Genomic DNA, 285244 nt, shown 5'->3' on the forward strand with positions numbered 1-285244 from the left:
ATCTGGACAGGGGGTGGGGATAATAGGAGCCTATATAAGATAAAAGACCCAAAAATCAGGACTGTCCCTATAAAATTGGGACATCTAGCCACCCTAGCTGTTCCCCAGCTCTTGCCCCACAGCCCGGCCCTGGTCTTCACTCTGCCAGGCCGCGGGCTTTGCCGATCCCCTGCGGGTTCTGTATCCCATCATAAGAAGCGGCCGATGAACCGGGAAGAAGGGGGGACCTGGCCCTGCACCCTCACGCCAGCATGGGACGGGGGCTCCGCTCTCCGCTCGCGCCAGGCCCCCTACATCGCGCCAGGGCGGTGGGCGTCCGAGTCGGAGATGCTCTGCACCATCTTCCTCCCCCATTACAAGGGAGCAGGCCCCGTCACCCCGGGCGGCTGCCGCAGGCTGGGAGGCGGAGGGTTAAAGCTCTGGGAAGCTTGTGTGTATGTCACGGGGAGGGGGCGGCGGGCCGCGCCCGACCAGCCAATAGGCACCGGCTGCTTCTCCAGCTCCCCGAGCGGAGGCACCGGGACCGAGCGGAGACTGGCAGGGGCAACCTGGGCCAGCGCGGCGCGGGGAGCCGAGCGCAGGGCGCGTCCTTCTCTCCCTGCCCGTGTCTCTGGGAGAGCGGAGCTGGAGCCCCCGGCGATGGAGCCCAACAGCCCCCGGAAGATCCAGTTCACTGTCCCGCTGCTGGAGCCGCATCTGGACCCGGAGGCAGCCGAGCAGGTGGGTCCGGAGCGGAGCTTTGTTCTGCGGGGGCCGGTTCCATGGCGATGCGCCCAGGGGAGCGACCCTGCGGGCACCGGGGCGCGGCAGGGCAGGGCGCGCACGGACCCTCCTGCGCCCGGGGCTGCCAGCGCCTTCCGGGCGGGGGGCAGCGGAGCCGGACAGCGCTGGAGACTGGGACCGGCCTGTCGGAACCAGGGAAAGGACCCCGCGCCTGTCCAGCCTGCAGGAGCTGCCCGGCCAGGACCCACGTACCTGCGGGGCACGGGAGGGGGCCGCCGTGGAGGGCTCCGGGGTTTGAGTCGCGATGTGTAGTGGGACGGTGGGTGTGTGGTGGGGACAGTGGGGTCAGAGTGTTATGCAGGATGTGGGGGGGCGGGGGTTGTCTGGGGTGTTGTGCCGGTTTGGGGGGGGGGGGGTTGTGCCAGGTGTAATGGGGGCTGTTGTGGTGTTGTGTGGTGGTATGGATTGTCTAGGGTGTTGTGCCGGGCGGGGAGTGTTGTTCGGGGTGTGGTGGTGTGCTTTGTCCGGGGTGTTGTACCGTGTGTGATGGGAAGCTGTGTATTGGTATGTAGTGGTGTGGGTTGTCTGGGGTGTTGTGCCGGGTGGGCGGTGTTGTTCGGGGTATAGTGGTGTGACTTGTCTGGGGTGTTGTGCCAGATAGGGGGTGTTGTGCCAGGTGTAGTGCCGAATAGGGGAGTGTTGTGATGGGGGGCTGTGTGATGGTGTGGGTTGTCTGGGGCGTTGTGCCGGGTGTGGTGGGGGGCTGTGTGATAGTATGTAGTGGTGTGGGTTGTCTAGGGTGTTGTCCTGGTGCGGTAGTATGTGTTGTATGAGGTTTGGTGGGGGGTTGTGTGATGGTGTGGGTTGTCTGGGGCGTTGTGCCGGGTGTGGTGGGGGGCTGTGTGATGGTGTGTGGTGGTGTGGGTTTTCTGGGGTGTTGTCCCGGTGTGGTAGTATGTGGTGACTGGGGTGGGGGGTTGTGTGATGGTGTGTGGTGGTGTGGGTTGTCTCGGGGTGTTGTGCAGGGTGGGAATGTTGTTCAGAGTATTGTGGGGGGTTACCCCCCGGGGCGGCGCCCCTCAAGCGCAGCCTGTGAGCTGTGACTGGTGCTTCCCGTCTGCGGCCTCAGCCTGGCCGGACTATCTGACCCGGCTGTTCCCAGCGCTCCCCCTCCCCCGGGCCGCCCGGAGAGCTGGGGGTGGGGTCTCACGGAAGCTCCGCGCAGCAGCCCGCACAGTGCAGCAGCCCCGGGCTCCCCCAGGGCCGGTCTGAGCAGCGCCCGAGTGAGCCCAGAGCGGCGAGTGACTCCGCGGGGAGCAGCGCCCGGCCCGGCCCGGCCCGGCTCAGCCCAATGGCCCGTGCGCTGCGCTGGCCCCGGGTCTGGGAACGCCTGGGGCTCTTCGCTGTCCCGTGCTAGCCCCGTGCTGCTGGACTCAGCCATGGGCCAGCGCCCAGCTCAGCGCAGTGGCATCTGGTTAGCCCAGGGTCAGGGTCTAGAATAGTAACGTGCGGCACGTGACCCTGCCCCCCGCCCCCAGGACCCCTGCCCCCTGCATCGCTGAGACTCCAGGGCTTGCTCCGTTTTGGCTCTTGCTGGCAGGGATCCAGGGTGAGACCTTGGCCCCAGACCAGGGTCAGGCAGAGGCTCTGGCTCGCGTTTTGAATCCATCCTGTCCTAACAAGGTGCTGGGGAGGGGGGGCTCAGGTCCAGCTCCCTTGGGAGTTCTGGGCGGGCACAGAGCGGAGCTGGTGGCAGAGGCAGGGCTGGCATGGCATGGCTCTGCAGGCAGGGTCAGCACCCTGGGGCTGGGGGCCCACCTGTGGGGGCCTGGACTCTGGCCCAGTTCACTGGGCTAATGGCATCAGATGAACCTAGCACCCAGCCAGCCTTCACGTGACTGCTCTGCAGCAGCGGCCCAGCTCCCTTGGCTGCCAGTCCCCATTTGGGCTGGAACAGCAGCATGACTGTATGTCAAGGGAGACCTCGGGAATGAAATGGCAAAAGCCAGGTCAGGAGAGGACTAGGGTGTATTAGTAGCACTGGGTGTGGAGAGCTCAGACTGGGCTAGCAGGGGGCTCTGGGTCAGGACTGAAGGGCACCAGTGAAGCTGAGAGAGGGAGTCCTGGGATGGCATAGCAGGGGCTGCGGGTTGGGATTGAGGGGCACTAGCAGAGCTGTGTTTGGGAAGTCCAGGGCTAGAATAGCAATGAGTTTCTGGCCCTCCTGGTTGTGGAGAAAAGCTTGAAAATGTGACCCAAGCACAAGTGAAAGGCTCTGGAACCAGAAGGCAACAAAACAGAAATCAGCAGTCATTAATTTAAAAAAAAAACATGATTTTTGAGCCAGTCTCACAATTTGGAGAGGCCTGGGGTTGGCCATGCTCAGCTGGGGCTATCTCACCTGGGAAGGGATAAGAGGTGTGGCACAGAGAGGACTTTCTTGGACCCCAGAACTGCTGTTCCTTTGAGGAGTTGCAAAGGCTGGTCCCAGATAGGCAGGCAGGCAGCACAGAGCCCAGCTGAGTGGTAGTTACTACCCTGGGACCTTCCAGTCTTGCCTTCCATGAGGACGGAGTGGAGACTTTTGTTACAGGAACTCTGTGCAGTTCAGTGGTTCTTCTGGTGCAGGGACAAGCATCTTAATAGGTTCCAGGGCTGAAGCTCATGTGCTTTCCTCTTGGTTCTGGGGACACTGCATCTTCGTGGCCTGTGTTCCACCAGCAGGATGATACTGGGGAATCCAAAGATGTGGGATTGTGACATGTGTCTTCCCAGAGGAGCGAAACACTGTCAGGTACCATCTGTGTCACTGCTGCACAGCTCATTTGCAGAGAGCCTTGGAGGAGCTGCTGTAGCATCTCGCCAGCAGCAGACGGAGTGGAGGCTGGCGGATATGCAAATAAACTGATGCAGGGGGGAAGTGGTGGAAATGGCACCTTCCTCACCCATCCTGTAGGGGAGCTACTTTGTCTGAGCTAGGAACGGGAGCTTCCACCTCCCACTCCTCCACAACGTCTGGGCTGAGAGTCCTTCCTCGGAGGAATGAGAGTCGAAAGGACCACTGTGATCATCTAGTCTGAGCTACTGCATAGAACTTCCCTGAATTCCATTTTCAAATATGTGTTCCCCAGGCAGGTACTTACAGACTACGATCGAGTTGCTTCTTTGAGTAGGTCTAGTGGGCTTGAGTGAGGTGAATGGGAGGCAGGACTCCTGGGTTCTAGTCCTAGCTTTGGGAGAGGAGTGAGGTCTAGTGAGTTAGAGCAGAGGGGCCTGTGAACCAGGACTTGTAGGTTCTAATTCTGGCTTGGCCACTGACTCTCTGCAACACTGGGAGAGTCCAATCCTCTATCCATGCCTCAGTTTCCCTGTCTGTAGATTGGGTTCAATGACATCTCACAGGCAGGGATCATAGATGTTTGCAAAGAGCTAAGATTCAGAGTTTCAAGAGTGTGGAGCCCCCAGCGGTTCCCAAAGAGAACAGCAGAGACTTTCCCTCTCCCTGCCAAAAGCAATAGAAGCTGCTGGGTGACGAAGGCCTGGCCAGGAGCCCTGGGGAGGCTGGAGCATTGTCCTTGTCATCACACTTTCCATGATCCCTTTGTTCACTTTTGCAGAGTTTTGTTGCTCAGACAGGAGGTCACTTCTCACTGGGCAATGGACACTGCTGGGTGGGGAGAGGCACTTGGCTCCCTAAACTCCGCTCTTTAACCCCAAGGAAGCCCCTGAGCTCACACAGTTCAGAGGCAGCCGGCAGAGCAGGAGGAGCTGCAGAGTCCCTCTCTTGGGCTGGAGGGGAGTAGGCCATGGGCAGGGGGTTGGGAGGGTCAGGGGGCAGCCTGTTGGGGGGCCAGCAGGTAGGAGGCTTCCCAGGAGCAGGGGAATGGGAGGCTGTTTAGGAAGAGGAGGAGGGAAGCGGGGGTTGAGTAGAGCGAGGGGTTAGGCTTGGGCAGAACGAGGCAGGGGCGGGATATACTGAGCAGCAGGGAGGGGGGCACTTGATAATCCAGGGCCTGTCCAGTGGGTTGATAGGAAACATCTGGAGCTGCTGTCTGTGCCGTACCATGGGGGCCTATGTGCGGCAGGCACATTCAGTGAGTGGACAGGCTCTTAGGCACTTCTTTATAAATACAGGGTGGCTGCGGCTGGGCAGTGTGGCTGCCAGGCACCCAGTGGGGTCAGCTAGTGCCATGCCAGGTAACCCAGCCTCATGCATTGAGGCACCGGCATGCATCTGTGCAAGCCTGTCAGGCAACGTGTGTTCACATTGGGGTGTGCAGTGTCTGAGAGCATCAGCCGAGGGACACAGGGCAGGGTTGATGATGAAGCTGGTGTGATGCAGGGAGTCCAGCTCCAAGTGCTCAGCCCTCTTGAGTGGATGAATTGTCCGCCAGGGCCATCCCAGGCCAATTCACAGCACTTTTGGGGGATGTGACTCTCCTGGGGGCTGCCATCCTGAGCTTCTCCTCAAAACCAGAATGAATTCTTTAGCCCTTATGGCTACGAGATGCCTTCAGAGGTGTGACCTGAGCATCAGCAATGCAGCACTGTCTTTCTGAGTCTGCAGGGACTCTGGTACGATCACACTGTGGGAACTGATTCTGTTCCTTCCCAAGGGTGTTGACTCTGAAGAGTAATGATGATAGTTTAAATGTCAGCACTGTTCACTGCTGATCAAAGCAGCTGGTGAAGGGGGAGGACGATCATGTTACAGAAGGATGGCCCTGTGCAGGGTCTCATGGAGCATCTTGAGGGGATAGAGCCTAGATTGTGGGCAGAGCCTGGGGCATAACAGCTAGTTTTTTTCCCCAGTTTGACCCCTGGTTCTGAACATTCACAGCAGAGACTCAAATCAGGAGTCTCCCGAAGTCTGTGAGGAGCAAATCTACCAGGAAAGCCAAAGGCAATGAGTGTGGCAGTGACTCATTGTGGGGGAGGAGCTGGTTATTGCTGGGAGAGCCTGGGGCCCGAGTGGGATCTGCCTGATGGGATGAGGAGGTATTGGGGTTGGCTTTGTCTCCTGCCTGGGTGATTGAGCCGTGATGCCTCAGCCAAATTTTCCTCCCAGCCCAGTGGTGCTGAGCCCAGGCACAGACAGGCCACAGCCCCTCAGTTGAGCTGCCAGGCCTCTCCCTGCCCAGATGCTGGTGCAGGAGAGGATGCCTGAGTGCCAGAGCATCGGGGGTGAGAGCCCTCCCTTCTTGCTGCGTAGATGCCATGTGGTTCATACTGTTTGCTCCATGTGTGCTTAAAACAGCAGAGGTCCAGGTCTGCTCTGCTAGAACATGGTCGAAATGGGGTTATTGACCAGAAAACCCCACGGAGGCTGCTGTGCTGTCATCCTCCACTGCAGAGGTGGCTGGATTTCAGGGTCGCTTATTGCATAAGGGCTTTGCAGTGAGGAATGTGGTCCTGTTATACATGTTTGTTCCTAAAATAAATCTCTCTTTTGGTCTGGATTTTGACTGGCCACTGGCAGAAGGTGGGTTAGTGGAGCTGCCTCTGTTTCCCCCTTTCCCTCCCACACACAGAGGGGTAGAAAAATGACCCCACCCCCCAAGATGGGCCCAGGGCAGTGTATGGACCCAGCCCCAGGCCTAGCTCCACATGTCAGACCCTCCAAAGAATGGAGTGGGGCCAGATCGGGGCTTTGCTTGAGGCCCAGCATACCCAGACCTCCAGATGGCCATGGCCACAGAGGGTGCTGGGGTGAGCAGCTCTGTGCAGAGGGAGGAGAGGCCCTGCCTGCCACAAAGCCGCCTTCTTGCTGTCCTGGCTTCTGATTCTACTCGGGTCCATCCTGACCCTGCCTGGAGGGTGGGAGCTCCCTTCCTTCTGGGGGCATCAGAAGCTGGCTGCTCCCTCTCTACATTCCTGCAGCTGGTAAGCCCCCATGGTCCCTCCAGGGCAGTCACAGCCTGTTTCACACTCCTTCCACTGCTTTCCGGCTCTTGAGCAGATAGCAGGGCTGGAGAGGGAAGGGGAAGCCCCAGGGATATGGGAGAGACATGGAGCGATCAGCTCCTCCCTGCTTCTCCAGCTCCTTAGGAGGGAGCCTTCCCTGATGTGCTGGGGTCTCATTCCTCCCAGCAGCAACTCATGATCCCACAGTCACCTAGTGATAGCAGGAGCGTGACCCTAAACAGGTGCAACATCAGCCCAGCTCATCTGCCAGGGGCTCGAGAACATAGGTCACAATGGAAGGGCACGGCAGAGTTGTGGAGAGGGGAGCCCAGGGCTGTGGGTCAGGATTGAGGGGCACTGGCAGAGCCATGTGCCTGGCAGGTGGGGGGCCAAGAACTGGGTTAGCAGGCGTCTCTGAGTTGGGACTGAGGTGCACCAGCATAGCTGTTGGGGTAGGGTGGAGGTTAAAGGTTGGGAAGCAGGATCCATTATTTGAGCCTCTGTGTCACTCAAATCCCAATGTCTGTTTGAAAGTTGATACTAGAAGAATTAGCTTTGAATGCACTGAAACGGTAAGGTTCAGCCAGTGGAGAGGGAGCGGTGAGCCCAGGGAGGGGCTTGGTTGAAGACAATAGCCCCCCTGGTGGTGATGGTGATGGGAGGAGGTGGAGCCTGCGGTTAGTCAAGGATGAAGAGAGAAGGAAGTGCCTCGATTTGCTGGGGTCTGGAACTCTGGGAGGATAGGATGTGATCCTGTATCCCAGGGGCTGAGATGTGGATGCAGTGGGAGCCCCTTGCTGGGCTGTCCCTGCTCTGCAGCGAGGGGCCGGCATGTCACATTTCTCAATCCTCAGTCTCCCTAGAAGAGGTGGTTTTGCTGTAGAGGTGTGAAAGCTGCTGGTCAATACTGCAGTCATTGTTACAGCCCCTGGTGCTAGTTGTGCACCAGGCAAACCAAAATTCACAGGTTCCATTTGCCAGACCCTGTAAGCGCTACATCCGGTGGGGTCCCACCAATGACTCAGCCGTGGCTGAGCAAAGGGCATTGGACTAGAACTGACAGGGAGGGGAAATCCCCTTGGGCCAGTGGATTTAAACAGTTCTGATTCAAAGTAAAACCATAGCAGTTCTGTTTTGGCTCCTGGGTGGGAGGGGATAGTCCAGCAGAGGGCTCCTCAGGCCCTGTACTCAGGTGCCCTCCCAGTCTCTTCTAGAGCCAAACAGGAGTTTGCTGTTTCCAGGCCAGGCTCATGAGTTTGTATCTCACTGGGACCCCTCTGTACAGCCTCTGCCCCATCTCTGCTGCTCCCCCACAGGTTCTGCGCAGACTCAGGCCCCTGTTATGGTGTCCACCAATGACAGTCGCTTCCCATGCAGTTCCCTGGCTCCTGCTGCAGCCAGCTGTGCATGCCATTCCATGGGGGTTCCCCTGCTGCTCCCTCTTTGCCATGCACCCCCATCCCCGCTCTCTCAGAGCCAGGTTACTTTGTTGGCTGGGTTACCAGGGGAATGTCCCTCCCCCTAAAAACCAAACCAAACCAAACACCCACCCCAAGCACAGCTCTGACCCCTGCCAGAGAAGCCATGATGTCTTCTAGGGACTTGGCTGCTGCTATTGATCATACATGGAAGGCACCCAGACGCCATGCTGGCAGGCAGCAGGATAAAACCGTTAGATAGATTGGGGTATTCATGGGGACAGGCAGGTAGATTTGCCTGGGGCCCCGAATAACTGCTTTGGCACCAGGCTGTGGGAACCCCAGAGCCAGCCCCACACCAGGCACCAGTCCCTGCCCTGTGCATGATCCTTTGAGCAACTGAGCCAACATGCACAGTGTGGAGAGCACAGCCCTGCCCCCAGGCTCTGCACATCCATGCCAGCGGCCAACCAGCGCACACATGCTAATGTATGCTAATGTGCTGCTGGCTCAGTGCTGGCGCCTGGCTTACTGCCAAGGTGAATGCTCTGATTTGCAACACAAGCCACTGACCCAGGTTTGCTTTCTCCTAGTGATGAGCAGGAAAGGCTGCTGCTGCCACCTTTTGCTTTGGGAACTGGTGCTAATTAATGCTGCGCTTGGCCCTTTTGCACCCATCGGTGACTTCGGTGCCAAGCAAATGTTCCCATAGAACTCAGCGCCCATGTGACGTGCTCCTTAGGTGGAGTCTGAACTCTAGCAGAGCAGAGACAGCCCACACAGGAGCGCCCACGGCATCCACAGCTCCACTCGAACCTGCCCTCTCCAGTTGGGACCCTGAGCTGTGTGCAGCCCACAGCCTCTCTGCCTGTTGTGCTGGCTGTGGTGAAAGATGGTGTGTGGCAGAACCAGGCTCAGACCCATCACAACTCACTTCAGGGCACTGAGCAGCTGTGAAGATAAAGGCCCTGGGCTGGGCTGGAGCTGGTGTCCTAGAGCTGAAGGGCCACAAGTGGTCTAGGTGCTGTCAATTGGCTTTGTGATCTGTTGAGTGTGGGGAATGGCACCGCACTAGCCGCACTGGTTTCAAGCATCCAGAGCCCCAGGCTAGCAGCCTTGCCCCTGAGTTCTGGTGTTGTGGTGCCCCCAGTAGGAGACAAGAGACAAGGCTTGAATGTACAGAACATACGGGGGCTTTTTATGGAGGCTGCTGGACACAGACACGCCTTGTGGGTCTCTCTGGCCCTCCAGTCTGCACTGGCCAGTGCCTGCACACGGGCTCTGCAGTCCACACGGCATCACTAAGGCTGTTAAAGAGAGCAGATCTGGGGCCTGGCCAAGGCCAAGGTCCAATATCTCCCCAGATTCAGCATCCAGCTTCATGTCCTGTCCCAGGGCTAAATTCAGGGCTGGTGTAAGTGAATGCAGCTTGTCTGGCGTCACGGGGTGAACTGAGCCCTCTGACACCATGGCTGAGTTGTGGCTCCCTAAGCAGTTGCCACTTTCCACCCCAGAGGTGGCTGCATTTCAGTGCTGGGTGCTGTGATTCCTTTGGGGCAGGAGGAGCTAGATGGCTACAGAACCCCATCCCTGTTAGTTCAGCCCCATTCTGGATACCAGCTCTTTCTATCAGAGGGTAGCCGTGTTAGTCTGGATCTGTAAAAGCAGCAAAGAATCCTGTGGCACCTTATAGACTAACAGACGTTTTGGAGCATGAGCTTTCGTGGGTGAATACCCACTTCCTCAGATGCAAGGAATCTTGCATCTGAGGAAGTGGGTATTCACCCATGAAAGCTCATGCTCCAAAACGTCTGTTAGTCTATAAGGTGCCACAGGATTCTTTGCTGCTTTTACAGCTCGCTCTGCCTCTCCCCGGCAAGGATTAGTGGGATTTATTTCCTTCCAATGTTTTGCTTTGTTCCCATCTTGTCCTCCCCTCCTCTGCTCAGTTCTTTGTTTACATCCTCCTCCTTTGTGTGTAACCAAACCTCAGATCTTTCCAGGTCACAGTGAGCTCCACTCTGCTCCAGCCCAGAGGAACATTGTGCAGGAAAAGGAGAGATTCCTGCATAGCGTGCTAGTGTGAGCAGCCTTTCCAGCCACGCGAGGGGACATTTCAGGGGAGGAGGGTAAAACAAGGGAAGCAGATGAGCCTTTCTCCACTTGCTTTGGCACCAGCATCTTGCAAAAGCTTCATTTTATTTCTGAGCCCCAGCCATGCTTGGGGCAGCACTGTCCACTGGTTAAAGCACCAGGCTCAGAATAGGGAGACCTGGCTTCCGTTCCCAGCTCTGCCAGTGCGTGGCTGTGTGACCTCAAGTGAGTCTCTCCTCCTGTAGCATGGAGAGGACAATCCAGTGAAGTGCTTTGAGATCAATAGATGGAAACTCTTCTGCAGGAGCTGAGTTACACAGACAGGGACCATCTGTAATGGATAGCTCTGGGGCTGGATTGTGGGTGTTTGGGGTTCAAATAAACCAAAACTGCAAAGGGAGGCCCCCTGGTTGACATCCGCTGGAGTTTGGGGTCTCGCTTTCTCCGGATGTTTTCACAGCCCTGTGCGCTTCCTGCTGCCATTCAGAACCGAGAGCGCAACCCCCAAAACGCTGCTCGTTTTCTGCAGTGTTTCCAGCGTGGGTGGGTTCCAGTGTTCCCTCTAATGTGCGGAATGAATTTTGTTATGTGCACCAATACGGAGGTGGCATGTGACGCATCACCTTCATATTGGCGCATATAACAAAATTCATGTGGCAGGGGTGGGGCCAAGGGATTCGGAGTGTGGGAGGGGGCTCAGGGCTGGGGCAGAGGGTTGGGGTGTGGGGGGGGTGAGGGCTCTGGCTGGGGGCATGGACTCTGGGGGGCTCTGGGGAGCACTGGGGGGGTTGAGGTATGGTGTGGGGGGGTGAGGGCTCTGACTGGGGTCGTGGGCTCTGGAGTGGGGCCAGGGATGAGAGGTTTGGGGTGCAGGAGGGGGCTTACGGATGAGGCAGAGGGTTGGGGGGGTGAGGGCTCTGGAGTGGGGCCAGGAATGAGGGGTTTGGGGTGCAGGAGGGTGCTCTGGGACTATAGCAGGGAGAGAGGACTGGCCACAGCTGCATGGCCATGCAGCTTACAGGGAACTTAGGTGGGTTCTGGTTTCGGCTGCCGGGTAAGATGGGCCCAAGAATGGCCACTCCTGTGTTCAGGGAAGGAAAGCATCTCAAAAACCTGTTCTCCTCTGAGCAGCATCCCCTGACCCTGCTCTCACAGGCCTGTCTAGCATGGGTTGCAAGGTGTTTGGCACCAAGGAGCTGTCAGGGCTTGACTCACAGCTTTAAGAAGTCTCGTATAAATAAGGCCACACGGCCTCCAACACGTGCTGAACCAGTCACGGTAAAGTCCAGGGCACAAGGGTATAGATATTGCTCCCGTCCTGCTGGCACCTGCAGGGGGAGTTAAGTGATGTCTAGGCTTCCTGTAGGGATCATCTTGCCCAGCCAATGTATAATAAAGCTATGGCCTGCCCTGGCCCCCTTGGGTGTGAAAATGGGTTAGTGAGCAAGTTTTGAAACAGGCCTTTATTGTGTAGACAGGGCCACAGTGGTGATGCAGGTCAGAATTAAGGAGCATCGGCAGAGCTGGGTGTGGGGAGCCCAGGGCTGGGCTAGCAGGGGGCTGTGGGACGGGATTGAGGGGCACCAGCAGAGCTGGGTGTGGGGAGCCCAGGGCTGGCTAGCAGGGGGCTGTGGGACGGGATTGGGGGCACCAGCAGAGCTGGGTGTGGGGAGCCCAGGGCTGGCTAGCAGGGGGCTGTGGGACGGGATTGAGGGGCACCAGCAGAGCTGGGTGTGAGGAGCCCAGGGCTGGGCTAGCAGGGGGCTATGGGACGGGATTGGGGGCACCAGCAGAGCTGGGTGTGAGGAGCCCAGGGCTGGGCTAGCAGGGGGCTATGGGTCAGGACTGAAGGCATTGCATGGCTGTGTGTCAGATGTGCCAGTGTTGCAGAGCACCTGCCTTCCCCAGCTCTGCCGGCCCCTGCCTTTTGTGGAAATGAAATACAGCAAGAATTGAAAGTGAAGAGAATGAACAGTTTGAACGTGGCTGCGGCGAGTGGGAATGTTCGCCCATGTCCCGCAGCCCCCTGCTCTCCCCTCCCCATTCTTGTCCTCCCCAGGGCATTGCGCAGGCCCCGGTCACCGCAGGGCAGGACTGGGTCCTGCGCTGATTGAGCCCAGGGTGCAGTCAATGAACAGGCGCTGAGTTCGATTCCATTCTCATGCCTCTGCGCAGATGGGCACATTCCCCAACTCTGCGGAGGAGACGTCTCATTTAGCAAGTGCTGCGCTGGGAGCAGACTCGGCGCAGGTGCAGGTTTGCCAGTGCAGGGAGCGGGGCTGGGAGCTGTATCACTGCACAGCCCTGGCGGCTCCCCTCCCCCGGGAGTATTTTAATTGCAGGTTTATTTTTATTTCACCTTTTCTGAGTGGATTCATTGCTGAGAAAGAGCCTGAACGAACCAGCCCTGAGCTTCTCCTGGAGCAGAGGCACTGCAGGGCGAAAGCCCCCGGCATTAGCCAGGGAGACTGGGTTACCCAACCTTCCATCCCCCAGGCTGGCCCTCTGCACTCACCTGCTCTGCCCTGGACTTGTGCTGAACGGGGCTTCCCTTGCTAAATGGGCCTCCTGCCCACTGCCAAGGCAGACCCTGCCTGGGCCTATTGCTGAATTGGCCTCCTCGCCCTGACCCCCGCATCCATTCTCCCTGCACAGGCCTGGTGCTGAACGGGCCTCCCGCTGCCCCCCTCCCTCCGCGTCTGTGCTCCCTGCCTGGGCCTGGCACTGAATGGGCCTCCTGCCACCCCCCTCTGCACCTGCACACCCTGCCCAGGCCTGGCGCTAAATGGGCCTCCCGCTGCCGCCCCCCTATCTCTCTGATGGGGGTACCCCTTAGGGCTAGTTTGGGGGATCGGCGACACCTGGGAACTTCAGTGAAATCCCAGAGCTGCTGTCTCATGGGGTCAGTGAGTGCCCTGGGGAGGAACAAACCTGGCCATATGGGCTGGGTTAAAACTGCTGCCTGGGGGCCCTGTGGGGGCGGGGTGTCCATGGGAGGACGTTCTCTAGCTTGTTACCAACCCCCTGCACCATCTCCACTCAACCATGTCCAGCCCCAGCCCAAAACAAGTTCCGCCCCCCTTGCATTGCCGTAGTGCTCTCTGGCCCTTCCACTTTGCCCCTGACCCCCAGCCCACCCTGGGCCAATCAGCTCATGCTATGGGACTAGGGGAGGCCACGGGCACGCTGTCCCTCCAAGGTGCAGGGATCAGCCCTTCCTGGTAGCAGCACCCCAGCCCCTCCCTCCCTACCAGTGCCGCCAGCACATCTGGTTCCTGCCAGGCCCGTCACTAGCGGGGCCCTGGCCATCCCTGTGCTCTTGGTGTGGTGCAGCCAGTCTGGGCTGTGACAGCTTCTCCAGGGTCCTCTGAAACCCCCAAGCCTCTGAACAGCTCCAGTGGTTCCCCCTTGTCTCTTGCAGGGACACTGATGCTTAGGATCCTTTTGCTCCCTGCCCCTCCCCGCGCTCCTGCCCTGGCCCCCCACCAGTGTTGCCTGACCAACTGCAAACCTGTAGCACCAGGGTCCTGCAGGTGAGCACAGAACTAGCCCCCAGGCCTATCGCTTCAGATTGGTCCCTGCCCACGGCCCTGGTCCCAGGATAGGGCACAGGAGCCATGTGCTAATGGGGTTGTCAACTTTCTAATAGCACAAAATGAACAACCTACCCCGGCCCTTTCCCTGAGGCCCTACCCCTGCTCACTACATTTGCCCTCCCTCAGTGGCTGGGGCAGGGGGTTGAGTGAGGGAGGGGATGAGGGCTTCGACTGCGGGTGCGGGCTCTGGGGCAGGGCTGGGGGTGAGGGGTTTGGGGTGCAGAAGGGTTCTCCAGGCTAGGGGGTGGGGTCGAGGGATTCGGAATGTGGGAGGGGGCTGTGGGTTGAGGCAGGGGGCTGGCGTGTGGGAGGGGGTACAGGGGCTAGGCTGGGGGTGGGAGCTTTGGGCTGGGGCCAGGGATGAGGGGTTTGAGGTGCAGGAGGGGGCTCTGGGCTGGGGGGTGGGACTGAGGGATTCGGAATGTGGGAGGGGGCTGTGGGTTGAGGCAGGGGGCTGGTGTGTGGGAGGGGGTGCAGGGGCTAGGCTGGGGGTGGGAGCTTTGGGCTAGGGCTGGGGATGAGGGGTTTGAGGTGCAGGAGGGGGCTCCAGGCTGGGGGGTGGGGCCGAGGGATTCGGAATGTGGGAGGGGGCTGTGGGTTGAAGCAGGGGGCTGGAGTGTGGGAGGGGGTACAGGGGCTAGGCTGGGGGTGGGGGCTTTGGGCTGGGGCTGGGGCTGAGGGGTTTGGGGTGCAGGAGGGGGCTCCAGGCTGGGGGTGGGGCTGAGGGATTCGGAATGTGGGAGGGGGCTGTGGGTTGAGGCAGGGGGCTGGCGTGTGGGAGGGGGTGCAGGGGCTAGGCTGGGGGTGGGAGCTTTGGGCTGGGGCCAGGGATGAGGGGTTTGAGGTGCAGGAGGGGGCTCTGGGCTGGGGCTGGGGCTGAGGGGTTTGGGGTGCAGGAGGGGGCTCCAGGCTGGGGGATGGGACTGAGGGATTCGGAATGTGGGAGGGGGCTGTGGGTTGAGGCAGGGGATTGGAGTGTGGTGGAGGTTTGGGATGTGGGCTGGGGCAGGGAGTTGGGGTTGGGGCACGGGTTTATCTTGGGTGGCTCCCGGTCAGTGGGGCTAAGACAGGCTCCTGTCTGTCTTGGCACCGTGCTGTGCCTCGGCAGCGGCCAGCAGGTCCAGCTCCTAGGCAGGAGGGCCAGGAGGCTCCACGTGCTGCTCTTGCCCACAGGCACTGCCCATTGGCCATGGTTCCCAGCCAATGGGAGTGCGGAGCCGGTGCTCGGGTGGGGGCAGCACGTGGAGCTCCTTGGCTGGCTGCTTCTGGGGTGCAGCACAGTGCCAGGACAGGTAGGGACTAGCCTGCCTTACCCCTCCAGCACCGCTGAGCGGACTTTTAATGGCCTGGTCAGCGGTGCTGACCGGAGCCGCCAGGGTCTCTTTTCGACTGGGCATTCTAGTAAAAAACCAGACACCTGGCAACCCTATGTGCTGATCTGGCCACTGGCCCAGGCCTGCCTCTGCCCCAGCTTGGCCCCATGGGTGCTGTGGGGATTTCTGGTTAGAGTTGTTCAGACTAAAAGCATGGCCCTCACCCTACAGCCCAGTTCAGCTCCTCACTGGGGCCAGAGCAAGCCTTTCTGGAGAACGTAACTTTCCCCTCCCTGGGTCTATGTGGATTTGGCGAGAAGACTCCCTGCCTGGAGCCGTGCTCTGCAATCTCAAAGCAGCAGGGCCCCAGGGCTAGATGACCTCTTGAGGTCCCTTCCAACCCTGATAGTCTATGATATTCTATGATTCTATGGCTCTGCTGGCAGGGAGGGGCAGCCAAGGTGCTCCAGTCCTGCCGAACTCAGCCTGGACACCCTGCCCCGGTGTCAGGCCTTCCATCCCCCTGTCTCTGGGCCCTTCATCCCCCCTTCCCCTACAGCTGGGTCCCCATCTCGCTGCTGGCTAATGCCCTCCCCCAGTAGTTGGGCCCTTCCCGGCCCTGGGCTCCTGACCTCCTGTAGCTCTTCCCAGTCCTCAGTGCTGACTTGCCCCCACCTCCGGTACTGAAGGGTGCCAGCACCTCTCCCTTTGCTACAACAACAGCAGCAGTTTATTAATCTTAGCCAGTTCACCTGCCTTCCCCTCTCCCACACCTGAGTGATGGGGAAAGGCCCTGACCTGGGCTTGTTACAGCTGATGCCAAAATTGCCAATGCTCCCATTGACCTCACTGGCTCAGGAGCAGCTCCAAGCCCCTTCCAAGGGAGTGTCAAAGTTAGAATCAGGACTCACAATTTGTCAGACCACTCTGTTTATTAGCGCAGCGCTCCGCCAATAACATTCAGAATATGTGAGTGGCCATGCAAGGCCCAAACAGTCTTAGGGCTTGTCTACATCAGAAAGTTGCAGCGCTGGTGAGGGAGTTACAGCGCTGCAACTTTGAAGGTGTACACATCTGCAGGGCACCACCAGCGCTGCAACTCCCTGTTTGCAGCGCTGGCCGTACTCCCGTTTTGTCTCGGGTGTAGAGGATCCAGCGCTGGTGATCCAGCGCTGGTAATCCAATGTAGACAGTTACCAGCGCTTTTCTTGACCTCCGTGGAAGGAGGAAGCCTCTGGTAATCAAGCTGGTTTCCTTTCCCGGTTTGCTCTCTCGGTCCCGGAGCCACCCAGCAAACCGCAGGGAAGGAGACCTGCTTGCTCGGGGTTCCGGGACCGAGAGAGCAAACCGGGAAAGGAGACCAGCTTCGCCGCGGTTTGCTCTCTCGGTCCCGGAGCCAGCCAGCAAACCGCAGGGAAGGAGACCTGCTTGCTCGGGGTTCCGGGACCGAGAGAGCAAACCGGGAACGCCGCGGTTTGCTCTCTCGGTCCCAGAGCCACCCAGCAAACCGCAGGGAAGGAGACCTGCTTGCTCGGGGTTCCGGGACCGAGAGAGCAAACCGGGAAAGGAAAACAGCTTCGCCGCGGTTTGCTCTCTCGGTCCCGGAACCCCGAGCAAGCAGGTCTCCTTCCCTGCGGTTTGCTGGGTGGCTCCGGGACCGAGAGAGCAAACCGCGGCGTTCCCGGTTTGCTCTCTCGGTCCCGGAACCCCGAGCAAGCAGGTCTCCTTCCCTGCGGTTTGCTGGCTGGCTCCGGGACCGAGAGAGCAAACCGCGGCGTTCCCGGTTTGCTCTCTCGGTCCCGGAACCCCGAGCAAGCAGGTCTCCTTCCCTGCGGTTTGCTGGCTGGCTCCGGGACCGAGAGAGCAAACCGCGGCGTTCCCGGTTTGCTCTCTCGGTCCCGGAACCCCGAGCAAGCAGGTCTCCTTCCCTGCGGTTTGCTGGGTGGCTCCGGGACCGAGAGAGCAAACCGCGGCGTTCCCGGTTTGCTCTCTCGGTCCCGGAACCCCGAGCAAGCAGGTCTCCTTCCCTGCGGTTTGCTGGCTGGCTCCGGGACCGAGAGAGCAAACCGCGGCGTTCCTGGTTTGCTCTCTCGGTCCCGGAACCCCGAGCAAGCAGGTCTCCTTCCCTGCGGTTTGCTGGGTGGCTCCGGGACCGAGAGAGCAAACCGCGGCGAAGCTGGTTTCCTTTCCCGGTTTGCTCTCTCGTCCCGGAACCCCCCTTGAAGCCGCCCAACAGCGCTGCAGTGTGGCCACATCTAACACCACTTGCAGCGCTGGTTGCTGTAAGTGTGGCCACTCTGCAGCGCTGGCCCTATACAGCTGTACTAATACAGCTGTAACAACCAGCGCTGCAAAATTTTAGATGTAGACATGGCCTTATTTATACAGCTAAAAGAGCGGGAATTAGACAATGGGACAAAGAAATCAAAACAGTAAAATTCACCTGGGGCACAGCATGCATATCCTATTTCCTTACTAACTGTTATCGATCTAAGGCTAATGCTTCACCAATTGCCCTTAAATGGTGCAATTGTTCTATGTTAATGTCTGTATTCCTGACACCTGGTTGCAACATTCCAACAACTTTGCTTAAAGGTACAGAGAACATTTCTTTAATCCTTTCTATTCTTACTATATAATTCATTCTACTTTCACAGGAGGCATTTAACCTGCTCCCTCCCCCACAGCCAGTTGCCTGGCAGCACTTATACCATCTGCTGGCTCTCTCGGGGGGAGGCGGGGCGGAGGTGCAGTGGGATCAGACAGGCAGAGCAGGGGCTGTGTTTCTGACTTCATATTGCAAGGTTCTGCAGCTCTCCTCGCTGCTGATCCCATGTGTGGCTGGGCCTAGGCTTGGGGCAAAGCCAAATCCTACTCAGACCCCCTGGCACCATCACACTGCCATCATGGTAGACACTGGCCTGGCGCAGGAAGCAGCAGTGTGGGGAGCTGACAGCACAGGATCAGCATCACTTCCCCTGGCTCTGTTCAGGACAGGTCTCTAGGCACTCGAGTCGGGACGGGGTGTCGCCCCTGGGTTGGGGCTTAGCTGTGCGATCGGAAAGCTGAGGGAGGGCTGGGGAAGGTAGTGCATAGCTGAGACCACAGCTTGGCTCTGCCACGAGCTACCGAGCAGGTCTGTGTTTCCCAGCCGGTGCCAGCACTCTGCTCGGGAAGGGCATTTGAATGTCTCCTGAGAACTGCTGAACAAACAGCCCAGCCTACCCGTAGTCTGCATCTGCGGCCACTGCTGCTCTCTGCCTCTGTGTGACACGGTGACAGTGGATCACAGCGAAGGCCAGGTTTGGGGAGGATGGGGGGAGGTTTGGTTTAAAGCAGTCCTGGGGCAGGCGAGACTGGCACCAGGAGGTGGGATTTGGGGAGTGGGGTGGGTCTGTGTGGCTTTTGGTATTCTTAACACTGTGCCTTTAAATGGCAAAGTGCTGTGCTATGTGCAGGGCCAGGCAGTCCGCTGCAGGGAGGTCAGCAGTCTGCGAGAGGGGACACACAAGGGGCTTGCGCTCCCAAGAAGACTTCCCACTGCTTTGCTGCTTCCCTGCAATGGGACGGAGGTGCCTGCTTGGCTCTTTGGGTGGGGGAAGCAGGAGAAGCCAAGGGCTTGTCACAGTGGATCAGTCCAGAGGCCCATCTAGCCTGATATCCTGCCTCTGAGCATCCCAACCACCCGCTGCTTCAGAGGGAGATGCAAGAAACTCCTGCAGAAGGGAATTATGGGATAACCTGCCCCCAGAGACAGTTCCCGCCCAGCCCCCATTAGCTAGGGTTTGGTCAGTGTTTCCAGGCCTCAGCCTCCAGGTGATGGACACTGTTCTCACACTGGAAGCCCTTCGTACGCAAAGAAAGTTTGATCCTTTGTAGAGTCCTGCTCAGCTTTTGTGCTGTGGCAGTGAGTTCCACAGGCCACGTTGTGTGATTTGGAGAGGAGAACAAAGGGGCCTGCAGAGAATCTGCCATGCACTGAACAGCCTCGTCCTGACTGCCAGGGTGGCACCTGCCATTAGATAGTTTGATCCTGATGCCTACACGAGTTCTTCAGATTCTAATCAGGGTGGGGGCGGGGCAGGGATCTCTGCGCAGAGACAGTGAACAAGGAGCCAGGGTCAGGTCGCTCCATCACTGGGTGTGTCTGGCTCCAGAAGCTTTGAGAGGGCAGCACTGAAGTGGGGTCAGGCAACCTCTGGTCTGGGGCGCTAATGAGCAGATGGAAAGCATCCTTCCCTGGCAGTGGGGCCAGCCTGGCCACCGAAGCAGGGCCCGGTGCCAGCGCTGGAGTTGCTTGGTGCTCTCACTGTTACGGATCTAGAGTCCCTGGGTGGGTGTCACTCAGCATCACGGGGGCTAACGCTTCTTGTGAGTCCTCCCCCAGCACAGACAGGGGCTTGCAGCATTTGTGGCTACCTGTGGCCATGTGTTTTACTGTGTCGCCTGTCAGGCGTTCAAACCTGCCAGACGGGCATGTGCATAGAGTGCCACCCATCGCCAGGGGTGTGCTTCCTGCAGCCAGAGGGCCCCCCCACACACACTGTCCCACGCACACTCACACTGTCCCACGCACACACTATTCCGCACACACTGTCCCGCAAACATTCTCCCATGCACACACTGTCCCATGCGCACACTGTCCCATGTGCACACTATTCTGCACACACTATCCCACATGCACACTGTCCCATGTGCACACTGTCCCATGCACACACACGCACACTGTCCCATGCACACACTATTCTGCACACGTCCCATGCACAGGCACACTGTCCCACACACACTGTCCCACGTGCACACTATTCTGCACACGTTGTCCCATGCACACGCACACTGTCCCACACACACTGTCCCACGTACACTGTCCCACATGCACACTGTCCCATACATGCACAGTGCCATGCACACACTGTCCCACACGCCCAGGTGCACATTGTCCCACACACACTGCCCCATGTACACACTGTTCAATGCAAACACTGTCCCACACGCACAGGCGCATACTGTCTCACATGCACTCTGTTCCATGCACACTGTCCCAACATACACACGTGCACACTGTCCCACATGCACACATGAACACTGTCCCACATGCACACATGTATACTGACCCATGCACACTGTCCCATTCACACGCACACTGTCCCACGCATGCACACTCAGTCACACAGAGAACATAATCTTTCCCTTTCCTTTAACTCACAGAAGCTCACACAGCTTGAGACACATGCATGTTGGCAGTCATGCATGTACATGCAAACAAACATACACATGCACAGACAGACACGCACTCTCAGCATGGTCTGTCATTCACATAGTTATTGTTCTCCCTGGCAATGGTCTATCGATGGTGGAGGTTGATGCAGAAATATCAAAGAAAGGAAAACAGCAAAACTCCCAGCACCTCTGGGGCAGGGAGCAAAGAACCCTGACTGTGGGGCAGGGAGTAGCAGCAGCAGCAGTGGGGTCATCCCCCTTTCAGAGGTACGGATGGCAGGTGTATAGGTCCATGCTTGGAACACAGGCCTGGTGGCTCTGGACTCCTGGGCTCTATTCCTGGCTCTGGTAGAGGAGTGGTGGTTAGTGGTGAGAGCGGTAGGGCTGGGGGCCTGGACTCATAGGTTCTGTCTTTGGCTCTGGGTGAGGAATGGGGTCTAATAGTTGCAGGGAGGGAGCTGGGAATCTGCTCTGAGCTCTGTTCTGATTAGCTGGGTGACCTTGGGCAAGTCACTTCAGCCCTCTGTGCCTCAGTTTCCCTATATTGTCCCATGGGGATAATGACACTGATCATATCCAAGGGGGCTATGAAGGTTAACTCATTGGTGTCTGTAGAGTACTGTGAGATCATGGGACTGGAGGCAATAAAGGTGAGCCAAGAGTGTATCACAGAGGTCGGCAACCTTTCAGAAGTGCTGTGCCGAGTCTTCATTTGTTCACTGTAATGTAAGGTTTCATGTGCCAGTAATACATTTTAATGTTTTTAGAAGGTCTCTTTCTATAAGTCTATAATATATAACTAAACTATTGTTGTATGTAAAGTAAATAAGGTTTTTAAAATGTTTAAGAAGCTTCATTTAAAATTAAATTGAAATGCAGAGCCCCCCGGACTGGTGGCCAGGACACAGGCAGTGTGAGTGCCACTGAAAATCAGCTCGCGTGCCGCCTTCGGCACGCATGCCATAGGTTGTCTACACCTAGTGTATCATACGAACATAAAGCAGCAAAGAGTCGTGTGACACCTTATAGACTAACAGACGTATTGGAGCATGAGCTTTCGTGGGTGAATACTCACTTCGTCGGATGCACATAGTGGAAATTTCCAGGGGCAGGTATATATATGCAAGCAAGAAGCAGGCTAGAGATAACAAGGTTAGTTCAATCAGGGAGAATGAGACCATACTGGGTTAGGCCAAAGATCCCTCTAGCCCAGTATCCTGTTTTCCAGCTGTGACCAGTGCCAGGTACCGCAGAGGGAATGAACAGAACAGGGCATCACCAAGTGATCCACCCCCTGTCGCCCATTCCCAGCTTCAGGCAAACAGGGGCTAGGGACACCATCCCTGCCCATCCAGGCTAATACCCATTGATGGACCTATTCTCCATGAAGCCATTTAGCCGTGTTTTATCGTATTCTGTTTATTAATAAAATGCCCTTTTCTCTCTGAAACAGAGACTGGGAAGAGGGATTAGCTAATGCTGGAAACCTCCCCCCCCCCCCTGCCCAGGCCACCAAAGTAGAGGAGCAAAAATAACATCTTGGGGTTCAAATACATTTATTTAAAAGTGAGGGTTTGGGGGAGGAGCTAAGGGGGTATTGGGACAAGCTCCACTCCCCTGGTGCCCAATCACCAGCTGGTGTAGAAAGGTGCAAGTAGCACAAATACTCCTTGGGAGGAGCCAAGGCCCACACCATGCTAAGGGCTTTAAGGGGACAGTCAGGCCATGCCCAGTGCTGCTTAGGGCCGAAGGACAGAGTTTGGGAGAGGAGAGGGTGTGATGCTGGGGGTGGGCCCTGAGCCACCGTCTCACACACCCCGACTGGAGAGAAACCCACGTTGATTCCTCCAGCAGCTGCTCCTGGTTCCGCCAGGTGAAAGGTCTTCCCCAGGGCAGAGAGGACACTGCTTCAGCATGGCCTGCTTGGTTGCTGTCGCCAGAATGTCCCTGGGAAGGAGCAGCAGGGATGGGGACTGCACTTCACCTGGGACATTGCTGTGGTGGGGTGGGAGGGGGCTGCCCGGGCCATGTGCCCCAGAGCCACTGTGCTGGGGGAGAGAATGGTAATAAATGCAAGGCGAGGAGGGGCATAGGCGAAGGAGGGAGGGATGCTAGGAGGAGTCAGGGAAGCAGGGTTGACATGTAAAGGGTAGGAGGCAGTTTCTGGACATACGGAGGGTCAGCTCCTTTTGAAAGCTGTGGCCTTAGGACAGCGGGCCTGCTCGGCAATGACGCTAAGGCCCATTTGGGCCATGCTGCAACACGAAGGGGTCTGGATGAGGGGGGGAACACCCCCTGAGAATCCCCTGTAAGTAGGGCACCCCTCGCATAGGGAGTGGAGCAGGGCAGCACCAGGGGCAGGGCACTTCTGCTCGGCTCTGCTCCCCAGCACCCATAAGAAGCCATGGGAGTAGAATATGAGTTAGAATAGCCCTGAGGTGGCTCTAACTCACACCAGGAAGGCTGGGAAGGCTGCCCTAGGCTTCAGGAACACAAAAGTGGATCAGCGCCCCTTGCCCTTTGGCTCTGTCTCAACCCCAACTGCACGAGTGGGGATACGAACCTGGCGTGAACTGCACAACTGGGGTATGGACCCAGCATGACCTGCACAAGTGGGGATACGGACCCAGCGTGAGCTGCACAACTGGGGGTATGGACCCAGCATGAGCTGCACAAGTGCGGATATGGACCTGGCATGAGCTGCTCAACTGGGGGTATGAACCCAGCATGACCTGCACGATTGGGGGTATGGACCCGGCGTGAGCTGCACAACTGGGGTATGGACCCAGCGTGACCTGCACGAGTGGGGATACGGACGCGGAGTGAGCTGCACAACTTTGGATATGGACCCGGCGTGAGCTGCACAACTGGGGTATGGACCCAGCGTGACCTGCACGAGTGGGGATACGGACCCGGAGTGAGCTGCACAACTGGGGATATGGACCCGGCGTGAGCTGCACAATTGAGGGTATGGACTCAGTGTGACCTGCACGAGTGGGGATATGGACCCGGCGTGAGCTGCACAACTGGGGGTATGGACCCACCGTGACCTGCATGATTGAGGGTATGGACCCGGTGTGAGCTGCACGACAGGGAGTATGGACCTGGAATGAGCTGCACAATTGGGGGTATGGGCCCAGCGTGAGCTACATGATCCAGAGTACGGACCAGGTGTGATCTGCATGACAGGGGGTATGGACCTGGCATGAGCTGCAAGATTAGGGGTATGGGCCCGGCGTGAGCTGCATGACTGAGGATATGGACCCAGTGTGAGCTGCATGATCGGGGGTACAGACCCAGTATAAGTTGCGTAATTGGAGGGGTCGGGGGTACAGAGCAGGCCTGAGCCAACAGGCAGTTCCACTCAACGCTCCTGCCAAGCTGTCCTACAATGAAGCATGAGTATAAGCCTCAGGGCAGGTTGTTAGGAAGCAGGGCCCAACCCCCAAACTGGCTGTGAGTGCTACACTGAGATTTCACCTACCATTAAGTGTAAACTCCTCAGGCACTGTACCAGCCTTAATGTGGAGTCACAGCCAGTCCCCCTAGTACTCCATCTATCTCACCACTCAGGTGTGCATCCCTTTGTGACAGATGATCCCTTACACCAAAGACTGCAGCAATAGTCAGGTTACTCCTAGTCACAAAAGACCAGCCACTTACCCATGTCAATGTCACCTTAGATCAAAGACAACACTTGTATCCATTCCTATAATAAACTATATTCAGATTTATTAACTAGGGAAATGAAACCAGAGAGTTCTTTACAAGGGTGAAGCAGGTAAATACACACACACACACAAACACACACACAAGCTACAGTCTTAAGTTTCAAAAGGGAATAGAAGCTTCTATAGTAAGCAAGATTTAACTGTCCCTTAGGGGTAACCCAAGCTAAGCACTGCGGATCTCTGGCTTATGCCTAGAAATCTTGCCTAAAAACCCAGAGTCCAAGCAGCAGTGAGATACGATTCCTCTTTGTCAGGGTTTTATTCCCTTCCCCACTTGTGCTTTGAGTTTCAAACTTAGCTGATGAGAGAAATTCACTTGCCAGGCTCATCTTCATGGGTGGGGTGTGTGGAGAATAAGCAACAAAGTCTTTTGTCCTCTTTGTGGTTCTACTCTGGAATGTCTGGTGTTGATGGACCTTCTTGATGAGGCAGGGCTTGACACCTTCTGTTGGAGACCAGCATTTCCCACTAGTTAATGTCTCTCTCCTGGCTGGTGATTTACACAGTCCCAGAGACTCACAATGCCAGTGCTCAAATATCATGTTACAATATGGGATCCAGAGGCCCTAAGTGAGATTAATGCTGAAGCAGCTCACCAACATCCAACAGAGTCTAAACACAAAACACATTCTTATACCCGATATCCACTGTGACCGCACAGCACACAGGTGAGCCAGGCTGATCCATCTGTGTACTTGCCAGCATCCAGTTGAGACATGGGGACCGTGGCATGAGCTGGCACCTGGTCTGCCAGCAGCACGGCTTCCACATTAGAGGGTGGCTGAGGGTTTAATAATGGGAACGTGGTTGTGAATAAAACTCGCTTAGCGGTGCTGACAGCAGACTGTGTGTGCCTACGGAGGGTGAAGCCACGAGCATCAGAACTGCCTGTCCAGCTTCTAGGGCCTGCTGGCCACTACAGCCTGTCCCTTGCCTCCCCATCTGCAGGGAGGGAGGGGAAAGGATGTGCCCTCTAAGCCAGAGAGCAGGAGGAGCTCAGGCGTTCTGCTGGCAGCATGGAGGCATTTCCATTACCCCTCTCTCTGCCTCCAGTTTAAATCCATGTCTCTTTGAAAAGGGAGATTTGGTTAACAACCCCCCTGCACATCAGCTGTGTTCTTCTGCTGCAGGGGTGGGGAAGCCAGGCCCCGGGCAGTTGGGTTGGCATCGCTGGGATGCCCTGCACATCATATATGAGTCATGCTCTCCCCACAGAGCAGTCCCAGAGAATTCAATGTGAACAAGACCAGAGACTGGCCCTGAGTCTCCCTCACACCATCCCTTCTCAGCAGAACAGGAGTCCAGCCCTGCTTGACAACCCCCCCATGACTTTCTGCTGAGGGGAGCTGCCGGCCCCCGGTGTCCCGCGCAAGCTGAGCTGGTGCCGTGTCTGGCTGCACAGACCCAGAGCAGATGCTGTCACTGCCTTTTGTTCTGGGTTTTGTTCCTGTTTCCTCAGTGCCTCTGATCAAACACCAGGCACCACGCATGTCACTTTGGGAGCTGCCGCATGCTGCGATGGTGTCTGATGCCATGGCAGGTGCAGCTCGGGGAGTGCTAGGATCAGTCAGTGCTGTCAAGCCATCACCGCCACCACACTCCACTTCCTCTAGCCAGCAGACAGGCTGGGCCAAATCCCCTCCCTGGTGAAACTGCAGCCTCAGACCTGGGGGAGCAACATATGAACTTCAGCTTGGGTCTCTGTGCAGACTGCTCATGATGGAGGGCGCTCAGGTCCCATGGTGAACCTGGGCTCCCATGACATGTAACCTTGTTCTGGGCCAAGCCTGGGTGCAACCACACTCTCTGCACCAGGGCAGGTTTAAGGCAGATCCTCAGCAGGTGCTAGTCAGCATCATTTCTTTGGAGTCCCATTGCGGAGCTGGCCCTTGCCCTTGCAACCTGTTTCTCCTACCGTCTGCCCAGCAGAGCGAAGCTTAGTGCATGGGGCAGGGCACAGCTGGGCAGAGCTTGCCCCTTGCAGCTCTCCTGGGGGCAGAGGGGAAAGACGCAGAGGCTGGTGGCAGATCCCTCAGCACACACTGCCTGTGCCTGCCTCACACGGGTCCCCTGTCGCAGGCCAAAGACAGGGCAGATCCTGGCCGGCTGAAAGAGCAGTGAGTCTTCGGGAGCTGGGCTGATGCTGGAAGCAGGGCATAGCTGGGCACTGCTGGGAAATTAGAGGTGAGGAGCAAAACTCATCAGTTCTCACTGCCCCACCTAGGGGCCAGCCGTGTCCTTCCCCAGCCCTACACACCATGCCCTGGGGTAGGGTTAGAGTGAGAGGGTACCCACCCTGCAAGGGGCTGCAGTCTGCGGATGGAGGGAGCAATGCCCTGGAAGGCAGGGTCTCTGACAAGCAGGCAGGCAGGAGTTCCTGTTCTGGTGCATGTCTCCCAGGAGCTATGATGGGTGAGATGGGAGGCAGTTCAGCCTCTGTGGACCTTGCAGGACCTGGTCCCCAAAAGGCCAAGTGCCCTTATCTCCTACTGAGGTGCTGGGAGCTGTGGGTGCCATTGCCTGACAGGATCAGGCCCAGAGGCCCTGGCTTCTGAGCAGAGAGTGCCAAGAAGGGGGCTAGTTAGCTGATGGAACAGACACGTGCCCACGGCGAGCTGGACTGAGACCTTCCAACCGTGGCCCTCACACATGGTGATTAGCACTGGGGCAGGCAGGGGGCATGACTGGATTCCACCCCCTTACCCCCGCCAGGCCTCAGCCTTTGCTCTCCATTCACACCTTTCCTGTGGGAACAGGCAACAATCAAGTAATTTAATCACCAGGGAAACATCCATTTTTGTATCTTTTTAATCTCTGCTTAAAATTCAGATAGTGGGTTTCTATGGCAACTAATCTAACAAGGAGAAGAGGCATGAAAGAGCCCCTCCCCTCCCCCAGCCTAGTTGGAGGGGGGGACAGGGAGGACCCAGATTATTACCGCATAAGGACCAGAGGTGTTTCCCTCCCTACCCTTGTACTGAGCTCCAGCCACCAATCCAGGTCTCATGAGCATCTCCTCAGGGCACTGAAGAGTAAATGATTCTACTGGAAATCAGCATTTGGAGAGATTCAGGATTACGAGCGCAGGCCCAGAGACCTGGGTGCTTAGCAAATGCAAACAGGAGTTGGCACGTGAGGTGAAGAGAGAAGAGGGGTGAGTTGTTCAAGTGATGACCTGGGGCTTGGGAGATCTGCTCTAGCACTGGTGCCCTGGGTGGCACTTGGCAAGTGGCTTAGGGTCAGATTTGTAAGGGTCTGTAAGGCCCTTAAAGATGCAGGGAGGTGCCTTGCAGAGAGCTATGCACATATCTGCATCTTTAGGGGCCCAGATACCTTTAAAAATCCAGCCCTTAATGTCTGTAGGCCTCGGTTCCCCCTCTGTGCTATGCAGATAATTGCTTGGCCCTGCCTCCCAGGGGGTGTGAGGAGACATGGTGAGAGTAAGATGCTGAGATACTCTGGTGATGGGGACCAGTGACATACTTGTGGGTGCTGTGCAATCTAGTAGCACCTTATGAACAAAGCCAATTCTGCCCCTTACGGGTCTGCAGTTGCTCTCTACAGTTATTGAACACAAAGTAGGTTCATCTCATCTCTCTCTGCTCAGCAGACTCTTTGGGTCTAATGTTTCCTCCCTCTTTCCCTCCCCATCGCTCGCCCTCCCAGCCGCCCCTGCCCTGTGTGTGAGGCTGCTGCCAGAGGCCTGTGTCAGGGAGGATGCTGATATTTGCACAGAGGCCAAGCCCAGTGCAGCATGTACAAGACTTTAGCTGTGAGTAGCCTTTTGGAAAGCCACTGGCAATAACTGCTCCATTAGCAAGGAGACTGGGCCACTCCACATCCCATCCCTGGAGAACCTCTAGGGAGGGGTGAACCCCAGCAGGTTCCCGTCTCCACAGGACAGGGTGTGTTACCCCAACTGGAGAGGGGCCATGGCCACCTTTCCTTGAAGGTCAGACGATGTTGGGTTTTGGGAAGGGGGAGAGAGCTGATTGTTTGGCCCTTTGGAGAGAGGACTGGGTATGGATCCGAGCTGTCCCAGTGCTGTGATCAGGCAAAATTATAACCAACTGAAAACAGGGTCCTACACTGGGAAATGTCAGACAGCCTTATCTATAGGTGTCCCTGCAAGCTCTGCCTCTAATACCTTTCTGCTCCATGAGCCCAGAGAGAAGGGATAGCACTAGCTATTCATTGTATAATTCCAGCCTCATTTTGCCTATCAAGGGGTAATGGCAAACCCACATGGTGGACAACCCTGGGCTTCAGGATCTCTCAGCTCACTGCCGCGCTCCCCACCACCTTTCATGGATGCTTGGGCGTGGCTATGTGCCCAAACAGCAGCACTGCTGAGGTGGATGCACCAGTCTCTCCTGCTGCTGGATGGGATCTGACAACCGGCCCCAGTCAATAAGGAAGGGTCTGTTGGAGCTGGTGCCTCTGGGGGGGAGAAGATGGTGCTAACAAACCAAGCAGCGAGCTTCTCAGATGGCACTGCGAGAGCCTGCTGCAGCCAGCTAGCTAATGGAGCAAATTGCTACTTCCATCTCTTTTCCCATCACCTTGGCCAGGTTGGGGAGGGAGCAGGGAACTTGTGTCCACAGGGGCTTTGAAGAACCAGGTGCTTCCTTGGCTGAGACAGAGCACCTGTTCCAGGCCCACCTTGCACAGCCAGGAGTGGGAGTCCAGAAGGCACTGAAGACATGGCTGAGCAGGTTGTGTTTCCTGAGCTAAAATGCCCTTGGCCTGCCCCACACCCCAGCGTTTGCACTGGACTCATAGTAACAATTTTAGTTACACCCACTGCTCTTGTAGCTGGGCGTGTGGTCTCCCCACACTGAACCCCCAGCTTGGCGGGACAGGGCATCTGCCACTGCATTGTCATCCAGCACAGATCTCCCTGAACCTTGCCGGGAATCCCTCTGAGCCCTCTGGCCCTGGGATGCAGACTGGCTGTCCTTCCAAAAGACCCACTCTGTCTCAGCCAGCTGTTACTATGTTCGGTACAGGAATCGCTGTGTGAGGTTCTCTAGAGGGCTTGTGTTATACATGATCATAATGAACCCTTCTCACCTATAGATCTGTGACTCTCTAACAGTGTATGTGCCTGGGGCTGTGGGCCCTGGGCCAAACCCTGCTGACGGCCTATGGCAAGGGTCATTACCTGTCACAGAAACGCCACCAGTTCCCACTTTTGCATAGGGTAAAGTGTTGTTATGCTAATTGTGATGTATTGATACATCAGATCTCCCTGGTGCTTTGTCTCCCTGTGCCTGACCGAAGGGACCCCTCATCCAGGGCAGAGCTGGCTTTATGCTACTGAGTGAATTTTGTACCCTCCCTACCTGGGATCATGAGCCCAAGTGAACTCTCCCAGTACCCAGCCCAAGTGGGGGATTGTACAGCTTTGGCTGGTTGCAACATAAATATTTTAGTACAATTCAGGATGGAAGAGGGTGTCGTGGGTAGGTGCTGGCCTGGGCTCAGGACTCTTGGCTTCAGTTCAGGGCCTCACCTGGGGCATGTCACTCAATGTCTCTGGGTCTCAGTTTCCCACCTGTAACATGTGACTAAGACCACTGTCCTGGCTTCTGGGGTATGTGGAGATAACTGTATGACAGATGGTGAAGAGGAGAGAGCACTAACCATATCACAACACTGCCTTCAGGAACATTCTGGGTGGTTTGGGCACTCTTCTGGTGGCCCAGATCTCCTTGCCTGTGGACACGGTCACAGCTGATTACTAGGCCTTGCAGACCTGGAGTATTGATCCTGGAGACCCTGCTGCCTCAACGTCATTTCTGGTTGAATAATCTCCAGTGGGTCTCATTGGAAAGAGCAACTGGCTCCAGTGCCTCCGAGAGTGCCCGACAGAGAGAGAGGGGGATGGAGTCTGATGGGATCTCTGGGGATGAGAGGGATCTCTGTCACAGCTGCCTTCATTTTCCAACAGAAAATGGCAGTATCCACAGTAAGCAGCAAGCTGCCATCCTCAGGGCAAATCGACATGGCCAGAGGGTACCTAGGCACCCCTGAGATCCCTCCCCCAGGATGGCTGCAGCACGGCATGGAAATCCATCCATCCTAGGTGCAGAAAACCAGCTACTGACAACAGAGCCTGCTGGGGAACCATGTCAGGCAAGAGGCATTTCTGGCCAACAGAGGGCTAGTGCCAGGGCACATTCCCCAGGAGACCTGCTCAGGAGGGCTGGAAATTGAAGGGCAATGGAGGAAAGCAGGACTAGTTGCTTAGGAAGTGGCTTGCAGCTGGGATACAACTGCCCAGAGTTCCCCCAGGGCTGGGCAATGACGAGGCTGGCTCTAATCACTGACAACATGAGACCAGTTTGTTTTGTTTGCTGCAGAGAGTGAACTCCAGCCACCCAGGAGAATCCAGAGGCCCCACCTGGCAGACTGGCTCCAGAGACAGAGTGGCAGCAATGCCCTTACCTTGAGAAGGGGCTCTGCCCAAGATGGCGGAGGAGAGAGAATCAGCCCAGCCTGGGCTGCTATTGCTGCCAGTGATTGCCAAACCCTCCCCTTGTCGCCTCTGTGCCACATGAGAGAGGACAGAATTTGGGGAGCAGGAAGTGCAGAGATCTCATGGGGGCTGCTGGGGAACAGGTTGTATCACGGCATTGAAAAGGGGAGCCGATGGTTCTGCTGGGGGAGCAGGAAGGGCAGGAGGAGAAGCACCCCTGCTGGAGCTAGGATGGTCTAGAGCAGAATCCACGCTGCATCCCCCCAACCCTAACCCCAGCCCCTTCCCCCACTGGGCAGATCTGCTGCTGCGACGTATCGTCTGAAGCCTTTAGACATCGTGGTCCCGTCTTGTTCACGTTGACTGTTTGCTATGCAGGTCCGGGGGCAGGATTGGTCACATGACATTGTTCCTGTTCTCTACCAAGAGAACGTTTTTGGGAAGCAGGAGAAAAGCGGATGGGGAATAGTGACTGGTTTCTTTCTGGTTTCACTTTTCACTCTTCACGTGAACCACCGAGGAGTCATAAACGTTGCTGTGCATGAACTGGCCGTGTGGGAGTTTCTGGATCTTTTCTGGGACAAGCTACCATGACTGCTCTCTAACCTAGCACTGCCTCGCTCTGCCAGGGACTCACTCGGCTACCACCACCTTTCTGGGTTTGCTCATCCCATGCTGCGGCCTCCTGAGCCACAGCACCATCGCTGTGAGGGCCTCGGGCGGGTCTGAGGGACGGATGGCAGAGGCCCATGTGGTGTGGAAATGGCTCAAAGGAGGGGAATCTTCTGCCACTTAAATATTTTCCCCTCCTTCCTTGGAAGCAAGACGGACACAATGTGGCCAAAGGGTGTGTTGTTAATCAGGACTCTGCCCTGCCTGCCAGCCAGACCGTGCTGTGGACAGTTGGCACAGTCTGCCTGGCATCTTTGCAAGTAAGAACCAAAGAGGGATGGTAGAAAATCTGCCGGGGATCCCAAAGCCCTGGCTGAGCCTCAGGCCCAGAGCAGCTAATGGCAGCTGGGGGATGAAGGGGGTGCCTGTGTGTATTGTATAAATAACACACTGATGGTGCTTTGGGAGCTGCAGTGCAGAAAGGCCTCGCTCTATGTTCCCCACACCACTGATCCATCCCATGGCTCCTGATATTGATGGGAGGCAGGCAGCAAAGTGGAAGTAGCCTGTGAAAACAGCAGTAGTCTGGGCTGCTCTCTGCTATATGGTCCAGCCCCAGCTGGAGGCTCAGGGGAGCAGTATTGGGTTCAGCCTCTGCTCAGTAACTGGTTCAAATCCAGCCTGCTCAGAGCAGCCCTGGCTGCAGGCTGTTACTGCCTGACTCTTCCTCCATCAAGTGAGCTCTCTAACGCACAGTGGATCAGTATCCATGCAGACTGTGTGCAGACATCCTCCCACCTGAGGCTGCTGATAGCTCTCAGCGTCCGTGGGTCTCAGAGGGTTTTACAAACAGGCTAAGAACCATCCAAAAGGCAGACAAATTCAAATTGCCGAGAAGGCGCAGATTTGTAACTGGGAGGGAGATTAACCATTGGAACTTGCCAAAGGAAGGGCTGGAGTCACCACCTCTTGCTGTCTTCAGATCCAGTCTGGAGGCCTTTCTGAAAGGGATTTCAGCCAAACACACGTTACTGGGCCTAGTACAGGGGTAACTGGGGGACACTGAATGGCCTCTGTGACACAGGAGGTCAGACTAGATGATCTGAGAATCCCTTCTGGCTTTAAATCCTACAGTTCACCCTTATTTTACAGAAGGGGAAACAGGGACAAAACAGGGGAACTGATTTATGCAGAGCCAGATAGCACAACAGGAAACAGAACCCAGGAGTCCATTTTGAAGTACTTGGAGGAGAGGAAGGTGATCAGGAACAGTCAACATGGATTCGCCAAGGGCAAGTCATGACTGACCAACCTGATTGCCTTCTATGATGAGATAACTGGCTCTGTGGGTATGGGGAAAGCGATGGATGTAATATATCTTGATTTTAACAAAGCTTTTGATACAGTCTCCCACACTATTCTTGCCAGCAAGTTAAAAAAGTATGGATTGGATGACTGGACTATAAGGTGGATAAAAAGCTGGCTAGATCGTCAGGCTCAACGGGAGTGATCAATGGCTCGATGTCTAGCTGGCAGCCGGTATCAAGCGGAGTGACCCAGCGGTCGGTCCTGGGGCCAGTTTTGTTCAAAATCTTCATTAATTAACTGAATGATGGAATGGTTTGCACCCTCAGCAAGTTCACGGATGACAGTAAGCTGTGGGAGAGGTGGATATGCTGGTGGGTAGGGAGAGGGTCCAGAGTGACCTAGACAAATTGGAGGATTTGGCCAAAAGAAATCTGATGAGGTTCAACAAGGACAAGTGCAGAGTCCTGCACTTAGGAAGGAAGAATCCCATGCACTGCTACAGGCTGGGGACTGACTGGCTAAGCGGCAGCTCTGCAGAAAAGGACCTGGGGATTACACTGGACAAGAAGCTGGATCTGAGTCAGCAGTGGGCCCTTGTTGCCAAGAAGGCTAACGGTATATTGGGCTGCATTAATAGGAGCATTGCCAGCAGATCAAGGGAAGTGATTATTTCCCTCTATTCAGCATTGGTGAGACCACATTTGGAGTGTTGTGTCCAGTTTTGGTCCCCCCACTATAGAAGGGATGTGAACAAATTGGACAGAGTCCTGCAGAGGGCAATGAAAATGATTAAGGGGTTGGGGCACGTGGCTTATAAGGAGAGGCTGAGGGAACTGGGCTTATTTAGTCTGCAGAAGAGGCGAGTGAGGGGGAATTTGATAGCAGCCTTCAACTACCTGAAAGGGGGATTCCAAAGAGGATGGAGCTAGACTGTTCTCAGTGGTGGCAGATGACAGAACAAGGAGCAGTGGGGGAGGTTTAGGTTGGATATTAGGAAAAACTATTTCACTCAGAGGGTAGTGAAACATTGGAATGGGTTACCTTAAGAGGTGGTGGAATCTCCTTCCTTAGAGATTTTAAAGGCCCAGCTTGACAAAGCCCTGGCTGGGATGATTTGGTTGGGGTTGGTCCTGCTTTGAGCAGGGGGTTGGACTAGATAACCTCTTGAGGACTTTTCTAACTCTAATCTTCTATGATTCTATGACACCTAGCCTGGGGTGTGACTTGCTGGGCCTCCTTTGACTGGAGGTGTAGGGGGGCGAGATTCTGCATCCCACCATGTCCCTTTTGCTGCTGCCAGGAGGGGAAAGGCCCTGTATGCAGCTGGGGGAGAATGGCCCTGGTGCAGGGACTGAACTGACAATCACAGGCCTCTCCATCAGCCCCAGGGTTCGGGGTGCTGGAGCAGGCTGGGACCGGAGGAGGCAGGCCAGCTGTGGGAGGGACCAGGGCTGTAGGGGACACTGCTATGGCAATTCTGGGTTGTGCTGCTTCCCACAGGCAGCTTGGCCTCAGCTCCCCATGGGCAGCACAAGCTCAGCTCCTCCTGGCTGTGATTGGCCACCAAAACCCCGTGGTGCTGAGTATGCACCCTGATTAGTTGACCAAAGCTTTTTAAACCGGGCACAAGCTGCATCTTTCGGGCAAAGAGCAAATGCTTGGTATTGGTGGGTGAAACCCCTGCCCCTCTGGGCAGCAGCACCAAGAATAGCCATCCCCCCAGTGTCCATGCGAACCAAGGCCCCTTTACAAGGTTGTCTGCAGGGGCTGAACCTGGCCAGATGGAAAGCAAAGACATACAGCTGAGATCAGGGCCCCACATCACTAGGGCTGGATGGGCTCTTCCTGCCCCAGGGAGCTCACACTCTTAACTAGGCAAGACAGGCTAATGTTATATAATTGCCCCATGTTACACATGAGGAGCTGAGGCCCAGAGACACTAAGGGCCTGAATCCACAAAGGTATTTAGGCTCCTAAGTTCTACTGAAAGCAGCCTGAAATCAGGGAAAGTTAGGAAACTGAATACTCTGTGGCTCTGGGCCTAAGGGATTTGCCGAGGGTCACACAAAGCACCTGTGGCAGAACCAACAATTGCTCCCAGAATTTCTGAGTCTCAATACAACACCTTAAGTACAAGGCTATAATTCTATCCTGGTCAGCTGCCTCCCCCAGCTGTCATGGGACCCCGCCCCATGACTAGTCAGGCTTCAATCTCAATGCCCCATCCAGCCACCTGTCACCCAGAGTAAACAAATGTAAATGATCGAACAGTGCAGGTGGGCTCTGCTCTCTGTGCTGAGCAATGGACAGCACCCGGCCTTGGTGTGATCAATTTGTTAAACATGCCCTGGTAGTTAATGGCTGTACCTTGCTTTGAACACAGCAAGCGCTCGAATTAAATGATTAATTAATTACCCTTGTTGAAGTGCTCTGGCGATGAAGAGCACTATTAATAAGAAGCAGCCTCAGTGGAGGAGGAAGACTGGAGCTAAACAGGACCACAAACAGCTCAGACATTGCCAAGTGTTTATCAGCACTGGGTATAATTAGCCCACGTACCTTATTATAGTCAATATTTTCCATGTTTGCCAGGAACTGTTTAAGACATTGATTTTAAAGGACATCTGCATCATGCTGAGCTTGTTGGAAGCTGCCTAGGCTCCAAGCCACCCAGCCATGGAGGAACTTATGGTGCTAGAGAGACATCAGGGGGCAGCTCCTTGGCTGGAGCTTTGCTGATTTGCACCCTTGCCTCCAGCTACATCATCTCAAGACTCATTACTGTTTCCATTCCCATTGCACCCAAGTCCAAACACCTCACCTGCCCCAAGAACTCACAACCTAGCAGGCACCCTAGAGGGGAGAAGGGAAGGTTCATGATCCCCAGATCCCAGCTGAGGCCCAGAGGGATTATGTGATTAACTCAAGGTCACACCAGAAGGCTATGGCAGAGCTGGGAATTTAGCCCTCATTACCAGAGTCCCAACAACCTGCCTACAAGTCCAGCCTTCCTCCTATCCAGTGTTGCCTCCTGAGCCAGATTTTTGAAAGATCTCAGCTTCCTTTTAGATGCCAAGAGAAGTGGGCCAGATGTTCAAAACAGTAACACATAGATCCTAAACTCTAGAAATTAGAGATCCCTAGCTCTTGTCTAGCACTTTTCATCAGTAGATCTCAAAGCACTTTACAGGTAGGTCAGGATCATTATCCGTGTTTTACAGATGGGGAGACTCATAGACTTAAGGTCAGAAGGGACCATTATGATCATCTAGTCTGACCTCCTGCACAATGCAGGCCACAGAATCTCACCTACCCACTCCGGTAACAAACCCCTAACCTATGTCAGAGTTATTGAAGTCCTCAAATCATGGTTTAAAGACCTCGAGGTGCAGAGAATCCTCCAGTAAGTGACCCATGCCCCATGCTGCAGAGGAAGGCGAAAAACCTCCACGGCCTCTGCCATTCTGTCCTGGAGGAAAGTTCCTTCCTGACCCCAAATATGGTGATCAGCTAAACCCTGAGCATGTGAGCAAGACTCACCAGCCAGCACCCAGGAAAGAATTCTCTGTAGTAACTCAGATCCCACCCCATCTAAGATCCCATCACAGGCTATTGGGCATATTTACCTGCTAATAATAAAAAACCAATTAATTGCCAAAATTAAGCTATCCCATTATGCCATCCCTTCCATAAATTTATCAAGCCTAGTCTTGAAGCCAGATATGTCTTTTGCCCCCACTGCTCCCTTTGGAAGGCTGTTCCAGAACTTCACTCCTCTAATGGTTAGAAACCTTCATCTAATTTCAGTTCTAAACTTCCTAGTGTCCAGGTTATATCCATTTGTTCTTGTGTCCACATTGGTACTAAACTTAAATAATTCCTCTCCCTCCCTGAGGCACAGAGCAAGGAAGTTGACTTTCCAAAGGTCACTAAGCAGGCCAGGTGCAGTACTATCCACTGGGTGCCACTACCTGATTATTTCTGTAATCCAATGAATCTACAAGCTTGCTGCTCTGGGCTGATGATGCAATGATTGTATCAGTTATAAACTATATATGGCTCCCTTGTCACTTTTTCAGCCTTTTCTTAAAGAGACGGTGTTCTTCATTGTTTGTGCCCTGGTCTACACTACAAACGTATGTCGGTATCACTATGTCTGTCAGGACCCCTGTGTGATGCAGTTACACTGACCTATCTCCTAGCATAGACAGCGCTGTCAATGGGAGGGCTTCTCCTGTCGACATAGCAACCGCCTCTCAGGGAGGTAGAGTACCTACACTGATGGGAGAAGCTCTCCTGTGGGTGTAGGTAGTTTCTTCAGTAAGTCCTGCAGCTCTGTAAGCATAGACAAGCCCCATGTTACATATGGGAATAGTGGAGCTGGTTGGGCACTCATTTCCCCCCTGTGAAAAGTTTAGCCGTTCTGCTGCAATTTTCCTTTGAAAAACAGTTTTGTTTCTGGTGAAAAACTGAAAAAAAAAGTGGATTTAAACTAAAATATCTCAGCTTTTGGGGCTTTGTATTTTTGACAAAAACCCAATTTTGGATGGAAACGGAAATTATTTTTTGAAAAATTCCATTTGGTCAAAAAACCATTTTCTATCAAAAAATATTTATGGGAAATTTTTGACAGCTCTAGTCAATATTGCTGCATGTTGCCATGTTGGATACACTAACAGAGGACTGAGACTGGGCTTGTGGTTCAAGACAGGAGACCTGGATTCTATCGTCATGTTTGCCATCAATTTTATGCACAACCTTGGGCCTCTCTCGTGCCTCAGTTTCCGCATCTATAAAGTGGTGACGACATTCTTTCTCTACCTGCCCAGGGGAGGAGTCATTTATATTTGCCAGGTGCTTTGGGATCCTCAACTGAGAGTGATATAGAACCAGAATCCCAGAGTGAATTCCCACCTCCTTGCAACTTTATAGTTGTATGAAATCCTTCCCCAGATGCAGATTTTGGGGCTTGAGCTATTTCTAATTAATGCTGTACTAAATATCAGCCCACCTGCAGCTGCTGTGCAAGAGACACATGGCCAGGGTCAGGGTCGGCTCCAGGGTTTTTGCCTCCCCAAGCAGCAGAAAGAAGAAGAAGGAAAAAAAAGCCGCGATCGCGATCTGCAGCTCTACTGCCGCTGCTTCAGTATTCAGCATCAATTCGGCGGTGGGTCCTTCCCTCTGAGAGGGAGTGAGGGACCCGCCGCCAAATTGCCGCAGGAGACCTGGACGTGCCACCCCTCACCGTTGGCCGCCCCAAGCAGCTGCTTGCTGGGCTGGTGCCTGGAGCCAGCCCTGGCCAGGGTGTAGTAAGTACCTACAGACAGAGCATCAGGCTGAACAGCAGTGCCGCAGCCGGTTTCAAACGGCTTGCTGCACCCGGCAGTAGCAGGCTGGCCCAGCCTGTTGGCTCTGTCTCTGGGGTGCTGCCGTATTGTATTGCACTGTCTCCTGTTGCACGGCAGATGTTTAGAGATTATCTTTGTCCCCTCTCTCTGTTTAGATCCGGAGGCGCCGGCCAACTCCAGCCACCCTGGTTCTGAGCAGCGACCAGTCATCCCCAGGTGAGAGTTGTAGCCAGCGGATGATTTGCAGGAATCGGTCTCTCTTCCAGAGACCCTGGGAAACAGGTTTCTTTTCTCAGGCCCAGCCAGGGTGGGTGGAACTTGCAGAGCCCATGCCCATATGCCAGGGGCCTCTCCAGGCACACCAACCCCACTCCAAAACCTGCTCCCCATTAACGAGTGGGCCTGGGCAAGGGATCATGGTTGTAAGGTCCCCACATCCGGAAGAGCAGTCCTGGTTTCTGGCCACGTGCTAGTGGTGAATTTGTAGGCACCACCGCTCTAGTACGGCCCCACAGTGCAAACCCCCAGACTCGGGGACGGGGGGACTTGGTCCCTCATCAGAGCGGGATTTCGCCCTCACCTTCCCTTCCAGCTGCTTCCCCACCCCCACCAGCACCACCTTGCTCCAATCCAGGCTGCACTTCCTGTTCTGCTCCCAGGGCAGGAGCAGTCATAGAGTCCCTGGGGGCTCAGCCCCCTGCCTCACCCTGTCAATCTTCCCTCTCCTTTGGAAACAGCTGCCTCTGGCATCCGAGAGCCCTGGCCTGCACTGTCCCATCCCAGGAGCCCTTTGGCAGCATCTCCCCGCACCAGGCAGCAGCTGCCTGGCTGAACTACATGTCCCTGGGATCTGTCTGTCTCTCTGTCTAGGGAGACGTCAAGGCAGTTGCCTGCCCTCTGCTTGCAAGGGCTGCATCTGACCTACAATGTGACGTGTAGACTCTGACAGCAGCCATGGGGCTCCCAACCTCTGGGCTGGGGGACAGGGATGTGGCTGTCTACTGTGCTTCACTCCCCCTCCTTGAATCTCTCCTGCTTCCCTCCTCTCCTTATGCCTCTCCCTCCTTCTCTCTCCAGCTCTCTCCCTCCCTCTTACGGTCTGTCTTTTGCTGTGCCTCCCTCCCAGCCGCACACCCGGCCCCTTGCAGGCTGCGCCTAGGGCCTGTCAGGAAGGGGGTGGTGTTTCCTCTGGGCATGGGATGATTGTGTGCACCAGACACAGGGGAGCGAGTTAGTCGAGGTTGGCATGAGCCATGCGAGTGGGTAAGAAAGCAGCAGGACTCAGACTGCACTGCAGAGGCCACCGACGGCGATTTCCAATGTGGACCCCACCACAGTCTGGCCCTGAATCCCGTATTGAGGCTCTGAAATACATGGCCTGATTGTTCTTGCTTCTGATTTTCCAGTTCTTGTTGATTCGAGGGGGATAGGGAGATGATCAGCACCTTTGATATCAGGCCACTGATTTGGAAGGGGCTTGTGTTAAGGCATTTTGCAACCTGCATGTGTTCAGATGGTCACAGTGGCTATATCGACAACCCTAGAAGTTTACAGCTCATGAGCCTGTCTGAAAAATCATGGACTGTCCCCCTGTGGTTTACAGTGTAGTCAACTCTACCAGTCATCACAAGTAAGGCAGGTGTGGCCCCTCCTGCTGGAGCTCTTGTTAGAGGTCTCAACTAAGAACAGGGCACTGCACAGACAGTCCCTGCCCCCAGCAGTTCACCATCTCACATGCAGCAGGGTGATACATGTAGAGTATAAGCTGGAATAGAGATTCGCCAAATTCATGTCATGTCAGGACCACCTAATTTGAGGGGAACAAGTTTCAGACAGTACTTGAGTCCCAAAAAAGGAGTGCCGGAGCCCCCAGCCCCAGCTCCCCACTCCAGAGGAGTAATGGCAGCTCAATAACCAGTACTGTCCCGGAGCAGGGAGCTGGTCAGAAGTACTGAAACGCTACTCTGGAGTGTGTTGGCATGACTGAATTGCTAGTTCTGAGCCCAGCTACACTGGGATTCAAACCCATGACCAAAAGGCTCTTTAGCAACGCTCCAAGCTGCTTTCTGGAAAGATACATTTATTAAATGCCTGGTGCCCGTGGAGTAACCCTGCCCCTGAATTGGTGCTAGCTAGAGAGAGTTGGACAAGGAGCTAACTCTCAGTTGTTTGCAACAGCTCCCCCAAAGAAACTATATTGCAAAGCTAACAACAATAAAGCATTTCTTCAAAGGCTGGATGCTGCTCACTCTCTGGGAAAAGAACGTGTAAGACTATGTGTAATAGCACCACCTGGTGAGTCCCACTAACAACACAGAACTAGAGCTGGGTGAACTTTTTCAGACAATAGTTCAGGGGTGGCCAAACTTCCTGGCCTTTCGAGCCACATACTACAATCTTCAGAAGTTTGAGAGCCGGGGCACACCTTCTGGGAGCCAGAGACTGGGGCTTCAGCTCCTGCTGAAGCCACTAGCCCTGGCAGGTGCACCCTACAGGGTTGAAGCCCCAAGACCCCCCTCCCGCTGCACAGAAGCCCCGAGACCCCCACTCCCTGCTGGGCAGAAACCCCTACCACACCACCCTGCTGCAAGGTAGAGATCCCAAGCTCCCCCCTCTCCCAGGCTAGTAGGTGGAGAATGGGAGATGTGAGGGAGGGACTCTGTGAGCCGCACTTCAGTGGTAAAAGAGCCACCCCTTCAATACTTTATTTAACAAAAAAAATCAATATTAGGTTGACTGAAGCTTTTCATGAATTCAGGCTGAATTTGGCAAATCATTTCTGCCTTTAAAAAAAAGGTGTTTTTTTTTAAAGTTGAAACTTTTTACACTTTCAAAATGAAACATTTTGACTTTTACTTTCAAACCAATGTTCTATTTCAGAGTGTAGCTAGGGTAACTGAAAAACCAAAACGAAAGAGGAAAAATCACCTGAAAACAAAACAAAAAACCTGAAAATTTTCTGTTTTGGATCAGCGCAAACCAAACAGAAATTCGGATTTTTTGGTTCAGCCAGTGAATGAAAAAATCAGTATTTCATTCAGCTCTATATAGATCACATTGTTACAGTGTTTTCTGGATGCCTGCCATACATTTTCAGGCTGGTCAATTCCATCAAGTATCAGAGGGTAGCCGTGTTAGTCTGGATCTGTAAAAGCAGCAAAGAATCCTGTGGCACCTTATAGACTAACAGACGTTTTGGAGCATGAGCTTTCGTGGATGAATACCCACTTCCTCAGATGCATGTGCAAGTTTCTTCATGAGGTTGATGGATTTCCATTCCATACGGCTAAATGCAGTGCCTTGCATGGTGTCAAGTATCAGAGGGTAGCCGTGTTAGTCTGGATCTGTAAAAGCAGCAAAGAATCCTGTGGCATCTTATAGACTAACAGACGTTTTGGAGCATGAGCTTTCGTGGGTGAATACCCACTTCCTCAGATGCAGGATTTGCACACTTGCATCTGAGGAAGTGGGTATTCACCCACGAAAGCTCATGCTCCAAAACGTCTGTTAGTCTATAAGGTGCCACAGAATTCCATCAAATTATTTTTGATGGAAAATTGGGTTTTTGATTAAATGATAGCAGCCCAAAGAGTCTGCTTTCTGAGGAAAAACACATTTTTTGTTAAATAACCAAACACCTGAAAACAGAAATATTTCAATTCAGAGAGCCTGCTGCAGGCCTCATGGGAGTTCTCATCTCCCCATTCTCCTCTATGAGCTGGCCTGGACTACGTCTCCCAAGATACACAAGGACTTCATGATGCAACTGCCTCCCCTCACCAGCTGGGAGATGCTGTCAGACCAGAGCCTGGCCTATAGAGGGGAATGGGAGTTTGGAGCACTCAGACTACAGATCCCATGAGGCATTTCCAGATGGAAATACTTTGTTTCGCACCAAAAAGTTGAAATTTTCTTCAAAAAACAATCCCATTTTCCAATCGCCTCTCCTAGATTTTCCTTTTCAGAACTTGGTGCCACCGTTCCTAGTGCTCACCCCTCCTCACCTCAGGCCTGTCCCTGCTCAGGGCTGGTGCAAGGATGTTTCGCACCCTAGGCTAAACTTCCACCTTGCGCCCTCCTCCCGCCCGCCCTGAGGCAACCCCTCTGCCCCAGCTCACCCCTGCTCCGCGCACAAGCACCCTGAGCACGCTGTGGCTGCTTCACTTCTCTCACCTCCCAAGCTTGCGGTGCCAATCAGCTTAGGCATCGCAAGCCTGGGAGGCAGGAGAAGTGAAGCAGCCATGGCGTGCTTGGGGAGGAGGCAGGGCAGGGGTGAGCTGGAGCGGGGAGTTCCTCTGCATGCTGCCCCCCCCCATTACTTATTGCAGGCAGCCCTTCCTGTGCTCCCCTTCCCCACTCCCTCTGCCTAAATGCCGGCAGTAACCGGGGCGGCTGAAGATTTGGCCGCCGTGGTTGCTGCTGAAGAAAATGATGCCCCCCCAAATGCCAGTGCCCTAGGCGACCGCCTAGGTCACCTAAATCGTTGCACCGGGCCCTGTGCCTGCTGGATAGCTTCCTCCCTTCTGATATGTGCAGACCATTAGTGGGTCTCCCTTTGTGTTAGTTGTTTCAGGTGAGAGTGTTTTCTGTTGTAGGCCAAGCTAGAATGACTCCCTTTGGCTTGCTTTTTGTGCCCAGCTCTGGGGAAGGAATCACCGCTTGCTAATTCCTATGGCAGAAGTAGGATGACCAGATGTCCTGATTTTATCGGGACAGTCCTGATTTTTGGCTCTTTTTCTTATATAGGCTCCTATTACCTCCCACCCCAGGGCCGGCTCTAACATTTTTGCCACCCAGAGCAAAAAAAGAGAGCAAAGCCCTGCCGTAACACACCCCCCCGCGAGCGCCGCGCCGCCCAAGCTCACCCCCCCAAGCGCCGCACCGCCCAAGCCCCCACTCCCCCAAGCACCACACCGCCCAAGCCCCCGCCCCCAAAGCACAGTGCCACCCAAGCCCCCGCCCCCCCAAGTGCCATGCTGTTGAAGCCCAAGTTCCTGCCCCCCTCGAGCGCCACACCGCCCAAGTCCCCGCCTCCCCAAGCGCCATGCAGCACTGCCCAAGTCCTCACCTCCCCGAGTGCTGCGCCACCGAAGCCCCCCGCGCTCCTGAGCACCGCGCTGCCTAAGCCCCCGTCCCCCCAAGGGCCACGCCGTTGAAGCCGCCCACACCCCTGCCCTCCCGTGCACCGCACCATCCAAGCCCCTGCCCCCATGAGCACTGCGCCGCACTGCCCAAGTCCCCGCCTCCCCAAGCTCCGCGCCGCCAAAGTCCCCCACCCCCCCGCCCAAGCGCTGCCTGGCCAAACCAAAAACAAACAAACCAAAAAACACCCTCCAGTGCCGCCCAGCCAAACTAAAGAAAAAAAACAACCCGAGCGCCACCCCACCCCAAGGTGCCGCCCCAAGCACGTGATTGGTTGGCTGGGTGCCTGGAGCCGGCCCTGCCCCACCTCAATCCCAATTTTTCACACTTGCTGTCTGGTCACCCTAGGCAGAACAGCCAGGGTCACTCTCACACTCACATGTTCCATTAAAATGGCAGCTGTTGCTTGGGTTTGGGTTGCAATCCCCCCTGATGCAGTGCTATGCTCTGCTCCATGCCTTCAGGGGCCAGGAAAGGCCTGTTTCTGGGAGAAGCACTGCTGGCAGATTTAGCTGCTTTTCCAGCTAAGGCCCCAGCTCCCTCCACTCCACTGACAAATGAGCTGTGACACGCTACTTAGACCCACAGAGAGCTGCAGTCTTTTAAAAACAATCCTGGGCGATCAAATATGAATGAGCTCGCAATGCCGCAGCCGCTCACTCCCTCACTCTCTGAGGGGCTGGGCAGAGCCTCCTTCAGATGGAGGGACAGCAGCTGGGAACCAGCGGCAAGCAGATTTTCAAATGTCAAGTCCCTCACTCCAGCTGGAGCCATTGATTTGGATCCAGGTTTTAAACATCCCAAAGCCCCATGGCATTTGGGTCTGGGGGTTTGGTTCAGCCTGTTATAAATGCCAGAGCCAGCGAGGTTCCTAGAGCTGCACTGATTAAGTCTCTGCAAACAAAAACTAATTGAATGCATGGAGCTGAGAGGAGCTGGCAGGTGGACCAAACTTATTTATGCTGTAATTGGTCTGTCTTTCCTGCTAACCCCTTTTCAGCCATGGTACCCTCTGATGCACACAATGCAGGTATTCTCCCTGCAGCCAGATCGCAGGGAGAAAGCTCCACGCTCTGTCTCTTACCATGAAAGGAGCTGGCAGACGCTCTGTCAGCCAGGGTAAAATCTCCCTCTCAGAGAGATGGAAAGTGACAGCAGGAATGAAATGTTAACGATGGGAGGTTTAGCATAGCCAGAGCCACACCAGGCCCTGGCTGCCCTCCATGACCCAACTCATGGGTTCTGCAGGGCTCAGGCATCCTTGCAGCCTGCCACACAACTGTAGAGAGAGGGAGGGGCATCCACAAGACTCTTGCATTGGGCTCTGTGAGCCGCCATTGTGCCAGTGTCTTTCTGTGACCATTGCCTCCTTGTTCTCCAGAATCTCAGTTTTCATTAAAAATATAGTAAGAGCCAGATCCTCAGCTGATGTAACCCGAGCACAACACCGGTGCAGTCAGTTATCAGCGAGTATAACAAATGCAGTGAAATTCACTTGAGTGTGCACAGACTAGAGCAGTGGCTGTAGGAGGAGTGAACTGCCCCCATTCATCTCAATGTGTGATGACTCTGAAGCCTACTAATTATATTTAAAAGGAGCAGAACCATCCTGTTATAAAGCTCTGTGCATTGAGTCTTCCTTTGGCATGTCAAGGGAGTAGCGTTTGGTGGCTGTTTGTGGATGGAGCCTGGGACCATCTTAGGTGACAGCTTCTTATTATAGTGATCACTCAAGCACCCTTGTCTGTTGGTTGTGTCTCATCCTATACTAATGTGACCTGCATATAGCATCCAAGATCAGGGCTCTAGGCTTGACCACATCTAAATAACAAATAATAACAATACATTAATAAGAAATTATTTTTTCCACTTCACCTGCGCTGCATGATAGGATCATGGAGGCTCATTTTGATGGAGAGTAGGCTCGTCCGTTTTATTCAGGTTATCTGCTGCTGGGGGAATTGCGTTCTCCACAGCGGCTGGCTAAGCCCTGTCTTTACGAGAGAATGACATCGATTGTACTTTACCTCACTGTCATTATCTTGACCTTATTAGCACAAGCCAGTGCCTCCACACTCAGCGGGCACACGTGTGGCACATGTCATGCTCCTGGAGAGACATGGGTTGGTCACAGAGCTTCCTGCTGAGCAAGATACACACCAGATGTGAGCACTGCAAGATCCTTTAATACTTTGCCAGGTATGACAGAGGTTAACTTAACTAAGGTATGTTTCACACAATGCCGCCTAGTGGTTGAACTATATAATACAGTTTAGCATTCTATTACATCTCCCCCTTTAAGTTCTACATTCTTGCCATTTACAAAATGTACACTATCACGCTATCTTTGAAGCTCAGCACGTATCAGTCTGTTAAGTGCCTCTGAATCATAGTGATTTTCTGATTACACAACCCAAACACATAACAGCTTGCTCATCTGGCTGTCCATTAATTGCAATGACTGGCTATGTTCAGTTTGGAATCCTTGTGTCTACTTCTTCTGCATCCGCCATCTGTAGAGTTTGCTCTGTTGATCTTGCTGAGGAACAAATTGTAGATGACAATAGTTTCTGTTGAACTATCCACTGTTGGTCTCGATCACATATAATCTGGGTGATAAATTCTTTTTCTTTACAATAGCTGGAGCTATCCATCCTTTTTCTGCATCCAATTTGACACAAACAGTCACTGGGTTCTAGACCCAGCTGTTCTCGGCGTGACATCTGTTGTAAAAGTGTTTTTTGGTATTTTTTTCCTTTTTCTCTGATTTGGCTACTGTCTTCATGTTTGGCTGCTTTCGAGATAGTTTCTGTTCCAAAGTTGGAACAATAGTTCTAAGCTGTCTTCCCATCAGGATTTGTGATGGACTATATCCAGTAGCCACTATTGGTGTTGATCTGTAACTTAGAAGAGCAAGGAATGGATCTTCCTGCTGTAGGATTTTGTTGGCTGTCTATACATCTTATTCTAGCCTCTCTATTCAATTGTGGCTAATGTGGGTTAATTCTATCTTCAACTGTAGCTTCTGTGAAAGATTTTTATGTGTTAACTCGGTCTCTTATGAAAGAGAGAGCTCTTATAAAACATTCAGCATTTCTCAGATGAAAACATGCTCTTTCATAAACCACATTTCTCCGAGGTATAAAATATGCATCAGACATAGCCAGAACCCTTTCATAGTCATCTTTATGACTGTCTTCAGTAAAGTCAAAGGATTTGCCAGCTGCCCAATAGCATAAACAAAGAAAATACCCGAATATCATCAGTTTCACTGTGGAACTTGGTAGAAATGCAAAATCTTGCAAAATATTGTGTTCAGTCTGTCCATTCTGAGGGTTTGTCAAAGCTGAAGTTCTCCGGGGCATTGAAGAGTGGCACTTTGATGAGATCCTGCAACCTTTGATGCTTTGTTCCTTCTGTTTCCAGCTTTTGTTGCTGTTTCCCATCTGTTTCTATTCTTAGTTTATTTCTGATGCCATGTCATGATCCTGTACCAGACAGGGTCTGGTCACAGAGCTTCCTTCTGAGCAAGATACGCACTAGATGTGTGCACTATTAGCCCACGTCCAGACTAACCCGCGGCATCGGCGGGTTAAAATCGATTGCTCGGGGATCGATATATTGCGTCTAGTCTGGACGCGATGTATCGATCCCCGAGCGTGCTTACATCGATTCCGGAACTCCATCAACCCGAACGGAGTTCCGGAATCGACACGGAGAGCCGCGGACATCGATGCCGCGCCGTCCAGACGGGTGAGTACCTCGATTTTAGAAATTCGACTTCAGCTACGTTATTCCCATAGCTGAAGTTGCGTATCTAAAATCGATTTTAATACCTAGTCTGGACGTGGCCTTAGTCTGTTCATTGCTCGGCGATGTATGGCTGAGGTTAGGTTAAATAAGTTAGGTTACACACAGCACTGCCTAGTGGCCAAACAGTATAATAGAGTTTAGGATTCTGTAACAGCAGTGGACTTGCTATTACATCCCATGCTGCACTCAGTCATGTTAATCCCAGAATCCCCGGCACTGCTCCAAATAACAATTCATTGTGGATGATTTCACATGGTCTTCTGGGCAGGTGCCCAGGTAACATGCGACCAGACAACTAGCGAAGTTACCATGGACAATAAAGAGGAAGGGGTGCAAATCGGGATAAGGAAAGAAGACATCAGAGGTCTTCTGACCAGTTTGAATGAATTCAAATCAGTGGGGCAGATGCTATTCAGCCCAGGTTACTGAAGGAATTAGCTGAAGCCACTGGCAATAATATTTACAAACTCATGGATGACAGGAGAGGGCCCGGATGACTGGAGAAGGGCTAACCTAGTGTTCATCTTTAAAAGGGAGGGAAGGAGGAGCCGGGGAACTACAGACCAGTCAGTCTGACTTGTTACCTGGGAAGCTACTACAGCAATGTATAAATAGGGCCCTACCAATTTACAGCCATGAAAAATGCATCACAGACTGTGAAATCTGGTCTCCCCTGGTGAAATCTGGTCTTTTATGTGCTTTTACCCTATACTATACAGATTTCACAGGGGAGACCAGCATTTCTCAAATTGGGGGTCCCGACCCAAATGGGAGTTGCAGGGGGGTTGCAAGGTTATTTTAGGGGTGTTGTGGTATTGCTACCCTTATTTATGCACTGCCTTCTGAGCTGGGTGGCTGGAGAGCAGCAGCTGTTGGCTGGGTGCCCAGCTCTGAAGACAGTGCCCCACCGGCAGCAGTGCAGAAGTAAGGGTGGCAATACCATACCATGCCATCCTTACTTCTGCACTGCTTCTGAAGGTGGCTCTGCCTTCAGAGCTGGGCTCCCGACCAGCAGCCACCTCTCTCCAGCTGCCAACATAATTTTCTTTCTTTCTTTCTTTCTTTCTTTCTTTCTTTCTTTCTTTCTTTCTTTCTTTCTTTCTTTCTTCTTTTTCTCTCTGCACTTCAGAGCAGCTTGAGGGGAGGAATGAGGGACCACTGAGGTCTGGGAAGGGGAGAGGACCAAGGGCTCTATTCATAGGTGGCAGGTGAACCCCACCCCTTCGGGGAGGCTAGCCTGCCATCTCTTCCAACGGAGGCTCCACCCACTGAGCTCCCCTCTCACATACACACCCTGTGGCCAGAGCCCCTTCCCCTCTCCTGGCCTGCCTGCTCCAGTTGCTCTGGCCAGCCTGACCCCAGGGCTGGCCTAAGACACCCCAGCCTGTGGCAGCCCCCAGCTGCCAGCCAAACCCCTAGCTCCAGGCTGGGGCTGGAGCTGAGCCTCTGCCAGCTTCGGAGCAGGGTGAGAGGGGAGCGTGGGTGGGGCCACAGTCTAGATTAGGGGAAATTTAGTCTCCCCTGTCCTATGATGACCCACTGACCTGCTGACCCTGGATCCATTGAGGACCCTCCTGAGGGCCACAAGCTCCTGCAGCCTCTCAGTGAAATTCTGGTTACCGTGGCAACAACCTCTTTTGTTTCTCAGGCAACCGAGACGCTACGGGTCAGGTACCCATTGCTGAGTGGGAAAGTATTTTAAAACTGGGGGATTTTTTTAGTCTGTTGGATCAGAAATTGTCATGGCAACAGCATCCCAGCTCGGTCCTGGCGGGAGATGGAGAGACACAGGCAGAGAGCCCATGGAATCTCACACATACGCACCCTCCCCTGCTGTGCAGATACATGCTTTCCCCACACACACTTTACACACCCCACACAAACCACCATCCACAAATACACCCATTCCAAAGTTGCTCTGTACAAAGAGAGAGCCCCCCACACACACACACACACATGCTCTGCGAGGCTCATGCTGTCCCCACCCGGTCCCTGTGCCTGGGAGGAGAGGAGGCCACTCACCCAGGCTGCCCAGCAACGACTCAGCTCTACAGGCTCTGACAAAGCCCACCTCACCAGGGAAAAATGGGGAACAAAGAAACCGAGTAGGCTGGGCCTGATCCTGATCTCAGCAATGCTGCTGGAAATCATCAGCTACTAGAGCTGCCTCAGTGTGGGCCAGGGTGAGTCGGGCAGCATCAGGCCTGCTGTGCTGTGTGTCCGACACTAGCATGGGCTGTGGTGCCCTGGCACAGAGACTCCATTGCTGGGTGCTAGGAGCCAGCATGTTCCCTGGAACTGAGCCAGTGCATTCACCAGCGATAAATTGAGACTTCCGGCCAGGACATGACCCACTGCTGCTCAGCCCAGTTCTCAATGGTGGCAGATGACAGAACAAGGAGCAATGGTCTCAAGTTGCAGTGGGGGAGGTCTAGGTTGGATATTAGGAAAAACTTTTTCACTAGAAGGGTGGTGAAGCGCTGGAATGGGTCATCTAGGGAGGTGATGGAATCCCCTTCCTTAAAAGTTTTTAAGGTCAGTCTTGACAAAGCCCTGGCTGGGATGATTTAGTTGGTGTTGGTCCTGCTTTAAGCAGCGAGTTGGACTAGATGACCTCCTGAGGTCTCTTGCAACCCTAATCTTCTACAATTCTATGATTCTAAGTGGACACAAAGTGCTGCCATGGTGAATGGGTGGTGTTTTGCACCCACTTTGCAGTGGTGGGAATGACACATGGGAGGCGTGGTCAGTAGGGCCCAGCCTCTGGCTGCTTGATGGGGCAGGAAGAGTATCTGAGCAAGCAGCCCAGCTATTTCCCCCTCTGTAGACCCAGGGTTGAGCCCTCTGATCTTCCTTCTCTCTCACTGGGATGCTGTGATGAAGTTAATCCATATTTCTGCAGTGTTTTGAGATCCCCAGCTGGGGACACTATGGAAATACAAAGGATTTCATACAGGGGGAGGAATAGCTCAGTGGTTTGAGCATTGGCCTGCTGAACCCAGGGTTGTGAGTTCAATCCTTGAGGGGGCCATTTTGAGAACTGGGTTAGAAATCTGAGGATTGGTCTTGCTTCAAGCAGTAGGTTGGACCAGATAATGTCCTGAGGTCCCTTCCAACCCTAATATTCCATGATTTGTATAGTCAGCAGGGGGAAGGTTAATGGTTTGAATGCAGTGTATTATAAAGCAGCTGATGATGATTCCCCAGGTAGCAAATGTGAAAAATCAGGATGGGGGTGGGGGGTAATAGGATCCTGTATAAGAAAAAGACCTAAAAAACAGGACTGTCCCTATAAAATTGGGACATCTGGTCACCCTACCAGGGCTGGATCTGTCCCTGAGCATCCACATGGCTGTGATCAGTTCCTGGAGTCTTCTCTCTATTAACCTGTTGCTCCTTTTCTCTCCCCCCCCCCCCCCCACACACACACAATTCCATTTCCACATATCTCCTCTGCCCCACAGAAATCGATGAGGACCGGCTCCCCAACCCATTGCTGAAGGTAGGTGCCTCCTTGTCTCACGCACCCTCCTCTGGTGGTTTGGAAGGGGCTGGCAGGCCTGCACATGGGAGCCCAGCACGGTAGGACTCCTACATGCCTTGCATTTCCTAGCAGGAACATGCCCGAGTCTCATGTTCCTGGTCAGTCCAGAGCAGCAGGGCAGAGCGGTTCTGTCAGTCGACTCAGCCTAGCCTGATCCCTGGGCCCAGTGAGCCAAAAGCCTGCCATTCTTGGAGAACAGTGGTGTAGAGAGCGCAGACAAGGAGAGGCCATTGGGCTACTCCCAGGACCCAGCTCCCCCGGGCGACTCCAGACCTGAGCTAATAGTCAGGAGGCGGGGGGGGGTGGGCAGTAAAGGAAGTGTGGGAGTCTCTGTGTGGTGTGTGAATGTGCATGTGCCTAGCTGTGCGGGAGTGGGCATGAGCGGGGGCGGGCGGGTGGGGGCTGTGGATGGGTGAGGGCCATGGAAGCAGACAGACTGCATGCACAGGTGTCAGGAAGGAATCTCAGTTCTCTTTGAGATCCAGGAAGGATTTATATGAAATCTGTAACCAGTCCCCCCTGTGTCCTAGCTGCGACAGTGAAATGAGCCACACCCAGGACTTGCCCTCATCAGCCCCCAGTCCCATCTGCAGGCAGCTCCTAGCTACTCCACAGGCTCCCTCACCAAAGTTCTTCCAAAGGGGGGAGGGGAGTGAGAGTGCATGTGCACCTCTGTGTCCAGCGGTTTGTGAGATGTCTGGGGATGCACTTGGGGCTGAAGGACGGGGACGTACAGGATACCGCTGCACTTGATTCATTGTAATCAACTGATGTCTGGGGCCCCTTAGCTATAGCAGGGCTGCCAGCTGGTCATTGCTCCATTGGGATCCAGGTGGTGAGACCTCACTGCCCGCACACCCCTGTGTCACCCTCCCAGGCTGAACATGAGAATGTGGGCAGGTCCCAGCAGGCGTTGTTCCATCCTGACCAAAAGCACCCTGGGACCTGTGCTGTGGGGAGCAGAGGGGGCAGTGTGCCCTGTTCTGTGCCTGCTGGATGCCAGCCCCACTCCCCACCAAACTACCAACGCACCCGCTGGCGCCTCTGGCTCTGGTTGCTCTAGTGCTGTGCAGTATCCTGTTGTGACCTGACCTCCCCTCTCTTTGCAGCCGGGTCTGTCCATGTCACCCAGACAAAGGAAGAAGGTCCCTCGCACGACCCCCACCATGAAAGGTACCATGGCACTACCTCCGCTTCACGCTGCTGTTGGGAGGCACGAGGACATGCAGCGGGCACATCTCACACCTGGTTCTTTCTGTGAAATGCTTCTGTCCTCTCATGCTTCCTTCATCCACTCCGTCTTCCATCTCACGTTCCCTCCCTCTCCCTCTGAGCCTTGCTCCATTTCCCTGCCAACTTCCCCCTTTGTCCTCCCCCAGTCTTGTCCCGTGTTCATGCATGCCAACATCTGGCAGTAGGGGCCTCTGGAGAGACCCTCTGAACTGGGGGAGCAGAGGATAGGCGCTTGCTTGTATTCATTCTGCGCACAGGGAAGGAACAGCCCCGTTCCCCTCCTGACACTTACCAGCCAGCGAGCAGTTGGTGTTATATAATGCAGGGGAGTCCTGCCCATTTCACTGCAGGCTGCTATTGTGCTCACAGGCCAGTGTGCCTTCCCCCATTGTAAAGACGGGGTCACTTGAAGGTCTGGGAAGTGGCTGTGGGTATCTGGGGCATTGCCCATCCCCTCTAGCTTGAGGTGTATGGAGCTGTGAGCTGGGCTTGGATCCATTTTGAACACTTATTAAGCACACTGGGTTGCTAAACTGAGTAGCCATGTGGCTTGACGGTGTGTCCCAGTTCCACTCCACGGTTGATGATGCAGCAGCTAACATGTCTGTGGAGTTATTTTTAAACGAATAATTGTGTGGCTAGCAGTATAGGAAAAGAAGGCAGTGAGCTAAGTATGTGCTTTGAGCTTGCAAGCTAAACAGTACTAGGCATAACCTGATCTCGGATGGGTGCCCAAGGGCAGCTCAGGTGCTGCAGAAGAAGTGAGGTTGGTGATGCCATAGGGGGCGCTCTGCTCTCTGAACCTGTGTTGGTGGGGGGTGCAGATACCCTGGTGTTGTTCTCAGGGGGTGAAGCTCTGGCGTTTCACCTCAAATATGGCTACAATAAATCCCTCCTCTGGCTTTTGTTCTTCACCTCCTTCCTACATGGTTGTGTCGCATGGCAGTGAGGCTGTTGAACAGCTGCTGTGCTTCACTCCAAAGGTGGCTGCATTTCAGTGTGCGGAGGGCCAGAGGGGGGTGGAGGGATTCCTGTGAGGATCTCCAGGTGAAAGGTGCTGTAGAAAGGATAAGTCAGTAAGGGACTTGCAGAGCCTGGAGCCTTCCTCAGTCCCTCCCAGTCCATCTGCAGTGAGCACCTCACCAATTGCAGCCAGCAAAGCAGCAAGGGATCTGCATGGCCCCATCTCCACCCCTCCCCACCTGGTCACGGACTTTGCTCCCTTCAGCGCCTTGGCTGCTGCAGTTTCCCCAAATGTCCTCCCTGCTGCCTCCCAGCACATGGGACCTCAGCCCCTGTTCCATGTCCATCTCAGGACTGGGCTGTCGTCTTTGTTTCTAACACCCCCTGCTTTGCCCTCCCTCCCCTGAGACCCTGGGGTTAGAAGCTCAATCACTTTTCAGCAGTCATCTCTCTCTATTGCCTGCCCTCCCATCACTGGGAATCTGCCTCCTCTGTCCCTTGGCAGGGCCCAGCCACTGTTGGCACAAGAACCTTTTCCACAGCTCATTGCCTCTGTCCACCTCATGCCCTGTCCCTCTCATCTTCCCCTCCGCTGAGAACCTGGCTGTGCACTGGCCTCACCCTGCTGCGTCTCTCCCTCTGCTGGGCTTTGCTGGCTGACCCTGTACATGTTCAGGGGCGTGGGGGCCTAGACTCATGGACCTGATTGATAGGACATAGGGGTTAAAACCATCTTGTCATCTCACCCTGCTCACACCCAGTCGCCATCAGGGGATCCACACCAGGTCTGACCCGGGGAGAGGATCAGCACTGAGAATGGGCAAAGAGTGACTCAGTGCTGGAGACAGGCCCAGACAGATCAGCACCGGCTCTAACCAGGGTGGCTTAGCACTGGGGGCAGGCCTGGGGGCTATCAGGATCAGGTCTGACCTGGGGTGACCCAGCGCTGGATGTACTGTGCCCCCCATTGGCGAGACACTGGGCATGTGTCCACATGTCTGATTACCCACGTGGGCCAGGAGTTCCCCCTTTAGCCCCAAACCCCCACGCATTGCTCATCCCCGGCCTTTCTCTCTCCTGCAGAGCTCCAGATGATGGTGGAGCACCACCTATGCAAGCAGCAGGCGGAGGAGGAGGGTGCCAGTGTGGGCAGCCAGGAACCACACAGCCCCGGGTGCTGCCACCACGGTAACACAGACCCCAGCCACAGCCCCGGGGGGACCTGCCCCATTGCCCAGGCCAAGACCAGACTGGAGTTTCAGGAGGGCAACCATGCTGGACCAGACGGGAGTGAGTATAACATGGACACACAGGAAGGATATTAGGGTGTCCCCAGTGATGTCCTCGGTTGGACAGAGTCCATCCCTGGGCACCTGCTCCCTCTGTGTGGCCTGCTCTGTACCAGGCCCTTTCCCCCCCTTCTCCATTGTCTGGCACCTAGTGCCTGTGCCTCGCTCACACCTGAGCCAGGCAGCTGTAACACGCAGCCTGCTGCACACACGCTGGTGTCAGTGTCGCTGCCACAAGCAGGTCAGAAGGAGCTGAGCCCCAAGGCAGAACCTGCAGCTCATCCGGCCTCCGAGCTCAACCCAGGCTCCTCCAGACTCTGGGGCAGGTGGCAGCCTCCGGCTGTGGGGAGTTTGGGGAAGAGCCCAGCCTGGCTGCTCTATCCCATGTCTGCTCCCAGCTCCCAGGAAGTTTGGGCCCGTGGGTGATTAAATGTGGCACTGAGCTTTGCTTTGTGTCCCTGGGCCTGCATGTCCCTCTCTGTCTCAGGTACCATCACCATGGTATTGAGGTGCCTCTTTATGCCATTACCCTCCCTGGGGAGATGGGCAGGGTTATCCACCCCAGGGTACAGGAGGGGACCTGCGGCACGAGAGAGTTTTACCTCCCCAGAAGATGCCCCCTCAGCCCCGGCTGTGAGATCAGTTCAGCTGGGACCATCCCTGCCCTTCTGCCCCTAGAACTGGAAACCTCCTATCCTGTACTGCAAGGAGGCATTTACCATAAATACTCTCATAAAGTCCACATGCAAAGCACACAATATTCTGCCAGGCTGAGGCCTCAAAGCTCTGCAAAGGAGCAGCTGAGGGAGTGGAAACACAGTGCCTGTTACCCTGACAACAGCTTTCACTTAACAGCAGGGCTTTAGGTGTGGAAATTCACATGACATATCTCAGTATTAACCTTAGCTCTGACCCGCAAGGCCCAACCTCCTTGTGCCCCGCACTGGTGCCATGTGAGGCAACCCCCCTTTTCTCTGCCCCCTGCCTCATGCTCCCCTCTCTCCGTGGTGCCCCCTACTTCCATGCTCCTCCTGCCACCTTCAGTGTGTCCTGCTTCCCCGCCCCAGTGGGCTAAGTGAAGCCATGTCTTTGAGAGGCTGTAGGAACGAGGTGAAAGGCAAAGGTCTTGGGTCCGATGGCCAAGAGAAAGCATCTGCAGCAGCCATGGGAACACTGGCCTCTAGTGTTCACAGGGAAAAGCTGCAGCTACCCATTGATGCCACCAGCCGCCGAACAGGCAGAGTGATGGACCCAGGTCACAAGGCAAGAGGCTCAGGAGTGTCTTGCCCAGATCAGCGCTATTGGCGAGCGCACGGGAGAGCAGCTGGGGCTCTGGATGCTCCAAGGAGCGATGATGCAGCCCAGGGAAATGATTTAATCTCTTCCTGGCGTGACGCACTGGAGCAGCCTTTTAACAAATTCCTCTAAAACCCTCATCAAATATTTACCATGAAATTCTGTCCCCCTCCCAGCAGCCTGCAAAGGACACGCACATCACTGACTCCAGAGCAACTGATGCAGCCAAACGAGAACCGGTTCCCCAGCTTCTCACTCACTTTCTGATCTGTGCTGCTTTGGCTAAGTGCAGGACAGATGCACAGACACCACAGACTCTCCTGCAGTTTCTGGGGCAGAGGGGATGCTGCTGGCGTGGGAGACAGAATGCCTGGGTTCTACCCCTGGCTCTGTTGACTTTGAGCAGATATTGTCCCCTCTCTGTGCCTCAGCTTCCCCTTCTTTATTGCAGAGAGATGAACACTCCCTGCCTGACATAGGGCTGAAAGCGAATATCTTCAAAAGACTTTGAGATCTGCACAGGGCTCTTTTTCTCTCTCTGTCTATCCTTACCTGTCTACTCTTCCATCAACAGCATGGCTACCCCATCATGGCATCATTGCTCTATGGCGGCATGTCCATTAGTCATTTCATTGTCCCCAGGGTCCCACATCCTTCAAGGACTTGTGATGGGGAAGCCAACAGACACACAAGCTTTGCAGAGGAGTCTAAATCCAATTTTTCTTTACTGTACATAGCACAAAAATTACCCAGAGCTAGACAAATTAACAACACATCTGGATGCATTTCCCTGCCTCAGTTTCCTCACCATTGTGGAGCATTCTCTGGACTTCTCTAAGGAGCACAAATACCTCTTTCTGCACATGGCTTCTCCTCCAGAGCATGAAGTCTTCTCTTATTCCTGCAGCCAGCTTCCTTCTGCTTCTTGTCTCAAATGGCCAATGAGAGACCTTTTCTCTTATAACCCATACCCCCTTTGTCATGTGACCTCCCAATCAGCCTCATCTGGTGTGCCTTGGGCAGCAGCCATCTCCTTGTTCACAGGCGCTCCATTTGAACAGAAAATCATCAAAGTTTAACGACCCTCCTTTGTTAGCCCTGTGCCAGGACTTGAATTTCTCCACTCAGCTCCTGTGCATTTTAGCTCCATATGAAGACAAATGGCGCCACGGACACCCAACATTCAAAGTGGAGTCTGCAGCGTGGTACAGATACCCATAAAGTTTCCAAAATCAAACAGAATTCATAAGCTGTACACAGAGAGACAAGGTGGGTGAGGTAAATGATTTTATTGCACCAACTTCTGTGGGTGAGAGAGAAGCTTTCAAGCTGCACAGAGCTCTTCTTCAGGGCTGGGAATGTGCTCAGTGTGTCACAGCTAAACACAAGATGGAACAGATTGTTTAGTGAAAGTAAATACATATTTCAAGGGACTAGTCAAGGTGAAGTGACATAGGGGGAAGTCATGGGGGGGAAGGACAAGGGGGAGGCAGCTTGGGTGAGGGGGTTGTTAGTGGGTTACAGATTGTAGTAATAAGCCATAAATCCAGTGTCTCTCTTCAGTCCATGGTATTTAGTGTCCAGCAAAGTTATGAATTTAAGTTCCCAGGTTCATCTTTTGAAGGAGTTGTGGAGGTTTCCTTGGAAGATGAGGACTGAGAGGTCAGATATTTTGTGCAAAGTGCTCACCCCAAGGTGATGTGCTGTTTTTCTCTGTCATCATTTCCCTGTGTGAGTTTGTTCGAGAGCGCAGTGATTGTCTGGTTACACCCACATCATTATTACTGTGGCATTTAGTGCACTGGATGAGGTGCCCCACATGTTCTGATAGGGGGGAGGGGGATAGCTCAGGGGTTTGAGCATTGGCCTACTAAACCCAAGGTTGTGAGTTCAATCCCTGAGGGGGCCATTAAGGGAACTGGGGTAAAAATATGGGGATTGGTCCTGCTTGGAGCAGCGGGTTGGACTAGATGACCTCCTGAGGTCCCTTCCAACCCTAATAGTCTATGATTCTATGATATGCTGGGACCCCTGGATCTTGACATGTGTGTTGTGGGGGGTATTGATCATCATAGCAGTGAAGATATGTCCAAGGTTTTGCAACTGTTGTTCGGGCAAGGTCTGGTGCCACTTTGAATTGGTGGGTCCTGGTCTTGTGTGAAGGCCAGAAGAAGGCATTCAAGAAAGATTTCTATCAGGACATGTTCCCCATTAAGTATGGGCTGTAATTTTTTAATGATGCCCCATACGGGTTCTAGTGTGAGATGGGAGGTTGCAGCTAGGGGTGTGTTGATGGAGGGAGTTTTATTTCCATATGCTCTTTAGGGTATCTGGGTGGCCCATTCCAGGATGTGATCTACTTCTTTGATGGAGTGTCCTTGTTTGGGGAAAGCAGTTTTAAATACACCACAAAAAAAATGATATACCTGATACACAGCGATGATATTTTCATACTCCAGACAAGTTACCTAAACTCGCTCAAAGATTTCCACCACAATTTCAACCACCACCATCCATCCATTAAACTCTCTCTAGAAAACTCCCACACCAGTATCAACTTCCTGGATATCACGCTCTGCTTCAGCAATGGAACCCTACAGGCAACTATATACAAAAACCCCACAGATCACCACACTTTGTCTACACTACAAATTTCTTCAATATAACTTTGGAATAATCCACATCCCTGAACAACATAAGTTACAACGACCTAAGAGCCAGGGTAGACACTGCTATGTTGATGGGCGAGCTTCTCCTGCCAACAGAGCTACTGCCTCTTGTGGGAAGTGGAGTAATTAAGACAATAGAAGAGCTCTTTCCCATCTGCTTAGAGTCTGACTTGTGTCCATTTATCCTTTTACGTAGGGATTGTCCAGTTTGGCCGATGTACATAGTAGAGGGGCATTGCTGGCACATGATGGCATATATAACATTGGTGAATGTGCAAGTGAATGAACCGGTGAAGTTGTGGCTGATCTGGTTAGGTCCTGTGATGGTGTCGCTGGTGTAAATATGTGGGCAGAGTTAGCATCGAGGTTTGTTGCATGGATTGCTTCCTGAGTTAGAGTGACTATGGTGCGATGTGTGGTTGCTGGTGAGAATATGCTTAAGGTTGGTGGGTTGTCTGTGGGCGAGGACTGGCCTGCCTCCCAAGGCCTGTGAAAGAGAGGGATCGTTGTCCAGGATGGGTTGTAGATCCCTGATGATACATTAGAGAGGTTTTAGCTGAGGACTGTAGGTGATGGCCATGGAGTTCTGTTGGTTTCTTTCTTGGGCTTGTCTTGTAGCAGGAGGCTTCTGGGTACACATCTGGCTCTGTTGACTTGTTTCCTTATTTCCTCGCACGAGTATCGTAGTTTTGAGAATGCTTGGTGAAGATCTTGTAGGTGTTGATCTCTGTCTGAGGGGTTGGAGCAATTGCAGTTATACTTTAGTGCTTGGCTGTAGATGATATATTGTGTGGTGTGTCTGGGATGGAAGCTGGAGGCATGAAGGTAGGCATAGCGGTCGGTGGGTTTTCAGTATAGGGTGGTGTTAACCTGACTCACTTATTTGTATCGTGGTGTCTAGGAAGTGGACCTAGTTAGATATTAGGAATGGCAATATACAAAAACCTGTAGGAGAACGCTTCAACTTTCCTGGACACACTATAGCAGATTTAAAGGTAGCCATCCTGCAACTATGGCCCATATAGAGATCAAATCCCCAACCTTGGGGTTATCAGCACCATGCTCTAACCAGGTGAGCTATCCTATCACATCCTGTAGCAAAAAACTTCAGGACCAGACTCCAAAGAGAAGCTGCTGAACTTCAGTTCATTTGCAAATTTGACACTATCAGCTCAGGATTAAACAAAGACTGTGAATGGCTAGCCAACTACAAAAGCAGTTTCTCCTTCCGTGGTGTTCACACCTCAACTGCTAGAAGAGGACCTCATCCTCCCTGACTAAACTAACCTCATTATCTCTAGACTGATTCTTGCCTGCATATTTATACCTGCCTCTGGAAATTTCCACCACCAGCGTCTGGCAAAGTGGGTATTCACTCATGAAAGGTTATGCTCCAATACATCTGTTAGTCTATAAGGTGCCACAGGACTCTTTGTCGCTTTTTACAGATCCAGACTAACACGGCTACCCCTCTGAGACTTTCTTTCTGAAGGCAATCATAACATCATAGAAGGCGATCATAACATGTGGAGCACCTCATCCCGTGCACTAGATGACACAGTAACAATGATGTGGGTGTAACCAGACAATCACTGTGCTCTCCAGTGAACTCACACAGGAAAATGATAAAAGACAAGAACATCCTGTCACCTGTGGATGAACACTTTTCATAAAATGATCACTCTATATCTGACCTCTCAGTAGGGTTGCCACCCATCCGGCTTTTACCCAGACACTTTGCTTGTGGGCTTCTGTGTCCAGGTGCCATTTAGGGATGCCAGGTGTCCTGTTTTCAACCAGAAAGTCCAGTTGAAAAGGGGACTTGACAACCCTAAATGGCACCCCAACTAAAAGTCTAGTTACCGCAGGGCAGGGGTTAATCCATGCCAGGCCCTCATCAACCGTGACTGCCTCCTACCTGCATGCAGGCTCCTTGAGAGGATCCAGTGAGCCATGCGGGGAGGAAGGGAGAGGAGCGAACGAAGAGGGCAAGGCCTTGGGGGGAGAGGCAGGGACTCCAGTTACAGACAATTAGAAAGGTGGCAATGCTACCTCTCAGTCCTCATCCTGAAAAGAAACCTGCACAACCCTTTCAAAAGATGAGTTTGAAGACAAGTAGGAATTTAAACTCCTAACTTTGCTAGACACTAAAAATCATGGACTGACAAGAGACACTGGATTTATGGCTTATTACAACAATCTGTAACCCACTAACCATCCCCCTCAGCTGCCTTCCCTGTGTGGCTGGAAAGCTTCTCTCTCTTACCAACAGAAACTGGTCCAACAAAAGATGTTACCTCCCCTACCTTGTCTCTCTAATATCCTGGGACCAACACAGCTACAACACCACTGCATATCAGCTGTACGTAGATAGCTTCCCTAAATCATCCCACCTGCATTTGGTCCTGGCCTTCCTGGCCCCCTGTGGTCACCACTGAATATTGGACCTGGGATTCTAAAGCACTAGAAGCCCCATTTCAGCTAACAGGATAATGGCCCCTAGTTGGAAGTGATACTAGATTTTTATCCTCTTTAATGACTCAGCCACTAGGGGAGGGACTCAGAACACTGGGCTGGGGGACTGGTCTGCCGTGGCTCTGACCGGGGACCTGCCCCCTCCCTTCCATTCTGAAAAGCCCTATCAGGTCCCTGGAACAAGGGAGCCACTTAGGGCAGCACTGAAGGGCTCCATAGCCCATGTTAGGGGCTATGCTGGATAGAGGAGGCACAAGCCCCTGGCCCTATGTTTTGGCATCAGGGCCTACCAGGGGGGCAGTCTGGCTCAAGAGCTTTGTGCAGGGCAGCCCAGATCCCTTGGTACTCATGAGAACAGTGTCCAACCCACATAAAGTCATGTCCCAGTGACCGCTACACAGTCACGTCTCCGTGGCAGCCTCTGTCTGCACGGGAAGGAGGTGGCATGCTAAGGCAAGCTGAGTCGGGAACGTCCTGCAGCATGGAGATCCCAGGGGCAGGCCACGATGAGAATGTCCTGCAGGACGAAGACCCCTGGGGCAGGTCACGTCAGGCATGTCCTGCAGGGTGGAGATCCCTGGGGAAGGTTGCATTGGGAATGTCCCATAGGGCAAAGATCCCTGGGGAAGGTAGGGTGACGAGACAAAAAATTTGAAATATCGGGACAGGGGGTGGTGAGTAATAGCAGCCTATATAAGAAAAAGATCCAAAAATCAGGACTGTCCCTATAAAATCGGGACATCTGGTCACCCTAGGGGAAGGGCACATCAGGAACGTCCTGTAGGGCAAAGATCCCTGGGGCAGGCCATGTCAGGTATGTCCTGCAGTGTGGAGATCCCTGAGGCAGGCCACGTTGGGAACGTCCTGTAGGGCAAAGGTCCCTGGGGCAGGCCACGTCAGGCACATTCTACAGCATGGAGATCCCTGGGGAAGGCCATGTCAGGCACGTCCTTTAGGGCAAAGATCCCGGGGGCAGGCTACATCGGGCACATCCTCCAGCGTGGAGATCCCTGGGGAAGGCTGTGTTGGGAACGTCCTGTAGGGCAAAGATCCCTGGAGCCGGCCACGTCAGGCACGTCCTGCAGTGTGGAGATCCCTGGGGTAGGCTGCATTGGGAACATCCTGTGGGGGGTGGGGTTGCACCTTGGAGCAGGCCATGTTGAACCCCGTGCTCATGCTCCTTGGGCCTATTTTGTGCAGAGGAAGAATCAACAGGAGCTTGTGCTAAAAGCGAAGACAATGGAAGGCCAGGACTGTCCTCAGAGAAGCAGAGTGTGCATATACTCCCAAAGGACTCCTCAGGCAAGCAGGCTCCTGCAAGTGTCTAGGTAGGAACCCATGGGAAGCTGGGGCAGGAATCATAGAATCATAGATGATTAGGGTTGGACAAGACCTCAGGAGGTCATCTAGTCCAATCCCCTGCCCAAAGCAGGACCAATCCCAACTAAATCTAACCTGAACAGGCTGACCCGAGCAGACCTCAGCTGAATAGTCCATGGTGCTGCCATATGACAGAGCAGGGAGAGAGTGGGTGTGTTTGAAGATAGACTGATCAACAAACTGATGAGAATTCCCAGAGGACCCAGATACTGGGGCTGGCAGCACAGGCAGAGGGGAGAGAAGTTAAAAGCTGCCTGGTCTGGCTTGGCTCTGCGGTCACTGGGTGGGGACAGGAAACACACAAGGATCTGGAGGGTGTGACCAGCCAGATGCCAGGAGCAGAGTTGCTCAGGGTGGAACATGGGGTAGTGAGGAGGAAAGGGCTGATATTTGGAAAGGGACCGAGCATGAGGAACAGCTTCATGAGCATGGGAATCCCGTGGGCTGTGAGTTTGTTTGCCCAGGGGCGTGGTAATGGGTGTGGGGCTCGACTGACCCCTCTGGGCTTGGCTCACAGCTCTCCCGTTAGCAGATGCCGATGTTTTTCCGTGGACACAGAAGCTTTAGACTGACTGTCCCGAGTGGCCCGTTCATAATGCACGTGGTCACCAGGGGATGCCACTGCACTGCCCTACGAGAGTGCCCTGAGAGCCACTTTTTAAATCCACAAGATTCTTTTTTGGCTCATCTCAGCTGCCCCCGAACTCCGGCTCCATGTGGCACCTATGGGATAAAATGGAGACAGGTGCCCACTCCACACATGCCACCACCACAGTTATTGCTACTGGTCCCCTCCTGGGCAGCCCCAGCAGCCAGGCCAAGGAGCAGATGAGCCCTGGAGTCTGAACCTCAACTCAGGCTGGGTCTTGGGGCTCTCCCTCTGAGCTCTAAGGGTAGACATTATTTGACTCGGGCTGGACACCTCCCTACCACCTATGGCAGCCTTAACTCTGCCCCTAGTGATGCCACCCTGCCCTCACCCCTTCTGTTCTCAGCTCTGCACTGAATCACCCTACTAGCACAGCCAGTGACTGTCCCAACCCTCCCCAATCCCTAGTGCTGAGGGACCATTGTCTGGGGAACAGGTGTGTGCACACTAAGGAAATGGGCAGAGTTGAGGTTACAGGGTATGGCCTGTGGTGTTCAGTAGCCATGGCAATGGGAGGGCATGTGCCTGTAAGGGGAGGAGCAGCAGGGTGAACTGGGAGGCAGCTTGGCTTTTGATTGCCTTACTTTTGTGGGTTCATAGTGTGGGTCCCAACCCCAATGTTTGTTGTGTTAATACCCTCCTGTAGGTGGCGCTCTGTTCCAGGTGTGAGTGGTGTTTCGAGGACAGAGGCAGGGCGACGCGGCGGGGAGGAAGGAAGAAGGAAGATCACTGGGGTGGAATGGGGGATTTAATGAGTGTTTTCTAAGATTACAATGGCTGTTTGGATGTTTGTGATTTTTTTTTACTGCTGTAGAGAAGACACCCTGGAGTGGGAAGGTAAAGGCTGAAATCTGGCCCCACCAGCCCTTCCTGGCTCATGGTGGATGGGGCAGCGCAGCACAAATGGGGCATTTCACAGTAAACACAATGATCCTGGGCAGGATTGACAGTGCTGGGCGTGGACATGTAATTCCAGGCAGAGTCCAGAGAGGGTGAGATCCCCCCTCGCACAACCCAGCCCAGCCTCAGACCTCACACCCTGCATGAGACCAGAGCGGGAGTGTAGGAATGGCTGGGTCTTGTGCCAGGCCACCCCTGAACTCCCCTCACCCAACTGACACGTGGTGAAGCTACAACCTGCCCTGTTCACACTGAGGGTTTGAAGCATGTTGTCAGTCATGGTTTAAACACACCTTTGTGCTAGTGTGGACAAGCCCAAGGAGCACAGCACCTAGGGGGACACCTCTTTCTCCCCAGCTACATGGGAATCTCCTGCAGCAGAACCCCAGTGCTTCCCCCTCGCCCTGGGTCTGACCAGGGTCTTTAACCCTACAAGACTCTTGCCGTCCTCAGCCAGGTCCCAGGACAAATGGGCCAAGCTGGGCCCAGGATCTGCTGATCCCAGGGCAAGCCTGGGATGTGAGCATGCATTGTGCCCCAAGCCTGGCGGCGCTGCATGCCCGGCTGCCCTTGCCCCTGTCCAGCGGTGCAGGAGGCTGAGCCCTGCCCGGTGTGTCTGTCATCGCCTGCACTCAGCCCTCTACAAGCCCCCCTCGTCACCACAGCTTTGGCTGTCCGGAGCACCAAACCTCTCGTGTCAATCAATAAACTGATCTCATGTCAGCGCCTGCTGCTCATTGCACCTCTGTGCTGGGGATGGAGTGCGGGAGGGAACAATAGGCTGTGCCAGACAGGATCAGCCCAGTCTTCCAGCACCAGAGGCTGCAAAGGAAGGGGTAAGAATCTTGCTATAGCAGATGGATGATAATCACCCACCCCCACCCCTGTGAAGGTCTAATCCTGCTCTTTAATGGTCAGTGATCAGCTTCATTCCTGAAGCAGGCGATTTAATAACCCTTCCCGAAGGTTTGGTCTCATTGTTTATTCCTAGTAAGTCTGGCTGTTCTTATGATCGACATAAATAGATCCAATGTCCAATCCCTCTAGATTCACAGATTCTGAGGCCAGCAGGGACCATTGTCTCTTGATCTCGGTGACATCCTGTTGCAGGGAGTTCCACAGGCCAAGCGCTCACTGGGTAGTAAAGTATTTCCTTTGATCAGTTTTGAAATTCCTGCCTTTAATTTGTGGGAAGGAAAGTGAAGAAAATAAAACCCAGGGAAGCAAAGTCAGGATCAGAGCTGCAAGAACCACTCCAAGCCACTGTGATCCTGGCAACTGCTCCTTCCCTGCAAACACAGGGGCAAGTGTTCAGTCTTAGTGACTCTCTAGCTCCTCAGCAGATAGATTCCTATTGGAGGTGGGGTGTAGGAGATCTGATGGCCGACCGGGGCCCTCTCCGGTGCAGCGGCTCTGGCTGGGAGGCCTGAAGCCCCATGGGGAGCCCCCAGCTCAGAGCAGCGTCTCATGCCTGCCACCCCTGCACACACCCCAGCTCACTGGCTGGGGGACATTGGGGCCGGCCAGCCTGAGACGGGCTCAGACAGCGAGTGATGGAGACGCACCAGGCACTTTAGGGGATGAGGCATGGGCCAGTGCAGGGGCAACTGCCTAGTCCATTGGCTGAGAGGGACAGTGCAGGGAGCTCATTTGGGTGAGAGGGACAGTCCAGGTAACACACTGGCTGAGAAGAGACAGCAAGGGTAGGTCATTGGTTAAGAAGGGACAGTGAAGGTAACCCATTGGCTGAGAAGAGCCAGCAAGGGTATCTCATTGGTTAAGATGGGATAGTGCAGGGAGTTTGTTGGCTGAGGACTTGTGTGCCTCATATCTCAAAGTTCTTTTCATGTCCGTATAAAGGGCAGTCAGCTCCCATGCCCTGGGCTGCTGGAGCCAGACCCCTGGGTTGGGGGTGATGGCGGGAGGCAGCCCTGGGTGAGGGCAGAGCTGGGCCATGGCTCCGAATTTCAAAATTGCTCAGCCCCCAGCAGCCTCCACTGGGAATAACAGGAGGGAGAGCCTCCATTGTTCTCACTGGAGGGGGGAGCCTCCATTGTTCTCAGTGTGGAGAGAGAGCCTCCATTGTTCTCACTGGAGGTGGGAGCCTCCATTGTTCTCAGTGTGGAGAGAGAGCCTCCATTGTTCTCACTTGGGGTGGGGGTCTCCACTGTTCTCACTGGGGTGGGGGGGCCTCCATCTCCTGCTGGCGCTGGGGCAAGGGGGTTTGTTGCTGTGGTTCTGGGGTTCTCCTGCTGCCCCCTCCTCAGCGCTGACCAAGCACAGAAATGCCTCCAGCTCTCAGGTCCCCTACTCTCGGCCCTGCTCTCACAGCTCAAGGGCATCAATATCCTGGGGTCAATGATGGCAGGCCCTCTCCTGTGTCTCCATCGCAGCCAGGAGGCCTTTGGTGCAGCCAGCCCTGAGCTTGGTCCCAGGCTCAGCCCTGCTGCCAAGGGATTAGGAGAGGAGCAACAGAGGCACCTGCTGGCTGGAGAGGGGAGGCCGGGCCTGGGCAACAATGACACTAGGAAATGGCCAGTTGATCAAGGCGTAGCCCTGTGATTAATGCCCTATGCTCTCAGTAGTAAAGATGTGTGTCTTGCCCCACCGCACCCCGCTGCCCTCACCACAAGACCCCATTCCCCTCCCTAGGCTGGGCATAAAGCCAAGGAGGCCTGACTCCCAGCGCCTAAGACCAGCCATACTGGGTCCAGCCAACGGTCCAGCTAGCCCAGTCGCCTGTCTTCCAGCAGTGGCCAGTGCCAAGTGCTTCAGAGGGAATGAATGGAACAGGGCAATTTCGAATTAGCCATCCCATCGTCCAGTCCCAACTTCTGGCAGTCAGAGGTTTAGGGACAACCAGAGCATGAGGCGGCGTCCCTGTCTATTTGGGCTAATAACCATTGATGCCCCATGAACGTAACTATTTTTTGAACCCAGTTGTACGTTTGACCTTCACAACATTCCCCTTGCAATGAGTTCCACAGGTTGACCGTGTGCTGTGTGAAGAAGGACTTCCTTATATTAGTTTTAACCCTGCTGCCTGCAAATTTCATTGACTGACCCCTGGGTCTTGTGTTATGTGTTATGTGTTTCCTATTCACATTCTCCACACCAGTCAGGATTTTAGAGACGTCTATCATCTTCATATCCACCCTTACTCAGCTCTTTTCTAAGTGGAACAGGCCCAGTCTTTTTAATCTCTTCTTATACAAAAGCTGTTCCATATGCTTCATCAGTTTTGCTGCTCCTTGCTCTAAGCTAGCTTTTCTAGCTGGGGCAACCACAACTGCACACAGTAGGCAAGTATCCTTGTACCATGGATTCCTAGCGCGGCAGTATAAGAGTTGCTGTTTTATTATCTATCCCTTTCCTAGTGGTTTCTAACAGTCTGTTCGCTTTTTTGACGCCACTGCACATTGGGTGGATGTTTTCAGTGAACTATCCACAGGATCTCTTCCTAGAGTGGGACCAGCTCATTTAGACCCATCATGTTCTATGGACAGTTGGGATTATGTTTTCCAGTGTGCAGTACTTTGTACTTAGCAACAGTGAATGTCAGCTGCACTTCTGTTGCCAGTCACCCAGTTCTGTGAGCTCCCTTTGTAACTCTTCACAGCCAGCTTTGGCCTGAACTGTCAAGTCATTTTTTATTGTCTGAAAATTTTGCAACCTCATCCCCACCCCCCACCCCCCAACCCCTTTCCCAGGTCATTTATGTTGAATAGCACAGGTCCCTGTATAGCTCCTTGGGGATCCTGCTATTTAGCTCTCTCCATTGTGATAAAGACCATTTTTTCCTATTCTTTGTTTCCTATCTTTTAACCAATTACTGGTCCTTTACCTCTTTTCCCAAGACAGTTTACGTTATTTAAGAGTCTTTGGTGTGGGACCTTAGCAAAGACTTTCTGAAAGTCTAAGTACACTGTATTGACTGGATCACCTTTGGCCACATACCTCCCCTAAGAGAATTCTAGTAGATGGGGGTGGGATGATCTCCCTTTATAAAAGCCACGTTGACTCTTCCCCAACATGTGTTCATCTAGGTGTTTGATAATCCTGTTCTTTTAAAAAAATCAGCATGACACTAGCTACCATCCAGTCATCTGGTGCAGTTCTGTAATTTCACATTTGAGTTCCTTCGAATACCAGCTGGTCCTGGTGATTTATTACTGCTTCATTTATCTATTTGTTCCAAAACCTCCTCTATTGACATCTCAATCTGGAACAGTTCCTCCAATTTGTCACCTACAAAATAATGGCTATGGGGTCGGAATCTCCCTCACATCTCCAGTGACGACCGATGCACAGAATTCATTTCGCTTCTCTGCAGCAGCCTTGTCTGCTTTGTGTGCTCCTTCTGCACCTTGATCATCCAGTGGCCCCACTGATTTTTGGGGGGCAGGCTTCCTGCTTCTGATATACTTACAAAAAAAATCCTGCTCTAACAATTATATCTCCCTCCCTTTCCCAAGCAAGGGTTTCAATTAGACATGAGCTTTTTCCTTAAAAAAAAAATCCCTTTTTCTCTCTCCTTTCTTGCCATGTGAAGTCTTTTTCTCTCAATTGGTCTCTTTCCTTTTGGGGGCCTTTTAAAAATTATTTCCAAAGCCAGGGGAAAAAACAACAACAGAAACCATTTTTAATTCTCTTTTGTTTTTTATTTGTCCTTCACGTAGTTCTTTTGCTTAGTTCCTTAGTTTCATTTTTACATGCGCACAGTTTGGGTTCAGCATCGGAATGTGGAGCTGTTCGGATAATAACCAGTTTTGAGAAACAAAGAGTAACTGCATGGTAGAAAATTATGCCCGAAGTACAAACACATACAGAGAATACCCATGGCGGAGGTGAGCTCGGGTGTATTTACAGGACAGGGCAGGAGAGGTTAGCAGCTCATGGCCATTGGGGCAGGCTGCACTCTTGTATGACCACTAAGCAGCGACCAGGTTAAAGGTCCTCCCAGCTGAAAGAGCCCCCCACCACCAGGAAGCCAGTTTGATGTCAGTCCCAGGTACGCTCATGATGGGGAGCTGCTGATTCTGGGCCTGATTCTGTCTCACCTAGCACCTGATCCTGAGAGGTGCTGAGCCCTGCTGCCTCCCATTGGCCTCAGAGACAGTGCTGGTTCTCAGTGCTCTCTGGGTCAGGCCCTCAGGAAGGTTTTACTTAGGTGATTTTCCATGGTGTGGACAAGAATAGGATGTGGCCCGGGGTTAATGCTTGGGTGCTCTAAGAACAGGCCATTGGCTCTGACTGGGGTGGGGGCTTTGTCTCCCTTTGCTCTTCCTCTCCGGCACCTTTGCCCTCCCACCTCCCTGCAGATCAGACTCAGCCCCCAAACAAGCCCTCACTCTGCAAGGTGGGGCAACATCACTAGCCCCATTGTACAGAGGAGGGGTCTCAGCACGGGCCATGGGGTGACTCTCCCAAAGCCACACAACAAGTCAGCAGCAAAGGTAGATCCACTCAGCCCCCTGTTCTAATCACCAGCCACATTCACTCCCAGAGCCTGGACTAGAACCAATGTCCTGAGTCCCACTCTCCCATTCCAACCACTAGATGTCCTGACTCCCAGGCCCAGTGCTCTAACCCCCGGCTACAGGTACCACGCCTCTCCCAGAGAAAGGGGTTGCACCCAGGGGCCCTGACTCCCAGTCCCAGTGCTCTAACGCCCGGCTACAGGTATCACAATTCTCCCAGACAAAGGGATGGCACCCAGGGGCCCTGACTCCCAGGCCCAGTGCTCTAACCCCCGGCTCCAGATATCATGCCTCTCCCAGACAAGGGGGTGGCACCCAGGGGCCCTGACTCCCAGCCCCAGTGCTCTAACCCCCTGCTCTAGGTACCATGCCTCTCCCAGATAAAGGGGTGGCACCCAGGGGTCCTGACTCCCAGGCCCAGTGCGCTACCCCCGGCTCCAGGTACCACGCCTCTCCCAGACAAGGGGGTGGCACCCAAGGGTCCTGACTCCCAGTCCCAGTGCTCTAACCCCCAGCTCCAGGTACCACACCTCTCCCAGACAAGGGGGTGGCACCCAGGGGGCCTGACTCCCAGTCCCAGTGCTCTAACCCCCAGCTCCAGGTACCACGCCTCTCCCAGACAAGGGCATGGCACCCAAGGGTCCTGACTCCCAGTCCCAGTGCTCTAACCCCCGGCTACAGGTATCACAATTCTCCCAGACAAAGGGGTGGCACCCAGGGGCCCTGACTCCCAGGCCCAGTGCTCTAACCCCCGGCTACAGGTATCACAATTCTCCCAGACAAAGGGGTGGCACCCAAGGGTCCTGACTCCCAGTCCCAGTGCTCTAACCCCTGGCTCCAGGTATCACGCCTCTCCCAGACAAGGGGGTGGCACCCAGGGGGCCTGACTCCCAGTCCCAGTGCTCTAACCCCCGGCTCCAGGTACCACGCCTCTACCAGACAAGGGGGTGGCACCCAGGGGTCCTGACTCCCAGGCCCAGTGCTCTAACCCCGGCTACAGGTATCACAATTCTCCCAGACAAAGGGGTGGCACCCAGGGGCCCTGACTCCCAGGCCCAGTGCTCTAACCCCCGGCTACAGGTATCACAATTCTCCCAGACAAAGGGGTGGCACCCAAGGGTCCTGACTCCCAGTCCCAGTGCTCTAACCCCTGGCTCCAGGTATCACGCCTCTCCCAGACAAGGGGGTGGCACCCAGGGGGCCTGACTCCCAGTCCCAGTGCTCTAACCCCCGGCTCCAGGTACCACGCCTCTCCCAGACAAGGGTGTGGCACCCAGGGGGCCTGACTCCCAGTCCCAGTGCTCTAACCCCCGGCTCCAGGTATCACGCCTCTCCCAGACAAGGGGGTGGCACCCAAGGGTCCTGACTCCCAGTCCCAGTGCTCTAACCCCCGGCTCCAGGTATCACGCCTCTCCCAGACAAGGGGGTGGCACCCAGGGGCCCTGACTCCCAGCCCCAGTGCTCTAACCCCCAGCTCCAGGTACCAAGCTTCTCCCAGACAAGGCGGTGGCACCCAGGGGCCCTGACTCCCAGCCCCAGTGCTCTAACCCCCAGCTCTAGGTACCACGCCCCTCCTATAGCTGGGCTAGATCCCAGTGGTTCTACGGCTTGAAGCACCAGGAGCAAATGTGGTTCATCGGTCAAAGCTTCCGTTCTAAGGGTAGGGCCGAGGCTCCCTCTGGGGTGAGTGGGATTCTGCAGGTGCCACTGAGCCTGGTGCAGGAGCAGAGGGGTGGGAGCACCCCATACCCAGCTCTCTGAACTTTGGAGACATGTCGTGAGCTGCCCTCTCCTGAATACATGCATGTCCGGGTCAGCGTGCAGCAGCCAGCTTCCCGCAGGGACCAGGGACATCAGTGTCTCCTGCCAGGCCAGACAGCCCCGAGCAAGACAGGCCAGCCCAATGGAGAGGGAGGGCTCCAAGGCTGGGCTGAGGCCCAGGGTGCCGAGGACACCTGGCACATGGGCTGGCCAGGACTGAAGCCCCGACAACCAGGGCCCCTAGCTCAACAGGTGAATAATCCAGGGGACGTCAGACATCCATCTCAGCTGAGCCAAAGGAAAATCTGATCCAGGGACCCAGTGCCCAGCCCTTATAGCAGGTATAGCCCTCCCCAAAGCATCCAGCCTTACAGGTATACCTGCCAGCCCTCCCCCAAGCATCCAGCCCTTATAGCAGGTATACCTGCCAGCCCTCCCTCAAGCACCCAGCCCTTATAGCAGGTGTACCCGCCCCAGCCCTCTCCCAAGCACCCAGCCCTTATAGCAGGTGTACCCGCCAGCCCTCCCTCGAGCACCCAGCCCTTATAGCAGGTGTACCTGCCAGCCCTCTCCCAAGCACCCAGCCCTTATAGCAGGTATACCTGCCAGCCCTCCCTCGAGCACCCAGCCCTTATAGCAGGTATACCCCCCAGCCCTCCCCCGAGCACCCAGCCCTTATAGCAGGTGTACCTGCCAGCCCTCCCCCAAGCACCCAGCCCTTATAGCAGGTATACCTGCCAGCCCTCCCTCGAGCACCCAGCCCTTATAGCAGGTATACCTGCCAGCCCTCCCCCGAGCACCCTGCCCTTCTAGCAGATATACCCGCCAGCCCTCCCCCAAGCACCCAGCCCTTATAGCAGGTATACCTGCCAGCCCTCCCTCGAGCACCCAGACCTTATAGCAGGTATACCACCCAGCCCTTATAGCAGGTATACGCACCCGCCCTCCCCTGAGTACCCTGCCCTTCTAGCAGGTGTACCCAACAGCCCTCCCCCGAGCACCGAGCCCTTATAGCAGGTATACCTGCCAGCCACCCCGCCCTCCCCTGAGCTCCTAGCTGTTGTAGCAGGTATAACTGTCTGTCCCCTCTCCCCGCACATACACACAGAGCATGCAGCTCAGCTGGTGCACCTCCCTGTCCTGCCAGAGCGCCCAGCCTGTATAGCAAACGCACCCCCCCCCCCCGAAGCAGAAGCTCCCAGCTCCTACAGCGGTGCACCTTCCCCTCCCTCCCAAGTGTCCAGCTCCTCAGGTACCTTCGAGAGCACCTGGCTCCCAACCCCTCCCCGAGAGTGCAGCTCCTGGCCCCTATAGCAAGTATACCTCCCAGCCACCCCCCCAGGGTGCCTGGCCCCTATAGCAAATGTACTTCAGCCTCACCCCCCAAGTCTGTGGCTCCCTGCTCTTCAAAGCATGCGGCTCCCAGAGTCTAGAGTGAATACAGGCCCAGTCCCCCCTACCCCCTGCAGCATGGACTCTGGCCCCTCAGCATGCAGCTTCCAGCACCCCCGCCCCCAGCACAGGGCAGCCAGCCCCTATAGGGAGTGCACCTGTCAGCCCCCTGAGCATGCCGCCTCCCAGCATGCACTGCAGGACAGGCTGCCACTTTAGCGGAAGGGTTTCTTGGATCTGACGCCCGGGAAGCACCAGGTGTGGAGCCCAGCAACCCACTCACACACCCTTTCCCCTCCCCCATCTACACATCTCAAAACACTTGACCACCAGCAGTGACTTTAGCCTGACAACTCCCCTGGGGAGGTGTCATTAACCCCTTAGACAGCAGGGGAAACTGAGGCACAGAGTAACTTGGCCCCGGTCACCCTCCAAGTAGCGGAGCTGGAAATAGAACCCAAGAGTCCTGATTTCCCCGCCCGCAGCTGCTCTAATCCACAAGAACCCACTCCCCTCCCAGAGCTGCAAATAGAACCCAGGAGTCCTGACTCCCAGCCTGTACTACTACACGTACGCTAAATGTGTATTTATCTCCCCCCAGCTCGCCCTGGAGCCAGGAGAAGAACCCTGGTGTCCTAGCTCACATCCATTGGCTACGCACGGACAGTGATCCTCCCTATTGCTGGGATTGCATAGCTCTGACAGAGGTCACCGGAGGTCAGGCCGAGGTAGCTGACGGGAGCAGGCTCACCCGGAGCGCTGGTCTTTCCTCATCTAGACAAACCTTCCGGTTTTTCCTGACCCAGGAACCCTTGGGAAGTCCAGCATTGGACAGCTCCTGAACAAACCCACCGCAGAGCCGGCTGGAAGAATCCCTGTGGCCCTGGGAATCAGGGGGGACTTAATATTTACTATTAGATCTGGAGCGGGCTGGATAGCGACAGGCTTCATGCATGTGTCCCCACCAGCGCTCCACTGATACCCCTCATTTCTGACCCCAGTCACTGCCCTACCGGTGCCCCTCAATCCCAACCTGCAGCCCCCTCGTATCTCAGCCCTGGTCTCCCCAGGCACTGCTCTACCGGTGCCCCTCAATCCCAACCTGCAGCCCCCTCGTATCTCAGCCCTGGGCTCCCCAGGCACTGTGCTACCGGTGCCCCTCAATCCCAACCTGCAGCCCCCTGGTATCTCAGCCCTGGGCTTCCCAGTCACTGCTCTACCGGTGCCCCTCAATCCCAACCTGCAGCCCCCTGGTATCTCAGCCCTGGGCTCCCCAGTCACTGCTCTACCGGTGCCTCTCAATCCCAACCTGCAGCCCCCTGGTATCTCAGTCCTGGGCTCCCCAGTCACTGCTCTACCGGTGCCTCTCAATCCCAACCTGCAGCCCCCTGGTATCTCAGCCCTGGGCTCCCCAGTCACTGCTCTACCGGTGCCCCTCAATCCCAACCTGCAGCCCTGTGGCGCTTGCTGAATCCTGCTGCACCACAGCCCATGGCAACTCAGCAGAGTTAACAGTTGTAAGCTGAGACTGCCACAGTCGTTGCATGTGGGACTAGACCAGGCCCAGAGCGCAGGGTTCAAATGTTCCACCTTCCAAAAAAAAAACGTCCCTGTGCTGCAAGGTGGGAGTGGGGCTGTGGAGTTTGCTCCAGGGCACCCTGCGCTTGGGAGCCAAGTCCTGTTAACAGCCAGGTGTGCAAAGGGGCCTGCTCTGGAGCCACGGACATGGATCAGAGTAACACTCTGCTCTGTTATGGTCATTCCACCCCACAGGGTGGAGGGTGAATGCACCTGCCCCTGCTCATCCTTCCACGCATGTCACTCAGGGGCACTTGGGAGCAGTGACATGTCTGGCTCCGCAGCCTAGGGAGAGACACAAGATGGAGTGGTGGGGGGTGACGAGACCTTGGGAAGCCCTTGTCTCAGTTCCGTTTATTATCCTGCACGTCAGGGAGACGTGGCTTCACCTTGCCTTACTGTGGAGCATGTACCTGGCTCCTTTACTGTTTAACAAGGGTTTATCCAGGCAAAAGAGTGTACACTGCCTGCCCTGTGACCAGTGGACCCGCCCGTCACGCTGCAAGGTGACACAGGACAAGCACTCTGTAATTACCAGCCCCATGACATCTGCAGGGAGCTCCTGGGTTCCCCGTGGGAAAGAGAGTGGGCCCTGACCCAATCAAATTGGAGGGGAGCCCTGGGAAAGGGGGTTGGGCAAGGGTAGATACATATTGGGGCTGCAAGTCAGGAGGGTTTGCCACTGGAGGCCAGACCCTTATCTGCAGGAACCTCACTGCAGACGGGGAGGAGATTCTGGCCTGCGAGGAGTGGGTGTGTCTGTCTGGGGGTATGCGGGGCGTCCCAGCCCACGCTCTGTGCTAAGAGTAGGCCCTGGGGCTCTGAGTTTGGGGGATGTAGACATAACCCCAGACAGGTATTGTGCAGCGGTCATCCATCCTGGCTCCAGTGGGCAGGTAAGCAGCCGTGACACGCCCTGGGGGCACTGCTGGAGCCCACAATTCCCCAAGTGACCAGTCTGGCCCCCCATTCTCCCCCGAACTCCTTCCACAGCCCCGTGGATCATCTTGAAGCCTCTGCTCCTCACTCATCTCAGTGTCTGACACATTGGGATTCCAGAGAACAAATCATTTAAAAAGACACAGCCAGAGCCCTGGCCCCACAGCCCCGGGCGTTTGCTGGCTGGGCAGTGAGACGTCTCTTATAGTCCCAGTTGGACTGGTGGAGCAGGGAGGCAGATGGAACAGGGGCCTGTAGTACCTGCTTGGTGGGGCGGGTGACTGGCCTGGCCAGGCCAGGGTTCCGGGGTGGCGGCGGTGAAGAAGGACTTTGATGGGTTCAGGCCATGTGCTCAGTGACATCAGAATTTCCCTTGACTCTAAGTTTTACATTAATTTTTATATCTTGGCAATGGTTGTTCCCACTCGCTCTCCGGCCTGGGGGAGGCTCCTCCTGCAATGGTGCTGATTTCGATGGCATCGAAGACTTTGGACTAAACTGCATCATTCAGTTGGAAAAGGGACCTGCTGGGTCAGAGCGGGAGAGTCAAGGCCTTGACAGTGGGATCCACCCTCCCGCCAGGCCCCGCTGAGTCAGGGCACCCCTGCATTGTGCCAACCTAGAGTGCATTGGTGCACAGATGCCTCTCTGCAGGACAGCATGGCCCACAGTCTCTCTCCCCTGGGCCCTGCTGAGCCAGGGCACCCCCTGCATAGTGCCAGCCAGAGAGTGTCTTGGTGCACAGCACCCCCTGAGCAGAACAGTGCGTCCCACTGCCCTCCACCTCCCAGCGATGAGCTGCTCCAGTCAAAGTCAGAGCTGGCTGTACCAGAGTGGGGCTGAGGGTAGGCGCTCTGCAGACTCACACCCCAGCAGCACAGCAAGCTCCAGCCTCGCCCTAGAGGGAAAACTCTGCTGGGGCTGAGAGGGGAGTGTGGTCTCCCCAGCCCAACCACTGCTTGGCGTCTCTGCTGAGACAGCCACAGGATCTGGACTGAGATGCCCCAAATGTATCTGACAGCCGGGCCCACAATAGCTGAGAGGGCAATAACATGTGGTCACTACAGGAGCGGGGGCCATTTGGACTCGCTGCCCTAAAGGCTCTGTCACCCAGGCCAGGGGTCTCTGTGCCCATGCGAGGCGAGGGAGTCTTGCTCCTGCAGGTGTGCGGCTAGCCCAGGGAAGGCCAGCACTGCGATTTCCACAACCCTAACTGCACCACGGCAGGAAGGGCCAGACCCTGCTGCAGGTTCTGACGTATCCACTGAGAAGGGAGCGGTGGACAGTCATCAGGATCACCGGGTGAGCTCTGAACCTGCCAGGCTCAGTTCTTTGAGTGCCATTTACACCAGGGCAGAGCAGGACTGGAATGCCACCCAACTGGGATGGCCTATTGTGCCAAGGTGCACTGACTCTGGGTTCGCAATGACAGGCAGCAGGGCGAAGGCACCAGGCCACTGACTCCAGCATTGCAGTGACCAGCACCAGGGGAAGGCACCAAGCTGCACTGACTCTGGGTTCACAGTGAGAGGCAGCAAGATGATGGAACAAGGCCACACTGACTCCGGATTTGTGGTGACCGGTGCCAGAGTGATGGCATCAGGCTGCACTGACTCTGGGTTCATGGTGACCAGTGCCAGGGGACAGCATCAGGCGTCACTAACTCCGGGCTTGTGGTGACCAGTGCCAGGGCACAACACCAGGCCACACTGACTCTGGGTTCGTGGTGACTGGTGCCAGGGCACAGCGCCAGGCTGCACTGACTCCAGGTTTGTGGTGACCGGTGCCAGGGCACAGCGCCAGGCTGCACTGACTCCAGGTTCATGGTGACTGGTGCCAGGGTGATGGCACTAGGCTGCACTGACTCTGGCATCGCGGTGACTGGTGCCAGGGCACAGCGCCAGGCTGCACTGACTCCAGGTTTGTGGTGACCGGTGCTCACCTCTCTCCCTCGCAGACTGTGCTATTCCACATCGCCGTTCTGATTGTGCTGGTTTTCGGGCACATGTGGCTCCTCCTCGCACGGTGACAGCTCATCAATGGATGTCTGGTTAGTGATCCCTGGGGAGACAGGGCATGTGGGGCACTGGGCCTTGCTCATGAGACTGGAGCTACTGAATGTGGCCCATTGGCTCCATGGTCTCGCTGCAGGGTGCCATGAGGGGGCTGCTTCACACCACCTGTAATAGGCAGGCATGCAGACTGAGCTGAGACCTGCCAACTTGTCTCATGCAGGGCCGCAGACCCAGCCTCCAGGGGGTTGCCATTCGGCCGCCATGCAGCCAGCGTGGGCTGGAGTGTCTGGCCTTTCTCCACCTCACTCCACTTCCCTGCGTTGGTTTGGTTTTGGAATTAGATGAACAGCTTCCGCTGGCCCCCATCTGCCCTGCTCCCAGGAGCACCTGCAACCCTCAGCCCTATGGGCTATGCTGCCACAGCCACAACTACTGCTCAGAGCCCACCTGGTTCCCTCACCCCTCAGTGCAGGGGCAAGGTTCACACAGCCGGGTCCTTCCTCCTGTGCCACCACTGCCCCTCGCTGGGACCAGCGAGGAGGGATGACTCGATCTGGAGGGCGCGGGGGGCACAGTGAGATCACCCTGAGAGTTTTTCAGATATGGAGGGGAGGGATTCTCCTCAAAGGGCCCCAGGTCCTGGGCAGTACGTACCGCTGGCAGCTCGGTCCTTCCACTTCTGCTTGTTCTCCTGGATGTACTTGGTCCATGTGGAGCGGAAGCTGGTGATGTCAGCGTTGATGTCGCCCAGCTCTGAATGCTCATCTAGGGATGGCTGCTTCCACTGGGAACTGCAGGGAAACCAGAGGGGACAGCGCAGTGTAGTGTGGGAACCACACAAAGGCTGGGAGGCACGGCAGTCGGAACTGGGCTGGGGCGAGGACACTGAGGGCTTGATCTCCACTCCAGCCTATGGACCTGGGAGCTGCCTGCACCCAACAGCTCAGCAAATCAGCCCCTCAGCTGGAGTAACACATAACCCTGGATGCACCTGCTCCCTGGGCACCCCACAGCATCAGCATTGCCCTCCTGGCACAGAGGAGAAACTGACGTCTAGGAGGTGAAGTGACCTGCCCAGTGTTCACAAACGGGCAGAGCTGAGACGAGACCCCGTGACTCTTGCCTTGCAGTTCCCAGTCCCTTACACTGAGAGCCCACTGCCTCCTGGGAGCGCCTGCTCCCTGAGGGTGTGAAGTGGATGGCAGGAGCATGGGGAGCAGTAATGCTGCTGGCCTGAGGACAGGAACAGCTGCCAACAGGGAGGCTCTGCTGGCGCTGACCCAGTGAATGGCGCTGACCCAGTGAAGGGGCAGCGCTGAGCTCTGTTGGACCCCTTGCTCCCTCTGACGGCTCCGTCCTCCTTCGGCGCTCCCCACTGACTCCCCTCAGACCTGTTCCATCCTCGGCGATGCTGTTATGCACACGGCCAGCAGGGGGCGAGCACAGATCGCACATGAGGCAGCTGGGAACCGGAGCTGGGCAAACCTTTCCTAGCAACGCCCCAGGGGTGTGGCATTTGCATGTGGCTGTAGGGTCTGCACTGGCAAACACAAGCACGTGAATGTCATGCAAAACTTGTCCAGGCTCAGTTATCCCTTCATGGTGTTGGTGTTCACAGGCACCACGTGTCTAGAGGGGCACCTGCCATCAGCATGACAAACCCCATGGTCTTTGGCCACTTCATAAGTCTTGTGGCTAAGGACTCCTGGGTTCTATCCCCTGCTCTGGGGGAGTGGGCTCTAGTGAGTTAGAGCAGGGGGGGCTGAGTCAGGACTCTGGGGTTCAATCCCCAGTTCTGCCACTTACTTGTTTGGGGCCTGATCCAAAATGCATTCAAGTCAGTGGAACGACTCTGAATCAGGCCTTCTGCCCTTGGGCTCAATCTGACCCTCCGTTCCCCCTGGTGAAATGGTGCTAACAATGAACATAAGCTAATGGTGAGGATCTGTTAATTCATGTCTGTGAGGCTCAGGCACTGCAGCCTGGAGCCATCGGCAGGGTCCCAGCTGGGCCCTGGCCCTCGGCTCTCACGCTGCAGAGAAGCTGGCAGGTGCATACAGAGCAGCTGTGAAGCTCTGAAGTTGGGCTGTGACTCCCAGCTACAATAAGGAGCCGTTTACACAGAGCCTGACTTTGCCCAAGGCCACGCCTGCCCCGGCTCCCCAGCTTCCCAGAGCCGTGCGGAGATAAAGACCTTTGGAAGCAACACCTTGACATTCTGCTTTGTTTCCATAGAGAAAAATCATGACCTGTAACTCCTGCAGGGCTCAGCAGGGACTCAGGCAGGCGGCGCAGCTGGGAACCTGTCTTTACAGCGTGGCAGGGGCAGACTGGGCTGGAGCTGCAGCCCAAACTTAGGCTGAACCAGCACTTTGTTGGCAGTCTGAGGAAGTCTCCGTGGTGGTTGTTTTACTGATGAAGTGGGTATTCACCCACGAAAGCTCATGCTCCAAAATGTCTTAGTCTATAAGGTGCCACAGGATTCTTTGCTGCTTTTACAGATCCAGACTAACACGGCTACTCCTCTGATACTTTACATATTCCTGCTGCTCTGAGGTGGGGGATGGGGGGGGGTCTGTTATCAGGAGACTATTCGAGGAGCAGAGAGATTAGCATCTCATTTGCATAAGGCCCAGCTGACGGTATTGCCAGAGCTGGATGTTCAGGCAGGTCCCAAAGCTTCCAGCATCTTTCCTTTCATGGCCATGTCGGACTGCAGCCAAGGGAATCTCTGGGAGGTGGGGAAGGATGCCCGGGGGAACATACAGGGCTCATGGGGATACTAGGGCTAGTCAGCACACCAGGGGCTGGGTGTGGGGAACATCACTGGGGTCAGTGAAGTTCCACTGGGTAAGTGGCCCATTTCTCTGAGCTGGTCCTGGAGCTGGGACTCATTTGTCCAGATGCTGGCTGGTGGGTCTTGTTCACACGCTCAGGGTCACGCTTGTGGCCAGATTTGGGGACAGGAAGGAATTTTCCCCAAGGTCAGATTGGCAGGGACCTTGGGGGCAGGGGTTCGCCTTCTTCTGCAGCATGGATCGGTTTGCTGTGATAATCTGGGCAGATCCTACCTAATCAATTCCCTGCCCGGGCAGAGGCCTTGGGCACTGGCAGCACCTCGGTCTCTCCTCTTCTCTGCCTGTGGCCCACAACAGCTTTGCTTTCTGAGGCCTGAAATACGTTGGTCTGACTAAAGTCATTGAGCTCAACATAGGGGAGGCTGGCTGATAATCAGTGGCCCGTATTGGAGAGGAGGCCAGGTTCAATGTGCTGATGGTCCATTCTGGCTTAAACTATGGAGCAAGAGGAGAATCAGGCTCATTCACCCTTGCTAGTAGTCAGGGCTGGCTTTAGGCCAATTCCACCAATTCCCCCGAATTGGGCCCCGCGCCTAAGAGGGCCCCGCGCCCAGTGAGAATCCCTTCCCTGGCTAGAGGTGCCTTTTTAATTTTTACTCACCCGGTAGCGCTCCGGGTCTTCAGCAGCACTTCGGCGGTGGATCCTTCGCTTGCTCTGGGTCTTCGGCAGTGGGTCCTTCAGTGCGGCCAAAGTGCTGCCAAAGACTCAGAGTACCGCCCGGTGAGTACAAGCCCTACGTGGTTTTTTACATTTTTTTTTTATATATAGTCATCCCTGCCGGGGCCCATCGAAACTGTTCGAATTAGGCCCCGCACTTCCTAAAGCCAGCCCTGCTAGTAGTGTCAGCATTTTACACATGGGAAAACCGAGGGATTGGGAGACCTGCTTTACCTACAGCTGCATCATGAACCAGTGGCAGAGATAGGACCAGAACCCAGGCATCCTGCTGTCCAGTCTCACAGGCATTCTTCTGTGCTCTGCTGGCTCGAGGCACAGGGGATCACAGCAGCATCATCCTACAGGGGGGTCTGTCCCCTCTGGACAGCATTGGGGGCTGCCTCACTTTACTAGCCTGGCTACTGTTTCAGTCTAATTCTGTTTCTGGACAGGGAGTGCCCCTGAGAGCAGGGTCAGAGGACACAGGCCCACCTGGCTCACAGCACTGCCTGAGTGAGGAGCTAGCCCAGCCCTGCAGATTCGAGCATCTCGGAAACAATTAAAATAATTGCCTCTAGACTGAATGACCATCCTGCAGCCGGAACAACGGAGACACCAGCAAAGGTTTTGCTGATCCTTGGGCTCTGGGACACTCAGGCTCATATCCCTGCTCTGAATTGGGCTAAGTAGGACCTGGGCCCTGTGCCTCCCCACCAGGGCCGGCTCCAGGCACCAGCACAGGAAGCAGGTGCTTGGGGCGGCCAATGGAAAGAGACGGCACATCCGGGTCTTCGGCGGCAATTGTGCAGCGGGTCCCTCGGTCCCTCTCGGAGGGAAGGACCGGCCACCAAATTGCCGCCAAAGAATGAAGCGGCGTGGTAGAGCTGCCGCCGAAATGCTGCCAATTGGGGCTTTTTTTTTTTTGTCACTTGGGGCAGCAAAAAAGCTGGAGCAGGCCCTGGTCTCCCCAGCCCCAGTGAGCACCTGGCCCACTGGGTACTTTGGGGTGCATCTCTCTCGCTTTCTCTCTGGGTATTTGTCAAGGTCTCAGTCCTTTGCCAGTGTGGAACTAAACCAAATGCCAAAACCTGGCCAGTTTTCACACCATGAAATTCTTGTTTTCATGCCAGGCCTATTTTGAACCCCCGCTCCCACGGAGAACAATTGGGATCCTCCCCTCCCCCCTTCCCCATCCTTGAGCACAATGAAGAATTCCCCTTCCCCCCAGAATAATGAGAGCTGCTGGGACAACCTGGCCCTAGGACACTGGGCTCTGCCCATGAGATCCAGGCCCCAGGCCCCCAGCAGTGTAACCACCTCCTGGAGGGAGGACTGAGGCAACACAAGGTGCCAACAGCTTCCCTGTGCCAGGAGGCCTGGAGCTGCCCAGCCAGTGACACCCCAGAACTCTGTGGCACTGGCTGGGAGGGAGTCAGTGACGTGCCCAGGCAGCTCCCACTGACCAGACTTTGACCAGGCCTTGCGGCTTGCCGTGCCCTGAAGATCTCTGAAGACAGAGGTGAACACAGCACCGGCACTTCCCTTGGGGCAAACTCCCCCATGGGACAAATGGCACAAGAGGTATGGACTGGACTGGGCCTATGTACCGAGTGTGCAGCCTGGGAGCCAAGACTCCTGGGTTCCAATCCCAAATCTATTGTATGCTTGCTCTGAGTCCCTTCCCTGCGTCAGGCCTCAATTTCCCCACCTGCAATGTAGGGATAGTGATATGACCCCTGCATTCCTGAGCACACTGGAAAATCAGTGCTAGTAACACTCCCCTGAGCTTTCTAGCTGCTGTGAGCCCCCCATGCTGTGCTCACCTGCTCTGCTGGCTGGAGGAGGACTTAGACTTGGAGCCTTCCTCCACCAGCGGGAGGACGATCTTCTCCGCCACGTCCGTCAGCACCGAGAAAGTGGGCTCCACGATGAAATCGATGAAACCTGCGGAGGCAGGAGGCGACATTAGAATGTGATGCATCCAGAGCCCCACTGGGCCATGTGCCCCTGCGCTAGCAGGGCTGCAAGCACAGACATGAGGGCATGGCCTCGCCCAACAGGCAGGCAAGTCACCAAATGCATCAGGGCAGGTGTGGGTGGGTGGGAGGGAGGCAGCGACTCACCAATCTGGGACTGGGCCACCAGCGTGGACTTGCGATCACAGAGCGGAGAGAAGGGCAGGCCCAGCTCAGCCTCCTTGTCCCCCTGTGGGAAACAAGACAAAGAGAACCATTAACCCTGTCAAATGCCCGGGGCACCCGGCCCCAGGGTGACGCAAGAGCAGCCTGAGCACAAGAGAGGGAGTCAGTGGACTCAGCTACTGCTCTGAGTGTGGGAGATACAAGCCAGGACACCTGGGTTCTATCCTCAGCTCATCCAAAACACAGGATTCAAACTGTTCCTGGGTGTGAGGCTCACTCTACCTGCCACTGAGCAGCCCAGCCCCCGGGGTAGGGACAGCAGGTGTGAGGCCCAATCTACTGGATCTGCACCCGTCTGTCTGTGTCTCTGGGAGCGAGTTTGGTTCACGCAGTGAGTGTTTGTAGCTGCAAATGCCTGTTTTTACACACCAGTGGGGAGGAGTCTGTAGTGACACCCCATGGCAGCATGGTATCGCAGTCACCACGCGGCTGTCACACCCGGAGGCCACGCTGCATCGCAGTCACCACGCGGCTGTCACGCCCCGAGGCCACGCTGCATCGCAGTCCCCTCGCGGCTGTCACGCCCCGAGGCCACGCTGCATCGCAGTCCCCTCGCGGCTGTCGCGTCCCGAGGCCACGCTGCATCGCAGTCACCTCGCGGCTGTCACGCCCCAAGGCCACGCTGCATCGCAGTCCCCTTGCGGCTGTCACGGCCCGAGGCCACGCTGCATCGAAGTCACCACGCGGCTGTCGCGCCCCGAGGCCACGCTGCATCGCAGTCACCTCGCGGCTGTCGCGCCCCGAGGCCACGCGGCATCACAGTCACCACGCGGCTGTCGCGCCCCGAGGCCACGCTGCATCGCAGTCCCCTTGCGGCTGTCACGGCCCGAGGCCACGCTGCATCGAAGTCACCACGCGGCTGTCGCGCCCCGAGGCCACGCGGCATCGCAGTCACCTCGCGGCTGTCGCGCCCCGAGGCCACGCTGCATCGCAGTCCCCTTGCGGCTGTCACGGCCCGAGGCCATGCTGCATCGAAGTCACCACACGGCTGTCGCGCCCCGAGGCCACACTGCATCGCAGTCACCTCGCGGCTGTCGCGCCCCGAGGCCACGCGGCATCGCAGTCCCCTTGCGGCTGTCACGGCCCGAGGCCACGCTGCATCGAAGTCACCACGCGGCTGTCGCGCCCCGAGGCCACGCTGCATCGCAGTCACCTCGCGGCTGTCGCGCCCCGAGGCCACGCGGCATCGCAGTCACCTCGCGGCTATCGCGCCCCGAGGCCACGCTGCATCGCAGTCACCACATGCCTGCTGCACCCCATGACTGCGTGGCATCGCAGTCACCACATGCCTGCTTCACCCCATGACTGCGTAGCATCGCAGTCACCACATGGCTGCTGCGCCCCATGACTGCGTGGCATTGCAGTCACCATGCTGCTGTTGCGCTCTGAGGCCACACGGTACCACACGGCTGTCACGCCCCATCCCCCCATGGCCGCAGGGCATGGCAGTCACCACATGGCTATCGCGCCCCGTGCTCAGAGCAGGGAAGGAACACCACTCCCTGTCAAAGGCTTCTGGAGGCACCTGGGGTGGTTCAGCGGCTCTTTGGCAGTTAATTGGGTGGCTGAGCTGCCTCAGGAATGTTCCTTATTATGGCTGGGTCCCATTCCTAAAATCCATTCAAGTTCACTGAGCGCTGGACTTGGGGCCATGATCTGCTGGTTTCCATATCCAGCCCCACCGTGTGAGCCGGGGCAAGCCCTCCTCACCAGGCCTCGGTCTCCTCATCTGTAAAATGGGGTTTGTGCTGTTTCCTTGGTGGGTGGCAACCAAAGTTGTGTCTAACTGCAGTCGGAGAGTCAGGACTCCAGGGTTCTCTCCCCAGCTCTGGAGGAGAGTGGGGTGTAGTGAGATTGAGTGGGGGATGGGGTTAGGACTCCAGAGTTCTCTCCCCAGCTCTGGGAGGGGAGTGGGGTCTAGTGGGATTGAGTAGGGGGGAGGGGCTGGGAGTTAGGACTCCAGGGTTCTCTTCCCAGCTCTTGGAGGGGAGTGGGGTCTGGCGGTTAGAGTCAGGGAGTCAGGACTCTGGAGTTCTCTTCCCAGCTCTGGATGGGAGTGGGGTCTAGTGGGATCGAACAGGGGCAGGCAAGGAGGCAGGACTCTGGGGATCTCTCTCCAGCTCTGGACGGGAGTGGGGTCTAGTGGGATCAAGTGAGGGGGGGCTGAGAGTTAGGACTCCGGGGTTCTCTTCCCAGCTCTGGAGGGGAGTGGGGTGTAGTGAGATTGAGTGGGGGGTGGGGTTAGGACTCCAGGGTTCTCTTCCCAGCTCTGGAGGGGAGTGGGGTGTAGTGAGATTGAGTGGGGGCAGGCAGGGAGTCAGGACTCCAGGGTTCTGTTCTCAGCTCTGCTGCTGGCTTTGAGCCACGTTCCTTCCTCTCTCTGTGCCCCGCCCTTGCTGCTGGGGAGCTCCATTAGTTTTGTGCAGCCCCAAGCTCCGTGGCTGGAAGAGGCTCTGGGCTGGGCTCTCTCTGTCACGGGCTGGGTTCGGAATCACTGCCCCAGCCAGCAATACCCAGCTCAGCAAAGCCTCCGAAAGGCTGGTTGGTAATGCAGAGTCACAGGGAAGATTGTGCCACCAACAGGGCGACACTGGGGCAGGCCCACAGTTGGGAGCGGACCGAGGCAGGTCACAGCAGGGATGGCTGAGCTCCAATGCCTCACCTGGGGCTGTGAGGCTGCGTAAGGGAATCACCCCCTCTCCCCCCTCGGCCAAGAGGAGCCGGTTCAGGGGAAGCCCTGGCAAGGCTGACCCCACTCTCCACACGCAGCCTGGGTATGGACTCTCTCTGGCAGCGGGTGACACTGAAATCACTGGGGATCTCTCGCCCCCTGGGACAGATTCCCAAGGTGAAGGCTGCCTGAGGCTGCAAGCTCCTGGGTCCCCTGAGCTGCTTCCGGCCAAGACCTGGAACCCCACGGGCTCATCTGGTTTTCAAGGGCGTTGGGAACAGCCACAGGCCTTGGGACCAGCTGAGCCTCCCCATGGTACCTGTCTGAAGAACTCCTCCATCAGAGCCTTGGTCCAGCGGCTGTGAACGCTCCATTGCTTGGTGGGGTGGCTGATGTCGGCTGCATGCAGCAGCAGCGACAGCGCTTTCGATTTATCGATCCTGCAGAGGGAGGCACAAGAGGCATTGTGAGGGAGGGGCCCTGCTCTCTAACCAGCCTCCACCCAAGCACGGCCTGGGCCCACCACTGTTCATCCCTGACGCCCGGACACAGCTCAGCACACAGGCACGTTCACACACCGCCAAGCACAGACACAATTCAGCTCAACCGTGTTCAGGCCATTACGATCATCTGCTCTGTCCATCTGCATCTCCCCGGCCAGCGCCAGGGATTCCAGCATCCAGCCGAGCCAGAGTGAAGCTTTTAGAGCCAAACTCCAAGTGTCCATTTGGGCTGCAACAGGAGCTGTAATTCCTGGCTCTGGCAGATGGTACACACACTAACTCCGATGGAGCTAGTGCGCTCAACACAGAAGTGTGGCCACAGTGTCATGGCAGCGAGACGGGCTGGCTGCCTGAATACACACCCAAGATTTCACATGGGAGTTTAGCCTGCACCACCACCCACGCCACCGCAGCCACACTGCTCTTTGTCACCTCCATCAAAGCTAACGAGTGTCCGCACACCCAAGCTGGGAATTACAGCTCCAGCTGCAGGACAGATTGACCCCACGTGACAGAGAATCCACTGCACTCTGGGACCAGTTGTTCCCAGGATTAATTTTCTTCACTTAACCTTTGGCACCTTATTTCTAGCCTGAATTTGTTGAGCTTCTGCTTCAAGCCATTGGATTGCACTCTGCCTTTGAGTGTGAGATTAAAGAGCTCTTTGCTCTCAGAAATCTGCTCCTGTGTAGGGATTTACAGACCAGGTGTCATAAACAGATAGCTAAGGGTTAATGTCTCTTTCACCTGAAACACCTGACCAGAGAACCAATCAGGAAACCGGATTTTTTCAACTTTGGGTGGAGGGAAGTGTGTCTCTGAGTCTTTTGTCTGTCTGCCTGTTTCCTCTGAGCTTTGGAGAAGTAGTTCTATTTTCTAGTCTTCTGTTCTAAGTGTAAGGACAAAGAGATCAGATAGTAAGTTCTATGGTTTCTTTTCTTTGGTATTTGCATGAATGTAAGTGCTGGAGGGCTTTGATTTGTATTCTTTTTGAATAAGGCTGTTTATTCAATATTCTTTTAAGCAATTGACCCTGTGTTGTATCATCTTAATACAGAGAGAGCATTTGTATTTTTTCTTTCTTTTTTATATAAAGCTTTCTTTTAAGACCTGTTGGAGTTTTTCTTTACTTCAGGGAAATTGGGTCTGTACTCACCAGGGAATTGGTGGGAGGAAGAAATCAAGGGGAGAGCTGTGTGTTGGATTGCTAGCCTGATTTTGCATTTCCTCTGGGTGAAGAGGATAGTGCTTTTGTTCCAGGATTGGGAACGGAGAGGGGGAATCACTCTGCGTAGTTTCACAGAGCTTGTGTCTGTGTATCTCTCCAGGAGCACCTGGAGGGGGGAAGGGGAAAAGGATTATTTCCCTTTGTTGTGAGACTCAAGGGATTTGGGTCTTGGGGTTCCCAGGGAAGGTTTTTCAGGGGGACCAGAGTGCCCCAAAACACTCTAATTTTTTGGGTGGTGGCAGCAGGTACCAGGTCCAAGCTGGTAACTAAGCTTGGAGGTTTTCATGCTAACCCCCATATTTTGGACGCTAAGGTCCAAATCTGGGAATAAGGTTATGTCATGGTGGCAGTGGCGGGAGATAGACAGAATCCAGAAGCCAGTAGGAATATTATATTTTTCTTTTCTCTGCTAAGGGTTTTTTAGCAGAGAGAAACAGGTTGGTTTTAAAAGGGAACCAGAGAGAATTTTTTTTTCTGCTCTCTCTAGCAGTTTGTGGTTTGCATGTTAAGCGAGAAGACTGTTAAGGGTCTTTTGTCATGCAATAGCCCTCCCATTAGGAGGCAAAGTACCAGCACTTATATGCATGCAAATAAAGTGGTTTTTCTTGTTTCCCTTAATTGAACATTAGCTAGAGAGAGAAAAGGAAAAAAGCACTGTTGCTAGGCAGACTTCAGGAGGCAACAGAGAACCTGCAGTTCAGAGGATAAACACCGGAGGGCACCCCAACACAAGAAAACAGGAACCATGTCTACCAGGACAAAAATGGAGGCCGAAGACCAATTCAAAGAAGCTGAACACAGGCGACAACTGGAAATGAAACAAAAAGAGATGGAGATAAAAGAAAAGGAAGAAAGCATCAAACTGGCAGCCTTCCAAAGAGAACAGGCAGCCCAAGAGGCAGCACACAAAAGAAAACTAGAAGAAGAAGAGGTGGCCCACCGCCGAGAAATGGAAAAACAACAAAAAGAAATGGAAAAACAACAAAAAGAGAATGAAGAGAAGGAAAAACAGAGAAAACATGAACTGGAGATGGCAAAAGCTGGGCTGCATGTGCCAGCCAACCCTAACAACCCGGCGCCAATTATTGCTCCACAGCACAGGAAATTTCCCACCTACAAGGCAGGTGATGACACCGAGGCCTTCTTGGAAAATTTTGAAAGAGCCTGTCTTGGGTACAGCATCCCCGAAGACCAGTACATGGTAGAATTAAGGCCACACCTCAGTGGACCTTTAGCAGAGGTGGCAGCTGAAATGCCCAAGCCGCAAATGAATGACTATAAACTTTTTCAAACCAAGGCCAGATACAGGATGGGGATAACCCCAGATCATGCCCGTCGGCGCTTCAGAACCCAAAAATGGAAACCAGAGGTGTCATTTCCCAAACACGCCTACTACATTGCAAAAAACTATGAGGCCTGGTTAACAGGAAACAACATTCAAACCTTGGAAGAAGTGAACCTTCTCATACAAATGGAGCAGTTCTTGGATGGTGTTCCTGAAGACATCACACGGTACATACAAGATAGAAATCCCAAAACTATCGCTGAGGCGGGGGAGATTGGAGCCAAATGGATGGAACTGGCAGAAAGCAAAAAAGCTACTGTCAAGGGGAACGATTACCCCAGGGGGCACACAGACCATAAACCCTACAACCGAGGACAGCCAAAGACCCTACATACCACCCAAGTAAAGCCACAGATACCCTACTCTTCAACCTCACCAGTCTCCAGTAACTCACCTCGGCCCAGTGACCCATCAGATGGAAGATGCTTTAAGTGTAATGAACCGGGACATATCAAGGCCAACTGTCCCAAGAACACCATGCGAGTGCAATTCATTACACCACCATCACCCCAAAGATCCCCAGGCCCAGATGCCTCTCAAATACCCTTGGAGCGAAGGGAAAATTTGAGAGTGGGCGGAAAGAAGGTTACTGCGTGGAGAGACACGGGGGCACAAGTGTCAGCTATCCACCAATCCTTCGTTGACCCCAAATTCATCAACCCAAAGGCCAAAGTTACAATTTACCCCTTCATGTCACAAGCTGTACACTTGCCTACAGCTCAACTGCCTGTCCAGTACAAAGGCTGGTCAGGAATGTGGACTTTTGCAGTCTATGACAATTATCCTATCCCCATGCTATTGGGGGAAGACTTGGCCAACCAGGTGAGGCGGGCCAAGAGAGTGGGAATGGTTACCCGTAGCCAAACCAGGCAAGCTTCCAGACCCATTCCTGTTCCTGAGCCGTCCACAGAGGCCCCGTCTGTGTTACCAGAGACCCAGACAGAGGTAGTGGACCCGGATTCCATGCCTACCACTGAAACAGCCACAGCATCTCCAGTCCCAGGCCCGGAACTGGAACAACAACCAGCACCAGCAAGTGCAACCACATCTTCAAACTCAACGCCAGAGGGCGCCAGCGAGCCAGAACTGGCAGAAGCGCACGACAGCCATACCCAAAAGGCTCAGCCAGAGCCTGAAATACCCTCAGGTGCACCAGCGGAGAGCGGTTCACCAGCAATGGAAACAACCCCATCACTTACATCGCTTCCAGAGGGACCAAGCCCAAGTCCACAGTCTGAGGAAGAACTGGTGACCCCAGCCTCAAGGGAACAGTTCCAGGCTGAGCAGGAAGCAGATGACAGCCTTCAGAAAGCGTGGGCGGCGGCACGGAGCACCCCACCGCCTCTCAGCTCTTCTAATCGATCCCGGTTTGTTATAGACCAAGGACTTTTATACAAGGAAATTCTTTCTGGTGGACACCGGGAAGAATGGCAGCCGCAAAAACAGTTGGTGGTTCCAACTAAGTACCGGGAGAAGCTCTTAAGCTTAGCCCATGATCATCCCAGTGGCCATGCTGGGGTGAACAGAACCAAGGACCGGTTGGGGAAGTCCTTCCACTGGGAGGGGATGGGCAAGGATGTTGCCAAGTATGTCCGGTCTTGTGAGGTATGCCAAAGAGTGGGTAAGCCTCAAGACCAGGTCAAGGCCCCTCTCCAGCCACTCCCCATAATTGAGGTCCCATTTCAGCGAGTAGCTGTGGATATTCTGGGCCCTTTCCCAAAAAAGACGCCCAGAGGAAAGCAGTACGTACTGACTTTAGTGGACTTTGCTACCCGATGGCCAGAAGCAGTAGCTCTAGGCAACACCAGGGCTAACACTGTGTGCCTGGCCCTAACAGACATCTTTGCCAGGGTAGGTTGGCCCTCTGACATCCTTACAGATTCAGGGTCTAATTTCCTGGCAGGGACCATGGAAAAACTGTGGGAAACTCATGGGGTGAATCACTTGGTTGCCACCCCATACCACCATCAAACCAATGGCCTGGTGGAAAGGTTCAATGGAACTTTGGGGGCCATGATACGAAAATTCATCAACGAATTCTCCAATAATTGGGACCTAGTGTTGCAGCAGTTGCTGTTTGCCTACAGGGCTGTACCACATCCCAGTTTAGGGTTTTCACCATTTGAACTTGTGTATGGTCACGAGGTTAAGGGGCCATTACAGTTGGTGAAGCAGCAATGGGAAGGGTTTACGCCTTCTCCAGGAACTAACATTCTGGACTTTGTAAGCAACCTACAAAGCACCCTCCGACACTCTTTAGCCCTTGCTAGAGAGAACCTAAAGGATGCTCAGGAAGAGCAAAAGGCCTGGTATGACAGACATGCCAGAGAACGTTCCTTCAAGGTAGGAGACCAGGTTATGGTCTTGAAGGCGCAACAGGCCCATAAGATGGAAGCATCATGGGAAGGGCCATTCACGGTCCAAGAGCGCCTGGGAGCTGTAAACTACCTCATAGCATTTCCCAATTCCTCACTAAAGCCTAAAGTGTACCATGTTAATTCTCTCAAGCCTTTCTATTCCAGAGACTTACAGGTTTGTCAGTTTACAGTCCAGGGAGATGATGCTGAGTGGCCTGACAGTGTCTACTACGATGGAAAAAATCCGGTTTCCTGATTGGTTCTCTGGTCAGGTGTTTCAGGTGAAAGAGACATTAACCCTTAGCTATCTGTTTATGACACCAGGATCAAGTCAGCTCTTACCCTGCTGTTTGATAAGCTAAGTAGATGGAGTTTCTTCAGTCTCTCTCCGGCAAGCAGCTTCTCCAGGCATTGAATTGCCCTTGTGGCTCTTCCCTGAACACTCTCCAATTTGTCAACATGATGCATGCAGACACGTGTACATGCACAGGCACACATGTGCAGACATGCAGGCATGTGTAGACATATGTGTGCACATATGCACACAGACCTGCACAGCCAAAGCTTGCATGTGCACACAAACACACACACACACAGTCATACAATGCACACCCCCTCCCAGAACACATCCCACTCCCAAAATCCATGTGTTACACCCACTGCAGCTGCACACAAAGCCACACGTGCTCATAAACTTCCTATGTGCACAAAGCATCTTCCCCCTGCCCACACCACCTCTTGCTTCCCCTTGAAGCAGCACTTTCCTTCAGCAGCCCGGAAAGACACCCTGCGCAACACCTCCACCCCCTCACTCACCTCTCCAGCTGCTGGAGGGAGGTTTTCATGGACTTGACCTGCTGGAAGTGACAGGACATGTCTGTGGCGAGGACCATCTCAATCACCAGGGACCGCAGCTCCCTGCCCGATGTAGAGAAACATATGTGATCACTCCTGTACAGCCAGCGACTCAGCCTGTTGCACACACCCCACCCATTGTATTTAGAATTATAGAAGATTAGGGTTGGAAGGGACCTCAGAAGGTCATCTAGTCCAACCCCCTACTCAAAGCAGGACCAATCCCCAGACAGATTTTTACCCCAGGTCCCTAAGTGGCCCCCTCAAGGATCAAACTCACAACCCAGGGTTTAGCAGGCCAATGCTCAACCCACTGAGCTATCCCTCCCCCCAATTTTATGAACTGACCCCTTTGTGGCTGCTCTGCCAGCACAACACAATGAACCCAACTTGGCAGCTGCCCCCAGGGCTCCCTATTAAGGGGTCCCCCACACACAGAAGGCTCAGAAATACAATTAACAGAGCCTCAGGCTGAATGAGCTCCCTGCCCCATTCCCGACCTGGTGCAGAGGGACTGATGTGCTCCAGGCATGAATGTCAGAGAGACGGACTCCCATAATTAACCACTTCCACCACCATGATGGGGTGCTTTACTGTCACTCAGTGCTAAAAATCCCATCAGCAACTCACTAACTAGGCGTCCTGGGGACTGTCTTTTTGTGCTGTGTCTATACAGTGCTAGCACACCAGGGTCCTGCTCCAGGATTAGGGCCCCGAAGCAACACAGTAACTCAACTGATAAATCATAAACACAGAGGGGAGGCAGGTCCCCTCTCTGCCTGCATTGCAATTTGGGACAGGTCCGATATCTGTATCTGCTGCCCAGTGTCTCTGCTCTGAGCGGACACATATGATCATAGGCAGAAGCCTGTGATTTGTCCCCTGCTGGCCAGATGAGCAGCACAATTAGCCACTTATTTGCAATCCCAGGGCTGGCAGAAGTGAGGGGGACACGGGTTCTGGGGGTTCTGCAGGGGGGCGGGAGGGCAGGACCTTACCCAAACTCATCCTTGGCCAGATTGAGGAAGATGTTCATCTCATCCTCCTGCATCATGCGGAAGACAGCGCTGATGTGGTGGTTCTCCAGTACCGAGCGGTCGTTGTACAGGATGGCACAGTCAGACCTGGGACCAGAGGAGCCCTGGCTCAGATTTGGGGCTGGGGAGAGGCCCCCCAGGTAGGCAGCCAGCCGCTATCACAACCATGTCACTGAGAGATGAGTAAACCAGCACAGTGTAGGCCAGATTGGGCCTGATTCTGACCCAGAGCCTATGCTGAAGCGAGCCCAATTCTTCACCGGAGTGCAGGCCAGGTCCGATCCCCCCACAGGGTAGGCCAGAACGGGCCTGATCCTCCTCTAGAGTGCAGGCCAGAGCGGGCCCGATCCACCCAGAGCGTAGGCCAGAGCGGGCCTGATCCTCCCCTAGAGTGCAGGCCAGAGCGGGCCCAATCCACCCAGAGCGTAGGCCAGAGGGGACCTGATTCTCCCCCAGAGCGCAGGCCACAGTGGGCCTGATCCTCCCCCAGAGCACAGGCTGGAATGGGCCCAATCCTTCCCTAGGAGCACAGGCTGGAGCAGACCCGATCCTCCCCCAGAGCGCAGGCCACAGTGGGCCCAATCCTTCCTCAGAGCACAGGCTGGAGTGGGCCCGATCCTCCCCCAGAACACAAGCCAGAGCGGGGCTGACTCCCACAGAGTGCAGACATGAGCGAGCCAAATCCTGCCCCAGAGAGATGGGGGGTGGGGTGATTCTCATGATATCTGCAGCTCAGCCACAACCAGTGGAAACCTTTGTATTGTGCCCAGCCCAGAGTGGTCCCCATCTCCACCGCATATCTATACCTGGTCCATAGGCATCCTATCCCTCCCTCACTGCCTGGCCCATAGGCACCCTGCCCCTTCCCCACAGCCCAGTCCATAGTCATCCTGCCCCTTTCCCACTGCCCAGCCCGAAGGCTACCTGCCTTACCCACACTGCCTGGGCCATGGCACGCTGCCCCTCCTCCCACTGCTTGGCCCCTGGGCACCCTGCTCCTCCCCTGCTACCTAGCCAATGGGCACCCTGCCCACCCTGCAGCACTCGGTGAAGTACAGCTCCTCTCCAGGAGAGCCCATGGGATCCCGGGCTGGAGGGGCTGTGCCATGCGCTGCCGCCTGGGCACTCACTTGGTCTGAATGTGGAAGCTATTGGTAGTGCCCGTGTGCTCATAGTCATGGATGGCAGCTGCGAAGATGACGGCCAGGACCTCAATCTCCGTCAGACAGTGCTGGGGGGCAAAGAGGCTGTTAGTGCCCAGGAGGGACGCTGCCCAGCTCAGCACCCTGTCCTGTCCCTGGGCAGAGGTGCAGGAATCACTGCTTTTACATAACCTGGAGAGGGGGAGGTTGGGAGCAGGCACCTTAACATAGTGACCCCGAAAACTTGTGTCCTTCCAGCCTGTTCCTGACTCCTTCTCATGGGCCAGGGCCCAGACTATGCTGGCAGCAGGGCAAGCACAGGTGCCAGGTGCAGGTGATGGCTGGGCTGGGCAGGAGGAAGCAGCCAGGGCCTGCCCAGGGAGCTGGGAGAGGGAGGCCACTCAGCTCCATTCACCCTCCAGACCCAGGGCTGGTTTCTCCACCTGGCCATTTCTGTGAAGGTGGAGAGGCCACTAGGGGGCGCTGTGCTCCTTGGTAACAATGCAGCCCCTTGCACTGGAACCAGGCAGCTCTTACTTGGGCTTGGACCAAGACCCAGATCACAACAGCGGGGCTGGAGCTAACCCACCCCCAGGCTGGGCCCTGACTCTAAAACTGGCTGAACCAAACTGGATCCCCCCAAACCTGGGAAAGCGCCAGAATGGAGCTTCCCCCTCCCTGGCTTGTGCAACAAGGAGCTTGGAGCAGCTGCTGCTGAGTGCTGTGGGAGATCCCCTACCCTGCACCCATTGGCACCAGGGAGGGAGCAGTCGCATGCCCTGATCTTCCTACCTCCCCTCATTAGCCATCAGCCAGTGGAGAGGCCAGACCGTGACCCCTCAGCATGAACCCAGGTGAGGGGCCCTGGACACAGCCAGCTGGCGCAGCGCCCACGTACCACCATGCCAGTGCGCAGCAGAAAGCAGTGTACAGTCTGGGTCACGTCAGCCGCGTGGATCTGATTGTGGTAGGGGTTCTTGTATTTCCCATAACCAGCCTCCAGTGCGTCCAGTAAGGTCATTAAAAACACAGTGGGAATCTGCGGAGCAAGGAGATGGGGGTCAGGCTGCAGCACTAGAGCCCTGAGCCAGCAGCATGCAAGCCGGGCACCCCTTGCACACTGTGGGGGTTTCTGCATGCCAGAGAGGGCTTCCAACCTGTCCTGTAGCCAGAAATCTCACCACGTAATAAACCTAGGGGCAGCCAGGAAGGACTGATGGGGAAATTGAGGCACAGAGACAGCCAAGTGACTTGCCAAAGGTGGGAAAAGGACTTAAGCACTCCTGGCTCCCAGACCTGTGCTCTGGCCACTAGGCCACAGATCTCCAAGTCCCCCCCACCAGCCCCCCAGGGCAATGGCCTGTTTCCCACTGTGATTTTGGGGGATCTTGTTCTATTTGCTGATGTCAGACTGGCTCAGGCCCCATCCTGCAGGGACTTACTCAGTGGAGTAACTGCTGCTGCTCCTGCGGGTAAAGCCACATGTGTCTTTGAGCACTACCTACAAAGAGGCCAGGGAGAGAATGGGCTCCAGGACTCTCCCAGCCATTGAGGGGCTCAATGGGGCCAGGCTGAGGCTGGGGCCCATAGGCAGGGGCAGCCCTGCCCTGCCCTGCCCTGCCTGGGAGCTGCATGGTCCAGGGGACACCACGCTGCCAGCCCTGGAGTGACAGTGCCACGTTGCCAGAGCCCTGCCATACGCAGAGGGCAGAGAGGAGACAGGGGGTGGAGATTTTGTCTGTCAAGTCCCGACCCTGCTGTGAGTGGGGAGAGGAGCATCACACCCGAGTCCATTCCCTCAGGGGCCAGGGGCAAAGGGGAGTCTGCTCCAGAGATTGGTATGTGGAGACAGCCTGTGCTTCTTCTGCTCCCCCTCGCCCCAGCACAGCCTGTCCAACACCTCTGCTGTCCAGGCAGGGGCAGCCAGTGCAGCACCCGGCACAAAGAGTCCTGACCCCGGATTGGGCTCCTTGGTGCTACCATTTGGGAAATCAACAAGGATCTAGACCAACACACTATCAGGCTTTCAGCCCTCTTGGGCCCCCGCACCCATTGTGGCTGCAGAAGGGAAGCCCCAATCTGCTAAACCTTGATGGACATGCCATGACTGTGGAGCCCGTCGGAAGGTCTCTGGGACTGGGGCTCGATTCTGCTCTCAACAATTTGGAGCAGCGTCAGTGAATCTCAGCAGATGTATGGCAAAGAGCAGAGACGGGCCCTGGAAATCGGGCCCTGCAGGGCATTTGTGCTGCCCAACGCAGCACCACTGACTCCCTTTCCCATGCAGCCCTGTGCCCACTCCAGCCCTTCCCACCCAGGCACCCAGGCAGGGCTGGCTCAGAATCTAGTACATCAGTTGGAAGTAACAGAGGAGGAGAAGGACCTTGGAATATTGGTTGATCACAGGATGACTATGAGCCGTCAATGTGATATGGCCGTGAAAAGAGCTAACGTCGTCTTGGGATGCATCAGGTGAGGTATTTCCAGTAGAGGTAAGGAGGTGTTAGTACCATTATATAAGGCACTGGTGAGACCTCATCTGGAATTCTGTGTGCAGTTCTGGTCTCCCTTGTTTAAGAAGGATGAATTCAAACTGGAACAGGTACAGAGAAGGGCTACTAGGATGATCCGAGGAATGGAAAACCTGTCTTATGAAAGGAGACTCAAAGAGCTTGGCTTTTTTAGCCTAACCAAAAGAAGGCTGAGGGGAGATATGATTGCTCTCTATAAATATATCAGAGGGTTAAATGTCACGGACGGAGAGGAATTATTTAAGCTCAGTACCAATGTGGACACAAGAACAAATGGATATAAACTGGCCATCAGGAAGTTTAGACTTGAAATTAGACAAAGGTTTCTAACCATCAGAGGAGTGAAATTCTGGAACAGCCTTCCAAGGGGAGTAGTGGGGGCAAAAGACATATCTGGCTTTAAGACTAAGCTTGATAAGTTTATGGAAGGGATGGTATGATGGGATAGCTTAATTTTGGCAATTAATTGATCTTTGACTGTTGGCAGTAAATATGCCCAATGGCCTGTGACGGGATGTTAGATGGGGTGGAATTTGAGTTATTACGGAGAATTCTTTCCTGGGTGCTGGCTGGTGAGTCTTGCCCACATGCTCAGGGTTTAGCTGATCACTATATTTGGGATTGGGAAAGAATTTTCCTCCAGGGCAGATTGGCAGAGGCCCTGGAGGTTTTTCGCCTTCCTCTGCAGCTTGGGGCACGGGTCACTTGCTGGAGGAGTCTCTGCATCTTGAAGTCTTTATACCATAATTTGAGGATTTCAATAGCTCAGGTTTGGAGTTTATTACAGGAGTGGGTGGGTGAGATTCCGTGGCCTGCGTTGGTGCAGGAGGTTAGACAAGACGATTATAATGGTTCCTTCTGACCTTAAAGTCTATGAGTCTATGACTCTAACATATATTCTGTCCCACCTGATCAATACTCGGACAGTAACCGTGGCAGTTCTTGGCGTGTGACCCCTGCCAGAAGCCATTTCACCTCAGGGCAGCTCCCTGTACCCAGCTTGGCACTGAGCAGCCAGGACCCCTGAGAAAGCCTGGGTCATTGATGTGGACCGTCTTCTCCTCCCAGGTCCCTGTGTGGCAAGGTATCCCAGCATGCATCACTCCATGGTGCCATTCTATGTAAATCTCCTGGGTGCACTGTCCCTGTTGAGGCACCACGCGGTAGCTGCCTGGATTTTCCCAGCATGCACTGAGGCAGTATGTCTAGGGTGGATGCATGGTCGTGCTGCAGCAGGGACATGGTTCAGACACATTGGTGCCACCTTCTCAGAGGAGTCGGGCTCTGGCTGTTTGCGTGAATGGGCCAGTGCCTGAGATGGCCCCTTTCAGCCACACTGAAAAGCTGCCAGGGGATGCGATCTTGGGTACCACAGCCCCTGCCTTCCCCTTGCCCCGCGGCTCTGCCTGGAGCAGTCCCAGGGAGCCCATTAGCATCTCCTTCCTGCTAGAGCCCAGGAGCTCACAATCCCCCCAACAGTCACCAGCATGTGGGAGGGGAGTGGGTGGGAAAACTCCTTGGTGTGGGCACCACAGCTCTGCCCCAGGCAGCGACGACAGTTCGTCCAGGGGACCAGAGAGCTGCCCCCACGCTGTGTCGAAGGGCTGGGGCACTGACCTGGGGAGCTGGCTCACACACCCCTCCCCACGCTCCACAGGCAGGATGCTGATGGAGCCCCCAGCTCTTGTGGTTTGTTCCACGGTGTGAGATACATGTGTTTCTGCTGGCACCTTGTTTTATCACTTTACAGACAGGATCATTAGATCATCTAGTCTCACCACCTGGGCAGCACAGGGCAGGGGATTTCACCCAGACACCCGGTACTGACCCTAAAGACTTTCATTTAACCAAAGCAGTTCAGGCCCCAGGAGCCAACTAGCAGAGAAGAGAAGAGACTGGGCTGCCACCAAACCCCAAAGCCCCTGCCATGACAGGGAGTTGATTAAGTAGGATCTGCCCAGATGAGCAAATGGATCCGAGGGTGCTGAGGGAATTGGTGGATGTGATTGCAGAGCCACTGGCCATTATCTTTGAAAATTCATGGTGATTGGGGGAGATCCCAGACAATTGGAAAAAGGCAAATATAGTGCCCATATTTAAAAAAGGGAAGAAAGAGAACTGGAGAACTACAGACCGGTCAGCCTCACTTCAGTCCCCGGCAAAATCATGGAGCAGATCCTCAAGGAATCCATTTTGAGGCACTTGGAGGAGAGGAAGGTGATCAGGAACAGTCAACATGGATTCATCAAGGGCAAGTTATGCCTGACCAACCTGATTGCCTTCTATGATGAGATAACTGGCTCTGTGGGTATGGGGAAAGCGGTGGATGTGATATATCTTGACTTTAGCAAAGCTTTTGATATGGTCTCCCACAGTATTCTTGCCAGCAAGTAAAAGAATATGGATTGGATGAATGGACTATAAGGTGGATAGAAAGCTGGCTAGATTGTCAGGCTCAACAGGTAGTGATCAACAGCTCGATGTCTAGCTGGCAGCTGGTATCAAGCAGAGTGCCCCAAGGGTCAGTCCTGGGGCTGGTTTTGTTCAACATTTTTATTAACGATCTGGATGATGGGATGGTTTGCACCCTCAGCAAGTTCACAGATGACACTAAGCTGGGGGGAGAGATAGATACGTTGGAGGGTGGGGATAGGGTCCAGAGTGACCTAGATAAATTGGAGGATTGGGCCAAAAGAAATCTGATGAGGTTCAACAAGGACAAGTGCAGAGCCCTTCACTTAGGAAGAAAGAATCCCATGCACTGCTACAGGCTGGGGACCAACTGGCTAAGAAGCAGTTTTGCAGAAAAGGACCTGGGGATTACAGTGGATGAGAAGCTGGATATAAGTCAGCAGTGTGCCCTTGTTGCCAAGAAAGCCAACAGCATATTGGGCTGTATTAGTAGGAGCATTGCCAGCAAATCGAGGGAAGGGATTATTCCCCTCTATTCAGCAGTGGTGAGGCCACACCTGGAGTATTGCGTCCAGTTTTGGTCCCCCTACTACAGAAGGGATGTGGACAAACTGGAGAGAGTCCAGTGGAAGGCAACGAAAATGATTAGGGGGCTGGGGCACATGACTTATGAGGAGAGGCTGAGGGAACTGGGATTGTTTAGTCTGCAGAAGAGGAGAGTGAGGGGGTATTTGATAGCAGCCATCAACTACCTGAAGGGGGGTTCCAAAGAGGATGGAGCTAGGCTGTTCTCTGCGGTGGCAGATTACAGAACAAGGAGCAATGGTCTCAAGTTGCAGTGGGGAGGTCTAGGTTGGATATTAGGAAACATTATTTCACTAGGAGGGTGGTGAAGCACTGGAATGGGTTACCTGAGGAGGTGATGGAATCTCCATCCTTAAGTATCAGAGGGGTAGCCGTGTTAGTCTGGATCTGTAAAAGCAGCAAAGAGTCTTGTGGCACATTATAGACTAACAGACGTTTTGGAGCATGAGCTTTCGTGGGTGAATACCCACTTCGTTGGATGCATGTAGTGGAAATTTCCAGGGGCAGGTATATATAAGCAAGCAAGAAGCAGGCTAGAGATAACGAGGTTAGTTCAATCAGGGAGGATGAGGCCCTCTTCTAGCAGCTGAGGTGTGAAAACCAAGAGAGGAGAAACTGCTTTTGTAGTTGGCAAGCCATTCACAGTCTTTGTTTAATCCAGAGCTGATGGTGTCAAATTTGCAGATGAATTGAAGCTCAGCAGTTTCTCTTTGAAGTCTGGTCCTGATGTTTTTTTGCTGCAGGATGGCCACCTTAAGATCTGCTATTGTGTGGCCAGGGAGGTTGAAGTGTTCTCCTACAGGTTTTTGTATATTGCCATTCCTAATATCTGATTTGTGTCCATTTATCCTTTTCCGTAGAGACTGTCCAGTTTGGCCGATGAACATAGCAGAGGGGCATTGCTGGCATATGATAGCATATATTACATTGGTGGACGTGCAGGTGAATGAACCGGTGATGGTGTGGCTGATCTGGTTAGGTCCTGTGATGGTGTCGCTGGTGTAGATATGTGGGCAGAGTTGGCATAGAAGTTTGTTGCATGGATTGGTTCCTGAGTTGGAGTTACTGTGGTGCAGTGTGCAGTTACTGGTGAGAATATGCTTCAGACTGGCAGGTTGTCTGTGGGTGAGGACTGGCCTGCCATCCAAGCTCTGTGAAAGTGTGGGATCATTGTCCAGGATGGCTTGTAGATCCCTGATGATGCGTTTGAGGGGTTTTAGCTGGGGACTGTATGTGATGACCAGTGGAGTCCTGTTGGTTTCTTTCCTGGGTTTGTCTTGCAGCAGGAGGCTTCTGGGTACATGTCTGGCTCTGTTGATCTGTTTCCTTATTTCCTCGTGTGGGTATTGTAGTTTTGAGAATGCTTGATGGAGATTTTGTAGGTGTTGGTCTCTGTCCGAGGGGTTAGAGCAGATGCGGTTGTACCTCAGTGCTTGGCTGTAGACAATGGATCATGTGGTGTGCCCGGGATGGAAGCTGGAGGCATGAAGGTAGGCATAGTGGTCGGTAGGTTTTCGGTATAGGGTGGTGTTATACCGAAAACCTACCGACCTGTAGGAGAACACTTCAACCTCCCTGGCCACACAATAGCAGATCTTAAGGTGGCCATCCTGCAGCAAAAAAATGTCCAGACTTCAAAGAGAAACTGCTGAGCTTCAGTTCATCTGCAAATTTGACGCCATCAGCTCAGGATTAAACAAAGACTGTGAATGGCTTGCCAACTACAAAAGCAGTTTCTCCTCTCTTGGTTTTCACACCTCAGCTGCTAGAAGAGGGCCTCATCCTCCCTGATTGAACTAACCTCATTATCTCTAGCCTGCTTCTTGCTTGCTTATATATACCTGCCCCTGGAAATTTCCACTACATGCATCCAACGAAGTGGGTATTCACCCACAAAAGCTCATGCTCCAAAACGTCTGTTAGTCTATAATGTGCCACAAGACTCTTTGCTGCTTCTCCATCCTTAGAGGTTTTTAAGGTCAGGCTTGACAACGCCCTGGCTGGGATGATTTAGTTGGTATTGGTCCTGCTTTGAGCAGAGGATTGGACTAGATACCTCCTGAGGTCTCTTCCAACCCTAATTTTCTATGATTCTATGATCCCAGCAGGTGATCCCTGCTCCCTGCTGCAGAGGAAGGCGAAAACCACCCAGGTTCCTGCCAATCTGACCTGGGGAGAAAATTCCTCCCCAACCCCAAAGCTGGCAATAGTGTGACCCCAAGCACATGAGCAAGACAGGTGTCTGTGTCACTCCTGGACAACGAGGAGTGTTGGAGAGAACAGGAAAAGCAAGCGGGGCTGTTCACACAGACCTCATTCTCATCAGTTACTGTCAATGGGTGAACGCAACCGGCCCAGCAAGGGAGGGAAGAAAAACAGTCAATGCTTGCACAGACATGCACAACTGGGCACAGACATGCACACCTGGGTGCACACACACACACACACACACACACACACACACACACAGACATGCACACCTGGGCACAGACATGCACACCAGTCACATACACACACACACAGACATGCATACCTGGGCACGCACACACACACAAACACACACACACAGACATGCACACCCATCACATACACACACAGACATGCACACCTGGGCACAGACATGCACACCCATCACATACACACACATACAGACAGGCACACCCGGGCGCACGCACACACACACACGCACACAGACATGCACACCAGTCACATACACACACAGACATGCACATCCATCAGATACACACACAGACATGCACATCCAGGCACACACACGCACAGACATGCACACCTGGGCACATACACACACAGACATGCACATCCATCACATACACACACAGACATGCACATGCAGATTCACAGGCATGCATGCTCCTACGCCACACATATATGCACATCCATACTCATGCACACATATGTGCAAACTCATACACATACATCGTGCATATGTAACCCAGGCCTGCTGGATGTGGCTTTCTGTCCCCCTCTAGTGGTACCTAGCCCAGCTAGCGATTGATGAGTCTGCTACAGCCTTGGCTAAGAGCCGGATGGTTTTTAGCTCCTGCAGTAGAGACTCCTGCATTCAGCTCCAGAGGTCCCAGGTTCGATCCTGCCCGGTGTCTGTGGGCATTACACATACACACACATACCCACAGATGTGCACATGAACCCTACCTAAGCCTTTGCAGAGCCGGGAAGGTCGGCATGACCACTCCATTCAGCTAGCTTAGAGAACTCAGGGGATTTCTCCTCTGCAAGGCCCAGCCCTTCATCAACACGCAGAGGCTGGCACCCAGCCCCAGGAATGGATCCAGGGCTGCTGTGACCCCACTGGGCCTGTTCGGGTGCTGACTCTGCTGGCCCCTCCCCTACACTGTATCCCCCAAACCTCCTCTCCAGCTGAGCACTGGGGACAGATCTGGGCGCTGTAGAGGGTTGGAGATCCTGGTATCACTCATGGACTCCTGTTCCACTGCCCACTGGATCTGAGGGGGCAGGAGTCGGCTGATGGGGCATGATAGGGGGCAGGAGATTGGGATGGGGTTGGGGGCTGCTGATAGGGCTTATGGGCTGCTAATGGGGCATGGTGGGGGCAGAGAGCTGGTGATGGGACATGGTGGGGAGCAGAAGGCTCGTGGGGGACGGGGAGGGGGAGGGGGAAGGTGGCAGGCTGCCGACCTTGAAGCGGCTGTTGAGGTTGTGTCTGGTGAGCAGCTCGAAGACAATGGTGCGCAGGGCATGGTCCTCCGACACTCTGTTCAGCGCAAACACGTCAAAGCACCACAGGTCCAGGGTCTGTGGGAGGAAGGCAGAGCGGAAGTCACACCTCCACCCTGTGCAGCAAGGCCGACGAGGAACAGGCAGCTTGGCTCAGAGCAGGGCTGTGGCAGGCAGGGGGCACACAGCCTGAACTAGGCTTGGAGGAGCTGGCACAGGGCTAGGCTGGGTCCCATTCCAGGGACCCAGCCTAGCATGAGCTGTGAATGGGTGCAGTGGCAATGTGTATGAGCTAGAGAAGCAGGAAGAGGAGGGGCACCAACACCCCAGCTAAGGGTAGGATGGGGTTGTGCCTGTGGTTGTGGGGGCCCTGTCCATCAGCCTGGCACAGCCCTACCCAGCCAATACAAGCAGGCCCCTAGTGGGCATGTCGCAGGAAGAGATGATGGGGATTTTCAGGAGCTGGGAGGGGACAGCGCTAGTGTGACACGGCAGGGCAGGGCTGGGTGACCCGTCCCAAAGGATGGGCATAGTGATGCAGCCTGCCAGCATGGGGCAGAGTCATGCTTGGGTCTGATGGCCACAGGGAACGGGCAAGCAGCACAGAGGATGCCAGGTGCCACTGGCTGCAGCCTCTGCCCCCATGGGAGCCATCATCCCTCATGGGGTCAGGGGCATGGGGCGCAGCAGGCACCTCTCCTCCCCGCCATTACCTTCAGGCAGTTGATGACAGAGGTGGAGTAGTTAGGCCCCACAGCTGTGTACGTCCGGCGGAACATCCTGCAAGGAAAGGGAGCAGCAGATGAGACTGTGGCCCTGCTCCCCATTTGCCAGAAGAGGCCGCTAAGGCAAGTAGCCAGCCCAGTGAGGCAGATCCCCTGCCATGTGAGGGGAGGAGGGGTGTGATCCTGGTCCACCCTTCCCCAGAGTCTCAAGAGCATTCAGCAGATGTTCAGCCTCATTCTCCATTCCCACACCCAGTGTGGGGAGCATCCCTGGGCACAATATGGGAAACTGAGGCACAGAGAAGGTGATGACTGGACTATCTCCCTTCCCAGAGCCAGGAATAGAAACCAAGAATCTGACTTCCTGCTCCCTCCTCTAACCACTAGACACCACTCCCATCCCATAGAGTCCTGGCTCCCAGTCCCCACGCTGAAACCACCAGATCCCAGTCGCCTCCCATATCCAGGAATAGAACCTAGAAGTCCAGGCTCCCAGCCCCCTCTACCAGGCAGGGAGCTTTCTCCCTACATGCCAATACAGCACCCTGCAAACTCCCCATAGACAGCCCCCGCCATGCTTCCCCTGCCCCCAGCTCCGAACCTCTCGACGAAGATGCCGGCCTGAACAGCGTGGACGATGCTGCGGAACTTGGGCTTCTCCTCGGAGCGCCGGCCCTTAGAGCGGGTCTGCTGGGTGAAGGTGGAGGCCAGCCAGTCCCGCACCTCTGACGGCACCGCATCTGACTTGATCTCCTGTAGCTCATCCTCTGTGTCCAGAATTTGCCTGAAACAGAAATTGCCAGTGAACCAGGAATAGATGTGCACCCCTGCACACACTCCATCTCTGGACACTCACCCCTCATATGCCCCTATCAGCACAGCATCCTGTTAGCATGGCATCCCATCCCCTATATGTCCTCCTCCCATATACCCCTGTCAGCATGGCATCCCATCCCCTATATGTCCTCCTCCCATATACCCGTCAGCATGGCATCCGAAACCTATGTGTCCTCCTCCCATATACCCCAGTCAGCATGGCACCCCATCCCCTGTGTGTCCTCCTCCCATATACCCCTGTCAGCATGGCATCCCATCCCCTATATGTCCTCCTCCCATATACCCATCAGCATGGCATCCCAAACCTATGTGTCCTCCTCCCATATACCCCAGTCAGCATGGCACCCCATCCCCTGTGTGTCCTCCTCCCATATACCCCTGTCAGCATGGCATCCCATCTCCTGTATGTCCTCCTCCCATATACCCATCAGCATGGCATCCCATCCCCTATGTGATACTGGCATATCTTGTGCCAGCACATATCAAGGCCCCCATGACTCAACTGAACACTGACAACTATGTAGCTGGAACCAGTCTGGCTCACTTGTGTGTTGGATTATTACAATAGGTGTTGGAATTGTAAGAATGTTTAGACTTTATGAAATGCTTGTGAGTTGCTGCAGCATTAATCTCACTTACAGCCTCTGTATCCCATTTGGTCTGTAACTGTAAATCACCAGACAGGAGAGAAGCACTAAGGAGAGTGTAAATACAAGTCTCTAACAAGAGGTGTTAGCTCCTGCCCAGCTGAGGCGGCTGTGATAAATGAAGGGGCGAGGGAGTTGCTCCCTTTTTATGGACACCCAGCCAGCCAGTTAGCTATAAAGTCCCTCTTGGTGGCTGTTCTCTGCTCGCTTTACCTGTAAAGGGTTAACAGGTAAAGGAAAGGGAGTGGGCACCTGACCAAAAGAGCCAATGGGCAGGCTAGAACTTTTTTTAAATGGGGGAAAAACTTTCCATTTGTCTCTAGTATTGTTCTCTGGAAAGGAGGGGAACAGAGAACAGTTATGCTATGAGAAGCTTTAAGCTGGGTATGATCATAGATCAGGGGTCGGCAACCTTTCAGATGTGGTGTGCCGAGAGTTCATTTATTCACTCTAATTTAAGGTTTCGCGTGCCAGTAATAAATGTTAATGTTTTTAGAAGGTCTCTTTCTATAAGTCTGTAATATGTAACTAAACTATTGTATGTAAAGTAAATAAGGTTTTTAAAATGTTTAAGAAGCTTCATTTAAAATTAAATTAAAATGTAGAGCCCCCAGGACCGGTGGCTATGACCCAGGCAGTGTGAGTGCCACTGAAAATCAGCTTGTGTGCCGCTTCGACATATGTGCCATAGGTTGCCTACCCCTGTCATAGATCATCAGATCATACCTAGAACTACTTATTCGGAACCCCCAGATGTGTAAGTAGATCAGGAACGTTTAGAAAGACGCAATTAGGTTTATTTCTGTTTATTTCTTATGGCTAGTGGACTACTCTGTGCTAACCCTAGATGCTTTTGTTTGCTTATAACATTTAAGGTGAACCCCCCAGGAAAGCTATTCTGGGTGCTTAGTTCAAGATGTATTTTCTTTCTTTTTGTATTTAATAAAATTTACATTTTTTAAGAACAAGATTGGATTTTTGTGTCCCTAAGAGGTTTGCGCTTGTGTTGTTTGATTAGCTGGTGGCAACAGCTGAATTCCTTTGTTTTCTTTCTCAGCTCTTCCCCGGAAGTGGGGTGAAAGGGCCTGAGGGTACCCCACAGGGAGGAATTCCCAAGTGCGCCTTTCTGGGTCCCAAGGGGTTTTTTGTACTTGGGTGGTGGCAGCATCTACCTATCCAAGGTCAGAGAGGAGCTATAACCTTGGGAGTTTAATACAAGCCTGGAGTAGCCAGTATTAATTTTTAGAATCCTTGTGGGCCCCCACCTTCTGCACTCGAAGTGCCAGAGTGGGGGATCAGCCTTGACAGAGACCCATCAACACGGAACATCAGAAGACAAAAGGCTTTGCTGTTTGCTGTCCCCCACCATGAAGAGGAGCCATGCAAGTGAATTCCTCCCAACAGCTGAGTGTACACCTCGATGTAGAAGGGGGAAAGAAATAAAAAGTACTAACAACTTTTATACTGCTTGGACTCTGAGAGGCAAGGATTGCTAGGCAAAAGATGCCCAGCTTCTTAGTCTGGGTTAGCCCAAAAGGACACACGAGCTTGCATATTATAGAAGTGTCTATTACCTTTTGAAATTTAAGATCGGAACTCATTTGTGTATGTTCACCTGCTTTAACCTTGTAAATAACTCATTTCCTTTCCCAGTTTATAAATCTGTATATAGTTTATTATAGGATTGGCTACAAGTCTTGTCTTTCGTATGAGATTTATGGTGCTACTGACCTGGGGTAAGTGTCTGGTTCTTTGGGACTGGGAGTAACCTGACTATTGCTGTGATCCTTGGTGTAAGGGACCATCTGTCACAGAGACAGGCTCACCTGCATGGCAAGACAGATCAGAGTACGCAGGGGGACTGTCTGTGACTCTGTGGTTAGGCTGTAACATTGCCTGAGGAGTTTATACTTGATAATTGACTGGTGAAATCTAAGCACAGAACTCACAAATAATTTGGGGATCATGTCCTGGTTCTTAACAATCTGCCCATGGGCTGGTACTCATGCTCTTGAGCCCCCGCAGGACAGCTTGACACCCTATACACTTCCCCTCCATCTCCCAGGCAGCACAGCACCCTGTTTCCTATACACACCCCTATCAGAACAGCACCATGTCCCCTATACACTCCTCAAACCCCTGTCAGCACAGCACCCCGTCCCCTATATACTCTCCCTCCATATGCCCCACCAGCACAGCATCTCATCCCCTATGCACCCTCACCACCCCTGTCAGCATGGCACCCAATCCTCCCCAGGAGGGAGTGTCCCCCATGCACCCTCTAGCGTCCCCAGGGGGCACTATGGGGCAGGCACACCCCAGCCTACCTGGTCTCATCAATGTAGACGGCCTCTAGCAGTGAAGCTGTGTACTCCAGGTTCTTCTTCAGCTCCACGATGTTCACCTCGCCATTCTCCAGCTGCTTCACCATGTACCTCAGCCTGCAAAACAGGACAGATCTGGGTCACCCCTTGCGTGTGCCAGCATCCCCTGCCTGCCGTGGGGGGAACTGCTGCATGGATCCGTCAGGGCTTGTGCACTGCCCTTTCCCCAGCACACACACACACCCTGTCACGGCCCCAGCACTCACTGACTCCTGCCAGCCCACACAGGGACAGCAAAAGCCCTGCTCGCCTGCTGAAGGGGAAGCCCTTGGAGCTAATATCTGAGCCACATTGGTTGCAACAGGAGCAACGGACTTCCAATTGCTGCACACACACCAGAATCAGCAGTGGGGCTAGACTCTGGAGCTTCAGCTCCAGGGCCCTGCGAGCTGGGGAGTCACTCTGCCAGGGTGGGCAGTTAGCAGCCAGCTCCCACCCCGGAGGCCCGTTGTCCTGCTACTGCTGCTAGCATAGATGCGTGTCTAGATGCTGCACAGAGGTTCATTCCTGGACCCAGATGCCTGGGCTTTGCCCTAGGGCTAAGCGTGGGTGCTGGGCTGAGAACCCACCAGCTTGTCTCACCTAGCTGTCCAGCACTATCAGCTACTAGCACACTGCTTTCCCTATGTTCAGCCGTATAAACCTCAGGGGGGCTTGCTTATCGAGTGCAGTGACCCCTCACCCACATGTGCAGCAGAGGAAGGTGCAAGAATCCCGAAGCAGGCAGATGTGGGGTAATCTGCCCCAATGGAGTGCCCATCCCAATTCTGACCAGTTACAGGTCAGCTAATGCCCTGAAACAGGAGGTTTATCTCCCTTCAAACACTGTTTGCATCAGCACAAAGCCTGGCAGTTTGGGAACCACACGCTCAATGGGATTCTGTCTTTCTGGAGGCCGCCCCTTTAAAATTTTCTGGCACTTGTTGCCACGGGCTGGAGAGCCAGCTGCCATTCTGTGCTCTGATCAGTGCAGACTGTTACAGAAATTGCAAGCACACATGCACAAGGGTTCTGAGAGAGAGAGCAGGCGTCTGAGGACTTTACTTTTGTGTTTTGTTCTCTGATTTTGTTACTTTCCTTTGATCTAAAATGAAGGTGATTCCAATTGGAAATACAAATAGCTTCTGCCCAAATTTTAGGGGTGGTTTGAAGGGGAAACAAAGTTAACAGATTGGAAAATTCCCATGCAATGGATTGTGTTTGCAGTGGGAGCAGTCGGGATCTTTGCTTTGACAAAGTGAGAGTTTTGCCCCGAGTCAGGAACCTAGAAATCCCTTGTCATTTGGGCTAGTGCAGCAGTTCTCAAACTGTGGATCAAGACCCCAAAGTGGGTCGTGAGTTCGTTTTAATGGGGTCACCAGGGCTTGCGTTAGACTTGGTGGGGCCCAGGGCAGAAAACCAAAGCTTGAACCCCGCAGCCTAAGCTGAGCAATTTAGCTTGGTGGAACCCCTTGTGGTGTGGGGTCATATAGTCATTTTTGTTGTCAGAAGGGGATCGCAGTGCAGTGAATTCTGAGAACTGCTGGGCTAGTGCACGGGAATAATGGAAGTGAAACTTAGAACGGGAGTTGGCTGTCTAAACACCTTTAAAAATCTGGGCCAAAGTGAATCAGAGCAATGTTGCAGAATGGCCAAGCCTCCAGCATTCATAAGTCAGCTCTCAAAAATCACAAGACTGGCTTTACAAGTCTGCAATTTTAAAAAAATGAAATTTCGAAACTTTTTTTGTCTGCTGGTTGAGGACATTTAGATCACTCTCAGGTCACAGTTTCAAGATTTTCTCAATCATGAGGGTGAGAAATATTTTTAAAAAATAAAAGCTGATATTCTCACATGATCACTTGACTCCAGCAGCTGGAACTTTAGGAAGAACAATGAATACCATGAGACTCAAGATAAAATCACTTGCATTGGCACTACCAATTTTATTTCACTTTCCCAGCTGAGTGAAGTGCAAAATGAAGCAAAGTTAATCAGCAGCGAAGTAAATTAGACTCCTCAAATTCATCCTGTTTAATTATCTCAGGTTGAAATTGTTTTAAATAGGATTCCCATCCAGCTAATTACACTCACAAACATCAGATTCAGACTTCGAGGTCACCTGGGTTATAACATCAGCCTTAAATTGCCATGGATTTGGGGTGATTCCCTTTTTCAGAGCCTGACTCGAAACACCTGGGGCCTGATTTACACATGAAACTAGCAACCCCCATTTCCCCTTGGCTTCAGCTGGAGATTTGGGGGTTGAGCAGAGCATCCCTACAAATCAGACCCCGAGGTGCGGCCTTCCAAACCAGCAGCCCCTTTTTAACTGTTTGGCATTCACTGTGAAATGCCTCACAGGGTGGGGTGGCCCCAGTTGATTACTGCCTACACCCCGTGCAGTGATTAACACCAGAGCGAAAGACGTTCTGAGATGGTGCATTTCACACCCAGGATGTGCCAGTTCAAATGACATGCAGAGGTTATACTCTGGGCCCCATATGGTCTTGGGTTTTGTGCAGTTCTTTTATTTCCTACTCAGTCTCTCTGGTGATAGTGTTACTCTGCAGCTTGATCCAATAGTCCGATCGAGGTATTTCCTTGATGGGCAACCTGAGAGCTAGGAAAAATAGGAACAGATCTTTATCTTTGCAGTGGCTCTTTAAGCCACCGTGATCCTTTGATGGATGGCAGTGAAGCTCTCTCTGTCTCTCTCACACATGCACACACTCCCCTACCTCCCTAAATTACTCTCTCAGATTAGGAGTTGTCACTCACTTGGAGTTTCTTTAAATCAAAGCCTCTTTCTTGTGCTAATTGAGTTTCCCAAAGAACGGGGCTGCCTCTCTGGTTTGTATTTCACAGGCAGGAAGGGACTGGTTTGAGTGCTTATCTAAGGAAGTCATCCATGCCCTGACTACCAAGGGAACTGGAATTACACACTGAAAGAATTCCCAGTTCTGTGCTCAAAGGCCAGTGGGTCTGCGTTCCCAGCAAGGCATCTACCCTGCTGAGACTGGAGAAGGGAGGGGTGCAGACTCCTTGCCAGCTGCTCTCTAAATTGCTGTTCAGTTCACTGTTCTAGCTGGAGCCATAGGGCTAAGGCTCCCGCTGCAGCAGGCCCGCGGGCAGATCCGTTCCAACGGGGCTGGAGTTTTCTCCTTTGCTGTTACATTTACAAGAGTGATGCAGTGAGGCGTGGAGGCAGGCCCAGCCAGCATGTTGCTGAGAACTTGCATCTTGGATTGGGCTAGAGCAGAAGTCTGCAACCTTACAGAAGTGCTGTGCCGAGTCTTCATTTATTCACTCTAATTTAAGGTTTCGCGTGCCAGTAATACATTTTAATGTTTTTAGAAGGTCTCTTTCTATAAGTCTATAATATATAACTAAACTATTGTTGTATGTAAAGTAAATAAGGTTTTAAAAATGTTTAAGAAGCTTCATTTAAAATTAAATTAAAATGCAAAGGCCCCCAGACTGGTGGCCAGGACCCAAGCAGTGGGAGTACCACTGAAAATCAGCTTCCGTGCCGCCTTGGCATGTGTACCATAGGGTGCCTACCCCTGGGCTAGAAGGAACCATAGGTTCTGTCTGCAGCCAACAGTCTCAGTACAAGCCTGGACATCAGAGCATCAGGCTCCACTGCGGGCAGGATTTGTGCTTATCTAACCCACCACTCAGGATGGCGCTTCCCCCGGTACGGCTAGGCCACATAGAGGCTGGGGAGCCAGCTGCAGCCTTGGTTAATGGAGCAGAGCCCAGGCGGTTAGTGGCCTGTGCTTTTAGAGGTGCCATGTTCCATGTCTGCTGCTCACAACCCTCTTCCTCACACTGAGGCAATGATGGTACCTGGAGCCGTGGGGACAAGTGGCCTCTTGGAGGGACGGGCGCACACAGCCAGGGCCCCATGAGAACAGGCTGCAGCCAGCAGGTCAGCGCAGCTCAGCGGGCAGCAGCACAGTCTATCTTGGAGCTCAGTGAGGCCCCAGAGCAAACCCGCTCCCCAAAGACCCCCAGCATCCCAGGTAGGGCTGCTACCTGCCTGGTTTTCACACTGCCATGCTGGCTACCAGTGACAAGATTTAATGTGCTGTGCAGCTACTGCTGGGAGCAGGGCTAGCACCTGCTGGGTCCTGCCCGGAGGGCCAGGCCCTCAACCTGCCAAAACCTCTGCAGCTCCTCTTGGAGTTGGGGCCCAGGACACAGGATGGACCGAGGCTCACCAGCAGGGAGGAGTGATGAGTGGGAACTGGGGTTGTGTAGGCAGGAGCTCCTGAGAGAGGATGGTAGGGGGCTCCTAGGAGCCAGTGGGCACAGGGGCTCTTGGGGGAAAATTAGCTATAGTCGACACTAGGATCCTTTTTGGTGGTGTGGGGGTGGCCTGTGGCCATTTTTTCTGCCTCTTGGAAGTGGCAGTCCTAGTCCCAGGGTCTCTGCTAGGGTTTTCCCCATGCCCTGATTTTCAGCCCTAGGGACTGAATCCACAGAACATGGGCAGGATGGCTGATCCAACCTGACCCCCACAGATCCAGGGTTGGGGGCAGCTCTGCCTCTGGGGCCCTATTTGAATCTTAGCTCCTCTGTTGAGACAGCCAGCAGTAGGCATGGCTTCGTGATGGGGACAAAAACTCACCAGCTCATTTCACCGGTCAGTCCCAAACTGGGCTGGATTTGTGTGATGGTGCCTGGCCCATGAGCTGCCCCTGAGAATACTGGCCCCCTTTGTGACCAGACACCTGGTGAATTGCACACAGACACCATGCCGCAGAAAGCTATGAACCGACACACACACCCGTCGCACGCTGGCCGCTAATGGGATCCCAGAACTGAGTCCACCTGGAGTCATTCAGAGGCAACATAATAATCCTGATAAAGGGAAATGAGACCTGGCTGCCATTCGAATACAAGGCTGGAATCTGATTGAGGAGCCCTCTTAATGCCATTTATATGATGAACAGCCTCTGATGGCTTTTCAGTTGCTGGCAATTGGATTAACGCCTCCGTATTCAATCAGAAATCCACTGTGCCCTGACAAGGCGCACACATGCACGTGTGCATGCACACTGTACACAAGAGGCGCACACACATGCGCACACACACACACACACACAATTATTTTGCTCTCCAGTCACGTGGGGTCAGTTTGAAAGCGGTCATGCAGAAGAACGTGAGGCGTGGGGAGGACAGCAGCACCACTTGCACTGTCCTCTGGGGCAGGGAGTGCCCGGACTCTGCTGGCGAAGGAGGAACCTTGAAAGCAGCAGGGTCACCACGCGAGTCCCACACCCTGCAGCACCCATCACTGCTCCTTGGGAAATGACACTGGTGCTAGAAACCTGCTCGCCCCAAGGAAGCCCCAACATGGGGGGAGGCACTATCAGACTGACAATAAGGCATCTATTCCACTCTCTGCTGCTTCCCAGGTCTCTCCCTGCTCTGCTGCCTACAGAGCCCCAGCTAGCACTTGCCCCCTCTCCTCTGGAACTGCATGAGGGCTGGGAGCTTCGGGCTGGGAGCTTCGGGCTGGGAATGGACGGCATGGATTCTCCAGAACAGACTGGGAGCCTTCGCTGCACTTGGGCATTCACACGTCCGGCAAATGATACAGGGGATTGTCTGTAACCAGCCCCAGACAATCCTAGCAGCACCATGGCCCTGCAGGCTTCCCATGACAGCCAACAGAAATACCTGACTTCATAGCACAGGCAGAGCAGAGCTTGGAGAGTGCTATCTAGTGGTCAGAGCACAGGGCTGTATAGGTGTCCAAACAGCCAGGTACCACAGCGATGGGTGAGACAGATGTTTCTTAGGGAGCAGGATATCTGCCACACTAACAGCCTCTTGCAAGTTGAGGGCAGCTAGAAGTCAGTCTGCTTCTCCAGCCTGGCTGTTTTGTACCTCACTGTGGCCATGTCGCCTATTACAATAGCAATCACAATAATTACTGGAATACTTATTTACATTCCATTACATGTCACAGGCGTGGCATTCTCGTTAAACTCTAAATGAGCCGGAAGCTCTGGCTGAAAGCAATGGAGAATTCCTCTGCCCCGCCCAACTGCGAACCATGGGAGCTGCTGGGTGCTGAGCACTTTTGAAAATCTGGCCCATAGTGTCTTTCACCCAGAGTCCCCCGGGCACTTTGCACACTCAGTGCAAATTCTAGACACAGAAAATACTTCACCCAGCACTAAACTACAACTACTTCTGGGGTGGATCATCAGCTGTTTAACAGCACACTGCAATGCTGCATGACAGCCGAGAGGAAAAAATGACAACGGCTCTTCATGACTTCGGCAGGGCTGGCCTCGTGATTTGCAAGGCTCCAGGCTGCTGGCGGGTATGTGTGAGCACATGTCGATGGCTGTGTGCGCACACAGGGAGGGGTGACTGATCTCAGACAGCAAAGACAGATCTTTTTAAAAGGTATTTAGTTGCAGTGAGGAGAATGGGGGGTGTGAGGGATGGGATGGGAGGGATGCAGTGAAGAGGATGGGGGGGAGGTTGGGATGGGGAGGGATGCTGTGAGGGGGATGAGATTGCGAGGGGATTGGGACGCTGTGAATGGGATGGGGTGCAGCCCATTCTCAGCACTCAGAGATGGGGTTACACATACCTCCAACTCCTGGGTGCCGGTGATGGGACAACAGACTGTGGTTTGCCGCAGAGCACACACCACAGCTCGACCACGCGAGGAGAAGAGGCCAGGCAATAGCGGGGGAGGCACACGCCATGCGACCCCTCAACAGCCACCAGCTGCGCACTCGCGTGGCGCTAGCTTCTCCCCTGCCCTGACCCAGCCAATAGGAGCTGCACCTGAGGGCAGGGGCTGGGGCAGCATGTGGTCGCGGTGTCACACACACACACACGCACATACACGCGCACGCGCACGCGCACATGCGCGCGCGCGGCAGCCTCTAAGGCAGGGATCAGCAACCTTTCAGAAGTGCTGTGCGGAGTCTTCATTTATTCCCTTTAATTTAAGGTTTCACATGCCAGTAATACATTTCAGCGTTTTTAGAAGGTCTCTTTCCGTAAATCTATAATATATAACTTAACTATTGTTGTATGTAGAGTAAATGCGGTTTTAAAAATGTTTAAGAAGCTTCATTTAAAATTAAATTAAAATGCAGGGCCCCCCCGGACTGGTGGCCAGGACCCAGGCAGCATGAGTGCCACTGAAATCAGCTCGTGTGCCGCCTTCAGCACTCGTGCCATAGGTTGCCTACCCGTGTTCCAAGGCTAGGAGCTGGACATGCCATCGGCTTCCCGACCTGGAAGCTGTGCGGGTTGCGGCCCAGTGGCTAGCAGGGAGCCTGCCAGCCCTGCTGCGGCGCCGTGTGAACCAGAGATTCAACGGCCTGGTCAGCGGTGCTGACCATAGCCCCCAGGATCCCTTCTGGCTCAGATGTTCCAGTGCAAAACTGGACACCTGGTCACCCTACTCCGCAGTCAGCCAGTTGATGTGATGGCCATTCCCACACTGTGAACCAGCTGAAATATGTGTAGGCAAATTCCCATAGGGTGGAATTACACCTGTATGTGGATGTGATGGGGGTGTTCACCCCACACCACCTCTGAAGGGGTAAAATGCAGGGCTGCCCGGGGAGGGGGGGAAAGTGGAGCAATTGCCCCAGGCCCCGAGTCTCACAGGGGCCCCGCGAGCCCTGGCCCAGCGGCAGTCTGGGTCTTCGGCAGCATTTCGTCGGCGGGGGGCCCTTCAGTCACTCTGGGTCTTCGGCGGCATTTTGGCAACTGGGGCACCTTCAGTGCTGCCAAAGACGAGGAACAACTGAAGGGCCCCCCGCCGCTGAAATGACGCCAAAGACCCGGGCCGCCGCCAGGTGAGTACAAGCGCTGCAGCTCCCCCATTTTGCCCCAGGCCCCCTGAATCCTCTGGGTGGCCCTGGTAAAATGGCTTACAATGGGCTGCTTGACAGGATGTGCTACACCTGAGTGAGGTGCGGGCTGGCTATACAGCCCTAACTGGACCTGAGGCCCAGCTAGGCGTGTACAAAGCCAGGGAGAGGAGAGCAGAAGGGGTCTGCACAGACTCTCCACATGGAGAGAAAGGAGCAGGAAGAAGCCTGGGGAAACAGCGGAAAGGGTGAGACCGCAGGGGCCAGAGCTGCCTAATGTAGGATCCCTAGCTGGAAACCACTGTAGAAGGCAGGCCTGGGTTTCCGTCCTAGCCACTGGGGGCTGGAACGGACAGGGATGTGGACTTTGAAGGCTATCTGCTGTCACTTGTTTTGAGAGACTTTGACACCCTGGAAAGGGGGAAACTCTAGTGGTCTTCCAGAGGGCGAAGGTACGTAGAGGAAGCCCTGCTGCCGCAGAGTGAGAGATTGGGACAAGGGGCGGAGAAGCCACAAGACACCGCGTCAAACCAGTAATGAGCTAATCCCTGGATGAGCCACAAGAAAGTGTCTCAGCTGTGAGTGAAGCAACCCCGTGACACCTGGGCAGAGGCCTGAACATCACTTGAGTCCTCTGGGTTACATGCTGCCACGGCCTGGAGCTAGGGCTGGATTTAGGGACAGGAGACCCAGGTGACTGACTGGCATGCTGGGCTTGGGCGGCGCTGGGCTTGGGGGGCTGTTTTTGTAGTTAGTGACAAAAGAGAAAATAGAATGTCTGAGGTAAAATGTTTCAGGTATTTCCTATGTGAATTCCTTTTCCACTAACTTCCTAGAATTCTCCCGACCTTTGTAGAATCTCGTAGAACCTTCCAGACTTTGAGAACGACATTTTCCTTGTTTTTATATGCTTATATATGGCATGAATAAAAAGATTTAGAGCTCCTAGTGTGCAAATTTATCATCTTATATGACAGGTATCAATCATGCATGCGAATTGTGCATCAAAGTCATGAAATGAGCTACAAATGCAATAAGAAATAAGGTATTCAAAACTTTACCAAACTGGTGGGGGGAAAGGGGCGGAAGCCGCTCCTTGTTTGTCTAGGGCCGGCCCTGACTGGAGCTGCCACCCACAGGGGGCTGGGGTCAGTGTGACATTGCATTCCATATGATTTTATGAAAATATGCTAATGAGTGTAAATATAATGTAACTGGACTATGATTCATGCAAAAGGTCTCTTGTAAGGTATAATTAAAATGCTTATAATCTACTGAGCGTGGTCATCCTATTTGTATGAATGTATCATTCTTGTATCTCAAACTAGGAATATAAAATATAAATCTGAGCTCTTATTGTAGTTATGCAAAGGGTGGGTCATTAATGGTGGTTTAGAATCTTGATGGCTCCCATCAACTAGGACAATTGACTGTAGATGGCTCTGTTTACTTGCAAGCCTTCCTGTGGGTCAGGCCAGGAAGAATGAAGGCTTGGAGTCCCACAGGACATGTGACCAGGTCACCTGGTACTGGAATCCATCTTAAACTGGTGCTTTTCCATTTAGAAGCAGGAGTGGGGACCCAGAGAGACAAAAGATTCCCGCCTTGTGCTAAAGCTATATAAGGGGGTGAAACAGAACAATGGGGGCCGCAGTCATAAGAAATCCCCTAGCAACTACCTGAGTTGGAACAAGGATTGTACCAGGGGAAAGGATTGCACCCAGACTGGAAAGGAGTCTAGTCTCTGAGAGAAACTTATTGGAATATCTCGAAGGGTGAGATTTATCTGTATTCAGTTTCCTACTGTATTAGGCTTAGACTTGCATGTTTTTGTTTTATTTTGCTGGGTAACTTACTTTGTTCTGTCTGTTATTACTTGGAATCACTTAAACCCTAATTTTTATACTTAATAAAACTTTTTGCTTATTATTGAACCCAGAGTTATTGACTAATACTTGGGGGAGCAAACAGTTGTGCATATATCTCTATAATAGAATGATAGACTATCAGGGTTGGAAGGGACCTCAGGAGGTCATCTAGTCCAATCCCCTGCTCAAAGCAGGACCAATTCCCAACTAAATCATCCCAGCCTGGGCTTTGTCAAGCCTGACCTTAAAAACCTCTAAGGAAGGAGATTCCACCACCTCCCTAGGTAACCCATTCCAGTGCTTCACCACCCTCCTAGTGAAATAGTGTTTCCTAATATCCAACCTAGACCTCCCCCACTACAACTTGAGACCATTACTCCTTGTTCTGTCATCTGCTACCACTGGGAACTGTCTAGATCCATCCTCTTTGGAATCCCCTTTCAGGTACTTGAAAGCAGCTATCAAATCCCACCTCATTCTTCTCTTCTGCAGACTAAACAATCCCAGTTCCCTCAGCCTCTCCTCATAAGTCATGTGCCCCAGCCCCCTAATCATTTTTGTTACCCTCTGCTCAACTCTTTCCAGTTTTTCCACATCCTTCTTGTAGTGTGGGGCCCAAAGCTGGACACAGGACTCCAGATGAGGCTTCAGCAATGTTAAATAGAGGGGAACTATCATGTCCCTCAATCAGCTGGCAATGCCCCTACTTATACAGCTCAAAATGCTATTAGCCTTCCTGGCAACAAGGGCACAGTGTTGACTCATATCCAGCTTCTCCTCCACTGTAACCCCTAGGTCCTTTTCTGCAGAACTACTGCCTAGCCCTTCGGTCCCTAGTCTGTAGCAGTGCATGGGATTCTTCCATCCTAAGTGCAGGACTCTGCACTTGTCCTTGTTGAACCTCATCAGTTTTCTTTTGGCCCAATCCTCTAATTTGTCTAGGTCCCTCTGTATCCTATCCCTACCCTCCAGCATATCAACCACTCCTCCTAGTTTAGTGTCATCTGCAAACTTGCTGAGAGTGCAGTCCATGCCATCCTCTAGATCATTAATGAAGATATTGAACAAAACCGGCCCCAGGACCGACCCTTGGGGCACTCTGCTTGATACCTGCTGCCAACTAGACATGGAGCCATTGATCACTACCCGCTGAGCCCGATGATCTAGCCAGTTTTCTATCCACCTTAGAGTCCACTCATCCAGCCCATACTTCTTTAACTTGCTGAGGGAGACTGTCTCAAAAGCTTTGCTAAAGTCAAGGAATAACACATCCACTGCCTTCCCCTCATCCACAGAGCCAGTTATCTCATCACAGAAGGCAATTAGGTTAGTCAGGCATGACTTGCCCTTGGTGAATCCATGCTGACTGTTTCTGATCACTTTCCTCTCCTCTAAGTGCTTCAGAATTGATTCCTTGAAGATCCTATAAGTGTTATAGAGGGCGGACAATTTACGAGTGTAAATGGATTTATTTGGGGTTTGGATCCCATTGGGTGCTGAGTGTCTGAGTGCTAGAGACAGGAGCACTTCTTAAGCTGTTTTCAGTTAAGTCTGCAGTTTTGGGGGGATGTGGTTCAGACCTGGGTCTGTGTTTGCAGCAGGCTAGCATGTTTGGCTCAACAAGACAGGGTCCTGAAGTCCCAAGCTGGCAGGGAAAATGGACTCAGAGGTAGTCTCAGCACATCAGGTGGCAGTCCCAAGGGGGTTTCTGTGACCCAACCCACAATGAAAAGAATCACGAGGATCCAGGTCTGCCCACAGAGAATTCACAAATGGGAGAAGTGTCTAGGTCTCAGTAACCTCCCCTGTGCTGCAGACTCCCAGCAGCCAGCAAGGCCTCTCTGGGAACAGAAGGCAGCCCTGCACAGCTTAACCAGGATGATTGGAATTAAACAAGCTCATAAAATAATTACAGGAGCAAAGGGAAGGGCTGTTTAGTGCCAAGCAATGTTACTGCTTCCCTGCCAGCCTGCAGGCCCAGAGCAGGAAATTCTGCTGCCATCCAGACAGCATCCCAGGCTGCTTAGTGAAAAACAGCGGCATTTCGGCGGCAACGCCGCTGGATGACGCTGCTTCTCAGCAGCATTTCGGCGGATGCGTGTCAGCCAGACAGTACACGGGCGCGCATAGATGCCCCAGCAGGCACCATGGCACCCGTGGGCACCACGTTGGGGACCACTGTCTTAGAGGTAGAGGCCATGTCTGTCAGATGAGGCTGGGCTCCTAGGCACTACCACCATACAGATAACAAATAAGAACAATAGCACAGTAGATGGCTAGATTGAGCTTACCCGCAGGTGCTGTTCTGAGTGGTCTCGGGTACAGCTTGGGTCTCAGGTATCTGTGTCCAGCACCGGAGCACCCACAGAGTCAGCGTCTATGCTTGATGGATCTACTACTGTAGGAGAATTCAGCCGTACCTGAGATTCCCCAGTGGTGGAAGCTACAGGGTCAGACAGGGCTCAGAGCATTGGGCCACCGTGCTCAGAATATCTCTGCCCCATTGAAGAGCCTGGGGGCTAGGTGTGTGCATGGAAGGGAGATGTGTCTGAGCCAGCAGGGGTTGGGATGCAGAGGGGTGAGGGATCCTGTGGGATTCTGAGCAGGGAGTGGGGGAGGGGGAGTGACAGGGAGAAATGGAGTCAATTGGGGAATCAGGGTGGATGTGGGAGAGCCAGGGGGGATGATGGTGTAAGAGCTGGATTGGAGAGGGAAGATTGGGACTAGGAATGAGCAGTGAAGGGTGACAGCAGGGATCCATGTTTGTGGTACAAGCAAGTGTCCCAGTTTTCCTTTCTGAAGGGGGTGGAGGAGCCCCCCTCTGCCCAGCTCCAACCAGCCTCCTGTGTCCAAGCAAAACACTTCCCTTGACACACACAAACACACGCATGTGGCACCCTAGTTTTACAATATGAAAATGGGATCAACCTAAAGGAGGGGTAGCAGAGGGGGAGGGATAGCTCAGTAGTTTAAGCATTTGCCTGCTAAACCCAGGGTTGTAAGTTCAGTCCTCGAGGGTGCCACTTAGGGATCTGGGGCAAAAATCTGTCTGGGGATTGGTCCTGCTTTGAGCAGGGGGTTGGACTAGATGACCTCCTGAGGTCCCTTCCAACCCCGATAGTCTATGATCTGGCCATTGGCCACCTGCAGCCCCACCAGGCATCATGGTCACATTAACTGATGCAATGCTGAATGTGGTTTGCCCTGGTCTGAGCTGGCAGCTTGAGCGTGAGTCACGCAGCGCAATTGCTGAGATGTAGCCCAACATTGCTGTGCACATCCGGCTAAGGCACAGCTGAGCAGAGACTGGAGCAGGAATGCCATGCTCAGAACTCCATAGTTCACTCTGCCTAGGTCTGCAAGGAGATACCCCCCAGCTCAGCCTGAGAGACACAGCTTGGCTGCTGTTGATAGATTCACAGGCCAGAAGGAACCATTATGATCCCTAGTCTGACCTCCTGTATAGCACAGGCCAGAGAATAACCCCAAAATAATCCCTGGGGCCCAGCTGGATTTAAAAATTGCCAGTGATGGAGACTTCTCCACGGCCTTAGGTAAGCATTAACTTCTATCCATAGGAATTGTGTTAAACCTTTCTTTGCTACATTGAAGAGCCCACTATTACATATTGTTCCCCATGTAAGTACTTGTAGACTGTAATCATGTCACCCCTTAACCTTTTCTTCCTTAAACTAATAGACTGGGCTCCTTGAGAGACAAGATGTGGGAGGTAATATCTTATTGCACCAACTTCTGTTGGTGAGAGAGAAACTTTCGAGCTGTATAGAGCTCTTCTTCAGGGCTGGGAAACGTGCCCAGAGTGTCACAGCTAAATACAAGGTGGAACAGATTGTTTAGCACAAGTAGTTAACACATATTTCAAGAGATCATTCAAGGTGAAATGGCCTGTTAACACCTCTCCAGGCATATGGGGTGGGGGTATTAGTGGGTTATAGATTGTTGTAATATGCCATAAATCCAGAGTCTCTCGTCAGTCCAGGATTTGTAGTGTCTAGTAAAGTTCTGAATTTGCTCCCTGGCTCTTTTAGGGGACTGAGTGAGGAACTAGTTTTGCTCCTCCAGGGCCAATGACAACCCCCTGGATCCAAACACCTCTGGGTGTGTGGACAGCCCACATCTGGAGTGAACCTTAATGGCTCTCTGTGTCTACAAGGCAGTGTCTAATTATGCCTGGATTAACCCTCTGCACACACAGAGGGGAGCAAATATTAGTGGAGCTGGGGGTGCATTAGCACCCTTGCCAGCCAGGCACCCATGCATGTGAATAAACAATCTGGGCCAGTGGTGTCCCACTGCTCATGGAGGCGGGGACACGGGTGATGCTGCTTGAATGACCACATTTCAACTTGACAGCCCTGTTATCTAGACTCGCTGGCCTGAAAATATCCCTCGCTGGCTGTCGATTCAGCCTCCCCCCGGGCAATTTAAACAGCAACACTATAATCTTGCCCAACTATCTTTTCAATTAGCCAGGAAGGTGGCTGCTGAGAGGCAATGCGGAGGAAGAAGAAAAACATCATCAGCGTTCAAAGCCAGAAGCAAGGGCAAACTCAAGGAGACACTTTGCAAGAGAACATTCTTGTCTCTGAGATGCTCCTGCTGGGGGACCTGCCCCATGCCCATGTAGGACCCATGTAATCAGACCCCCAACTCTGCTCATGCTGCATCTGCAGTTCTGAGACATTTCTGGGCTCACAGGAAGCACTCAGCAATTCTAACCCCAGGGGGTTTCTCATGAGTGGAAGCTTGCTAGCTTGGCATTGCTCTCCGAGCTGCCCGAACCTTGCACAGTCCATTTCATGGGAAATTTCAGAACGTCCAAGATTGTCTTCATTCCGTTTCTGACTCAACCCAAATATTTGCAGCATTTCTCATGAAACAGAAGTTCGCAGGATTTGTTGCAGAAAATTTTTTGTTTCAACACTTGTTTTTCATGGAAATTTTCATCAGGCTCAATACCATTTTGTAAGAATGGGTGGGTTCATCACGGCAGGGTTTCCTCATGGAAAACTGTTACAAAAACATGTTTCCAGGGCAGTAAGTCAGCTGAACTGCCCACATGGGGCCCAATATACCAAGATTTAATAAGGAGATATACCTATCTCATAGAACTGGAAGGGACCCTGAAAGGTCATCAAGTCCAATCCAGTCCCCTGCCTTCACTAGCAGGACCAAGTACTGATTTTGCCCCAGATCCCTAAATGGCCCCCTCAAGGATTGAACTCACAACCCTAGGTTTAGCAGGCCAATACTCAAGAGCAGAGAGGTGCACTATCAGAATGCCTAGGTGAGTTGGGTGCTTGATGCCTAATGACTTTCCAGGGGACTTAGGTACTTAACTAGCTCAGAAGCATTTGTAAGAAACTTGAAGTACCTAAGCTTTAGGCACCTAAATTCCTGCTGTTCCCATTCACTGACTAGACACACTAATCTTTCTTAGATCTTTCAGATCACCTTCCATCCTAAAGGCTGTGCCCCAGATAGGGCCCTGTCACACCAGGAACTGCACAGACCCACCGAGAGACAATCGCTGCCTCAGAGAGACAAAGCAAAGCAGAGGACAGATTATTATCCCTATTTTACGTGACTCACTCGAGCCACTCCTGCAGAGCTGGGATTTGAACCCAATTCAGCCCAGTGCTTTAACACTCCCTCTCTGAGCTGCTTTTACCCAGGATTACGTTTTTGTCGTTGGTAAATGGATCTCATGGTGACATCAATCTGCCGTTGGCTCTGGGTCCTCAACTGACTTTCACAAAATCAGGGGTGTTCCCAGGCAGGGAACAAAGAGGGAGCAAAGCTCTATTGCGAAACACTTTTCCTACCATTCATCTTGGCTACCCAGTAGCCCTAGTGCTAGGTGCTTGACTACAGCTGCATATTCCACCACACCACAGGACTGAACCTGTGACTGCCTGCAGAGGTAGCACAGTCCCCAGACATGGAGCTAAAGCAGAGCTCCTTTAGCTAGCCCATGTGAAGCTGCCATAGTCATACCACGGAGCCCTTGGGATTCTCAGGATCTGACACTTGCCAAGTGTCTTGTGTTACAAACTTTTCTATTCTTGAGATTAATGGAATTTACCAGGCTAGAGGCTTGTGGGGTTTTGTGGTTCAAGAGCGGGCTTGAGTGTCTGGACTCCTGGGTTCTCTTTGCAGCTCCATCATGGTGTCGGTGTGGCCCCACAGACAAGTCTCTGTGCCTCAGTTTCCCCAGGTGTAAAATAAGGGGGAAGACCCTCACTCACTGCACAAGAGTGTCACGAGATTGAGTTCCCTAACGATTATCAGCCTGGGAGCGTGCTACACCTGATACAGACTCTCTGGAGTTTAGAACTGCCCGAGGCTTCTGGACCTTGCCCCACTCCATGCTCTTCTCTCGCCATCTCGGACTGGCCCCCTCGTGCTGTGTCCATAAAAACCAGCAGAGGATGACACAAGCCGTCCCTCTGCAGTCTGTGGAACAGTGCCTCCCCCCCGCCCCCCGCACACACACACAGACTCACTGTTGGTTCCCAAATCTCAGGTGTAAACAATCACCCCTTTCCTCCCACTGCCTGCACTCACTGTGCGTCTCTGATTCTGCTGTAGCCCAGCAAAGCATGGGGAGACTCAGTTTGCGGCGGACAGACCCCCCACATTGTGCGGTATGAGCATAATGCCTCCTCCTAGGAGTCCACTGGGCTGGCATTCTGAAGGAAACGGGCCTCCTACGCTTAAATCTGAATTCCCTCTCTCTCTCTCCCCCACAGCTCCCTATCCCCAACAGTTGCTGCAGCAACTCACTCTGTGGAGGGTGGATTTGACTTCCCAGGGTTACGATCTTCCCTCCCACACGCAGAATCTCCTGTTTCAGCATTCCAATTTGTGCTGGTGTCTTTCCAATGTTGGGTGGGGGCCACCTCTTTCACTGCACCCTTCCTCCCCCCCACAGACCCACACTCTCCACCCTTGCTGCCCCCCCCCCCCCCGCCCCACACCTCCTCTTTGCTGATGGATCCAGATCCATTAGCTCTTGCTTTGCAGGAGCAGCTGAACACACATTCACTTCCAGATAGTTTGGCTCCTGAACAAGCAGGAGCATTTTCTCCTCCACTGCTTCCTGCCAGGTCCCAGGACCCTCTGATTCCAGCCACGGCTTTCAGTCTCCACGCAGCATTGATGGGAGCCATTGAGTGATATTAACCCTGGATTTGGAAAATGGCTGCAGCCTACCTGGAGCTAAGGATCCAGACAGACAGCCCCTCCAGGCCCCAGGGAGCTTTGGACAAAGTCTTGCCACTTGGCTTGGCTGCGGGCATGGGGTGGGGCCCCGGGGGGGGGAACGACTAAATTGAGAACCAAATGGAGATGGTGGGAGCAGGTTGGAGTGAGATTTCACCCCCAGCCACGTGGAGCGACAGCCCTGATTCAGTGCATCTCTGTGAACATTTGCACCACTCTCTGGGCTAGCCAGCCGGGCTCTCGGTATTTGACCCCACGGGACCGTTTCAGTCATGCAGACAGGGGTGCTGGAACAATCTGTATAGTGGGGGTTCTGAGAGCCATTGAATCAAACTATAAACCCATTTCAAACCAGGGGGTGTGGCAGCACCCCTACTCTCAGCACCTATGCGTGCAGAGAGGCTGTGCTGGACCTACGCTGGTACTATACCTCTACAGTCCCACAGCCCTCTGGACATTACTATTTTGTTGTTGCATTGCAGCGGGGTGACAAAGAGGAAATTTTCTGTAATATCAGTAGGATTCCTATGCATGCCTCAATTTCCCTCTAGAAACCTCAGTGGAGATTTGGGCCCCATTGTGCACACAGCCCACAGGGTGATAGAAAGCCAGGACCATAATCCCTAGGGTGACCATCCATCCTGTTTTGGACAGGACAGTCCCTTTTTTAAGCCCTGTCCTGGTTGTGCTGACTTTCTTGGCAAAACTGGGCATTTGTGTGGTCATCAGTTGGGAAGAGCAAATGGAACAAATGCCCAGTTTTGCCAAAAAAGGGGGATCCGACCCGTAGAGGGCACGGAGGAACTTGGAGGGGGCAGCAGCAACACCAGCCCCTCATGGGAGGGAGGGCTCAGGAGAGTGGCTCTGGCTGGGCTGGCCCCACTGATGTAAGGTGACCAGATGTCCCGATTTTATAGGGACAGTCCTGATTTTGGGAGCTTTTTCTTATATAGGCACCTATTACCCTCCCACCCCCATCCCGATTTTTTACACTTGCTGTCTGGTCACCTTAAACTGGTGGCAGGGGGCTCGGGCCTCCCTGCATGTGGGGAGGTGAGAGGGGGCCTCGGGCTGGCCTTGTATAGGCAGGCAGCTTTGGCCCTGGGCCACCTCATGCATGGAGGAGAGGGGGTTCCCCAGACAGGCAGGGGGGATGAGGGGAGGGGACCTCGGACCATCACCCTGAGGGCAGGAGGCAGGGATAGCTCAGGACAGACCTGCACAGGGGGGCAGGGATGGGGGCCCTGGGCCATCCCACTGTGCAGGGTCCCGTTTTCCCTTTGGGAAAATATGGTCACCCTAATAATCCCCCCCCGTTACCAGTGGGGAACTGACCCCCAGAGAGATTAACAACCGCAGCGTCCCAGGTGCTCAGTCCCAATTAGTGCTCTCCGTGCAGGGGACTCCTCTATGAGCTCAGACTTTGGAAAGTCCGGCCCCTCGTAACACCCCCAGCTGACACAGGCCAGAATCCCCAATCCCCTCAGCTCTTTGAAAGCCTTGGCCAAGTGCGTTGAGAATGCTTGGTGGCCATTTTCCAAGATGGCAGATGCTAGGGTCATTGGAGCCCGAGTGTGGGCAGAGAAGCTCCTGGGCTCTTTGGAGTCACTGAGAGAGAGGGACAATAACGTAGCTGCCAATGGTCTTAACGCGGGGCAAGGGGGGATTCATGAAATGTGACCTGGCTCTGATTGTCCCCATCCTGACCCTCCCCCATTACCCTCTGGGCTGCACCACCCATCCTCGCTGAGCCCCTCACCCCTCCTGCTAGGAACCTCCCTCCACACACTCGTCTCCTGTGTCCCCCTACAACAGCCAGCCCCTACAGTGGTATCACTAATGCCCCCCCTCTGCCAGACCCTTCTGCCCTGCCAAGTCCCTGGGGGCTGGTTCCCTGGGCCTCAGGCTGGGAGGGTTCTGCCCTGTTAGTGACCTTGCCCCCTCTCCCGGTTCTGGCGGCCTGCCCGGGCCCAGCTGGAAGAATGCCTGCGTGTTTCCAAGTGTTGTTCCCATGCCCTGCGATGGAGGTGCTGGCTCAGTATGCATCCCCTTCCTGCAGCAACCAGGGTCCAGCCGAGGCCCAGGGACCATTCATTTCCTGAGATATTGATGTTCTCATTGATTGTGACACATGGCACTGGCACCGATGGCTAGTTGTGGCTCAGAGAGAGAAATGAAGCAGGCAAAGATCAGGTTTAAATACAAGCTCAGCACTCCTGCAATTGGGCTAACGGTCCATGGAGCAAGCCAAGCCCCAGCTCCAACCTGGCAGCCGCTACATACGGGGTGGGGGGACGAGGTCACAAGGCTCGGAGACATGGCAGGGTGGGGGGATAGGGGAGAGAGGTTGCCATGAGATGGAGACCTACTGGGGATGTGAGGGCCAGGGTACAGCCAGGAGACGCCACAGGGCCTGGGGCTGTGAGACACTGGGGAGAGTGCAGCACGAAGACCCCATAGGGTTGGGGCATGTGTGCTGAGACGCTGGGGGTCAGGGAGAGGTGTGAGACACAGATGCCTGCGCTGAGGAGGGAAGTGTGAGAAGTCAGAGGTCAGGGTGGCCGAGTCTGAGCCCTGTCACACAGAGTCGTGCTAAGGCCGAGCAGGCACATGCTGGTGCACCCAGAGGCACGTATCAGAGCCTGCCCAGGGCAGGAGTACACATATCCCCTCAGGGATCCGCAAAGACTTAGGGAATTAATGATGGTAAATACTGCTCCAGTATTCCTGCATGTGGCTCCCTTTAGTGTCTGAGCCACTCCCCCCTCCCCCAGGAATTATGTAATTATGCAGATTAAGTTTTTCTCCCCGCTTTGCATAACGAACGCTTGGTTGGCGCTGCAGGACACTAAGGAGATACTACTGGGCACTTGTTCCCCTTCCAAGAGCCAGTGAGGGACGGATGGCAGCACCTATCCCCCCAGCCCATCCTGCGCCCCCAAATCGTGTGATCATCCCCCTTCACACCACTCCAGAAATCATTAACCACATGCTTACAGAGATAACAGATCATGAAAAGGGGACCCTTATCAATTAGCATAGAACAGGCAATGTGGGCTAGTGGATACAGCAGCAGGGCTGGGAGCTGGGACTCCTGGGCTCTATTCCCCAGCTCTGGGAGAGGAGTGGGAGCTAGTGGTTGGATCTGGGGCTGGGAGTCAGGACTCCTGGGTTCTTTCCTTGGTTCTGGCAGGGAAGTGGTGTCTAATGGTTAGAACAGGGGGGTTTGGAGTCAGGATTGCAGGGGTCAGTCTCTTGCAGACTCACTCTGAAGTCCAAGGATTAGAAAAACAACTCCCCCTGGGAACTGTATGAATCTTCTTGCCTAACCAAGAGCACACAATGAGTCAGTGGCAGGGCCAAGAACAGAACCCAGGAGTCCTGGCACCATGGACCCTAGTTATCATTGCTCTGCAGTCCCTTAACATCAGCAAGGCTGCCACCTAAGAGCCACAAGGCAAGTATACAGCTACCCTGGGCAACACCCCTAGTGGAGAGATCACCTGTGCAAAGAGCTGGGTCCATCCTTCCCATGCAACCAGCCTCAGGGGTGCTTCAGGACGGCGGACAGATGGCTTATGGATCAACAGCCAAACTGATAAATCACAAGATGGGGAACTAGCTGCTGACTGCCACAGACCATCGGATCAAACTGAGGAACGAGATGACTGGCTCCTTAAGCACTTATCTGATTTGTTATCTTGGGCCCCTTCGATCTGAGTGGCACATGCTGCAGATCTCCTGCTGCCTAGTATTAAAACATCCTCAGAATTGCTAAACATTATAGATGACAATTTTCTAACTCACAAGTCACATGGGGGAATTCTGCATTAGACCACATCTTAACAGGTAAAGAAGAACTGATCACAGAACTAAAAATAAGTGGTAGCTTAGGTACAAGTGATTGTGACTTGATCACATCGGTTATGTGTGAACAGGATAGTTCAGATCAGTGATACATATTCTTGGTGCTTGAAAAGAGACAGTTTCACAAAGCTGAAACACAATTATGAGCCAAATCAGCTGGGAGGAAGAATTTAATCAGAAAAATGAGTTGGATAATTGGGAATTGTTTAAGCACATTTTACTAGATGCTCCAAAAGCCACAATCCTACAGTCGAGGAAGAAGGCCGCACTGGTAATTAATCTTGGAACAGCTTCCGGTGGATTCTCCATCATGGGCAATTTTCAAATCAGTGGGCTGTGGAACTGGTCTGGTTCATGCCAGGCCAGCTCTCTGTGGCCTGTGTCACACAGGAGGGCAGAGTAGAGATGATCCCAATGGTCCCTGCTGGCCTTGGAATCACTGAGTGGCAGGCAGCCCCTTTCAGCCCGGGGCTCATATTTGACCCTGCTTTAACAGATGGGGTTACTGAAGTACAGAGTGTTGAGGGGACTCACCCATGAGAGTGGGTGGCAGAGACTGGCATAGAGCCCCTCTCTCCCTTTCCCTCTGCCTGGCTTTGGTCCCTCAGCCACACTCCATTCTCTGGTAGCTGTCAGGAACATCAACTGCTAAGTCAGGCCACCAGACAGATTTGCCACAACCACCTGTGAATCCTGGCAGCTAGTGGCTAGCAGGGGGAGCCACGGGCTCCAGGGTTCGCCTGAGGAAGGAAGCTGCAAGAGGGAAGCTACTTGCTCTGGTGGTGTTTCCATCCAGCATCACAGAGAATGGCCACAGCCTGAATCCAGACTGGGGTGCTCAGCAGCAGTGGGAAAATGGGGGGCTAACTGAAAGGCGGTGTGGGGGAGCAGAGAGGGCCCAGGCCAGTCGATGGCCCAGGGCAGTGGGAATGAGGTATTGATTATTATTTATATGCCAGCAATGTCTCAGACCCAGCCAGGATGGGGCCCTGCACAAACATGGCACCAAGAGCAGAGGCCCACAGAGCAGGACCCCATCTCTGACCCATGTGCTCAGAAGTGACAGAAGCTTGTGTCCCCCGAGGTCACTGAGTAAAGACCATTTGCTACAAGGGGGTGGGCTGGGAGCTGAGCGACAGGACAGACATCCCTCCAGATTGCTCCAGGATGACACTCAGTGATGACCTGTCAGTGAGAGTCAACCCCCCCTTTCCTGGGTAGGGCTGTTATCTGGGATGCAGCACCACAGGCATGGCCTGGCTTATGCTGCCACCATAGCAGGTGAGAGTTCAGACCTGGACACAGTCACACTGGGATGCCAGCAAAGCTGTGAGGGATGCTGGCTCCTGCCCTGCCACAGACACATGTAGCCTCTGCCACATTGGGGCACCGGCACAGCTGTGGCAGTGTTCTTGGCCCTTCACCAGCCTTCTCTGCCCCTTGTTGTACCTGTAAGATCAGTCATCCCTATGCACCAGCGCTCAGCTCATCCACACGGCTCTACTGAAATCTCCACGAGCCGTCCCGGCCCCTGGGTCCAGGAAGCAGCACACAGCGTTTTGGAAAGGCTATGGCCCCAGCCCTGTGGAGCAGATGACTCTAGCCAGAAGTTCCTGGGAACCACATGGGACACGATGCTGCATGAGTGTAGATATACCCTGGGTCTGATTCTCCGTTCATCGACCCAGGTGCTAGTCGTGAACTCAATGCAGTTACACTGGGGTAAAATTACGGGGGTCTTATTCCAACCCCACTTGAACCAGCGGTAGCTCAGTGTAACTATGGGAAACTTACTGCCACTTTGCCTGTGTGGGAGTGTGTGTAAGAGAGAGGTAAAGTCAAACCAGGCTATGTTCAGCTCAGCCCCAACTCTTTGGGGAGGAGGGAAGGCGGGGGGTGCTCCAAGGCTCCATCCACTTCCTACAGGTTCAGGAAGGAATATTCTTCCCCAATGCACAGATGCATTCTGGGTTTTTTTCCTCACCTTCTTCTGAAGCATCTGGGATTGGTCACCGCTGGAGACAGGACACTGGACAGGGTAGAACCGTGGTCTGAGGTGGCACAGAGAATCCTTTGTCTTAGGTGCTTAATTGCTCACATGCTCAGCTCAGGGTCCAACTGATCGTCAGGTTTTGGGTCGGAAAGGACTTTTCCCCCAGGTCAGATTGGCAGGGACCTTGGGTTTTCTTCAACTTCTCTGCAGCATATAGAGCAGGGATCACCCGTTGGGTCCCTCACTGCTTTGCCCATTTAATCAATTCCCTCCATTGCAGGGCCTGGACCATCGATGGCACCTCGGTCTCTCCTGTTCTCTGCCTCTAGCTCACAACAGTTTAATCTCCAGGGACTGAAATGCTTTAGCCTAACCCATAACTGGGCTCAGTACAAGCATATGTTGATGCTGGTGGTGGCCTACAGGAGGTCAGTCTAGATGATCTAATGGTCCTTTTTGGTCTTATACTCTATGAACTCTATGGAATCTTTCCTTACTTTTGTATTTTCACAGAGCATTTCAGTTCCCCTGTTCAGTCACTTCTGTCCCCGGCACGTTTTCTCTCTCACTGAGTTCAGAGAAGATGCTGCATCCTGGAGTAAAGAATTCCTCTGCCCAGCCCAGCCCTGCCCAGTACTCCCCTCCCATCTCACGCACCCTCAGCCTGGGAAGGGAAAGGTCACAGCAGCTCCCACTCCTGGTGTATCCTGCGCTCTCGTTCCCCCTCCCGAGCTTCATGGCTGCAGAAAGCGCAAACGCTGGGATTAGCATTGACATGACATTACACTGCTGCTCTGCAGATCGATGGCCCAGCACAGTGGCACTAATGGGGCCGTTTCAGAACACGGCAGGGAAACAGAAATCTCTTGCTCGAGACACTCTCAACAAAGGTTAGAAGAAAAACAGCGCACAGACGACAATGACATCTAGAGAAATCCATTGCAGGGGGCCTGATCCTCCCCAGCTTTGCACTGCTTTGGGGCCTGATTCTCTGTAACATGCCCTGCACTGGAAGCATTAGAGGGCGCTGGAGAAGGTGCAAATGGCCCCTGAGAATTCCCCCTCTCTGGTGTGTAGCTCGTTCAAGGGCTCTGTGCCAGCCCTGCTCCTAGCCACCCCGCCTTGAGTCCCCCAGTGCCTGTGGCATGGCTGTTCTCTGTTTCCCGCATCCCATGGGAGGGACGGCACAGTAGCACAGGGAACCTAGTATAAGAGAGTAGCCTTGAGGCTGCTCTAATTTACATGAGGATTAGGACAGGTCCTCAGCTGCCCCAGAATATAGGGAGCACAAAGCCACCTCCACTCCTCATTTCTGGTCACATCCCCCACAACACACAGGAACACAACAAGGTCCTGTTTAGATTGTGAGCTCTCTGGGGCAGGGAGCATATCCTGGTCTATGTTTGTGCAGCACCCAGCACAAATGCTTTGTCATTCCAGTGCCTAATCCTGGCTCTGAAACCAACTTCTCTTTTGGCCTTGGGCAACTCTCTTCCCTGATTGTGCCTCGGTTTCCCCACTGCAAATGGCCCTAATGCCAACCTTGCTCTCAGGAGCACTGCTAATACTCTTTGCAGCTGGTGAGTCCCTGTTGTGTTTCTGTCCCCTCCTAATCTGGCTCAGGCAGGGCCCTGTCCAACTGCGGGTGTAGGGTGACCAGATATCCCCATATTAGGGGCTTTGTCTTATATAGGCAACTATACCCTTCCTCCTCCTGGGGGGAGGGATAGCTCAGTGGTTTGAGCATTGGCCTGCTAAACTTGAAATTGTGAGCCCAGTCCTTGAGGGGGCCATTTAGGGAACTGGGGTAAAGATCCCCTGGGGTAAAGATGGACTAGATGATCTCCTGAGGACCCTGCCAACCTTGATATTCTATGAAAATAAAAGTGCCCTGATTTTTCACACTTGCTATCTGGTTATCCTGTCCAGGTGTGTGTAATAGATGGACAGCACTGCCCTGCATATGGCAGGGACTTTGCTGCTGGATCTGATTCAGTGCCAACTCTCACACAGCAGGCTCCTTACCCCAACTGAAAGGAAGTGGAGAGCAGGGGAGTATGACAGGCTGGGCTGATTTTCATAGGTTCACAGACGTTAAGGCCAGAGGGACTGATAACTCAGCTAGTCTGACCTCCTGGACAGTCAGGCCAGAAAACATCACCCAGTTACCTCCATACTGAGCCCAGAAACTCTAGTTAGACCAAAATAATATCAGGCTCCCTTAGGCTGGGTTTGTTTGTTTGTTTGCAGAAACAAAGCACTTTGATTAATTCCAGGGACTCCCTTCCCCCAGACCGAGTGGGCTGGACACAGGGACGTGCAGGCCTCGAAGGCTGGCGTGAGAGCCTCAATGCAGTGTCCAAACTGCCTTCTGGATGCCCGGGGAGAATGGCTATCGACCCCCTGCCAGTGCTGGGCCAGAGAGGCTGCACAACTTGTCAGGCAAGAAAATGGAGAGGGCAGGCCCTGGCTAGGCCAGGCGGAAAGGCAGGGGGTGGGCTATGGATTGAAGTCTCCTGCTGGGCCCAGCTGGGATGGGACAGTCCCATTCAGTGTTGGGCACAAAGTTTCCATCACAAACTCAGCTCTGATGCGTCTCCCCTCAGCTAAGCCCCCTCCGAGGCATTGGCCTTACAGCCAGAAGCTCAGGCCTACACCAGGCAGAAACCTCCTGCCTGCAGGGACATGGATGGACACGAGGTTCCCTGAACTGACCCCCTATCGTGAGGCCCAGCCAGTGATAAGGCCTAACTCGTGTATAGCAAAGCTGTCCTTGCTTGTACAGCAGCGCTGGGTAGCTGTGCCTGCTCTGATAGGCTGGGCACCAGGGCTGTGACTGCCGAAGCCCCAAGAGATCTCTGCAAGAACCAGTCCCTAGCCTCCGCCGAACTTGCACCTGCTGGACCCGGCAGGGCAGGACTCTCAGCTGTTCATGAACTCGGTCCCAGCAGAGTTGGGGGAGGACATCCTCAGACCCTAGCTGGATTGTAACTATAGTGCCCAGGACACCCTGACGCCAGGTGCTGCACACAGGGCCGGCTCTAGGCACCAGCGCACCAAGCACGTGCTTGGGGCTGCACTTTCCAAGGGGCGTCACTCTGGCTCCTTTTTTTTTTTTATTTGCTTGGGGCGCAAAAAGCTGGGAGCTGGCCCTGAGCGGAGGCGAGCTGTAGAGGTGGATGGTTTGGGGAGGGCCGCAGGAAGTAACCCGGGGGGGGCCAGAGGACCGTTCCCCCCCAGCTCACCTCCACTCCACTGCCGCCTGCTCCCCCGAGCACGCGGCCACTCCGCTTCTCCCTCCTCCCTCCCAGGCTTGCCACGGGAATCAGCTGTTTTGCGGCAAGCCTGGGAGGGACAGGGGAGAAGCAGAGCAGCGGTGGTGCACTCGGGAGCAGGTGGAGCGGAGGTGAGCTGCGGCAGTGGGGGGTGCGGGGAGGGCCGCAGGAAGTAACCCTGAGGGGGGCGCAGAGGAACCGCTCCCCCCACCCGCAGTTCACCTCCACTCCACTGCCACCTGCTCCCCCAAGTGCGCTACCGCTCTGCTTCTCCCGTCTCCCTCCCAGGCTTGCCCAGGAGGAAGGGAGGGATGGGGGGGAAATACCACGTGCCCGGGGGAGGAGGCGGGGCCGGAGATTTGGGGGAGGGGTTGGAATGGGGCGGGGCTAGGGGGGCGCGGGAAAATATTTTTGCTTGGGGTGGCAAAAAACTTGAAGCAGCCCTGGCTGCACAAACACAGGCCAGAGATGGCTGCTGCCCCAAGAGAGCAATATACGACAAGACACACCAAGTGCAGATAGGCAGACAGGAGAATACAAGGCAACAAAGACAATACCAGGCTTGAGAGCTGGGGCCCACTCAGACCAAGTGGGCTGGGTTTCTCTAGGGGGGGAAGGAATGTTGGCCCTACCCTGCCCTCTGTGCCCTCCATCAGCCACAGGTGCCCTCACAGACCCCTCAAAGTACTCCCAGCCTGTCAATCTAGGCTCGGGGGAGCACAGAACTGGGAGACAGTGGGGGCAGGAGGTATGGGGTGCAGCAAGGGAGTATGGGCAGGGAGATGTGGATGAGGCAGCAGAGTGGGGTCACTGCCCCCTAGTCTGAGCTAGCAGAACCATACCGTGCTGGCTGTGGCAGCCCCACAGCTCCTTCCAAATGGGAAACACCCAGATCCCTTTTTCTCTCCACTGGGGGAAACCTCCTCCAAATCCCACCCAGGTTCAGAGCCTCCTTTCAGCAGGACTGGAGCTGATGACACTGGCCCAGGATCTCAGCATCTGCTCAACACCCTAGCTGCAGCTGGCGAGAGCATGTGAGGAGGCTTCCTCAGTGCAGCCCTTGAAACTAACTCTCCTGGGAACAAAAGGCCGGATCCTCATAGGCAGAACCCTCCGCCCCCCGACCCTGATACGCGATTTGTTCCATACAGACAGGCCACGGGATCTGGCCCTTCCTGAGTAAATGAGCTTGTTAAGCTAGAGGTCAGCACAGCAAAACTTCCCACCCCAAACCTCTGCCCTGCTACTGCCTGGATTTAGGACGTGATGTGCACATTTGCTCTGTTTGGGGGCAAGGGCAAAACTCTAACCCTAAAATAGATACTGTTTATTGTGCTCTTTGCCTAAGTTTTAAGCTCTGTTTGGTGTGCCCTGGTGCCTTTGTCAGTGAACGATTCTGTGATATCTTCCGTGAGTCTTGTTCTCTCCCAAGGATTCCAATGCACTTTACATGGGAGTCTGGATTCCCAGCTTCTACTCTGGATTTTTTGCCACCAGCCAGCTTGGTGACCTCAGGAAGGCCACGCTGCCTTTCTGCACCTTCCCTGCACAATGGTGAGCACCCCTCCAACCTCCCTCTGCCAAGGCCTAGGCAGCCTCAGACATAAGGAGCAACAGAAGTGCAAAACAATACCCCTGCCACTGAAATGCAGCCACCTCTGCGATGGAACGCAGCAGCTGTTTAATAGCACAAAGCAATGCTACCCAATGGGATGGGTGGATGGAAAAGTATGAGCAGGGAAAGAATTATGGCCAAGCCCCTGATGTTACCAAGTGCCAGGGAACAGATGACGTCTCTGCTGAGAAAAGAGGAGCTTGGCTTGTGGGCTGTTCACCTCCAGACTCTGACTGTTGTTCCTCTGTCTGTCTGACACTGGAGCAACAAAGCAAGATTTAAAGCCTAGTCAACATGGTGCACCGTCCCTCTAAACAACCCTGGGTAGCCCATGCAGTCAAGGCATCGGTGCCTTGTGGAGCCCGCAGGTGGCACTCAATTCCAGAACCAGCCCCCAAGTGCCCAGAAACACAGCACTTGTGTTACTGGCAGACCAGAGTTAAGCTGAGCAAAGGCTATGTGGGGAACTCCACGCTTCTTACCTTAGGATAGGCCCCTTCAGATGGGCTCTCTGCACTGTCAAGAACCGTGCCATGGTGGACAAGTGCCAGCTAGTTGAGTGCCAGGGCAAAGTGCTGGGGTTCTCCCTCCTGCGAATGGTGTAAATCTCAGGGGAAGCCGGCCCCCCTCACCCCAGCACCATAGGTCGCTCACCACTGGCCAGGGCTGCGGGGAAGCTGTTTTCTTCAGAAGAACTAACTTTGGCAGCTGCAGCAGTGGCGTGGGAGTGTTGTGACCAGGAGGGCGGGGGTTGTAGGGGCTCAGAGAGGAGTGATGAAGAAAATAACCCACAGGAACTGTCAGGCGGCTGTGGGGGAAGGTTTGCCGTAAAACAAGCAAAAAGCCTGTAACCTCTGCCCAGTTCTGCCTGTGTGAGTTTACTCCATTCCCGCCCTTGGCTCTAGCCTTGTAAAGAACGATTTCCCAGATATTCTTGGGAGGACCCATCTTCACACGCGAAGGGGACTGAGCAGCAGAACAGGCTGCTTGGGGGACAGCCCGTTGCTGCCCAGAAATCCAGAAATGCCCTCTGCATTGCAATGGAACGGGCCCTGCAATAGATGCACCCCAGAAAGGAGTAGGGGGTGCTGTGTCCAGCCAGGAGTGCAGTGTCCAACATCCCCAGGGTTTGGCTCACGGAGCTGCAGCGATGCTCTCAAGAGACACCCCGGAGCTGAAGCCTCTCTCCAAAGTCCTCAGTTAGTGCGGTTCCAGTCTGAGTTTGCAGGCTGCCTCCTCTGCTGTCCTTTTGGGAAGGCTGTGTACTGCGAGGGGGCGGGGCTTGGAGCGGCCTCGCTATTTTAGGCAAGTTGTGTGTGTGCATTTAAAACAAAATAAAGCAAAGCTCTCTCTTGCTCAGCAGTGTCAGGGCTAAGGTCAGAAGCAAGGCTCCGGGGTTGGATTGGATGCTTTTTGCTCCTGTTGGCCGAGTGTCGTCAGCCCAGTCACTGGGGGTAGGAAGCTGAGCTCTTGCCCCTCTGGTGCATCACTTAAGTTGGTTACTAGGAGGACAATTTTCAAAAACACCCAGCGACGAAGGCTCCTAAATCCCATTGTCAAAAGTGATGTGGACACTTGGGCTCCTGAGTTCCAGGGACTCTCAATGCGATTTTGGCCCCAGAGTGCCTGAGTCACTTTGGAAAATGGCACTGAGGTTCCTAAGTCATCTAGATGAAAACGTAAGCTGAGATTCCAGCAGTCTCTGCCCCTCCACCCCATACAAAGTCACTGATGGCCTTGGGTCTGCCCAGTTGGCACTCACAACAGCATTTGCAGGGGAGCCATATGGGTGTGAACAGTGCATTTAAACTTCTGTTACTCCCTGCATTTCTAGGCTTTGTGTGTCGGGGGCTAGGACTCAGCCACATGAATGGTGGGAATCTAAACCGCAAGCCAGCCTGGTGATCTCTAAGGAAACTCCACGGACCATTTGCTTCTGCTGGTGGTGGTGCACAGCCATTTTCTGCACTGCAAGGGGCCAAAACCTGGCTAAAGTAGACAGCCCCAGGTCATAGATTCACAGATCAGCAGGAACCATTGTGATCGTCTAGTCTGACCTCCTGTGTAACTCAGGCCAGAGAATGTCCCCCAAGAGAATTCCTAGAGCAGATCTATTAGAAAAACATCCAGTCTTGATTTAAAAATTATTGATGATGGAGAATTCACCATGTCCCTTGGGAAGTTGTTCCAATGGTTAATTACTCTCACTGTAAACAATTTACACCTGATTTCCAGTCTGAATTTGTCTAGTTTCAACTTCCAGCCATTGGATCATGTTAGACTTTTCTCTGCTAGATTACAAGTATTATAATTATAAAATATTTGTTCCTCGTGAAGGTGCTTATAGTCTGTGATCAAGTCACCCCTTAATCTTCTCTTTGTTAAGCTAAGTAGTAGAGCTCTGTGACTCTATCACTATAAGGCACCTAATCTTTTAATCGTTCTCATGGCTATTCTCTGAACCCTCTCCAATTTATTAGCATCCTTCATGAACTGTGGACACCAGACTTGGATGTAGAATTCCAGCAGGGATCACATGAGAGCCAAATACAGAGGTAAAATTACCTCTCTGCTCCTGCTGAAGATTCTCCTGGTTATGAATCCCAGGATCGCATTAGCTCCTTTGGCCACAGCATCGCATTTGGAGCACACGTTCAGCTGATTATTCATCCTGACCCTCAAATCTTTTTCAGAGTCACTGCTTCCCCGTATAACATACCCAATCCTGTAACTGTGGCCTACGTTCTGGGCTCCCAGATGTATACATTTAGCCATATTCATATGCATATTATTTACTTGTGCCATCTACCAAGTGATTGATGTGTAGCTGTGACGTTCTTCATCATTATCTACCGATTCCCCAAGTTGTGTATCATTTGCAAACTTCATCTGTGATGATTTTATGTTTTCTTTCAGGTCATTAGTACAAATGACACTGCCTGTCCCTGCACCCAGGGCAGTGGTGAATTGAGCCCCATAGTCACTGTGGCACTCAGACCCCCTGCAGCCTTCCAAGCACCTACACCCCTCGCACCCCACACAGCCCTCGTACCTAACACAATGTTCATCCCCATGTAACACCTGTGCGCCATATGGTGCTTGTATCTAGCACTCAGACCCCTACAGTCTCATTCCACCTACAGCCCTCGCACCCCACACAGCCCTCGTACCTAACACAATGCTTATCCCCATATAACACCTGTGCGCCATATGGTGCTTGTATCTAGCACTCAGACCCCCTACAGTCTCATACCCCCTACAGCCCTCATACCCCATACAGCCCCCCATATAGTGCTTGTATCTAGCACTCAGACCCCCTACAGTCTCATACCCCCTACAGCCCTCATACCCCATACAGCACCCCATATAGTGCTTGTATCTAGCACTTGTACGCAATATACTGGTCACACCCCACACAGCACTTATCATGTGGGGTTTGTCTACATCAGTGGTTCTCAATCAGGGGTACACATACCCTGGGGGGTACACAGAGGTCTTCCAGGGGGGACATCAACTCATCTAGATATTTGTCCAGTTTTACAACAGGCTACATAAAAAGCACTAGCAAAGTCAGTACAGACTAAAATTTCATACAGGCAATGATTTGTTTACACTGTTCTATAACCTGTACACTGAAATCTAAGTACAATATTAATATTCCAGTTTTTTTATTTTATAATGATATGGTAAATATGAGACAGTGAGCATGTTTTCAGTAACAGTGTGGCTCTGACACTTTCGTATTTTTATGTCTGATATTGTAAGTTTTTAAGTGACGTAAAACTTGGGGATACCCAAGACAAATCAGATGCCTGAAAGGGGCACAGTAGCCCAGAAAGGTTGAGAGCCACTGGTCTAGACTAGGAAAAGAGGTCCCAGTGAGCCTGTTAGTAACAAGGCGGGGTTGGCTAATGTAAACAATGCCCCATGTTCCGCGGGGTGGGGGGGCTGCCACTGAGGGGGAAAAAACCTTAATCAAGATTTTCCCAGTTCAGTGACACTGCCAGCCTCAGCCTCCAATCCAGACTGTTTGACATTTGACCCAAACCAGGCCCAGAAATGATTGTGTGATTTCATTCTTTCCAACCTCAGGGCAGGTCCACACTACGGGGGGGAAATCGATCTTAGATACGCAACTTCAGCTACATGAATAACGTAGCTGAAGTCGAATATCTAAGATCGGATTAGTCACCCGTCCACACCGCGCGGGATCGATGTTCGCGGCTCTCCCTGTCGATTCCGGAACTCCGTTGGGGTTGATGGAGTTCCGGAATCGATATAAGCGCGCTCGGGGATCGATATATCGCGTCTAGATGAGACACGATATATCGATCCCCGAGCAATCGATTTTAACCCGCCGATACGGCGGGTAGTCTGGACGTAGCCTCAGTGAAAGAAAGTTTTTGTGTTAAAAACAAACCCAGTTAATGACTGCATTGTTCCAGTAAAGGAGATGCAAGAAGTGAAACTGACTGGAGTCTAGTGGTTGGGGTGTGGGATCCAGACACTGGGGGTCTAGCTGTGAGTGCCCAGGTCTCCTGCTGCCCTCTGCATGGGGCTGTATTGCCCCAGAAGTCCACCTTGCTGCCCAAAGCAGGCCTGGGTTCTTCAATCTGTGATTGGCAGGTCCTGGTGACCAATGTGTGAGAATGGGGCAATAACTCATCTTTGGGTTCACTAGCAGCTCCAAAACATTAAAAAAAAATTGATTTGGGCTGAACCGAAATGAAAAATTTTGAAAAATTCACCAAAAAATGTGGCTTGTGTCAAAAGAAACATTCAGTTCAGCCCAGAACAAAATGTGTCACCTCATTTCTGGGCCCTTTTAAAATCGCAAAGGAAATGATTCATTAATGAGCACCTTCCTGGTGAGCACCCTGCCCATCAACCGCGCCATCTCTTTGGCCCAATGATTAGTCAAGTAGCTTATCCAAAGTTGAAGAGCTGCACCAGGAGAAACTGCGAATCACCCACATGGGCTGTTTTGGCCCAGTTTTAGCCCAGTTTGGCCCATCATCTGAGCTGGAGGTGACCTAAGTGCAAGTCCTTGGTCCAATTCTTAATTAATTAGCCACAGCAGAGCATCTTAGACTCATATCCTAGACCCATAGGGTTAGAAGGGACTCAGACTTTAAGGTCAGAAGGGACCATTATGATCATCTAGCCTGACCTCCTGCTCAATGCAGGCCACAGAATCTCACCCACCCACTCCTGTAACAAACCCCTAACCTATGTCTGAGTTATTGAAGTCCTCAAATCGTGGTTTAAAGACTTGAAGATGCAGAGAATCCTCCAGCAAGTGACCCATGCCCCACTCTGCAGAGGAAGATGAAAATCCGCCAAGGCCTCTGCCAATCTGCCCTGGAGGAAAATTTCTTCCTAACTCCAAATATGGCCGTCAGCTAAACCCTGAGCATTTGGGCAAGACTCACCAGCCAGCACCCAGGAAAGAATTCTCTGTAGTAACTCAGATCCCATCTAACATCCCATCACAGGCCATCACTACCGCTAATAGTCAAAGGATCAATTAATTGCCAAAATTAGGCTATCCCATCATACCATCCCCTCCATAAACTTAACAAGCTTAGTCTAACTCCCAAGATGCAGGGTTTGTTGTGCCAAGGGAGACATAAGCTCTGTGCTATTTTTTTAAGAGCTCCAGCTGTCAGCCCTGGGCATCTGGGGCTTGTGGAGAAGGGCTGTGCACACCCCGGAGGTGGGGGGAGGGAATAAAGGGGACAACCAGAGCCCCCCCTCCCGGGGCTGACAGCTGGAGTCCCACCACCCGGGCTCTCTTCCCCCCATCCTCCATCCCTCACCAGGAGGCAGCCTGGGTTTCCCCCTGACCGAATCCCGCACCTGGAGGCAGCAGCAGGTCTGACAACTCAGGCTGTCAACCCCTGGCGGCGAGGCTCAAACTGTCAGCCCAGGGATAGCAGCAGCAGAGCAGACGTGAGGGTGGCAAGGGGGCACTAACTCTGCTTTGACAAATAACACTTTAAATTGCCACTCTTCCGTCTACGCTGCTACGGGCATGGCGCTGCCTTCAGAGCTCGGTGCTGGGGATTAAAATTCAAAATGATCTGGACAAACTGGAGAAATGATCTGAAGTAAATAGGATGGAATTCAATAAGGGCAAATGCAAAGTGCTCCACTTAGGAAGGAACAATCAGTTGCACACATACAAACTGGGAAATGACTGCCTAGGAAGGAGAACTGCAGAAAGGGGTCTGGGGGTCATGGTGGATGACAAGCTAAATATGAGTCAGTGTAACACTGCTGCAAAAAAAGTAAACATCATTCTGGGATGTATTAGCAGGAATGTTGTAAACAAGACACGAGAAGTAATTCTTCCGCTCTACTCCATGCTGATTAGTCCTCAGCTGGAGTATTGTATCCCGTTCTGGGTGCCAGATTTCAAGAAAGCTGTGGACAGTGGAAAAACTCCAGAGAAGAGCAACAAAAACGATTAAAGGGCTAGAAAACACGACCTATGAGGGAAGATTGAAAAAGTTGGGTTTGTTTAGTCTGGAGAAGAGAAGACTGCGAGGGGACATGATCACAGTTTTCAAGTACAGAAAAGGAAGTTTATAATAGCATATGACTTCCACAACTAACCAAACCAGCATGCGGAGGGTGGAGGCCCTGCAGTGTCGGGATCCAGTTTTGCTCCAGCCCAAGACTCAGCTTCAGCCTGACTTTTTAGACCGTGACCTCTTTGAGGCAAGGGCTGACTATGCAGCGCCTGGCATAGGGGGCCCCCGATCCCACTGGGTCCCTAGGCACAACTGTAATATACATGCATCCAATATGTCTGTTAGTCTATAAGGTGCCACAGGACTCTTTGTTGCTGTAATACACGATTGTTTTGAAGCTGGTGTCTGGGCTCTCTGGAAAACCTGGCTGTAATTTGGAGTGCTGGAGAGGGCACCCATGATAGCCAGTGGCTTCAGCACCATTGGTGGGTGCCCAGTAGCATCTCTGCAAAAATAGGTTTGGGGCCTGATTTTCCCAGGCACTCGGCTCCCATTGAAAAGAAGGAAGAATTCTCCTCCCTGCTAATTGGGAACACTAAGAGCTGATTAGCAGTGAAAACCCGGCTGCTTCATTTCAGTGCGACCTGAGCCCTTTGGGGGAATCTGCCTCATGTCTGATCCCGCAAGGTGCCCAATCCTTTGGCTCCTGCCAGGCGCTGAACTCAGCGGATTTGTACCATTGAGGGTAATGGAGCCATTCTGCAGCTGCAGGCAGCAGCAGCTGCAGGGACATTTAGGTGACAAAGCTATTTAATTAGTTTCATTTCTTCCCTGCGCAGTTATGCACCCAGCTGAGGCACATTTCGATTCAGTGGTCTCTTGGTGGCTTCAAGTTTGTGTCTTGAAATTTGAAGTACCTTCAATTGCCAACGCACTGTGTTCTGTCTCAGACAGCAGAGGTTATGGAATGCCAGGCTCCTGGGTTCCATTCCCCACTCTCTGCTGACACAAGCGAAGTCCAAGCCCTCTGTGCCTCAGTTTACCCATCTGGAAAACAGATCTAATACAGTCCCTGTCTCCCAGCAGAGGGGGTTGTTAGATAGGCAAAGTAACTATGGAACATTTATCACACTCTGATTCCATTACTTCAAGCTCTTCCGAGAGCGGCACATAAGATGGTTAAAAGCCAGAAATGCTGCATGTGTCCAGTGAGTGTGTGGAAAGCAGCCTGCCCCTTACTGGCCAGAGTTGCTCCCCAGATGCCATTCACCTTGTGTGGGCAGAGGTCAACATGTATCTTCTCCATCTCCTATGATCCAACCTCACCCCTGTGCTCGCTACCTGCATTGAGCCAGAGCCAGAGACACGGTTGCTCACTGCAGAGGTTGAAACCAGCCTATGATGCCTCCCACACAACCACAACAGGTGCACAAGGTCTTTAGTAAACAGGATGAACTACGAAGCAGCCAGCTAGGCTATCCGATCCCCAGCTCCACCTGGGCCGACAGCCCATCTGCCCCGTGACAGACATCTTGACAAATAAAGAGGAACTGATCACAGAACTAAAACTTAATAGTACAGTAGAACCTCAGAGTTACAAACACCAAGAGTTATGAACTGACCAGTCAACCACATGCATCCTTTGGAACCGGAAGTACACAATCAGGCAGCAGCAGAGACAAAAACAAAAAAGCAAATGCAGTATGGTGCCATGTTAAATGAAAACTACTAAAAAAAAGGGAAAGCAGCATTTTTCTTCTGCATAGTAAAGTTTCAAAGCTGTAGTAAGTCAATGTTCAGATGTAAACTTTTGAAAAAACAACCATAATGTTCTGTTCAGAGTTACGACCAACTTCCATTCCCAAGGTGTTCGTAACGCTGAGGTCCTACTGCAACTTAGGTGCAAGGATGGCATTAGCGCTCTTGTCCACAGCACTGGGAGCGTAACTTCAGTTGATTAGGTACCATGACTCCCACCTTATTTTTAGAGTCACTGCTTCCCAGGATAGAGCTCCCCACTGTGTAAGTATCACAGGTGCTGACTTTTGTTTTTGCCGGTGGGTGCTCCTCTCTGCCCCCTCCCCACCATGCAAGTGGAAGCCCCAGGCGGAGCAAAGGCAGAACAGGGGGCGGGGACATAGTCTGGGAGCCAGGACCCACAAAAGATTAATCCAGCCTTATGGGTGCTGAGCACTCCCTATTTTTTATAGTGGGTGTTTGAGCCCTGGAGCACCCATAGAATCAGGGCTTATGGTAAGTATGATTTGCACTCTTTGTTCCTGGATGTATACATATTATGGCAGCGCTCTGACCTTGCTCCCGTGGGTCCTGCGATTCTAGGCGGTTTATGCTAGCCTCAGTGGCTCACTGTGACCCTCCGTGTAGCTCTTTTCTGTCTAGGGCCAGGGTTACAGTCTACTGAGCCCTTTTCATCATAGGCCTGCAAGGAGGTTGGTAAGAGAACTCCCACAGCCTCTATTGTCCCTGGGAGCTTATTTCAGAACTGTTTAGCCTCCTGTTCTGACAGGGGCCTGACTTCCCCTCCCAGAAGATGTTCTTGTAGTGGTGGGTTGGGGGGAACCCGGCCCCACCCTCTACTCTGGGTTCCGGCCCAGGGACCCTAATGGTCAGGGCCGCTGCAAGGATGTTTCGCGCCCTAAGCAAAACTTCCACCTTGCGCCCCCCGCCACACCCCCACCCTGAGGCACCCCCCCTGCGGAGCTCCCACCCTCCGCCCTGAGGCATGCCTCCCCCTGCCCCAGCTCACCCCTTTCTCCATGCACGAGCACCCCAAGCACGCTGTGGCTGCTTCACTTCTCCTGCTTCCCAGGCTTGCGGTGCCTAAGCTGATTGGCGTCGCAAGCCTGGGAGGCGGGAGAAGTGAAGCGGCCACCGCGTGCTTGGAGAGGAGGCGGGGCAGGAGTGAGCTGGGGCGGGGAGTTCCCCTGAGTGCCCCCGCCCACCTTACTTGCTGCAGGTGGCCTCCCCGTGGTCCCTTGCCCCAGCTCCCTCCACCTAAATGCCGGAGGCGACCAGGGCGGCTGAAGATCCGGCCGCCGCAGTCGCTGCTGAAGAAAATGGTGCCCCCCAAATGCCGGTGCCCTAGGCGACCGCCTAGGTTGCCTAAATGGTTGCACCAGCCCTGCTAATGGTAGCAGCTGTTGGCAGCCAACCTTTCACTGCCAGACTTGCTACATTTCCCTGGGCCACTTCCCCACAGATCTCCTGCTTCTCCCTTCTTCACCTTTACCTTAGGGTTCCCTTAACGATGGTTTGGGGGTGTTTTCCTTAACCAGCCCTTCAGCCACACTTCCTCTCCTTTGGCTCCCTGGCTCTCCCCTGCCTGACTGGAGTGAGCCCTTTTTATAGTACCACCAGGGCCTTAATTAGAGTCAGGTGGTCACATTAACTTAATGGCCTCACCTGACTCTTTGCAGGTTAATTAGAGTCAGGTGTTCTCATTAGCCTGGAGCAGCCCCTGTTCTGGTCAGTCAGGGAGCAGAAAACTGTTAATCCAGTGGCCAGTATATCTGCCTTCTGCTATTCTGCTGTACCCAACTGGCCTGGAACTATCACAATATACTATCACCCATATTAAATCACATACTGTTTGCTTGCACCCAGATTACGCAGAGATCCAGACCGCTCTGTATCCTCTTCATTATTTACCATTCCCCAATTTTTGTATCATCTGCAAACTTTATCAGTGATGATCATAATGTCATTTAAAAATATTAAATAAGGTATGGCGAAGATCTAATTCCTGTGGGACCCCACTTGAAACACGGTCATTCTATGATTCCCTGTTTGCAACTACATGTTGAGACCTATCAGTTAGCCAGTTTTTAATGTGTGCCAAGTTAATTTTATATAGTTCTAGTTTTTTGATCAAAACATCATGTGGTACCAAGTCAAATGCATTACATCAACACTATTAAATTTATCAACCAAACTTGTAAGCTCATGAAAAAAAAAAGACATCAATTTAGTTTGCCAGGCTCTGTTTTCCATAAACCCATGTTGACTGACATTAATTATATTACTCACCTTTAATTCCTTATAAATCAGGTCCCATATCAACTGCTCCATTATTTTGCCTAGGATCGATGCCAGACTGACAGGCCTATCATTACCCAGGTCATCACATTTACTCCTTTAAAATATTGGCACAACATTAGCTTTCTTCCAGTCTCCTGGAAATTCCCCAGTGGTTCAAGACTTACTGAAAATAAGCATTAATGGTCGAAAGACCTTCTCATCCACCTCTTTTAAAACTAATGGATGCAAGTTACCAGGACCTACTGATTTAAAAATATCTAACTTTAGTAGTTGCTGTTTAACATCCTCCTGAGATACTAGTGCAATGGAAAGAGTGGTGTCATATGATATGACTACGACGTTCCCCGCCCCCGCAAAATACACCACCGAAATATGTATTGAACACTTCTGCTGTATTATTGATAATTTTATCATTTCCATCTAATAATGGACCAATACAATTGTCAGATTGTTGTTGTTCCTAGTACATGTTAAAAAAAAACAACTCCTTTTTATTGTCCCTAACTCTGCTGATCATAGATTTCTCCTTGTGTCCCTTTGATTCCCTTATCAATTTTCTACAGTTCCTAGCTTCTGATTTATATTCATTACTATCAACTATCCCCTTTCTTCCATTTGTTACATATTACTTTTTACAGCTGTCTTCACTTCTCCACTAAAGCAGGTTTATATGGAACAGGACCACAGTGATGATCCATGCCCTGAATGTTGCCCAATTTAGAAGGATGCTAATGCCTTTTCCCAGCCTGTGTCACCCTTAGTCGGACCCTCTGATTCAGCTTCCTCTGGGAAGGAGAGCCTGAGTCAGGGAGAAGTGGGTGGGGAAGCACCCACCACACTGGACATTCCTGGAGAAGGAGAGGTTGCAGGAAATTCCTCTCATTCCTCCCTGCCTAGACATCTATGGAATGACCGTGCTGGGCCTGCTTCCTCTGGGACAGTGTGGGGTGCTGGATTCAGCTCAAGGACACTCTTGGGAACTGGTCTGCAGTTGCTGCTTGCTTAGAACAGCTGTGCTGAGAGGTTTGCAGTGGCCACTTCCTGTGGCAGCGGTTTTCACAGTTTTCTCATGGAAGGAGCTGACCTCAGAGCAGAGAGGGTCCATCTGCTCCTAGCATGGGCAGGGGTAGGGACAGAGTGGAGGATAGTCAGAACCTCCTTGAGCAACACTGTCTAGCCTGAGTAACAAGCTACATTTGAAGACACGTTAGCTGACTGTGGTTAACCTCAATACAACTGGCCACATGCGGTTAATACATTTTAAGTCCAGTGAACATGTATTTAATGCTATCTCTGCCAACCTATAGGTTAAGAACATAAGAATGGCTGCACTGGCTCAGACCAATAGCCTTCCTGCCTTCCGACAGTGGCCAATGCCAGATGCTTCAGGGGGAACAAAAAGGAGAGGGCAGTTATCGAGTGATCCAACCCATGTTGTCCAATCCCAGCTTCTAGAAGTCAGAGGTTTAGGGACACCCGGAGCATGGGGCTGAGTCCCTGACCATCTTGGCCAGTAATCATTGATGGATCTGTCCTCCATAAACTTATCGCATTCTTTTTTTAACCCAGTTATATTTTTGGCCTTCACAGCATCCCCTGGCAATGAGTTCCACAGGTTGACTGTGCATAGTGTGAAGAAGGACTTCCTTATGTTAGGTTTAAACCTGCTGCCTGTTAATTTCAGTGGTTGACCTCTGATTCGTGTTGTATGTGAAGGGGTAAATAACACTTTCTTATTTGCTTTCTCCACGCTATATATGATTTTATAGACCTCTATCATATCCCCTCTCAATTGTCTCTTTTCCAAGCTGAATAGTCCAAGCCTTTTTATTTCTCCTCATATAGAAGCTGTTTCATCCTCCTAATCATTTTTGTTGCCCTTCTCTGTACTTTTTCCACTTCTGACATATTTTTTTGAGATGGGATGACCAGAACTGCATTTATATAGTGACAATATGATATTTTCTCTTCTATTATCTCCCCCTTTCTTAATGGTTCCTAATATTCTGTTCACTTATTTGACTGCCGCTGTACATTGAGCAGATATTCTCAGGCAACTATCCGTGATGTTCTTGAGTGGTAACAGCTAATTTAGACCCCATTATTTTTATGTATAGTTGGGATTATGTTTTCCAATGTGCATAACTCTGCATTCAGCACTGAATTTCATCTGCCATTTTGTTGCCCAATCACCCAGTTTTGTGAGATCCCTTTGTAAATCCTCAGTCTGTTTTGGACTCAACTATCTTGAGTAATTTGGTAATCGTCTGCAAACTTTGCCACCTCACTGTTTACCCCTTTTTCCAGACCATTCATGAATATGTTGAACAGCACTCGTCCCACTCCAGATCCTTAGGGGACCTCGCTATTTACCCCTCTTCATAGTGAAAACTGACCATTTATTCCTACTCTTTGTTTCCTGTCTTTCAACCAGTAACTGACCCATGAGAGGACCTTCCCTCGTATTCCGTAACAGTTTTCTTTGCTTAACTTTGGTGAGGGACCTTGTGAAAGGCTTTCTGAAAGTCTAAGTTCACTTCATCCGCTGGATCACCCTTGTTTGGAGACACCCTTAAAGAATTTTAGGCATGATTTCCCTTTACAAAAGCTGTGTTGACTCTTCCCCAATATATTGTGTTCCTCTATGTGTCTGATAATTCTGTTCTTTACTATAGTCTTAGCCAATTTCTGGTACTGAAGTTAGATTTACTGGTCTGTAATTGCCAGGATCAGCTCTAGAGCCGTTTTTGTTTAATTAGCATTACATAACCTACCATCCAATCATCTGCTACAGAGGCTGATTTAAGCAATAGATTACATACCACAGTTAGTGGTTCTGCAATTTCATATTTGAGTTCCTTGAGGAGTCTTGGGTGAATACCAGCTGGTCCTGGTACCATATTACTGTTTCATTTAGCAATTTGTTCCAAACCTCATCTATTAACACCTCAGTCTGGGACAGCACCTCAGATTTGTCACCTAAAAAGAACAGCTCAGGTGTGGGAATCTCCCTCTCGTCCTCTGCAGCGAAGACCAATACAATGAATTTGTTGTTGTTTAAGGGCATCTTATTTAAACCATGCAAGTTAACACATTTTCAACCATCCCTCTTCCCACAGCACAGCCTGGACTGGGAGAAAAGTTCATGCTTAAAAACATGGGAGCAGAACTAATGTAGACTGGGTTTAACAGCTTGCAAATGTGCTAGCTAGTTAGGGAGACCCTAGCAGGAAGCATAGGGTTAACCAAGACCAGAAGACTCACTACTAAATCTTTTTAGGTGTTAAACCTAGTCCAGACTAGTGCAAAATGGGGTTTGAAAATACTGAAGGTGTGTTAGCTAGCATGGTTTAAAAAGCACAGCCTTTGCATCCAGGGGCCTAGAGGGACCCTGGCCAAACACACAAGGGGAACATAATATTATAAAAATGTAGGGTTGGAAGAGATCTCGAGAGGGCATCTTGCCCAGCCCCTCATGCCGAGGCAGGACCAAGTGCACCAAACGGGTTTGTCTAACTCTTCAATGACAAGAATTTTACAACCTCCCTTGGAAGCCCATCCCAGTGCTTGACTATCCTTTTGGTTAGAAAAGGTTTTCTAATATCTAACCTAAATCTCCCTTGCTGAAAACCAAGCTGACTCCTTCTTGCCCTATCCTCAATGGACATGGAGAACAATTAATCACCATCTTCTTTATAACAGCCCTTAGCATAGCTGAAGACTGCTACAATGTCCCACCTTGGCCTTCTCTTCTCTAGACTCAACATGCCCAATTCTTTCAACTCCTCCTCAGAGGCCAGGTTTTCTAAACCGCTGGGATCATTTGTGTTGCTCTTCTCTGGACTCGCTACAATTTGTCCACATCTTTATTAAAGTCTGGTGCTCGAAACTGGGCAGAGGACTCCAGCTGAGGCCTCCCCACAACACTCAACAAGGATTATTTTATTTTGGGGGGCAGGCTGGTATCAGTGTGGCTGTGTTGGGGCTTTCGCAGGCACAGCTATGTCAAGGAGGATTTCTCATGGTTGTAACTCACAGAGCTACTGGCAAAGCTTTAAAGTGGGGACCAGGCCTAAGTCCCAGTGACTTTCAATGAGCCTTCAGGTTTGAAGTGCCCGAGTCCCTTTTGAGAATGGGACTTAGCTCAGCACTTTACTGGTCTAACTCTGATGGTTGGGGAGGGATTCTTTTACTGTGTTATACTGGCACAACCTCAGGCTAACAGGAATCGCTGGACCAATATGATGCCCCTTTATACCGATATAACTGCGTCTACACCAGGGAGAGAGGGCTGGGCGTTGTGCCATTTTAATTATACCAGGATAGTTAAAGCACTACAACTTGTGTGTAGACAACTTCTAGGCACTTAAGAGCCTACATGTAACTGAAAGTCAGCAGAACACCAGCCTGTAAATCACTTTTGACAATGCTACCCAAGGACTACGTCTGGGGCCAGGCAAATGGTGCCATATACAGAGAGAGATTCTGCTGAATGACACACAACTTGTTATGGGGGATAGTGGTGAGCACATTGACCGGGAGCTCAGAAGACGTGGATCCCAGTCCTGGCACTGCCATGCACGTGCTGGGCGAGTTGCTTCCCCTCTCTGTGCCTCAGTTTCCCTATTGTAAAATAGAGCTGATGTGATAGAGCTTTCCTGGGCTCCTGAGGTACCAGGTGTATCATACACAAAAAAGGAGTCCTGGGTAAAGAGGATATTTAAAACCTAATGAAGAGATTATTAAAAAATAAAGACAGAGTTTTTGAAAACTAGTTTCCCGCCGGCTCCTCCGGTCTGGTGCTCCCTGGCACCGCTCCACCTCATTAGCACTAATAAGAATTGTCAGATGAGCACAATAAACTTGCAATGCTATTTAGTTAACTGCGGTTCAAACCCAACTGATGGCTAATAGCATCACTCAGCAAAAACACACTGCAGCACCAAAGCCTCTGGCAAGAGAGGACTCCCCTGCCAACTGGAAGCACAGATCCCTCCCATCCCTTTGCTCTGAGTGCTCAGGGCACAACCCAATGTCATTACATGACACATTGATCCATGTATGTCACATGGCCTGTTTGGAGCCTGCTCCAGAACACAGGAGTCTGGTGTGGCCACAGAACACAAGACTTGCATCCTTAGCTCAAGCCAGTAGCACCTTCTGGGTTTTGCTCCACAGGTTCCTGGTTCAATCCCACTCAGGACCACATTAATTGTGAGAATAATTAACCACTGGAATAATTTACTGAGGGCAATGGCAGACTCTCCATGCTGGGAGCTTTTAAAGGAGACTGGATACTTTTCTAAAAGGTCTGCTCAGGTTCAAACAGGAGTTAATTCAGCAAAGTCCCAGGGCTTGTGCTATATCAGAGGTCAGACTAGGTGATCACAGTGATCTCTTCTGCCACCAGAATCTAAGAAGCTGGCAGTCACTGCAATGCCCTTTGGTGACCATCCGCTTTCACTCATGTTGGCGCTTAGGGTGAGATCCACAAAGGGACTTAGGTGCCTACATCCAATATTTAGGCACGCTAAGATCCTCAAAGCCCCTGCTCGCCTATCTCCTAATCCTGGAGGCACCTCAACTCCCCCAGCACCTGAGTTTCCATGGGTGGGCATATGCAAAACTGCCTAAGTCCTGGCACTGCCAAGCTGCCTGGAGCCCTGGCTGCCACCTAAACCCCAGCAGGGTCCTTCAACTAGGTGTTCCCCTCCTATAGGGTCTGGTCTGGTACGCATGCTCTGAGCACACCTAATCTGCACAAAAGACAGTCAGAGGTGACCAGATCAGGAATTGTTCAAGGCAAGGGTGTGCCCTAGAAGTTGAACAGCAGAGCCTTGTGGTTAGGGCAGGCCCTTGGGATGTAGGAGACCCCTTTCAAGACCCTGCTCCAGTGACTATTAAATGTTTCAGACAAAGGGGAACAGCTTCAGGAGAGCTGGTGGGTACCCCACTCTGGAACAGCCACTGGCCTGGGGCACTCCGCTGGGAGATCCAAGTCCCTGCTCCAAAGGAGGCAGAGCAGGAATTTGAACACAGCTTTCCCACACCCCAGGAGAGTGCCCGAACCACTGGGCTGTCAGCTACAGTGGGGGATGTCCTTGCTCTACACTGGCCTAAGCACCCAGCTCCAGGCAAAGGTCCATGGCTGTGAATCCTGAGCAGAGCAGAGCTAGGCACTAAACCCCTTTGGTGGGTGGGGGACCTCTCTCCTTAGGCCTCACCCCCCACAGAGTGCTGGCTTCTGTGAAGACCTTTCTTAGGTGCCTACAAAATAAATCCTACTGTGGCTAGTCTCAGAGCCCAGGCCTGCTGACTCAGGTTCATGCTACAGGCCTAGGAAACCTGCCGAAGGGGTAGATCTCAGACCACGGGCTTCAGCCCCAGTGGGAACATTGACACTGCTATTTGTAGCCCCACAGCACAGACCTGAGTCAGCTGACCTGAGTTCTGAGCCTTTCTGCTACAGCGGTAGCGGCTGTGCACTGTGGACACCCCTAACTGTCTGTGCAAGGTATAGTGGGGCCTGGGGCCCCACTTGGGTGCATGGTACAGGGGAGCCTGGGGCCTCACTCAGATGCATGGTACAGGGGGCCTCACTCGGGTGTATGGTACAGGAGGTCCTGGGGCTCACTCGGGTGCATGGTACAGGGGGGTCAGGGGGGCTCACTCAGGCTCAGGATTCCACTAGGCAGCAGAGCAGCAGATGTAGGCGCTGCAACATCTCAGTCTCTTTATGGGTCTAGCCCCTAGTGCCAGGACCCAGAGAGGATCAGCTCAGCTGGGAGAAGTGACTGTCAGTGCAAGGGGGGGCAGAGTCCTCTGGCCCTATGGGGTCCCTGTGTGCGCAATGGTGACTACAGCTCCTGGGTTTGATTACAGAGAAGCCTGCGCATTGCAAAACAAAGGCAACCTTGACAAAGAGCTGATTCTGGATTCCCACTGCCTCGTCGTTATCACCCTGCTGGCCCATCAATAGCTTCCAGCGCTGCGGAATTGGAATGGATTTTATGGCAGCAGAGGCTCTGTACAGAACAAGCGACACTGCTCTTTGCATTCCAGGACAGATGGGAGGAGAGTTGCTTTCCCTGTGCGCGTGTAGAGGATGGGGGACAGGAAGGGGGGCTCAAGATTGCTGTGACATACCTTTCTCCTCAGTTGACACAACTATTGTTTTGTTCCAGACAGTGGAGACTGAACTGGGCTGCCTCATCCTACTCTATGGCAGTAATACACCATGAACAAGGAAATTCAGGACGGGGAGGCAAGTCTAGGAATGGCTGGGAGTAACAAAAGGAAATGAAAGATGTTCCGCCCCTTCCCCCGGGGAGGGCATCACTTTCAAATTCAACCAGTTGTGGACTCAAGGCAAAAGGGGTCACTGGGTGGGTTCCATGACCCATAGGACACAGGAGGTGTCGCTGGGTGGGTACAGTGGCCTGTGGGACTGAGGAGGTGTTGCTGGGTGGGTGCAGTGGCTCGTGGGATGCGGGGGGGGGTCACTGGGTGGGTGCAGTGGCCTGTGGGATGCAGGAGGGGTCACTGGGTGGGTGCTGTGGCCCGTGGGACTCAGGAGGGGCCACTGAGTGGATGCAATGACCCATGGGAATCAGGAAGGGTCGCTGGGTGGGTGCGTTGGCCCATGGGACACAGGAGGAGTCGCTGGGTGGGTGCCGTGGCCCGTGGGATGCAGGAGGGGTCACTGGGTGGGTGCCATGACCCATGGGACTCAGGAAGGGTTGCTGGGTGGGTGCTGTGGCCCGTGGGACGCAGGAGGGGTCGCCAACCCGAGTGCAATCCCACTTGGGACTCAGGGCTAGTTCAAGAGTGGGTGAGCTGGGCATTCGCTCTGGGCGCCAGCTTCCAGAGGGTGCTGCGCGGCTCTGATTGGCTGTCCCGTTTTGCTGTGCTGACTGGTCAGCGGTTTTTTTTTCTCTCTGCTGCCCAAGCTGGGAAGTGAGGGCACTAAAAATGTTTCCTCCTGCCCAGCAAAACAGCTCAGGCCACTCCTGCCGGTCCAGACCGAGGCAGCTAGCCCGTCCCGCTGCCCATGCTGCCGCAGCTACACTGTGATTTTGAGTACATTGGCTTGCCCAGAGCTAGCACATGTATGTCCACCCGAGCTGGGCACTACCCCTCCAACTCCACTGTGGACGGACCCAGAGTCGTGGTTCTCACCAACAGAGACACCAGAGGGCAGGAGCAGAAGCAGGCAAAGCAGGGACTGCTGCACGGAGGGTAGGAAAGATTGGGGCCTCCAGCAGACCCCTGGACCCTGAACCGTGCTGGGGAGTCCATCCCCTCCGAGGGGCTGGATGACACTGGTGGTGCCTCCCCCACCTCCGCACCATGTGATTCTGGGGGAGAACTGCAGAAAAGCCAGGCAGACACTCCAGTTGGTAGGACAAAGCTGGGGCCTTGGGACATTCAGTCAAAACTGCAACCCATGCTGTAGTTTGGTCTGCCCTGCTCCAACTCTCCCCCTCCTCAGTCTCTTCCCTAAGCTTCCTTCCACACCTGCCCCTATTAGCCCCCTCCTCCCTCCCTCTTCCCTTCCCTTTTCTGTCCAGTTAGCTGATCCCCTCCTAACTGAACCCACCCAAAAAATAAACCATCGCGTGAACATGCTGTTTGCTACCATCACTCATCAATCTGCTGAGTTCTACCCCTTCCCCCACCCTGTGTCTGCCTTGTCTATTAGACACGGTGCTTGCATTGTTTCCTTGTACGCTCCATCTGTCTGTGTCCAGGGCTCTCTCTTGTCTTATGCTTAGCTTGTCAGCTCCCTGGGGCAGGGATGATCTCTTTGTTCCGGGTTTGTGCAGCGCCTGGCACAGTGGGATCCTGGGCCATGACTGGAGCTCCTGGGAGCTACTGCTATATTCATAATAAACACTGCATATGGGGCGGGGGGTGAGGGGGGAGTGGAATACACATATGGGGGACAGTGAGTGTGAGTGTGTGTAGAAGATAAAACTCCTACTGACTGAATTATTTGCATAGCATGTCTCCCAGGGGTTCCAGCAGAGAACAGGTTGGAGTTTGTCAACACTGCTAGCAACGCAACCGGGAACCAGGTCTGGGAAGTGAACGACAGCAGCAGAGGAGCGAATCCTGTAGAGCAGCCAACAGCTCCTTCCATACCACCACAACCCTGGCCCGGGTGGGCAGCGGTTATAGTCAAAGGGGGTTGTCACGCTGGCTACCCTGATTCAGGGATATGGGCAAACCCTCCTTCTCGTGGAGAGCCAGCTTACACCAGCCAGAAGGAGCTTTTGCCAATATCACGGCATCTACATGGCATAAAAATGCCATGAAAAAAATCAACCCCAGCTGACATGAGCATGCTGGCAAAAGCTTCTAGCATAGCCCTGGCCTTTGGGAGCCCATTGGGACTCACAAGGTGCAGCTGTGCCCAGCTGCCTCCCATTCTGTTCTATAGGGGATGGCTCCATGGCAACTCCAACCCCCCCCGTGGCAGCGAGTCTCGGAGCCCAGGGCTCCGGACTGAGGCTCGCAGGGCTCACACTATGATAGCCATGTGGACTCAGCTCCAGCCTGGGCAGGAACGTCTACATGGCTGTTTCTTGCACCACAGCATGAGCCCCACAAGCTCCAGGCTAGAGACCAGGACGCTGAGACTCATTGCCGTGAGGTCTTTGCCATATAGACATACCCTCCCCTACACTACAATCCTGCTCGTTCCCATAGACACCCACCTACATCCAGCTAGCTGGTGCAGAAGGAAGATGGACAGACAGGCAGATGGGAGCAGCAGGCAGAGCTGCGGAACATGCCACAGTGCCGGCTGTACCCACGCCCGGCAAGCTGGCGAGTACAGGCAGAGAACAAGGGAGGAAAGCATAGAAGAGTTCTACGCAATCGCAACAGCCCTGGAGACCAGCTCAAGCCCAGACTGGGCCAGCACATGCCCTGGCATCCAGCTACGCTGTCCCAGAGATTACTTGTCCAGCAGAGCTCACACAGCCAACTCCTACTGCAGTCTCTGTTGCCAACCCCCGGGCAGAAAACACCCTGAGACCAGCTTGAAAATCAGGAGATTTTAAAAAATAACGAACAGGCTCTTTTCTGTTGCCTCATGGGGCACATTTTCAAACTTTTCTCAGCACCCAGGAGGGCTGGAAATGTACTGTTATTTTCTTAATTGAAAGCCAAGAGTCTCTTCTCATGCCACGACTCCAGGAGCTGGTGCTTTATAGAATCATAGACTATTAGGGTTGGAAGAGACCTCCGGAGGTCATCTAGTCCAACCCCCCGCTCAAAGCAGGACCAATCCCCAACTAGATCATCCCAGCCAGGGCTTTGTCAAGCCTGACCTTAAAAACCTCTAAGGATGGAGATTCCACCCCCTCCCTATGTAACCCATTCCATCGCTTCACCACCCTCCTAGTGAAATAGTGTTTCCTAACATCCAACCGGGACCTCCCCCACTGCAACTTGAGACCATTGCTTTTTGTTCAGTCATCTGTCACCACTGAGAACAATCTAGCTCCATCCTCTTTGGAACCCTCCTTCAGGTATCAAATCCCCACTCACTCTTCTCTTCTGCAGACTAAACAATCCCAGTTCCCTCAGCTTCTCCTCATAAATCATGTGCCCCAGCCCCCTAATCATTTTCGTTGCCCTCCGCTGGACTCTCTCCAATTTGTCCACATCCCTTCTGCAGTGGGGGGATCAAAACTGGACGCAATACTCCAGGTGTGGCCTCACCAGTGCTGAATAGAGGGGAATAATCACTTCCCTCGATCTGCTGGCAACGCTCCTATTAATACAGCCCAATATGCCATTAGCCTTCTTGGCAACAAGGGCACACTGCTGACTCATATCCAGCTTCTCATTCATTGTAATTCCCAGGTCCTTTTCTGCAGAACTGCAGCTTAGCCAGTTGGTCCCCAGCCTGTAGCAGTGTGTGGGATTTCTTCTTCCTAAGTGCAGGACTCTGCACTTGTCCTTGTTGAACCTCATCAGATTTCTTTTGGCTCAATCCTCCAATTTGTCTAGGTCACTCTGGACCCTATCTCTACCCTCCAGCATATATACCTCTCCCCCCAGCTTAGTGATATCTGCGAACTTGTTGAGGGGGCAATCCATCCCATCATCCAGATCATAAATGAAGATGTTGAACAAAACTGGCCCCAGGACTGACCTCTGGGGCACTCTGCTTGATACCAGTTGTCAACTAGACATCGAGCCATTGATCACTACCCGTTGAGCCCAACAATCTAGCCAGCTTTCTATCCACTTTATAGTCCATTCAGCCAATCCATACTTCTTTAACTTGCTGGCAAGAATACTGTCAGAGACTGTATCATAAGCTTTGCTAAAGTTAGGATCACATCCACCGCTTTCCCCATATCCACAGAGCCAGTTATTTCATCACAGATTTAAGAAAAGATTATGAGAGTTGTGATAAAATCATGAGACCTGGTACGCCAGGGAAAGAGATGTCTGGGCCTGGACCATGAGAGCTAGTGCGCAAAAATTAAGAGTAGGGAGGGAGGCAGTGGACAGACCCCTTGGGAACCAAACCCCCCTAAGCCCAGCATCACAGCTGCTTGTCATTTAACGAGATGGCACGTACCCTCTCCCATAAATGGAGCTGAAGGTGGATGATGGCGCTTAGCTGTTCGCCAAGGCCTGGGTATTTGGTGGGCTCCACTCTGGGCAGCTCCAGGGGGTGCTCAAAGCCCTTGTTAGTGTGGCACAGGAAGCCAGGACCCAGGTGTTTCGCACCCACAGATACCGTCACAGAGAGGCTAGAAGAGCATATGCCACGGGAATGGACTGGGCCACAGGGCAAATCCAAAGGGAAAAGAAACCTCCTCCCTGCCTGTGAAATCACAGCACTGCCTGGCCCAGCAAGACCACCCCGAGCTGTAGCAGCCTTTGTGGAGGGAAGGCCATATGGCATTGGGGAGCCTGAGCTCTGTGCAAGGAGATGTCAGCCACTGCAACTCCATGGAGCAGAACTGGGGAGGCCCCTGCAGCGTGGGCTGGGCACTGGGAGAGAACGGCAGGGGCCCAGCACACCCAGATCCTGCATGACAGACATCCCAGGTCCAGCACAATCATCCCGGTGACCCAGGGAGCACCCCACTCCCCTCCCCAGCAAGGGCTGGGGCTCTGCTGGTGGGATTCCCTTGATCCTGGAGGGCAGGCACCTGGCAGCAAGGGGTTCCAACCTGCTGAGGGGGATTTACCTTTTAATAACCCCAGACACAGCTCCCCTCCCCCCTCCTTAGCCAGGGCTCCTAGGAGAGAGTGGGGCAGCAACTTCCCGATCTGACCTACAAGGAAAATCAGAGACTGTTGCTGTTTGTGTCTGTGCCACCTCTGGTTCTGATCCATCCTGGAGACTGGACCAACAAGTACTTCCCTGTGCCCCACAGCAAGGAGCACGTGAACCTAGCTTAGCCAGAGCCCTGGGCTGGATGTGGTCCATGGCTCAATCACTCAGGTTCTCCCCTAGTCTGCCCAGGAAACTGCCGAGATCCATGTTCCACTCCCTGTTCGTGGAGCTCACAGCTGCTGCACTCTCAGTTTTATTGCAGGGGAAATGCTCACACTCCCCGTCCTCCCTCACACCTGGGGCTGGGCTCTGGTTTCTTCTCGACAGGTGGCTTCCCTTCCACCAGACTGCTCTCTGGTTCTGAATGGGGCAGGAGATAAAGCCAGAAGGGACTGTGTGGCCATCTAGCCCGACCTCCTGTGTAACAGGCCAGAGACCTGAGCTGCCTTCACTCCTGGTTGAACAGAGCAGAGCTTTTAGGAAAACATCCCATTGGGATTTTAAAACTGTCAGTGATGGAGAATCCACCACAACCCTTGGGAAGTTGTTCCGATGGTTAATTCCCCTCACTGTTAAAAAACTGCCCCTTATTCCAGTCTGAACTTGTCGAGCTTCAACTTCCAGCCTTGGGATGGTGCCAGAGCTCGCTCTGCCAGACTGAAGAGGTTTCTAAATTTCTGTTCCCTACCTAGGTACCTCTAGATCAGCGGTTCCCAAACCACGGGTTGCAATCCCAAATGGGGTCATGCCCTCAGCAGATGGGGTCACGGGTCACGGCCATCCCCAGCTTGCAGAGGATGCCACTTAGCTCCACACAGGGTGATTGCATGTATGGTGCATGCAAGGACATGATGCAGGCAGGGCGCCATTTTGCTCTACAAAATGGCATCTTCCATACAGTGGGATCTCACATGCACCAAAAGTATAAGTTTCCACTGTGCAGCAGATGCTGCTTGCTCTTCAAAATGGTCTGCTCCATGTTGTCTAGGGTCCCAAAAGGAACTAATTCACTAAAATGAGATTGTGCAGGCAAAACATTTGGGAACTCCTGTCATAGACTGGGAGCAAGTCACCCCTAATCTTCTCTTATGAATCCCAGGATCACATTAGCCCTTTTGGTCACACTGAGGGATCATGTTCGGCTGATTATCCACCACAACCCCCAAATATTTTTCAAAGTCATCAGGATAGAGTCCCCCTCCTGTAAATATGGTCTGCATTTGACACAAGAGACCACAGCCTAGAGTCACCGATTTTAGTTGGATGTATTCCTAGAGGTTTCATCACATGCCATAATCTTTAATTGAAGATCAATGTTTAATTCCTGGAGACTCCAGACCAATCCTGGAGGGTTGGTAACCCTACCACAGGCACAATGCTTATGCAACCCCCCGATAACAAGTGTCATCTCCCCCTCTAGTGGCCGGTCCACTAAAGAATAACAGCCTACTACTGCAGTCATTTAACAGAGTTACTCTTCAGCTCAAGTGGCCACAGTCTGTGGTGTGTGGGTGAACTGCCCAGGTTCAAACACTGCTAGAACTGATAAAAAAGCGTCCAACAATTTTTTCCCTCTTTTTCCATCTCCATCCCAGGTAAGTGCCTCAGTCCCAAGCAATGGGCTATTCTGGAGTCTCTGCTTTCTGGGAGAGGAGCTCAGCATCATGATTTGCACCATACATCTATTCTACCCACGTCCTGCCTTAGCCGGCTAGTCCTGCTCCAGCCTCTGCCTGAGGTTTCTGGAGAAGGAGGAATGGCTCTCTCCTGCTGAGCCCAGCCCTGTCTGCAAAGCAATTTGCAATAAAACCCAATCGTCTGGAAAATAAATAAATAAATAAATAACAGCTCTTTGCCTTGAGCTGATGGAAAGTTTAACAACCTTGGCTTGGCGACAGGCGTCGTGTCTGGAGGTTGACGAATAGGGTGTCAATAACCAGGGCCGGCGCTTCCATTTAGGCGACCTAGGCAGTCACCTAGGGCACCAGGATTTGGGAGGGCGGTATTTTGCCACCCTCGGCGGCAATTCAGCGGCGGGAGATCCTTCCACGCTCTGGGTCGTCGTCAGCAATTCTGTGGTGGATCCTTCACTCGCTCTGGGACCTGCCGCCAAAGTGCCCCGAAGACCAGGAGCGAGGAAGGACCCCCCCGCCTGCTGCAGAATTGCCGCCAACGACCGGGAGCGCGGAGGGACCCCCGCCTGGGGTGCCAAAAACCCTGGCAACGCTCTTGTCAATAACCCAAACACACAATGTGTCACATGGCTGATAAAAATCATTCAATTAGCAGGAGAGCTGGCAGTGTGATTAAGGGGAAGGTTTGGAAGCCAGTTAGTGGTAGATGGGAAACGTTGGTCAGGGCAGAGGAAAGGGAGTCAGGACTCCTGGGTTCTGGCTGGTTATAGTGATCGTAGCAGGGGTCTGGGAGTCAAGAAATCTGGGGTCTGTGCTTAGCTGTGGAAGGGGAGTGGGTCTAGTGGTTTGCTCTGGAGGGGGCGCGAGTCTATTCTCAGCTCTGCTGTGGAGTTGCTGCATAGAAGTGATGGAAGGGCAGCAGTGGCTGTACTCTCAGTAGCAATCAGAGATGGGTAAAAGTTCCAGCTCTGCCCTGCGCCTCAGTTTCCCCATCTGTAAACAGGGATCACACTCTTGCCTCACCCAGCCAGGCTCGAGGTGCTCCAGGGAGGGAGCTGAGAATGGGCAAAGCACTGGTATGGGCGCTGGGAGAGACAGTTTCAGCACAGCCATAGGAAGGGTGGCGCAGCATCATGTGGTGGGCAGTCTGGGCAGGGCCAGAGGTCTATGCAGGCTGGAATAGCAGGGAGTGAGAACACAGGCTGTGGCTTGGGAAATGAGAGCAGGAAGAGGAGGAGTTGAGAGACAAGGGACGAGTGGTTTTGCAGACACATTCCCTCTATGGAGACAGAGGCGGCTCCAGACAGCAGCAATGCAGAGGAGCAGGCTCTTGCACACCAGGGGAAGGGCAGGCAGCACTGCTGAAAGAGTGGGGGATGTGGGCGTCAAGGCAGGGAGCATTCTGCCCCTGGGAATCTGAGACGCTACTCAGACCATGGGGGACAACTCTGCAGTGTCTCTTCCCAGCTCCAAGGCAGGATGGGGAGGAGGGCGGCACTCGCTTAGGGTGACCAGACATCCAGATTTTATCAGGACTGTCCCGATACTTACTTGTTTGTCTCACATCCCGACCGAACACCGGCGCACAGGCGGAGGGGGTTCGTGACCACCCCGCCCTGACTCCGCCCCCTCCCTGCTCCATTGGATTCCTCCCCAAATCCCTGCCCTGGCCCCACCTCTTCCCCAAGCACTCCGCATTCCTCTTCCTTCCCCCTCCCTCCCAGGCTTGCGCAAATCAGCTGTATGGTGACACAAGTGCTGGAAGGGAGGGGGGAGAAGCAGGATGGGGCAGCCCGCTCAGGGAGGCACAGGTGAGCTGGTGCGGTGGGGAGCGGGGCTATGCTCCTTTTTTTTTTGGCTCCGCCGGTGACCCCCCCGTCATAAACAGATAAGTAAGAGTTAATAGAACAGGAGTACTTCATGTCTCTTTTGACTGTAAAGAGTTAACAAGTTCAGTGAGCCTGGCTGTCACCTGACCAGAGGACCAATTAGGGGACAGGATACTTTCAAATCTTGAGGGAGGGAAGTTTTTGTGTGTGTACTGTTAGTTTTTGGTGGTTGTTCTCTCTGGGTTCTGAGAGTGACCAGAGGTGCGACCAGGTTTCTCTCCAATCTCCCTGATACAGGTTCTTATATGTCCAGAATAGTGAGTACTAGGTAGATAAGGCGAGTTAGGCTTATGTTTGTTTTCTTTATTTGCAAATGTGTATTTGGCTGGAAGGAGTTCAAATTTGTACTTGTATACTTAGGCTGGGAGGGTATTCCCAGTGTCTATAGCTGAAAGACCATGTAAAATATTCCATTTTAAATTTACAAAGATAATTTTTACTGTTTTTCTCTCTTTAATTACAAGCTTTTCTTGTTTAAGAACCTTGATTGTTTTTTTATTCTGGTGTGAGACCCCAGGGGACTGGGTCTGGATCCACCAGGGAATTGGTGGGGAGAAAGGAGAGAAGGGGGAGAGAGAGGTTAATTTCTCTCTGTGTTAGGATTACTTTCTCTCTCAGGGAGAGTCTAGGAGGGGGAGAGAGAAGGAGGGGGGAAGGTGGATTTTCCTCTCTGTTTAAAGATTCAAGGAGTTTGAATCACAGTGATCTTCTAGGGTAACCCAGGGAGGGGAAGTCTGGGAGAGGCAACAGTGAGGGAAAGGGGTTACTTTCCTTGTGTTAAGATCCAGAGGGTCTGGGTCTTGGGGGTCCCCGGGCAAGGTTTTTGGGGGACCAGAGTGTACCAGGCACTGGAATTCCTGGTTGGTGGCAGCGCTACAGGTACTAGGCTGGTAACTGAGCTTAGAGGAATTCATGCTGGTACCCATCTTTTGGATGCTAAGATTCAGAGTGGGGAATTATACCATGACACCCCCCCACCCCGCCATGTCTCGATGTTTCATCTCTCTCATCTGGTCACCCTACACTCACTGCAGGGGCATCAGGTACCACAGAGCTTTATGCCGTGGCAGGCACACACTGGGCACATGCCCTCTGTGTCATTGTGGGGAGCTGCCTTCTGGCTTGTACAGTGGAGAGACCGTGAAGGGGGTGCAGCACAGGGGAGGAGGGCAGAGTCAGACTGCTCACCCTGGGGCAGAAAGAAGAGCGCCCGGCATCAGTGCTGAGCTTCCCCCACAGCAGAGCAGAGCCAGGGTTTGGCTGAGATGGAGAAAAAGGAGAATCCATACTGTGGGCAGTGTATAGGATCAGCCTGATATTGCTTTACACAGTCCCTAAGTCCTCGAGTGGCATTGCCCATTTTGTAAAGTTCAGCAGCCACCAAAAACCAGGCAGGGCAGCCATGTGTGCCACCGGCCGGAATCTAGCAAACCCCAGGGCTTAGGACTCAACCTGAATGGAAACACTTCAACAGAACTAGCGGCCGTCAGCACATCCAGCTCTGTCCTGAACCAAACCCTCCTCAAAGTCACGGTGAGAGCACCAAAGTTTGGTTTGGGGGAACGGGGTAGGGGAAGGACTAGGGGGTGAGGAGGTGGATTCTGACAATGCCAACTCAGCCGGTTTAGAGATTTTCACAATGAAACGTTTCGATTGCTCCAAAAGGAATTCTCAATCTGAATATTTGTAAGTTGGATATTAATTAGCTCTTCCACAGCAGCTCTCAAATCCTATAAAATCAAAGCTGGAACATTTCCAGAAACCTGAAACAATATTTTGGGGGAATTTTCTTTCAGGGAGAATTTTGAAATTTTCAGATTTTGCTGCTGATCAGAACTAAAACAAATCCCCAAATCCCCCATGAAACGGGATTACCGTTCTCGGCATGGCTTTGCCGAGCACCAGCCCAGCCCATGTGCTTCCTGCCCATTGTTCTGTTGTGTGATGTTCAGAGGCTGCTGGACACAGAAGGTATGTCTCCATTGCACACGAAACCGGAGGTTGTGGGATCCCAGCATGCACACGCGGTGTATCCAAGCCTACGCTTCAATGTCCATGTTGCAGTGTAAACCTGGGTTTCCAATTGCTGGATTCAAGTCTCACAGCTGTGCTAAGGCATCCACACTGCACTGACTCAGGTCTGTGGCTTGAGCTGTGTCCATGCTTGGACCTGAGTCTCAGCAGAACTTGGACTCTGACCCAGCCAAGCTGTGTCCTGGCATCCGAATGCTGCTGCTTGCTGACCCGAATCAGACTGAGTGTGTTGGTGGCTGGAATTGGGGCTTGGGCTCAAACAGGAATCAGAGTCCAGGCTTAGTGGCCAGTATAGACATAGCCAGAGAGACCTGATGGGTCTCTCTGGCTCTTTATCTTGAGCCTGTGCCGGCCTGTATCCTTCATCACATGGAGTCTCCCTAAAAGCTGGCCTGAACTCAGGCTGGAACTGGATCAGACCAAAATAACATCTTCCCTTGCACCCTCTCTGTGCTTCTGCTTCCTCGCCCAACCCCGCCCAGGTAGAGGCATGAGAATCATTTTTCTTCAAACCAAAATGGGAAGTTGTCTCAACTTATTTAACCTCCAAGAAGCTGAAGTTCAGTGGAAGTATGGGGAGATGGGGGGGCATGGAAGGGGGCTAGGACTGGGATAGCGGGGAGGTGAGAGTCAGGACTGAGGGGCCCCAGCAGAGTTGCATGTGGGGAGTCCAGGACTAGGATAGCACGGGAGCTCTGGGTCGGGACTGAGTGGCACCAGCCGAGCAACATGAAGGAAGCAGACATCATTTCTGCAGCCATTTCACCTGTCTCAGACCAGTGGGTAAAGCCGTGTGAAACAATTTTTATTTTTTAATATTTTTTCATTTTGTTTCAGGAATTTTTCATTTATTTTGTTTTATCCATTAAAATGTTGTTTTATTTCTATTACATTTACATTAATAAAATACCTCAAATGAGCATATATAAATAAAAACAGTATCAAGCCCAGTCTAGCTGGACTATCGAGACAAACTGGGATTTAGACTCTTTATTTAGATACAGTCATTTGAAGTAGCCACCCCAAAACACCAGACAGCTCCTTTGGGTTCCCCAGTTGAAATGTACCTAGTACTGCAGCCCCAGAATAACTACATACCCCACAGGACACCACAGGTCTTCCCAAGCACTACTGCTTCCCTCTCCAGCTCCGCAGCCCCAGACTCCTCCACTGCCCCATATTCCCAGGGACCCTCCCTGGATGCCCACATCCACGCTTATATATTCCCCCTCTCCCATTGAACCTCACTCCCCAAACTCCCCATTACCCCCAGAAACTCTTACCCTACCCCCTTACACATTCACCCTCCCCCATGAGCCCTAGTCCCCCAAACTGTTAGTACCAGGGACCCCTCCTCTATCCCCCTAATATATTCCCAGAGGTGGGTCCTGCCCCCACGAGTTGAGAGGCACCAGAAGCAAGGGTTGGGTCCTGCCCCCAGGAGTTGGGAGGCCCTTGGGAGCAGGGGAGGTAGATCCTGCCTCTGGGAGGTGGTGGGTTGGAGAGGTGGGTCGGGTGGGAGGCCCTGGGGGTGGGAGTCCCAGAGCAAGCCTGCACCACACTCATCCCACAGTGGCAGCTCTTGTCCCACCAGGTTGGCTGGCTTGCTGGCTGGGCTCGGCTCCCTGCTCCGGGCATTGCAACCTGGCCTCTGGCGCATGGGGTCACAGCACAGTCCTCTCATGATGATGGAGGGGGCAGCCGGGCCAAACTTGAGTGAGTGGTGCCGCGACCCCATGCAGCTACAGCGGGTTGCAATGCTACTCATTCAGATTTAGCCCAGCCACGCCCTTGTCAGGAGGGCCAGGCCAAACCTGAGCGGCCGTGCAGCCCTGGGCACCAGGGGCCAGCTCACAAAGCCTGAGGTGGGGAGTCAAGTGTGAAAGACACGGGGCTCTCTCAGTGGCTCACCAGTTTTCCAATCACTAGATTGGCTCCCGCCTTTCAAAGCTCAAACCTTGGGCCCCCCCCCCCACACTAACAAGACAAGGGCAGCACGTTAACTGCATCCCAGGGCACCAGCCGCTTCTGCACCTGGGACTCTCCCTGAGCCACTGCACAGAGCTAGGGGCAGCCAAACCCCGTCACACTCGGCCCTGATGTTCCCGGAGTCCTTCTCATTGCTCCACTTGTGCAGCCAGTTAAACCAAATCCCTAGTTCCCCCCACGGTTACTGCACTGAGCAAGCTTAGTGCCACTCGTCTCTTCGAACAAGTCAAGCCCACCACACGGGGGAAGCTAACTGCCCCACACCAGCCGAGGTGCTCCAGCAAGGGGTGGGGAGCCCCCAAACGCTGCTGCAGGTCTGGAGCACAAATTGAGCCGGGAGGGATTGAAAGGTAGCGCATGGGCCAAAATTTTCAGAGGGCCTGAGCGTGTTTCCTAAAATAAGGGGCCTGGATTTTTCCCAGAGGTATTTGGGGAGCCACAATTGTGGATTGAGAAGGCTAATTTCAAGCCCTTCTCTCTATAATACAAGGCCCATTTCACACACACGCTGGCTGCTCTGAAAAAGTGCTGCGGCAACTCTGGAGTTGAAGATGATGTGGGAAGTGCGGGGGGTGGGGAGATAACGGGGGCCTGGAAATGGGTGAGGGGGGGAGGGATTTTAAAAAACAGCTTTTGATTTTTTTTAAAGCCATTTGACATTCAGCTCTTGGCTGCTCTATCGTGGGACAGCATGACTCACTGGAGAACTAATAGCTTTATAATCACAATAGCAAAGAAAATGAGATCTGATTAATTGAGAGGGGAAGAGATTTTTATTTAGGCTGTTTATATTTTTATTTCCTCCCCTTTTATTGGTTGCTTTATTTTAATGAATAGCTATTAACTCAGACATCCAACACCCACACAGGAGAAAACAATCTGTAAAGTTCATAAAGAGAATTGAAGGCCAGAAGGGACCATTACAATAAACATTAACAATACGGAGCCCTTATACAGCACTCCTCAGCTGAGCATGAGCAGGCACTTGTCCAAACTATCATTCTCCTTATTTTATGTGGGGAAACTGAGGCACGGATTCTGATCACCTACTCTGTGATGTCAGAGATTTTCATCCAAGGATTCATGCATGGAGATGGCATGAACCTTAGAGGCTTCAGTCTTGACCTAAGGCTCCAAGTGCTGGAATATTTACCACAACCCTTGGCAAGTTGCTCCAATGGTAAACAACCTGTTACCAGGATATGCCATGTTTCCACTTTCGCACTTCAACTTTCAGCCCCTGGACCTTGGAGATGCCACGCCCAGCCTCTTTAATGAAAGGGCTGGAAATCTCAATCGCCACATTTCTGGGTGCTCCAGGAAGACTCAGACAACAAGATTCCACATTGCTCCTGCTGCTGATACTATATGGCCGTTCTTATGTTAGAAGACACTTCCCCTCCCCCAGCCCTTCGTCACCTACCAGAAAGGCCTGAAGCCGATTGTTGCCCCTTGTCCAGGCTGGCTTTGAAATTTCAGCCACAGTCGCTTTGTGCAAAGCACGTTTCATGTACACAAACCCACAGCAGCAATGCCATGGTTACAGCTGTAAGAGAGTGCTCAGTACCAGCCCATTCTAAACACACATCTGTGATGTGCCCCCCCCCCAACACACACACTAGGACCTGAACCTGCTACTATCCCGGATAGCCCCAGCCAAACCACCTCTAACCCCTAGTGCTGTAGCTAAAGAAACAAAAAATTGTTTGTGTTGCATTAGCACTCTAGTTATGAACCAGAACCCAGTGTGTGAGGTGCTGTATATTGTGTATTATGGGAGTGCCTAGACGCTGCAGGCATAGTCCAAGGTCCCATTGCACTTGGTGCTGTACATTATTAGGTGTATTACGGTAGTACCCAGGAACCTCCATCATGGACCAGGACCCAAGGGTGCTAAGTTCTATGCAACCACAGAACAAGGGATGGGACCTGCCCTGAAGAGCTGACAATCCCAATAATGCAATGCTAAGCCAGGTGCAGTTTCAGCCCCATATCTGGCTTTGCAGGAGGTGCTGGGAGCTGCAGGGTGGGGGGCAACAAACGCTGCCTGCCTCACTCCTGCAAGGTAGGAGATGACGGGGTGTGCCAACCCCGCAGTGGTGAGGCAAGAGTTAAGGAACTGCTCTGGATACAGGCGGCCACACCCCCACCCCCCTGCTGGGCATGCTCCCTTGGAGGAAGGGTTCAAAAGGGAGCAGCTCAGGCAGAGGGATCGGGGAGCACTCAGCAGCTGCAGCCTCCTGCAGAGAAGCTGCTGGGGCTCCAAGTGCCAGGACTGGGCCACACTGTCAGGCTGCCAGCGGCCTCTCCGCCACAGGGTCCGAGGACGATGAGGTGCTGCCGAGAGGGGAAGACACTGTGGGGAGTGACCCAAGAGCACTGCAAAGGGGATCCCCATACGGAGCCGTGGTGCAGATGGAGAAACAGAAGCAGGCGTGGGAAGTGACCCAGGAAACAGGCATACGGACGCCTGCCCCAGGCCACGTATTGGGACCATTATTTTGAAGGATCTGGGTTGGAACTCAATGGAGCAGGATGGGCCCAGGTTCCCCTACCCCCAGCCACTGACTCTTGCTGCTAGGGAAGGTGGCCACAGACTTTCGCAGCTAGGCAAGGCTGTCACTGACTCTAGTCGCTAGGCAAGGCAGCCACTGACTCTCACCACTTGGTGACATAACCCAGAGTACCACGAGGCCGTACTGCCACCCTTGGACACCAAACCCCCCTGACATGGGAACACGGGGGGAATCAAGGCAGCCAGGCCAGTCTTACATCCCTCCATCATGAAAGGGACACTCCCACAACTACAGACTCTCAGACTTCAAGGCCAGAAGGGTCCATTCTAACCATCCAGTCTGAGCTCCAGTATTGCGCAGGCCAGAGAACCCAGCTGGAGCTCCAGGCCTGAGCCTAGCACTTGCAGTTCAGCCAGATGTGTCATTTAGAAAGACACTAGTCTCAACTCAAAGACGCCAAGTGATGGAGAAACCCCCCTATTCCTAGGTCAGCTGAGGCACTCCATGACTCACACCATACCTGTGAGCAGCTACCCAGGAAGTGTGAGGGGTTTGCACAGCTCTGGCTTGGAGCAGGATCTGTGCCAATGATCAATCAGATAAGATCAAACCACAGCACAGCAGGGGGAAATCGCACACCAAACCAACAGGACATTTGGCCCGCCTAACGGTGCTATGACAAACTGTAGGGTAATATCTTGGGACAGTATCCAGGGTGACCGGCCCAAGATATTACTGTTGATTTTCAATAAGTCTTGGAGCACTAGGGAAGTTCCAGAAGACTGGAAGAAAGCTAAGGTTGGGCCAGTTTAAGGGGTAAATGGGATGGCTTGGGTAATTATAGGCCTGTCAGCTCGACATCGATCCCATGCGAGATAACGGAGCAACTGATAGCGGACTTGATTAATACAGAACTAAAGAAGGGTAATGTAATTAGCACAAACCAACATGGATCCATGGAAAATAGCTCCTGTCTAATTAACTTATCTTCTTTTGATGAGATTACAAGTTGGATTGATAAAGGCAATAGTGTTGACATAATACTTAGACTTCTGTAAGGCATTTAATTTGGGACCACACAACGTTTCGATTAAAACACTAGAATGATACAAAATGAATATGACACATATTAAATAGACTAAAAACTGGCTAACTGATAGGTCTGTAAATGTAACTGTAAATGGGGAATTGTCATCAAGGGCTCTGTTTCCAGTGGGGTCCCAAAGGAATCAGTTCTTGGCTCTACACTATTTAACATATTTCTCAGGGACCTGGAATAAAATATAAAATCAATCACTGACAAGGTTTGTAGGTGACACAAAAATCGGGGGTGAGGTAAATAACAAAGAGGACAGGTCGTTGATTCAGGGTGATCTAGATCACTTGGCAAACCAGGCACAAGCAAACAATTTCGTTTTAATACAGCTACGTGTAAATGTACACATCTGAGAACAAAGACTATAGGGCATACTTCCAGGAAGGAAGCCTCTCTCCCAGGAATCAGTGACACTGGGGATCAGGGTGGATAATCAGCTGAAGATGAGCACCAAGTGTGATGCTGTGACCAAAAGAGCTAATGTAATTCTGGGCTACATAAACAGGGGAATCTCATGTAGGAGCAGAGAGGTTATTTTACCTCTGTATTTGGCCCTGGTGTGACTGTTCCTGGGATCCCGTGTCCAGTTCCGATGCCCACAATTCATCAACATCCTTCATGAACTGGAGGGTTCAGAGAAGAACAATGAGAATGATTAAAGGATTAGAGATCGGGCCTTATAATGATAAGCTAAATCAGGGGTCGGCAACCTTTCAGAAGTGCTGTGCCGAGTCTTCACTTATTCACTCTAATTTAAGGTTTCGCGTGCCAGTGATACATTTTAATGTTTTTAGAAGGTCTCTTTCAATAAGTCTATAATATATAACTAAACTATTGTTGTATGTAAAGTAAATAAGGTTTTTTAAGTGTTTAAGAAGCTTCATTTAATATTAAATTCAAATGCAGAGTCCCCCGGAACGGTGCCCAGGACCTGGGCAGTGAGAGTGCCACTGAAAATCAGCTTGCGTGCCGCCTTCGGCACACGTGCCATAGGTTGCCTACCCCTGAGCTAAATAGACTGAGCTCCATGAGTCTAAGAAAGAGAAGGTCAAAGGGTGACTTGGTCACAGTCTATAAGTACCTACATGGGGAACAAATATTTAATAACGGGTTCTGCAGTCTACCAAAGAAATACAGAACATGGCCCAATGGCTGGAAGTTGAAGCTAGACAAATTCAGACTGGAAATAAGGCATAAATATTTGACAGTGAGTGAAATTAACCACTGGAACAATTTACAAAGGGTCGTCGTGATGAATTCTCCATCACTTACAATTTTTCAGTCGCGACTGGATGTTTTTCTAAAAGCTCTGCTCTGGGGATTATTTTGGGGCAGTTCTATGACCTGGGTAACACAAGAGGTGAGATGAGATGATCACAGTGCTCCCTGCTGTCTTAAGAATCTATGAATCTAGGAAAGATCTTGTCACCCTAACTGCTTGCTAAAGGTCCTGTCGTGGGGTCACTGTGCCAGGGGTTGACGGAGGCAGTTTGGGGGAAATCATGCTTCAGTTATTATTATTTTCCAGCAGTTTGTCATAAGTCAGCACAGAACTCACCAGAGGGACACGTTGCACCTGGATCCAACAGACCTGGGAGAGCTGCGAAAGGCCTGAGACCAGTAGACTAGGTTTGCCGTTTCATCAGATTCATTCAGGGATCTCAAATTGCTTTATAAGTATCAGTACTCCATAAGGTAGGTTCTGCCTCCTGATTGCAAATGGGAAAACTGAGGCACAGAGAGAGGTCCTGAATTGCCCATGGTCACATATAGTGTCAGTGGCAGAGCCAGGGACAGAAGTCCTGCCTCTCATTCATCTGCTTTAATCACTAGACCCCTTCACAATACCCTATACTCCATGGAGTCCTTCCCTAGATCATTACACACAGTTCACATCTTCCAAGAAAGGAGCCACCTGTCTCCTAGGCTTCCAGAGCACCCTGCAGGAACTAACCAGCCTGCCCATCTCCCATTAGTGCATGCCCACCAGCAACTGCACTGGAAGGAACTGTCGGAAAGTCAAGTCCCCAGGGGAGCAAGGCGAAAGTTTAATACGAAGATTCACTGAGTGTCATTTAAATGTCTATAGTGTGGTCCCCGGCTCGCTCCAAGGGGCACGGCCCTCACAAACCAACACCAGTTCAGACTCTTTCTCCAGTATATCTGGATCAGCTCAGACGAGGGAGAAATTATCTGGCAAAGTGCTAGGTTCCATCGAGCCAGGCCCTGTGATAAGCAACCCTGAGAGCGACCAGTGTATGCTTCAGGGGACAGACCATCAGCACGGCTCAGGGAGCCCGGCTAATCTACACACGCAGCCTGTTGGCTTGGCTCAGCCTCAAAGGGAGTGGAAAGCCGGCACATAGGACCTGGGGGAGAGCAGGGACCCAGGACGGGATGCTAACGCATTTATCTGCATGGGAAGAGCTGCACAGCCTACGTCACAAGCACCTCACCGCTGCTGCATGGGGGAGGGCAGGTCTGTTTCAAAAAGGATTTTGAGCAAAAACTGAAAATTATAAAATTTTCCACAAAGAACAATTCTGGGGGGAAATGTCATTGTGGGCTGATCACATTTGTGTTTCAATTTAGACTTTTTAAATTTTGTAACGTACAATAATAGTTTCATTCCAAAATGAAAAACTGACATTTCATTTCAAAGATGTCAAAACACAACATGTCTACCTTTGTGGGACTTCCCCTCCCCACCCCCCTAAGTTTCTTCCAAAATGAAACTCCAGCAAAATTGACCCGAGTTTGACAGAACAGCACTTTCCGACAGAACGTGCCTCTGTCCATGTTTCCTGCCAGCACTACTCAGAGCCACAGTCACTCGCATACACAGCGACAGAGACCGTGATGGGAGCTTCCCTCAACTCTGCCACGGACACATCATGGGACCTTGGTGTGACGGTGCACTCCATATGATTTTATAAAAATATGCTAATGAGCATGAATATAATGTAACTGGACTATGCTTCATGCAAAAGGTCTCTTGTAAGGTATCATTACAAAGCTTATAATCTACTGAGTGTGGTCATCCTATTTGTATCACTCTTGTATTTGAAATTAGGAATATAAAATTTAACTCTGAGTTCCTACTGTAATTATGCAAAGTATGGGCCATTAACAGTGGTTTTGAATCTTGATGGCGCCCATCAACTAGGACAATTGGTTGTAAATGGCTCTGTTTACTTGAAAGTCTTCCTGTGAGTCAGGCCAGGAAGAATGAAGGCTTGGGGTCCCACAGGACATGTGACCAGGTCACCTGGTACTGGAATCCATCTTAAACCTGGTGTTTTTCCATTTAGAAGGAGGAGTGGGGACTCAGAGAGACAAAAGATTCCTGCCTTGTGCCAAAGCTATATAGGAGGTGGAACAGAACAAAGTAGGCTGCAGTCATGAGAAATCCCCTAGCAACTACCTGAGCTGGAACAAGGATTGTACCATGGGACAGGACTGGACCCAGACTAGGAAGGAGTCTAGTCTGTGAAAGAAGCTTATTGGAACATCTTGGAGGGTGAGATTTACCTGTATTCAGTTTCCTATTGTATTAGGCTTAGACTTGCGTGTTTTTGTTTTATTTTGCTGGGTAACTTACTTTGTTCTGTCTGTTATTACTTGGAACCAGTTAAATCCTACTTTTTATATTTAATAAAATCAGTTTTGCTTATTATTGAGCCCAGAGTTAGCAACTAATACCTGGGGGAGCAAACAGCTGTGCATATCTCTCTATCAGTGTTATAGAGGGCAGACAATTTATGAGTTTACCCTGTATAAGCTTTATACAGAGTAAAATGGATTTATTTGGGGTTTGGATCCCATTGGGAGGTGGGTGTCTGGGCGCTAGTGACAGGAGCACTTCTTAAGCTGTTTCCAGTTAAACCCTGCAGCTTTGGGGTGCGTGGTTCACACCCTGGGTCTGTGCTGGAGCAGAATGGTGTGTCTGGCTCAACAAGTCAGGTTCTGGAGGCCCAAACTGTCAGAGAAAATGGATTTAGAGGTAGTCTCAGCACATCAAGTTACAGTCCCAAGGGGATCTCTATGATCCAACCCGTCACAGTGGTCGGGGCTTCCTCCAGCTCTGCCTCTGACACATCATGGGACCTTGGATAAGTCCTTTCTGAGCTCTGTGCCTCAGTTCCCCTCTGTAAAATTAAGATATGCAATCTGGCCAACCCTAACAGTCAAAAATCATGAGGCTGGCCCCCCAGCTGTCATGAGATTTTTTTTAAAAGAATAAACTTTTCGGGTTTCTTTCCCCCCCCGTTTGGTTTCTGAGCCTGAAGGGGTCCCATTTCTGAGATGAGGGCTAGAAAATTACATTTGGGGGTTAGATGAAAGCAGAGATTCTCCTATAATCACTGGACTCCAGCAGCTGGGGATTTAAGAAAAACTCAGACTCATGATAAAATCCCAAAAGGCTGCAGCACAATTGTGACATTGCACCTCCTTTCCCCATTGCCTCCAGGCCTGCTCACAGCCAGCGTTGTGTGTAATTAGCATTGCACAGGTTCCCTCGTACTCAGGAGTGTCTGCACCCGTCACCTTCATACAGACTCCTCAACATTCAGAGCTTGGGCTGGCACGTCCCAGGGCTCAGTAGTCATTCAGGGCTGGGATCCAGCCTGGTCTCACCCATGCTAAGGGTCCAGTCGCTTGCCGAGCTGCAGCCCTGCCCATTCACAGGCGGCTACAGACATTCCAACTCTCCAAAGGAAGACGACAAAGCTGCTGCTCAGGGCAGAGGCTGGGGCGAACGCCAGGAAGGGGGACTGCGGGATGACATTAGCACCAGGATATTCACAGGCTGCAGCCGCCTGCCACACAACCTCTTTAATTACTTTTTAAAGACCCCGACATGCAGCACAGAGATTAACACATCTCCAGGCTGGTTACTGCAGTCAGGGCTTCCTTCTCTTCTGCTCCCCCCACCTCCCCTTTTAAAGAGATAACAGAGCTTTGCAAGGAGCTGCTTATCTGCTTCTTGACAAGTACGCAAACTGCTACAAATGGATGGGAAGGAGAGCAACAGAGGGCCCCAACGCAAGCCAGATAAGGGGAGCCATTCATAGATCCTGGCTCACACCATGACCATTTCCACGTGGGAGCCAAGGGGCGGGGGGAGGGGGGTGCATGGCTCTACCGTGCCCCAATTGCTCAGGCCATGGCAGGCACAGGGGTCATGAATTCACACACACACACACACACACACACACACACCGCAGCCATATGCTTTCAGCACTTATTTTAGATTTGAGAGGAAAACAAAAAAATAGCTAGGGAAGAACAAAAGTAAAGTCTCTGCGTGTGAACGAGAGTGCCGTGTGTGTACCTGCCCTGCATCAGCTCTGCCCCCGGCACCACGGCAGTGTCTGTAGACAGGCAGGCTCTGTAGAAAGGTAAAGGTGCAGACCACACAAACAGCCCCGCACTGCGGCCATAGGAACAAACCCCACCCTGACAATCAAGGCCTGTCAGCCCACTCACATAGCTCTCCAGACACAACGGGCTTTGTCCCTATGGCGCAGAACAGGTGCAGGGCCTGGCATGGGGACCAGACTGGGGGAGCAGCTTGTTCTGCTCTAAGCCAACGGGGAGGAAGGGTCTGCAGCTGGAAGCCATGTGCACAGTGTTGCACAGGGCAGGAGTGAGCCACGCTTGTTACTCTGGGAAAGTAACAGCACCTACTCTGCAGCCCAAAGTCTGAACACTCCCTCCTCCCCTCCCCAGCTGTGCACACTCCCCCCGCCCAACCCCTGCCATCTGGGCACACTCACTGTATACACCCCCAGCTGTGCACACTCCCCCTCCCCTCCCTTCCCCCAGCTGTGCACACACACCCACTGCTGCCAAATGTGCACATTCACATCCCACCGGGATGCTTACACTCACACCCCTGCACTGGCCGGGCACGCTCACCCCCCTACACACACCAGCTGTGCTTCCCCCCAACTTGCAAGGACTGACCCCAGTGCACACCGCCGCATTTCCAAAAGCAGCTTCATTTTGGGTACCCAACTCGAGCAGCCACAGCTCTTGCTAGGAGAACTGGAGACCCCAGAGCTCTTCCTGCTGTATCAAGCAACAAATTGTCCGTTTCCTCCCCCTTCCCCCATGCCTTCCAAGCCTTTAACTGTGCTTCCCCAAGTGCCCCAGCCTGAAGAGCAAAGGAGGCAGATGCTGGCTCAGGGGAGCTATCGAAGGCAGTCGGGCTGGGCTGGGTTTAGTGCCAGTGTATGTTACCCCACGCTACTCACTGCCTGGGCGCTGCCAGAACCTCCCACCACTGCGTCAGCCCCTGCCTGGGCACAGCAGCAAGGCAGGAGCCCAGCAGGCATTAAATTATAGACCCGGCAAGCTGCTAAAAATTTAATAAGAGAAATGATATCTCCTGGCCCCAACAAATGCATTGGAGAGCGCCAGGCAGCGCCAGCTCAGCCCAGGAAAGCAGGAGCCTGAAGGCGAGGGGGACCCGACCCGTCACAAGCCAGAAAGGAGAGCGGGAGCTCCGGAGCACAGACTGGATCCCTGCAGGGACTGCAGGAGCCTCAGCACCACTGAGCCAAGGACAGTAGGTCAGAATCAAACCCAGAGACACGCCCCCCCCCAACTAGACAAGACTCGCAGCCACCTCTAACCAACACCAGCAGCCTCCTCAGCCAAGGGGGCTTCAGCCAGATTCTCCTGCATACAGGACACCACAGAGAGGAGTGGGTTAGGGCTGGGGAATGGAAAGGGGCATTCCCTCCCCAGGAACTAGGCCCTGATCCCAAATCCTTTGAAAAGCCCCAATGGCTGCTGGTAATGACTACAGGCTTAGAGGTGTGTGTGTGGAGGGATTTCTCCAGCTCTCCCCCCGCCAATCCTCCTCACTCCAACAGTTTCAAGCCCTTGCTGGGAGTTTGGTGGCCTCGGCCATGGCCCCCTCGCTGCTACAGGGTCTTAGCTTAGCTACAGATAGCAGGGGTGAAGGCCCCATTGCGCTAGGTGTGGAACAAACATGTAACAGAGAAAGTCCCTGCGGCGGGGGGGGGGGGGGGGGGGGGCAGCCTCTGCTGCACCTGGCCTGGCTGTTCAGAGAGAGACCAGGTGGCTGCGGGGCCCCGAGGAAGCAAAAGGTACCAATGCCCTCAGTGTGATCCAAGAGGCAGGAGCACATACCAGGCCTGCAGGCTCCTTGGGGCAGGAAAGAGAAACAAGCCAAGCTGCAGGGCCTCTGGGCCTGGGACTTGGCACATCCCCATAGAGCCCAGCACTGGTAAGGTTTGGGCCATGCAGATCCCCTTCCCCACAACTCCCAGCTTCCCAAATGCAGCTGGTTTCCTATCAGGAGGAGGGGATAGGCTGGGTGCTGCCTGCTGGGGGAGAATAATACCGAAAGAGACGTACTAGCTGCATTACGGTAGCACCTAGGAGCCCAGTTAGAGGTGAAGGCCCCATTGCGCTAGGTGCAGAACAAACATGTAACAGAGAAAGTCCCTGCTCCACAGCATCCCTACCCCACACACTGCAGGGGCTGGACACAGCCCTCAGGGGAACCAGGACAGCTCTGCTATAGGGGGAAGCTGCTTGTTCTAGTGTCTCTTGGATTTAAATGGGGCAAAATCCCCTGAGGAACAAGCTGTGCCCTGCTCTTAGGTGTAGCCCAGCTCTACGGATAGGAGCCCCGGTGCAGACTGGCCACAAACCTTTGCCAACCCCTACCCTAGCCCTGCCTCACAGTCCTCAGTTAGCTGCTGCCTGGCTTGCTCTTGCCCACATGTGGGGGTCAGTGCCCCTGCAGCGAACTCCACAGCCAAGGCTGGAGCAGGGGAACTGGGATGTCCCCAACAGCGGTGACAAGATTAACTCTGGGCTGACATCTGCAGCTGACAGCAGAATTGGACCCAAATGCATCTCACTCCCAGACGTTATGTTTCATCTTGATTGACTGATGTCCACAGAGCGGGTGCTGGCTCAACGAAGGGACATGGCACCTCCAACAGCTCGTCCCAGGCCCTGGCTGGCTCAGTTGTCACACCTATCGCACAGTCTGTGAAGGAGACACAGGCTGCCTCGAGCGGCGGGGTCCCACTTGTGGGACAGGCGCCTCCCACGCCCAGCCCACCCGTGCCAGAAATAGGCCTCAGACAAGCAGGCTTCAGAGATAAAAGCATCAAATTGCTTGAAGATGTGACAGGGGCGTTGATGGCAAACAGCGAAGCTCAGAGAGATTGCCAGTGCGCTGGCATGTGGTGTCAAAACTGTTACAAGGAGCCCCGCATTCCCGCTCTCTCGCACGCATGCCTCTGTCAAAGGGACTCAGTTAACCTAAAAGGCACATCCTGAAAATTACATCCTTGCTGTTGTAATATAAATCTACCCAGAGGCCTCCTAGAGCAGGAGGAATTTACCCCAGTTAGTTCTCCTGATCTGTCCCAGCTGGTTCCCTGGGCCAGGAAAGGCCCTGAGCAATATCAGCAGGAAGAGAAGTGGCCCGGCTCCTGCATTAGCTCAGGGGCAACTCCCAGGAATTCAGGAGACTTTGGGTCCATTTCCAGACTCACTGTGTCCCTCTAACATGCCCCAGAGAACAACCATGGTGAATATTCTGTTCCCAGACTCCCCTCTCCTACCACAGGAGACACTAAGGCACAACAACGGGGAAATGCCACTCAGCGCTTTCCATTCTCACAGCAAATATCTGCTCATAGATGCTACCAGAGCCCAGCACAGAAAGGACGGTACTTTACCAAACTGTTTCTTGCTGAACCCCAGCTGCGACAGCGCCCCCAGGCCGCTGTGGGGACGGAATGCACAGAGTATCATCCAGGAGCACACTGCCTGGCTGGGCAGTTCACTGCAGGCCTTTTCGAATGTACTTTATACACACCACGGGGGATTCAGACAATGCTGCAATAATTAGCCAATCTCAGGAGCCTTCCAACCAGTACAGAACAACCTCAAGCTCTTCTCTAGCCCTTTTCAGCTGCAGTTCTCAATATCACCATTTGATTGACAGGGAAACTGAGGCACCAAATGTTGCAGAGATGTCCCCAAGGTGACCCAGGATGTCAGTGCAAAGCCAGGAATAGAAACCAAGCCTCCTATCTGGCAGACCAGTGTTCTCGCCGCTAGGAACCACCACTTCAGTCACAGGCAATTCAGCCTGGCATTCTTTTCCCTATGCAGCAGGATGGCACCATATTCGTCCCCTCCCCCCACCCCCCAAGCTTTAGAAATGTGGCTATTGAGAGATTGAGGGTGACATTGGCCAGAGCAGCTGCTGATTTCGGAGGCACCATCTGAGACCCCTTGGGCAGGATTCTCAGAGGGACTGTGCATCCACAGGTCCACTGAAGACCAGGCATACCCTGAGCCCCTCTCAGGATCAGGCCCAGAGCCCCCGCTCTGCTTTCAGCAGCGTTTCCCCAGGACCTGCAAATGGACTAACGGACACTGGATGCATTTAATCCTCTGACCCTACTTACAACTCATTACTGCCCTGACCTGTCACTGTAAATTGTGGCTAGCGCAGCCTGAACTAGCTCCACACGCGTGGGTGCTGCTAGCTGCTGCACCGCTCCATTTATCTGGGGTTTAATTTCCTGCATCGTCCTTACTGGGCAAAATATTTTTTGGGGCTTTAGTATGTTAAAAAAATGATCCCTTCAAAGATTTATAAGGCAGTTAGCGAGTTCAGAGAGGACCATTTCACGTCAAAAGCAAGATTACATTCTTCTTTAAAAAGGAATCCTAAGCAATTGGTGTTAAGCATGAAAATATCACCCCATCCTCAGGTAGTTCCACCAGCCACCCCACTGCTTTAGGACCCGCTCCAAAACTGTCCTGCCCAGGGTCATGACCCAGCCAACCTTGCTTCTCACCAAAACCCTCCCGGCTCCCTGCACTCCCCAACCTTGGCCACCTGCCCCAGATTCATATGAGGAATCTCGCCACTGCTGGTGCAAAATCTAAGGTGAGAACCTGCTCACCCCACCTGCTCCTCTTGTTCCCCCCCCTACACACACACACACACAAGTTCTGCTGGTGCCCCTCAACCTGCAGCCACCTGTTATTCCAGCCCTGGGCTTCCCAACCCCCTGGATCTGCTATTACCCCTCAGTGCCTAAACACAGCCCCTGCTATAGCACTCCTGGGCTCCCCAACCCCACCTCTGCTGATACCCCTCAGTGCCTACACACAGCCCCTTGCTGTCTCAGTCCTGGCCTCACCCCCCCACCCCACCCCACCCCAGCTCTGCTGATACCCCTCAGTGCCTACACACAGCCCCCTGCTGTCTCAGTCCTGGCCTCCCAACATGGGGATCAACTCCCAGATCTTTAGCTCTGAGAACACAAGCTCCTACCCCACAGGCTCAGTGTCTAGCCACTCACTGTAAGCAGGACTATTGTCACGAGGGCCTGGCACTAGGGGAGCCACTCCTGCTGACCCCCTGAGTGCAGGATCCAGGCCAGTGCAACAAGTGTAGGCTACCCATAGGGGGTATGGCAAGGCACAGCCCCACCCCTCCTCCCCATTTGCTACCGGAGGCTGCTGGTGCATGTGGCAAGGGGTACGTCAGCGACAAGCTTTGCCCCGTGAAGTGCTGTAGCAGCAGCTGCCCTATCCAACCCCCATGGGACCCAGGCAGGTATCACATATCACCTCTGTACACAGACACCCCCACGGCAGCCGCGGCTCCACAACAGCCCTCACCATCTCCTGGGGTTGATCCACAGGGCAGGGGCAGCCAGGCATTTTCGATGCTCACAGAAAAGTGGGTCCTTTCCCAAGCAACAAGCACGAAACACCTAGATGTTCTGAAACCAGACCCCACGTGACTCCTCATCCCTTCCTGCTGCTGGGGGAAATGAGCTGGGCAGGCTGCCAGGGTGTGAAAATATATTTACATTCACTATTGCTGCAATTGTGCAAGGTGGGATTTGTGTCTGAGGCACTGACCTGGGGCTCAGGAGACATGGGCTCAGTTCCTGGCTCTACCACTGATTCCCTGGGTGAACTTGGGCAAGGCCTTGCATCAATCTGGGCCCCCATCGGTGCTGTGGGGGTAAGGACCCTTCCTTTGTCTTGTCTGGTTAGGCTGTGAGCTCCCCAGGGCAGGGCCTGTCTCCTTCAGTCTGCGTAGTGCTGTGATGGGGCCTTGATCTCAGCTGGGGCCTCTTGACGCGGTTGTGACAGAAACAATTCACAGTTCAAACTGGGGCTGAAGAGCTGGAGCTGCTGTGAGTCCCACCGGGGCTGGCACGGACGGACGCTCCGATAGTCGAGCTCCAACTTTACTCCGTGTGGTGAGACCATCCCGCACCCGCTGCATGGGCATCAAAGAGCCAGGGTACGTGCTACAGAGTGGGAGGTTCCCCAGGGCCTGTACCCTTGCCTTCCCCTCCCCTCCCACACATACACACTCCCTAGAGGTGGCTGCACACCACATGCTGCCTGGACAAAGTCTGGGGTGCACAAGGGATGCTACAGAAACACAAAACATTCCCCTTGTGTGGGAGTCAGCCTGTGGCAGAGGCCAGGCTGGCATGGCACAGATCCTGCCCCATTCTCTTCCCACTGCACAGAACAGCCTGCCAGTCCAACCTCCCCCCTGTACACAGCTGCTGGGGCTTGTGGCAGCTGTCCAAGGTGCTAACAGGGAACTTGTTAATTTGTCCAGGGCCTGGGCAGAGCCGCAGTTCCCTCCGGTTTCTCAGGCAGATACAGCTGGTTTGAAGAGGGCATGGAGCAGCTGATGGTGTGTTACCATGGGAGAGGGTGCAGGCTGCAGCTGTGTAGACAGGCTGCACTCACCCCTGCAGCACCTCCTGCTGGTCATCCTCAGGAATTAGTTCAATCCAGCCTGGAGCACCCTCTGCAGGCCAATGATCTGCCTTCCAGCTACTGGCCCCCGTGTCCCTCCCAGGACCCCGGTGCCTCTTTAACTGGGTCTTCCCCTCCCAGGGGAACCCCCACTCCACTATCCCCACTGTGCCTCAGTATTGGCTACTGCCCAATCTCCATCTAGCCCTTATTCACTGGGGCAGACTTCAGTATCAGCCACTCATCATCGACAAAAGGGTTTGGACCTGCTGCTTTTGCCTACCCCTGGGCTTCCCCCTGCAACCTCCAGTACCTCTTGTCCTAATGCTAGGCTGCAGCCTGGGGCTTTCCAGGCAGGAGCTCCCCAGCTCCTCTGCCTTTCCCCAGCCCTGCTTCACTCTAGGTACCTTGTCTGGCTCCCTACAGCCAGGCCCTTCTCCCTCTACAGGCAGAGGGAGAGTGACTGGCCTCCTGGCTCACTGCCTCTTATAGGGGCCAGCTGGGCCTGACTAGGACCTGGCCCCAGCTGGGCCTGATTTCCTCAATCAGCCCAGGCTTCTTGCCCCAGCCACAGCCCTCTCCTGAGCTGTTTTAAGCCCTGCATGGCAGGCATGGGTAACCAACCCGCTACAAGCTGTTATGCTTTGCATGTAGGAGGTCCTGGGTTCAATCCCCAGCATTTCCAGGTTCTACAAGCTGCTATCTGGGCCCATGGCCTGTATGCTCCCATGAATGGCATGCAGCACCACAGCATGAGCACGGAGCCTCAACTGGTGCCCAGGAGAGCTCGACCAGGCAAAGTAGCACAGAGAGCAACAGGGCAACAACTTGTCCAAGGTCACCTGATGGGAGAGGAGCAGCTTGGCCCTAGTGGTCAGGACACTAGCCTGGTGCTCAGGAGAGTCAGTCAGAGACACAGACTTCCTGTGTGACCCTAGGCAGGTCACTTAGGCTGTCTGGTCCTCAGTTCCTGTCAGTACCACCTAGATAACAGCCCAGCCCAGCTGCACAGGTGGTGTGAGGATAAATACACAAGAGCTTGGAGCTTCCCATCTGCTGTGGTGATGGGGGCCTGATAAGCACCATTGTCCCCCGCTCTGCGACTAGGGGTAGGTGTGTTACTGGGATTTGTGTCTGAGGCCCAGTCGCAGCAGGCACTGCACAGACACAGTTGAGACAGTCCCTGCTCCAGGGAGCTCCCAGGCTGGAGGTGGACAAGCCAGACATCATGACAGATCATTCCACAGCAGAGGACTGATGCCTGGAAAAATGCAGTGACTCATCCAAGGGCACACTGAGGGCGTCTGCAGCAGGGCTGGAAACTGAACCTGGATGCCCCACATGCCAGACCAGTGCCTTGGCAGCAAGACCAGTGTGGAGGCCTGCAGGGCACAGGCTTGGAAGGAGATTAACTAGCCACTCCATCCCAAATGTCGGGGCCTTGGTTTGACTCCACCAGTTTGCGTCTTCTCTAGTGGGGAATCTTGCGCTGACGAGGATCTGTATGATTCAGTCCAACAGGCAGAGGGTGACCCTGACTCTAGCCAGCCCAGCTTCCCAGACAGTACAGGGCCCCCACAGAAACCCACTGTTCATGCTAGGACATAGCTCTGAAGCCACCTGCTGACACTGGAACATGATGGATTGGAACAAGCCGACCCTTTTGTCCTATTGCCAAGGGTTTATCCCTCCTCCCCACCCCCACATCATCACAGCACCATGCCACCTCTGAATCAGACCCAGCAGCCCTGGAGCCTCTACCCCTTGGGATGTGCCCGGAACTCACCCCCAAACCTACACACATGATCCTGCAAGGACATCAGCTCCCGTTGACTCCCAAGGCTCTGCACCCATGCAGGATTGGCCCCTCGTATGCAGATCTGCTTCATGCCCCCCAGGGCTCACAGGCTGCAGCTTTTTCCAGAGAGGACAGGTACTTCCTAGCCTGCTAGTGCCTTTGCCTGGGTGGCAGAAGAGGCAGTTGCTTTGCCCGCAGCCCATGCCTTTGGGCCCACCCTCTCTTGGTGCTATCGGCTACCCCTTGTCCCAAGTCAGAGCTGCTGATCTGTACCAGAGAGCACATGTCCCTGGCCTGCGAAATCACTAATGATCCTGCTGCTTTCAGTTACTCCCCTCCCACTCCCTGCCATGCACCCACATGCCATTTTTACCCCCATGCTCAGGACTCTGCCCCACTCCCCCCTTGTTTACACAGGGACTGGAGTCAGCACTCACTCCCACCCCAAGAGGTGGGATCTGAGGCATTCAGATTTCAAGTCAAGGCTGCTGATCTGGTGGATCTGTAGGCAGCCTGCACTGCCTTCCCCGCACAGCTCCTGGGAGCAGTCAGAGTCATTAGACACAGCGCAGCATTAAACACAGGCTGTGAGGCTGGGGCTTGTTTCCCTCTGTCAGCGAGAGCCCTGTGCCAGGGGAGCCTTTGAGGAGCTCTCAGAGTTTCGCTTTTTCAAATATGGTGAAAGCGGCTCACTCCGAACAAGGACAAGCTCAGACTTTCATCCACCCCCAGTGTCAGAGCAGCTGCCCCAGAACAGCTCTGGCTGCCAATGCCTGCTTGAAACATACTGCCGGCTCCCAGGGAGGCTGAGCACAGGGAAAGACATCTGTCTCTTGTGCCCTCTGGAGACCAGAGCAATGGCTCAGCCCAGAAATTAGAGGCAGCGAAGTGAGAACCAGTGCAAGGGGACTCTCTAAACATGCAGGGCCAGGCGCACCAATGCTACCCAGCCCTGTTGTGCTTCGATAGGGCAGAGGAGCCACAATCAGGTGGCAGATCATTCCCCTGGCAGAGCGGATCTCCCTAGCAGAGCCAACTCCTGCACCAGCCACACCCTCCATCTGCCATAGGGGAAGACACAATGCTACAGGGTCTTTCAGGGATCTTAGACCAGTGGCGTAGGTTGGAGCAGTCCCTTGGATGCTCTAGTTTACACTAGGGCCAGCAGAGACCAGAATCCAAGATAAGGGACCCATAATCAGTTCCCTTAGGCACACATGCCTGTTCCCCACACACACATGCTGCCTTCCGCCAGGCAATGCTTGGAGAGAATCTAGGCCATAATAATATTAACTTGTGGAACTCACTGTCTCAAGGTATTACCGAAGCCAAGAGCTTGGCATGATGCTTAAAAATGACTGGACATTTATGGCTCCAATTCACCTGGCCCCTTGCATAGCCACTCACACTAGCGCAAAGCAGTTTTACACACCCACATTGCACTGGTGGGACGTGGACCTGGGGCCCTCTCTCTGGGCATCACATCCATGCCCTTGCTGTGTGGAAGCAGCAGCTGCATTATCTGACAGCTCAGCAGCATTACAGGGCAGAGGCAAACTCCGTGTGAGCCCTGGGGAGTATTTCCCATCCCTAATGCTATGAACCTTATTTAACATGAGCAAAGTCCCTCACAGTTTATACCACAAGTACCACTGCAACCACCCCCAACAGGGCCCCAGCCTTGGAAACACCCCACGGCCAATTGAGACCCATCCCCAAATACCACAGGCTGACAAGTCAAGGGGGATGAATTAAACAAGCAGTTCAGATATACCCAGGCATGCCGTAACCAAGGGGGAACGGTACCAGGCTACCACCAAGAGCCCATGAGTTCTAATCCCATCTTTTCTACCTACTGACCTGAATATTTCTATGCCCTTCACAGCCATTACTAACCAAGGCCTCAGACCCCAGTCTGAGAGCAGGCCACAAATTGTTCACCCATCTTGCAGCAGTTGGGCAAGGTCACTGCAACCAGAGCTGGTGACAGAACACAAGTGACCAGTACTGCACAGCCAAGTCTTGTCCATTTTCCCACTCTGCCTTTCAGAAGGAATGAGTCAAATTATGTGCCTTTATAACCCACACCAACACAGGATGAGCCTTTGTCCCTTTCTAGTGGATAGATCACACGGACAGATTTATGAGGCTGCTACTGCTTCCTTACTAACGTGCGTTCTTTAGCTACAGTGGTAGGTGATCCATGACTTGTTTTATAATGTGTAAACGGAATAAAGTCCAGACCGGCAATTTATATACTTGATGCTTTAAAAGAGATAATTTCACAAAGCTGAGAACAATTAAGAGCCAAATCAGCTAGGAGGAAAAATGTAATCAGAAAAATGAGAATGATCATTGGGAATTGGTTAAGAACACTTTACTAGATGCCCCAAAAGCCTTAGGGCTAGTCTACACCGGCAATGCTAAAGCCTCACCATGGCAGTCCTGCTGCAGCAGCACTTTAACTTGCCTTGTGTGGTCGTGGTGCAGCGCTGGGAGAGAGCTCTCCCAGTGCTCTACAAAACCACCTCCACGAAAGGCGCTGCTCCCAGCGTTCATAACCTGTCTACACTGGTGCTTTACAGAGCTGAAACTCGTTGAGATCGGGGGGTGTTTTTTCACACCTTTGAGCAAGAAAATTGCAGTGCTGTAAATTGCCAGTGTAGTCAAGGCCTTAGACTCACAGTTGAGGAAGAAGGATGCACTGGTTAAAAAAAGCAACATGGTTTAAAGGAGAAGTGAATGCAGCTATAAAAAAATTAAATAAGAGTAATCTATAACAAATGGAAAAAAGGAAGTTGACAGCATAAATTAGACATTAGGAATTGTAGAAAATTGATAAGGGAAACAAAGGTACATAAGGAGCACTCTATGGCCAGTAGAGTTAAGGACAATAAGGAGGAGGTTTTTTAAGTATATTGGGAACAAAAAGAATCCTAATAATGGTATTTGTCCATTACTAGATGAAATGGTAGAATTAGCAATAATAATGAAAAAGGCAGAAGTAGTCAATAAATATTTCCCATTCAACTAGTATCTCAGGAGGATGTTAAACAGCAGCTACTGACATTAGACATTTTTAAATCAGCAGGCCCAGATAACCTGTAGCCAGGAGTTTTAAGAGAGCTGGCTGAGTAGCTCATTGGACAATTAATGGCAGCAAAAAGTCCTGTGGCACCTTATAGACTAACAGACGTTTTGGACCGAAATGTCTGTTAGTTTATAAGGTGCCACAGGACTCTTTGCTGCTTTTACAGATCCAGACTAACACGGCTACCCCTCTGATACTGGACAATTAATGTTGATTTTCAATAAGTGTTGGAATGCTGGCTAAGTTCCAGAAAACTGGAAAAAAGCTAATATGCCAATATTTAAAAAGAATAAACAGGATGTCCTGTCACTCTGATATCAATCCCAGGCAACATAATGGAGCAGCCATTATGGGACTCAGTTAATAGAGAATTAAAAGAGGGCAATGCAATTAATGCCAATCAAGATGGATTTATGGAAAAGAGATCCTGTCAAATTAGCTTGCTATCCTTTTTCATGAGATTACAAGTTTGGCTGATAAAAACGTTGATGTACTAGACTTCTGGAAGGTGTTTGAGTGGGTACTGCACATCATTCTGATTAAAAAACTAGAATAATATAAAATTAACATGTCGTGTATTAAATGGATTAAATGCTGGCTAACTGATAGGTCTCAAAATGTAATTGTAAACCATCCAGCGTATTTCTAGTGCAGGGCCGCCCGGGGGCGGGGGCAAGTGGGGCAATGTGCCCCAGGCCCCGCAGGGGCCCCCACAAGAATATAGTATTCTGTAGTATTGCAACTTTTTTTAATGGAAGGGGCCCCTGAAATTGCTTTGCCCTGGGCCCCCTGAATCCTCTGGGCAGCGCTGTTCTACTGGGGTCTTGCAGGGATCAGATCTGGGCCCAACACTATTTAACATTTTTATCTAAGCCTGGAAATCAAACAATTTCATTAAAGCCCCAAATCATCACTGACCAGGTTTGCTGGTGACAAATAATTGGGGGGTAGTGAATAATAAAGGGGACAGGTCACTTGTACAGTGCGATCCAGATCGCTTGATAAGCTGGGTACAAGCAAACAATGTGTGTTTTAAAACGGTTACATGTAAATGTATATATCTCAGAACAGAGAACATCGGCCTGATTTACTGGATGGGGGACCATCCTGGGAAGCAGTGACTCTGACAAAGATTCAGTGGCCGTAGTGGATAATCAGTTGAACATAAGCTCTCACTGCAATGCTGCGAGCAAAAGGGCTAATGCAATGAACAGGGGAATCTAGAGCAGTAGTGAGGTTATTTTATTTGGCACTAGTGCCACCGCTGCTGGAATCCTGTGTCCGGTTCTGGTGCTCACAAGTCAAGAAGGATGGTGATAAAGTGGAGGGTTCAGAAAAGAGCCACAAAAATTATTAGAAGATTAGACAACCTGCCTTCTCGTGATAGACTCAAGGAGCTCAGTGTATTTAGCGTAACAAAGAGAAGGTTAAGGGGTGACTTGATTGTAGTCTGTAAGTACCTACATGGGGAACAAATATTTGATAATGGGCTCTTCAATCTAGCAGAGAAACGTATGACACAATCCAACGGCTGGAAGTTGAAGCTAGACAATTTCAGACTGGAAATTAGGCATAAATTTTTTAACAGTGAGGGTAATTATATGCTATATATTATATTCACCCCAGAATGATATTAGCCTTTTCCACAATTGCATCACATCACTGATCATAACGTGAATATGAGTCAATAATAGGATGTGATTGAGAAAAAGGCTAATATCATTCTGGGGTGTATTAATGGGAGTGTCGTATGTAAGACACAGGAGGTAATTGTGAGGCCTCAGCTGGAGTCCTGTATCCAATTCTGGGCCCACACTTCAGAAAAGATGTCGAGAAACTGGAGAGAGTCCAGAGGAAAGCAACAAAATATATAAAAGGGTTAGAAAACCTGACCTATAAAAAACCTGGGCTTGTTAAGTCTTGAGAAAAGATGCCGGGGCCAGAGGGGAGGCTGTTAAGTCTTAAAAAGAGGATGGAGAGCAGTTGTTCTTCATGTTCACTGAAGGTGGACAAGAAGTCTGCAGGGAGGGAGATTTAAGTTAGATATTAGGAAAAACTCTAAGGGGAGTTGCGCTCTGGACTAGGTTCCCAGGGCAGTTGTGGAATCGCATCATTGGAGGTTTTTAAGAACAGATTGGACAAACACCTGTCAGGATGGTCCATGTTTGCTTGCTCCTCCATCAGTGCAGGGGGCTGGGCTTGATGACCTCTCAATGTCCCTTCCAGTCCCACATTTCTATGATTAATCATTGGAACAAATTACCAAGGTCACGGCAATTTTTCAGTCCAGACAGGGTGTTTTTCAGAAAGCTCAGCTCTAGGAATCATTTGGGGGCAGGTCCCTGGCCTGTGCAGTGCAGGAGGGCAGACCAGATTATCACAGTGCCCCCTTTTGTCCTTGAAACCCATGAACCTATAAAACCAGCTCCGTGAAGGTGGGAACATCAGCACCAACAGGGACTAGCTGCCTCAGGGCATCACTAGTGAGTGACAGAGCTACGGCCTACGAGTCACTGGTCTGAACCAGCGCAACTCTGCAGGGGTTATAGACTGCTTCCATCTAAGACCTGTTCAGTGGCTCTAATGATGAGTTGAGGGGGCAGTTTCAGCTCCAGCTCCCCCATCACAAACTCACTCCCAGCAACTAAGCAGAGAGGCAGAAAGCTGCGTGGCTGGAATGACACTGAGACAAGAGTCCCCCGGATTAGGGTCAGCTGTGCTGGCCGGGCGGTGCAGAGAGTAAGCTGACCCTGCTACTGCCTCAGAGATAAATGGAGGGTTTCGGTCACCAACATCTTGCACCTGCACTAAATCCACACTGTATCTTTAAACCAGAGTTCATGGCTACATGCAAATTAGTTACAAATATGTAAATCCTTGCATTAAATCTGTATAAAGTGTCATATGGGGCTGTGCAGAACAGGGCAGCTCTGCCCACTCCTCTATTATTGAAACCACTGCTGCTTTTGCTAGCACAGAGGCAGCCCATGCTGAGCCTTAGGACTGGAGTGATGGGTGTGAACCCATAACAGGCTGCAGCATGTATGACCTGGATTGGAGCAGCGCTGAGAGGTCCCCTCCAGGATTGGGGCCGCATTGGGCTGGGTGCCTGGAGCCAGGGTTTACAATCCAACTAGACAGGGCCGGCTTTAGGCCGATTCAGCCGATTCCCCGGAATCGGGCCCCGCGCCTTAAGCTCCTTTTAAATTTTTTTACATACCCCTGCTGCGGTCTGCTCTGGGGTCTTCCATAGCCCCGCTCCCCTGACCAAAGCGCTGGCGGGAGCGCGTCTGCCCAGAAGCCCCGCTCTCCTGGCTGGAGCCTCGGCTGGAGCAGGACAAGCCGCCCCGCGGACCCTGCTGGAGCCCCAGCCAGAGCGCGGCAAGCCCCTCCGCCCCGGCCGGAGTGGGGCAAAGCTGCCCCGCAACCCCACTCTCCTAGCTGGAGCCCCGGCCAGAGCGCGGCAAGCCGCCCCGCAACCCCGTTCTCCCGGACGGAGCCCCGGCCGGAGCGCGGCAAGCCGCCCCGCAACCTCGTTCTCCCAGCCGGAGCGCAGCAAGCCGCCCCGCAACCCCGTTCTCCCAGCCGGAGCGCGGCAAGCCGCCCCGCAACCCTGTTCTCCCGGCCGGAGCGTGGCAAGCCGCCCCGCAACCCCGTTCTCCCGGCCGGAGCACAGCAAGCGGCCCCGCAACCCCGTTCTCCCGGCCAGAGCGTGGCAAGCAGCCCCGCAACCCTGCTTTCCCGGCCTGAGCCCCGGCCGGAGCACGGCAAGCTGCCCCGCAACCCCGCTCTCCCGGCTGGAGCCCCGGCCGGAGCGCGGCAAGCGGCCCCGCGGCCCCGGCTGGAGCCCCGGCCGGAGCGCAAGCCCTACCCTGCAGCCCTGCTCTCCCGGCTGGAGCTCTGGGCCCTTTAAATAGCCCCCAAAGCCCTGGGATAGCGGGGGGCTCCAGGGGCTATTTAAAGGGCCGGGATCCAGCTGCCTCTGCCACCCCATCCTTTAAATAGCCACCAGAGCCACCCTGCCACCATGCATTCCCCAGGGCTCCCGTGGCTATTTAAAAGGTCTGGGGGGGGGGGGTAGAAGCAGGGGTGCCCCAGGCCCTTTAAATAACCCCCAGAGCCCTGGGATAGCAGGAGTCTTGGGGGTTATTTAAAGAGCTGAGGCTCCAGCTGCCTCTGCTGCACCCCCTGCCCTGCCCGCACCAGCCCTGCCCCCCGTGCCTGCAGCCAGCTCTGCACCCCCTGCCCACAGCCAGCCCCTGCCAAACCCCCTGCCCTGTCTCCAGCCAACCCCTGCCACACACCTCTGTGGCTCTGCTCAAAGCCAGCCAGCCCCACACACAGCCCTGCCCGCACACTCTGCACACCCTGCCCACACCCAGCCCCGCAGCCCCTGCCCTGTCTCCAGCCAATCCCTGCTGCACCCCCCTGCCTGAAGCCAGCCAGTTCCGCACCCCTCTGTCTCCAGCCTTCTCAACCCCTGCTGCGTCCCCCTGTGGCCCTGCCTGAAGCCAGCCCACCCCACATCCCCCTGTCTCCAGCCAGCCCTGCACTCCTTGCCCTGCCTGCAGCTAGACCCTACCTCCAGTCAGCCCCTGCCCTGCCTCCAACCAGCCCCATGTCCACTGCTGCCCTGCAGTTCCCAGGGCAATAACCTTGCACACCTGCTTCAATGAGGCGGGGCAGGGAGCAGCTGGGACCCACACATGTGCACACCCGCAGGGAGTGGCAGGGACCCACACATGTGAAATGGCGGTCATTAATAAGCAATCAACAGCATATGTGATGCAATGTACATAATATATAATTGTATTATTTATATAGTTATGGAAAGTAAATAATACATGGAAGAAATAAAAGGCTTTGTTTTTACACTTTATTTTTTTTAAGTCATCCCTGCCAGGGCCCCGCTGAAAATGTTCGAATTGGGCCCCACACTTCCTAAAGCCGGCCCTGCAACTAGACAAGGCAGAAAGGCAGGGCGAGCATAACGTCGAGACAGAGACTCAGTTACTCACCCAAGGTCACCCAGAGAGTATGCAGCAGAGCAGGGAATTGAAGGCAGATTTCCTGAGTGCCAGTGCCCTCTTCAACCACAAAGCCACCCTCTGGGCCCTGGACAGCCCTGTTCCTGCAACAGCAACCTCCTCCCTCACCTCTGTCTTCTCATGCAGAGGTGCACAAGTCTCTCCACAGGCTGCTGCTGAACTCACTTGCCCTGGTTGCAGCTGCAGGCCAGCTGCAATTGGGTGGGGGTGAGCAGAGGAGACAAAGGCGGACTGGGGGAAGGGAGCCTGGGGTGGGCCCAAGGCAGGTCGTGGGCAGGGGGCTGCAGGGGGGCCAAGGAGGGTCGTGGGCAGAGGGCTGCAAGGGGCCCAAGGAGGGCTGTGGGCAGGGGAGGTGAAGGCTGGCGGTGGGCAGACAGCTGTGGTGGGCCCAAGGCGCGCCATGGGCAGGGGCTGCGGTGGGTCCAAGGAGGGCCATGGGCAGGGGTGCAGAGGGCCCAAGGAGGGCCATGGGCAGGGGAGGTGAAGGCTGGCGGTGGGCAGACAGCTGTGGTGGGCCCAAGGCGCGCCATGGGCAGGGGCTGCAGGAGGCCCAAGGCGGGCCGTGGGCAGGGGCTGCGGTGGGCCCATGGAGGACCATGGGCAGGGGAGGTGAAGGCTGGCCGTGGGCAGAGAGCTGTGGTGGGCCCAAGGACGGCCATGAACTCTTTCAGGGTTTGGCCTGGACCCAAACAGAAAAGGATTCAGCGGAGTCTGAAGATGGAGCTGCTGGTTGCACTCCACAGCATTTTCAATGGAGTCTACAAATCCCAGCCAGGCTCATCATCGACTCCAGCCCTCACAGCTCCACCACGCACAGGCACAGGGCTGCTTCAGTCACAGCCAGAGCCTTGCGCAGCAGCAGCTCCTGGATTAGTTACAGCAGCCTGTCAAAGGCTGCCAGAGCCCATATCATTCAGCACCAACTGCCCCATATACATCTTCCCACCTCCTGACCCAAGCGGCAGATTAGCCACAGCAGAACCCGCACCGTTCAGAAACGGGATCTGTCATAGCAACACACAGCACGCTCCTGGGAGTCAGGGGCTATAACATTAGACAAAGGGGAAAACCGAGCCACAAAACAGTAAAGGCCACAGCAAGTCATCAGCACAACCAGGAACAGAACCCAAGAGTACGGCCTCCCAGTTGCATGATCTAACTGGTAGATCAGTGGACAAGCTAATTAAAATAATGGATTAATTTCTTTCCCTATCAGCCTCCACTCTCTAATAAATCTGTAAATTGCAAGACCTGGCTTCCCCATGGAGCACATGCATGCATCCTACGAAGTGGGTATTCACCCACGAAAGCTCATGCTCCAAAACCTCTGTTAGTCTATAAGGTGCCACAGGACTCTTTGCTGCTTTCACATGCCAACTGGCTCTCGGAGCCTTTTCATGGAGCTAAAAGGGGTGAATAAGAGTCAAGACCAGCACTGTAGTCTCGATTCACGGACATCACTCACACAACAGACTCAGAGAGGAATCCTGCATCAGTAGCTCTTCCAGGCAGGAGTCCTACCTCGGTAACTCTTGGGGTGAGTGGTCCAGCCTGTCCATCAAACACCCTGATTGACAGCTGATGGTTGAAACAATCTGCAAACAGACCCTCCTACTGTATCAAGAAGTCAGCTAATGCAGGGGCATCAGCATCAGAAGCTGATTAATCATGTCCCAAGTGGGAACCGGAGCCAGGGGTGCAACCCTGGTGGTTGGGGTAGCGTGAGCTGGGGGGGCTGGGGTTGGATGGTGGCAGCTGTGAAGGGGCAGGACAGTGTCTCTGGAGAGCTGCAATGCCCATGGCATCTCAGCAGAAAAGTAGCCTTTAAATGGACTCCCTGAAGCCAGGGAAGCTACAGTAAATTCTCATAGAGACTGAACCTAAGAAGAAAGTTCTGAAAGTGAGCAGCGAAGTGACAGTGATACTAAGAGGGCAATAGGGGTCTCCCTGAAGCCACATGGCCTTAGAGCACAGAGAACAGCACTGCTGTGCCCAGAGAGGTGGCTCAGAAATAGCCCAGGTTAAGTGCCAGCCATGTGACAGCCTCAGCTTCCATCATCTGGTGAAATGAGTCATCCTGCACCTAGGAAACCCGAGTCTGTAACAAATCTGTGGCCAAGCAGGACTTCACAGTTGTCATTTTGCTGCTCACCGTGAACAATCAGAACTTTGCAGTGACAGAGCTAAGATCTTCCAGGTTCAAAAGCCTAGCCCCTCACCACTCAGGCTACAGGAGAATCCTCATCAGCTGTCGACAGTACCAGGCTCATGACACATGGCTGAACAGTTCTAATGCCACCCAGAAGAAGGCAGCAGTGCCCCCCACATACACATGCCTGCCCACTGCAATGCTAAACTTCCTTCCCCAAATCCAGCTGCTGTGGAGCCATTACAGCTTTGAGAGAAATCAGCCCAAGCGTTTATAAACCCTGTAGCCTGAAGCCCTTGATAGTAGGGAGCTCGCTACTGACCCCTATTGATGAACAGGGAGAAGAGCAACCTAGAGCGGGTTTGGAATGCAGGATGGATGGATGGAGGTATCATAGGGAAGGGAGCTCTCTGCTGACATCTGTCCAAGGGGCCAGGACTCATTTCCATTTCTGGTATGTGATTGTTCCGGTCATTCTGGGCAAAAGTTGGGTACGGTTTTAAGTTTGGGGCTGATGAAGCTTTATTAGCCCCGTGGGGAAAATAAAGGATCAGAGAACTGCATCCAGTGTGTGTGGGGTAGCAGCCTGGCACGCTAGGGTACAGGAGCCCGGTAACAACTCCCGCAGGAAAGGATCTGCTTGGTAGTGAGGGTTGTTTTAGGTTCCTATAGGCCAGTGATTTCTTTGTGAAGATTTAGTACAGGGCTGAGGGATCTTTCAAGACAGTAGATAGCCTGGAGGCAGCAGGCCATGCAGAGGCAAATTGGGCTGAAGCTGCAGACAGCAGAGGGATTCCAGTCAGCTCTTAAGGGCTACCCAGCCAGTCTTTCGCAGCGGGTTGGAGCTTGCCTTGACAAACTGAATGGAGAGTTGGGAAGGAGCTGATGCTAGAACATATTACCTCATTAGCCACTCAACCATGAGGGAAGCACTGAGGATCACAGTCACACGATTGCTAAGATACCCCGGAGGTGGGGTGTCTGACCTAACAGATGGCATTGGTTTATTAGTCGCTCGCTCTCCCAAGTTTATTCTATGTTGCCTCTCCCATCCCCGTAGAGTCACCCATTTTGTTTTGAGATTTTAAGAGGAACCCCAAGATTTTGAACCCGGCCCTTTGTGCTGCGCACAGCACCTGACCCAAACAGGTCCACTTCCCAGTTCCTATCTGGAACCACACCGCGGTCCCTGAATCTGCTCCTTCCCTAGGCCCCGTCGGGGGCCAGCATTCCCTGCAGCCCCTCAACCCGGCAGCCGGGGACTGAGGCAGAAACATGCAGAGGATTTTACCCCAGGGCCAAGGAGAAGATGAGGCTGTTTGCAAATTTGCCTGAAGCTGATTCTCCTCTGGAGGGCCGAGGTTTCCAGGAAATAAGCAGGAACCCTGTACAATAGGGCTTAGGGCTGCCTGCAAGGCTCATACACACCGGATACTTCCCCATCTACAGGAACCTAGCTCTTTCCAGTGCATTGTCGCTATGTAATATTTTTGCAGCTCAGTAAGATGCTGCTCAGCTCACTCTCCTTCCCCAACCCCAGTCAGCTCCCCACCCTCCCCCAAGTGCCACCATTTCTCTTCCCATTTATTTCACGCCTGTTTAAATATCCCTCACTTCTCTTTCCAAGGTTCTGTTTCATTGCTGCTGTTGTGCCAGGTCCCCTCGTCTGCAGGGGTCGGCGCCCTCGGGGTTACAGGGAGATAAGTGAGATATTCTGAGCCAGTCGCCACTGAGCCTAACAGGAATATTAAATGAGGGCCAGAAGGCACTGAGAAAATCCCTGTGCCTGGTAAACGAGTTCAGATTAGGGAGAACCAAAAGAAGTGATGAAGGGTCCCCAAGGCGGGAGCAGAGCTCCTTTGCAGGATGGATTACACAGGTGCCCCAGTGTGGTTAATTTCAATATCTCCTTTCAGTGCTCCACTTCACCTCCCCAGCCCAGTAGGTAACTCACTGGAGATGGGCCTCTGGCCTCATTCACCTCCCTTCTTGTCCACAGCTCTCACATTACCTCTATTCACATACAACACTGCTTGGTGCTGCAGCAGGCTCACTGGCTGGAAAACAAAACAAGGATCAAAAGAGGAACTCAGGAGCCACAAACGATAAGGCTCCAGCGGTAACATTAACTCAGCCACACCCGATACATGCCAGGAACAGCAAGGCATTATTAGCTACACAATTAAACCAAGCCCCAAGAACATCAAATGCTACCTACCTGCAGGACAGCCTGACAAACAGTTCTGTTTGAACCTTCGCTTCTGTTCCCACAACTCCATAATTTTAACAGTGCAGATTGGAAGTGTATGTGACAATTTTGGCAATTAATTTCCATGTTTGTTTTTTAATTAAACAGAAATAAGTCACCCATGACAAGCAAGCGTTACTCTACATTTGCTGCTACACCAACAAAGCAATAGCTCTGCTCTTGTCCAAGGAGACCAGAACCTCCCTCACCTGTGCTGAAGTTTAGGTCTCATTTTTCATGAAAAGCTCGACAGATGATAAGACACATCAGAAAAAACCCTGGTATTTCAGAGGACAGGTTTTATTATTTTATTCCCTTTATAAATCTTTGGATCAGGGTTTGGTTGGGGGTTATTATTATTAATTTAATTCAAATGCCTAAGAAACATTTAGGAGAAAAGAGGTCTTTGTTAAAGATTAAACCCATCCTCCCCTTCCTTTACACAGCTCACAATCCACAGCTATGAGACTTCCAATGGACCCTCTAGCAAATCCAGAATCAACCAGCACCTTGTATTTCTAAAGAAAGAAGAAAAAGCAGAAAACACCCACATGTGAACATGTACTTCACGTACTTACTTGCTGCTTCGTGATGGAGAAACATGACAGGCAAGTTCTATATTATTATTTAGTCGTATAACTGTAGCTGCTAGGAGCCCCACTCTTGGACCAGGTCCCACATGGTGCCAGGTACTGCACAAACGCAGAACACAGAGCTGCTCCCTGCGCCAAAGAGCTCACATCTATATAAACTGACCTGTCGCTTTTCTCCATCATGAAGCAGCCAATCAGGAGCATATGTTCTATTTCCAACCAGTCCCCACTCTCCCCCTTCACCAGTCCCTTTGCTCAGGCTGGGCATTTTGTTAATACAATCTAAGCAGGTGCCTTGCGATCTGACACAGAGACTTCTCACCCATTCTACTTCCTCCATTGCAGTGACAGTTACCCAGGAGGTGGCAGCTCTGATCCTGTAGCCCCCTGCACCTGCATGGAGCCCCAAGGGAATTCTGCAGACAGGTGCACCTCGCTGGACATGTGCCCTAGTCCTGGAAGAGCCTCCAGAGTGCAGGGGAGATCTCCCACAGACTCTGCGGGGGAGTTGGCCTAACAGGGAGGGTGCATTAGTTGGAAGCGTTGCCTTGGCTTATTATTTGTTCCCTCTCCAGCCTGCATGGGAGTTCTCATCAAGGATCTATTGTTGTACATGCATCTCTCTCCAAGCAGGGGAGAATCTCCAATGAACAGGCAGGTGGAACATGTCCCCTCAGCCTTTCCCCAGCACTTCACAGGTATTGGAGGGGGGGGGGTGTCAAGAGCCCCATTTTACAGATGGGGAAGGAACCTGCCCGAAACTCCATCCCTAGCTCCTCCAGCTCCCTGTGGGCTCAGTGGGAGCCATATCAGGCCCATCACTAAATCACTGGCAGAGCTGAGCATGGAACCCAGGCTGCCTGTCTCGCATTGCAACTCCTCGCTGGGTTATGCACTTGTGGGGAAGGATGGGGCGGGTTTGTCTCCAGTTAGTGCCCCCTGCTAGAAACACCAGAGAGATGGTCCTGGCTGCTCTGGACATGCAGAAATCCAGGGCTGAACTGCTTGGGGAGGGGCATCTGACCTGCGAAGGCTCCACCAAGCCAGAGAATCAGCTGAGTACCCGTGGGAGCTGCAGGTGCGATAGGCTCAGTACGTAGCCAGCCAGGTTAAAGGCGGCCAGACAGGTCCAGCAGTCCAAAGGACAGCAATGGTACAAGCCGGCCAAGGAAGGTGGTGTGGCTAAATGGAAAGAGCACTGGACTGAGACTCAGGAGACCTGCCTTCTAGTCCCAGCTCTGCCACTAGTCTGCTCGGCAAACTTGGGCAAGTCCCTTCGCCTCCCTGTGCCTCAGTTTCTCTATCCATCCCAGGGGGCTAACCATTCCCTCCTCCTTTGTAGAGTCCAAGGATGGAGAGCCGATATTGTCCAGGTAGCAGCTCAGCACCAGCCTAGAACTTGCCACATCCCCACCCATATAGTCACTTAGGGTGTCATTTCCAAAGGTGCAAGCACCCACTGTTCCCGCTGGCCCTGCTGGAGCTGGGGGCACTTGGCCAGTCAAGCCTTGGGGTTCTGATGGACGTAGCTAGGAGGCAGCACACCCAGTGTGACAACTGCAGGCTGCAGAATCCCCAGACCCTCTCTCTGGACCACATCCAGCCCCATAAGGCCTCTGGCCACAACATGTGTCGCATTCCCAATTCTCCTTTCTCCTTGTTTGTTCCCAATTGCAAGCAGTGATTCAAGAGACGAGTGAGACAGGCGGGACGGGGCCGGCGAGGAAATGGAGATGCCGATTTCAAAGCTCCGGGAAGCTTTTGAGTACGGCTCTGCTCTGCAGACTGCACGACTGTGAAAATGACCCTGGGAGGAGGCTCCGTCCCCTCGTGAGCACACGCGCTTCCCTTGCCAGAGAGAAGGGGGGTTCCACCTACCAGCCCTGCAAACCCGGCCAGGGAGGTGAGAGGCACTGGGCTCTCTCCCCACCAGGAATAACGGCTCCACAGGCCAAATCCCGCCCTAAACACCAGTTCAGGCCCATCATCTTCAGGGGAAGATGCAAAAGGAGGAAGAGATGATGGCTGCCCACTCGCCTGCCGCCCCTGGGCTGGGCTGCTCTGGCCGGGCTAACAGGAGGAAAAAGCTGGGGAGAAGCACCACACACTTGTTTTCATGACCTCAGGAAGCAGCACCACCTCTGACGCACTCTGGGCGCCAAGCTGGGCAAGAGGGTCTCTGTATAAAGTGAATGGCCTTTCACAGCACAACTCAGGTCAGCCAGAATGCACCCACCAGCTCTTCCACCGAATCTTTTCTGTTTGCAATGCATCCAGGTCCTCTCCCTCCTTCCCGCCCAGGTCACCAGCAGTGGTTTCAGCCCAGCCATTTCACCAGCAGCTCTCTCCTGCCAAGGCAATGGGAGCGCAGGGGTCCCACTCCACAGGGTTGCTGCTAGAGCTGTGTGTGAATTTTTCAGTCAAACATTTTTAATTGAAAATGGTTGGTTGGTTGGTTGATTGAAACCAAAATTGTTGCTGAAACAGGGTCAGATCTGATGAACCTCTCGTCTCAGAGAGATGAGGAAAGAGTTTTGATGTTAAAATGTTTCGATTTGACATTTTCTAAATAGAAAATCTGAACTTTCCTGATTCAAAATGACATTTTGTTCTGAAATTTAGGCTTATTACACAAAAAAGATAAAAGGAAAAAAAGGCTGAAATCAAAACAAAACGTTTCCATTCACCCAAATGGGAATTCTTTTGGGTGACTGGGGGGTTTGGTTTGCAAATATTTTCAAGATTTGTACATTTTGTCCTAGTTTGAGACAGGGAGAAACACTGAACTCTCAAAAAGCAGCAAAGAGCCCTGTGGCACCTTATAGACTAATAGACGTACTGAAGCATGAGCTTTTGTGGGTGAATTTCCACTTTGTCGGATGCATGAACTCTCAAAAATATCCCAGGGGTGGGAAGCAGCCCCGGCGCTGGTGATGGCCCAAAGATGGGTCTGATATCAGCTGGGGTACAAGGCCACCAAACAGCCAAGCCCACTTGACAGAGGCAAGTTTGCTCCAGGGAGGTAACTTGTGACTGGAAAGCCAGCGAGATGCAGGAGGGCAGCCCCATGGGCAGGCAGTTCCAGTCACTGCAGTCTCTAGCACAGATTTCAACGATCCTCAGGCCAGCCAGCAGGTAGCAGGTGTCAATCCATTCTCAAACCCACAGTGGGAGCAGCTGGTGTCTCAATGTGGGGCTGGCTATTGTTTTACTTAATCTCTCAGCACCTAGCAAATCGCATACAACCATCGCATAAAACCAGACAGCTTCATACAGACAGACAGACACACACACATGCCCCTCCCCGTATCATACATGCTGCCATCTGCTGTGGGTCACTCCCTCCTCCAGCCCTCATTTAGATCTAAACTCAGCGAGAGAACAGTTTCAAAATGTGCATCTCAGCACATAGCCACACCCCTCTGCTAGCAGTGCCCAGCTCCTCCCCAGAGCAGCCAACAATGGAGTGACCGGGGCCAGGAATCACATGCCCCAGCTCCTCCAAGGAGTGTTTGCTAAGATGGGTCAGTGGACCCCAGAGCTGCCTCCCTAGACGTTAGGGTGCACTGGGTATGGGGGGCAGTGGGCAAGGGGGCACCCCAGATGGCCAGTCTCCCTGGCAGCATGGGCCAGCAGACTGCTGGGCATTCAGTGAGCGTGGTTTAAACTGGAGTTATCATCCCAACAGCCGCACGGAGAAGAAACAAAGTAGAGACAGAGCAGCGGCACTGAGTCAAGCACTCTGCTGGCCCAGCTGCACAGAATCCCCTCCATCCCACCCCCAGCTCCTCACCCCGGCAGACCAGCCAGCCCATCGTGGGAAGACGGCACCGGGAAGGGGTTTCAGAGAAGTTGAGAGCCATGATGCCATCGCCAGGCGAGAGATGGGGAGGCAGCATGGGTCTGGCAGAGAAGCGACTGCTCAGCGGATCAGCAAAGCAGCCCACAGATGGTTAGGGTGTCTGAGAGCTGAAGGGGTCATGCCACGCTGACACCCAGAGACAGGCCGGTTGGGTGGAAGATCCCTCACATGTTCCCTCCCATTGCTGGCACCTGAATATTCACAGCACACTCACGTGGAGAACTCCTCCCTCGCCATTCAGAACAATGGAGAACACTTCCCCCGCGATTCAGAACAATGGAGAACTCCTCCTGCCCCATCTCTCAGTTCAGAACTATGTGAGCTGAGCACTTTTGAAAGTCTGGCCCAGTCCAGCTTCTTTCCACCTCTGAACTCAAAGCTCTTCCCAAGGGGGCAATAACAGCCATTTGGAGGACAGGGAGAGAGGTCACATGCAGAGCAAAGTGAGGCATAGCCCGGAAGAGAAGCATCCAGGAGACCTTGCACCAGCCATGCCCTGGCCTGCCTCCAGGAAAGGGCGAAAGATCCATGGGAACAGAGGTCTCAACCCTTTAGCTCTTAGGCATGGGTCACCCAGGCATACAGCTCCCCTATGCAGCCTCCCAGCTGCAGGTGCAGAGGAAATATTCATCACTGTCGGGATTGCTGGGGGGAGTTCTGAGGCCTTCTGCTCATAATGGGCCCTTCTGGGGGCTGCGATGGGGGGGTGCAAACCCAAATGCCTGGGACTCTTGAGTGGGTGAGGGGCACCACGCTCCCATTGGCGCTTCCCATTCCAGTCTGTGCCTGCAAACTCTGCCCCCAGAGAATGGAGGCCGGACCCACAGCCCTTATGAAAATTCAGTCCTTGGGGAGGCGCCATTTTAATACAGTCAATGATTCCCGGTCCAAGCACCTCCCACCGCCACACTCCAGAACTCAGAGCGTCGCCCCAAGCTTTGAGAAAATCAACTTCCAGCAGAAAATACACTAAACTGGTCCCTATTCGAGGAAGAAGGGAGCTTTTTAGAAAAGAAATAAAGCTGCCAAGTGCAGCGCATCTCCCGGAGCTGTCAGGAGCCAGCCGTGCAGCAAGGAGGAGGCAGACTCAGCAGAGACTGGCAGCAAGGAACCAGGGACACGAGGGCAGGAAGGCAGGAGCTGTAAGTACTGTGCAGTGCAGGGGAGTGGAGCGCCGCTGCCTCGCTAAACTGGGCACAGACAGGCCACTTGATTTATGGAAATATATTAGGGGAGGGGCCCAGCAATATCTCCTTGATGTGACTTATCAGTTATATTGAGAGCTCCCTCCCCACTCTCCCTCCTCCCCCTCATCCTACATGTACTTAACCCTTGGCAACATATGGAGTCTGCAGGCAAATGTTTGCAAGGGATGCAGAGCAAACAGAGAAGCAAGTACCAATAAACAGCTGGTCTCCCCTTCCCCTCTTCCCCAGTTCTGTGAACAGGATCTCAGACAGGACGACCCCACAGACACCACTCGGCGCGGGATGTCTAGAAGAACCTGCACTGACAAACCAAAGGCTCATCCCCTCCAGACTGCCCCGTCCCCAGAGAACGCGCAGTTTTCTAGCCTCAATACAAGCCGGGGATTTCTTCCCGTCCCCAAGATCCAGGCATTTAAACCCCCCTGTAGGGCTGCTCCTGCACCAGCCTCTGCTTTGTAGTTAGTGTTAGATCAGTAGGTGGGAAATGCTGAAACACAATCAGAAATTCTCCTCTCGTTTCAAAGGCAAGTGCAGATCACGAGCGCGGAAATTCATGCAAAGATTAAAAGGAAAAAATAATTCGCCTCCCAGCTGCCTGCGTTGCCACTCAGTTAACTTCAGTTTCTCTCTTTAAATATATATATAGTGGTGAATGCTATTTTATGCTTAAATCCAGTAACAGGCTGCAGCCAGATCACGCTAGTGGGTACCGCAAAAGCTTCACTAATACAGGTCTGCCAGTACCATTCAATCCCCAACCACCCCCCACCCCCAGTTCTGCCTATGCCCCTCAATCCCCACCCACAGCCCCAGCTATCCCAGCCCTGGGCTCTCCACATACCATAACACACACTGCCCTTCTGGTGCCCCTTGTTCTGAACCACCAACCCCCTACTGTCTAAACACCCCCAGCTCTGTCACTACCCCTCAACCCTGACCCACAGTCCCCCTCCTCCCCCAGCCCTGGGCTCCCACAGCTCTGCCAGTGCCCCTCAACCCTGATCTACAATCCCCCTCCTCCCCCAGCCCTGGGCTCCTGCAGCTCTGCCAGTGCCCCTCAACCCTGACCCACAGTCCCCCTCCTCCCCCAGCCCTGGGCTCCTGCAGCTCTGCCAGTGCCCCTCAACCCTGATCTACAATCCCCCTCCTCCCCCAGCCCTGGGCTCCTGCAGCTCTGCCAGTGCCCCTCAACCCTGACCCACAGCCCCCCTCATCCCCCAACCCTGGGCTCCTGCAGCTCTGCCAGTGCCCCTCAACCCTGACCCACAGCCCCCCTCCTCCCCCAACCCTGGGCTCCTGCAGCTCTGCCAGTGCCCCTCAACCCTGACCCACAGTCCCCCTTGTCCCCCAGCCCTGGGCTCCTGCAGCTCTGCCAGTGCCACTCAACCCTGACCCACAGCCCCCCTCCTCCCCCAACCCTGGGCTCCTGCAGCTCTGCCAGTGCCCCTCAACCCTGACCCACAGTCCCCCTCCTCCCCTAGCCCTGGGCTCCTGCAGCTCTGCCAGTGCCCCTCAACCCTGACCCACAGCCCCCCTCCTCCCCCAACCCTGGGCTCCTGCAGCTCTGCCAGTGCCCCTCAACCCTGACCCACAGTCCCCCTTGTCCCCCAGCCCTGGGCTCCTGCAGCTCTGCCAGTGCCCCTCAACCCTGACCTACAGCCCCCCTCCTCCCCCAGCTCTGGTCTCCCCCCACCTGAAGTTCTGCCAGTGCCCCTCAACCCTGACCTACAGCCCCCCTCCTCCCCCAGCCCTGGGCTCCTGCAGCTCTGCCAATGCCCCTCAACCCTGACTCAAAGCCCCCCTCCTCCCCCAGCTCTGGTCTCCCCCCACCTGAAGCTCTGCCAGTGCCCCTCAACCCTGACCTACAGCCCTAGCTATCCCAGTCCTGGGCTCCCCGCACCTGCAGCTCTGCCAGTGCCCCTCAATCCCGACCCACAGCCCCTGCTATCCCATCCCTGGGTTCCACCTACAGTTCTACTGATGCCACCCAAACCCCAACCCACAGCCCTGGGCTGTCCCCACCACACACACACTGTTCTCCTGATGCTGACCTACAGCTTCTGAATCCTGGTGTCTTCTGAGCAGTCAGCACTGGCTAGATGTTACTTAACACTACAAATCACGATCAGAGTCTTTAACTGAACTTCACCGATATCCAGCACCTCCCCTAGCTCCTTTCATTGCACTTGTGAATTTAGGACTGGCCAGCAAATCCCTGTCCCGCCCCCACATCTTGCCCGTCTGACTATGAAATGAAAATTGATTCACAGCTATTCATACAGCTTGGTTAATCTGGAGCGAAGGCTGCAGGCTCAACCGTCCCCTTAACTGGATTGCCTCCCTGCGGGATGGGGTTGCAGGGCTCCCTTTCCCCCAGGGCAGAATGAGGCAACTTTGTCAATAAGAAGAGCTGTGAAGAGTTATTAACAGCAGTTGTCAGAAGAGGAGTTTTGAACTCATGGTCTGCTGGCACCCAGCCCAGTGCACCTTCTCCTAGGCAACAGGGTATTTTGTGGGGGCAGGTGTCAGTCTCTCTCTCCCCGCACATGGCTCGGCAGCATCACCCCTAAAGTCCAGTCACTGCTGCATGATTGGGGTTGGTTTGGAGCTGGCTCAGATCTTGGCAGGAGGTGTGAGTGGAACTGACCACAGCTCTACCACCCCCTGCAAAGAGAGTGGGAAGAAAGGTGAAATGTTTAACATAGGCCATGGGGGCATCGGGGGAAATCTCAGAAACCACTTGACCAAAAATGCGCATCACAAACTCCGTCCTGGGCCCGGAACTAGCACGGTGGTTTCCAGCCCCATCTGACTGCGGAGGTGCATTTCACAGAACTTTCACAATTAGGGTGTGAACACAAACCCTGATACAACCTTAACTATGAAGCGGCTAATCGCCACCTAGAGGCTGCTATTTGTATTACATCAACGTGACAGGACTTGGCAAGCAAAGTAAATCTGCCCTTCTTGTCCAGCCCTGTTTAAGACACCTACAGGCCCGTAGCATGGGCGGTGTGGGGGGAACAAGGGTTACCCAGCCCAGCTGAGACGAGTTCTGTATCATCACACAGCTCTTTGGGGCAGGCACCGGGCCTTACTGCACATCCTACAGGCATGGAGCAAGACAGATGTGTATTAATAAGCCTCTGGCCTGGTTCGCCGAGGAGCTGTGCACCTGCAGCTCCCGCTGGTCTCCGGAGCCGCTCTGGCACCCCTAGAACTCGACACTCTAACACAGCAGAGCCAGGAGCACCAACTGCCCACCCGCTCCCATCGAGAGCACTGGGGAATCCCTCCCCTGGTTGAGCTCTTTGGAAAATCTGGCCCACAGTCCACAGGGGGAAGGAATGCCACAAGCAGGTAATTTAGAGAGCAATTAACCGCAGAGCTCACAGTGGCCTCATCTATATTACACTCAGCTTCAGTGGGAGCCAGTGGAAGCTACAGGCCTGGGACAGCAGTTGCAAGGCACTGGGTTGCACTTGCCTGGCTGCTCCTGGGACTGATCGCTCCAGGCAGTGGGCTGTTCCCAATGGATGGCTGGTCTCTTGGTAGCCGAGAGGGTTACTGGCCCCGACACCAGATGGCTGTGGTTAGGTCTCCGACATGGGCAGTAAGGCAGCCACCAGCCTGATCCACATCTGCCAGATCCAGGCCAGGATACAGGAAGAACGTGCAGGGACCCCAGGCAGGAATCTAGAAGTTACAGGATGCATCGGTGTCCAGCATGGAACCCCCAGTATCGTAACCGCAGCCAAGTCCTGCCTCTGCTTGACCGTGGGGAGGCTACAGTCACTATCATTTTAATAGCAGGGGGCAGAGTCTGTGTTAGTCGTCTTGTGCCCTGGCTAATGAACGCAGCACAGAATCTATGTTTTGCAGCAGATCAGGATGTCTCAGAGCTACCAGGGATTAAAGATATTGTTACATTTGTCAATAAGCTAATTAAAAGAGCAAGGAAATTATTGCACAGCTCTGCAAGTCTCCTACCCCTCTGTGCTGCCTATGCCATTAGCTGCTACCCCTGCCGGGAGGCTCGGCACCATGGCTGCTCCCCCAAAAGAGGCACCAGCATCATGTGCATTAGTGATCTTGGCTTGATGCCAATGGGGTCTGCTCTCAGGCACTCTGGTGGGGATAGAAAGACACAGTGCAGCAAGAAACATTCCCATGCAAAGTGTTTCATTATGGGGAAGTTCGCATAGGCGTGGGCTGAGGGCATGTTACCTTTTAGGAATGATAGGGTTAAAACCCCATAACTATTTAAAACAGAAGCAGGTGTTATATAGACCCAAAGCTTCCTCAGCAGGTTGTCAGCTGAGATCAACCTTACAACTTCTCTCCCTAAATGCACAAGTCTCTACTGAGTGAGCCAACTCCATAAGAAGTCCATGGCCAGGGGTGGCTCTATGTATTTTGCCACCCCGAGCCTGGCAGTCAGGCAGCTTTCAGCGGCATGGCTGTGGGAGGTCTGCCGGTAAGGCGGATTCGGCGGCGCACCTGCGGGAGGTCCGCCACTAAGGCGGATTCGGCAGCACGCCTGTGGGAGGTCCGCCAGTAATGCGGATTCGGCGTACCAGGCGCCGAATTGCTGCCGAAACCGTGGGACCGGCAGACCTCCTGCAGGCATGCCGCCAAAGGCAGCCTGACTGCTGCCCTAATGGTGACCAGCAGGCTGCCCCCAATAGCTTGCCACCATAGGCACACGCTTGGTGTGCTGGTGCCTGGGGCCACCCCTGTCCATGGCTTCACAGTTCATCCCTGTGCTACAAACCACAGCTCTGTGAAACTTTACAGCCTCAGGGACAGAGTTCAAGCTTTCCTGCTGCTGGAGCTCACAACCTGGCCACCTGAGCTAAAGGAGAATCTCCATCAGCTATGGCAGTATGGGGCCTTTGACACATCGCTCCAATTCCAGTGGAGCACTCACACATGCTCACTCCAGAGGTTCATTACAACCAAATTTTAGAGCTGCAGTAACTAAATGATGGGCATTTCACTTTCCAGTTCTAGGGTCATGCCCCAGGTTGGCTAATAACCAGAGACTAAGACAAAGGAGAGAGTCATCAATGTTAAAGCCAGAAGCAATTACAGTGATCAGCCCGTTATGCAGCTAGGGGCAGGAGCCACTGCCTGAGAGTCTTTGGAAGTTGGATTAGATCATCAGAACGGTCCCTTCTGGCCTTAAAAACTGTATAGCACAAGCCATAAGATTGCACCCCGTAATTCCTGCTTTAAGCCAAAGAATGTCTGGCAGAGCCAGGGCAGAGCGTTTAGAAAGAGTCTCCGAGAGATGGAGAATCTGCCACCTCCTTTGGTAAAACGTTCCACTGGCTAACTCCACTCCCGGTGAATAAACAGCACCCGTTTCCAGCTCTCTGTCTGGCTCCCATTCCAGTGAGATGGGATTTACCCTAACACCTCATTTGTTGCTTTCATTGAAATTGGTCTGACCCTGGAAAAATCTCAGCTCCCCACAGCTGCAACCTGAAAAGCATTCCCACTTCGCCACCAGGTACCGGGAGCAGGATCTCCCTGCCCAGCTCCTGTGCGGAAGTTAGGGCGACCAGATGTCCTGATTTTATAGAGACAGTCCTGATTTTGGGGTCTTTTTATTATATAGGCTCCTATTAACCCCCACCCCCATCCCGATTTTTCACATTTGCTGTCTGGTCACCCTACCAGAAGCACATGCAGCTACATAGACAAGGACCCTGTTCTCAGCAGCACTGTACACCCTGGGACTCTGATCTATTCCAACATCCTCCCTACCCACAGGGCTGGATCACCCAGGGGGGCCTGTCGAGCCACACAACTGCGTGCACCCAGACCAACTAGATCAACTGTAACAGTCCAGCTGGAGCAGCGGGAACAGCTCCTTTCCAGCCCCAACAGAGAGGAGAAAAGTGGCACAGAGCTGTGGGACTGCAGGGCTCAGGAATGCAGCTCCCGCCTGGCCAGGAACTAAGTGCAAGGAGCCATGAATATGGCTGGCCCCCCTCTTGGGGCTCAGATGCTGCCCTCAGGACCCCGGGAGCAGCCTCGATGATCCCTGGCATGGCGGTGCACATGGTGTTCATGCACTTTACTGTCTTAGCTCCATGTGCAAAACAACAAACCATAAGGGAAGTAAAATAGGGGGATGCCCCTTATTGGAATGCTTTGAACCCCCCACATAAGGAGTGGCTGAGACTGCCTGGACCTAGGCCCAGCTAACCAGCCTCCTGAGCCAGCAGCCCACATGGGAACCTGCTGTGCCCGATAGTGTGGTTGTGTTTTCCCAAACAACTTCTGGTTTGAATACAGAATCCTCCCTCTCCCACATGAGCCCCTGTCAGGGTTCAGCACAGCCACGTGCTGGGTCTAGGGACCCTGGGCCTGAGCAACACAACTAGGAGTGCTACAATAGGTCTCACGCTCCCACTCCCTGATCATCTGAGAGCTGTGGGGCTCTGAGCACCAGCCTGGGCCGGGGGTTCATCCCAGAAGAAGAGAGATCCAAGCCCAGGCCCACCTCTAAGGAGATGCTGGGCTGGATAGAACAGCCTGAGTGGATTTAACTCCAAAAGAAGGGGAAGGGGAGAATCAAAGCTGAGAGCCAGGCCTAGGGTGACCAGACAGCAAGTGTGAAAAATCGGGACGGGGTGGAGGGTAATAGGAGCCTATATAAGAAAAAGACCCAAAAATCAGGACTGTCCCTATAAAATTGAGACATCTGGTCATCCTAGCCAGGCCTTTGTCACTACAGGGTGAAAGTCAGCTTGACTCTTACAGTTCTATTTAACCCCCTCCCACCCAAATTAAATGTGGCCAACGTGGATTTTACCGAACTCTGGGAACCCCAACAATTACTGTTCTCCTGTGGGGCCGAGAAGCAACAAAAGAGCACAGGGAGAGTCCCTGCATCAGGGCAAGCCCAGGCGACCAACCAGCCAAACCCAGAGTGTAAGCTGGGTGGGAAACCCGGAGCAAAAAAAATTACTTTTTGTAGTGACCCAGCCACTCCCAGTCTTCATTCAGACCTAATTTGATGGTGTCAAGCTTGCAAATTAATTCCAGGTCTGCAGTTTCTCATTGAAGTCTGTTTTTGAAGGTTTTTTGTTGAAGAACTGCCACTTTTCAGTCTGTTATTGAGTGTCCAGGGAGATTGAAGTGCTCTCCTACTGGTTTTTGAAAGTTACAATGATTTGTGTCCATTTATTCTTTTGCGTAGAGACTGTCTGGTTTGGCCAATGTACATGGCAGACGGGTATTGCTGGCAGATGATAGCATATATCACATTGGTAGATGTGCAGGTGAACGAGCTCCTGATGGTGTGGCTGATGCGATTAGGTCCTATGATGGTGTCACTTGAATAGATATGTGGACAGAGTTGGCAATGGGGTTTATTGCAAGGATAGGTTCCTGGGTTAGTGTTTCCGTTGTGTAGTGTGAAGTTGCTGGTGAGTATTTGCTTAGGTTGGGGGGCTGTCTGTAAGCGAGGACTGGCCTGTCTCCCAAGATCTGTGAGAGTGAGGGATTGTCCTTCAGGATAGGTTGTAGATCCTTGATGATGCGCTGGAAAGGTTTTAGTTGGGGGCTATAGGTGATGGCCAGTGCCCAAATCCACCCTGATTGAATTGGCCTCGTTAGCACTACAAAAAGTAATTTTTCCCTCTGTTGATATTCACCTCTTCTTGTCAGCTATTGGGAATGGGCCACATCCACTCTGATTGAACTGGCCTCGTTAGCACTGACCCCCTCACTTGGTAAGGCAACTCCCATCTTTTCATGTGCTGTATATTTATATCTGCCTACGGAATTTTTCACTCCATGCATCTGATGAAGTGGGTTATAAGCCCATGAAAGCTTATGCCCAAATAAATGTGTTAGTCTCTAAAGTGCTACAAGAACTCCTCGTTGTTTTTGCTGATAGACTAACACAGGGGTAGGCAACCTACGGCACGCGTGCCGAAGGTGGCACGTGAGCTGATTTTCAGTGGCACTCACACTGCCAGGGTCCTGGCCACCAGTCTGGGGGGGGGGGGCTCTGCATTTTAAATTAATTTTAAATGAAGCTTCTTAGACATTTTAAAAACCTTATTTACTTTACATACAACAATAGTTTAGTTGTATATTATAGACTTATAGACAGAGACGTTTTAAAAACGTTAAAATGTATTACTGGCATGAGAAACCTTAAATTAGAGTGAATAAATGAAGACTCAGCACAGCACTTCTGAAAGGTTGCCGACCAGGACCGGCACTACGGGTTTTGGCACCCTAGGCGCACGGCAATTTCGCCACCCCGCAGGCTGGTCCTGTGGCTCCGGTGGAGCTGCCGCAGTGGTGCCTGCGGAGGGTCCGCTGGTCCGCGGCTCTGATGGAGCTGCCGCAGTCATGCCTGCAGGCGGTCCAGTGGAGCCGCGTGAGCAGCCGACCATCCGCAGGCATGACTGCTGGAGCTCCACCGGAGCCGCGGACCAGTGGACCCTCCGCAGGCACGACTGCGGCAAGTCAACCGGAGCCACCTGCCGCCCCCTCCGGCAAAATGCCACTCACCAATAATCCTGGCGCTCTAGGAGATTGCCTAGGCCGCCTAAATGGAAGCGCCGGCCCTGTTGCCGACCCCTGGACTAACAACACAGCTACCCTCTGAAAGTTATACACAGGTGCCCACAGGTCCCCAGCACAAAAAGAGAAACCTGTCACCTCCAGTTAATTTTTTACTTTATCCAAACCTAAGAGACTGTGAACCCCAGTGATTTGCATCCAAAGGAAGTGTCCTATGAACCTTCAGACATGGAACTTACTCACCAGGAGTCCTGACACTCTAGTGAAACAGCAGCACACACACACCCCCATGAAGAGGTAGTGTGGGCCCACTTAATTTCTCACCAGGCCCTGCACATACTGGAGCAGGAGGGAATTTTCCACAGGCTCTGGCTAGTCAATTTAAGTTCTCGACTAGAAGATATATAAGGAATTTTTCACACCCTGGTTAAACACACACACGTGTGCGTGCCCAGGCTGGCTTTGAGAACTGGTTGCATTGCCGAAGATGGGGATGGGGTGAAGTGGAGCCCCTACAGGGACTGTGGCTAAGCTCTGAGGGAGCATGCGCCAGTGGAGCAACTCAGCTCAATGCTCCCCCAGTGGCACAGCTGGGCTGGCTGGAGCAAAGAAAGGGCCACATCCCTGCCCTAGCCCTGGCACTTTAGGGATAGCCAAGGTACACTGAGCTTGGGGCTGGCCACTGAACAGAAAAAAGCTTCCCATAGCCCCAGCACGGCTCTGTGAGATGCTGTATCAGCAGTGGAGGAGCCTAACCGTGGGTAAAGATCCAAAATATTCCCTTCAAAGGGATCTCCAGCAGGAGACCGGAAGTGACTGGAGTGAAACTGACTACAGGGATAGTCAATTATTTTTTGTCAAGGTCCAAATGTCTTGGTCAAGGTACAGTCAAGATCCAGGCTCCAGAGAAAATAATAAAAAGAAGAAGAAGAATGACGATAATAAGATTGAGTTCAGTCAAAAGTGTCTGGTGGTCTGGCTTTGCCCGCAGTCTGCCCGTTGACTACTCCAGGACTAGAAGACGTGTTTTCAGGAGACTGTCCATATGGCCTCTCCAATCCCAATAGTAACTTTGTTCCAGATTAACAGTGAGAACACCACAGCCCCTCGGAGGGTTACGGACAGCTGGTATAATTACTGATACCCTCTCCGGACTTAGAGGCTGCCTTTTTTGCATGAAGGTGACATGAGCCAAAGGAAATGAAAACTCCGTCTGGAAAGTTGTTCATTAGGAAACGTATCCTGAGACGGGGCACTTGGGACGGTGAAATTCCGACAGTGAAACTAGTTTAAGACCTTGTGGTAAGCAGCAATCAGCCACAGTGCAGGCAGGTTTAATTACTGTCACTGAACAAGGCTAAGGGACTTGCTACAGGAGTTCTGCATCAGCTGTACCTCTAATAAAGGTCTCACGAATTTCTTAACTAGATCTACCCATTACAAGTCATAATTGTTAAAATAACTGGCCTAGACCCTCTACTCCAGCCTACCCATGCATGCAGACCCATGCACCTGTGCAGATTCTAACTGGACTCCATATGGAGGGTGTAAGGACCGGGACCCACCCTGATCTCACACTAGGGTCTGTGCCCCTCGCTGGATAATTCAGGTCGCTCTTCTGATTTCCCAGGCACATGCAAGTTATCAGGTAATAGCCACCAAACATGCAGACAATAATTATCAGGCTACAATTTATTCCCGTTGCATCATCTTCACCACATGGTATCGTTTCCCCCTCCCCTCCCCATTGGACAACAAGCTTTCTAAACCTAAAGAATGAGACCGAATCAGCCCTTTCTGGGACACGTCTTCAGACCAGTAATTGCCAGGATTCGTGACCAGCTTCAGTGCAGCCCTCATGGCTACGCAGACACTCACATGTAACATACAATCCAAACCAAGACCCACACCAGCCTGAACCCAGCACTTCCACCTGCCTGTAAAGAGAGCCACAGACACCCCTCTCCACAGCTATGGAAATATTCCTTTCAGGTGGTGGGCCCTGAGCCATCAACAGATAGAAAGAGCCCAGCCGCCCAGGGGTGTCTTAAAAGAAACTCTGGTCACATCGCCGCTTGAAACAGCTCGTGACACTCAATGCAGGGGCTGGGTGAGACAATCTCTCCAGGTCCCTTCCAGCCCTACATGTCTAGGGTTCTACAGTTTCAGAGATGGCATAACAAAGAGCAACCAGGGCCGGTGCTTCCATTTAGGCGACCTAGGCAGTCGCCTAGGGCGCCAGGATTTAGGGGGGTGGCATTTTGCCAACCTCAGTGGCAATTCAGCAGTGGGGGGGTCCTTCCGCGCTCTGGGTCGTCGTCGGCAATTCTGCGGCGGGTCCTTCACTTGCTCCGGGACCTGCTGCCGAAGTGCCCCGAAGACCGGGAGCGCAGAAGGACCCCCGCCTAGGGCGCCAAAAACCCTGGCACTGCTCCTGAGAGTAACTATTATTTTTGCTCCTCTGTAGTGTAAACAGGATGCATAACGAGGACTTGTGGGATGCAGCTAATCGCTCCAGATCATGGGCAACAAACACACTTCAGGCTCAGCGCCTCTACCTCACACTTACCAAGACATTTTGCACCCATAGATATTTCAGAGTTTTTCTGCCCATTGACAGTCTCCCCTGGTCTCCTATGGGAACAGGAGAACACCCTCCACTGGAAATTCCTGCTTTGCTCTGTACTTTTTGAATCTTACTGTTTACTAGCCCTTTCAAAAGCACATATTTTTGACCCTGAATTTTACTCTATCGAAAAACCCAAGAGCTCAGCGCATGCAGAAGGAATATGTTTGTGTATTCTCTCAGGTATACAGCTGGGCTGAGGACAGATAACACAGTGCATCTCTTATTAAGTTCTTACAGGTGTTAGCCTCTTTCATCTAGGTGCTAATATGTGCTATGCTCATTAAGGAGCATGCTCCCCATGCTCAGGACAGAATGCTTGCGGCATAAAGCAAAGATGATCTATTTGCTCAGTTGTTTAAAGACAATAATACCTCATACCTGAACTGCCAACACACAGAGCTGCTCCCATGCAAAGCTGGGCTTAACAGAGTGCTGGAGACCCTTTAAACCTGGCTCTCCAGGCCAGCACAAGAACGTTCAGCAAGGGTATGAACTGCACAGGAGCTGCATAATAATTAGCCTCGGAATCTAGGGCCTCGCATCAGATGACAATAGAGAACTGGATGCACTGACTCAATAGACTGGGCAAAGCACATGGCTCTGCAATAAACCAAGCACTGGCATTGCCCCTTCTGTCAGTTAGCACATTGCTGTGCTCTTAGCCATGCCCGCCCCCCCTCCCCCAGAGCTCAGTTTATCACAGCCCTCCCCCAGACACACACACCGCACAGGCCCATGTTTACAGGGGTCCTTAAACTAGGAAAGGAGACAAATCTTCCCCTTAAAAACCACCCCCAATATAAATGTAGTGTCAGCACCAGGGGAGACCAGATGCCCATGGTGGGGGGAAGAAGACTAGGTGCATGGGGGGCACGGGGGAGAGCAGGGGCAGGAAAACCCGGGGGGAAGAGGGAAATGGGGTAGGGGTCCCTGAGGCACAGGGGGTCCAGGGAAGGAGTAAGAGGAGGGGGGAATGCAGAGGGAGAAAGGAGGATGGGATGGGTGCATGTGACATCCAGTGAGGAAGGGGATGTAGGAGCCCCCGGGAGCAAGGAAGACGTCCCTGGGAGTAGTGGGGGGCAGGGCCCCAGGGAGAGGGAAGGGGTCTCCGGGTGCAGGACGCAGTGGGGGACAGGGGTCCCTGCTCTGCCAGGCCGAGATTACTCACAGCGCCCGCAGCTTAACCCACATCTTCTTGCTGGGGGCGGACTTGAGCTCCAGCGGGGACGGGCAGCCCTCGGGGGACTCCAGCAGGTCCCGGTCCAGCTGCGGGGGGCTCCGCGGGGCGTCCATCTCCTGCTCCCTCTGCAGCGCGGGGGAGAGAGACCGTGAGAGCCGGCGGGCAGCTGCCACCCCACCGCCCCGGCTCCCCGTGCGTGCCCCGGCTCCCTCCGCACCCGGCGCCGCTGGCCCCTGCTCCCTGCGGCCAGTCACCCGAGTCGGTGGGCGCGTCCTGCGCTCAGCCCCGGCGACCCCGCCGCCCGGTGCCTGCGCAGGGGCCGGGGAGCCGGAGCAGCAGCGCCCGGAACGTGCGCGCAGCGGAGCAGCCTGGGCGCCGCCGGTCCCGGATAATGGCCTCTCTCCGGAGCGCCTGGGCGAGCCCACCCCCTCTGCCAGCGTTCCCGGCCGGGAGGGGCTCCCCGCCCCAATCCGGGCAGCTGCGAGCGCCTCCCCCCGCCAAGGCACCGGCGGAGACGCAGCTCGCTCAGCCTCCCGCACCGCAGCTGGGGCTGGCCGGGCAGGACATCCCCAGCCCCGCGAACGCGAGCTCCGGCTGCGCCTTCCCTGCCAGCCGCCGCTCCGCCGGGGACTGCAAGCGCCTGGCGTTTGGAGATGAAGCTAAAATGGCATCCGGTGGGTGCCAAGGTACCAGCGCCTGCCGGGGCCCGGGGGCTCCTCTGGAGCAGGACCCTGGCCCAGAGGAAGGGGAGCAAGAAGAGCTCGTTTAAACCCGAACCTGCTGTATTATCACCCAGGCGATTCTGCTGCCTGGAGAGCGCGGGCTCCTCGACCCCCGGCCCCTCCCCGACTTCCCGGAGGAAATTAGGGAGGCTGCAACTTTAAATAAGTGGGACCCCGCGAATGGTGCAGAGCCGGGGGGTGACTGGGCTACAGGCCCACACGCTTCCTCCTCGGATCGGGACCGCCTCGCCAGGGCAGGGGTTTGGGGCAGGTGCGCTCCGTGCGCCTCCCCAGAGAGCTGGGGTCAGCTCAGCCCCCACATGGAATAAGTGTGGAGGCCTCAGCTTGTTGCTAGGGGAAGCTGACCCCCGCCACAGCTCTGGTCTGCAGAGGGGTCCCGAATCCAGCTCCCCCCCAGGTTTTACCCCATCTCCCCCGCTGGCTTAACGGAGCTGAGGCACCCCTGCAGTGTAGACATAGCCTGCAAGAGAGACCAACTCAGAAGAGCCTCTTCCCCCTCCCCATACCATGACCTCAGCTCTCCAGGAGGGAATCTGGGGGGGGGGGGGGTATTTGCATGAGCTCAGGAAGACACTTGCCTCTTCCAGCCAGGCTGAGGGGCTGTTCTGAAAAAAAAAGGATGAGATGCCAGAAGACCCTTCCCCCAGAAAGGGCAGCAGGACATCCCCCAGCTTTTGTTCAGCCAGTGAGTGATGGGAAGGGCTACGGCCGGAAAGCTCCTCCATAGGACGATGGGGCCTGTTTGGTTTAGAAGGGGCAAATAAGACAGCAGATGACTGGGGAGGGGTTAGAGGAGGTGAATTGCACCCACCCTCATAAAGACAAGAGGGTGCTGGATGAAGTGGAAAGGCACAAAACTTACACCCAGCAAAAGGAAATCCTCTTGATCAAACCACAGAGTAGCCTGCGGAACTCACTGCCACAGGGGGGCATTGAGGCCAAGAGTTTAGCAGCATTCAGGACCAGGTTAGTCATTGATAGGGATAATCCTATCTTCTGCATTTACATTAGCTAGGGGTGATTTACACTAGACAGTCACACACTTCGCACTTTGCGCAGGCCAAACTGCGACCCTAAGAGCCCCTTGGGGCCAGCTGGCAAGGGGGCTACAAGAATATCCTCATTCCAGTATGTACAGTCGGGGGCATGTGAGGTCTTAAAGCCAGGGGCACCCTGGGCATTAGCTTCGTTGTGAGATGCATGTACAGAGACTATGTCAGGAGTTATGTATGTGTGCTAATAATTTGGTCCTGAAGTCTGTATCGAGGCAGAGTTGACAAACAGGATTCTGCCAGACAGAGGATGTTTATTCGCCTGTCTCTGTCAGCCCACGTGTATATTAAGATTGTGAGTTAACACAATGCAGCATCATTTAAATACAAAGTCGGGCGGGGGAGGGGCTTGAAGGCAGCCTGAAGTCAGCACTACGGGGTCATCCTGCCTCCCTGAGGTACAAACACTGAACTTTGGGGACTGTCAGGAAAAGGCAAGGGAGGCCCTCCCTGTCGTCGTGCACCAAGCAAGTCATCGGGCAGCCCGGTGACACTCATGACGACAGGGTCTGAGACGGGCTTGGCTGCAAGGACACCGGCGAGATGAACACGTAGCCTGGTACACTCACGAGTGCTCACGTTTCCCCCTTTGAGGGATGAGTTAGTGTGAAAACGATCACACGGTTATCTCAGTGCGATGGTGCGACACCAGGAACCGCTCCTGCGCTGAATCGAACAGGCTGGTGTGTGACCGTCCCGCTTGGGGACAGCAGAGCTGGTGTTTTGGGAGTGCTCAGCAGAGAAGGGGCTGGAACACTACAGGGGAATGGACTGGGGGCCAGCTCCTGTTAACCTGCACTGCGAACAGGGGCCAGCGTAGCCCAGAGGAGGTTGTTTGGTGGCTGATAGGCCGGTGGTGTCAGGGAGCTGACATCCAGTTCAGCAGAAGCAAGTCTGCCTCTCACTGGTGCCTGGGTGGGGGCGGGGGGAGGTAACAAGGTAACTCAGCCCTAGGTACTACAAGAACAAGCTCATGGCACACACCAGGGCTGCTTGCACCCTCCCATTTTCCCCCACCAGCTCTGTGGGTGCCACCCTCCCATCTGGACTCCCCCCTGCAAATGAGTGCCTCTGTCCTCCCTTCCTCCCCTACGAGGGTACCCCATTCTTGTCCACATGGCACAGCCTCTGTGTGTGCCCCCACTCCTTTCTTTGTCCCCCTTCCTGTTCTCTTCCCCCCCCCCCCCGCCGCAGGTCCTCAACTCTCCCCACCAGGGGTTCCATTCCCTTGACTCTATGCCAACATCTTCCATTCTCTGCCCTAGGCCAGGGGCTCTGGTGCACCCTTTTCCCCCCATTTCCTCCTGCCCCTCCTGCTAGGAGTTCTGTGTGCCCCACTCCCCCATACCAGGATTCCCCAGGATGTTAACTTGTTAAAACTCTACTGGGTGGATGAGCAGTGCTGAGGTGGGGTATTGTTATGCTGAAAGGTGTTAAAAGGTGTCATCCACCTGATATATAGACACTTGCAGAGGTGCTGGAAGCTGTGGCTGTGATAAGCAGATGGCTAGGGCTCCAAGGTGTCCCCCATTTTCCCCCCTTTCAATTTCCCCCAGATCATTGGGGTTCTGCCTACTGATGCCTGGAATGGTCCCTGAAATGCTGAAATTAATCAACGGAGGCATTCAAGCGTTATCACATTACAGACAAACAGAAATGCCATTGAGGGAAGTGTAAAGCCCTCAATCTCAGCTAAAGAAAAGGCCCATGTCCTCCTGCATCTGCACACAAGCCAACCTCTCACTAATGGGGCTAGGAGGAAAATTATTCCAGAACTATTAACTTCAGGGTCTTTTGCACCTTCCTCTGCAGCATCTGATGCTGGCTGCTGCCGGAGACAGGATTCTGGACTAGATGAAGCCCGGGGCTGATCCCATCGGGCAGTTCCCATGTCGTACTGTGCTCCATATGTGAGTGCATTTCCAGTTGCTTCTGGGATGATGTTTTCCTTCAGCTATGTCATGATGTGTGTATTTGTTCTTTCTGGTTTCCCTTTCACGTTTTCTCAGGAGCAGCGGCATTCTGTCAGGGAGTCCCTGCGTGAAACATTAGAAATGGAAAATTCCCCATTGCAAAACAGTGATGTGTATCACACCACTGAAGCAATTAGTCTAGTGCGGGCTAATTAGCCGACATCGGAGGAGGCCCCATGGCCAGTGGAGTTCTAGTCATGGGCTGAACAGGGCTCCGCGAGGGCTTTGAATTGTCTTTTTTGGAATGGCTGGTTTAGGGGATTTGGTGTCTGTGAATTAGTTTTTGGGGATTCAACTCCAGTGCAAGTTCTCTCCATGCCCTAGCCCAGCCAAGCCAGTGGGGGAGAGCGGAGTTCAGTCTTTGGCCTCTCCATCACAGCCCCTTTGTGCTGCTTCGGTGGCACTAACAGGCTGTTGAGCTGGCAGATCTGGCCACTTGGTGATTCCCCATGCAATGTAAGGACTTGGCACCGCCCTCGTGCAGCTCCTCACATGGAGCAGGACACAGTCCAGGGGCAGGAGGCGTGGCTAGAGCATGGCTAGCATCCGGCTACCAGTGGCTGTTGGATCAGCCCCTGGATGCTAGGCAGTTGGGAGGAAGTCAGAGCTGCCCTGAGAACCGGCCAGAACAGAAGAGGAGCTAAGAAGTCATCTTTCCCTGTCCTCCCCTGCCCTGCATGCCCGCTGGAGCAGAGGTGGATCGGGGTTCTTGGGTGGCACAGAAAATCCTGTCTTAGGCACCTGGCTGGTGGGTCATACTCACACACTCTGGGTCACACTGATGGCCAATTTTTTGGGTTGGGAAGGAATTTTCCCCAGGTCAGATTGGCAGCAACCTTGAGGGGGATGGCGGTGGCGGTGGGGGCGCGGGGGGGGTCACCGTCCTCTGCAGCATGGGGTATGGATCACTTGCTGAGATCAGCTGGGCACATCTTACCTAATCAATTCCCTGCCATTCATGACACCTCAGTTTCTCCTGTTCTCTGCCTGTGGCACAGCAGGAATGACTATGAATTGCAATGAATAGTCACTGGGCCATAGGATGACTAGACAGCAAGTGTGAAAAATCGGGATGGGAGTGGGGGGTAATAGGAGCTTATATAAGAAAAAGACCCAAAAATCGGGACAGTCCCTATAAAATTGGGACATCTGGTCACCCTACTGGGCCAAAGAAGGAGAGAAGGACTCTGCAGTCTAGGGGTTAGGGCCCTCACCTAGAACATGGGACACCCAGACTTAGGTCCCTGCTCCAATCCCTATTCATCTCATGCAAAGTGAAAGAGCATCAACAGGAGAGACTGAGGCAGCCCTACACCAGACTATCCCCTTAGCCCAACTGCAAATCCCTTTTCCACCTCATATCCGGGAGTCTGGGGGAATTGAATCGGGGTGTCCCACAGCTCAGGTAAATGCCCTAATCACCAAGTGAAAGGTCCCTCCCCACCAGTGTTCTGTCATTCTGCCCCTCCTCCACTTTTGTCAAATGCCCAAAACCAAATGGAAGATCAAAATTCATTCCACAGACCTGAAGAAGGGCCCCGTGTAGTCTGAAAGCTGTTGCCTTCCACACCAGGAGTTGGTCCAGTAAAAATATTACTTTAGCTACTTCGTCTCTCTCATAATCCCGGGACCAACACAGCTACACACCAACACTGCAAACAACATCAACATGAAACACTGCGAATCCAGTCGACACACAATGTTGAGCTTTGAACCAAATCGACATTTTTTGACTTTTCAACTAGCTGAAATTTAAAAAAAAATGTTGATTTTGGTTCAGCCTGGACGAGCCACCCCTGGAATCGCCAGAGAACCAAAACATCTGTTCTCCACCCAGTTTGATTAAGAAGGGAGGCTTTTATTTTCCTGCCTGCTGCAGCTGTTTCCTCAGAGCTGGCTCCTAACCCATCCTTCAAGCCTTGTGCCTCCCCTCACTGGCAAAGCTGGTTTCTAATGGAGCTTGAAATTAGCATGGTCACTTCCACGCTTACGCAGGGATATTATTAGTGGTGTCAGCCTGCTCTGTCAATGTCTTCTCCCTCAGCTGGAAATGCAGAAGCAGAGCACAAAATATTGTCAGTCCTCAGACTACAATGGCTATTTTTCTGTTATGTGTGGCCGGAGTTTAAGAACGATATTCAGATTGCCGTAGTGACCAGGAAAATGCCTCCCATGGGGCAAGCCTCAGTTACCCTGTGCTTAGATGACATGCTGGATATGGGACAGATCCCAGCCCAGCTCAGACAGCCTCAGCCTGAAGGGTATTGGGCTTCAGACAATGAGCTATCTGCACACACAGGAAACAAAGGCAAAACACAGTGACAGCCAGAGCTAAAGTGCTCTGCACATGAGACGGGACCCAGGCAAGGAACTGTCCGTCCTGCAGGCCCCAAGGAAAATCCAAGCTTCCACATGAGGAAAAGACCTTGCCCTGCATGGGTGCCCTTTCTGCTGAGGGACAGGGATAGTGGCAGCTGGGCACGGCCCCAGGGAACACTGGAGGGGATGCCCATCTGCCAGTCCTGTGCAATGGGGGTTCCAATGGAAAAAGAGGGAAGAACAGCTTTCAATTCCTGGCTATACATGTGCTCTGATGGGTTTGGCTATGGAGGACTCACTGGCCCCGTGTGAGGTAATGCTGCCCTGGGGGAGCCCGGAATGCTGGTGCTCTGGCTCCCCATGCAACTCCAGACCCACTTCAAGGCCTTGGCTGGTTCCCATGTTTCAAGGTGCAGTGGGAAGCCTGGGGTGAGAGGAGGATGGCTGCGGCAGACAGAGCACAGGGGTGGGGGGTGTTCTCAGGCTCTGAGTCGTGGAATACCCCCGCTGCCAGGGATCAGAATGGGACCCTGCTTCAAAGCGCAGTGGCAGACGCATCTCATTGTGCCAGCTAGATGCAGGCTGTGGCATGGCTCTCTGCTGGCTGAGCAAAGGCACCTGGGAGAGCAGCAAGAGCAGCGCAGTGCTGGGAAGAGGGGTGGAAATGATGCTGTTCAATGTGTATGCATGGGGTGCACTCCATCCCGGTGTCGTGGGCCATTACCACCAGGCTAAAGGGTGACTTAGGGTATGTCTACATCTACAATTTTGCAGCGCTGGTTGTTACAGCTGTATTAGTACAGCTGTATAGGGCCAGCGCTGCAGAGTGGCCACACTTACAGCAACCAGCGCTGCAAGTGGTGTTAGATGTGGCCACACTGCAGCACTGTTGGGCGGCTTCAAGGGAGGTTCGGGGAACGCGAGAGCAAACCGGGGAAGGAGACCAGCTTCCCCGCTGTTTGCTCTCACGTTCCCCGAGCTCGGGGGTTCGGGGAACGCGAGAGCAAACCGCAGGGAAGGAGACCTGCTTGCTCGGGGGTTCGGGGAACGCGAGAGCAAACCGCAGGGAAGGAGACCTGCTTGCACTGGGGTTCGGGGAACGCGAGAGCAAACCGGGGAAGGAGACCAGCTTGATTACCAGAGAGGCTTCCTCAGGTATGCTGGGATACCTGCTTATTCCACGGAGGTCAAGAAAAGCACTGGTAAGTGTCTACACTTGATTACCAGCGCTGGATCACCAGCACTGGATCCTCTACACCCGAGACAAAACGGGAGTATGGCCAGCGCTGCAAACAGGGAGTTGCAGCGCTGGTGATGCCCTGCAGATGTGTACACCTCCTAAGTTGCAGTGCTGTAACCCCCTCACCAGCGCTGCAACTTTGTGATGTAGACAAGCCCTTAGAAGAGTCCTGAGGCCTGGCGCTGCCCCTCCACATGGGGATGAGACTGATTCGTGGTGCCAGCAGACTCCAGTGCTGCTTAGAACAGGTTTAACATATGCCTTGGTACCTGTCTGGGAGAGCCCTGGGGTGGTGGTGGTGCATCAAAAGCACCAAGCACCAAGTCCTGTTGCCTTGTCCACCTGGAACTCCTCCCATCAAGCTGTCCTGCCGTGACTCAAGAGCATGGTACAAATCTCAGGGCAGGCTGTTAGGAGGCAGGGCACAACCCCCAAATTGGCTGTGAGGGCTGTACTGAGATTTCTGCAACCAGTCATTAAGTGTAAACTCCTCAGGCACTGTACCAGCCTTAACATTGAGTCACACGTAGTCCCCCGGGGTTCTCCCATCTATTTCACCACCCAGGTGAGCAGCTCTTTGTGACAGATGGTCCCTTACCCCAGGGATCATAGCAAAAGTCAGGTTACTTCCAATCCCAAAGGACCAGCCACTTACCCCAAGTCAATGGTGTGATGTTATCTGATTCAAATATGACCATGTAGATCATTGTTGCGACCACTGTTATATAATTGCAACAAATCTTGCACAAAGTATGTGAAATAAGGTGTCTATGGCAAAGTTATGATTATGCTATTTGTATGCATGTATCATTTTGGTATCTGAAGTTCTGAATATTAACTATGTACCTGTATTTCAGATGTTTGTTCCTGTGGTAACACCCACAAAGTGTTTAGCCTGCACATCTTGAAGGGACTATTCAAGCTAAATGGCTCATCAAGGAACACTTAACTCACAATGGACCCTGGAAGATGCCCATCCACACCTGATGAACTTTCACGTGAACTTTCTAACTAGAGCAGAGGTTCTCAGGACAAAGGGTTTGTCTCCATTGACAATTTATGGGGCTGCAATCTCCTCGCTCAAGGATGTGAGCACAGCAAGTGTCAGCGCTGTACAGTGCCAGTGTAAACAGTGCCCCAGCACTGGGAGTTGTGCCCCTGGTGGAGGTGGGTCTTTTAGAGCTCTGGGAGAGCTCTCTTCCAGTGCAGCACCGGGACCACACAAGCCACGTGAAAGCACTGGCACAGCAGCGCTTTAGCGTTATCAGTGTAGACAAGCCCAAATTTTTTGGTGGCCTCAGAGTGTGACCACCAGCTCTTGCTGTCTCGCACTTTTTCCTAAAACAATGAATTTGCTTTAGGAAAAACAAATAAATATGCACATACCCATGTCCAAGTCATTGTCATTTATTTATTGCCAGATAATAAGTTTGTTGTGAAAAGCGATATTAACCAATATACAAGTATCACTTTTCACAGCAGACTTACTCTGCCCCGGCAAGCCTGGGGACAAATGAAGCCCTGGATGGGAGGCCAGGGAAGGCAGTGGGGGGTTAGAGCCTGAACCCAACAGCTGGAGTCTGGGGCCTGCTTCTGCACAGCTGGAGCCCGGGACTGGAACCTGAAGCCCTGCACTGCTCCCACCACCCCAGAGCTGAACCCCAAAGCCTGAGCCCCACCGCCCTGGGGAAGGTGGAGAACTGTTCCTCCAGCGTTGGGCCCCAGGTGTCTCCAGAGAGGGGCAAGGCCCAACCCCTGCTGGCAGTCCCAGTGACCAACACCAAGGCAGGGCATCCAGGATCAATGGGAAGTGGGAGTGGCTGCTATTTTGCTCTCTCCCCCCTGCAACCCACCAGACCGGGAGACTGTGGCCGCAAGAAAAGTCTCTAGTGGCCACATGAGAGAAATGCTGAACTGGCGTAAGGGTAATGGCTTCTACTATGACTAAGCAAAGCATGCGTGGACATGTGACTTGCCCATGTGCCTGCAAACACCATCTTGTTACCTGTAATTTTCCACAAACTAGAACAATGGGTTCCCTTCATTTGGCAGAAACTATAAAAGGCCCTGGAAACATCTCCGTTTTGCCTCTTTCCTGCTCAGACCTCTGGACTACGGACTTCTATTATTGAGAGCATTCTGACGAGGAGACTGAGGACCTTCCAATGATTTGGAAGCAACCAGAGGCTTAACAAGCCAGCAGTTTATTGCATCCCGGCTACAAGCCTGTCCAAGAACCTTGCATTTATTGTATGTATTTGAGCCTTTTAACAATTTTAACTCTCATCTTTGTTTTTATAAATAAATCTTTAGATAACAGATACTAAAGGATTGGCAACAGCATGATTATTGGGCAAGATCTCAGTTATACATTGGCCGGGTATGTGGCTGGTCCTTTGGGATCAGAAGAACCCTTTGGCTGATGAAATTGGTTTTAAATAACCACTCATCATTATGTCTAGTGTCTGGATGTTGAATCCAGAACTGGATTACCCAAGGATGCTGCAGTTCTGACTTCTTGTTAGCCAGTGTGGTGAGACAGAAGTTTACTTGTGTTGCTGGTTTGGTATACCTTCTGGGAGAATAACCATCAGCTTTAGAGGGCGTCTGTCCTCTTTCTCAGCAGTTTGTCCTGAATTTGGTATTCGCAGTTGTAACCCACGGAGACACGGTGAAAAATGACACCTCACACCAAAGACAACGCTTGTAGCCAATCCTATAACAAACTACATACAGATTTACTAAGTAGGAAAATGTAAAAGCAGCGAAGAGTCCTGTGACACCTTATAGACTAACAGACGTATTGGAGGATGAGCTTTCATAGGTGAATACCCACTTTGTCAGATGCATTCACCCACGAAAGCTCATGCTCCAATATGTCTGTTAGTCTATAAGGTGCCACAGGACTCTTTGCTGCTTTTACAGATCCAGACTAACACGGCTACCCCTCTGATACTGAACAGGAAAATGAGACCAGAGAGTTATTTGCAAAGGGGAAACAGGTAAACATACATACACAAATGAATTAACAACAGAGGTCGGCAACCTTTCAGAAGTGCTGTGCCGAGTTTTAATTTATTCACTCTAATTTAAAGTTTCGCGTCCCAGTAATACATTTCAACATTTTTAGAAGGTCTTTCTATAAGTCTATGATATATAACTAAACTATTGTTGTATGTAAAGTAAATAAGGTTTTTAACATGTTTAAGAAGCTTTATTTAAAATTAAATTAAAATGCAGAGTCCCCCAGACTGGTGGCCAGGACCCAGGCAGTGTGAGTGCCACTGCAAATCAGCTCACGTGCCGCCTTGGCACGCGTGCCATAGGTTGTCTACCCCTGAATTACAATCTTACGTTTCAAAAGGTAATAGAATCTTTTGTAATAAGCGAGCTCTATGGGTATGTCTACACTGCAATAAAACACCCATGGCTGACCCATATCATCTGACTTGGGTTCGGGCTGTAAAATTCCAGTGTAGACCTTCAGGGGAGGGGAGGGCTGAGGGCCCAGAGCCTAGGCTCCAGCCCAAGCCTGAACATCTATCCTGCAATTTTAAAGCCCTGGGAGCCTGAGTCAGCTGACAAAGGCCAGCTGCGGGTGTTTTACTGCAGTGTAGACATGCCCTTAATGTCCTTTAGTGCTAACCCAGGCTAAGCAGCTGGGGATCTTATGCTTATGCTTAAAAACCTTCCCCTGCAGAGTCCAGGCAGCATAGATACCAGTTCCCTTCTTGTTAGGGGTTTTTATTTCCTCCTCACAGACACCCTGAGCTGTGAACTCAGCTGATGGGAGGAACCCACTTGCATGACCCAGTTTCACTGGGGAAAGAACAGAGCAACAAAGTCTTTTGCTCTTTAATGTTCCACAATAGTCCATTGATGGGCCTTCCCTGTTGGCCAGGGTGGGACACCTTCTGCTGGAGACCAGCACTTTGCACTAGTTAATGGCTCCCTCCTGGCTGGTGATTTGCACGGCTCAGAGGCTCACAATGCAAATACTCAACTATTACCTTACAATATGGGATCCAGAGGCTCTAAGAGAGATTAATGCTGCAGCAGCTCACAAGCATTCAATAGAGTCCAAACACTAAACACCCAATACCCATTGTAACCAGGACCGGCGCTAGGGGTTTGAATGCCCTAGGCGGATGGCAATTTCGGCTCCCCACCCACTGGTCCCGGGGCTCCGGTGGACCGGAGCCACGTGAGCAGCTGACCGTCCGCAGGCAAGACTGCGGCAGCTCCACCGGAGCCGCCTGCCGCCCCCTCCGGCAAAACGGCTCCCACCAATTATTCTGGTGCCCTAGGCGATTGTCTAGGCTGCCTAAATGGTAGCGCCGGCCCTGATTGTAACCACACAGCACACAGGTGAGCCCGGCTGACCCAGCTGTGCACTTGTCAGTGTTCAGTTAAGACATGGAGACCTTGGCATGAGCTGACTCCTGTCTGCCAGCATCACCCCCCTCCCATCCCTTTGTCTTTGCCTGCAGGGTCACCACTCTTGACTAGCAGCAAGAGCCCTGTGCAGAGCAGCAGGGAAGTAAGTACCCGTCTCCTCACCCATGTATGACCAAGTCACACCTGAGCCCCCCACACCTCCATGCGGCATTATCATTGTTATGCTTTATAATGTGGTGGTGCCAGAAGACACCAGTCAGGGATCGGGAACCCATTGTGCTGGTGTGACGAACTGGGAATGTTCTTAATGTTTGCTCTGAATACTGTGTTGGTGCCTCAGTGTCCCCTATGCAGTTCTTAAGTATCTAGGTGGTAGAATAAGGGTGTGTGGTTGCTGCAGAGCAAGAGGCGAGTGCACCTAAATGCCTGACACTCTGTCTTCTAGCAACTGACGGCCTGGGCCCCTCCTCTGCAAAGGTGCCAGCTGAAGGTGTTGGAGACAAAGAGATCAGGTGACCTCCTGGCCCGGGAAAGGAGCTGAGCAGAGAGCAGTGGCTGGAGGGGGTGGTTAGTCTAGACCTGGCTGGGGACGAGGAGTGAAGCGCAGACGTGGGGGTCTGGCTCACTGCCCCCCAGAATGGACCCGGCCGAGGGGTCCGGTTCGCTGTACCTACAAGCTCCGTTTTAGACCCTGTTCCTGTCATCGAATAAACTTCTGTGTTACTGGCTGGCTGAAAGTCACATCTGACTGCAAAGTGGGGGTGCAGAACCCTGTGGCTTCCCCAGGACCCCGCTGGGGCGGGCTCGCTGTGGGAAGCACACGGAGGGGCAGAGGATGCTGAATGTTCCAAGGAGAGACCCAGGAGGTGAAGACGTGTGAGCTTCTTACCCTGAACAATTCTGCTCCAAGGGAGAGGAGGCTCCCCAAAGTCCAGACTGGCTTTGTGGGGAGCAGTTTCAGAGCATCGCCCGGTGGCTCCGTAACAGCTGGGCACGGTACTTCCTGGCCCTATCAAACATACCTGTGTACTGCTTGCTTGCAAGTGCCCCCTCCCCTCCCAAACACATGGCAGGAGTTAACTAAGGGGAGAGTGGGGGATAGATCTTTTCCCTTCAGCAGGAAAGATGGAGAGGAGACTGGCAGAGCTTAGCTTGTGTAGCACGGCAGAAAGAAGGCTGAGTGGGGATCTGATCATAGGTGCTAGAACTAGGGGTGCTTTCTCTCTCTCTCTCTCTCACACACACACACACACACACACACACACACACACACACACACACACGACTTGAAGCGGCTTCTCTCTGATACAGGGTTTACACTTTGATTCAATGGCTCTCAGCACCCCGGCTATACAAATTATTCCCACCCCCCTGGATATGATTGCTCTCTAGAAATACATTGGGGAGTAAGCAACAGGGAGGGTGAAAAGATATTGAAGCTAAAAGACAAATGGGTACAAACTGGCCACCAGCAAATTCAGGCTGGAAATTAGAAGGTTTCTAATGGTCAGAGCAGCGGGGTTCTGGAGCGACCTTCCAATAGGAGTTTTGGGGGTTTCATAGACTCATAGACTCATAGACTCATAGGTCAGAAGGGACCAATATGATCATCTAGTCTGACCTCCTGCACAAGGCAGGCCACAGAACCCCACCCATCCAATTTTATAACAACCCCTAACCCAGGACCGAGTTATTGAAATCCTCAAAATTGGTTTGAAGACCTCAAGCTGCAGAGAATCCACCAGCAAGTGACCCGTGCCCCACGCTGCAGGGGAAGGCGAAAAACCTCCAGGGCCCCTGCCAATCCGCCCAGGAGGAAAATTCCTTCCCGACCCCAAATATGGCAATCAGCTAAACCCTGAGCATGTGGGCAAGACTCACCAGCCAGCACCCAAGAAGGAATTCGCTGCAGTAACTCAGTTCCCATCCCATCCAACATCTCCCCGCAGACCATAGTCCAGAGTACCTGTATTCCCCCTCCATGGTCCAGCAATGGCACCCGCTCCTAGCTTCTCAGCCATCACCTCGCCTAGGCAGAGACCCGGATCAATCTCCATCCTGGCCAGGGTTTTATGGGCTGCACAGCTCCCTGCCTACATTGTGAAGTCCCCACCAAGGCAGATCTAAGCAGGCCTATGTCTGCACTTTGTTGTTGCTTCAGAGGCTGTGACCTGTTGTAACTGCCAGAGTGATGGTACCACCCACTCTTTCTAAGCAAGCACATTGATTCTCAAAGTGAAAGCATATCAGAGAACACGCATTAAACACAATCAAGGAACCTACGTTCAGCGGCTAAGCACCAACTCCAGCCAGGGCTCTGCTAAGAGCCAGACCTTTAAGCCCCATGCAGGGTTTTCCTGTGCTTACAAGTTCAGAACAACCCTGCCCAGTGATGGGTCAGTCTCTCCTTTACACAGCTTGGGCCTTTGATCTTCAGATTCCGGGAACAGGTGCTTGGCAGACCAAGGCCCACCTCAGGTAAGACTTCAAAAGCTCTGCTGGGTACAGCTGGGTAACACAGACATACCCAGGCAGGTATATCTCCCTTTGACCAACCAGCTTCTCCGTACTTCACCACGGGTCCTGGGGGTGAGGTTCTGCAGAAAGCTAAGAGCTGGCTGATTGTCATGGTTATTGCCAGCTGTTTGCACAGGAAGCTATTTTAGAGCAATGTGACATGTAGGGTATTAAGATTCAAATCTGCTGGGAGTGAAACCTGTCACCTGAGGAGAGAGAGCTTACCCAATCAAGATAAGAACAATGAACAGCCCTGGAGACAGCCTGTGTTTACTGTCTGCACAGGATGCAGGCTGGAGATTTACAAAAACAAACCCAGGAGAGGTTGGGGAGAGGGGGCCCCTTGGGCTAAGAGACAAGAGCTTGTGACTGTAAGAGGAGAAGAAATGGCCCAAACAGATGATCCAGTACAGTGGAGTGACTGGACCAGTGGAGGTGTCTCATGAAAAGGTGGTCCCAGGTCTCTGAGCTGGATACGCACTGCAAAAACTAACCAGTGGGTGAGAAGGTGAGAATGAGAAATATCTTCTTAGACAGGAAAATCACTTTTTATGCTGTACAGACTGTAGATTGCATGAGGAGGAGGGAGGAGTTTACCTTATGTTTCCAAGCCCTTATCTCAAGCTCTGCTAAATAAACTTCTGTTTGGCTTTCCTCTAACCTGCATGCCTTGTGCAAAGGAGAGTGTGACTGAGATGAAACCAGTGAACTGGGGGGCCCTGTTTCTACAGAGGCAGCGGTCAGGGTACCTTGCAGCTGTCTGGAAGATAGGGGGCAAGGCGCTCGGGGTAACAAAGTAAGCTGTGTCAGTTGCTAACCTGCAGCAGGAAACAGCCTGGAGCAGAGCACCTGTGTTGCCTGTAGCCAGTGGGTAGAGAGAATTTCCCCTGGTGGGCACTGACAGACATGGCTCCCTCCTGCTGTCAGCAGGGGACAGTAATTCACCCTGGACACCGCAGGTAACCCTGAAAAAGTGTCACAGCCACTGGGTTTTGCGTAATTGGCACTGGAGCTGGGGCAGGGCGGGAGGGAATTTCATTCACCTCCTCCCAGATATTTTGCAGGAAATCCACTTCACTCCTATTGCCCCAAACGTCCATTTTTGTCTGCCACACTGGTCAGTGTAGACCTTTGAGCCTCCAGGCCCACAATAATACATAATCTATTTGTTTAATCCAGTGGACCCACAGATATGTCAGTGTACCTCAGTAAGGCCTCCCAAGCACACTGCAGGGAATTGCCATCTCTGCCACGGAGCAAACCACATAACGTGAGAGAGCCAGATGTTTGTGAGTGTAACTGTATGATGGGTTGCTTGTTATGGCATGGGGTACTACTGGGATTAATTCTGCATCACTGTACATGCCCAGAATTCATGTCCCCCACAGATTTCTTTGCTTCCCCACAGAAAAAGTACTTCTGACGAGGAAGCAAAGGAAAGCCACAAAAGCAGCTACATGTCCCTCCCTGGCAGCACCGGCAGGTCAGTCTGGGCACCTAGAGCAGCTAGTAGAAACGTAAATCACCACTAAACTGGGATGAGTGGTAGATACGTTGGAGGGTAGGGATAGGATACAGGGGGACCTAGACAAATTAGAGGATTGGGACAAAAGAAACCTGATGATAAGGACATGTGCAGAGTCTTGCACTTAGGATGGAGGAATCCCATGCCCTGCTACAGACTAGGGACCAAATGGCTAGGCAGCAGTTCTGCAGAAAAGGACCTAGGGGTTACAGTGGATGAGAAGCTCGATATGAGTCAATAGTGTGCCCTTGTTGCCAAGAAGGCTAACATCATTTTGGGCTGTATAAGTAGGGGCACTGCCAGCAGATCGAGGGACGTGATCATTCCCCTCTATTTGGCATTGGTGAGGCCTCTCTGGAGTACTGTGTCCAGTTTTGGGCCCCACACTACAAGAAGGATATGGAAAAATTGGAAAGAATCCAGTGGAGGACAGCAAAAATTATTAGGGTGCTGGGGCACATGATTTATGAGAAGAGGCTGAGGGAACTGGGATTGTTTAGTCTGCAGAAGAGAAGAACGAAGGGGGATTTGATAGCTGCTTTCAAGTACCTGAAAGGGGGTTCCAAAGAGGATGGATCTAGACTGTTTGCAGTGGTAGCAGATGACAGAACAAGGAGTAACGATCTCAAGTTGCAGTGGGGGAGGTCTAGGTTGGATATTAGGAAAAACTTTTTCACTGGGAGGGTGGTGAAGCTCTTAGAGGTTTTTAAGGTCAGTCTTGACAAAGCCCTGGCTGGGATGATTTAGTTGGGGTTGGTCCTGCTTTGAGCAGGGGGTTGGGCTAGATGACCTCCTGAGGTCCTTTCCAACCCTGATAGTCTATGATTCTATGACCACTAGGGGAGGGGAGGGGAAGTCGTGTGTGAGAGAGAGTGACACTTGGTCCCTTTTTTTCGCTATTGCTTGGTGTGGAGGGGCAGGGCTTTGGGGGTGTTTCTGAGGAGGTAGGAGTGGGGCAGGCTCTGTCCCCTCATGCAGAACAGAATGTATACTCCTGGAGAAACTCTGCACCACTTTGCAATGTAGAATTTTGCAGAAATAAAGGTGCGTGCAGAATTTCCTTTCCCCCACAGAAATGGGTTGCAGTGCTGCTAGGGGCCACTGGACCCAGCACAGCACAGCTCGCACATAGAAGACACTACTGGGGGGAGGGGGAGGGTGGAGGGAGCTAGAGGGTTCCTGGCAGCTGCAGTTCCCAGCATGCCCTGAGGGACAGAGAGGGTGGCACTCAGGGAACTCCCCGAAAGCCTGGTACTGAGCATCAGGCTGTTTCTTCCTCTGGATCCCTGGGCTCTGTGGGGGAGGGATTGTGGGTGTCTGCCCCCCTGGCTGGGCTCTGGGGGAGAAGGGGCAGAGAAACAAGAACTGGGTTGTCATACAGGTTTCTTTAACTCTCTACTCCTGGGGGAATTTTTGTGTGTGTCTGTACTGCTGAAGACATACTTGCTGACAGGTATTTTGAAATAAATGACCAAAATAGAGGAAACTGGAGTAATTATGTCATGCTATGTTGACAAAAAAAATTGCAGAATTGTAAAAAATTGTGTGCAGAATTTTTCCTTTTTTGGTACAGAATTTTTAATTGTTTATTGCAATTCTTTTCTTGCCCCCAGGAATAGTGGGGCAGAGCTCACTGCTGATTTATGTCTTATGTCCCTAATGCTCATGCTTCAGGGCTTTGGTTGGCCCTTTCAGGGGTCAGGAAGTGATCCTCCCCCGCAATGTATTCAGGGTGGGATTTTTTTATCTCCTTCCTCTGAAGCACCAGGGATGGCCATGGCTGGAGATGGGACATTGGGTGGAAACCATGGCCAATGGGAGCTGCAGGGGTGGCGCTTGCAGACAGAGCAGCATACAGGGCTGCCTGGCCATGCCTCTGTGTAGAAGCCAGAGGGGGAACATGCTGGTGCTTCCAGGAGCTGCTGGAGGTAAGCACCGCCTGGAGCCTGCACCCCTGACCCCCTCCTGTGCCCCAACCCCCTGCCCCAATCATGATCTGCCTCTCACCCTCTGAACCCCTCAGTCCCAGCCTGGAGCACCCTCCTGCACTCCAAACTCCTCATCCCCAACCCCACTCCAGAGTCTGCACCCCCAGCCAGAGCTCTCACCCCCCCAGCACCCCTGCCCCAGTCCAGAGCTCCCTCCTGCAGCCCAAATCCCTCATCCCTCAGCCCCACACTAAAGCCTGCCCCCCCCCAGCCGGAGACCTCACTCCATGAACCCAACTCCTTGCCCCAGCCTGGTGAAAATGAGCAAGTGAGGGTGGGGAGAGTGAACGACAGAGGGAGGGGAGATGGAGTGAGCAAGGGCGGGGTCTTTGAGATGGGGCGGGGCATAGGCATGGGCACGGCTTTGGAGAAGGGGCCGGGCAAGGGTGTTCAGTTTTGTGAGTAGAAAGTTGGCAACCCTAATCTGAGGAGAGTGGTCCAGACTTCAGGAGGGAACTCTGCGCATTACGAACTGTGGGGGTGAGAATATTGTTTGATTCAAATCCTGTTTAGTTTATTGCATATAGATTGTGTGATTATTTTTATTTTCTTTGGTAACCATCTCTGTCCTTTTGTGGCTTCCACTTATAACCACGTAAAATCCATCTTTCTGTAGTTAATAAATCTGTTTCATCATTTACCTAAAATAGTGTGTTTTTCTTGAAGCGCTTAGGGGATTGGCTCAGTGTACAAAAACTGGCGCATTTTCCTCTCCACACTGAGGGAGGCGCAGCCTGGATTATAAATTTACACTGGTCAGGCTTCTGGGCAGGGCAGGATGGTACAGATGGGGGTGGAAGGCTGGGAAGCTGGGGGCAATTGGCTTGAGCCTCTCTGTTGGTTCATGAGTAAGGCTAAGCTTATGTCATGGTTATTTTTAGTAAAAGTCACGTACAGGTCACCGGCAATAAACAAAAATTCACGGAAGCCGTGACTTGTCTGTGACTTTTGCTGCTATGGCTCCATGGTTTCCCCTGCCACCATGGTAGCTGGGAGCTGTGGGGTTCCCCCTCCGCCCACGGCAGCTGGAGGCTGCAGGGTGCCCATGTTTCCCCAAAAGAAAATGGGACACACACACACACACCCAGCCACCCACCTGAGGCGTCACCCTCTTACCCCCACTCACCCACGCGAGGCTGTGGCCAGTTTCTGGAACCCTGAGAAGGGCCCTCTCAGAAGTCCGTCACCTGTTACTGGAACCTTTCAGGGGGCCCACTGGCACCTGTTGCTGCTGTCGCCTGTTGCTGGAGCCCTGCCTGGGCCCGGCTGGCTGCCAGCTCGAGTCCTGCTTCCCCTGGGGCTGAAGCAGAGAATGTCAGGGAAGTCTCTGGAAGTCATGGATTCCGTGAGCTCTGTGACATAAACGTAGCCTTATTCATGAGTGGCTGGGAGAAGCATTCATGTAACACAGCGGGGTGTGGATGTTTGTGTTGAATGTAGGACCTGGAGGGGTTTGCAGTTTGTCACATCAGTGTGAGAGGGAGCCCAGGTTGACAAGACGGAGGGATCAGTGGGAACCCAGTTTCAGGCTGTACCCCAAGGAACCTATCACAAAGGGATTTTCCCCCAGGTCAGTGACAGTGACTCGGGGATGGGGGAGTAGGAGTGTCAACTTCCTCTGCAACATGTGGGTGCTGGTTACTTCCCATGAGTATCTGGGTGTATCTCATTTAATCAACCTCTGGCACTGGTGCCCCTTGATCCATCCTGTTCTCTGCCTGTGGCACAAAATAGTCTAGTCTCCCATGGGCTGAAATACTTTGCTCTCATTTCGGTTGTCTGGTGTAGTGTGCAGGTGCTGGCTGGGCTGGAGGAAGAGGAGAGACCAGATGACCTGGTGATCCCTCCTGGCCTCTGACTCTGCCCCTCTTTTCGCAGGGCCGGTTTGGTGCAAGAATGATCAGCAGTTTTAAAGCAGGATCAGGCTCTCTCTGGGGGCTTGCTGTTAGGATCTTTCCTGGCTCTACGATGTTCCCTGGCATAGCTGGCCCTGAGGTAATTAACTTCATGCAGATGGATCCAACAGATTCCAGTCTGGATTTGTTCTTGCAAATAAAAACAGCCAGTCCGAATTCTCTGGCACTTACCCAGCCCGGAAGGGCACTGGGCAGGAAAGCCGGGGCAAAGATAAAATGAGCAAACATGAAACTGAATTTGATTGCATAGAAAGAGCTGAGTGCAGCTGATGGCAGATTGGAGGCTCCTGGAATGCAAAGCCGAGGTTGCAGAGGGGAGTTGAGGATGCAGAGGTAGGGGAAGGGCAGGTGAGATTGCAGAGGAGCAGGGAGCTAAGGGTGTGGGGAAAGGAGGAGAAGGGAGAGCAATACAGCAGTGTGCAGACAATCCAAGGAAGTTTTTGGAGAATATTGAGGACAGCTTCCTGGTGCAAGTTCTGGAGGAACCAACTAGGGGCCGTGCTCCTCTTGACCTGCTGCTCACGAACAGGGAAGAATTGGTAGGGGAAGTAGAAGTGGATGGGAACCTGGGGGGGGCAGTGACTATGAGATGGTCAAGTTCAGGATTCTGACACAAGGAAGAAAGGGGCTAAAGATGCAGGGGGAAGGGCAGGGGAGATTGCAGAGAAGCAGGGGGCTATGGGTGGGGGAAGGGAGGGAGGGGAAGGACAGGTGAGATTGCAGGTGGCCAAGGGGGTGGGGAGAAGGGCAGGTGAGATTGCAGAGGGGCAGGGGGCTAAGGTGGCGGGGGAAGGGAGGGGAAGGACAGGTGAGATTTCAGGGGGCAAGGGGGTGGGGGGAAGGGCAGGTGAGATTGCGGAGGGGAAGGGGAGTGTGGAAAGGTGTGAATACAAACTTAGATAAAGTAGAAAATAGAACTATTGCTTCTGAATTCTCAGTAGGAAAAACTGCATTTGTCGGTGGACGCCCCCCTGCTGCAGATCTGCCTGCCCAGGCTGTGAGCACCGCAATGAGCAGGCTTAGAAGTGCCCACCAATGGGTTAAGTTACTTCCACAGAAATCCCAGATCCCTGCAAAATGGTGTCAAGTCCATGGCCAGTGGTGAACCAAAACCCCAACCCGGGATGCCCCCATCCTGAGCACGTGGTTATCAAAGAGACCGTCCACATTGCAATGGAAAAAGTGTCCTGGTCAAATTCCCATGTGAAGAACTACACCAATGACTAGCTGTGCTGAGTACTAACCAACCTGAACCCCATGGGTACACACTTGGCATGGCAAACCTTGCCACTGCTCACCACTGCTATTGTGGCTGCGTGACTATTTTTAGCATGCTAGCTGGATGAGAACTAACACGAGTATTTCTGCATGCTGGGAATCACACTCCCAGTGCCACGTGCAGACATACTGGTAGGTGCAGAGCATGTAAGGGACTTTTCTGATTATCTCGTGTGATCTCCGCACACAGACCAGAGAACCTCACCCAGTGATCTCTGCAGCAAATCCAGGACTTCTAGATGAGCTTGAGCAGTGGGTCTCAACAGGGGTACATGTACCCTCGGGGGTACACAGAGCTCTTCTGCGGGTACAACAACTCATCTACATATTTGCCTAGTTTTACAACAGGCTACGTAAAAAGCATTAGCAAAGTCAGTACAAACTAAAATTTCATACAGACAAAATGGGAAAGGAAGCAATTTGCCAGTAATAGTGTGGCTGGGACACATTTGTATTTTTATGTCTGATTTTGTAAGCAACAGTTTTTAAGGGAGATGAAACTTGGGGTATACAAGACAAATCAGCCTCCAGAATGAGATACAGTAGCCTGGAAAGGCTGAGAGCCACTGAGCTGGGGGGAATCTCTGAAAAAGACACCCAATCTTGGTTTAAGGACTCCAGGGGATGGTGAATCCACCAGCTCCCTACGTCCATTGCTGCTACGGTCAATGATCCTCATTGTTAAAAACGTGAACCTTATTTCCAGCCTGAATTTGTTGAGCTTCATCTTCCAGCCACGGCATTTTGTTCTGTCTTTGACAGATTAAAGAGCCTGCTGCTTTCAGAAAGTTTACCCTGTGTGTGTTCTCACAGACTGTGAGCAAGTCGCCTCTTACCCATCAATTTGTTGGTAAGGTAAATAGATGGGATTTCTGTGGTCTGTCGCCCTAAATCAGGTTTTCTAGTCCTCCTAGAATCATAGAAGTGTAGGGCCGGAAGGGACCTCAAGAGGCCACCTAGCCCAGCGCCCTGAGCTGAGGCAGGGACAAGAACACTTAGGCCATCCCCCAAATTGGTCTTGTAGCTCTTTTCTGAGCCCTTGAGTGACGTGAGTGCAGAACATTCCAGTCCCATGAGCCAGTTGCCCCTCATGAGATCGGATCAGAAATCGTGAGATGGTTAAAAATAACAACTGTGGGGATTTTCGGTTTGGCTTCTGGGCTTTGGCATCTTTAGAGCTTACCTTCTCCAGCTTTTCACCCCACCATTAGGGCTAGAAACGTATTTTCACAAAAATTGAAAGCCACAAGTCCCTTGTAATCACCTGAGTCCAGGAGTTGGGACTTTCTGAAAACCCCAAATATCAGGCACAGAGCTGGCCTAAGTCTTTCTGGTGGGGTGGGAGTGACTGTTCAGGTCCCACCAGATGCAACATCAGCTCCTGAGGTAGGAGCCTAAGTTTGTCTCTTGGTTACACGGGAGGTCACTCTAGACAATCCTGTCTGCCATTCAAATCCATGACTAGGTTAGCTGAGGGGTGGAAGGTGCAATTGTCTGCTAGAGTAGGGAACCAGCTGACTATTCAGCGTTGTGGACAATGTTGTGTTTTACAGATAAGTGCACAGATACATTCCCACGGGAGTTTCCTGGCTGTTGGTGTGACATTGTCATATGCAGCTACCTAGTGTCCCGTGTGATACACGGAGCGCACTGGATAACACAAAAGGAGAGGCAGCATAGTTGAGTGGTCTGGGGCTAGCTCAGCAGCCCTAGAGTCAGTTCCCAGTCTGACACAGGTTGTCTGGGCCACCTTGGGCAAGTCCTGTCGTTTCTCTGTGCCTGAGTTCTGCAGCTAGAGAACAGGTCTCGTAGTGCTGCCCTGCCTGCCAGGGTAGATGAAGGTTAACATTAAAGATTGCGAGGCGCTCACATGCTCTGGCCACAGGGACCACGTAAGTACCTAACACAGCGAAACAATAGTTTCGGAAAGATTTTTATATCTAAGTAGGCCAGCTACAGTCTGCTGTTATTCAAAGGGTGTTACTAGCAACCGAGCATTCTGTCAGCAGGCAGCAGACCAATGCAAGGCAAAGCACATTGGAAAGAATAGTTTGATTTACTCAGAGACCTTGCTGGGTCATAAATTAACTAATCTCTCCGATGGCAGCTCTGTGCAGCTCCGTGAAGACTTCTCCTCAAGGTGCAGCCACAGCCAGAAAAGCAAACAAGATGTTAGGCTGCCTAAGGGATAGGAGGGAGAAGAATCCTGCCAATATTGGAAAGCCATGGTAGGGATCAATGGCATGCCCTTCCTTGGAACATAGCATGCAAACGGGTCACTGAAAGAGAGAGAGCAGAATAGAGGAGGCTAAGATATGAGCGACCAAAATAATATGGAGCCTCAAGAGACTTCCATATGAAGAGCAATGGGGAAGAGTGGGACTGGCTGGTTTAGCAAAAAAATGCATCTGAAGGGCATGGACCCTGGGGACTGAACAGAGTAGCAAAGGGAGAGAGAAAGTCGCTAATATCTGTTACTGGACCAATGTCTGCTGGTGGAAGGTCCAAGATTTGAAGCTACACAGAGCTGCTCTTCAGGGCTGACAAAGAGCTCTGAGTGGCTTGGAACCTTGTACCTGCCACCAACAGGAGTTGGTCCAATAAAAGATACCGTGTCTCTCTCGTACCCTGGGACCTACACAGCTACAACACTGCAAACAACTATCAATTAGCAAAGGTAGCTTGGTAGTTTTTCTTACCTTTTCATAACTCACCATCACGCGGAATGAAATGGCAAGCGGCTAGAAACTAATACTTTACACATGTAATAAACCAGTGGAACTCACTGCCACATGACATCATAGGAGGTCAAGAGCCTAGGAGGGATACAAGCCCTGCAGTTTATGAGCATGAGTCACCCTTGCTCTGATGGGGACTAGGAAGGAACTTCTCCGCTGGGTGAGTAACTCTGTGATTATCCACTCCTGAGCATCTCAAAGCATCTGGGGTAGCAGAGAGCTCAGTGAGAATCTCTCCTGCATGGAGCTTTCCTAAGATCAGTTCCATCGGGGAAGTGGGGGGACCCTTCTGCAGCATAACCAGTGGCTATGACGCAGGCCCCATCTGCAGGAAGCCTCCTCATTGGTGGCAGGATCCTAGGGCTCACAGCAGTGGTGCTGGCCGGGTCTTTCCAGCAGTCCCTGGGGCCCCTCCCAAGCTAGTCACCAACATTTGAGCAGAGCACCAGGGAGTCAGGGCAAGGAGAGGTGCCCCTGAGGGGGGATCCAGGGCAGAGGGGTGTTTCTGTGCCCCACTGCAGGACACATGACCTGGCCCCCTTTCTTTTGGCTTATGAAGGGAGAGCTCCTGGAGCTGGGGGGAGGGGAGGGAGGCCGTGCTCATGAGTGTGTGACTCTGGCCCGACTGTGCAAACTCAACACCTTCTCACCCACAGGTCTGCAAGGGGGTTGGAACAATGTGCATAGGGCGGGCTGAGGAGCTGAAAGCCACTGAACCAAACTGTCAACCCTGGTTATAATGGAAACCACTTCAAGCCAGGGGACTGGGGGGAAGGGTGCAGCAGAACCTCTAGTCCCAGCACCTATGCAGGTCTGCTCCTGAGACGCTCGGAGTCGTAGCTGCTGGTGCCAGCAGCAAACCAGCCCTCGCTGCTTTCCCTTCCCCTCCAGCCTGCAGGAGTCAGCCCAGCACTCGGAGAGGGAGATGGCTCTTGTGCATCCTGACAGGAGTATGTATGAAATCCCACCTGATTGCTCCTGAGCAAAGCAGCAGAAGGTCCCTATGGCCTGCAACCCCTTTGTCTCCAGGCATACGGCCCAAGCCAGCAGGAGCAGGGTCCCACCCGGGGGTTGGGAAGCAGGAAAAAAAGGACCTCGTTTGCTCTGGCATCACTGACGTACGTCTACAGGCGGAGCTGGGACTGGGCTCCCGGCTGGAGGAGACGTGAGCCTGCTAGTTCAGCTCGAGCGCTGCAAACAGAGGGCAGACATGGTAGCATGACAGCAGCACAGGGCGGTAGGGACACAAACGCATCCAGACCCTGTGGGGACGTACCTGGGTGACTAGTTCAAGCTAGTGCCTGTGCTACGGTGGCTATGTCAGTGCGCTGGCCAAATGAGAGCTGGCATGTGTAGTGTCTCCCCAAGCTGGGCCTCACGCACCCAGCACCAAACATTTATCTAACCCAAGTGGCACAGAATGTGGGGCCCAGGCACGCAGCCACTGGGAGTAGCTCCCCAGGGCTGGCTGAGAACCCAATGTCCAAGCCTGATGAGTTCCACTTGCACCCTTTATTATGGAGCTGGGGTGCTCCTGTGGAGGCGGAGAGGCTGGGGGGGACCCCCTGGAAGGGGCAGGGATGTTAGACTCAGAGGGAGCTGGACAGCCGGCTTCTTCCTCCTTCCACTGCTCCTTTGTAGCCTGCGCTCTGGAATTCGAAGTGGTGGGCTGCTGCCTCTGGCTTTGCACTTAGAAAGGGAAGATCCCCCAGGTTGGAGCTGAGCTCGCACGGGGAGACAGCTGGAGTTTGCTCAACACAAAAGCCAAGGTCTTCCAAAGGAGAAGGGAGTTTGGGAGCCTGACCTGAGACACCCCAAAGGGGCCTGATTACAGTGAGTGCTGAGAACCCCCCGCACCATTGAGGATAAGGCCCCTTTCAGCTGTCTCCTGTTGGGCCCCCAAAATCACTAATCTTGATTCTAACCACCCCAGGTGCTGATCCAGCCCCTGGCCCTGTACGGGATGACCCCTGCAGTCAGTGCATGCAGGGAGCCAGCAGGGATCTGAGGAGAAAGTTTCACTGAATTATTTGATGTCATGGCCCATCTGGTGTCCCTTGGGTTCCCAGCCCCAGCTACTGGGCAGGATTAGCACAGTTGTGCTGTGTGTCATAGCCCCTGCACTGCTAACAGCTGATGGATGTTCTTTAGCTGAGGAGGCAGGGGACTGGGCTCAGGAGGATCTGATTTCTAGCCCCCTGCCACCATGGAGCTGTGAGCGACTGCAGCACAGTCACACCGACCTGCACGTGGATTTGTCACAAGAGGCAGAACGTGGGGAATAAGATGTTGTCATTAATCCCTATACTCAGTGCTTGCGTCTTCAAAGCAACGGGCAGGCACTGATCCTCCCAGCGCTGCTACACGTTTGTTACCTCCGGCCTCCTTAAGGCTAGTGAGGCTGCAGGGGCACCGTGTTGGAGGGCAAGAGGCAACAGCTCCTCTCTGCGGAGCCACGTGCAGGAGACTCTGCAGCCTCCGAGTATTATTAATAAGCACTTATGTAACGTTGTAGGTGTGCACGGTGCCTTTTGAGCTCACAGCTATGCCAGGAGCTGCTGTTTGCGGGAGGTGCAGTGCTGGGGTCTCTGATCTGATGGGGATGCTCACAGCAGCACCCCCAGGGCAGAGTGAGAGGCGCTGTAAATCCTTACTATCACTTCACTGTGGTGTGAATAGCCACATGCGGTGCAGGGCAGTGGGGAATTGAAGCCAGCAGCCTGCCCTGAGCTCGGCTTAGAACCCTAGCTGTTTGCTTTTCCCAAGGGACTGTGTTCTGTTTGGGTTATTTGGGGAAGGGGCTTTCTGTTAACAGAGAGTGATATGCTGGAAGCTGGGAATGGGTGACAGGGGATGGATCACTTGGTGATTGTCTGTTCTGTTCATTCCCTCTGGGGCACCTGGCACTGGCCACTGTCGGAAGACAGATACTGGGCTAGATGGACTTTTTGCCTGACCTAGTGTGGCCGTTTTTACATATATTACAGCCCTTATAGAGCACTGTTCATCAGCAGCTCTAGGGCTGCTTTATGAAGCAGGTCAGTAGCGTTATCCCCTTTTTACAGATGGAAAAACTGAGGCACGGGGCAGGAAAGTGATCTGTCCAAAGTTGTTGCTTTTTACAGATCCAGAGTAACACGGCTACCCCTCTGATACTGTCCAAGGTCAACCATTAAACCAGTGTACAGTCAGGACTAGAGCCCAGGTCTGCAGAACCCCTGACCTATCCGCTAGGAAACACTGCCTCCTGTGCACAGTTGAGAAACCTCCCAGGTGAAGCTGCAGAGCGTGTGCATTTCAGCAGTGTACCTATCGGGTTTTCTGGGAACTAGGCAGGCAGAAGCCCGCCCACTGCTAAAGGATCCTCCCCCAGCCTAAGGGGAGGAACCACAGGGCCACAGAACCCACTGAGTGCGGGGGACAACTAATAAAAGAACAGGGACAGGAGTGAGGTCAAAGGGTCAGAAGGAGGGAACCTGACGGGGACACCGAGCAGAGAACCCCGGACAGCGCCCGCTGCTCCTCGAAGGCGTCAAGGTAGCAGAGCGATTACCCACTCCTGCCTTGCGAGGCTTGAAACAGCCCAGGAGAGGGCTGTGGCTGGGGCAAGAAGCCTGGGCTGCTTGAGAGAAAGCAGGCCCAGCTGTGGCCAGGTCCCAGTCAGGCCCAGCTGGCCCCTATAAGAAGCAGTGAGCCAGGAAGCCACTTAGTCTTCCTCTGGCTGTAGAGGGAGAAGGGCCTGGCTGCAGGGAGCTAGAAACATGGTACCTGGGGGAAGCAGGGCTGGGGAAAGGCAGAGGAGCTGGGGAGCTCCTGCCTGGAAAGCCCCAGGCTGTAGCCTAGCATAAGGCCAAGAGGTACTGGGCGTTCCAGGGGCAGCCCAGGGATAGGCCAAGGCAGCAAGTCCAAACCCCTTTGCCGATGATGAGTGGCTGATACTGCAGTCTGCCCCAGGGCGTGGGGGCTAGATGGAGACTGGGCAATAGCGAAGACTGAGGTGAAGTGGGGATAGTTGGTGGGGGTTCCCCAGGGAGGGGAGACCCAGATTGGTGGGGTACTGCCAGGAGGCAGCACCCCAGTTAAAAGGGCACTGGGGTCCAGGGAGGGACACAGGGGCCAAGAGGACAGGTGGATCACCGGCCTGCAGAGGACAACCAGCGGGAGGCATGCAGGGGTGAGTCTGCACATCTACAAGCAGGGACTGTTAAAATGGGGCTATTAGCTCTGGCTTCAGAGGCTCGGTTTCAACACGATGGGGCAACCTCAACGTAAAACTTCCACCCATGCAGCAACACTTGGGGCAGAGGCTTTGGGTGGGGTAGGTCAGAAAACTCCAAGGCTCTTAGCATTATCCCACACCAGCAGTGCCCAGTGTGGGGCAGCATCCTTCCTGTTCGAAGATACCCATCACGACTCTCTGCTAACTGTCAGGCAAACGAAATTTCCATTGTGGCTTGTGGATTATGCTGCATTCTGCTCCCTTTCCCCAGCTCCTGCTGTGCATTGGCTTTTCCCAGCTGCTTCTCTTGTGCGCTGTGGGGCATGGATTCGAGTCCTACCCTGAAGCCCTAGAAGACGCTGGATTTATGGCAGAGAAGAGGGAGAACAGGCCAAGCCCCCCGATGTGGCAGCATTTTTAACCATCTCTGGCCTCTCCTCCATGCTTCTACCCACCGTGTGAACTGAGCTCTGTGGCTCTTCTGCCTGGGTGTTTCTTTGTGTGACCCCTTCGAATCACTACGGCCTCTGCAGCCTGCAATGCCAGGCAGCCATGAAGGGTTCAATCAGTGCACACAGGTAGGGCAGACCCACTGCAAGTCTGTCTGAGGTCCCACAGGCCAGGCCAGCATGCGCCATGTCTGGCCGCACGATCTGATTTGTGACGGGGGAGGATTACGGGGCCTCGAAGCAGCTCTGACGGGGCTTGTTTGCTGGGCAGATTTCTTGCAGGACGAGTGGGAGCTAATGTGGGTAATGAACGTGCTGCCAGACAAAGCCACTCCACCAGCAGGCAGCACTGGAATCTCATTATTATTTAATAGCATGACTGATGATCTCGAAAATAGAAGTGTGCATCAATCTAGACTAGTGACGAGGTTCTCACCTTTCATTCTGGTGTGTGCTGATGACAAGCCCCAGCACGGAGAGCTCGTTAGCGCTCCATGGAGGAGGAGGTAGTGGGGAGGAAGGCTGCAAGAGGCTGTTCCTTGGGCAGTGGCTAGAAGGTCCCAACAGCTGCAGACAGCGAGCCCTGGGCGGCTGTGGAATATCACTGCTCTGCACCTCACCTGTTTATTTGCACGCCTGACTAAGGCTGCTGCATGAGAATGGGTTTGGGGGTTCACTGGTGCCAGAGGCTGCACGGCAATGGTGAACCGAGCCCTCAGCCTCTAGGGTCTGTTGTCCTCACTGAGAGTGAGATTTGCTTCCCCATCAGGCTCTGAGCAGAGCTGGAGGGGTGTGGAGAGCCAATTCCCACCCCAAGCCCTACTCAAGCGGCATCCCTAGTCCATCGCTCTGCAGTAGCATGCATGGCCTCTTTGTGTTGCAGCTGCAATAGCCAGGAGGGAGGGCTCTGGGCTGAGCCCCTCACCTGGCATCTTGCTCTGAAATAGAGAACTGATTAAAAAAAATCCTGACCTTCAGGATCTGGCCCCTTGTGCTGTTCCAGCAGCTTAAACAGTTAGAACTGGTAGGAATGCTCCCTGTGCCAGAGCCTCCCCAGCCTGTGCACCAGCCCTGGGCATAGGGGACATGCTGGGGCAGGAAGAGGGCATAGCACTGCTTTCAGCTGCTTTCCCAGGGGCCCTAGGCAGCAGAGCATCACTTAGAGCAGCCCTGAGGCTACTCTGACACCAAGGGCCAGGCAGGTCCCCAGATGCTCCAGAATGGTGCCTTAGAGACACCCAGCCCCAGCCAAGGACTAGACCAACTCTGACCGAGGGGTCCCTTCAGCCCAGTGCCCTGCATAGCTCAGAGCTGACAGTCATCTCCCCAAGGAAACTCCATGACAAAGTGCCTTGGAGAAGGCAGTGTGCTTATGGCCTGGGCCTGGGACTCAGGACACCTGGGTTCAATGCTGGGGTCTGCCTCTGTCCTGCTGTGTGGCCTTGGCCAAGCGATTCAGTGGCTCTGGGCCCCAGTCCCCATCTGTGAAATGGGGATGAGGTTCCCTCCTCTCCCCCAGCCTGTGGCTGTTCAGAACCTGAACTCCTCAGGGCACCGGTTGCCGTCTAGGGGTCTTCCGTTCAGTGTGGGGTGTGTGTCTTTCCCTGGGCTTTGGTGCAGGCCCCACGTGCCTGTGCAGCTCCCAGCGGGACGGTCCCAAGTCTCAGGTGGCAGCTCTAGGAGATTGAAAATAAACACTTTGGGCCAAAGCCGCATTTGGTGCCTCACCCTTGGCTGTGGCACGGCTCTGCCAGGTGACTCCAGCTAAGGACCTGGGCCCTTGTTTTTTAACCAGTGTTGGTGGCAGGCACTGGCTTAGAGTCCCCTATGTGCCATGGGGCTGCACCGGCACCAGGGGACGTGCCTCTCCCCACTGCCCCCTGCTGGTTTATCTGGGCTCTGACCTGCAGGGCCATTGGGTATCAGTTGTGCTGGGGCATTTCTGTGTTGCATAAACCCAGCTACTGGCCCCTGCAATGAACCCTGCTGTTGGGTGGGGATGGCTGACCCATCTCTGCTCAGCTTTGAAAGAGCTCACCTGCCCAGCGCTCTAGGGCCGAATGGGGTGGTAGATAAACTGAGTTCAGGCAGTTTTCTCTGGAAGGAGGCATCTGTATGAGATGTCAAGAGCTGAAGTCCTGTCTTCTCTGCAGCGTGGATCTGTTAAAGGTCCCACAGGACATTTGAGACCAGCCAGGCCAGGAGATGCTCTGATACCCGGAGCTTCCTTTCACCCACTGCTGGGCAGTGCTCTGGTGCTCTGCGTGCTGCCCCCTAGAGCTGGCTGCAGTTTGCTGGTGCTGTGAGTGTTTCTATTTGTAAAACACGCTGGAATCCTTCTGGGAGAAGGGCCCTTATCTCGACACCATATAGGGTACAAGAATTCCTACTGCTCCTCGCAGATCCCAGCCACTTGTGGCTGCTTGACTTAGGCGTTCTTGACACGAGCACTGTGATTTTATTGGCATCTGAAGGTAACAGGTGAAGCTCCAAAATGACACATTAAAAAATTAAGAGAAAAGCTTCTGTTGCGATTGTTTGAGAGGCTGAGCCAATCGTGGATCTGCTGCGCTGGCGGGAATGGAAAATCTCCCACCAGAATATGACTGGCTGCTGGAACCAGGTTTATCTGGAACCCTGAGTCTCCTGTTTCTGAGACGCAAATCGCATCTCTAAGTGGAACAGTCATGCATGTAACCAGGTAACCACATTAGCTCCCTGCCACAGAGGGGAAAGGTTACTGTCCGCTGGTACTGTCAGGTCAGCGGACACCTGTTCAGCAGTGTGACAGCGAGAATCAGGCCGGTTCTGCTCGAGGGAAGATGTAGGGGGAGGGATTGGAACTTTGACTTTGAAGTGGCAAGCTACCATTTCACTGCATGCCCCCAGCCTCCGGTGAGTCATTCTCGGAGTTGGTCACAGGGAATCTGCTCTGCTATCTCCATTCCAATCTGCCAGGTACGGAGCATGCACGATGTGAGCAGAATGAAAGCCGAGGCTGTGTCTCAGAAGCCACACAAACTGCCTGTTCCCCCCTCCCCATCTCGCTGTTCAGCTGAGCAGCACCGGGCCTCATTTCAGAGGAGAAGACGGGAACGTAAAAGAAATTCTCGGAGAGGACAAAAAGAACAAACGAACGAATGAACGTTCTTTACCACCAAATCTTTCAAAGCATCCTCTCTTCTTGTCAGCAATATGCCACGTTCCCCAGCTCGGTAGGACTGTCAGTCTCCCTGCTGAATGCTACTCCCCTCCTGCCTGCTTTATCTTAACTTTTATTTTACACGAAGACAAGATGTCACAAACAAAAACTGCTTTAAAAGAGGAAACTGACTTCAAAGGGCCGTGCTCCTGCTGCTCCAATTAGAGGGGAACCAGCCAATGCCATCCCTGGCTAAGGAGGCACAAGGGAGACTTCGTGCTACCAGCTCTGCTGCAACCCAGAGAGGGGCGCAATACAGACATCTGTCCCTATTGAGCTCTTTGCAAGGCTGGTGCCCTAGGAGATCCCAAAGCACCCTGCACTTTAAATGCCAGACCCTCCTTTGCACTGTGCTGTGCCGTCACTCAGTGACCTCAGGAGGAAGTTTAGGACACAAAGTGAAGCCAAATGCTACCATTAGCTGAAAGGAATTTGAGGTTGGCAGAATATCATTAAACATAGGAATTTGGCCAAAGTGAATTCAGATATATATTGTTTTATCTGAGGAAAGGATGTTGACTTTTTTCTGTTCCTAGACATTTTTGGACGATTTTTTTTTATTGCTTTTCAAAAAAAGGACATTGTGCAAAGAAAAAGCTGATTTTTCAGAACAGTTTGAAATTTTTCTTTGTAAATTTCCCCCTTTTTTTCCTAATTTTTCAGCTTTTATTTACCATTTTTCACCCACTGCCAATTTTGTCCAAATGATGATTTTTTTTTTAAATGTTTTATTTCCGAATCTGGAGCTGTGATATTTTGAAAGTGACAGTGTTTGGAAACCTCCCTCAACATTTCTGGATTCAAACAATACTCTGAAGAAAGTACAAAATCAAAACAAAAAATGGCCCATTCTGAGTCAATGAAACTGCTTGCAAAACGCTCAGAGAAACCTGATGTGATTTTTCAGCCAGGTCTAGTGCTAAGCAGCTGATTCTTCTTGGGGCAGACTCCCCATATTCTCCACTGAAGTAGAAATGTGCAACTGATGGTTTTGCTGAGAAAGCTGGAGATGCCATCTTGGAAATTGTCATTGATTTTCTGTTAGAAAGAAGGGAAAATGGTCCTTCCATTCAGTTCTGAGCTGTTGCAAAGGACATACCGTCAGATGAAGTGATCCTAGCAGCGCTCACAAGCTGAACAGGCTATTATGGAGATGGGAGACCTGTAAGCAACAGTGAGCGGGGCTGGCTGTGCTCACTAGGTGGATCAGTTCAGAGCCTGTTGCTGGAGTTACCATCTTTAAGATGAGACTTCAAACTAAGGGTGAGAATCCAACAGGCCAAATCCTCATCTGCGTGAGCGTGTTCTGCCTCCCTACATTCCTCTGGGGTTTAACCTGGATCCTTCTGCAGATCCTGCCCTGATCTTACTACTACACTCTCCTGTCTCAGCATTTCTGCAGGGCTCATCACTGCATTGTTTAACTTGTGTGTTAAACAGCACTAGATGACCTCTCAATAGAGTGACCAGATGTCCTGATTTTATAGGGCTTTTACTTATCTAGACTCCTATTTCCCCCCACACACACACCTCCTGTCCCAATTTTTCACACTTGCTATCTGGTAACCCTACCTCTCAAGGTCCCTTCCAGTTCTATGTTTCCACCCAAGAGGTGACTGCATTTCAGGGCCAGTTCTATGTACGCAGCATACAACCTGCCCATGCAGTCCTTACACGGTCAAAACTCCATTAACTTCAACAGGAATTTTGCCTGAATTAGGGCTGTTAAGAAGGTCAAGCACTAGATCTTATAACAGCTCTCGCTGCATGTCATGGACATGACACTGCTTAGGTAGGTGCCCTTTGGGCCGGGACCATCTTTCCTTTCCGTATTTGTATAGCATCTGGCATCATGGGTCCTAGGCCATGGCTGGGGCTGCTCGGTGCTGCCACAACACACATAATGAATAATGATAATACATGGAGCTGCTCTCTATAGGGTTGAGTACCTGCCCCCAGCACAGAGCAAGGCTGGCTTTGCCACACCGGAGCCAGAAAGCGGTATAGCCAGCTGATCAGGCTTCTCATAGGCTTTAAGATCAGAAGGGACCATAGTGATCATCTAGTCTGCACATTGCAGGTCACAGAACCTCACCCTCCTGCTCCTGTAATAGACCCTGAACCTCTGGCTGAGTTACTCATGTCCTCAAATCAGGATGTAAAGCCTTCAAGTTACAGAGAATCCACCATTTACTCTAGTTCAGTGGTCCCCAATGCGGTGCCTGCGGGCGCCATGGTGCCCACAGGGGCATCTTAATGCTCCTGTGTCCTGGACCCCAGGAGAGCACCCGCCGAAATGCTGCTGAATTTCAGCGGTATTTCGCCGGGGACGTCTCTCGATGACGCCACTTGCCGTCGACAAGTGACGTCACCGAGAGGCGTCGCTCCCGAATATCGGCAGGGACGCCTCTCGATGATGTGTTGCTTGTCGATGGCAAGTGGCGTCATCGAGAGGTGTCCCGGTCGAAATGCCACCAAAATTCGGCAGCATTTCGACGGGTGCTTCACCGCCGCAGTGGTCCTTCGTCTAGCACCCACCAGATGAAAAGGTTGGGGACCACTGCTCTAGTTCAACCAACAAGTGACCCAGGCCACTGCTGCAGAGGAAAGTGAAACCCCCCCATGGTCTCTGCCAATCTGATATGGGGGGAAATTCCTTCCCAACCCCAACCTTGTGATCGGTTAGACAATGGGCAAGACCCACCAGCCAAACACCTGAGAGAGAATTCTCCATAGTAACTCGGAGCCCACCCCATCCAGTGTCCCATCACAGGCCATTGGTGATATTTGCTGCTAGCAGTCACAGATCAGCTATATGCCATCGTAGGCAGTCCCATCATCCCATCCCTTCCAGAAACTTCTCAAGCTCGGTCTTGAAGTCAGTTCTGGTTTTTGCCCCCACGGCTCCCCTTGGGAGGCTGTTCCAGAACTTCCCTCCTCTGCTGGTTAGAAACCTTCATCTAATTTCAAACCTAAAGTTGTTGGTGGCCAATTTATAGCCATTGGCCCTTGAATAATTCCTCTCCCTCCCTGGTATTTATCCCTCTGGTGTATTTATAAAGAGCAATATCTCCCCTCAGCCATCGTTTGATGAGGCTGAACAAGCCAAGCCCTAGGAGTCTCCTCTCACAAGGTAGATTTTCCATTCCTCAGATACCCTAGTAGCCCTTCTCTGCACCTGTTCCAGTTCGAATTCATCTTTCTTAAACATGGGAGACCAGAACTGCACACAGTATTCCAGATGAGGTCTCACCAGTACCTTGTATAATGGTACTAACATGTCCCTGTCTCTACTGGAAATACCTCGCCTGATGCATCCTAGGACTGCATTAGTCTTTTTCATAGCTTCGTCACACTGGCAGCTCATAGTTGTCCTCTGATCAACCAAAACAGCCCGGTCTTTCTCCTCGTCTGTCACTTCCAACTGACACATCCCCAGCTTACAGCAAAAATTATTGTTGTTAGTCCCTAAATGCAGGATCTTGAACTTTGCACGATTAAATTTCCTCCCATTTCTATTACTGCAGTTTTCAAGGTCCTCCAGATCTTCTTGTGTGACATTCCGGTCTCCCTCCCAGCTTGGTGTAACCAGCACATTTCATTAGTGCCCATCCACTTTTTCTGCCAAGGTCATTAATAAAAATGCTAAATAAGACTGACTGAGGAACTCCACTAGTAACCTCCTTCCAGGCTCACTGTTCATCTTTCACTAGTTCCTTATCCACCTTTCAATTAACCACGTCTTCTCCAATTTAACTACTAATTTGCCATTTGGAACTGTATCAAGGCCTTACTGAAATCCAGGTAGATTAAATCAACTGCATTTCCTTTGTCTAAAAAAATCAGTTCTCGTCTCAGAAAAGGAGATCCGGTTGATCTGTAAAACTGTGCTGTATTTTATCCCAATTACCATTTACCTCTATGTCCTTAACTTTCTCTTTCAAAATTTGTCCTAAGACCTTACAGACAATTGGGGTCAAGCTAACAGGTCTGTAGTTTCCCAGATCACTTTTTTCCTCTTCCTTAAAAATAGAAACTATATTAGCAATTCTCCAGTCGTGAGGTACAACCCTCAACTTTACAGATTCATTCAAAATCCTTGCTATTGGGCTTGCAACTTCACGTGCCAGTTTTTTTAATATTCTTGGATGGAGATTATCTGGGCCCCTCGATTTAGTTCCATTAAGCTGTTTAAGTTTGACTACCACCTCAGGTGCAGTAATTTCTATTTCCATATTGTAGTTCCCATTAGCCACCTTGCTACTGCCCCTAAGCTCCTTGTTACCCTTATTAAAATCAGAGGCAGGGTATTTGTTTAGGCCTCGGGCCATGCCTAGATTATCTTTAATCTCCACTCCATCTGCAGTGCTTAGCAGCTCCATTTCTTCTTTCCTTGTTTTATTTATTTATTTGGATAATTGCTTTGGCAAGGTCCAGCTCAGCTTGGCTAGTGGCAGGTCTCACTTCTCCCCTGCACTTTCTGCCCTCCAAGAGGTCACTTTCCTTGCTGATCCTTCCCATCTTCCATTCCTTGTAGGCTTTCTGCTTTCTCTTAATCACCTGTGTGAGATGCTTGTTCATCCAGCTTGGTCTGCAGCCCTTCCCTAGAGGTTTGCTCTTGTGTGACGCACCATGTACCAGCTCCGTTCACCAGACTCTGCCCCACTCCTGCTCCAGAGACTGAGCAGTGTCTCCTGTTGCTGTTTCCCTATGCCTACCACCTGCTGCCTGTGCTGATAGATGCTGAGCCTGCCCTGCCCGGATCCCTGCTGTTCCCTGTCTTGGCAGAGGCATGTCGAGTAAAATGGAACCTGTCAGAAAGTCCAGGTGATGCATGTTGTTTTATGTGAATCCATTAACCTTTGCTCCAGCTGGCAGAGGAGCAGGGTCTCCCAGAGCAGAGCTCACTGCGTTACTGATGCGTTGGCTGCAAGTCTTGGCTGCTTCTCTGAAGAGTTCAGCTTCTCACACTTAGCCTGTACTGCTCCTATAAAGCCCTGAGACGATAATGTTTGTGGGGGATGCTGTGAAATAGCACAGGCTCCAAGTCTGAGCTCACTCCCTGTGTCTGAGGCTGTGCCCTGTCCTGCCTTTGCACAGCTCTGCCACCTTCAATCCGTTTAAACTCTGGCTCCCTTTAAAAGCCATACTCACGCCTGAGCTAACTCCGCTAACTTCAGTCCATCCCTCTGCTTTTCCTCGCACAGCCCTGGACAGTCAACTGGCAGCCCCCAATAGTCCAATATCATGACCGCCCCTCCCCCTACCCCCCCAAAAATCGTGAGATTGGCATAAAAGTCCTGAGATCGTAGGACGCCAGGAGCTGGGGCATTAAGAAACATATCAAGGGACGTTGCACGTTTCAATCAGAGCGTTGTGGGTGTGAAATGCTACTGTCACAGCTCTGGTGGGGCTCCCCCTGCTGGCGGCTCACCAGATAGCTGTGAGGAGCTCCAGGCACTAGATCCCCATGTGCTCTAAGCAAACTCCAGCCCTGACTCCTCCGTTGGTCTCTCTGGCACATTTCCTGGGCACTGACTCTTCAGCCCACCTGCTGTAGACCCCCAGGACCAGCTCGGACCCCCAGCATAGCCAGGTAGCTTAAAGACCCCCTCTCCCAGAATCCCACTCTTCTGCTTCACCCCCTCCAGGGACTGCAGGGCAGGTGTAGCAGAGAACACGCAGGCATGTTGCAGACACCTGACATATTATAGCTCTTTTCTTAATCACATGAAAAATACCCAGCTCTAGAAAAACTAATAAACCCTGCACACGTTTTCCTGCCTGCGTTTCCTCCCCACTCCAGGCCATTCTTTGGGCCCAGCCAGAGTTCTGCTCCAGTGCATGGCTTGGGTTCTGCAACATGCAGCCTCGTCCCTTGGGCAGGATGACCGTGGCCAGTCTGTGCCCTTCTTCCTCCTGCCCAGCCTCCCTGTGTGTCTCCCCTGTCACAGCTCAACAAGGTCTGTGCTATTGCCTAGATTTGAAATAGTCCCTTGGAGGAGCCCCATTCTGTGTGCCTGTCCCCCACAAGGACCCACTCCTCCTTCCGGATAAGCCTTGCAACCTCACTGCCTCCAAGACTGAGCCACTGGTCTTCAGCCCGCTGGCTTCACCCCATGAGTTGAACAGAGGTGGACTCCTGGTTAGAGATTTAGACACCCCTCAGGATGCAATGCACCACAGCCAAGATTTACAGGGACCCCGGTGGTCTTTTCAAAACAGAGCTGGGTTTATTAGTTACCTGGAACCCAACATCGGGAGTCCTCAAGTTACGAGGCAATAAAGGTTAAAGCATAGTCCTCCATCTGGCCAAGCCAGCACTATCCCCCAGGCAAGCTGCACTGTCAATAAGGTGAGGGCCCTGGATGTCTCCAAAGGGCAGCTCTTAACCCAGCCACCTGACACCTTTCCCTTTGTTCTGGAGCTGGGGCCTTTGCTGCACTTTCCTGCCCAGAGAAGGAGGGTGGAGGTGGAAACTTCTTGGCTCCTGTTTACCAGCTGTGATTGTTCTGGACATTGGGGTTTCCATTGTCCTCTCAGCTTTTCCATTGATATGGGTCTGCCTGGGCCTGTCCTTTAATGAACCATTTATTCCCCCCAAACAGCAACCCGAGACAAACACCCAAGTTTCCTGTTCTACCCCTAAGCGCAGAGTTAAGCAGTTCAGTCCCACTGGGTAGCAATGCAAAGTACAGGGGGAAACTCATAGGAGTCATAAAAATAATACCAAAAATCACCCCTCCCCTTTCCGTAGTGGTAACCTGTGTTTTTGTCCTGTTTTTGTAACTTTCCACTTCCCCCCTCCTTTCAGACAGAGGAGGAGGTAGCTTTTTCCTTCATAAGCAAACCCCTTTAGCATACCTATTGTCCAGTCAAATTACAGTCATTAAAGTTAAGTACTTCCCATTCTCCTCAGTCCCGGAGTTGGGGGTGCAGGTCTGGTGGATAAACATCGAGTCAGAGGCTTTCCATGATCCAGCAATGTCAAACCCTCCTAATACAGGAACTCCCCACTTAATGTTGTAGTTATGTTCCTGAAAAATGCGACTTTAAGCGAAACAATGTTAAGCGAATCCAATTTCCCCATAAGAATTAATGTAAATGAGGGTGTTAGGTTCCAAGGAAATTTTTTCCACCAGAGAAAAGACTATATACATATATATATATATACACACACATAATCACACAGAGAATATAAGTTTTAAACAAACAATTTAATACTGGTACACAGTGCTGATGATTGTAAAGCTTGATTGAGGTGGAGGAGTCAGAGGGTGGGATATTTCCCAGGGAATGCCTTACTGCTAAATGAACTAGCAATTGACTGAGCCCTCAATGGTTAACTCTCACATTCTACAGGGCAGCAGGAAGGAGGGAGGGCAGACAGAGACAGGAACACACACCCTGAGTATGAGAGAAAAAATGTGCAGTTCCCTTTAAGTAGCTGACCTCAGGCTTAAGTACGCTGCCTTGTTAATTAAATCAGCTTGCTGACACCTGAAACCGCAGCTACTGCCTAGAAGCTCCCTCCCTCGTGTGTCCCCCCTGCTCTATGGAAGATGGGCTAAGAGGGGTGCAGGAGCAGGGGGGAGAGGGAGACACCCTGACATTAGCTCCCTTCTTCCCCCTTCCCCCCCGTACAGCAAGCAGAGTCTCTGGGAGCAGCTCCAAGGCAGGGGGCAGGAGCATCAAATGACAGTGAGGGGGCGGGACAGCTGCTGCACAGGGAACTTAGGGGAGTGGGGAGCTGATGGGGGGGCTGTTGGTCCACCCTAGTTCCAACCAGCTAGCTGCAACGAGCTGCTCTTCCTGCAAGCAGTGGACAAAACAGGCGGCTGCCAAACGACTAGAAGGGAGCATTTCACAACTTTAAACAAGCATGTTCCCCTAATTGATCAGCAACTTAACATTGAAACAGCGTTAACCAGGGCAACTTTAAGTGAGGAGTTCCTGAATCAACCAGATCTCTGTGGCTCAGCTTTCTGAAATCTGAAATTGGGCATGTGAAAAGAAGAGTGGAAAAATATATAGGAAACAGACCATTAAACTTAGAAGTGGTCATCAGAGAGACAAGGTGGCTGAGGTAATAGCTTTCTTTGAGAGAGACCAGCTTTTGAGCTTATAAAGAGCTCTTCTTCTGAAGAAATGAATGGTAAGAGAAGAGTTGGAAGACCCCAAACTAGATGGATGATTGGCATGCAGCTGCAGAGTTTCCGAGGAATTGCTTCAAGACATATAGGAACGGAGAAGAAGGCCTTGAAGAGCTGACCCATAGTGAGGGCAGCAAAGGTAGCAGAGGAGGAAGACGGATTTCTGAAATCACCTCAGCTTCCAAATCAGAAAACACTTTGCCTTGGGGTAAATGGGAGCAGAAGGTCCAGGGCAAAGGCGGATCTACTCCAAAGATGCGGCCATCTTATAATGGTTCAAAGCTCGCTAAGGAATCTGGAGTTTGATGTGAAGCTGAAGAGAGAGTCCTGGTCAGTGTCTGGGCAAGGCTTGTGGTGGGGAGAGAATTCCAGTATTTCAGTGCCTCAGGCCAGGTCTGTCAAAGTGATGAGTGATTGGGGGGGTTGGGAGGGAGGCTCAGACTGTGGGAGCCCAACTTGAGATACCTTGAAGGGGCTGACAAGCAGCCAGTGCTGAGCTCCTGCCCTGGAAATCCCATCAGGTCCCCCCAAATCACTCATTGCCTCGGCAATGTTAGCCTTAGGCGTTTGGTTAGGAATCAGAAGGCAGCTGCCAGTGTGAATAAGAGCCTGTGCAGCACATAGCCTTTGTACCGGTACAGCGGTGTCAGTTCACATGAAGAATAATAACAACCCCTGCTCCTGCCAAGTGCTTTTCATCCGTAACTCACTCACACGTTACACAGGAGGTGGGATCACCGCCCCCATTTCACAGGTGGGAAAACTGTTGGGAGAGGATTTTTCAACCAATATCATTACATTGGGACAAGCCCAGGGTTGATGAACTTAGATTAGGCTAAGATTGATGGTGCTGGATAATCAGCTGAACATGAGCTCCCTGTATCCAGTTCCGGTGCCCACAACTCATGGAGGGTGTTGATCAATTGGAAGGTTCAGAGAAGAGCCGCAAGACTAATTAAAGAAAACCTGCCTTATAGTGAGAGACTCCAGGAGCTCCGTCTATTTAGCTTAACAAAGAGGTGCCTCAGTGGGAAACAATATTTAATACTGGGCTCTGCAGTCTAGCAGGGAAAGGTCTAACGCGATCCAGTGACTGGAAGTTGAAGCTAGGCAAATTCAGACTGGAAATAAGGTGTAAATTTGTAATGGTGAGAGTAATTAGGCACTGGAACGATTTACCTGGGTCGTGGTGCATTCTCCATCACTGACTGTTTTTCAATCAAAATTGGATGTTTTCCTTAAAGCTCTGCTCTGGGGATTCTTTGGGGGCAGGGCCATAGGCTACGTTTTGGAGGAGGTCACAGTGGGCCCTTCTGGCCTTGGAATCTCTGACTCTGCAGGCTGCTCGGTGTGCCACGGCGAGTGGTCGAACAAACAGGTTTTAGAGTGAGTTGGGATGTTACTGGAGTAGGGTATTCTGCGCACTCCATCGCCAAAGTATAGAGCAGACAGTGAAGGGGATGGAAGTGATTAGAGGTCAGGCGAGATTGACACGGTTGGGGGTGTTTAGTTTAGAAAGGAGGCCAGGAGGAAGGGGGAGCAGGAGAATATGGGGCGCAGAGAAGTGAGGTGCCCCCAATCCCTCTTTCTCATGGCCATTGGACAAAACCAAAAGGCAACACATTGACAGCTGATCAGAGGGTCACATGATGCATAACTAACTTGCAGAACTCCCTGCCCCAAGACAGCATGGACAGGGCATGAGACTGACATGAGTTGAGGGGAGTGGGCCATGGGAAGAAACTCTGCCCCTCCCCCCCTCAATTCTCTGCTAGGGGGTTTCTTGCACCTTGCTGTGAAGCAGCCAGTAACTGGCCACTGCCCGAGTAGAGACACTGGGATTCCTGGAACCTGGATCTGCTCTGCTCTGGACTACGGTGCTTAAGGTTATGAACTTCCAAACTCACTCAGACCAGGGACCCATCTAGCCTGGTATCCCGTCTCTGATGGGCCAGCCCCAGCTGCTTCAGAGGAAGGTGCAAAAACTCCTGAACTGCCAGCTCTGGAATAAACTGCCTCCAAGGAAAATGCTTTCCTGCTCCCCTTCCCTCTTGATATATGTTCTGACACAGGAGGATTTCTAGCCCTTCCCAAACTCCTGCTACTTCTTAACCGTGGCTGTGATTATACTCTGGATAATCTCCTTATCTATATAAATGTCCAGGCCTTTTGGGAATCCTGATAAACTCTGGGCCTCAATGGAATCCCATGGCAGGGAGTTCCACAGGTTAATATGGGTTATGTGAAAAGGTTTTTCCTTTTATCAGTTTTTCATGTGCTGCCTTTCACTTTGTGTCCCCTTGTTGCTGGAGGATGAGCTGAAGGAACAGCAGTTCCTGACTAGCTTGCTCTTAATAAACCGTTATTTGTATAATTTCACCATCAGCCTCCCCATTCATGACTGCTCTCACCTAGAGTCCTTCCCGAAAGAGCTCACACTCTAAACAGAGAGAGAAAGGGTTAGCACCTCAATTTACCCCCTGGGGAAACTGAAGCACAGAGCAATTAGGTGACTTGACCGAGGCCACAAAGGGAGCCTGTAGCAGAGCCAGGAATAGACTCCAACTCTCCTGGGTCCCAGGCCACAGCCTTGATCATAGGACCATCCTTCTCCACCTTTTGCCCTTGCTTCCGGACTGGATGGAGGCACCAAAACACCCCTAGCAATGCTGTTGCTGTGATGCCTCTGCATCCTGCTGGGATGGAACAGGGAGCCCTGGAACCCTCTCAAGAGACCAAGCTGGGAAGAGATGTCTTGGTGACAAATTCCCTCCCTGGGTGTTTCTCTCTGGTTTACATCCTGCTCTGAAACCAACAGAAGAGCTGAACAATTCTTGTGCTGGCTCCTTCAGCCCCATTTTGTAACAGACTCGAGAGGACGTGGACACTGGAGTCGTCTCTCAGCCCCCAGGCCCAGACAGGCTGGAGATGCCTTTGGGGGAAGCTCGCTCAGTGGCTGCCTCTCTCTGGGTGCTGGGTATCGGACACCAGGGTATCGGCCAGCCTAGCCCCTCCCCACCACAGAGCGTAGCCCACCTGCATCACAGTCGATGTCTGGGTGGGAGGAGTGTTCAGCTGCCGCATCCTCATGTGGAGGCTGGAGCCACTCCAGGCCCCACATTCAGTGACATTTCTGGCTGCTGCTCGCCACACGCCTTCATTCACATGCAGAGAAAAGGTACAGCTGCCGCAGAGTGTCCCCCGAGGGACGCAATGGCGCCGTCCGCCCATAAGTGCAATTTGTATGTCAGAAGGACCCATATGGACCAGAACAATAGGGGAGCCTGTCCCTCCACCTGTTTCTTGAAGAGCTTCTGGTTAAACACAAAGGCCCTGGCTCCCAGCCCGATGAGCTGGAATGAGCTTCCACCTGCCTGCTGCTGCGCTGCGTACGCCTCTCCCCGTCGGGGGACTGCATTCCAGTACCTTCTGAACTGCTCCCTGCAGGGCATCTGTCCATCCAGCTGTTTGCCCCCATCCGTGCCCTTCTATCTGCTTGGCTGGCTGGCGCACACTGCCACCCATCGCTACAGCGCTGGCACTTAAAATCAATGGGCAAGAGTGAAATCCCTAACAGCTGCTGGCTTTTCTCCCTTTTTGAGGGTATAAAATCTCTGCTCGGGGGGGCTGGAATTTGGTAGATTTGTTTTTAGTTTTTCAATTTGTTTTTGGAGGGAGTGGCTGGCTAGCGATGTCAGTGTTGGAGGGACATTCGTGGGATGGTAGAAAGGGCTGTATCAAAGAGGAAGGGCTAGCACTGTGTCCTAGTGCTGCTGAGACAGTGGATTCAGCTGATCTCCTCTGGGAGTGCGTCCCAGAGCCAGACCCCCCGACTGGGAATGCTGGGTCCCCAGTTCTCCTGGATGCTGTGATCTGCACCGTCCCAGAGAACCACAGCTGTCCTGGCTGTCAAGAGATCAAAATTCAGTCTGCGGCTTGATCTGTTCATTGCTTCGAAGATTCAGACTGAGGCCTTGAGAGCTGATTGAATGAGATTAATGACAAGGGAAGCTGTTCAGCCCGCCCAGAATCACTGCTGCTGGCTCTCTGCAGACTCAGACAGATGTCACTGCATTGGTTAAGCTCCATTCATATTTCATGGACTCAGTCACGGCTTGTAAAGCCAGACTGTGCTGATGGGACTACTTGAGTTCTTACCCCTCTCAGCCCACTAGTCTGACTGAATCATGACTAAGGCTGCATTTCAGTCACGGGTATTTTTAGTAAAAGTCACGGACAGGTCACGGGCAGTAAACAAAAATTCATGGCCTATGACCTGTCCATGACTTTTTCTATATACCCCTGACTAAAACAGGGAGGGGAATGGCTCGGGGGGTCAGCTCAAGGAGTGCCGCGGATGCTGGGGGGAACAGTCCAGGGGGCACCAGAGGTACTCAGGGGGCATGGCCTGGGAGAGCACCGGGGAGGTATGGCCCAGGGGGTGCCACGAGTACACAGGGGGCAGGAGGTGGCAGGGCTGGGGCAGGTTCCCAACCCAGCTCCTAGCTCCATGTGCTCCCTCCATTCTGCCCAAGCCCCAGTTCTGCAGCTCCCATTGGTTGGGAACTGCAGCCAATGGGATCTGCGAGGGCGGTGCCTGTGGGTGGAGGCAGCAGGTGGAGCTAGGAGCTGTGGGAAGGGAGTTCCTGTCATTCTTCCAGGGAGGCCCCTCTTCCAGATTTCCTGCACCCCAATCCCCAGCCCTGAACTCCCCCACACCCAAACTTCTGCTGCTGTGGGGCAGAGGGGCTTGAGACTGCCCCAGCAGCAGCTGGTGTGACTGGCCCAGGGGCTGCCCGAGCTGCTCAGGCGGCTCCCAGGCCATCTGCATGGCCTGCTGCAGAAGTCACAGAGGTCACCTAAAGATACAGTACCTGTGACCTCCGTGAGAAACACATGACCCCCAATCAGCTTCTCCTTGGGCGCTGATTATCCTCCAAGTGATCTGTGTGCAGGCTCAGGGACTCATTCCCTGCACTGTCACACCCCTAGATGGAGCCCAAGAGCTTGTGTTTGACTAATGCATTTTCCAGCAGGGCCTCCAGCCTGGATCTGAAGGGAGCAAGAGGTGGAGACTCCAGCCCTTCCCTCCAGAGTTTGTTCCATTGTTAATCACCCTCCCTGTTACAAAACTGCACCCTATTTCCACTACAATTTGCCTGCTGCCTATAGCTTCCAGCCATTGGCAGCTGTTCTGCATTTCTCTGCTGGAATACAGAGCCCTTTAGTACCTGGGTTTGCCTCCCCAGGGCTGCCCAGAGGATACAGGGGGCCTGGGGCAAAGCAAGTTTGGGGCCCTTTCCATTAAAAAAAGTTGCAATACTATAGAATACTATAGTCTCATGGGTTCCCCTGCGGGGCCTGGAGCAAGTGGGGCAAATTGCCCCACTTACCCCCCTCTTCTGGGCGGCCCTGTGCCTCCCTAGGAATGCACTTGTATGTCGCAAGCGTCTTTTCACTAAACTGAATAGATTGAGCTCATTAAATCTTGTTCCAACTTTTCAACATCGTCTTAAAAATGGGGACACCAGGCCTGGCTGCAGTATCCAGTATCTGCACCACCAAGGGCATGCTCAGAGGTGAAATCACCTCCCTGCTCCTCCTCATTGCTTCCCTGGACTAGCCTCCAAGGACTGCACTAGCCTTGTACCACAGCCCCGCACTGGGAACTCCTGTTCAGCTGCTTGGCCCCTAAATCCTGTTTACAGTCACTGCTTTCCAGGGCACAGGCCCCTGTCTGAAGGCAAGGCCTGCACTCCCTGTTCCGAGACGGTGACCTTGCCTTGCCTGGACTAAAGGGTATTTTCTTAGAAAGGACCCAGCTAAGCTTATCAAGTGAACCGGAGAGCTCCATGAGACAGCCCTGTCCTCCTCATCACTGCCTATTCTGCCAATCTTTGTGTTAATCAGCCATGATTGTATGTTGACATCCAGATCGCTGAGGGAAGGGCTGGAAGATTTTCAACACTACTGCAGGGGTGAGAACAGACTTTTTTGCTCTGTTGTTAATGAAAGCTGGGAGTCAGCACAAGCTGTGTGCCTCACGATCCCATCAAGCAGGCCTGATTCGGCGCACACACGATTCAGGTCCTAGTGCTGCAGGCTGTTACTCCCATGGAGTAGCACGTACATAAGGAGAAGCTGCATTGAAGCCGGTCACCATTGTGCGAGGCAGGGAGCGTGAAATGCAATTCACCCATTTTTTGGAGGCAAACAAGGACATGGTAGTTCCCTTGGCCATGTAACTGTGTCAATATAACTTTGAAGTGTAGACCAGGCCTTAGTTTCTGTGACATACCCAGGTGAAGTCCAGACCCATGAGGCTGTGTCACCCCTACCGTGCAGCCATGGGTGCCTTACAATGCCTGGGCCACTCACAGACAACATTCCAGCATGCAGATCACACCCGGAGTGTCTGTGTGAACTGCAGCCTGCCAGCCACACTTGGATTAACTGGCTCTCACCAGCCTTGGTTAGACTGCAGGGTGACCCCAACACACCCCCAGGCTCAGATTTTGCCCTAGCAATGTATGTGCTGTTCTGCCCAGCCCTCTCCGGGACAAGACACCTGTTTTAAATCTATTATTCCCTTAAGGGAATAATATGCCAATTTATTAGCTCAAATAGTTATTCAAACACTTCAATTTAAACACACTGGATTAGATAAAACAATTAAAAAAAAGCTGATTAATGACAAAGAGAGATTTTAGGCGAGTACAAGTAATGAGCCATAAAAGTCAGAAATGGTTTCAAGAAAAGCAAGATAAAACATTTACTAACGCCTAACTTAATGAACTATATTAGATTGAAGCAAAGCTTCTCATCACATGCTCCAGCTGATTACTGACTAAACTCTTTGTCCAGGACCCCTCCTCCAGAGTCCAGTGCCTGCTTCCTTTGTCTCATCAGGTGCAGTGAATGCAATGGGGGGGTGGGGGAGCGGTGTGCCCTGGGATGTTTGTCCCTTCTTTTTATAGTTTCAGTCCCCCACTTGGAAAACATTTCCAGCTGGGCACCAGGTGACAAAGAGTCTATGTGGAAGGATGTTCCCTGCTGCTTTTTCTCACCTGCTTGAGCTTCCTTTGTTTCCCATTAAGGTAAGCACACAATCCTTTGTGTAGGACAGACCTGTTTGCCAACTTCTGTCTGGGCAGCTATGTGGGCTTTGTAGCATGTGTTACTAAAACCAGACATGGGACTCCTATAATTTCACGTACAATGTTGCCACCCATATTTTACCAGAACAATACTGACCAGCAAATTATGAGTTTTCAAATGATACCTCATAAGGCATACCGTGTGTGACACATTAGGATATTATGAATACCAATATTGTAAAATGCAATGAGTAGAGCCAGGTGTTCCGTGTGGGGTATCTGCGAAGATGTTGTGATTTGCCAAGTATGATAATCTTGTTTCTATGTTTGTATCACCTTCGTATTATGAGTTGTAGACATGTAGGGAATATCTGGATTTCCAGCTTGTGCTGTGCATCTGGGTGACACTCACAGACAGATTGGCATCAGCACTGCCTAGGTTGCTTGATGGCCCATCAAGGGACATCAGTGGTACAGTGAACCCATTGAAACGGTCAGGGATACACCTTATGACTCAGCAAGGCAGGCAGGGGCCTGCCTATGGCCAGAACTCTAAGGCTTCCAGGTTGTGTTTAGGACAAAGGAATCACAAGCCACATGACCAAAGACTATAAAAGGCAGCTGCATCTCCTCCATTTTATCTTCTTTCCTCTGGAGTAACCTTTCTACAAAGGAAGCTCCGAACAAAGGACTGAATGAGCCATCCAAGCTGGGGATGTGTTCCAGGGGGACTTTCAAACCAGCAAACTCACCAATACTGCTAGGAATCTATTCTGTGGATTTTGAAGTCTTTGTATGTATGTGTCTGCTCTAACGCCTCTCTTCTTGTTCTTTCTTTTTCTTTATAATCAGGGCCGGCTCCAGCGTTTTTGCCACCCAAGCGGTAATAAATAAATTAATTAAATAAATAAAAGCCACGATCGGCGGCACTTAGGCGGCAGCTCTACCGCCGCTACTTCATCATTCGGCGGCAATTCGTGGCAGGTCTTTTCCCACAAGAAGGACTGAGGGACCCACCGCCGAATTGTCGCCAAAGAGCCGGACGTGCTGCCCCCTTTCCATTGGCCGCCCCAGGCACTTGCTTGCTGCGCTGGTGCCTGGAGCTGGCCCTGTTTATAAGAAACCTCTAGCTTTAGACACTAAAGGATTGGCTGGCAGCGTGTTATTTTGGGTAAGATCCAAATGTGTACTGACCTGGTAACGTGGCTGACCAATTTGTAGATGTGAGCAGAATGTTTTTTTAAATAACTTCTCAGTGTACTGGACCTAGGTGCTGATTGGGAGCCAGAGACTGGAATGCAATGAAGGGGGCCGTGTGGTTTATTTTTTGCTTCTCAATAACCGGGGGGGGGGATCAGAAGCACGGTTTGTGACTGGTTGGGGAGTTTAACTTCAGTGTTACCCACCTGTCTTGGAAGTAACTGCTCTCCCTTTTGCAGCCTGCCCTGATTGGCGCTTCTAGTGAGGGCTGCCCTAGGCACACCAGGTCACACCTTGTACAAAAATTATTGCAACAGTGTGCAGGGTGTGACTACAGGGGTGTATTATTTTAGTTAAGTGTAGGGTGTGCCTACAGGGGTGTATTATTACAGTAGAGTGTAAGATGGGGATACGGGTGTATTTTGCAATAGTGTGTAGGGTGTGAATACAGGGATATATTACAGTAGGATGTGAACACAGGTTATATTATTACAGTAACATGCAGGGTGTGAACACGGGTGTATTATTACAGTAGTGTGCAGGGTGTGAATATAGGGCTGTATTATTATATTAGTGTGTAAGATGTGAATAGAGGGCTGTATTACAGTAATGTGCAAGGTGTGAATACAAGGGTGTATTGTTACAGTAGTGTGTAGGGTGTGAATACAGGGGTGTATAGTTACAGTAGTGTGCAGGGTGTGAATATAGGGCTGTATTATTACATTAGTGTGTAAGGTGTGAATAGAGGGCTGTATTACAGTAATGTGCAAGGTGTGAATACAGGGGTGTATAGTTACAGTAGTGTGCGGGGTGTGAATATAGGGCTGTATTATTACATTAGTGTGTAAGGTGTGAATAGAGGGCTGTATTACAGTAATGTGCAAGGTGTGAATACAAGGGTGTATTGTTACAGTAGTGTGTAGGGTGTGAATACAGGGGCGTATAGTTACAGTAGTGTGGAGGGTGTGAATACAGGGGTGTATTATTTTAGTTAAGTGTAGGGTGTGCCTACAGGGGTGTATTATTACAGTAGAGTGTAAGATGGGGATACGGGTGTATTTTGCAATAGTGTGTAGGGTGTGAATACAGGGATGTATTACAGTAGGGAGTGAACACAGGTTATATTATTACAGTAACATGCAGGGTGTGAACACGGGTGTATTATTACAATAGTGTGCAGGGTGTGAATATAGGGCTGTATTATTACATTAGTGTGTAAGGTGTGAATAGAGGGCTGTATTACAGTAATGTGCAAGGTGTGAATACAAGGGTGTATTGTTACAGTAGTGTGTAGGGTGTGAATACAGGGGTGTATTATTACAGTAGTGTGCAGGATGTGAATATAGGGCTGTATTATTACATTAGTGTGTAAGATGTGAATAGAGGGCTGTATTACAGTAATGTGCAAGGTGTGAATACAAGGGTGTATTGTTACAGTAGTGTGTAGGGTGTGAATACAGGGGTGTATTATTACAGTAGTGTGCAGGGTGTGAATATAGGGCTGTATTATTACATTAGTGTGTAAGGTGTGAATAGAGGGCTGTATTACAGTAATGTGCAAGGTGTGAATACAAGGGTGTATTGTTACAGTAGTGTGTAGGGTGTGAATACAGGGGCGTATGCTGTCACAGTCTCCCCAGCTGCGAAAGGGGATAGTAGCTTTGCCTCACAAAGGTATTGGGAGGGATTGTGATGTGCTGAAGTACTACAGGAATGGGGGTCAGACACATCCCACCGTGAGAAAGTGGGGGGTAAATATAGACCAAACCAAGGCAAATACCAAGCCCCCTGAGAGAGAGCATGGTGTGTTAGTCCCTCCAGAAGGCCCAGACAGGCCAGCATGGGCGGCGCCTCTCCAGGACTGGTGCTTGGCAGAAGGATGGTTTCAGGCTGTGTGCTGAAGAGAACAGGGTTCAGTGCCTGCTGCTTCCACCACAGAATCTGTAGCTGATATTTTCCAAAGTGTTCAGCGCCCCTGGCTCTCGGCGGGGGGCAGGGGCATCTCTATTGCTCCCAGCAGGAGGGGTGAGTTGAATGCTGCGTGAGACAGCTCAAGAGCATGGTACAAATCTCAGGGCAGGCTGTTAGGAAGCAGGGCACAACCCCAAACTTGCTGTGAGGGCTATACTGAAATTTCTCCAACCAGCCATTAAGTGTAAACTCCTCAGGCACTTTACCAGCCTTAACCTTGCGTCACAGCCAGTCCCCCGGGTACTCCAATCTATTTCATCACCCAGGGGAGCATCCCTTTGTGACAGATGGTCCCTTACACCAAGGATCACAGCAATAGTCAGGTTACTTCCAGTCCCAAAGGACCAGCCACTTATCCCAGGTCAGTTGTACCTCAGATCTCACACCCACGACAACGCTTGTAGCCAGTCCTATAATAAACTATATACAGATTTATTAACTAGGGAAAGGAAACCAGCGAGTTATTTACAAGGGTGAAGCAGGTAAACACACACACACACTCCAGTCTTAAGTTTCAGAAGGGAACAGAAGCATCTCTAATCAGCAAGCTCTATGTGCCCTTCAGGCTAAGCAGCTGGGGATCACTCACTTACGCTTAGAAACACCTGGTCCCCCAGAGGCCATGCACCATAGACAGGCCAAGTTCCTTTTATTTGAGGTTTTCATCTCCCTTCTGCCATGTGCTCTGAACTGCTGGTCTTGGAGACAGTGCAACACCAGGTCAATGCATGGGGTGAACAGTGCAAGATCCTATTCCATCCCCTTGTTTCAAAAATCAGTTTAACATACAATCCTCAAATAAAGGACATATCAGATATTAAACTGATAAGAACAGACACTGCACTTTGATCTTAGCTCCAAGGAGTGGAATCCACTTGCAGGACTCATCTTCACAGGGGAGGAGACAGGACACATCTTTTGTCCTCTTGTTGAGGCTCCATAGGGAAATTCCAGTCCCACAATAATCCATCTGGTAGTGATGGTCTTGCCTTTTGGGAAGGATGTGACACCTTCTGCCGAAGCTTGGTCCTTCACACTAATTAATGTCTTTCTCCTGGCTGGTAATTTACCCAGAGACTTACAATGCCAATGCACAAATATTACCTTGCGATATGGGATCCAGAGTGAGATGGGTGTGATATTAATGCTATGTGAGATTAATGCTGCAGCAGCTCACAAGTGTTCAATAAAGTTTAAACACTAAACACATTCTTGTCACACTAATACCTGTTGTAACAACACTAGTACATGGGAGAATTCCCGCTGGAGGTTTGTCAGTATTCAACTCAGCCCCAGGACTCTGGCATGAGCTGGCACCTGGTCTGCCACCATCACACTGAGCACTTTGGGAAATCTGTCCACTATGCTGTGTGCCTCAGTTTGCCCATCGGTAAATGGGGACTAGCATGATCCTGTCCCAGGGGACGCCTATGCAGAAGACGCTATTGCTGTGTGACAGGCTCAGGTACTTGGTGGCGCAGCTGGAGTTAATCTGGGCTCGGCTGCGGATCAGGAATTGTTTTTATCTAATGGGTTTGTAAAGTGGTGAATGTGCCAGAGCTGAGTGCTCAGCGGGGCCGAGCGACTATGGGAGAAACAAACACGTTAATCAATTAAAGCCAATAAATCTTGGAAGCGCTCGCCTGCCGCCCCATCACCACACTCCGCACCACCTGCCAGACAACAAACCAGGCTTTAATGAGCAAGGCAGCGCTACACTCCCCATGGGACATCAGCCTTACACAGCTGTAAGCCCAGCCCGGCTGCGGATGGGGGAAGTGGGGAGATAGCAGCTCCGTGACCCCAGGATTAAGTCTGGTGGTGTCGTTGCTGGGCACTGCTCGATGTGTGTCATACAGACTGGGGTTCCTTTGTGTCAGCTCTAGCTCCACGACCCAGGGCCGGGGGATGGTGGGGGCAGGGGGATGAGGAAATACCCCTCTTTAATAGCCCATTCTTGCGCCCGTGTGGTTCCCAATGCTCAGTGGCCCAGGAGGAGCTGCGCCCATTAGCTGCACCCCGTCCAGGGGGACGGTCACACCCAGGCTGGTGCATCGGCAGCGTTGCTGGCAGGTCTGGCCTGGCTCGAGGGGCTGGGCTGTCTATGGAGCTGAGGGCTGGCGCTGCCAGAATCCAGTGGATGCTGACCAGGCTATCACCCCTCCCCCAGTCAGGCCAGGGAGCCTGTGGGTAAAACGCTGAATCACAGGTGCCCCAACACAGCACCTGGTCTCAGAGTCTGGGACCTTCTGTCCAGCAAGTGGGATGATCTGAAATCCAAACTATTGACTGGAGAGGCAGTGTGTAGAGTGGGGGGCTGGGAGCCAGAACTCCTGGGTTCTCTCCCCAGCTCTGGGTAGGGAAGTGGAGTTTAACATATTAGAGCAGAGGGGGCCGGGGCACCAGGACTGGGCTCCGTTCCTAGCTTGGGACAAATCACTTCACTTCTCTGCCCATATGTAAAGTGGGGTCATTCCTGGCTGAAGCAGTAACACCAAGAATTGTATAGTGAGCGCACGACCCCTCCGCACAACTGGCAGGACTTGTGGCTCCCCCTCTCCTCCTATACCACCAGTGTCCTGGCCAGAGTCCTTCCCTCAAGCCCCCTGCAGTTTCCTCTGGATGCGAGGCTCTTCTTCACTTCCTGTCCCAAACCAGCTAGCTGCGTTGTTGTGCTCGTTTGAACAGCTGCTGCACCCCACCCCAGAGGTGGCTGCATGTCAGTGGTGGGAAGGAGTTTACTGTGAAAGGCACAGGGCAGTGTTTGGTCAAACAGTGCTGGGAAAACACCAGTGCAATGCAGTGCATGAACGACGGGCCAGATCCTTTGCCCTTGCGCCCTGCCAGAGCAGAGGCTTCAGGAAAGAATGAAATGAGCCAATACTAATGGCAAACCCCAGCTGGGAGTGGAGTTGGGCACCTCCCTGAGCCCGTGCCAAGGAGAAGGCTGCGGGTGGCTCTGGGTCAGTGGAGAGCCTGGGCCCGGCTGCCTGCAGAAGCATGTTTGTCAATTCCAGAACCATCCGAGTGCCGGATTCTGGCTCATTAGGGCCCAACTCCTCCCTCCCCCCACTTGGGGTCTGCTTGGCCTCCCTCCTCCCAAGGAGAGATGGCTTGGACCCCACGCTGATGGGTCCTGCCAGCTGCAGCATCAGCCCGACGAGCTGGGGAGAGCTTGGGGGGATAGTGACTGGGGAGGTTGGGGATGGGTGGGAGGGGACAGGGGGATGAGAGGCAGAGTGGCAGGCAGTGCCCTGCAGCAGAGGTGGGGGTGGCGGAACCAGGGGACGCTCGCTGGGACCCATTGAGTCAGATCAGTGGTGTGGCACCAATGCCCAGAGGCCTCATGCTCTGTGGACACTCCCAGGAGGGAGACTGCCAAGATCCAGCACTTTGGCTTCAAGATGGAGACACGCTCTGAGAGAGGGACACAGAACAACACAGGTGCTGTGCAGGGCAGGGCCAGGACCTCGGCTCACTCCCCCATCCAGCTTGGGGTCTGCATCAGAGACAGCAGGCGGATAACCTGCAGGACTCACTGCTGCAGGGGATTCCAGAGGCAGAGTCCCCAAAAAGGACTGAGGCATCCCAGGAATGAGGCTATTCCTATTACTGTTTAATCCTTACTGGGTGACCAGTTCTCGCTGGGAGTCTCCTGCTTGGTTGGTGCTTTTCTTAAAGCCTCAGCTCCTGGAGTCATGTGAAGACATGAGACTCGACACTTTTCTTTAAAAGAACATGGCAGCATCTAGCCCTGGTGCCTGCCTGGGGAGAAAAACTGGAAAATGTGACCAAGTGTGACAGGCTGGAAACCAGGAGGCAATGACAGAGCCCTAAGCCATGCTTGTGATTTTGTGGGGTCAGACTCCTGATTAGGAACATTTGGGGCTGGTGGGATTGTCTGTAGATCAGTCATTATTGCCATTTTTACAGGTGTTATAGGAACACCTAGAGACCCTTAATCAAGTACGGGGCTCTGGATGCCAGGTGCTGCACAGACACAGACTAGGAGCCAGTCCCTGCCCCAACAGGCTCACAGCCTAAATGCATGAAATGGATACAGGACAGGAAGGGAAACTGAGTAACTGAGTGGGGAAGAGACTTTCCCAAGGTCTGCCAGCAGGACGGGCCAGAGCCAGGAATAGAAAAGATAGTTCCCTTTTTTCATAACTGGTCTTCAAGATGTGTAGCTCATGTCCACTCCATTGTAGGTGTGTGTGCTCGCCACATGCACCGGTGCCGGAAGTTTTTCCCTCATTGGTATCCATAGGGGACTGGCGCATATGGCATAGTATAAGGGGCACTGCCAGCTCTCCCCAACCTCAGTTCCTTCTTGCTGGAAACTCCGACAGTGGGAAAGGAGGGCGGGTCATGGAATGGACACAAGCAACACATCTGGAAGAACACCAGTTATGAAAAAAGGGAACTGTCCTTTTGAGTGCTTGCTCATGTCCATTCCACTGGAGGTGACTCCCAAGCAGTACCACCGGAGGCAGGTAGGAGTTCACGGATGTGTCGATTGCAACACAGTTCTGCCAAGTCCAGTGTCATCTCTTGCTTGCTGGGTGATGGCGTAGGGCGTCATGAACGTGTGTGCCGAAGACCACGTTGTGGCCCTGCAGATGTCCTGGATAGGGACATGCTCCAAGAAGGCCACCAAGGACATTTAGTGGGCCTTCACTATAGGTGGCAACTCTGGACTTGGGTCCTGGGACAGCCTTTGATGAGCCAGTCATCGAGGTACAGGTAAATCCGGATACCCCGACGTCTGAGGTAAGCTGCCGCCACCAACATGCACTTTGTACACATCCTCGGGGCTGTTGCTAGGCCGAAAGGGAGCACCACAAACTGGTAGTGGGTGGCCCCACTGTGAAGTGCAGGAAACGTCTGTGTCCGTGGAATATTGATATGTGGAAGTATATGTATCCTTTAAACCGAGGGTGGCACACCAGTCCCCTGGATCTAGGGAAGGGATGATGGAGGCCAGAGAGACCATGCAAAACTTCAGCTTCTTCAGATATTTGTTGAGCTTTCGCAGGTCCAGGATGGGTCTTGGACCCCCCCCCTTGCCTTTTGCGATTAAAAAATAATGGGAGTAAAACCCCTTGTCCCCGAAATTTAGGGGGTCTTCCTCCACAGCTCTCACCTGCAGAAGGCCTTGCACCTCCTGAGTGAGCAGGGTCTCATGAGAGGGGTCCCTGAAGCGGGGTGAGGAGGCAGGTGGAACAGAAATAAATGGAAGGGTATAACCCTGTGCCACAGTACTGAGGACCCATTGGTCCGACATTATAGAGGCCTAGGCAGGAAGGAAAGGGGACAGGCAGTTGGAGAAAAGCCGGGAAGCAGGATCCAGGACACAGATGGAAGGTTGCCCTTGAGCACACCCTCAAAATGCCCATGTGGGTGGAGCTCGAATGAGTGGAGGGTGTTGTCTTGTGGCCTTGCTGGTGCTTATAGGTCTTGCCCTTCTTGTGGAAGGGCTCTGACTGAGGCTGACTTTGTGGCTTCCTTGCCGGCCCCGGGGTGTACAGGCCCAGGGTCCACAAGGTTGCCCTCGAGTCTTTTAGACCATGCAACTTGGTATCTGTTTGGAGAACAGTGCCAGGCAGTGATTCAGGGGGCCTGGGGCAAAGCAATTTTGGGGGCCCCTTCCATAAAAAAAAGTTGCAATACTATAGAATACTATATTCTCGTGGGGGCCCCTGTGGGACCTGGGGCGAATTGCCCCACTTGCCCCCGCCTCCCCCAGGCAGCTCTGGTGCCAGGTCATTGAACGGGAGGTTCTAGATCGACTGCTGAACCTCTGTGGAAAGGCCTGAGGATTGTAACCAGGATGCTGGTCTCATGGAGATGGCCATGGTCAGGTTCAAGCTGTAGAATCTGCCGCATCTGAGGCCGCTTGGAGGGCCACCGCCTTGCCCTCCTCGAGGTTTGCCAGGAATTCCTTCCTGGGGTCCTCTGGCAGTAAGTCCAAGGACATGGCCATGAATTGCCAGATGTTAAAGTTATAGCAGCCCAGCAAGGCCTGGTGATTGGCCACTTGCAGATGGAGGCTGGAAGATGAATACGTTTTTCTTCCAAAGAGCTCGAGCCTCTTTGCCTCTTAATTTTTAGGCATCGCACCTGGTTGAGCCTGCCTGTTGTGCTCATTGACTGCAGACACCGTCAGTGAGCTTGGGAGAGGGCGAATGTACAGGTATTCGTAACCCGTAGCAGTTACCCTTACCCTAACCCTCACCTTTACGTTCTGCCCCTTGGAAATGAGGGGCAGAGATGAAGGCATCTGCCACAGTAACTTTTGCCACCCTCTCGTGCACCTGGCAGGGGCTGCCGAACTTAGCACGTCGAAGAGGGACTCTGAGGGCTTGGCCAACCCCTCGTCTTCTAGCCCCAGGTTTGAGGCGACTCTCTTCAAAAGCTCCTGATGAGCCTTGGCATCATTCTGGGGAACCATAATAGCCTCATTGGGCGAGGATGAAGAGGTGGCGGGTACCAGCAGGTCTGCCACCACCAATACCTCTTCCACAGGCACCATCGCTGGGGCCGGATGGCCCTGAGGGATGCTCTCTAAAGTCACTACAATGTCGAAGGGCGGGCAGGAGATCATCGCCAACGGCTTGTCCAATGCGCAAAGCCGACTTATGTTCCTGTGAGGGCTGTGGGAACCCCCAGGGATTCCAGAGGTGCCAGGGGGCAGGCCAGTGGCCTAGTGGCCATGCTGCTGCGGGAGGTGCCACTGGGAATGTCGGTGCCCCTGATGAGCGAACCTGGCCCTCTGGCAGGGACTCCTCCTTGCTAATGGAGCCTGAGGAGGAGGGGCCGCATCCTGGGGGCCAGGACTTTGCCGAGGCCGTCTGTCTACCCTGCTCACGTCACTGGCCCCAAGGCTCCACTGAGGATTTGCAGGAGGGTGATGACTCTTTCTGCCTCGATGCCAGCGACATGAAGCTGGTGATCTACACCTAACACTCAGCGAGCAGTGCCAGTCCGTTGGGTGGGAATGGGAGTGAGCAGGCCACCATGCCAGGGAACATCAGCGTGCCCACAGTGATCTGTACCAGCACTCCAGTGACCGGTAACGGGCTCTCTGGAGCAGTGGCTCGAACTGCCAAAGCAGTGCCATACACTGGGAGAGCGGGTAGGGTGCTCTGGGCAGCGAGGCTGCGGGGATGGGTGCTTCACCTCTGCGGGTCTGCACTGTTCCTCTGGCGATCGCCGCTTCAAGCTGACCCATGTCCAAGGTGTGGTGAGCACTGGCAGGGCACTCCTTGCAGTGAGGAGCAGTGCTGCACAGATAGGGACCATTGGAAGGGTCCCAAGGCAGGTTTACGCCTAGACCGGGGCACCGCCGTAACGGGTGTGGGCAGCACCAGTAGGGACAAGATGTCCTTTGCGGCCTGCAGGGCCTCCGGTGCAGTCGGCACCGCCAGATGCCGAATGCCCGTGCCGCTTTCCAGGGTGGCGAGCGTGTCCTGGAGTGGGTTAGCCTGCTCAGTAGGAGCTGGGGCCCGACCTCTGTCTGGAGGTGAAAAGCCGCCCCTCATGGGTCTTTGCTCTCCTCCAGCCCTCTCCTTCCCTTTACAGGATGCAAGAGAACGTCCTCTCCTGGTCTTTCTTTGCCTTGTAGCTGGTACAGGGACGGGGATCGACACCGGGCCGCAGATGGCACTGACGGCGTGCTCCGCCCCGAGGCCATGGTGCTAGGAGCGGAGTCTGATCTGTACGGCTCTGGTGCCAGTGCAAGTGCTGACTCCATAAGGGGCGCCCGGAGATGAATGTCCCGCTTCTTTTAGATCCAAGGTTTAAAACTTTCACAAATGTAACACTTGTCGCTGACGGGGGTTTCCCCCAAGCACTTGAGACAGCGCCTGTGGGGGTTGCTGACTGGCCTAGGCTTTCTGCAATGGTTGAAGGTTTGGAGCCCGGGGACTGGGCCATGACCTAGGGTGACCAGATGAGATGAAGGGGCGGAGCAGCCGAGTGCTGCTAGCAGAGCAAAATATTGGGAAAAGTTGAGTCCTGACCAAAGCTAGGTTGGGATGCCGGATAACCACCCTGTGCCGTCAGACCCTCCCCTCACCCCCCAATGTGTCCCGATATTTTCTTCATCTCATCTGGTCACCCTAACTACAAACTAACACTAAACTACACTAATGAACTAAATTAACAACTTCTAACAACTGTACACAGTAAAAGAGTTGACAGCGAGCAGCTGAGAGGTATAAGCTTGCCGAGGCAAGGAGCCATTCCAACACCATCGCTGGTGGTAAGAAGGAACTGATAGTGCTGGGAGCCGGCAGCGCCCCTTATACCACGCCATGCGGGTGTCACTCCAGGGGGTGCCAGAGGGGAAAACTGTATCCCCTACAGATACTGCCGAGGGGGAAACTTCTGGCACGAGTTCGTGTGGCGAGCACACACACCTGCAATGGAATGGACATGGACAAGCACTCAAAGAAGAACCCAGGTGTCCAGCATTCCAGTGCAGTGGCCGCCCACTGGCCAGCACTGCCTCCCCTAGATCTACAGGTACCATTAGCTAGGGCACAAACCTCCCCCGTCTTCCTGCTTCAGGAGGACATCTCATTGCCAGCCAGGGGGCCCTGGGAATCGGTGCCTGTGGGATGCCTACTGCAGAACCAGCTGGGCACTGCTCCATACTGTGCCTGGCTCAGTGCCCAGCTCAAGTCAGTGCCCTGGGAGGGCAGTGGGCTCTGCACAATGGGTGGAGGGAGGGACAGGGAAATCTCAGCCCTACCGTAATACACCTAATAAACAGTAATGACAATGAGCAAAAAGCAAGAGACTGGATCTGGAACAGGGCCTAATGGTAGGGGATGACATAGGGGCCCGGCCTGGCATTGTTTCTGCTTCCCCTACCCCAGCAGGACCCGGTCCAGGTGTTGGACAGGGCGAGGGGTCAGGACAGCATGCCCTGGCAAGAGAGATTGAAAGGAGCAAGGGTGTTTAGTTTAGGAGGGAGGTGAATACAGGGCTGCCCAGAGGATTCAGGGGGCCTGGGGCAAAGCAATTTCAGGGGGCCCTTCCATAAAAAAAAGTTGCAATACTATAAAATACTGTATTCTCGTGGGGGCCCCTGCAAATTAAAGTGCAAATTAAGTGCCCAGTCAAAAAGCACTCAAGCCAACAATGAACTTGAAGATGCCAATCCACACCTGAGCCTTCCAGGAGTGTGGCTTGGCTGGTAAAAACGGAGTCATGCATGGACATGTAGCTTGCTCATGTGACTCCAGAACTCCATCTTGGAGCTGGACTTTGCATAGGAGTGAGGAGGGAGTCTCCACTCACAAAAGAAAGTCTATTTAAACCCCTGGGAGCCCCTTCCATCTTGTCTTCATCTGGCTCAAGAGACAGCCTCTCCCCCCCAATGATACCTGAAAGGAACGGGAACAAAAGACAGTAACAACAGGGGGTGTGGGTGATTGCTGGACCCAGACTAGCAGGAGACTAGTTTGTAAAAGGAAGCTCACTGGAACTGGTGAGGTTTTCTTTGTATTCAGTTTCTTAGACATAAACTTGCGTGTTCTATTTTATTTCACTCGGTAATTCACTTTGTTCTGTCTGTTACTACTTGGAACCACTTAAATCCTACTTTCTGTATTTCATAACATCTCTTTGTACTTATTAATTAACTCAGAGTATGTGTTAATACCTGGCGGGCAAACAGCCGTGCAGATCTCTCTATCGGTGTTATAGAGGGCAACCAATTTCTGAGTTTACCCTGTGTAAGCTTTATACAGAGTAAAATGGATTTATTTGGGGTTTGAACCCCATTGAGAGTTGGGCATCTGAGTGTTAAAGGCAGGAACACTTCTGTAAGCTGCTTTCAGTTAAGTCTGGAGCTTTGGGGCACATGGTTCAGACCCTGGGTTGGTGTTGGAGCAGACAGGTGTGTCTGGCTCAGGAAGACAGGGTGCTGGGCTCCCGAGCTGGCAGGGAAAGCAGGGGCAGAAGAAGTCTTGGCACATCAGTTGGCAGTTCCCAAGGAGGGTTTCTGTGGTCCAACCCATCACAGGGGGGTCTTGTGAGGAAGAGGCAGCATGATGGCAGGGGCTGGTGGAGAAGGGGCGGTGTGAGGGCAGGACCTTGGGGAAATGGGTGATGCGAGGGCAGGAGCTCAGGGGAAAGGGCAGAGCCAGGGCAGAGACTCAAGAGAGAAGGAGTGAGGCCTCAGCTGCAGTATGGGGGGGACGGAGAAACAGTTCAGGTGCCTCTGCCCCCCTATCCTGCAAAAGAGCCAGGTGATGCTCAATGAAGGTGAAAACTATGCATTAAATTCTTTAATGCACAGACCATAATTAACATGTGGAACTCACTGCCACAAGGATTTGTGCTTAGTAGGGTTGGACCATGTGAACATCCAGTCATGGTGCAGGGCAAAAAGGACTCCTAGCCAAAGTCAGGTATCAGGACCAGACTCACAAACAAGCTCAGCTCCATTGAGACACCTAAAGGAAACAGATGGATTCTCTAACATGCTCCAGCCCTGGTGGTTCCTCCCCAGCCATGCCACTACAAGGTCTCCCAGGAAGTGGGGAATCTGCTTAGTATCTGGGACAGCTGAGCAGCTCATTCGATAACTGCCCCGCAGGGGGCTCTCAACCCTTGCTCTGAGACAGGAGACAGGGCTAGCTGGACGCGTGATCTGATCTGGATCAGCCAGCCCCATGCTCCTTCACCAAGGCAGAGAGGTTCACTGCGGCAGCTCTTGTTGTGGGGCTGGGCCATGGGCAGTGGTGCTGATGGCTCATGTGTGTGTGGGTCTAGGGATCCCAGGGAGCACGCTGGGAGCTGAGCTCAGGTGACGCCATCCTCGGTGGAGATTCAATGTGCCTGGAGCCAACTGTGGCTGGTTTCAGTGCCCCCTAGAGGGCCCAGTCCCGCAGGGCTGAGCGCGGTCCGAGGGCCAACGAAGCGATCTCCAGCTCACACAGGAATTCTAGTGGGGCAGGTTTCTGGCCTGTGCTGTACAGCAGCTGAGACTAGACAGCCCCAGTGGTCCCTTCTGCCCTTGAGATCTATGAATGAATGACCCCTGGTGCCCCTCTCTGCTCTCACTGGGGATGGGGATGAGTTCACCCTCTCCCCTAGGGGAGGATTGATAAGTCCAGGGCATCAGTGGGAGGAAAGGTGTGGAGCAGGGCTGCCCTGGGGCGAATCCTGGCCTCCCGAGCGCTGGGGTCCCCACAGACCCTCCGTCTGGCAGAGAATTCCAGGGTGGAGACTTTTTAATAAATCAAAATCCTTCCTTTTAATTAACCCCCTGAAATGGCCATGGCCTGGCAGCGCTGGCTCTGGGGCCAGGCCCATTTCCAAAGGACCTGATCCTGGCAAGGTGCAAAGCCACAAAGGGAAGGAGTCAGCACCTTGGCCAGGGCTCCATGGGCCCAAGTCATAGCCCATCCCAGAGGAGAGGGGCCAGCGCCATCCCATCTCTCTGTGCAGGCCTTGGGGCTTCGCTTTCATTGCTGCAAGCTCAGCTGAGGAGCAGTTTCCAGCAAGGGAGATAGAACAGATGGGAAGGGCAGATAGCTAGTAGGTGGGTCAGTAGCATCATCTCCCTTATAGAGACGGGCAAACAGGCTCAGAGAGGGGCTGGGACTTACTCAAGTCTGCAGCAGGGCTGCAAATAGAACACAAGAGTCCTGCTTCCCACGCCTCTGTTCCAACCCACTAGCCCTCACTCCCCTCCCAGAGCTGGGGGTAGAACCCAAGAGTCCTAACTCCCAGCCTCTGGCTCTAACCACTCCACCATACTACCCCTCCCTTTGGAAAAGGGATGCATGTTGTCGTACTTCCTGGAGCAGCTCACAACCATGAGTGCGGAGTCAGGGCAGACTGTCAGAAGCAGGGCAGATACCCCAAGCTGGCGATATGGTCTGTAATTAGATTTCACCAAGCCAGACAGCAACAAATCGCCGTACCAGTCTTACCATCAGGGCCGGCTCTACAGTTTTCACTGCCCCAAGCAGCACACGGAATTGCTGCCGCAGGCGGCGGGGGCAGTCCGTGTGTCCTTATGTTTAGCTGAAGCCGCCCCTGACAGCTAAACATAGAAGCTACTGCCAAATTGCCGCCACCGCAGAAACGCGCCTGCTGCCCTAAGGGCACATGGACTGCTCCTGCCGCCTGCGGCGGCAATTCGGCGCGCTGCTTGGGGCAAAACAACAGGGACTGCCGCCCTTGCAGATTGCCGCCCCAAGCACCAGCTTGGAATGCTGGTGCCTGGAGCCGGCCCTGCTTACCATGGAGTCACAGACCGTCCCCTCAGACTCTCAAGGCTATCTTGCTGCTCAGACAAACTGGACTTTGTGATAAGATGGTCACTTACACAAAAAATCACATCACATTTAGGTTGCTCCCAGTCCCAAGAGACTGGCTGCCACTTACCCCACATCGCACTCTAGATCTTACAAGAAAGACAACGCTGGCAGCCTATTCCATAGTAAACTAAAGATTTATTAGCTAAGAAAAGGAAAGGAGAGCTATAGAGATGTTAAAGCAGGTGATCTACACGCACACGAGTCACAGCTTGTAATTCCAAATGGTTGCAGTGAGGTCATAAACTGCCAGTTTCCCCAAAGCCTTTTCAGGGTACCCAGATTGTCTCTGGGGATCTCTGCTTTGCATCTGCTACACTTCCCTGTCACAGTCCAGACAGTCCCGAGATGAGAGATCTTTCCTTGAAGCCAGACTTCCAGCCTCTCACAGAAAACAAGCTGTCAGGGTCACAACGCACGAGGGCTTTTCCTCTGACGACAGTGAGTGAGGAACGCATTTCATAGAATCACAGAATATCAGGGATGGAAGGGACCTCAGGAGGTATCTAATCCAATTGCCTGCTCAAAGCAGGACTGATTCCCAACTAAATCATCCCAGCCTGGGCTTTGTCAAGCCTGACCTTAAAAACTTCTCAGGAAGGAGATTCCACCACCTCCCTAGATAACCCAGTCCAGTGCTTCACCACCCTCCTAGTGAAATAGTGTTTTCTAATATCCAACCTAAACCTCCCCCACTGCAACTTGAGACCGTTACTCCTTGTTCTGTCATCCGGTACCACTGACAACAGTCTAAATCCATCCTCTTCGGAACCCCCTTTCCGGTAGTTGAAAGCAGCTATCAAATCCCCCTCATTCTTCTCTTCTGCAAACTAAACAATCCCAGTTCCCTCAGCCTCTCCTCATAAGTCATGTGCACCAGCCCCCTAATCACTTTTGTTGCTCTCCACTGGACTCTTTCCAATTTCTCCACATCCTTCTTGTAGTGTGGGGCCCAAAACTGGACACGACTCCAGAAGAGGCCTCACCAATGTCAAATAGAGGGGAATGATCACGTCCCTCGATCTGCTGGCAACGCTCCTACTAATACAGCCATTAGCCTACAATATGCCATTAGCCTTCTTGGCAACAAGGGCCCACTGTTGACTCATATCCAGCTTCTCATCCATTGTAAACCCTAGGTCCTTTCTGCAGAACTGCTGCCTAGCCATTCGGTCCCTAGTCTGTAACAGTGCATGGGATTCTTCCATCCTAAATGCAGGACTCTGCACTTGTCCTTGTTGAACCTCATCAGGTTTCTTTTGGCCCAGTCCTCTGGGGGCTTTAACTTCTGATCATCACACACAATGACCACTTGGTTTGAAATTAGCACTTTTCTGTTAACGTTTTTTTATTAGCATTGCACAAGGCTTCTTTCTCGTTTGATGGCTCCTTTGCTGGGTTATTTAGTTACAGGGGAATACACAATATAAATGTTTGCTACTCCACTACAATGGGATACAGAGATGTGAAAACAATACAAGAAACATCCCACTGGTTTCCATGAAGTTTGAACAACAGTTACACTCTCATACATTTAACGATCACTCTGATCTACACTGATACACAAGGAAATTGGCCTGAGGCTCTGGCATGAGCTGGCACCTGCTCTGCCAGCATCACACATAGGTATGCAAATATGTACAGCCCTTAGGCCATATGCCCATGGCAATATGGGAGCCCACTCCGGGACCTGGAAGGTGCGCTCATTTGCAATGCGTCAGAGAAGGGGTGGGTGAAGGGAGGCTGGGACCCCGGGCTGCAGCTGTCAATGGGCAGGGAGTTTGCTCAGCAGGAAAGCCCTGTGCACCTCACGATAGGCATTGCGGAGCAGGACGTAGGGGAAGCAGGTCTCCAGCATGTCGACCGTCAGGAAGAATGACTCCTCCACAATCTGAAAGATACACACAGAAGAGCAGCATCAGGCCCCGTCCCACTGCATGTCCGACTGTATGGTCCCACAGAGCAGGGGAACCCCAGGCACGGCTGTCACATGGGCCTTCTGGAGACCTCTGGGTATTTCATGGGGTGGCCCACAGCGGGATTGGCAGCAGTAACAGCAATTGCCCTAGAGAGAGCCATATGGCTTGGCATGTAGACCTCAGGGAATGGGCACCCTAGTGAGCCAGGAATAAAGGACCAGCTGCAGGGAATGTCAGGGGGAAAGGCTGGGCTGGTGGCTAAGGGACTGCATGGGGACTCAGCAGACCTGGGTTCTACACGTCACTGCTCTGTGCCTCAGTTTGCCTATCTGTACCAGGGGGTGATGTACAGGAGTGAAGAACGGATAATTCATTAATCTGTGATCCTGCAGGCAACGGGCTAGAGAGGGGAGCAGTGACTTTCCTGAAGTCAGAAAGCAAGGCAATGGCCGTGCACGGGATAGAACCAAGGAGCCCCTTTGCATGGGAGTTTTGCAAGGGAGTTTGGAAGGGGAGTAGGAAGGGAGTGGGGGTCCCTTGTCGGTCTCATCTGTGACCCATTGGTCCCCCGAACCTATAAAGTGAGCCACATCCAAAACCTTTCTGTTTACAGCAGAGCAGAGCGGACCGGGAGCTGCAGATGGGAATTTGAGAGAGTTTGACAGAGGGAGGCTTACAATGGTGAGGAGGACCCGCAACACCTGTGCCAGCACTGCTTCTGTCTCCTCCACTTGTGCCTGTAGCCAGACAGAGCACCAAAGCATGGATGCTTTTACCCAGATTCTGGTGTGGGCTTGCAAAGACTGTAATTTGCAATTTCCACTTACTGATATCCAGGCTGGGGGTGGCATCCAATGTGAAAGGCGCCTACTGGTGGAATCTCTCAGGCAGCAGGTGGGAGAGCTACAGGAGTAGGTGGCCAGGCTGAGGAACATCCATATCCATGAGCAATTCCTGGACAGTATCCATGTGGAGACAGCTGACGTAGCTGTCCCAGTTCACAGGACTACTGACACACCAGTGGAGGAGGAGATGCCTCAGGGTGTATCGGACACACCAGTGGAGGAGGAGATGCCTCAGGGTGTATCGGACACACCAGTGGAGGAGGAGGCTCAGGGTGGACACAGCCAGCTGGTTACTTCTAGCAGCAGGCAGTGCCCCACCCCTGCTGCGAACCCTCCTGCTGTGGTAATAGATAACCGTTATGCTCTTCTTGATACAGGAGAGAAGGAATCACCCCCAACAGTTAAGGGGGTGAAGCCTCGTACCCCTAAGGCTGGGAGGTCTGCTGCCACCACTGATAAGAAACGTAGGGTAGTGGTGGTTGGAGACTCTCTGCTGAGGGGGACGGAGACACCCATCTGTCGCCCTGACTGTTCATCCCGGGAGGTATGCTGCCTGCCAGGGGCCCGTATCCGAGATGTTACAGAGGCTTTGTCGAGGATTATCCGGCCTTCTGACTACTACCCCATGCTACTCATCCATGTGGGCACAAATGATACTGTGAGGTGTGACACTGAGCAGATCAAGAGTGACTACAGGGCTCTGGGAGTACGGGTTAAGGAGTTTGGAGCGCAGGTGGTATTCTCTTCGATTCTTCCTGATGAAGGTAGGGGTCCGGGCAGAGACAGATGCATCGTGGAGGTGAATGCCTGGCTGCGAAGATGGTGTCGCTAGGAGGGCTTTGGCTTCCTCGACCACGGGATGCTATTTGAGGAAGGACTGCTAGGCACAGATGGCGTTCACCTTTCGAAGAGGGGAAAGGCCTTATTTGCGCACAGACTGGCTAACCTAGTAAGGAGGGCTTTAAACTAGGTTCGACGGGGACAGGTGAGCAAAACCCACAGGTAAGTGGGGAACAAGACCTAGGAGATGGGTTGGAAACAGGAGGGAGCACGGGCTATAATGGCAGAGCGGAAGGAGGGTCAGGGCAAAGCTGGGAGGCAAGATCAAACCAGTATCTTAGATGCCTATATACAAATGCAAGAAGTATGAGTAATAAGCAGGAAGAACTGGAAGTGCTAATAAATATATACAACTATGACATTGTTGGCATTACTGAAACTTGGTGGGATAATACACACGACTGGAATGTTGGTGTGGATGGGTATAGTTTGCTCAGGAAGGATAGATAGGGGAAAAAGGGAGGAGGTGTTGCCTTATATATTAAAAATGTACACACTTGGACTGAGGTGGAGATGGACATAGGAGACGGAAGTGTTGAGAGTCTCTGAGTTAGGCTAAAAGGGGTAAAAAACACGGGTGATGTCGTGCTGGGAGTCTACTACAGGCCACCTAACCAGGTGGAAGAGATGGATGAGGCTTTTTTCAAACAACTAACAAAATCATCCAAAGCCCAAGATTTGGTGGTAATGGGGGACTTCAACTATCCAGATATATGTTGGGAAAATAACACCACGGGGCACAGACTATCCAATAAGTTCCTGGACTGCATTGCAGACAACTTTTTATTTCAGAAAGTTGAAAAAGCTACTAGGGGGGAAGCTGTTCTAGACTTGATTATAACAAATAGGGAGGAACTTGTTGAGAATTTGAAAGTAGAAGGAAGCTTGGGTGAAAGTGATCACGAAATCATAGAATTTGCAATTCTAAGGAAGGGTAGAAGGGAGTACAGCAGAATAGAGACAATGGATTTCAGGAAGGCGGATTTTGGTAAGCTCAGAGAGCTGATAGGTAAGATCCCATGGGAATCAAGACTGAGGGGAAAAACAACTGAGGAGAGTTGGCAGTTTTTCAAAGGGACACTATTAAGGGCCCAAAAACAAGTTATTCCGATGGTTAGCAAAGATAGAAAATGTGGCAAAAGACCACCTTGGCTTCACCACGAGATCTTGCATGACCTACAAAATAAAAAAGGCGTCATATAAAAAATGGAAACTAGGTCAGATTACAAAGGATGAATATAGGCAAATAACACAGGAATGCAGAGGCAAGATTAGAAAGGCAAAGGCACAAAATGAACTCAAACTAGCTATGGGAATAAAGGGAAACAAGAAGACTTTTTATCAATACATTAGAAGCAAGAGGAAGACCAAGGACAGGGTAGGCCCACTGCTCAGCGAGGAGGGGGAAACAGTAATGGGAGACTTGGAAATGGCAGAGATGCTTAATGACTTCTTTGTTTCGGTCTTCACTGAGAAGTCTGAAGGAATGTCTAATATAGTGAATGCTTACGGGAAGAGGGTAGGTTTAGAAGATAAAATAAAAAAAGAGCGAGTAAAAAATCACTTAGAAAAGTTAGATGCCTGCAAGTCACCAGGGCCTGATGAAATGCATCCTAGAATACTCAAGGAGTTAATAGAAGAGGTATCTGAGCCTCTAGCTATTATCTTTGGGAAATCATAGGAGACGGGGGAGATTCCAGAAGACTGGAAGGGGGCAAATATAGTGCCCATCTATAAAAAGGGAAATAAAAACAACCCAGGAAACTACAGACCAGTTAGTTTAACTTCTGTGCCAGGGAAGATAATGGAGCAGGTAATTAAAGAAATCATCTGCAAACACTTGGAAGGTGGTAAGGTGATAGGGAATAGTCAGCATGGATTTGTAAAGAACAAATCGTGTCAAACTAATCTGATAGCGTTCTTTGATAGGATAACGAGCCTTGTGGATAAGGGAGAAGCGGTGGATGTGATATACCTAGACTTTAGTAAGGCATTTGATACAGTCTCGCATGATATTCTTATAGATAAACTAGGAAAGTACAATTTAGATGGGGCTACTATAAGGTGGGTGCATAACTGGCTGGATAACCGTACTCAGAGAGTAGTTGTTAATGGCTCCCAATCCTGCTGGAAAGGTATAACAAGTGGGGCTCCGCAGGGGTCTGTTTTGGGACCGGTTCTGTTCAATATCTTCATCAACGATTTAGATGTTGGCATAGAAAGTACACTTATTAAGTTTGCGGACGATACCAAACTGGGAGGGATTGCAACTGCTTTGGAGGACAGGGTCAAAATTCAAAATGATCTGGACAAGTTGGAGAAATGGTCTGAGGTAAACAGGATGAAGTTCAATAAAGATAAATGCAAAGTGCTCCACTTAGGAAGGAACAATCAGTTTCACACATGCAGAATGGGAAGAGACTGTCTAGGAAGGAGTATGGCAGAAAGAGATCTAGGGGTCATAGTAGATCACAAGCTTAATACGAGTCAACAGTGTGATACTGTTGCAAAAAAAGCAAACGTGATTCTGGGATGCATTAACAGGTGTGTTGTAGACAAGACACGAGAAGTCATTCTTCCGCTTTACTCTGCGCTGGTCAGGCCTCAGCTGGAGTATTGTGTCCAGTTCTGGGCACCGCATTTCAAGAAAGATGTGGAAAAATTGGAGAGGGTCCAGAGAAGAGCAACAAGAATGATTAAAGGTCTTGAGAACATGACCTATGAAGGAAGGCTGAAGGAACTGGGTTTGTTTAGTTTGGAAAAGAGAAGACTGAGAGGGGACATGATAGCAGTTTTCAGGTATCTAAAAGGGTGTCATCAGGAGGAGGGAGAAAACTTGTTCACCTTAGCCTCTAATGATAGAACAAGAAGCAATGGGCTTAAACTGCAGCAAGGGAGATTTAGGTTGGACATTAGGAAAAAGTTCCTAACTGTCAGGGTAGTTAAACACTGGAATAGATTGCCTAGGGAAGTTGTGGAATCTCCATCTCTGGAGATATTTAAGAGTAGGTTAGATAAATGTCTCTCTGGGATGGTCTAGACAGTATATGGTCCTGCCATGAGGGCAGGGGACTGGACTCGATGACCTCTCGAGGTCCCTTCCAGTCCTATGAGTCTATGAGTCTATGGAACAGCTAGGCAGGGGAGACCAGTGTCCACAAGGCTCCAGCTGTGGCAGAAATTCACACTGGCCCTGCAGTAAAAGTGTTTCAGAATGAAAGAGACCAGTGCTGCCCCTGGGGAATGAGGGGCTGGGAGGGGGCTGTAATGGCTGCACATCAGGGGAAAGCTGGGCTATGGAGGGTCAAGCAGGAGAGTCAAGCACAGTGCTGGCATTCAGAAGGGCCTAGGCTGCTCCTTGGATGAGGCCTTCCTCCCCTGAAAGCCCTGGCAGAGCAGGGTGGGCAAACTGGGAGGTGGGCTTGGGATCATAACTGGCAGCTGCCCCTGCCCCCACAGCCCATCTAGCCATCACCTATGGCTGGGGGATGGGGACGGGGCATCGAGCCAGGGGCTCCCAGCAGGGAGAGGCTGGATGAGAGTGGTGTCTTTGACACCAGCACTGGTGGGGAGAGGAGAGGGGGCCAGTGGGTTTCCTTCTGTATTTAGCGCGTGTGAGTCAGGGGAGACAGGCCCAGCACTCTCTATTCACCAGACAAAGGAGCTAGGGACAGGGGTGTAAGAACAGTTTGTATTGGTTTCCCAGCACCTCTCGTGCCAGCACCCCAGGCCAGGGATGAGCCCAGTGCCTGCACCCACTCTGCTGTCCCTGCTCCCCAGACAATGCTGAATGGGGCGGCCCATCCCTTGCAGCCAGCCCGGGGCGGAGGTTAAGAGTGGACGTGGCCTGCAGCAGCCACGGATCCAGCATCCCCTAACGTGGCTGTGGAATTTACCTCTCACCAGGCTGCAGCTAGGCACAGAGCCCATCCACTGGGCTCGGCAGCGCTCTCCCCAGACAGGCACAATGAGCCCATGTAGCCTCATTCACACTCTCTAGATTGAAACATTTGCATTTAAATTGCTTTGCTGCCAACACCCCTGCTCCCCGAATACCAATCACAGGCAGCAGACGGGGGAACCCTCGCCTTCCCCAGACACAGCCGTCTCCTTCCATCAGGGCAGGAATCAGTATCCTTCCAGTGCTAATGGAGACAGATAGCTGCCCAGCCTACACGGAGGCTGGGACTGGCTGGCGCAAGGGCATACAGATCTGGTGCCAATAGGGCAGCTCCAGGGGTGGCAGCTGCCTTCTTAGAGACCCCTCTCTCACCGGGCCCCCCTGCCCCACACGACAGGGGAATGACTGAAACCCGGACCCCTAATAGCAGCTCAGCATCCACACTGTGGGTAAATCCAAGTAATGGCCAATGGTACCCACAGTTCCAAAACCATCTACCAGGGGCCTGTGGCAGGTACACACACCACAGCTCTGGTGGTGCAGGGGCAAGAGGCAGTAGCTGTATGAGCTGTTTCCTGGGCTCTGCCCTAGACGCAGCCTGCCTACTGCCTCCTCTCCAATGCCCAGGGAAGCCCTGGCCCGGCAGGGTGACTGTGGAACGCACTGACTGAGGGGCGTGGGTACAGTGCCCACTAGCACTGGCCCCAGGGACTACAGCAGCTTTCCTTGTACAGTGACAGAGGCTTGTGTGTGGTGCTGGGGGTTTGACCCCCACTGAGTGCTGGAGCGCTCGCCTACACAGGGGGCTGGGGGAGCAAAGAGATGGGGCTCTGTCCCTCTGTGGGGCCATGCTCTCGCCCCAGAGACAGCGGCTCGGTCCCCAGGAGGGGACAGCAATGGCCCATCACTGGGGCTGGGTGTGAGAACCGTCCTGAAGCAGCTCACCCTGCTCTGCCCCCAGCAGCGCTGGAGCTGCTGGAAAGCCCAGGCTGCAGGGAGACAGCCTGAAACCTACCCCAAGGCTGGCAGGGCCTGGGAAGGGAGGCTGTCTCTGCTCTGCTGACTGCTTTTATCCCCTGCTCTGGGAATGAGAGCTGGGGAGGAGGCAGGTGTGGCTGGAAGCTCTGTGGGAGCCCAGCCTCACCTCCAGTCTGGGAGCAGCTCAGCACCAGACCACCCAAATCCTAGTCAGGCTCCACAGCACCAGGCCCAGAGTGCATGGCAGGGGTCTCTTAGCCCGAGTGTCTGCTGGGGAGGATCTGTCCATCGCCCCCAGCACCTGCCCCAGCGCGCAGCAGCCTCACCAGGTGCATCAGCAGGGAGATGGATTCCCGGTTCTTGGAGTGAAGCTTGTCAGTCTCTTGTCCCAGCTGCAGGAGGCTCACGGACGCCAGCTGTGAGGAGAGAGAGAGAGATGAGCTCTCGGCTCTGCTACGGTGCCTCAGCAGGGTCTCACGTTAATGAGGGACGCAAACCCACAGAGGCCCCTGGCCTGCTCTGTTGCTTTTTGGGCCTTGCCTGCACCAGGATCAATGGGATCAAAGAGACGACTGGGCTGGGAGCCCGTCTCTGACACCAGCCTCAGCTGGGCGGGAGGAGAAAGGTGAAAATGCTCCTGGGGCACCTGGCCTGCTGCCAACTGTGCATTGGCCAGATCTGCCAAAGGGCTCAGCTCCCACTGTTCGGGGGGGAGGTTTCTCCACTGTTTCTAATGGGAGGGATTCATTCTCAGCAGAGGGGGATTCTCCATTGCTCGAGGGGGGGAGGGGGGTACTTATCACTGTTTGCAGTGAGGAGAGGTGGTTCTCCATTATTCACAGCGGAGGAGAAGGAATCTCCATTGTTCTCAGTGCAGGGGGGAGGGGAATTCTCCATTGTTCTCAATGAGGGAGGAGATTTTCCATTGTTCTCTGTGCAGGGAACTGGATTCTCCATTGTTCTCAGTGTGGGGGAGGGAGATTCTCCATTGTTTGCAGCAGGAGGAGGGGGAATTCTCCATTGTTCTCAGGGGGAGCTAGGGTGACCAGACAGCAAATGTGAAAAATCAGGACGAGGTGGGGGGTAATAGAAACCTATATATGAAAAAGACCCCAAAATCGGGACTGTCCCTATAAAACCGGGACATCTGGTCACACTAGGGGGAGCTGCTGGGTGCTCAGCACTTTTGACAGTCCCTCCCCACCTCTCTAATCCCATTAGCTGAATCTCAGAACGGGGTCAAGCAGGGCCCAAAGAGCGGGGCAGCCAGAGGCTCCCAGACTCGGGCGATGATGACACACACCCAGGTGAAAGGCTGGCTTTGCTTTCCCTAGTGCTGGGCCCAGACTCACACCTTCACCTCCACCCGCCTTACTAGTCCACATGTGGGATACAACGTCCCTCCCCCCCCCGATCCCAGCCAGCCGTGGGTTGGGGGGCAAGCCACGGCCCGGCCTCCTCGGCCCCTCTCTGCCACTCACACACTGTCACAATTGCTTCTTCCAGAGACCTGGGCCCTCTGCCAGCTCAACCCCCTGCGACAGCCTGAGAGCTGCGAGGTTAGTGCTGCCATGTGCTGGGCACGGAAGGAAGGAAACACAGGTGC

General features: G+C 52.9%; 3 protein-coding genes and 1 non-coding gene across 11 annotated transcripts in view; 1 reads left to right on the plus strand and 3 right to left on the minus strand.

Moving 5' to 3' along the window:
* The first annotated feature begins 503 nt into the window (after nucleotides 1-503).
* Nucleotides 504-63824, plus strand: PPP1R1A (protein phosphatase 1 regulatory inhibitor subunit 1A). 3 transcript variants are annotated; one of them, XM_030546216.1, is made up of 7 exons: nucleotides 504-720; nucleotides 37904-37964; nucleotides 50168-50205; nucleotides 51357-51420; nucleotides 53527-53733; nucleotides 61373-61500; nucleotides 62848-63824. In XM_030546216.1, exons 1-6 carry the CDS (start codon nucleotides 640-642, stop codon nucleotides 61498-61500), a joined length of 579 nt encoding a protein of 192 aa, XP_030402076.1. In that variant the 5' UTR covers nucleotides 504-639; the 3' UTR covers nucleotides 62848-63824. The 3 variants fall into 3 exon arrangements, with proteins under 3 accessions (XP_030402076.1, XP_030402077.1, XP_030402078.1); XM_030546217.1 differs by having other exon boundaries at nucleotides 61373-61474; XM_030546218.1 differs by lacking the exon at nucleotides 61373-61500.
* A 9293-nt stretch (nucleotides 63825-73117) lies between these two features.
* Nucleotides 73118-213687, minus strand: PDE1B (phosphodiesterase 1B). 5 transcript variants are annotated; one of them, XM_030546226.1, is made up of 16 exons: nucleotides 213614-213687; nucleotides 212825-212961; nucleotides 106903-107016; nucleotides 103693-103875; nucleotides 103080-103146; nucleotides 102328-102444; nucleotides 94020-94160; nucleotides 93110-93210; nucleotides 91941-92066; nucleotides 90904-91005; nucleotides 84974-85094; nucleotides 81906-81987; nucleotides 81606-81726; nucleotides 76921-77057; nucleotides 76194-76312; nucleotides 73118-74775 (listed from the first exon to the last, which is right to left on the minus strand). In XM_030546226.1, the coding sequence occupies exons 2-15, from the start codon at nucleotides 212947-212949 to the stop codon at nucleotides 76215-76217; spliced, it is 1635 nt and encodes a 544-aa protein (XP_030402086.1). In that variant the 5' UTR covers nucleotides 212950-212961; nucleotides 213614-213687; the 3' UTR covers nucleotides 73118-74775; nucleotides 76194-76214. The 5 variants fall into 5 exon arrangements, with proteins under 5 accessions (XP_030402086.1, XP_030402087.1, XP_030402088.1 ...); XM_030546227.1 differs by lacking the exon at nucleotides 213614-213687 and adding an exon at nucleotides 213527-213585; XM_030546228.1 differs by lacking the exon at nucleotides 213614-213687 and adding an exon at nucleotides 213091-213108.
* A 49812-nt stretch (nucleotides 213688-263499) lies between these two features.
* Nucleotides 263500-263683, minus strand: LOC115642595. The gene has a single exon (XR_003998212.1). It is a non-coding gene; the product is annotated as a U2 spliceosomal RNA (small nuclear RNA).
* A 12802-nt stretch (nucleotides 263684-276485) lies between these two features.
* The window catches only part of NCKAP1L (NCK associated protein 1 like), a 92089-nt gene continuing 83330 nt past the window's right edge, over nucleotides 276486-285244 (minus strand). The window contains exons 30-31 of one of the 2 annotated variants that reach the window (XM_030546194.1): nucleotides 283965-284054; nucleotides 276486-277046 (exon numbers count right to left, since the gene is read on the minus strand). In XM_030546194.1, coding sequence (XP_030402054.1) covers nucleotides 276921-277046; nucleotides 283965-284054 — 216 coding nt within the window. In that variant the 3' untranslated portion in view covers nucleotides 276486-276920. The remainder of the gene's footprint in view (nucleotides 277047-283964; nucleotides 284055-285244) is intronic. The other variant, XM_030546195.1, reaches the window with a different exon arrangement.

Source organism: Gopherus evgoodei, unplaced genomic scaffold, assembly GCF_007399415.2.
Source record: "Gopherus evgoodei ecotype Sinaloan lineage unplaced genomic scaffold, rGopEvg1_v1.p scaffold_42_arrow_ctg1, whole genome shotgun sequence".
NCBI lineage: Eukaryota > Metazoa > Chordata > Testudines > Testudinidae > Gopherus > Gopherus evgoodei.

Bases quoted from the DNA above. Each gene is read 5' to 3' on its own strand.
- PDE1B (XM_030546226.1), bottom strand. From the start codon at position 212,949: ATGGACGCCCCGCGGAGCCCCCCGCAGCTGGACCGGGACCTGCTGGAG. The intron at 102,445-103,079 runs GTAATGGCGGGG...TTCCTCCCACAG, and splicing joins CTGTCATCAACTGCCTGAAG to ACCCTGGACCTGTGGTGCTT. The intron at 81,988-84,973 runs GTACCATGGGGA...TGTTTCCCACAG, and splicing joins TGGAGGAGTTCTTCAGACAG to GGGGACAAGGAGGCTGAGCT.
- PPP1R1A (XM_030546216.1), top strand. From the start codon at position 640: ATGGAGCCCAACAGCCCCCGGAAGATCCAGTTCACTGTCCCGCTGCTG. The intron at 50,206-51,356 runs GTAGGTGCCTCC...CTCTCTTTGCAG, and splicing joins TCCCCAACCCATTGCTGAAG to CCGGGTCTGTCCATGTCACC. The intron at 51,421-53,526 runs GTACCATGGCAC...TCTCTCCTGCAG, and splicing joins CACGACCCCCACCATGAAAG to AGCTCCAGATGATGGTGGAG.